The sequence below is a fragment of the Emydura macquarii genome, unplaced genomic scaffold (assembly GCF_026122565.2).
Source record: "Emydura macquarii macquarii isolate MOO-44397 ecotype Brisbane River unplaced genomic scaffold, CSIRO-AGI_Emac_v2 contig_1768, whole genome shotgun sequence".
Classification (NCBI taxonomy): Eukaryota; Metazoa; Chordata; order Testudines; family Chelidae; genus Emydura; species Emydura macquarii.
The window spans coordinates 930,463-1,171,472 of NW_027131905.1; the positions used below are offsets into that span (position 1 = coordinate 930,463).

General features: G+C 41.3%; 2 protein-coding genes across 6 annotated transcripts; one reads left to right on the forward strand and one right to left on the reverse strand.

Annotated features, from left to right (window-relative positions):
• Nucleotides 1–1,415: 1,415 nt before the first annotated feature.
• Nucleotides 1,416–151,509, reverse strand: EVC2 (EvC ciliary complex subunit 2). 4 transcript variants are annotated; one of them, XM_067556406.1, is made up of 22 exons: nt 151,032–151,509; nt 142,646–142,700; nt 132,254–132,411; nt 131,633–131,698; nt 116,946–117,132; nt 113,599–113,708; nt 111,908–111,967; nt 97,538–97,672; nt 91,328–91,479; nt 63,713–64,037; nt 59,991–60,230; nt 58,436–58,611; nt 42,029–42,188; nt 40,434–40,894; nt 33,454–33,658; nt 27,090–27,206; nt 18,325–18,552; nt 15,419–15,630; nt 14,633–14,720; nt 5,554–5,750; nt 3,570–3,671; nt 1,416–3,053 (listed from the first exon to the last, which is right to left on the reverse strand). In XM_067556406.1, exons 1-22 carry the CDS (start codon nt 151,419–151,421, stop codon nt 2,783–2,785), a joined length of 4,095 nt encoding a protein of 1,364 aa, XP_067412507.1. In that variant the 5' UTR covers nt 151,422–151,509; the 3' UTR covers nt 1,416–2,782. The 4 variants fall into 4 exon arrangements, with proteins under 4 accessions (XP_067412507.1, XP_067412508.1, XP_067412506.1 ...); XM_067556407.1 differs by having other exon boundaries at nt 40,434–40,891; nt 132,254–132,414; XM_067556405.1 differs by having other exon boundaries at nt 132,254–132,414.
• A 350-nt stretch (nt 151,510–151,859) lies between these two features.
• On the forward strand, nt 151,860–234,678 carry EVC (EvC ciliary complex subunit 1). 2 transcript variants are annotated; one of them, XM_067556409.1, is made up of 21 exons: nt 151,860–152,077; nt 159,718–159,846; nt 166,159–166,242; nt 166,717–166,949; nt 168,631–168,715; nt 172,620–172,718; nt 176,581–176,718; nt 179,375–179,533; nt 182,258–182,474; nt 185,055–185,203; nt 196,663–196,761; nt 207,038–207,250; nt 218,770–218,879; nt 220,442–220,652; nt 223,526–223,732; nt 224,561–224,705; nt 226,877–226,985; nt 229,278–229,404; nt 229,990–230,083; nt 231,692–231,797; nt 232,846–234,678. In XM_067556409.1, exons 1-21 carry the CDS (start codon nt 151,889–151,891, stop codon nt 232,925–232,927), a joined length of 2,985 nt encoding a protein of 994 aa, XP_067412510.1. In that variant the 5' UTR covers nt 151,860–151,888; the 3' UTR covers nt 232,928–234,678. The 2 variants fall into 2 exon arrangements, with proteins under 2 accessions (XP_067412510.1, XP_067412512.1); XM_067556411.1 differs by having other exon boundaries at nt 226,880–226,985.
• Nucleotides 234,679–241,010: the final 6,332 nt, after the last annotated feature.

Below are 241,010 nucleotides of genomic sequence, written 5' to 3' on the forward strand. Positions count from 1 at the left end.
GACTCACACACACACACACCTGTTTACATACTGTGATAGTCCCATGACTTCACTGGGTCTGCTTACAGTCAAGCATATGCATTCAATGTTTGCAAGACTGAGACTTTAATCTATTGAACATAGATGTTTTGAAATTCAATATTTATACAGTTCTTTGAAAACATAATGCAGTATGGAAGTGTGATTTTTATTATTTCTTCTATGGGATGCCATCACATTCAAGGAGATTACTGTTGTTAAGCTTTTTAGATTTTTGGCCAGGTAAAATGGATGTGCAAAAAATCCTTGCATTATTGGATACACAGATAAGCTCTTACAAATCCAACCTGGTGAGTTTACACACGAGATTCTGAGTCACAAAATCTTTGATTTTGATGTATGTTTTATCCTCATAATTTAACGCTATTAGCCTCCAGTCCAATCAGTGGAATCTCCACTGCAGTGTTCAGTAATAAATGCTTCTGAAACTAATCCTGAATGGTTTTAATGACAAGAATTCATTATAAAGATTTGACAATGTATGGGTTAAAATCTTTTTCTACTTTTGAAAATAATTCTGCTGGGAAGCCATCTCATCCTGGGGCTTTTTAAAAAGTTTTATTCATTTCTGTTATTGCTTTATCAGGTAGGAAAACATACACATTATTGCTACTGGTTAGGTTTAAGGCTACTTTAGGGAGTTTTTAAAAAAATGCTTTGAACATCTCAGAGTATGTGCTAGCCTCAGGAGCATTTAGCTGAAACATTTTCAATACTTTGTTGATGGCTTTGTCCTTTATTAAAAAAGCTATTATCAGAGGGTTTAAGTGATGCAATTTTCTTGTTTTAATCTTTCCAGTAATTAGTTAGGTGACTATCAGTTTTGCTTTTTTCACAGCAGCAGCTTGCATTTAATATGAAGGCAAAGACCAACAATATTGCTCATAATTTCAGTTATATTTATATTCTAGTGGAATAAGTTATTTCTTATTTTATTAGTCTTTATAACTTGGGCTTTCCAGAACTTCCAATTTCACTTTCCATCTTCTGTCCTGGATCGTTGCATTTTTCATGCTGTTTGGCTGTAAATACATCCTGTATAGCTTCTCTGTTCACATAGCCCTTCCAGGCATTCAGATGTTACAATAGGACTTCCCATCTAACTCATTTTCCTGACAGACTGGTAGGAGTAGGAAGAGAATTAACTTCTTCTCTCTTCTCTAGTATTCAGCACTCTCAAAGGTCCCAGTAAATTAAGGTAATTTATAATAGTGCAATGCTTTCAATGATTTAACTTTGTGTAAATCTAAATAAAAGGACAATTTAATTCCAACACCCAACCCGAGCCTCACACAAAACATAATATTACACATTAATCAGTACGTTATACTAAATCCTTTAAATAACTACCTATCATGGTGGTACCGTGTACTTCACTCCATGGAGTCTATTGCCTTTTGGGTGCTACATACAAAAGCAGAACCAAAATCTATCCAGGAAGGACATCAGTTGGACATATCCAAACTCAATAGTTACTTGAGAATGCCTTTTTCTATCATGGTACAACCTTATTCAGTGAGGATAATGATTTTTGCTTGAAGAACAAGCTGAGTAAAGAACTGTTATTCGATTATCAGGATGTAATGCTAATTAATCTACGTTATCAGAAATTGTGTTAATAGCTGAAAAATGTTAATGGGTCTTTACTGTATCATAAAGTCCTTAGATTTATAAAGAGAAGTGACTTTCCCACTTAGGTCTGGAATAAATGCAATTCTGCCATTTTACTATCAATTATAGAAACAAATACAATATTAGTGTTTACTTTCCCAAAGAAAATGGTCATCTTGTTTACATAAAAATATACAGCACTAATATATGAACAGTTTCAGGGTATGTGATCATAATATTGCCAATCATGTAACCCTGGGCTTTCAAAAATCATGGATTATGCTCCAGAAATTATGATTGGCTTAAAAATCATTAGAATTTTAAAATGATAAATTTGGGATTCTTTTTATTTGTCTTCATTGGAAAATGTTATCATTCCCATTTCTGTCCCCCTCTCACCCATTTGTCTATGAGCAAATACAATATTGTTGTTCCACCAGTACAAAGATTGGGCCAGATCCTTCAAACATTTATGCCTGTGCCGAATTTTACTCACATGCATAGTCTCACTGGAGTCATGTTTAAGGAAGCTGGTGAAAAACTGAAGCCAATGGAACTACTCTGGTGAGTAAAGTTAAGCACATGCATGAGTGTTTGGAAGATCTAGTCCATTAGCTGTAATTTTAGGAAGCAGTCTGCAAAAATAAAACCCAATTTATAGTGGTTATGAACACACTATTTATTATCTGTACTTAGTACTGTATCCTGCAATAGTTAATCATGGGTTGATTTCACATAATAAATTACTATGACATATAAACAATAATAAAAATATAGGGTATAGTCAAATCAGTACAAAATTGATAAAATGAATTATATGAGCACTATATCCTGCCCTCAATTATGTAATGTGCATCACAGAGTGACAGAAATTCACCTACTGCTCCTGCATGCACTGATACAATAATTAATAGATATATATCGTGCACTGATGGATGACAAGAGCACAAAATTCAGCTCTATGAATAAAAAATATTTACAATGCAAAAAGCAGACTATTGCAACTTATACAAAAATTGTTTTTTAACAATGAGATAGATTATTTCAATGTACACTGTATCCATTTTTCTGATCCTTATTTGGAAATAATCTTCCTCTTGCTAATTGATGCAGTGAATGGCTTTCTTCCTCATTAGCCCATGTTTGCCAATGCAGCCTTTTTGGAATTTAGAAAGTTCTTTTTCTTTTTTCTTGGAGAACTATGCAAAGCAAGTATGGGATCCCTTTGATCACGGAATAGAAATATCTTCTCCCCTGTGTCTAGTAGCTCAATGGCTTCTGCACTAGCAGTGTTCAATGAATCAGGCTGCCCAGAAGGTTCCACAAGAGGGTGTCTAGACAAATATTCTAGATGAGAAAATGAAGCTCTTTCCATGAATGCAAGCTGCTTCTTCTTTAGTAGGCTATTTAAGAAAAGGAAATTGAATTTAAAAGTGATTTATAAAAATAAAAGACCCAGCACAAAATGGTATGCTTGACTGTATAAGTAAAATCCTGACAAAAAGTATTCATTGTTCTTTGAGAGTCTAACATAAACCATATTTAGAAATTGACATATGCATCATTTCTGCCACTCCAACCCAATTTCCATTGCACTGTATGAAATATAACATCCAATGAGTATGCAGCCTTATAACAAATGTTACATACAAGGAGGAAAGTGAGCAGAACATGTGGATCATCAATATTTCCCTTATAAGGACTAATATTATTGCACCATAAGTGTACATGATGCTTTATGAAACATGAGTGCCATATTCACATGCATTCCAAGAACTAGGACAAGTGGTAGAAGATACATATTTGTGAATATTTTCCTTGAACTCTATAACACTTCTCAAAAACAGGAGGACTCTTGGGAGATATGAGGTACATGGAATTTTATTTCCCCCCATAATAAGTACTACATTTTTCTTTACCTTTCTTTTCTCCTGTTTGAATAATGCATCTTCTCCAAGCCTTTGCTTATCAGATCCTGCCTTACTTTGCTCTCTAATGCTCGCCATGACCCTTGGTGCTTCCTGAGGGAGTAAGGGGGAAAAAACAAAACAAAAGAAAATCCTGAATTTTACATCCCCACCTTCAAACAACAAAACAAAACCACCCAAAACAAACAAACAAAAGCTACCATCACCATGTGGTTTTAGTCACTAAAATGCATGTTAATAATAACTTGAATACAGTCAGCAGGAACATTCAGTTATTCTTGCTATAATTTCCTGCCCAACAATATTTATTACGGAAGAGATCCTGGCTCCAAGCAAGGGAGTGAGGGAGTTTAAGGATCCTCCCTTCATCGTCTGTATGACTTCCACATTCTGGATTGCAACAGCCTTTGTGGATCTGCTATTCCCCTTCTGGAGCAGGTGGACAGGGAGTGGGAGAGCAGGGGCAAGGACTGGGCAAAGCCTTGACTCCATTCTCACAACATAGCAGCCAGCACAACTGAGCCAGTGCAGAGAGGAAAGTAATCTCAGTCAGGAAGGACTGGGGAAAGATTACATTCCCTCCCAGGGAGTAAGGGGAAAAACAGGGACCAAACTGTGCTTCAGGGCTTTGAATTATGAAGTTAGGTGTGTGCACAAGTTCTTGCAAGACTAGAGCCTTGGAATGCAGCTAGTTCTCCAGGAGGTATGGTCAGTTTGCTAGATTTAAAAGAAAAATTAAGATCCCTATATTGCAAAAGGATCTACATAAGAAGGGAGTCCCACTTGCTCAACTAAGACACAAAACTTTACTGCATGGATTTCTTTGAAGAAGGGGGCCTATAATAGAAAAGTTCTGAGCAATTAAGAGTTTGATTATTGAGCATGCTCTGTGCACATTTTAAAGATTTCTGCAACATCTAAGACAGCTCTGCCCACTATTTAGTGTGTTTATACTACCCTCTAGGATCCAGGGAGAACCACATACTTTGTCCTGTCCAACCTGATGAAAGGCTAGACAGGCATGGACCTCTGGTGTTTCTTGTAAGGACTTCAAAGGAGAATTGATTGCTAAAGCTGATTTGGATATGAAGACACTGAAGCCTCATTAACTGCTTGGATCAAAGTGACAATGATCTTATGAGACAGTTGATTACATAAGATTTTTACAGGCCAAAATAGTGGAAATCTAGCTATATTAGTTTCTCTCATGAGATCACTATCATCCTGGACTGAAATCTTGTAAGCAAAGCTGTTCTTTTGAGTTTTCATCTCTGCAACTGAACTGGAAATTTAGCTCCTTCTGATTTTTGATGAAACAGAAAAGACCAGAATTTTTAGGCCATGTCGGAGTCTAAAGGTACACATTCCTAAATATGTTTAAAAGTTCAGATTTAAGGTTCAGTGTTAGTGCATTTTTAGTATTGCAAGTGTAAAACTGCAATTTATTGCTTAGTTTACCTCTTATCTCCTGTTACACATAAGATCACATATATTTAAAATAAATGAAAAACCTTAGAACTAATTTACAGATTTTTTTACTACATATAGCTGCCTACCTTGGTGTGTTACAGTGACAATTTACAACAATTAGAGCCTGCTATACTTAGTATAAATATTACTAATATAAGTGGTGAAAAGAAAAGTGTAATGCAAATTAAAACCAGTGAAATACATCATAAGAAAATGTAGCAAATAAAAAATGGAGGGGGAATATGTAAAAGCAAAGAAAGAATTGTTACATCTATGAATTATACAGATCACATTTTTCCTCTGGTAAAGTCAGATTGCAGTTAAGATATTTAAACTCAAAAAGTTATCTGGTTCAAATGACTTATTTCTCCTCAGAAATAACATTTCTGCAGGAAAATCCATTCATTTGCTTGTACTGCTGCTCCTGTTTGTCCAATGAATATATATTCCCTTGAAGTAATAACCTCAAGTTGGAATTTTCCACTATAAACTGACACACACTTACCTCTTTCTACAGCTGTCAGCTTCCTCCGCGTTGATGTCACTTTCAATAACACTGTCTGAATATTTGTTGCTGATTGAATCCAGAACAGAAAGAAGCTCAGTCTGTGAAGTCGAAGGCAGCAATAAGTTCAGCAGTCTGTGTAACATCCCCACTGGTGCCATTGTCAGTTTGGTTAAATAAGCTGCCAATCGGAGTTCCTGGAGGAATCAATGATGAAAGTTCAGACACATTCAGCATATCAGGAGGGTGTGTCTCACCAGCACAACACCCTCTTATGGCCTTGCAGGTACATTGTTCTCAGTGCCCCCTTGGATTTTTTCAAACAATTACCCAGACCAGGTTAGTTCAATCCCTCTTTGCAGGGTCTGACTTATTCACCATTCTACCATATACCCTTTACAGGGTTGGGTTTATTCTACAGCAGTAACTCACTTGTTTAGCTTCTCCAGGTCATGCCCTCTCTGGGTCCATGTAAAAGTCCTGCTCAGTTTCCTCCACTGTTCAGGAGGCCCAGCCCTCCTCCCAGGGCCAGGTTGTACTTCAGACAATACCCCTGTCCCTCTCCTTAATACAGGAACCTCTTCACTCTCCTTCTTGGAGCTGGAGTTAGACCTCAGGCTAGCAGGAGAATCTTGGGCAGCTGGCCGGTTCGCCCAATCAGTCCTTCTAGCCTCAGACTGGGAGGAGTCAGCAGGCAGCTCTTCCTCTGCTGCTGTCTTCTCCCTGTTAACTCAGGACCCTGCAGGAACCTCTTCACTCCCTGCAGTATCTACAGGCATCTACCCAGATACTGAGGGAGGAGGCAGAATTTATACTGGCCCCTTCTCCTAACTCATTTTTTATTGGCTGGGTGAGAGGGGAGCCTTGACCCACCCTCGCTGCAAAGCTCCTGGGCCTGGGACCTTAAAGCAACAGTAACAGGATACGTTCTCCAAACACTATTAATTTCCAGGTACACTTTCCCTCTAGCTCTACCTCTCTTAAGTCTCTCTCTCTCTCTCTACTGGACCCTTAAAAGCAGGGTGGACTGACCACTAGACACTACTACCTTTAAGGAGACAGACCTTCCCATCCCATAGCACCAAAACAAAAGGAATTATCAGTGACTTTTAACTGAAAACATCATAAAATTTACCACTTTGGAGGAAAAACTGTTCACTGACAGTCGTTTTAATATCAATGGCTTTAGAAACCAGAACTATTATCACTTGCTTCATCACTTCCACCATGGACCAGTGTGTGCATGAAGATCTTTCACTTCATGCTAGACACTGGGACTTCAGAATTATAGCCAGCCTGACTGACTCTTTGCTCTAAGTCATTATGTAGCCCCACAAATGGCTGTGCAATGCCCTATTGTGTGGAAATTACCATGAAATCGTGCTCTAGAGTCCAAGCTTTCATTTTTATAAAATTAAGTCTCTAGCCCTTATTGTTGCAAAGAAAACCTTCAAAATGAGAATGGACTGTACAACTATGCATATTCCTGAATCTGCAGACAGCCTGGAGCAATTGCTGTGAGATAAGTGTGAAGGACTGCCATTCATCACAAAGGGGTTCCTAACTCGAAAGCCTATGATGACGATCTCAATGTTAAGTATTTCACTGCTTATCGTTTCAGCAGAAACATTAAGCTTGTGCGCTTATTCACTGTTTCTGCGTGTAAGGGCAGATGGTGGGACAGGCTGCAAACAAGAGTTGTAAGTTGTTGCCAAGGGCTGCCATAGGAACACAGAATTCAAACCTCCATTCCCCCAAATTTAAAGTCATCTGTGCTCCTGCCCAAAGCAGAAGCAAAATCAAAAAGACTCAGCTGCCTCTTGGATACTGGAAACAAACAAACCCCACTTCCCACTCCTTCCCAGTGCCAAATGCCCTTTGTGTGCCTTGCCCGACTGTCAAAACTCCAGCACCCGCCTGACAATTTCTACAGTGCTCCTGTGTGTTTCAGCACAAAACCTACAGCACATTGAAAACCTGGGGGGAGACAAAAATAACTGAATTTATAGCAAATTAAATGAACATCACAAAGGATGCTGCAGTGGACTCTATGGGAGTAGCTAGAGAGGATGGGGGTAGGGCAATGCCATGTGTTCAGAGAATATCCCCACTGCGTAAATGTAGCTATAACATGCCACATAAACAACAGGGCCCCATTTCTAACAATTCTTAACTGCCATTCCCACTCTCTATCCTATTCAGCCCCTCTATCTGCTCCCAGGAGACAGGTCATAGTTACACTGGGACATCCTCCCATCTGTTATAGCTGTTCTAAACCACCCGCCGCTAGCAGAAGCATTGCTGTGATAATCCCACAGGTCCTCAGAAAGGCAGCGCAACTTCTGCACCGTTTATCAGCCTGTGTGCAGCAGATGCGGAAGATTAGTACCAAGACCAGGTCACATGCACAAGAAACCCCCAGGAACCAGTGAAAATAGAACGGGAAAACAGCCAAAATCAATGTCTTTGTCCAGAGAGAATTAAAAAATGTTACAGTTGCTGTTAGAACTCTCACTCTTCTCTGTAATAGGAATTTTATACAGTGGTATGGAATGAAGAGGTCAGGCAAATCCACAGCCTGACTCTCCTTGGCTACCATGCAAAACCTTCCTTTTTGAGAAAGCCTTTCTATCTTAAAAACGACACTCTCCACATTCACTCCCTGTCTCTCTATTTAAAAATAAACCAAAACAACCCTCAAATCAAAATCAAAGACACAAACAAAATGAAACGAACCAAGAAATCAATGAATCAGACAAAAACGTGGTCCTGCACTAAGCAGAGATTTTACCCTGAAAAGGGAGAAGAGACAACGAATCTGTGAAGTCCACCAGGGACTTCACTAATACTATCAGTTTTACACAGAAGGTGCTCAGATACTATGATGGGGAGCAGTATGAAACTCAGATGCCATGACTGATACCATACTAGATTCCCCTCCATATCACAGTGGGCCTGTAGACCAGAGACTTGTTTAGAAAGGGGCCTGACTGGGGAATCCAGATTCTACCTTCCTGGGTGCCCCACTCTGATGGGGTGATCTCACTGGTGGCTGTGGATTTGCTGACACATGCCGGCCTGCAGCTGTTAGCCACATTAGTGTAGATCTCTGTCCCTGTCACAAGGTGGCTGGCCCTTGTGATTAAGTTAGGTCTAGCTGCTCTGTGCCAGAGCAGGTGCGCCCCGCTGAGCTAATTAAGGGGGCAGGGCTGCTCCTGCACCCAAGAACACTGATTGATTGAGAAAGACTGTGTGAAGTTTAAGGAACCCTGAAGAAGGGGAAAGGAGATGTGGGTGCACTGCGGTGACATCCCAGGCCAAGAAGGGGTGCTTGGGTGGCAGCCATTCTGTTACAGTTCCCTTTGTGTGGGTGGACCACAGAAAAAGGCTTTCTGAGTTTGCTACTGCCTCTGAGCTAATCCACCTGGTCCACAGGCAGTATAGGCTCATGCTGTTAGATGGAGAGGTCCAGAGTTAAATCGCCATAAAAAGCCCAATTGGGGGTCTTTAAACAAGGCTTAAACTCATACACTCATAGACTTTAAGGACAGAAAGGACCATCATGATCATCCAGGGGTTCTCAGACTGGAGGTCGGGACCCCTCCAGAGGTCATGAAGTTATTATGGGTGGGCGGGGGGGGAGGGGTCGCGAGTAGTCAGCCCCCTCACATGCCATGGCTGTGGCTGTCAGCCCCATGCTTGTCTGACAGCCAGAGCCCTTCAGAGCTGGGTGGCTGGAGAGCAGCAGCTGCTGGCTGGGTGCTCTGAAGGCAGCCCCGCCCCCAGCAACAGCACAGAAGTGAGGGTGGCCTTGCATGGGTGGGGTGGGTGGCGTGTCATGGGGGGGGGGCATCACAGCCTGAAATATTTTCAAAGGGGGTCCCAGAAAAAAAATCCCCTCTCTAGTCTGACCTCCTGCACGTCGCAGGCCATACCCACTCACTCCTGCAATAAACCCATATTGGCTGAGTTACTGAAGTCTTCAAATCATGATATAAAGACTTCAAGTTATAGAGAATCCACCATTTACACGAGTTTAAACCTGTAAGTGATCCAGGCCCCATGTTGCAGAGGAAGACTGCTTGGTTGAAAACTGCAATATTTTGAGATAAATTCACTGCAGTTGATAGGACATACTCAATACATCACTCAAAGGCTGTGATAGGCTGCATAAGGTCCTCGACCTTCCAAGATAGGGTGAATTCAATGATATAGGAATACTATATGATAGCTCCATGGGAACTACTGTATCCGGTAACACCTGACATTTCTTGCATCACCAGCATCTTTGTTTGTGTTTCTTGAATTGGCCAAAACAACCAAGAATATATAAACTGTAATTTAAAACAGCAGAACTACTGTAAAGAAATCACACTGATTTGGATTGAGGAACACACACTGAAACAACTAATGCAAAATCAATGAGCTCTGACCATGCTGTGGTTTCACATTTGCTTCATCCTTTCCCCATGAACGTCTGCCTCCATCATCTGTTGTCTCTACAAACAATGACTAGAGAACCTGGGACTACAACTGTGTGCTTACTCAAAACTAACCTCTCTATGGGCATCAAAATATCCTGAACGCAGCATAACTCAAAGAAACCTTTCATTGACCTAAATGGGAAATCGTCCTAATTATGAAGACTGAAGCCAAACCTTGGCAGTCTGTGTTAGGCCCCTGAATCATCGGCCTGTTTTTTCAGACATGTTGAGCACCTGGAGTGCCCATTAACTTCAGTGGGAATTCTGTCCACTTATGGCAGTGCTGCAAATTGGCCCAATGGGCAAAATTCCCTTTAACATTAAGAAGAAAATGTCTGACTCAAAGAGGCAGAGGTAGCAACTCCTATAATTACGGCTGCCTACCACTTGCCATTCTAATCTATCCAATCTATAGTCTATAAATTGGAAATCACAGATTTTATATGGTTTCCAGCACTACTGCTTTGCTTTCTTTCAGAAAAACACAGAGAGATTAGGAACATGCTCCACTGTGTATTTTATTAGTAGACTATTCAGGCTACAAGGCCCATCTTTCTTCTCAGGCATATGGCTGAGGGTTGGAGGGTTTTTACTATTACAGCTGCTGTTGAGTGGGATTTTATTTTATATGTCTATGGCATCTGCAGGGCAGTATCTGCACATTTATTGTGGAAATTGGATCAGGTAAGCATGCCCAAAGCAGAGAACAGCTCCTTTTTATGTTTTATATATAACCCCAATTTTTTTTTTTAATACAGGAAAGGCAGATTTATATTGAATACATGGAAACGAAGTTGTTCAGGGAATCGCATGTACAAAACATAAAGCTCAATCCCCCAAGCATATGCTGCATAGTGTAGCTGATTTTCAAAGATAATAAAGTACTGGAAATGCTGCAAATTCTCTCTGATCTCAAATCTCTCTGTCTTACTAAACTGGTAAATACCCAGGGTCCCTTTGTTCACTTGCTAGTGGGCAAAGTTTGAGGAAACCACAAAAGATACCTTGCTGAACCATGCTTTGAAATTTTCAATTGGAAAAATTCATACTATGTGCTTTCCAAATTGTTTTATAATGCATCTGCCCACTCATTAGAAACCCATCAAAACGCATTACAAGAAGGTGATACCTTCTAGCTGGCTGCACTCTCCATCTATCTTCTGGTGAGGTGAGATTTCTGGGAGAGTATCACAAAGAATATCAGAGAGCTCCAAAACGTCCTATCGTCCTTCTGTGGTGATTAGCATAAAAGAGCCCTCTTCTCTCCCCCGACCCTCTCCATTCAGTCAGAGGATGAGTTACTGCTAAGCTACAGGACACCTGATTCCTGTGGTCACTAGAGTTACGAAATGTCTCTAGCTGCCTTTGGATCTCCTTTTTGGTTCATACAGACCCCAAAAGAAAGACAAAACCTTTCATCTGAAACATGTGGAAAACTCCTTTAAAAACTAATACAAGAAAAAAAGCGCCATTTGGGGAAGAGATTCCCATTGAAACAAATGAGCATCAGCAATGATAGTACTCAGCTATTGTTCTTAGGGGTTTGTCTCTCCACATTTCTCCATGCACTATGTGCATGCACCAGCCTCTGGCTCTTTAAATGCCACAAAATTTAAAGAAAGACACACTATCAGTGATTTAGATGCCTGCAGCCATAGTGGAGATAGTGATTATCTAAATTCTGATTCTTCCAGACAAGAGCAACAGAGGAACAAGATCTCTCAACATCCTAAAGCATTTCCTTTAACAGGGCACATTTCAGGATAAGAACTCTTTTCAGTAGATGAGCTGTGGAATTGAAGAGCAGGCTTGTTATGTGCACCCTCTAACTATGCTTTCCCATGTACGCTCAGTAACATGGCAAGCTAACACCAAGCCTGGGACTTCAGTGCACTATTCATCCTCTGGTTTTAGAGTTCCTGTTCCACAGAAGATGAATGGTTTCATCAGACCACTTAGCTGTTAAATAAGCTACACTGTGGTACATTTGAGGCTCCAAACTATTCTCCTAATTAGTCTAAGTGTTTATTAGTCAATAGTATATTTTAATGTCTTCAAATTCAACCAAGAGAAGCTATTGGGAGTGTTAATAGTGGAACGATGGACCTATTCTGTTTAAAGACTGCACACTGTTCATAATTTGCAGCAACACCAGATGGTGCAAGATTAATATATAATGAGAGCTAGGAAAAAAATTAGCATGAAAAGAGTTAATCAAATGTTGAAGGCACATGACAAATGCTTTAAACCCCAAAGATCAGTGAAGTCTAAATACATTTCAAAAGACTCCATTAGCATTTGCAATTTCTATATATGGTCTGATGGTTTATTTTCTCTTGATGTTGAATAGGGTTTGGCTTTATCTAGCACCTTTCATATTTAGGGTACTGTATCTGAAGCACTGTATGTTTTCACACAAAATCTTTGACACCAGAACCTGTTCTATTAAGAGAGGGAATGTTGAATATGACAAAAGATTTATCTTCTGCAATCTTTAATTATCAAGCAGAATGTCACCAGCGGAAAGGGCCTCAGTTGAACAAACCACCCAAAGGATGCTGCAACTTTCTCTGCCCCTTCAACTGTAGTTTGTTGTTGTTGTCAAAAGAATTTTGTTAAATCTTTTACGGCTCCCTGAATAAATTATTAAAAATAAAGTTGGAAAGTCTCATCAGTATTATGCAAATTATTTAAAAAGCTTATGAGCATGTACAGAATTTACAGTTTTACAAATTTAACACAACTAAAGCTTGAGAGTTACCATCTCATGGATATTTATAATGTTGTGGAAATAATCTATAAGAATGTGCAGCAGAAATTTTTTTTATCATTGGCTGCAAGCTTTTATTCCTATCATTTGCACAAGAAAGTCCCGAGAAAATGTTGTGAGTTCTGTGTGCGGTAAACTGTGGAGATGGAAATACGGTGGAAAGAATTATGGATGAAATAGAATTCAATGATTATTGACTGCCATGTTTGCTTTCCATATGTCAAACTGTCAAAGCCAACATGGTGGGAAGATGGTCTGATAAAATGTTTTTAGAGAAAGTAAAGAAAAAAAAACCAAACACAGCAAAAGGAATGAAAAAGCCTGAATTTAAAACTAATAGGTTGATAATGCTGGTCATGACAACCTTGGCAAAACATTTTCATATGCAGTGAGTACAAATATACAGCAGAATAATGAGCTTTAAACACACAAAGACACACAAAACAACCTAGTCACAAAAACAGACAGGTTATCTGGTATGTCATCATCACCATTAAAATGTTTATCCTTTGCGAAGTAGCCAGCAGTTGATATACTTGTTCTATTAATTCACAGACGAAGGGGAGAATACAATGTGCATCATGATGGTGAATAGGTGACTTAAGTCACAAACAAATATAAGTAAATAAATACAAGCCTGTCTTGGAGGAAAAGTTTGGAAGGGTGATAATATGGCTGAGATTTTATGTATTTGAACGTGGAATATGAAATTTGTTTCTTAACTATTATCTCTTTACAGTCAAAAAGGACATTGCCAATGTCAGGACTCCTAAAAATACATCTATTTTGTTAAACTCCTTACTTGCAGGAGCTCACTGTATTTTTCTTTAAATTGGTTTAAATAATCTGTTGTTTATGTGAAAGATTATGGAGTGAGAGCCCTGGAGGCTATCTTTTCTGTGGATTAAGGATGGCACAAGTAGCAGGAGTGCTAAATTCCATAGCACTGCCCAAATACTACAGCCCTGGTTTGGAGGGAAACCTGTGAGGGAGAGAGAATAGTTTATTTTTCCATGTCATATAAGCTCAGACAACAGGGGTGATGAATAATGTTAGCTGAAGGGATGGTTTTGTGATGTGGCCACTTGTTTATTTATTCTTAAATGATGTGTGTGTGTGTAAACGAGAGAGAGCACGCTGTTTGTTAATGTTCATAATACTGCTGGAGAATATTCACATTAATATATAAATGTATATCAATATTCTCCAGCACCATTAGAAACCTAAACAGCAGCACTGTTCTAACACATGAAAACCAGAAAGTGAAATTGTCTATATACAAGTAACTTACCGGACAATTTTTATTGTCCAAGCTGAGTGAAATGCAAATTGTATACAAATCTCATAAACAATGAAAAGTTCCAGAAGGGTAGCCGTGTTAATCTGTATACAGCAAAAACAACAAGAGTCCTGTAGCACCTTAAAGACTAACATCTGACGAAGTGGGCTGCAGCCACGAAAGCGTATGCCCACAAGAATCTGTTATTCTTTAAGGTGCTGCAGGACTCTCGTTTTATCATAAACCATGGAAAGTATTTACTACTGAGCATAGTGCTTACTACTATGACTTAATGAAATTACTCTTTGTAGTAAGCCAGAAGTAACTGGATCAATGTAACGACAAAGTAGTAATCGCCATGCTTGTTAGTAATTGTTAACAGGACTTGACCCCCCCCCCCCCCAATTTATTTGTTAGGATCATAGATGGGAAAAATATTGTAAATAGAAGCAAATGATGTGACTAGTGTCAACTTTTTGTTAACTTAATTGATTTCCAGATAAAGCAGAAATTAAAAAGTGGGAATTCATGTAATTACATCCTTACCTGGCTATAAAGTGCCAAAAATGTATCCATTTCTATATTCTCCAGAAAATCTTCAAGCACTACATTGTTCCATTGCTCTTCTCTTAAGCTGACAGGAAAGAGGAAATTAGTATTATCTGCAGGTCCCTGTGATTCATATGGATATTTTACTGTGTCATTTTGCAAAACCTCACCCAGTTTTGCTTTGTGACACATTTGGCGAGATGGCATTAAAAAATTAAAAAATACAAACTTTCACATTTTTGTTGCACAGACATCTTTGCGTTAAAACTGGACATTTTCACTAGAACAATTTGTATATCTCAGCAACACTGATCACAGAAAAGTGAATTCAATACGCAACAAAATGGATGGAGGTAGATCTGAAATTCAAGTAGTTTGCATTTTATTGGAAATATTTCCTCAGAGACTATGGCTTTCACAGCACTCCCCACTCTGTCTTCTTGAGCCCGAGTGAACTTGAACCAACCCTTGTCATCTGTTTGATAATGCACAATGTCAGCATTAGCCCACTGGTCTATCCCAGAAAGACTGATTGTAATGAAAGGTGTTGCATTTCAAATACAATTCATAGTCAATGGATTTATTATTGAATGTGCGTACTGCAATAGTGCCCAGAATCCCCCCTCAGAATAGGGTGTTCTTCATGAAGACATAAACCCTTGCCCTGAATATACAGAATGAATGTTTCAAATGTTGGTTCTGTATGGTATGTTACATTCTTTAAATGCAATGACTAAGGTGATATAAAAAAAGGCAGTCATACTTAAGACCAAAAAGCCTTACCTTTGCCTTTGCATATTTACTAATTGCTTACACTTATTCAAAGCCTGACACAGCCGAGCAGACACCTGTCTGTCTGCATTAATTTCCACAACTTCATCTGACAGTCTCAACTCATCTGGAGTCCATCTCTGCCTATTCAGTAGGTGCTGCTGCTGAGCCGTCTCCTTCTGTAACATTTCATATTCCAACTTTCTGTCAAGTTCTTCAATCTCCTAGAAGTTTGAAAATGTATAACGATAAGAACAACTCACAATTCATCTTGGAAGAAAAATTTTCATTTGGAGTCAAGAAAGATATGGTATTGTTGGTTTGCAATATTACTTTTATTCTGGTCTCATCCTTTCCAATCGTTTGCGATCACTGCACTTTCCAATTCCTTGTGATGGCTTCAGTAAACATGACTAGTATGCAATGAGCATCAGAACAATGCCTAAAGATACGAGTAAATCTTTGCTAAAGGGCAATGCTGTATGAAACCTTCCACTGTAGGAGGCTCCTGGAATGTACAATATTCGTATGACTGAGATCGAAATGTGAGACAGCTACCTTCAGACTACATTTGTAAGCAGTGTAAAACTACTGACACACAATGTGAGGAGTTCAGGCAGTCAATTTTTGGTTATCCTGAATCAATAATTAATACCAAATAGGTGTCAACTGGAAAATATTTACTACTACTCAACATAATAAAACTAGTGTAACAAAAGAATATCTCTATAGTCAAACAAGAATCCTTCCTAGAAATTGTTTAGGAGGCTTAGCTTTAGTAGTGACTTTTAAAAAATCTGTGTCTTAACTGGATAATTAATATGACAGACAGGATAGCTGCATGGTTAAGACATCAGACTAGGCCTCATGAGATGGGGTTCAGTTCTTAGTTCTGCCACAGACTTCCTTTCTGACAATGGGCAAGTCACTTAATATCTCTGTACCTTTGTTACCCATCTGTAAAGTAGCGTAGATAAATATTTCCTTTCCCCCACCCTTTGTTGGTCTTCTCTACTTAGACTAAGATCATGAGGTCAAGGAACATCCCTAACTAAGTCTATGTTAAGCACTTAACACAGTGGAGCCCTCAGTACTTCTATATCACAAATAATAATAAATGCAGACTAACTGCTAGTGCTGGAAATAAAAACCATGCTATGTATAGAGAGATTAATGAGATTAATATACAGCTAAACATTAATTTATTCTACTGAATGCTTACATGAATAGAATTAAAAGCTATCGTGACCTGGTGTTAGTGGTTTTTAATTAACAGGTTTCTAAGACTGTCAAAAACACAGCAACGGGCAGGGAAGCTTATTCAGCAGGAGACAGTTTATATAAACCAAGCAAAACAGGTAGCATAAGCACAAATAGTAACAAACAAAAACTTCCCCAAACTAGGTCTCAACCCAGCCCTCACAACCTGGATAAGAAACCCACCCACCCACCCGCCCGCCCGCCTGCCTGCCTGCCTGCCTGCACTCTCTCTCTTCTGTGTCTGCAGCAGCCCTATTTATACCCCTCCTTCTAAACACCTGTGCAAGTAATGGGAAGCTGGAGTTAATCCTTTGTGTACTGGGAACCTGACAGGGTCTCTGCATCCTGTTACACTGTTGTAATTATTGTATTACTTATCTTTTTGCAGTGCCTAGGAGTCCCAGTCAAGGACAAGGACCCCACTGTGCTAGGCGCTGTACAAACACAGAACAAAAAGATGACCCCTACTCCAAAGGGTTTACAACATAAGTATAACACAAGAGACAGAGGGGGACAGAGCAGTGGAGAAGTACAAAGAAACAATGAGGCACCGTTGGTCAGCATGACAGGCAGTGGTCACAGCACAATGACAGATCTAACTGTTGTCAAGCTTTATGTAGGCATCACAGCAAAGCTTTCAAAGCAGGCAGCAAACCAAAATGAAATTATTTTTAATGCTTTATCTGCATTGATCTTATTTCTCTTATCATTATGAATAGTTATTACAGTTATAATACAATGTTTCATTAAACAAACTCAGAGTAGCAAATTTAAATTAACATACTGTCACTTTAAGAAAAGCTCTCCAGACATAACAGTATTCCATTTTAAGTAGGAGTTTGCACAGTAATATCTGTCTAATGATACTCTCTAGCTAAAAGGTTTAACTTTTAAAAACCCATTCTAGTTGTTCTGCTTCAGTGCGCTCCCAATTTCCACTTCAATAGTCACAAATGGGAGACAAACACTTCCCTATGAATATATAGCCTAGAACTAAAAAACCCAATAGGATTCTGAAACTGTCACTTACCAAATCTGTAAAAAATGTGATGAACTGAAGCAAAAGCTTTTTCTGAAGATTTTGTTATTTAAATTGTGTGCACATGCACAACAAAAGAGAGAGAGACTGGATATACTCTGTGTGCATAATAACTCAAGTTTACCACAGGACTGTGCAATTTATCGCCTGTCTCTCACTACCATGAATGTGACAAACTCTACAAGCTGGTCATGAAAATTATTTATCAGTATTTGCTCAAAGCTACTCCTCTGCCCTTTACTGTTTGATCAAGATAATGAAATATTAGTTAGTTACCCATTAAAAATATTACTTCCTCTGATCAAGAGAGGCTGTGATATTAGTTGGGGCCTCTTGGTTCTCCTGCAATACAAATAATATCTTTCTAGCTATAATATTCATATCTTCTGTTTAAACAGTATTGTAACTTTCTATCTATCTGTATTTCTTTCACATAAAGCTTTTAAATAAATGCACATATACATGCACACACCCTGCCACAACTAGATGAAATTACAGAAATAATAGGCCACATTTTCAGCTGGTATAAATCAACATATTTTAACTACAGCCAATGAAGCTACACCAGCTGATAATCTGGCCCAAGAAGAGTTTGCCTTCTCAACACTTTGTTACTCACAGGATTGTGTGCCTCTAAAATCTGGGTACACTCTGATTCTGATAGTAATTTTGATGTACTTAGTTCTTCCAGAAGCAAAGCTTGTACACTTATGATAGCGGTGTAAATCTCCAGTGTTTTGTACTTTTTATCAGTCTTTTGGAACTGTATTGAAGCAATGTACTCTCCAAGTTTATTCTCCTGAGCATGTAACTGATGCTCCTTTTCAAGCAGCAACTCATTATGGACCTGGAAAATAATGAAACAGCAAATGTAGTGCAACAAAAACCTGATAAGCATTGTTAGGGTTTTTTAAAACTACGTAATTGTTTGGCTGCCACACAATTGACATAATATTCAAGGAAATTATCCGGGGGGGAGGAGGGAAGGGAGAGTAGGGAAGAAAGAACAGTCATTGCTGGTACATTAGTCAACACTCAGAAATATTTATTTTATTTAAAAATATTTGTTTTATTTTATTTTATTTAAAACAAAATTCAGATTTCTTATCTATAGTGGTCACATACTTAAGTTGGCCTTAGATAATATTGCCTCAGAATTTCCTGTAAATGCCACAATTCACTACACTTAGCAAAAACACTGCATATTCTGACATATCGTTATATAAGGGAAGTGACAACTTTTAAAGTACACTACTGTAGTTTGCAGGACACTGAAACTTTTACTGTTTCTATTACCGTGTAGGACCGTGAAGTTTAGTCCTCTCTCACTGTTCCCCTGTGCTCTCCCTGTCTTTTTGGCCTATCCATGGTTGTCTCTTGTCTTACATTTCGATTGTAAACTTTCTTGGGCAGGGATTGTGTTTTAGTTTAGCACAACCCTAGCCTCCAAGTGCTACTGCAATACAAATAATAAAAACAACCAGTATCTATTGCAGAATGGGAGAATAATAGAAGACATCTCAAAAACTTTAATATGGTTTGGATGAGCTTACTGCCATCAGTGGTGATGGTACCTGACTGGTAGCCACATCTGGAACCTTGAACTCATTTTTGCTCTTCCTGCATCAGCCTGGGTCTGCCTTTTTGCAGCACCACATCGGATGGGACTGTTCAGTTCCCTGGACTTTGATCCAGTGCTCAGATGGTTACTTCTCTCCTATTTCTGCCTTACTTGAGACTGAAAAATCCCTGATTGTGTTACAGGACAGATAATGGGGAAAAAAGATCCAACGTCTAGTAGATAAAAGAATGTTAAAAGAGGGTTTTTTCATGTAACAATGGATGTGTTCAGAAAATACCCAAGTTTAATAGTAATTATGGGTATTGTGTGTGAGACAGTGATCTTGTGGTTAAAGACAGGACCAGAAATCAGGACATCTGAATTCTAGACCAAGTTCTGCAACACATGACACTATCAGACTAGGTCTGAATAGAGACTGGGAGTGGCTAGCCCAGGACAAAAAATAATGTTCCCTCTTTTGGCATTCACACCTTCTCATCAACTGTTGTAAATGGGCCTCATCCACCCTGATTGAATTAACCTCCTTAACACTTGCCCTCCTCACTGTGATGTAACACACCCATCCTTGCATGCATATTTATATCTACCAAACTGAAGTTTTCACTTCATGCATCTGACGAAGTGGGTTTCTGCCCATGAAAGCTTATGCCCAAATAAATTTGTTAGTCTTTAAGGTGCCACAGGACTCTCGTTGTTTTGCTAAAAACAGATGAACACAGCTACCCCCCTGGAATTCTGCAACACAGTTTCCCTTGATGGTTTTGAGCAATTCATATACATCCAAATTTTCAAAAGTGTCCACTAACTTTTAGTGCCTAGGTTTTCAGGTGCACAACATTTGATATGCAGGGCTTAATTTTCACAGATCCCAAAAGCTTCAATTGAAGTCAGTGGGAGCTGTGACTGCTCAACACCTCCAAAATCAGGCGCTTGGTATCTTAAGTCAGGCAACCAAAAACTGAGGCATTTCAAATTAGCAGACACTTGAATATTTGGGCCTTCATCACTTTGTGCATGTCTGTAAAACAGGAATAATACTTTTCTAATCCAATAAATGTATTAGTATTATCATCATCCAAGGATTTAATAAATACTTTCCTAATACTTTTCCAATGAGTTTATTATTATTATTATCACCACCACCACTCAAGGACTTAATTATTGCTTTTGATGTGCTCTGAGATTCTCAGATGTAAGGCATCATAAAAGTTTGAGGCTATAAGATATTAAAGTTATTACATTTCAAAGGAGTTTTTTTTAAAGTTAGCTAATTAATTCCAAGGTGTTTCAAATCAATATAACTCCTTCCTTCTCCCCAATAAGACATTTTGTTGGATTGTCTCCTTTTGGTGAACTCACCACTCCTATTAATGGTAATGGGAGTTATGTGCTCACAAGTGAAGGAATCTATGGGCCTCATCCTCAACTGATGTAAACTGGCATAGCCTGAAGCCTAGACTGAAGTCAATGGTAACTACAATGATTTACACCAGCAGAGGATCTGGCTGTATATCCTTAGTTTTCTCTGCGCTAGAGAACAGAGACAATGCATGATTATTATCAAATCTCATAACCATAGCACTTTTCTATTTATGCTAATCAGCACTATATGAAACAATATATTAGTCCCATTCATTACCGTTTAAGAATAATTTAGCAGCTGTCACAAGGTTTTGAGAGCCCTAAAATGATCCACAGGTAATGTGATGCACATGAACTTTTCTCTGGCATTATTACTGATAAGACTGCTGTCAAGAGTGGATTGCATATCATTCAAATTTTGTTATCCAATAGATAGAGCTAAATTTAAAATGTGATTTGCAACCAAATCTTATTCAAGAGGGTTCATGTAACATTATCTAAAATTTCCATTGCATTATACGGCATGTCTCTGGACACAAGAGGAAGAAAGCTAACTGCAGAAAATTCTTCTGACCATCACCAACTAAACCTACTACAACTCAAGCAATACAAAGCCCTACTAAAGAGGCAAGGTGCATGCAAAAGGTATATTCCAGGTATTATTAACCTAATTCTGCCTTAACAGACAGAAAATGTACCTTAACCATATTGTTATTCCAATGTAAATCTCTGTTTTAAACATATGAGGAAAAAATCTGGAAAATATTAATTTGTCCCTTCCATTCCCCACAGAACCTGTGGATTCTGCAGTCCTTACTTTTTAGTGGCCCTGAAATGAAAAGACCGCTTAAAGCAGAGGGCTTTCATAATTTCCCAGTACTGTGGAATTTACCAGGGCCCCGGTTCTGATGGTCACATAGGATCACGTATGAACTCTGGCTCTAGATTATCAGGGAAGTTTATTTTGAAATAATCTGATTGGCTGTGATGATACAGTGTTGTCAGCTGTCATGGTTTCATTGTGAATCTTGTGATATTTGATGTTTTTCCTTAAAGACCCATCTCCTGGAATCTTATGCTTACATAGGAATTAAAATAAGAAAATTTCTAATCCTCATGATTGAGGAGAAAAACTTAAATGTACCAAAAAGAATCCAAAATTTATTAGTTTAAAAAATTGCATGATTTTTGGGCCCAATTCATGGTTTTTGGATGTTTTGTACTGTTTTGTCTTTACTTATGCTCTGTATTCAGTCTATCACATTTTTCCATGACAGAAATAAAGCAGAGTTGTTTCATGATAATTTTTTTTCCCAACTGTGAAGTCAGTATTTATTCTATGCCTGTGTTCATTTCAAGAAGATCAGATAGTTTTGCAAAGGGGCAACTGGAGTGTGTCAGATGTTTACAATGGTGCAGAGACAGCTCAGTAAGTGGGGGAAATTGCCCAGCTACACAAATGCTTCCTTCCAACACTGAAACACTTAAAAAGAAAACATAAAACATAACCACAGTAGGTCTCAGTAATGGCAGAGGAGGAAGCATAGGGAAATGACCTTTCGAGATCCCAGATCCTCCTTTTGTGAAGGAGAGTCCAAAATTATGTTAAATGGCCCCACTGTCCACTTAGGGTTCGTCTACACTGCAATAAAATATCCATGACATGGCTGCGACTGGCCCAGGTCAGCTGACTTGGGCTCACTGGCCTATAAAACTGAAGTGTTGGTACTCAGGCTCGGGCCAGAGCCAGGACTCTCAGACCCCACTGGGTGGGAGGGTCTCAGAGCCCGGTCTCCAGACGAAGCATCTACACTGAAAATTTTAGTCACGAAGCCCAAGCCCCACAAGCCCAAGTCCAGCTGACCCAGACTCCAAGACTTGGTGCCACAAGGTTTTTTATTGCAGTGTAGACATAACCTAAGGAATCTGGGAAGAGACATGGGCCTTTCCCCTCTGGAAGCAGATTGGACCAAGACGTTAAGGGAAGTTTTTAGACTTACTTCACACAGGCCTTGACCAGTGAGGATAATACAGTTTACTGAGTCCTATGGGCTAAAGAGGACTGACTTGCCCCTGCAGAGAGCATCTACTAGTGTAGGAGGCCCATCAAGCAGTGCATACTCTCAGCACTTTCCTCCTGGAAGAGCAAGGTTCTGCAGGCTGAGAACAAGGTCTCCTTACACATGGTGCAAGCACTATGTGGGCTTATTTTCTGGTGACCTGTTTGACTGTTTCTGCCACTGTGGAGGAGGGAAATAGCTCAATAGCTGGTCTCATTCATTCAGGGAACAACCCCCCAAATGTTTTACATAAAAAAGGATTGGAGGTGAGGGGACGAGTGAGTGGGAAAATACTGCTCATTGCTGTCCCAAAATTCATCTTGCAAAACGAGGATGGTAAAGAATAAAGCAGGATTGCTGAGCTACTGTTATTTTTGAATAGTCAGTGGTAGAAAATGGGAGTGAAGGTGGAAGGGGCATGGTCAAACGTTGGAGCCCTATGGACAAATCTGAGCTGTCTCTTTTATTTGGAAAACAGCTCAAGTATCTCAGTCTGGGCCCAGACACATCCATTTTTAATTTTTATGTCTCAGTTTGTATAAGGGAGGACTGAAACTTCAGAAAAGTCTGTATATTCTTTGCAGAAAGGTAAGAAACCTGTTAAAATGGAATTGAGACCCTTTGTTCTCTGAGCAATGTTTTCCATTGAAATGCTAATAACTTTACCATTTCTTTCATATCCTCACATTTCAGCAGTTCATGAGCATTCAGAGATGTATACTGCATTCCAGCAGCACTGATAGGAAATCAAATACAGATAAAAACTTCCGCAGAACATCATGCAAATCAGGACTTTGATTTAGATTATACAAGACAGCCAATTCTACCATGAATCAGAATTTTTTTATCACGTCAAAGTGAACTTCCTTTCAAAATTCAGAATGTTATTTCAAGATACTCTTACTTATGAACTAGCTATGTAAAAATGGCCTGGCAGCAGGACTGTGCTTTACTTCAATATTGAGGCAAAGAATTGAATGTGTTCTTAGCATATGTCTACACTACAATCAGAAGTGTGATTCCAGCACACATACACATACCCACGATAGATTTGAGGTAGCTAGCTTAAATCAGAATAGCAGATGAGCCGCGGCAGCATGGGTTAGGTATGCACTTGAGCAGCTAGCCTGTGCTGCCACAGCTTCACGGCTATCCGTACCCATTCTAGCTAGATCAAAACTAGCTCAGGTTAGTTTACATGTGCTGCAGTGAGAGAGTTTAAGGCTAGAAGGGACTACTAGATCATCTAGTCTGACCTCCTATATAGCACAGCCACCAACACCATCTAGCACATGCACATTAACCCAACAACCGAAATGAGACCAAAGTATTACAACTCTCGGGAAACTAGACTATTATGTGCCATAGGCAGAGAATGGGAGAGACTAAGATGCACCAGAGGCCAAGGCCCCTGCAATGGCAGGGAAAGGATTATGTGAGGTCTCAGTTAGGGACAGAGGCACATTGTGCTAAAAGTTGTAAATATTTTGTGTTTGATTTCTGTAAATCCTATAATCTTCTTGCTTATCTGACAAAGTGTGCATTTCAATTTCAAAACAGCACCAGATACATATTGGAACTCTTTTATAATGCTTCTTGCCTAATCTTTTGACTGCCACTTCTTCACGCCATGTACATAGAACAGCTTGAATGCTGAGCTACTAAGACCCAACTAGAGAAGAAAGGACATATTCTGTTTGATTCCAAGCTGGAAAACTATAAAACAGATTTGCAGGCACCTCTCAGAACCAGGCCTCAAAACTCTCCATATCCTCCCAACCCATTACCTCCTATCTATAATCCTTGCTCTCACAGCCATCTTAGAACACTCCTTCTTTAGGCATGACTTTTATTCACAGAGTACAGGAACCTGCTTCAGTACCCAGCAGTTCAGAGCCAACTCTCACACTTAGCATTCAAGTTCTCAGAAAAACTCTGCAGGATAGGAGGAAATGGCAGTAGTCAACAGAAAAGTAGGAACATTTAACGTTGTTCTATTTTTAATCCCTCCTCCGCTTCCCCCTCAAATTTGTCATAAAATGTTGGATGGTGATAGGGAGTGAGAAGAGAAAACCCTTTATACTAAAGAAAAATATATAAAAAAATACTAATGGGAAGGAATTTGAATGAGGACTGATACAATGAATTGCAAAGGAAAAGAACGAGAAATTTTATACTCACAGATAAGGTTTATTGTTACATTTCTAGCGATAATATGTGATCGTTTTCCTTAATAATAATCTACTCTCCTTACTGGGATGAAGTATGTGGCCTTGGTACTAATATGCAGCTCAATTAAAAAGAAGACAGACAAGGACATTACAAAAGAACTCCAGAGTGAGCCTGGTGCTGTATCTAAATTGAAACACACTTTACATCAATTAAATGATAAAAAGGGCTATAGAAGTTACAAAAATCAAGCACATTTACTGCATCGAAATATTAGTGTCACATTAAAGCAGAATTGTCCATGAATAAAACATATTGTATCCAGTATTTCCTATTCCCTGGGGTCCCCTGGTACAGGATATATCGATTGCAGGAAACGTGGTCAAACAAACTCCACTTTATATCTTAAATATATGAAAACTAATCTTGATAAGGCAATCATTTAGCAGATTATTATTTGTATTATTTATTTATCTATGATACTTATATGACCCCCATTACTGTAGCATCTCAGCATCCACCTCACAATGTTTAATGCTTTTATTCTCACAGCACCTCTGTGATGGAAGGAGGTGCGACTACCTTCATTTTACAGATGGGAAACTGAGGCATGCGGAGATTAAATAACTTGCCCACAGTCACACGGGAAATCTATGGCAGAGCAGGGTACTGAAACTGGGTCGCCCACGTCCAAGGCTAACACTCTAACTACAAGACCATTCTTTCCTTCTGCAGGTATTATTATATTTATTGTGGTATTCTACGTTCTCTTAAAGTAGAGGCAGGCTCCTAAATTAATCTGGACTCTACAAAACCAAAGTAAAAGTTGATCCCTGCCCCTCTGGCTTTACAATCTAAAACTCTGAGGCTAGCTTTCAGTGGAGTTGGACAGCTATCAGAGCTTGATCCTACTCCATTATGTCAGTTGGAAAACGCCTATTGAGTTGAATGGACACTGGGCACTAAGGGGGAAATTTTTACCCCACTTCTGGCAGCTCCACTTTGCAAGGTAGTAGCAGCATCATCATCATCTGCGGAAGTAATGCAGTGGGTGTGTACCTTCCATACAGTGTGCAAACCTGCTCCCACAAGGGCTCCTTGTGCGTATGGGCATTGAAGAGAGTGGGACATGGGTGATTCAGAGACAGGTGGAGCTGGGGTTCTGCTACAGTACAGAAACTCTTATCCTCTGCCCGGGGTGAGGTCACAGAAGGTTAGTTTTCCTGGCACAGAGAGAATTACTCCCCTTCATGCACCCAGTCCAGCCCAGCTCTTTAGGCTGTGTTTCAGCAGGAGGATCTGAGTTTTAAAGAGGGAGGATTTTGGTGATCTTTGTAAAATGGCCAACACTCAGTTCCTAGTGGACAGCTCTTCCCATCATCATCACAGGCATCCTTGTTTCAGTAAAGAGAACAAGGATCAAATCAGTCTAGAACCTGAATAATTTTCTCAGCCCTTGAAGTGGTCTTTCTAGAGCAGAGTACTTTGGGCACACTGGAGGGGCTGTGAGGGATTTGTATTGTTATATTTTGCTCTGACACAGATGTACTGGAGGAAGCTGTCTGGATCTTGCAGGTAGCCCCTTGTTAAAATTCTGCTACACTGATGTTATTGCCTTTGTCTGAGTTCACCCTTATGTTGATACTCTTGAATCATTCCTGTTGGAATTGACTTATCTATGCTGTTCCTACTTCCAAGCTGCCCTACAAGCACTGTTACTAAAAGAGGCAAGCAACCTGATGGATTTCCCTGCTCCTCCAGGCTCATCTAGGTAAGTACCTGCACCTCTGGTACACTGGGTTTGTCACAGGCAAAGAAGAGAAATATTTGTAGAAGCTCATTGTTATAATACTGGCAGTTCATCACTGTGTTCTGATGATAAACAGGAGACATCACTTTTCAGACAAGTCAACTTGCCACCTTTCACAGACACAAAATGAACTCTAAAATTTACAACAAAAATCACAAAGAGGTAGTCTATTTTAAATACAACATAATCTTGACAGTCCAGGAGACAAGCACAAAGAGATGAAATATTTTACATACTTAGGCATATCACAGACTCACAGGCCAGAAAAGACCACCATGATCATCTAATCTGAACTCCATGCCGATCTGTCTCGGTCTTGCATGAATTTATAGAAAATTATTGTTATTTTGTAATTGTTGAGCATTAATGTACAGCTCTCTATACAGAACGTTTACATTTACCTTGTTCAAATTTTCATCTGTAATCGGTTCTTCATAGATGCAAATTTTATCCTCCAAAGATTTCTTCAGAACATCTAACTTATTTCTATTCTGGGATCGTTGTTTTTTGATTTTCGGCTGTGGTTGTAAAAAAAGTCGTCATTAAATATTTTTAAAATGTGTATGACATTACTATTTATTGGTATTATTACTATTATTTATAGGTAATTCCCAGTTAATAATACAAATAGCAATCTTGACTTTCATGATAAAATGTTCCCTGGAAATGCATGTTTTAGCTAATATCTTACAGAGGACCCCTTTTCAGTATTTTCAGACTAAGCTACAAAAAGTGCCTAACTTTCTTAAATGCAGGTTTACATACATTCATTCCTTCCACAAAAAGAGAATGCAAAGATGCATTATTGCAATTTTGTCCTGCTAGTGTAGAAGTGACAAATTTGGTTTTACACACACGTTTAGTGAATACTATATGCAATGACAATTAAATTTTCCTCATCCCTTTTCAAAGCTATAAAAAAGAACAAGATATCATACTCACTTAAAAATTAAATTGTTTTCAAGCTGCACTATATGTATCACAAATGAGCCACGATAATATTAAGGTTCACCCTACCATGTAAGCAGATTATCATTGACCTTTGTGTTCTTTACAAGAATATAAACTAAGTGTAATGTACTCCCAGGGTAAAGATAACATCTGTTCAACGATAGGGCTCTGCAAAGTCATTTTCCTTTTGAAATACAGATCATTTTGGGAATCATTAAGGTTTTGAACTAGGCTAATTCCCAATGCAATTATCCTAAGTTAGTTTACACATTAAGAAAAACACAGTCAATCAAATTGGGGTCGGGGAGAGACATATCACCCTTTGTTATAGGGCTATAACCTACAATTCATAGAAGAGACAGGTTTCTTTGTCTGTGGAGAAAGTTAAGGTAAAGAAATAATCTGTAGTTTATAACATTCAAGGCAATGAAATATCCTCTACACAAAAGTTAAACAGACAAATAGAAAATGTGTTACCCAATTACCCGATATATTCCTTGCTGGGTATATCCTTGGGAGAGTCATGATCCTCCTCTTGGAAAGGCAAGTCTGAAAGCAAGCCTGACTCCTTGCAAGTAACTCAATTACCCACTGAAGACCATAGGAGAGAACCCTGGATATTTTCTGTTTTTAAAGGGATTGGAGTGGGCTTGGACTTTTCCCCAAAGAATCTCTGACTCAGCAATAGAGTTAGATTGAATCCCAGATGCTGAACAAGTCCGACTCAGCATTGTGGACATGTCTCCAGAGGAGTTTCAGCTTGGAGATCCCAACACACGTAGAGTTTCAGAGCAAGGATCGAATAGGCTGGGAGCAGACATAGCACATCTCCCATTCTTTGGCTTCACAAAGGACCTCCTCAGAGATGGAGCACCTCTTAGCTTTCTGCTTGCTCCCATTATAGGGGACAGGGCCCTGGAACAATTAGTCTACAAAGGAAATGGAAAGATGGAGGACATATATTTTCTCATTACTGCCTGAAAAGTATCTTTAAATGCTCAGATGCTAATGGTAAGGCAGGAGCACTGAACAACCACAAATCACACTGTAGGAGACAGAGAATCTTGTGCAAGTGGAAGGTACACTGGATCTCTGTGAACAAATTTGAGCTGCATCTAGTATTTCTAGGAAAGAGGTTGTTACGCTCTGATGCACCCCAAAATAACAATCCAAAAACACAAATAAAATGAAGCAAGACATGCAAGTAGGTTGTCAATAAAAACATGTGATAATGAAGAACTGGTTAGGCTAGCAAAAGTCTGAACACAACGCAACAGTCTGAATAACAGATGTGTAGCAGCGGGCCCTGAGTAGCTGTCTACAACCACCATTACGCACACACACAGAGGCCTTGAACAGGAACACTGAATTCAAGGAGCAGGAACCAGGAAACAAAAGAGGAGCAGAAATAGAGAGGAGGAAGCAGGAAGGCAACACACACTAGTCATCACAATTTTCTTCCCTTCTCTCCAGTGGTATGTGACTAGAGGTACCAGGTAATCCCAGGATCATAGGTTATCCCTCTGATTCAGCTCAAGAGGTGGATGCTATTGCTGCGTGCAACTTCCCAACTGGTCATATGGCATCAACATACGCAGAAACAGTGTCCTCTTCCCGATCTGTTCCCCTGTGAGTAGGCAATGTATTTTGCTAGTTAACAACTCCTGTAGCAAATGCACTCACCATGCTCCGTATCCTGTAGCCTGAAGGAAAATGCCACAAGTATTGAAAATGCTTCCAGATCCTCATCTAACATACACTGCTTGTGCAGGTCAGAACGGCTGGATGAGCCCCATGCTCTTGGATGAACATGCCTGTTGAGACACCCATATTTTCTATTCACGTCAGTTAGCTTCAAGGACAGTGAAGGGGTGGGATGAACCTTTTCTGTCAGCATAGACAACTTGGTCCTCAAAGGCCAGCTGAAAAGTTGATAGAAAGGAATTTCTCTAATATTTTCATGAGGTGCACTCCAAATATCACATAAAGCATAACTTAATGCAGTAGGGCAGGGTATATATCTCAACATTCCTTCAGTATGTGAGCTACACAGTTCTTCAGAGTCCCACGTAGTCTCTTCACTATCCCATTTCCTTGGGCAGGGTACACACAAATTTATAATGTAGTGTACCAATACTCATGAGAAAGCCTTCACACTCTTCATACAAAAGGCATCCCATTATCTGAAACAAGACTCTCTGGTAGGCCAAACATAGTGAATAAAATGGTTAGGCAAAAAATTAGCTCCTTTGAGGTGCCTTGTGAAATTATGCATGCAAAGCGGTAACATAGTAAATAGTCTGTAACAACTAGCAATGTGTAACCATGCAGTACAATTAAGGAGTCAATAATACCCACTGCAATTCTCTGCTATGGTCTGTTTACAACTACCCGTTTCAAAGGGGCCACAGGAACAGTAGTTTGATGCATTATGCAGTCTGGGCATGCCCTCACATGACACTCAATGTGCGAAAGCGGCTCTGGCCACCAAGCATAAACTATGCAGAATTTCCTTCATTTTCATAACTCCCAAATGTCCTTAATGAGCCATATCCAGGAGCGCTTGTTGCAATGCTGCTGGAATAGTCACCCAGACTCCTCTGCATAAGATATGTCAAGTAACATGCCTTCACTGTGAGCTCAGAATGAATTTTGTAGAACACAAAGTTATCTTAAGGACTAGGTTAATCCAACCTATTTGTACAGCACATATCACCTTGCACATGTCAGCATCTTAAAGAGTGGCTTTAGTGGTCCATCCTCAGTCAATTGGCACATATTTCAGTAAAAAGCATATTGTATATGCTGCCATTTCTGCATACGAGGGTGCCAACCCAGCAGAATTTCTCAAAAGAACATCAGCAATTAAATTACATCTTCCGTTGATATATACCATATCAACATTATACTGCTACAACGGAATAATCCACCATTGCAGCCTGACACTCAGCGGATCAATGACTTTATGATAGAGTCCCAGAATAGGCAAATGATCAGTTTCTAAGGTGAAATGTCTTCCCGCTAAGTAAACCGTGAAGTGTACTATAGCAAAAACCATCACCAAGAACTGTAGCTTGATCTGAGAATATGTCGCTTATATTGAGGTGAGAGTACAGGATGCAAGTGTACCTGGCTGTCCTTCCTGGAGCAGAACTGCACCCAGCCCCTGAATGCATGCCTTAGTTTGAATCACTACGGGCGTCTATAGATCAGCATAAGCATGGGATTGGCTCAAACAGAAGGCTTGATGCAGGGTTTCAAAAGTTTGCGTTCCTTTTTTAGTCCAAACCAACAGTTCCTGGCCCTTGGTTAAACCCCAAAGCAGCTTGGCAAGAGTACTAAAATGGGGCAGAGCACAGTCATCTACATATTGAGCTAGGCCAAAGAACAAACATAAATCAGTAGTGAAGGAACAACTTGTAGCTGTCCAGACAAAGACTGATAAAAAATACTCTAGAAACTCCACAGCGACCTTCGCAAAACTGAACTTGAGCACAGTCAACTTTATGCCAGCTTGTTGAACTTGGATTAGCATCAGGTCCAGAATAGCATTATGCTCAGGAAGAGTCTTTGCAAAGATGAGAATGTAATCCAAATAGCAACATGTTCACTGGAGATTATCCAGGAGCTGAGATCACTCTCTGTAATACTTCTGAAGCAGAGACTAAGCGAAAGGGGAGCTGTTGATAGCAAATGGTTTTATGAAAAGTCACTAACAGCTGCAAACTTTCTGGTATTTTGCCAATAACTGGATTGGTAGACCAACAAATAGAAAAGCCAGGATCCACTTACCCAACAAGTCACTTCTTTGAAGGTTGGCAGTTGAAACTACTCATGTTTCATATATTTATGAAGTTCCCTAAATTCTGTGCACAAATATTTCAACTCTTTTTGTGTATGATCACTGTTGGTGAGGTCCAATTCTTCCATCTCCCAAATGATACTAGATTCTGCTTGGATCTTCTCCACAAGTGCAAAAGATATGCAATGTGCAGGTGGTGCACACTTCCTTGTTCAAATCAAACTGCAGAGAGGATGCATATCCCGTGGACAGAACACCATCACCACTAAATAGATCATGGTGTCTCTGAATGATACTTTGCATATCTCCTTCTATTTTAGCCAACATAATCACACCTGAGGTTTCCTGTGCAACTTCATGCATAATAACAAGCTGTACGCATAGATCGTAGGACAACAATGGAGCTGTATACACAGCTGTGCCTTTAACAATGTAAAACTTTGCAATCAAGGCTATGTCTTTGTAGAGCACAGAGCATACAGCTTTGCCCACAGTCTGCAAGGCATACAAATCCCAAACTTTTAGAACCACTGTTGTGAGGCAACTGTTCAGACTGTGAAATAACCCAGAGGGGAGAATGTTATCTTCAGCCCCCGTAACTACCATGTACTTTGTAGTGTGCCATTAATTTCCACAATACGGGATACCAGCTCCAGTGTCTTACCATATGAGGAGATCACACTAAAGGAAACATCAGTAAAGGTGGTCTCGTGCAGCTCCACATTCACAGGCCTTCCATCTTTGTGAACCATTGTATTGCAGTGCACTAATTTAAAGTATCCTCCTTTTTCACAAGCCCAGCTGGGCAGGCAGGGAAACTGGCCAAGTAACCCATACTATCACAGCAGAATTAATGAAGAGCTGGCAACTTTTGCTGCTGAGACCATGGTATAGGAGTAGGTAGCACTGTAGGACTCTGCATGATGGAAATAGGAGAAGCAGCTGATGGCTTAAGAGGAGACACAAAGGTAGCAGCAGTTTGAAACACAGAAAGTTATCCCCAAGCCCTCTCAAATGTCTCAATCTTAGCAACCATGGAATCAAAAGTTAGCATTCTTGCATCTTCAGTTAGTAACTGGTCATTCAGATGGTCAATCACTATACCAATCAGAAAAATCTCTCTGGGCATCATCATCATAATATCCCCAAATTCACAGTCCCTGACCCTGCGAATGACATACAAACTCATGTATGCTTTTGTTAGGCTTCTGGAGAGCTTCAAAAAACACTTTCCTCTTTAACAGAACAGAATCGCCACTGTCAAAATACTTGCTGACGTGCTGCACAACTGTGTCAAAGGAGAACTTGGGATCCAGGAGTCCATCATAAATATCAATGTCTTCATGGCCTAACCAGCAAGGGTAACCTGGGAATATCGGAAGTTGTATAATATACATATAGTGCCAAAAATTCTGAATAAAGTATCACCACTCAACAGCCGAAGGATGTGCAGGCAGCATGGGCTGCAGATCAAAAGCACTTGTCATTATGAGACACTCTGATGCAATCCAAAAAACACAAAAAACAACCCCGAGCCAAGATATGCCAGTAGACTGTCAGTCAAAACATGTAATAATCATGAACTGGTAAGGTCAGCAGCAGTCTGAATAAAACATGAAAACAGTCTGAACAGCAGATACGTAGCAGTGGGCCATCAATAGCTACACACCCCCAATGTCAAGCAGTGTGTGCAAATAAACAGGAACATTGAATTCAGGTAGCAGGAACCAGGAAACAAAACAGAACAGGGAACAGGAAGTAGGAAGGCAACACACACATCAGTCATCACAGAGGCACAGTGCTAATTTCACAGTGGGAGAGGCCAGGATCCAGCTTTTACCTACAGTAACTGATAAATATATCAGTCCATACAGTTGAGAACTGATCCTAATTACATTCTGTTTTCCAAATATATGAAAAATGGCATGTGTGGGGAAACCCACCCCTAGAAAAGAGGCAGACAGTGAATGTATACATCTGGGAAATGTAAAAAATTCCCATACTGATCCCACCTGTTTGTCGGATACTGCTAAATTCTGATCCACTTTCAGCAGCTCTGCTTCCCTCCATGCCGAATGATAAACCTGAAGCAAAGCTCTTGCCCGTATCTTGGGCAAAGCCAAGTTATTGTCCATCTGAGAATAGCAGCAATGGAACTCTTGCCTCATTCTAAGTAATTCTTCTTCAGATAATGAAAGGGGTAAACTTAAAAGTTTCCTGTTAAAACAAAAACAAACAAACTTTATTCTGTGGCATATGCAAGTTGGCACAGTGTAAAAAATAAATAAAAAACCAACAACAAAAAACAAAAAGCCCAAAACTATCCTCAGAGATCCTAGGAGCCTGCAAAGTGTGTTCCCCTGGTGGCCAGATCCTTTGGATAGCGTGGTGTCAGGTGGGAATGTGGCCCTTACATTAGAGCTGGTCCCAAAAAAAACGTATTTTGGAAGAAATTAATTTTTATGCATCCTTTTTGCATAAAATTTCAAAATTTTGTCAAAGAAAATCAAAACGAAAAATGTTCAGGGTGTTTTTTTGTGGGCGCACTCTCTCTCTCTCTCTCGTGCTCATTTTTCCCCTGGAGAAAGTGGGGAGAGGGAGAAAGGAAGGGAGATATTGGGAGGAAATTGCAAATAAACCTGAACATGGATGGGGGTGACCTTTTGTTTTAACAAAATTTTAAAATGATACAAAAAATTTCCCATGAAGATTCTAATATAGTTCTAAAAGCCATTTTTCATTGGATAACATTGGTGAAAAATTTTCAACCAGTTCTTCCCTGCATCCTCATTTCCTATTTTGAGGGCTTGCATCCCAGAGTGTACTAGCAAGGGCATGCAGGGACTTTAATAGTGGCTTGCCTCCTACACAGGATGTATAAAGCCCTCCTCACCCTTAAGAGCCCATATAAGGATCAGACATGATGAATCTTTAGTGGGAAGTTCTCATTTTAGATCACTATAGAAAACCAGAGTTTCTTAGATACCCATTTGTAAACATTACAGAGCAGTGTTTAAAATAAATAAATAAATAGAGGGAACACTGGAAATTACTAGAACGCATAGTAACATTTCCAAAATATTGCAGAGGTAAATAATAAATGAGAATGCTAATTATTTATCACGTTTCAATAAAAGGAAAATCAGCCAGCTCTCTGTTGCATAAATATGGATTTCTTACAAAAATGGATAGATTGTGCTCAAGTTTAGTCTATTTACAATCTGTTCTAGAGTTCATCTAATCACTGAATACCAATCTGTGATATATAATATATACTACAAAAGTATGTCATAACACAGTATTCTGTTGACACATTCTCTTTCATGTCTCCCTAAATGTCTACAAATAGAACCATCTCAGAGGCAGGGAGAATTAATTTTTAAAAGAGCAGTGTGTATATATTATATACACACACAGACACACAGAGAGTAAATAAGCAATGCCATTCTGAAACTATATACTATCTTTTTATGTACTTACCGATTTTCCCCTTTTTTAACAAAGCTATTGGGTGGGAATAATAATAACTAATAATACTAATATCTTAGGCTCACATCTAAGGGCTCAGCTATACGGAGTTAGCGCACAGCAAACTGGAATGTAAATCAAAGTGTATTACAGAACTTTGAGTTCATAGTGGCAGAGTCCATACAGCTGGTTAATGCATGGCGGGCTACTGCGCTCTAGCTTTACGCCCCAGCTTCCTGTGCATTAATTCTCAGTATAGACAAGTCCAGAGGATCTCAAAACACTTAACGAAGATGGCTAAATAGTATTGCCCCACATTAATGGGTAGAGTCAGTAAAAAAAACCTAGGTGTCAAAACTCAAAGACCCATCCTTTAGCCACAAGATCCACACTGCTTCCTAGATTAGGAAAAGGGTTAATTAATCCATAAAATGTTCTATCATCCCAATTTTTATCAGATATTGGTATTCTATTCCATTCATTTTGGGACAGGATTTTAACAGCAAATGGCAAAAGAAGTGGAGTTCCCACTGATAACATGAATACAAAATGCACCAGCAACTTTCAGTGGTAGTGCTAATTGTGTAGATTTGGGGAGGAGGCATTTTTCCACTTGTCATAGGCTGCGGAGCTGGGGAGCCATGGCCCAACCATTTATAAGCAATGGTCCCGTACTAAATCACTCCCCCTGCTGCCAAAGTTGTATGAAGCATTACTCCAGATGAATGGTTGTAATGCCATAGATGTGCCCTGGCCACCTCTATGGGCAGACAGAGGGGTGGCTGGGCCAAATTTCAGTGAGTGGCATTATGACCTGGTGCACAGGGTCACAGTGCTACTTCTGGCGGCACCAGCTCATGTACTGTGATAGTCAGAGAGGAGGCAGTTCCCCAGCCAAGGGACACCCTGGGTCCCTGCAGGTGAAGGTTCGGGACTAGTGTGGTCTGGAACAGGGCTCCTGCTAAGGGGGATGACTGCAATTTACCCGTCCCAAGAAATATCTGAATGGTGCCACTGACTTTCAGGCTTGGAAAACAGAAACTTTCCTTCTGGTGACAGAAGGTTAACCCTTACTTGGACAGACTACATGAGATCAAATATTGAGTGTACAGCTTTGATACCAGAGTCCTCCAGTTTACCTCCGATAACTGGTGGACTTGGACATTTTTAACTATTCTCATGGCTGACCATTGTGTTATGAACAGTTCAGTGAGGCACACAGGGACAGATTCTTATCTCAGTAACTCTGGGGATAACTACAATCAACGTCATGGAGTTACTCCAGATTAATACTGCTGTAAATGAGATCAGAATCTGATTCTCCCCAGGAGAACAGAAGGGAATCATCTGAGTCCTCAGACTCCCCACTACTTTTACCCCTTTCATCATTTTACCTTACCAGCAATAGCACATTAGACTGGTTGGGGTATATTAGGTACATCTTCTCTCTGGAGTTAATCAACGTAACTACTTTGAGTCTTGAGTGAGCGAAAAGGGGTTGATTGATAGAAAGCAAACAGACGTGCTCCCCCGTGTGGAAGTAATGTGGACTAACACTGGATCACTCCAAGTGAGGGACTTTTTAGAGGTCTGTGATAAACGCAGACCCTGAAGATAGACATGTTGCTTCACCTCCCCTCCCTTTAGCCCCAACCTCTTTATTTACTTTGTGATGAATCTTGTATTTTGGTATATTTGTTATATATGGAAAAAAATTAAGTATAAATATATATATACACATATACATATAAAGAATTGCAGCAATCAACTTCCCCCTGCCCCAGTAGTCCTAAAAAGGAGGAAATAGCCTATTCATTTAAAGATTGAACAATAAATAAATAAATAACACAAACAGTTTTTAAAAACAGCACACTGATGCACTACCAAAGAATTTCAATTTTAAAATGACAATATATTGTCTCAATTGCTTCAGTTAATCACAGTGCCTACAGGTTGTCCTTATTTCCATAAAATATGCCTATGAGGCTTTTGGAAATTCCTCTTTGAACTGACTGATTGTAGTCAGTCAGTCTTTAAATTAAAATATTTATAGTTACAATATTTTCATCCACATAAGGCACTTAATCTGAAGGCATCATTTCCCCAAGAAGCAGTTTACCATATTCTCACTGCTCCACAATATTGCCTTACATTTAAACATGGAAAGGTAGTACTGCCAGAAAAATCAGTGGATTAGAAACTACAGCATATCACCGTTATGTCAGGCCTATGTTAGGAAAGAATTGTAAAGTGTGAATGTTTTTGGTGATAGCTACTACTTCATAGTATATTGAATGATCAACAAAAATCAAAAGCTATCATTCTAAATAATTCTTTGTAAGAGACTATATGCAACAAATAAGAATAAAATAGTTAAGAACTGGTGTCTGGTGATCAAAATATCAAAATTGACACACTGTCAGAAAGTGTAAATACAGTGAAAAATTTTTAAGAACTTTTGTTGGAATGTTATATAATTTTTGTGTACAAAAATGTTCTGGAAAAGTAAGCTGCTTTTAAGAAACTTTATTTTTGCTGTGTGAGCAAAGATGGTATTTCACACATACAACCGGTGGCATGCCGGACTGGAATACATCATAGAAGTTAGAAATAGAAAAGACCTAGGTCATGTAATCCATGTCACTGCTGGTGCAGGATTGTTTTCTACAGTATATTTAGAAATAATAAGACAGTGTCTGAAAAATACACTGAAATGGTTTATAGAAAATTATTTAGAATTTTGAAAAACCAGAAGTTACTGAAAATGAATGGATTTTCAAAAACAAGTAATAGGCAGACCGCTTCTGTAGATCTTTTTTTCCACAGCGCTATACTATGCAGTAGGCAGATTTACCAGGACAATGTCAGGTCATCATATTTGGCCAGTAGGTCTCATGTGTATCTGATTTTCTTTAGAGAAAAGGAAAATTCTTCCCCACTCACCTGAAGTTGTTTAAATTGACATTCATGTTATATAGTCTATTCTTTTTAATGACTACATGTCCATAAACCAGTAGGTGGATTTACCAGCCAGGGCAGCCCAAATAAAGCCCAACCCTCAAGTTTAGTTCCATGTCTCTTTTCTCGGGACAGGTTTATTAATAAACACAAAATTCAAAAAGACTTAGCAAAAAACACTTGCATAACAGAGACCTCTCTCGCTTTCCCTATCTGGGAAGAGGGAGGACATATCCTTGTTCATTAAATAACCCTTTTCTGGCTATTATGCAGAGGCCCACACTAATGCTTCTCTAGTCCTTGATCTCTCTTGTTTGGTACCCCTGCAGAAAGCCTAACATCACAGGCCCAATACCATCATGTGCCCTGAAACTATCACTTTAAAAAGATATGCACCCCAAGCACCAGGTTCTGACATGAAACATACTTCTGCTGCTAGGAAATATGGTATTAGTAAATATACTGACTAAACAACGGCTCTTCAAAAATGTATCTGAAAAGCAGGAAAATGCTAACGTAAACTATGGTCTTAAGAAATATACAGAAATTGTTTTAAGAAATGAAAGGCCTGAGGTACTAAGTGTTCGTGTGAGATGCTGAGACTCTGAGAAAGGACTGGGAATACTTATTTTCCAATAAATATTTCTGTTTTGTATTTGGGGAAAAAACAGATGATATATAGTCTTATCATATGGTGATATCACTCTTTCCATCCCATTAGAATCTCTGGTGGATGTTAAGCAGAAGCTACTAAAGTTAGACCTTTTTAAATCAGCAGGTCCAGATAAATTACATCCAAGAGTTTTAAAAGAGCCAGGGTAGGAGCTTGCTGGACTGTTAATGTTGATTTTTAATAAGTCTTGGCGCACTGGGGATGTTCCAGGAAACTGGAAGAAAGATAACATTGTGCCAATTTTTAAAAAGGGTAAATGGGATGACGTAGGCCTGTCAAATGGACATGGATATGAAGAAAAAATGCAGTGGCTGTTACGGGACTCAATAAAGAATTACAGGAGAATAATGTAATTAGTGCAAATCAACAGGGGTTCATGAAAAACAGATCCTGTCAAACTAACCTGATATCTTTTTTTAAATGAGATTACAAATTTGGTTGATACAGGTAATAGCGTTGACGTAATATACTTAAATTTCTGCAAGGGGTTTGACTTGTTATTGCACAACTGTATTAAAAAAACCAGAATGATATCAATTTAATATGATGGCAGACATTAAATGGATTACACATTGGTTGACTAATACTCTTAACATATAACTGTAAATGGAGAATTATCATTAAGCACGTGTGTTTCCAGTGGGGTCGCACAAGGATCAGTTCTTGGCCCTACACTATTCCACATTTTTATCTGTGACCTGAAAAAAAACTATAAAATCATCACTGATAAAGTTTGCAGTTGACACAAAAATTAGGGGAGTGGTAAATAATAAAAAGCCCAGGTGACTCAGTCAGATCAATCTGGACCGCTTAGTAAATTGGACATAAGCAAACAATGTGTGTTTCAATATGGCTAAATGTACATGTATACATCTAGGAACAAAGACTGTAGGCCACACTTACAGTATGGAGGACTTTATTCTGGGAAGAAGTGATTCTGAAAAAGATTTGGTGGTCGCGGTGCATAATCAGCTCAACGTGAGCTTCCAGTGTGATGCTGTGGTCAAAAAAGTTCATGTGAACCTGGGATACGTAAACAGGGGAATCTCCAGGAGGAGTATGGAGGTTATTTTACTTCTATATTTGGCACTGGTGTGACCACTGCTGGAATATTGTGTCCAGGTTTGGTGCCCACAATTCCAGAAGGAGATTGATACATTGGAGAGGGTTCAGAGAAGAGCCATGAAGATGATTAAAGGATTAGAAAACATACTTTAGATTGAACTCCTAGAGTCTTTCGCTGTATTTAGTTTAACAAAGAGATCGTGAAGGGGTGATTTGATCAAAGTCTATGAATATCTACCTGGGAAACAAAAATTTAATTATAGGCTCTTCACGATAGTACAGAAAGGTATAACACAATCCAGTGGCTGAAAGTTGAAGCTAGAAAAATTCAGGCTGAAAATAAAGAGTAATTAACCATTGGAACAATTTACCAAGTGTCATGGTGGATTCTCCATCATGACAATTCTTCAATCAAGATTGGATGTTCTTCTAAATGATATGTTCTAGGAATTATTTTGGGGCAAGTTCTATGGCCTGTGTTATACAGGAGGTGAGAGTAGATGATTTTAATGATCACTTCTGGCTGTGGAATCTGTGAATCTCTGAATATTGAGAGTTTTGTAAACAAAGGCATGACATACACTGAATTAAAGCCTAAAAAATTCTAAACCACCATAATAGTTTTAACAAATTTAGCTTCTTAGAATTTTCATTAAAAAACCCCGAACAAACCAAAAGGGCTAATTTTCCACAAATAGTGAGCACTGACAGCACACACTTCAGTAGGAGCGTTGGATACTAAAGCATGTGTGAAATGCATGTTACACTTTTACAGGATTTCTCCTTTCTAGAGGCATAACTAAGAAAAGAGAATGGACATATACTTACATGAACACTAACTGTTCCCAACTCCTTAATTTTTTTTGTTTTGCAATACTGCTTTCCAGCTCTTGGCTCAGTTTTAGCCTGATATTCTGAAGCAATTCTCCAGTGGTCATATTTTTGTCATGTTCTTCTTTTTCAAGCTGTTCAGTCTGAACAGCAATTTCCTTTTTATGCTCCTCCACAATTTGTTGCAGGAACAGCTTCGGCACACTCAGTTTTAACAATTCTTGAGTGATTACTCCATACTGAATGCGTTTAAGTTCATCAATAGCTTTTTCTGTCAAAGTAAATCTAAGCACTTTTAGTTCTTCACTGGCATCATTATCAAGCTTTTCAATAAGTTCTTCAAATTCAACAGCATGATCAGTCAGAAGCTTTTGCCAGTGGCTCAAGTAGTGACTAACCTCTTTAATGGTTTTGAAAGTGTCTCCCATTGACATCTGCTCTTTTCTTTGTTCTTTCTGCTGATTCATTTACCAAAAAAGAAACAAGATAAATAAAAGGAACTTCTTTCTAATTCCAATCCCCAGATACATATTTCACACCAAGGTGAAATTATTTTATAAGAGCTTTTTGTAATACTCAAAAAGATAGTTTCATTGCATAATATCAGCACTGCATTCATATATCCCCAACAGGCCATTATTAATTTGGGTTGAGGTTAGACAGAATGCTAACAACACTTATACAAAAATGCAATTTACAATTTATCTCATGCCCTAACATATTTGCAAATGTCTGAAATGTCAGAAATTTAATGAACTGGTAAAATTCCAACTGCAAACTCTAATCAAAGAAAGAGAGAGGAAAGAAGAGAACAATGTTTTATTGATATTTCATATCTTACACTATGAAATATTTTCACTGTAAAGCTAGTGAAAGCTACCCTTGCGGGGATTAAAAAACATACTGAATGCCACTGAAAGAAGTCCTAGATCTCTCTTCATATGCGCTCTCCTCTTGTTTTAACACAATTTGTCTTTTAAGACCACCAGAAAATTTTGAAATGCATGTCTCAACTAATCCAATGGATTTCTTGCATCTTTTTATTATTTCTTTGTAATTCACATACAGGAGTCTAAATTGGCCAATTATGCATTTTGGTGTAAAATCAATTAACCCAGGTCATGATGAAGGTGGCCATCAGTGAGAAGCCCAGAGAATACAGTAGAAGTGTTGGCCCTCTGTGTAAGTCTCAAGGGATTTTCCCAATAGAGTTTGGAACCTCTGTGGGTTTGGAGGGTCATGCCATCTTCCCCCACTGTGTAGCAGCTAACTTTATCATCATGACCTGATAAGATGTCAAACTCCACAAATGGGAACTTAGCTTTTTTTCCATGCACATCACTTACTTGTAGGTTTTTCCCCATGGTAGGGCATGATCTGGTCTTATGCTATCAGGCTATGAATAACTGCTCAATTAAGACAGTATATTGTGGTAATGCCACTAAAAATTATGAAGACTGATTTTTCTCTACTAACCTAGCATGGATGTTTATTATCTTCATTATCATATAAGAATTCGGCTTTATCTTTCAATTCAATCGGTTATTATTCAGCATACTCCCAGGGTAAATGGTTACACTGTACATAATTACCTTCTGCAACATTTCTCGTCTTCTTTTAGTAATGAGTTTCTGGTGAAGCTTTTGCTTTTCCTGTTTTAAATTATGATCCAACTTCTGTTTAACAAAATGAACTTCTGCCTGAGCTCGGTCTAGAAGTGTTCCCAAATGATTTTCAGACAAATGGCCAGCTCTGTAATAAGAGTGTTTAATACATGTTACCTTGAATGCTTAAGAGTAAAGAGTGTGCACATGTGCGCTTGTATAAAGGCACTTAGTTATTATCTATTTCTGTTGCTGTAATGGTTAAGAGCCTCTAACAAGGATCAGGATCCCACTGTATTGGATGTTATTTAAACAAATAATACAAACATAGTTCATATCTCAGAAAGCTCACAGTGTAGCATATAGATAATAGGCAAGAGGTGAATAAACAAATGGGGGTGTAAAGGGAGAAAGGAGGAAAAAAACAAGGTAACAGTAGAGACACATACATACATAGAGTTAGTGTTGTATAGAAGATGCTCAAAGTAACGTGCAGAAACAAAAAAAAGAGGAAGTGCAGGCTCAGGTGGTTTGGTCATGTAAAGCACAGTTCTGACAACTAGTGGGAAAGAATCCAACAGATCAGGACTGAAGGAGAAATTCAGAGGGGCCAGCCCAAGAAGTAGTTGTGGTATGTCATAAAGAAAAACATGTTAGCATGTGGTGTGATAGAGGATACAGCACTGAACAGAGCATTTTGGAAGCAGAAGACTTTTAGAGTGAACCCCATTTGATGGGATTAATGCAAGGAAGAAGAATATTGTATAGAATATATATATATATTATACATATACACACACTTCATATTTAAGGGAAACTTTTTACATTTTTAGACTAAAATATATAATCTTAAACAAACAAACAAACAATAATTTAATACACACTACAAATGATAGTTAGCCAAACCTATGCAGAGACTTTAACTCACGTTTCTTATACCTTTCAAAATAAATCAAAAGAATTACAGGGATTTTGGATGAATAGAGATATATAACAATTCCACAGACCAAACTTTCCCAGTTTTACACATACAGGACATCTTTTGAATTCAGGCAAAACTTGCAAGATTATGACACTAGTCTAACTCCATTGACCTCCCCAATTCACATGAGTGTATGGGCTAGACACAATAAAGTATAGTCAGATAACTCTCTCTCCCTTCAAACAACTATATTTGCATTCTAAAGATTGCTGCTGTTCTCCTCACTCAAGAGTTCCCAAAATACCTTCAAACAATAGGGCTATAAAGGAGGATCTTAAAATCAACCAGGTTAGGCTTTTGGATTTTTGCAGTTATTACCATGATTCAACAGAAATATTTCTAATACTAAGCACAAAGTATTCCCTAAAAGGAGGTTAACAGGGTCAACATGGAATCTGGGCAGAAAATACTATCCCTAGCACCATGGATTTTTGTTCCAACCCTTCCTCAATTATTCTCCAAGTACCCAATTTTCAGAAGGACTGAGCATTGCTCAGCTCACAGTGCTTTCAATTGGAATTGTGAGCACACAGCCCCTCTGAAAATCATAACCTAATAATATATGGGCAACACATGCCTCTGCTCCAGCACAGTATCCAACATAGTTCAACAGTTGGACGATCTTGTAGTCCTTTATTTAGCTCTTTCTCAGGGAAGGATTGAGACCAATTCCCATTGATTTTATGAATTTACCTAGGATCTGTCCATATAAATTTAGCTGTCCCACATTTGTTCCAAGTTAGACTTTACTTTAAAATCTCAAAGTAACTAAATTAAAGCAAAGTGGAGAATTTATTTATTTAGTTGCGTGTCCTTTCCGTTTTATCCAAAGTGAGCAGAGAGCTCCAATTCAAAGCCAGCACTTGTTTCTCCATCCACTGATCAAGAGGTTACAGTCAATTAAAATGAGCAATATAACATTGTCCCCTGTGTATTAAACTTGCTTTAAATTCTAAAGAGGAGCTCAGTTCAGTTTCCCTCCTTATCACATAGGTTTGTTAATTTTTGCAGAACTCAATTTTTTCAACTTCTATCCATCACCTTTTTAAAAAAAATCTTCTGTGTGGGGAAAAAAGCCCTAAAAGCAATCCCACCAGATGTCAGCATGCTCCACTTGAAGTCAAATAATTTTTTCCTTGCCTGAAACCAATCAATTATAAATTTCAATGACATGGCTAATAGATTCAGCAGCAGCAAGCCTCTCTTCAGCTTTGGGAACTGCAAATTCCATATCTAGACTTCCTTTCTGTGCCACATACAAGATAAAATAAAGTAGTTTAATATGTGGGTGGCGGAATTGGATATGAGGAGAAGCACGTTATGTAAAATAATAATAAATTAAGATATTACTTTTAAATATCTTTAATCTATTTTGTGCGGGGGTAATTACCCAAGAGGCATTGCAGTCCCTTTACAATCTGTACCCAGAGTGGAGTAAGGGGGCTGCAGCAGAGACCAGAATTGGGCCCATGAGATGAATGGTGGAGGGAAAGTGACGTAATATAGCAGCAAAGCAACCAGGGTGGTGATAGACACACACAGGAAATGGGGATGGTGACAGATGTCTCATTAGTTCCATGTTGATTTATTCTGTGGAATCTTTTTAAGTGTAAAAATGTTAAAAGGCACTCAGATTAAATTGTAGATGTCTGTGGTACTACAGGGGCAAGTAAAAAGGAATATGGACTGAGTTTCCAATGACTCAAACAATAAAGACAAGGAGGCGTAGCCATCAGTTTGAGCAGAAGTAGAGTTTCAGTTAAATAACGACAATAATATAATGGTTGTACCTTTGAGAGACAAAAATGAAAGTGTCTTCATGCTAAAGCACAAGACTTCAAGCCAAAACTAAAACAAAGGAGCCAACTAGAATGCTCTGTAGAATTGGCATTTCAGAGGTATGACTGACAATTAAAAAAAAATAGCTAAAGGGCTTCAGTTCAAACTACAGTTAGTCTGATGGGTAGGTGAGGTTGGAGGTATTGTGTGGAGTTGTATTATGTCTGAAGGAGTAAAGGAAACCACAGCTATTTTAGAAAGATCACTCCAGTGTGAACATGACTATGGGATGGAATCTATTTGATTAGAAAGCCCATATGATAGAAACAATGGGTGAAATCTTTGCCCCACTGAAGTCAATGGGAGTTTTGCCAAGGACTTCAATAGGGCCAGTATTTCATCCGATTGCATCAGTATTCTGCACGTTACATAGTCCCATAATGGGAGACTAATGAAATTTAATAAAAAGAATAAACAAAAATTCAGCATATACAATAGTCAAAATGGGGAATTCAGAGCCATAGAGGATAGAATCATAGAAGATTAAGGTTCGAAGGGACCTTAGGAGGTCATCTAGTTCAAACACCTGCTCAAAACAGGACTAACCCCAACTAAATTATCCCAGCCAGGACCTTCTCAAGCTGGACCTTAAAAAGCTCTAAAGACAGAGATTCCACCACATCCCTAGGTAACCCATTCCAGTGCTTCACCACCCTCCAAGTGAAAAAGCTTTTTCCTAATATCCAACCTAGATCTCCTCCACTGCAGCTGAAGACCATTGTTCGTTGTTCCGTCATCTGCCATCACTGAGAACAGCCTAGTTCCATCCTCCTCGGAACCCCCCTTCAGGTAGTTGAAGGCTGCTATCAAATTCTCCCTCACTCTTTTCTTCTGCAGACTAAATAAACCAAGTTCCCTCAGCCTTTCCTCATAAGTCAGGTGCCCCAGTCCCCTAATCATATTTGTTACCCCCGCTGGACTCTTTCCAATTTGCCCACATCTTTTCTGTAATGGGTGGCCCAAAACTGTACACAATACTCCAAATGTGGCCTCACCAATGCCGAGTAGAGGGGAATAATCACTTCCTTCGATCTGCTGACATTGTTCCTACTAATGCAGCCTAATATGCCATAAGCCTTCTGGGTGACAAGGGCACACTGTTGACTCATGCCCAGTTTCTTGTCCACAGTAACCCCCAGGCTGTTTTCTGAAGAACTGCTGTTTAGCCAGTCGATCCCCTTTCTGTAGCAGTGCATGAGATTCTTCTGTTCTAAGTGCAGGACTTTGCACTTGTCCTTGTTGAACCTCATCAGATTCCTTTTGGCCCAATCCTCCAATTTGTCTAGGTCAATCTGTATCCTATCCCTACTCTCCAGGGTATCTTCCACTCCCCCAGCTAAGTGTCATCTGCAAACTTGCTGAGGGTGCAAACCACTCCATCATCCAGATCATTAATGAAGATGTTGAACAAAACTGGCCCAGGTGCACTCCACTTGATACTTGCTGCAACTGGACATTGAGCCATTGATTGCTACCTGTTGAGTCCGATGATCTAGCCAGCTTTCTATTCACCTTATAGTGCATTCATCCAACCCATACTTTAACTCACTGGCAAGAATACCGTGGGAGACCATATCAAAAGCTTTGCTAACGTCAAGGTATACCACGTCCACCATTTTCCCCACATCCACAGAGCTAGTCATCTCATCATAGAAAGCAATCAGTTTGGTCAGGCATGACTTGCTCTTTGTGAATCCACACTGACTGTTCCTGATCACGTTCCTCTCCTCCAAGTGCTTCAAAATGAATTCCTTGAAGACCTGCTCCATGATATTTCTGGGGACCGAGGTGAGGCTGACTGGTCTGTAGTTCCTTGGATCCCCTTTCTTCCCTTTTTTAAAGATAGACACTATGTTTGCCTTTTCCAAACATCTGGAACATCCCCCGATCACTATGAGTTTTCAAAGATAATGGCCAATGGTTCTGCAATCACATCAGACAACTCCCTCAGCTCCCTCGGATGCCTTGTATCTGGCCACATAGACTTGTGCATGTCCAGGAGTATGGAAAGATTTTAAAGAAGAGCTGGATAATGTTATTACAATGCATAACATATGGGGGTAATCAAATTTCATGTTTTTGTAGGTACCATAACCAACATCTGGGGGGTATGAAAATATTACTATCCTCTACCCTAAATACAGTACAGCACACCAATAACTGTTTAGCTGCTTTGTTGGAGGGGAACTGATTCATAGTCTCATTTTTCTCTGTAATGTCAGGTATTGGCCAGTGCTGAAGATAGGATGTTATGCAATGGACTGATCCACAACAGTAAACTTGATGTTTATAAAATACCTAAGTGAGGCCAGAGATTTGCAGAGTAATTTATTTATTTTAATTATACCTTTTACCACTGTAACCATCAGGATTTGGGATTTGATGGTTCTTTATTTTCCAGCTTCTACTATTCTTTTCCTGGATAACTTAACTCAAGAATTGGCTTCTTTCCTTTTCTTTAAAAGGAAAATCCTGTCTTCACCAGAGATATGGCAATCCTGTCCTCTTGGCTGTGGGGAGCCTTGTTCAAAGTATAACATTTCTTTATAAAAGACAGACTCAGATTCTCTTCCGCTTTCGGCATAAGGAAAGGGCGGCAGAGACTATGAGCGGTTTATGGCTATTTCATAGTTCATATCTGCTTCAGCCCAACTCCCTAAGGTGATCAGCTGAGTTTTGGCACAGTGCAGCTGCACTCTCCCTCAGTCCCTAAACCAGTGTTTGGATGGGGGGGAGGAGAGAGTGAAGGGGCATGGTTGGCATAGGAACTGACTGACTCTCTGCCAGCTGAAGGCTCCCTAACCCCTGGCAGAATTCTCGGTAGACTGTTAGGGCCAGACTCCAGCCCCTTTCCGCTGAGTAATGCGAAGAGGGCAGAATGGAGAGAGAATTTGACCCAGAGACATCTGAATATCCACCAGGCATACTATAGTATGGGCAAAATTTTCAAGTTTGTATATACAGAGTTAGAGAGAGACAAGGTGGGTGAGGTAACATGTTTTACTGGACCAATTTCTGATGGTAAAAAAAGAGACACATTCGAAAGTTCTCTCTCTCACCAACAGAAGTTGTTCCAATAAAAGATATTACCTCACTCACTTTGTCTCTCTAATATCTTGGGATCAATATGACTACAACAACATGGCAAATACATAGAGTTAGGGGGCTAAAGCAGCAGCTTGATTTTCAAAAGGAGATGAGTGACTACAACTTGTTCAGAAAAATCAGGCTTCTTATTTAGAGAGTCAAGTTTCAAAATTCTGGCCTCTAGATTTTGTTTGAAATTTTCTCTAGAGTCTGTTTTTACATTGGCTGTTTTTATAACTGAAATCCGCCATTTACTTATTTTGTTAACGTTCTTACATTATCTTCACATGAATCTCGATTGACTTTTTACCAAATATATTTTAAATATTCTATTAAGCTCAGTTTTTAAAAGCCCTTTACAGCATTTGTGTGATGCCTGTTTTATGTTTCCTCTGAATTTGTTTATTCTATCTCATCCATGACTTTTTCCAATTTCTTTTCTATATAGAAAACAATTATGCATCTCAAAATTCTCTTTAATCCCATCCATAAATATATGTTTAAGGTAACTAATCTACTGCATCCTGGTTTTGATAAAGAAACATCTACATTTCTAATTAGAGAACTGGAAGTTGAAGGGTAAGATGAAAAAGCAGGGAAGATTAATGATACAATTTAAAAGGACCAGCATTTTGGTTCAGACTTTTTCCTGCTCCTAACATTTCTTATGCTCAGATCTGTAAATATTCCCCAATTCCCCTTATAATTAAAAATTGAAATTCTGGCCGACCTAACATAGAATTATTCTTCTTCTGGGTTTTGGGTATGATTCTCAGCATTGCCTGCAGCAGAATGACTCTGGAGAATGTTCTGAAATACTACATTGTGTAGTTTTACAGTATCAACATCCAGAGAATGAAAAATAGCATAAAAGTCTTGCCAATCTTCCTCTGAAAGAAACATGCCAAGGGGCTGGGTGGCTGCAGTTATAGGAGGGTCACACAAGATAACAGAGTAATGTTATTTTGTTTTGCAAGTGTCTCTAATTTTGCAAAAATTTAGTTTAAAATTTTACACCACTGAACAAATCTAGGGAATCCTCCTTTCTATTATTACCTGATGAGAGGAAAAGCCATTTGCTGATCTTGTTTGTAGCTCTGGGTGCAAAATTAATTCTAAGAAAAATAAGGTTATTTACCAGTAACTGATGTTCTTCGAGATGTGTTGCTCATATCCATTCCACTATAGATGAGTGCACGCCTCCGTGCACGGTTACCCGGAACTTTTTTCCCCTTAGCAGATCCCGTAGGGCTGGCTCCGGCGCCCCCTGGAGCCTCGCGCACATGATGCGGTATATGAGGCACTGCTGGCCCTACGCCCCCTCAGTCCCCTCTTTCTGCTAACTCTAGCAGCAGGGACGGGGGTGGGTTGTGGAATGGATATGAGCAACACATCTCGAAGAACATCAGTTACTGGTAAGTAACCTTGTTTTCTTCATCGAGTGCTTGCTCATGTTCATTTCACTATAGATGAGTAACAAGCAATACCTTTGGAGATGGGTAGGAGTTACCGGTGAGCTGCTTTCAGCACCACTCTGCCATATCCCGCATCCTCTCTCGCCTGCTGGACGATGGTGTAGTGGGACATGAATGTATGCACCAATGACCAGGTGGCAGCTTTGCAGATGTGTTGCAGGGGCACTCTCTCCAGGAAGGCTGTAGATGAGGCTTGAGCTCTGGTTGAGTGCGCTGTGATGGTTCCCAGAAAGGGCACCTTCGCCTGCTTGTAGCAGAACTTGATGCATGATGTAATCCATGAAGAGATGCGCTGGGTGGAGACAGGTGAGCCGGTCGGCCACTGCGGCGATGAGCTGTGTCGATTTCCGGAACGGCTTTGTACGCTCGATGTAGAAGGCCAGGGCTCATCTCATGTCCAGCGAATGCCATCTCCTCTCCTCTTCCGAACCATGAGGTTGGGAGAAAAATACGGGGAGAAAAATATCTTGGTTACAATAAAATTAGGAAACCACCTTGGGTAGGAAAGCAGATGCGGCCTCAGCTGAACCTTGTCCTTATAGAATACTGTATAAGGGATTTCCAAGGTCAAGGCCCTAATCTCAGAGGCCCTCCTGGCTGAGGTAATGGCCACCAGGAAGGCTACCTTCCATGAAAGGATGAGCAGAGGGCATGAAGCCACGGGTTCGAAGGAGGGCCCTGTGAGTCTCGAGAGGACCAGGTTGAGATCCCAGGGAGGCACCGGGTCACGGACTATGGATAAAGCTTCTCCACCTCCTTGAAGAACCTAACCAACATGGGATGGGAGAACAGTGATCTCCCCTCTAGCGGCTGATAGAAAGCCAAAATGGCCGCCAGGTGAACCTTCAATGAGGCCAGCATCAGACCCTGGAGCTTTAGCTGGAGCAGGTACTCCAGGATCGCCTGCATAGGCGAGAAACTGGGCGGAATACCCCGGGACTCCGCCAAACAGGTAAACTGCCTCCACTTAGCCCAATACATGACCTGTGTGGAAGGTTTCCTGCTGCCGAGCAGGACTTGCTGGACCTACACCAAGCAGGCTCTCTCTCCCTCCATCAGCCACAGAGCCTCCAGGCCATGAGGTGCAGGGAGTCCAGGTCCGGGTGCAAAAGATGACCGTGGTCCTGGGGTAGAAGATCGTGCCGCCTTGGGAGCTCCTGGGGTGGGGTGATTGAAAGGTCCAGCAGCATGCTGAACCAGTGCTGTCTCTGTCAGGCTGGAGCGATGAGTATAACATTTGCCCTGTCCCTCTTTATTTTCAGCAGGACCTTGGGTTCAGCGGAATGTGCAGAAACACATGCATGAGGGCCCCTGACCAGTCCATGAGGAACACTTTGGAAATCGACCCAGTCTCGTGACCCTGGAGTGAGCAGAACCTTGGGCACTTCGTGTTCCAGGCCAACACGAACAGGTCCAGTTGGGGAATGCCCCACTTCTGGCAGATCATAGTCACCACCTCTGGGTGCAACGACCTGTCGTGGCAGGGTAGAAACGACTTGCTGAGGCGATTCGCCTCGTTGATCCTCACTCCCAGGAGGTGAGAGGCAGTCAAATGGAAATCATGCCGCACTGCAAAGTCCCACAGACGGATAGCTTCCTCACAGAGGCCCGAGAAGCGTGCTCCACCCTGCCTGTTTATGTAAAACATGGCTGCGGTGTTGTCTGTCAGCACCTGCGCCACTCTGCCTGTCTGGAATTGGAGGAACACCTTGCACGCTAGATGAATGGCCCTCAGCTCCTTCACGTTGATGTGCAGGAGCCTCTCCTCCCCCGACCAGAGCCTCTCAGTGCCTAGGTTGGTGCTGATGTGGGCTCCCCGTTATACATCCAACGCGTCAGAAATTAGGGTGACCGACGGGACCAGTTCCCTGAACGGAACGCCCTTCATCACTGCCCTGGGAGTCTGCCACCAGTTTAGGAAGGCTAAGTTTAGGGCGGGGGAACTGAGACCACCCAGTCCAATGGGTGTCTGCTCGGCACATATACCGAGGCCAACCATGCCTGAAGCGGTTTGAGCCTCTGGCGAGCTAGTCTCACTATGTACGTGCAGCCTGCCATGTGGCCTAACAGCCGTAGGCAGTGCCTGGCTGTTGTTGTGGGCCATCGGTGCAGCTGGGAGATGATAGAGACCATTGCCTCAAAATGTGGCTGAGGCAGGAAGGCTCTGGCCTGGGAAGCATCCATGATGGCCCCAATGAATTCTATGCGTTGCACTGTGGTTAGTGTGGACTTCTGCTCGTTTATGAGCAGTCCCAGCCTGCTGCATGTGGAGCAAGTGAGGGTCATGCTCTCCTGCACTTGGGACCTGGACCTGCCCCTGATCAGCCAATCGTCTAGGTAAGGAAAAATTTGCACACCCTTTCGTCTCAGGTAGGCAGCCACTACCGCCATGCACTTGGTGAACACCCTTGGAGCCGAAGATAGGTCAAAGGGTAGGGCTGTACTCTGGTAGTGGGAGCCAGCCACCGTGAAATGGAGAAAACGCCTGTGGCTGAGGAGGATGGACACATGAAAGTATGTGTCCTTAAGGTCGAGGGCGGCATACCAGTCTCCTGGATCCAGGGAAGGGATTATGGAGGCTTGGGAGACCATGCAAAACCTGAGTCGTCTGACATATTTGTATAGACAATGCAGGTCTAATATGGGTCTCAGACCCCTCGTCATCTTGGGGATGAGGAAGTACCTCGAATAGAACCCCTGCCTCCTTCTGCCGTGATGGACCATTTCCAGCATTCCTATGTTGAGAAGGGTGTCCACCTCCTGCAAGAGGAGTTGCTCATGAGAGGGGTCCCTGAAGAGGGACATAGGGCAAGGGTTGTTTGGGAGGGGGAGGGGGGAGAGTAGATGTAAACAGTAGGGCATAGCCCCCAGCGGTCCGACGTGATCTTTGCCCATTTGTGATAGAAGGGCCTTAACCTGTTTAGGGCGGATCCAGGAGAGCAGTCGGGGCGCCACCATTGGGCGCACCATCAAAATTGTCTCCTCTGGTTGCCCGAACTTCTGGGGGGCCCCGATGGGGAGCTGAGGATGAGCTGGGGGGCTGATTTCTCCTTCTAAACCCCCTATTCCTATAGGGTTGAAAAGGCCTAGGCGGAGGCCTTGGCTGCTGCTGCGCCTGGGGCTGTGACTGATGCCTGGAAAACTGGGACGTGTACAGGCCCAGGGAGCGAAGCGTGGCCCTGAAGTCCTTCAGACGGTGCAACTTTGCATCTGTTTGGTCACAGAATAGGGCCGACCCTTCAAAGAGGAGGTCCTGAATAGACTGCTGCACCTCCTGGGACAGGCCCGAGGATTGCAGCCACGAGCATCTTCTCATACAGATGGCAGAGGCTATGGCCCTACCCGCTGAGTCAGCAACATCACAGGACGTCTGGAGCGCTGCCCTAGCTACCATGGTTCCTTCCTCCATGATGGTGGTAAAGTCTGCTGCCTGGTCCTGGGGCAGGGCCTCAGCGAACCGCCTGAGGGAGTCCCACAAGATAAAATTATATCTACTCAGGAGGGCCTGATGGTTGGCAATCCTGAACTGCAGTGGAATAAATCTTTCTCCCAAACAAATCCAGCTTTTTGTTGTTTTTGTTCTTGGGAGCGGACCCTGGCTGACCTTGCCTGTCTTGCTGTTTAGCTGCATCTACCACCAGGGTTCCCAGGGCGGGGTAAGTGAACAAATACTCAAACCCTTCGGCCTGGACATAATATTTTTTCTCGGCTACCTTTGATGTAGGGGCAACCAAGGAAGGGGTTTGCACAGGGCCTTTAGTATCTTAAGGACACTTTCGTGGACTGGGAGGGACACTCTCGCTGGGGCAGCCGCCAGCACATTAAAGAGGCTATCTTCGGCCTCTTTTAATTCCTTCACCTTCAGCCCTAAGTTGGAGGCCACCCTCTTGAGCAGCTCCTGGTGCGCCCTGAAATCCTCTAGTGGCACCGAGTGATCCCGGGAGACTGCCTCGTCTGGTGAGGAGGAAGAGGACTGCCGAGGTGCATCCTCCTCAATGCTGGATCCTCCGAAGGTGACCGGGTTCTGCGGCATCTAGGTACATGTGAACTCCTCGGTGCCGGGGATCTGGAACGGGAGCTGTCTGAGCACCGCCTGACAGACCTCGACCAGTGCTGCCTCCTCCCATGCGTTGCCTCCAGTGCCGGGGATCGATGTTGGTACCAGGAGGGAGACTCCACGTCCTGTGTAGGAGCAGGTCAGCTCAGCGCCGCTGACCTGGAGCGACTGCTGGGGAAGTGGCTCTGTTCTACCCTTGGAGACTGTCTGGCGCGAGATCTTCCTCCCCATACTGGGGATCTCCACCGCCATTCAGGGGGACCCAATGCGGATTTCCCCCATGACACCGGCCCCTTCTCTCTCAGTGAGGGGGGGCAGAGGTGGCGCAGGCAAGGCCAACAAGGCTCTTGGTGCCTGAAAAGCCTCCGGTGTCGACAGCATCGGCAGGGGCACTCTCCCACTCCCAAAAGTCGGGGGAAGCTCCCTGACTGGAGATGCAGGTACCAGAGAAGACTCGACGGGCAGGGTCCAGTGCATCTCCATACTCGACCCTGCCCATACCGACGGCGCAGGGGAGTGTCCACGCTCCGCACGCTGCTTCTTCCTCTTCGGTGCCAGCAACGTTGCACAGTGCCGAGTCAAGGCCAGTGCCAATGGTGCACTCTGTACCGAGGTCACGCTCAGTGCCGAGGTGGAGCGGGCCAGCTCGGATGCCAGGTGCAGCGCTGCCTCCATCAATAGGGCTTTCAAATGGATTTCTTGTTCCTTTTGAGTCCTTGGTTTAAAAGCCCTGCAGATCTTACACTTCTCTTTTCTGTGTGCTTCCCCCAAGCACTTAAATCAGCAGTCGTGGGGGTCATTGAGCGGGAAGGCCTTCCTGCAGGAGGCACATGGCTGGAATCCCAGCGACTGGGACATAGCCTGGCCACTCAAAGTCCCTGCAGGGACTTGTCTTATCTCTAACTACTCTTAACAACACTTAACAACTACTTAACTAACTTAGAATAACAAACAAGTCCTAACAAGGGGAATAGTACTTGCTGAGAGCAAGGCTGATTCCAGCAACCATCACAGGCGGAAAGAAGAAACTGAGGGGGCATAGGGCCGGCAGTGCCTCATATACTGCGGCACGTGCGTGGGGCTCCAGGGGGCGCTGGAGACAGCCCTATGGGATCTGCTAAGGGGAAAAAAGTTCCTGGTATCTGTGCACGGAGGCGTGCACACACCTATAGTGGAATGGACATGAACAAGCACTCGAAGAAGAAACTGAATTATGAGATTTCTCTTGAAAGTAGACTGAACCCTGTCCTAATTTGTACATTCTTCCTCAGCCCTCTGAACATTATAGGCAATGAATAGTAAAACATTGTTTTACCCTAGGATTTCCTAACTCATGTTAGTGCTGCACGTTTTTGCGCAAATGAATGTCACTCTGTAATAGCACCAAAAAGCACCAAGACCTTGCTTTTCCAGTACTGAGATTTTTTTCTTGTAACTCTCTTCTTTTTCTTCTACTCATTGATGGTTTTTTATTTTGCAACTCAAATTCAATATCAGTCACTAAACAATGAAGTAGAGCTACTTTTCCAGTTTAATAATCCCGAGTTCTTTCTTCATTTTAGTAATCAGCTCCTATGGATTCATGATTAAATCTGCACAGTGGCCTATTCAACTACAGCTTCTCATTAAGGGCCTTCCCAAAATAATGTCTTCAGAAGAGCCAAAGAAGTTTTCTCACGGAGACCAAAAGCATAATCAGATGTGAAAGTGAGGTGAAATGACGGAAGGCATAGGCTGCAGATGTGGTGTTATCATTATATTATAGAGAAGGTGGTAAGGTTGGTTTTGGCCACGTAGTTGCACATACACTACAGCAGCACCCAAAACATGCACAGTTCAATGCATACAGGAAGACTGTCCCTGATAAACAGAGCCTATAGTCTAATGGTAGACTTGACTCAACAAGTTACAGCTACTGCAATAGATATGTAAATAGAAGAGTAAAGGTTACAAAAATAAGGTAAGTTATTTGGCTCTAAATGAATAGTTATCCAGTCTCTAATGAAGCACTGTTAAGTTTTGCAATAGCTGTGGATGTAGAACATGATTTTTGGTAACTCATATCGGCCTTCCTTTGGGCCTCTAAACGTTCTATTATTTTTACTTTTCAATTGAAGACAATAGCAGGAAAGAAAACAACTTTAATAGTGATATGTCTATATAGTCCTGTTACTGGCTGAGAAGTTTGGACTATATTAACCTATTTTATATTTATTTCTGTAATACATGGCACCCAGATGACTGGCAATTGGCACGAGTATAGATGTCTAAAATATATTAAGAAAGATGTGGGCACAGGATCAACAGAAACGTTAGTAATTTGCTTTCCTGCCCCCTGACATGTTCTACATTCCTGGCATACTCTTCAGTAGTTTTTCCGTATGCCAGCTTGGCAGATGCTGCAGCTCTTTTGGTACTAGTTAGAGTTCTCCCTCATACTGCTCTATATTGTCATGTAATTTTAATTGCTCATTTCACCAGCACCATTCCAATATTTTTATGTCCCCATATTATCGTCAGGGATATTTCTATGGTATCCTCAAATACAATATCTGAATCAGCCCAGAGCCTACATGATCTAAAAGAAATACCCCAAAGAAGTTAATAAATATTTTTCTGCAATTCATTTCTACTTTATCCACATTTATTCTTCAATATTCCCAGCAACATGTGGCCTGTCTGCTAATAAAGATCTATACCAATTACATTATTTATAAACTCGGTCAACTGAGATCATCTTTCCTTTGGAAAACTTTTATATATGCCAATTTGAGACCATATATCCAGCTCCTCATCCTACATGCTAAATTTAGAAGTGAATCAGAGTTGCATTTTTCATCTAGGTCGAGATTTTCAGGGTCCTGTTCAGTAATCCTTATTCATAGGAGTATTCCCATTGACTTAAATGAGCTATTCACGTTGATGAGGATTATCTGAACAAGTAAAGGATGTTTAATCAACCCCAAATTCTTGCTGACTTCAGTGGGAGCCATAAACATCCAGCAGCAAAATCTGGGCATCTGTTATTAATTCTAACTGTACATATTCCCATTGGTCCAGAAAATGGACCAAAACACTTTGTGAGGCAAGTTTTGAGTCCGTTCTTAAGACGCTGCATCAATACAAAACTAAACAATGACTGACTCTATGGGTGTGGGGAAAGCGGTGGACATGATATACCTTGACTTTAGCAAAGCCTTTGATACGGTCTCCAACAGTATTCATATTAGCAAGTTAAAGAAGTATGGGTTGGATGAATGGACTATAAGGTGGATAGAAAGCTGGCTAGATCATCGGACTCAATGGGTAGTGATCAATGGCTCGATGTCTAGTTGGCAGCCGGTAACAAGCAGAGTGCCCCAGGGGTCGGTCCTGAGGCTGGTTTCGGTCAACATCTTAATTAATGATCTAGAGGATGGGGTAGATTGCACCCTCAGCAAGTTTGCAGATGACACTAAGCTGGGGGAGTGGAAGATACACTGGAGAGTAGGGATAGGATATAGAATGACTGAGACGAATTGGAGGATTGGGCCAAAAGGAATCTGATGAGGTTCAACAAGGACATGTACAGAGTTCTGCACTTAGGATGGAAGAATCCCATGAACTGCTACAGACTAGGGACTGACTGGCTAGGCAGCAGTTTGGCAGAAAAGGATATGTGGGTTACAGCAGACAAGAAGCTGGATATGTGTCAACAAAGTTCCCTTATTTCCAAGAAGGCTAATGGCATATTGGGCTGCATTAGTAGGAGCATTGCCAGCAGATCGAGGGAAGTGATTATTCCCCCCTATTCGGCATTGGTGGGGATGCATTTAGAGTACTGTGTCCAGTTTTGGGCCCCTTACTACAGAAAGGATGTGGACATATTGGAAAGAGTGCAGCACAGGGTAACAAAAATGATTAGGAGGCTGGAGCACATGATTTATGAGGAGAGGCTGAGAGAATTAGGCTTGTTTAGCCTGCAGAAGAGAAGAATCAGGGGAGATTTGACAGTAGCCTTTAACTACCTGAAAGGGAGTTTCAGGGAGGATGGAACTAGGCTGTCCTCAATGGTAGTAGATGACAGAAGTCAAGTTGCAGTGAGGGAGATCTAGGTTGGACATAGGAAAACTTTTTTCACAAGGAGGAGGATGAAGCACTGGAATGGGTTGCCTAGGGATGTGGTGGAATCTCCATCCTTAGAGTTTGACAAAGTCCTGGCTGGGATGATTTAGTTGGGGTAGGTCCTGCTTTGAGCAGGGGGTTGGACTAGATGTCCTCCTGAGTTCCCTTCCAACTCTAATCTTCTATGATTCTATGATCCAGTTAAGCAAATCACACAATAAAATCAAAAATAGAAGTCATTCTCTTGGAGATGTATTTGTATGACAGTGAGGTTGAGAGAAAATAAAATAAACAATAATCTTATTTTAAACACATTCACAGCAGCAGATGGTCTAACTCACACACAAGGGTTGGGATTAGAACCCTTGACTGTGGCTCCAAAAGCACATGCTTCTATCACTTGGTTGAAGAATCTCCCTGGCCACTAGTACTAGTAGAAAGTACCTTATTCTCTCAGTGGGACTGCTACTAGAGGGCAACAATAGTCACTCACACACAGTGATCCTGATCCTGTAACATGCAGCACACAAATCAACTGATGTACCCAGTTAGAGCACCACTGAAGTCAATGGGCTCTAAATGATTATGTGGGACAGCAGTCTTCCTGTGTGGTAGGATAAGAGTCAAAGACAGTATATTACACTATGATGCTAAATAACCAATATGGTAGCTATTAAATATTCTATTGAACTTTTTTTAAATAATAAATATTCTCAGTAAACTTTTAAATTCTATTAATTAACCTTTCTTAGGTATACGATAAGCTAAAATACTTTTGAAGAGTACCATATGTCACTGAGACAATGAAGCAGTGGAGACACCAGAAATAGTTAAAACAGAGATATATTTACCTTTCCATCTTGTTAATTAGACTTGCTATCTGGCTTGCTGTTGTATTCAAGAGAGAAGAGGCTTGGGAATCCCATAAATGTATATAATTTATTAGGTGCTCTCTGTAAGCAAATCTTTTACTGAGATGATACTTCTTATTAGCCTGCAAAAAATCCATTAGCTCTTCAATGTCCCCCTATAGGAAAGAATGTGAATGCGTATGTCTAATTAGAAGTTATGTTCATTTTAACTAACACCCGAAAGTGTTATTTAGACCAGCTTTGTGCATTAGAAAAATAAAGTTAAACAGCCTTTACATAAAAAAAACAACAATGAACTTACATACAAGCTAGTAAAAAGTATTTTAAATGAGATGATTGTGTCAAGTTATTACAGCTTCATCAGTCTAACACAGTTTGTTGATCTTTAGCCTGAAAATACCTTTTACTGAGCACAGTTCTTACTACCCAGAGTAGTCCATGGAGGTCAATGAGACCACTCAAAGTCCAAGATACTTGAAGCATGTGCCTAAGTGTAAACATACAAGCAATCCTGTTGACTTTAGCAGAACTACTGATGTGCTTAAATCTAGGCACATGCTTAAGAGAACTGAGGCCAGGGCCGGCGCTAGACAAAATGGCGCCCCGGGTGAGGATAGTCTTTGGTACCCGCCCCATCCATTTCAATGCCTCCCCCCCATACACTTTCACAATTATACAATAAAACAGGCTTCACAATATTGCATCTGGGCTCTCATTTCACTTCACTCCATTCTTCTATCTCACTCACTGACTGGAGATGCCCTGCCCCTCACATGCCTGCGAGGGCATGGCTGACAACATTTGAGGAGGTTCAAGGAAAATGTAATTCTCAGAAAGTCTGTAAAGTTCCATGAGATTCTACAAAGCTCCAGAACATTCTAGAAGATTAGTGAAAAATGGATCCACATATGGAATACCTGAAACATTTTACTTCGAATATTCTATTTCCTTTTGTTTCTAACAACAAAAACAGCATGCCAAGCCTGGTGCCCTGCAAGACCGGCACCCCAGGTGGTTGTGTGGGTCACCTGCCCCTAAATCCAGCCCTGATTGGGACCCAAAGCTTTGCGTTGAGTAGAAAGGGTATGATCTTTCCCTTGAGCAATTTGCACTTTAAGATATAGTGTGAAATTTCCAAAAGTGCCTAAGTGACTTAGGATCCTAAGTCTTAGGGTCTAAGTCACTTAGGCACTTTTGAAAAATTTATCCGTGAGCTTTAAAAATAGATCACAAGTGTTATCCAAATTTATAATGTAAAACCCAGTAGCTGGTATAGACCGCTGAAGTGAACATGCACAACTCCTATCGTTACTGGGGACAGTTATGCATAAGCACGAATACATTTTGTCTAGACGTCTACATTTTCAAAATTATGGTACCGTAGTTTGGAAAATTATCATCATTGTCAATCAGTTATAAAAGCGATAACATAGCAAAGCCCTATGAGTGGAGATATTTATAGAAACATTTCTCAAATATTGCTATGTGAATGTTTTCTGCTGGGAGGTTAACAATGGAATTTTTATATCAATACCTGTATTTTAGAGTAATCTTGCATTAATGTTTTGGCTGCTTCTAACTTCAACTCTCCCTTGAAAATGGCATTTTTTATTTGTGTAAAAAAGACATTATGGAGCTCCGTTCTCTGAGAAATAGCCAGCTGTCTGTAAGCCTTTGAAAAGTACTCCTCCTGTCTCACCAAAAGGAACCTCTTCATGTGGTTTTGCTCAAGTTTATGAATTTTCTCCAGGAGAGCTCTGTATTCTACAGCAGACTGGCAGAGTACAAAAAAAAAAAAAAAGAAGAAAAAATAAAAACAACAGCCAAACCCAAATGATTACTAGTGTTTAACATATTTTAAAAGTACCAATACTACTGATACTAATGATTACAACAAGCTCACATATATTAAAAATGCATACTGTGCCCATTCCTCTTTAAGTGATTTGAAATGAGCAGCTGTTTTGAAATAAAGTAATATTAAAATTGAATCATACTTTCAATATTTAATAGAAAAAGCCAGAGTTATAGATAGATGAACAATTTCATCTTCTAACACGAAGAGTTACACATATTCCACTAATAACCCAGATCACATCTCCAAGGTATAGTGAAGAGTTTTTGGAACTGAAGAAGTACCCTATAAAATTACTTATAAGTCACATAAAATTCAACAGTGACCAAATACATATGAAATGTATCTCTCAGTCTACATTAATTCAGGAATAGTAGTAAAAATGGAACACAGCCATACTAATCTGGCCAGTCAGATGGCACTAAGCATACATTTTAAATACAATATAAATGATACGATATGAAATGAGAAATCTATCAATTCTACTGAAATCTTTTTAATAATAAAGCGGCATATACATTAACGGGCTATGTTTCTACTAATTAATATGAAAGCATTATTTTAGAGTTATAATCATGAAGCTGAACTAAATAGCAATTAGTTTAAAAGCTGCTTTATAATAAATACATCATTGATGTCTAGTAAGAGTGCAGTGTACATAGTCTCATTTCATACAATCAGTCTCCGATTGAATAAAATGTTTGTTTGTTTTTTAAATAAAAAAAGACACATTCATGCCCCACTGTGCAAAGAGTGCTTCCTGTGACATTAAAGGCTACAGTTACACTGGTTACATTGGTGGACTATACATTTCAAACTGTTAGTCTGGCAAGGTTTGTCCTTTACGGTGTTAACTAAACACACACATGTATATTCATCCCATTCTACTGCAGAGACTAAAGTGAATAAAAATTTCCCACAAGAGCTGTTAAAGTAAGACTAAAGTCCCAATACTGCAAAGACTAATTTACATACTTAATTTTACAGACTGCATATAGCTCCATTAACTTCAATAGGTCTTCTTGCAGTGTGTGAAACTAAGCACATGCTTAAATCGTTGAGGGGACTGAAGGCCTTAAACCATAAATGTTGTGCTATACTATTCATCAGCCAGTAGAGGGAGGACAAGTTATCCAGCAAATGTTCTATCTGTCAGTCCATATTCTAATGGCAGGATATCCATCACCACAGTATCAACATAGTACCTGTGTGCCATACAAGATGAAAAAAACCAAACACAAAGCCTACAAAATTGATATCTTTGTTTTCCTCCTAAGTTGGCAAGATATGTGCTTAGGGCTATGTAATGGTTGTTTTTTCTCCTTTTTTAATTACTTGATCAACACTTCTATTCTTCCATAGCTAGAGGAAAATAGCAGCTATAGCATCTAGCTCTCTATCTGTGAAAACTTGGCAAAAAGGTGACTTTTGTTTATATATTTTGATCCTGTGCCACTGAACTCATTAGGAGATTTTCCATTGGCTATTGGCTTCAATGGGAGTAGGACTGAGTTTTTAATATCTGAAGTTGGACCAACAAAAAGATATTACCACACCCACCTTGTCTATCTAATAACCTGAGGCTAACATTGCTATAACGCTGCATATAACTGAATAGGTTGAAACATGCAATTACCTGCTTCAATGAATGACTCAACCTTCAGAACTGCCCAGGTTTCTCCCTTCCCCCCAAAACTGTCATGAAAGTACAAAATAGTTTTGAATATTAAGAGTCTTTGTTTAAACAAGCAAAACCTCACCACCACAACAGTGTAACCCAGAGACGTTGTGAAAATGTATCCCCATTAAAATCAATTATTAAATTTTGGTGGAAAAATTTCATTGTCTGAACTGCACAATCAATAAAAATATGCACCAGATAAGGAAGGAAATGGGGACACTCTCAAAAGGATGTCCTGTAAGACCCACATCTGAGTTCAGTTCAGAAATTACCAGAGATACTCATGCCTCAGCCAAGAATACACATCAAAAATAAAATCGAAGGCCTGCTTCCTCCCGCACCCACAGAGTAATAGGAGAATGGTAAACATTTTAGAATAGGATTTTCATAAGCACTCAGCACAGGCCTCATTCTGCTCCCAAGAGTTAAGCCAAACTGAGTACTTCTGAAAAACTGCACCCTTCGATTTTTAGTCATCATTCTACACCCAGAGACAAACTTACAGCGTGTGAGAACAGAAGAAGGGATGATCACATCCAACTAACCGCAGGTTTCCTACTTTAGCCAAGGTCTATATTGGCACACCAACCTTCTCCCTTCTGTGTCTGGGCTCTCACCCACATCCCCCCACTTTGGATTCCTGCATTTTATTCCCCTGCAATGCCACTTTCCTCCACATTTCATTGGAAGCGTGGAAAGACATGAAATATAGCATCTCTAAAATCAGGAGAGATTCTTTCAGAAATTTCAGTCCACTTCTCTCTGCTTCTATGAGTGCAAACAGCACAGCAGTTGAGGAGGGGAGGAGGCAGGAAGGAGATATATGGGTCAACACAAGAACTGAAGGGTCTGGCTTTGAATTCCCCCTATCTCAAGCCAGGATCTCTTAGTGGCTCTCATCACTTGGGACTTCTAAAACCAAATTGGACAAAACACTAGAAAAAATACAGTAGGGAACAGTGCTGGAAAGGTAGGTGGAGCAGCTTCAACAAAAGGCATAGCCAGCAAATTTTAACTGGGTCCTTCTGCCTGCTAAAGTAAATAGGTTAAAATGACATGCAAACCCTCATAAGAGTCACAGCTCAGATGTTTATTTGTTCTTCTCAAGGAGTTCAACAGGTTCACACAGAGCTGCCTCCTGATACAATACTCCTCCACACAACAGGCTTGCATCAAACCCTTTCTCACCAGCCTCTCCACACTACTACTAACTTTGGTGGGTCATTTTCATCAAAGTAATCGTTTCCTCAAAATCTCAGTGTGATTAATTTCCATAAAAGCCCTAAACAACAAGCACACTTCATTCAAATAAAAAATTATTTTTTTTTGGTAGCATATGCAAGCATTTGATAAAGAATTTAAGATGCTGCAGTGGAAGTTTGCACATCTTTCTCTATAGGAACAGCAGCAATGTTACAATCAATACACAGATATACACGTTCATGCAGGAAGTGTAGCACCAGTGGTAAATAATGGATAGTGTTGGTTATTCCTTCTGAGCCATCTTCTTAATCAAAGTTATGAGGTTTGACAAATATGAAACATTAATTTGGGAGGTTTTTTTTAAGTTAACAGGTGAAATGTACAAAGATTACCGGAAATTCTCACTAGGCAGCTGCAATAGCAAGAAAACAACAGAGTGGCTGCTACATTCCAAAAAAGAAACCACAGAAAAAAACAAAATTTCATACAAAGTGTGATACTTTCAGACCTGATTTACCTTCTCATTCAGTCGCTTGATTAATTCTTCAGCCTCATCGTTTGCAGCTCTCTCTCGTTGGTGCTGAGCCTCCATTTCTTTCCTAGTCTCTAGATTACATTCAGCGGTTAAAGCCACCATCTTCCTTGTATACTCCTCCTGAACTTCATTCTCCATTGCAAAAAACTGCTTTTTGAAAATTGAGCCCATTCTTTTCTCCACATTAGGAGAGAGATTGTGTCTGAAAACCATGTTCTTCATCAACATGGCAATCACCTCTTTGCACATCTGCATTCGATATGCTTCCAGATCAGTATCTGCCCGAGTCAGGTTTGCTACCACCAAGCTGTAAAATACAGGCACAAGTGTTTAGGGCTTCAGATGACACACAATTTCCATCTTAAAAAAAAAAAAAAAAGATAACTAGCACCATTAGATTTTACACACTTAATATTAGCATTCAGAGCAGAGCAAGAAGATTGCACAGTATGTATAATAATAATGATACAAATTTGTCAGAGTGAGTCAATTTCAATTGTGAACCTTTGACTATTTTTAGATTTCCATTAAGGGTTAATAACCCAGAGGAAAACAGAAAGGAAAGAAGGGATATATTTAAAACATTAACATCTCTCTCACTTTAAAAGCAAACAAAAACATCCTACAAATAAATGCTGTGAAAAGAAATACATTCCAAATAGATCAAATATTTTAGTGACTGTAAGTTGCACAGACTTTGTGAAACAGTTCCAAGCTCAACTATCCACACAGGGTAATGCATGTCTTGCCTGAAGTATTTATACTTCTCTGAAAGCACCACAGCAGAAAAAAAGCAGGTGTTTTGATTAGTTGTTGATAAAACAAATTAATATAGCCATTATCTCTTTTCCATGGAAATTAATCTAGTTTCAGGAAAGAGATTAGCAACACAGAGAAAAATAATATTTTCTGCAATAGACAATAAATCTCATGCTACATGTGAAAAGACACTCGTTTGTCACTGGAGTTAATTAATTCGGAAGGACAATTATCTTTTACAGCATATATCTTTGCTAAATTCCCTGGCTCTGCCATTCCTGCAGTAGTTGGAAGTCGATTCAGTATTAGAGAAATGGATTTCTTGCCCTTGCATGCCACTTTGCATGAAAAGATAACACTGTATGCTTTTGCACACAGACTATAAGTCTATTTTAATATACTGTCACTTGTATGTGATTCACAATCTAAATCTTGAACACACATTTGCAGCTTAAATCTAGTTAAGTGTGACTGATATAAAAATTAAGCCAAAATGAAAATAAAACACATTGCACGTAATAGATATCTTTTTCAGTTATGGTAAATTACTGGTTTGATTGGTTCTTCAAGCTAAATCTCTGAGTAAGTTTCAAATGAGACAGCAGAGGCCCTGGAAAGGTTTGCAACATATATACTGTAATAAATGCAGATGATTTATCTAAAAGAAGCCTAAATATGAAATCCTACAAAATGTTCAGCCTTTTCCTCAAGCAATTCTTCATTTTTAAATTAAAGATTTTAGTGCCTGTGAAAAGTAGTTGATCAACAGGACTGGAAAGACAATTCCTCCATGTATCCACTGAACAGGTACAGAATTGGCAGTGGTACAGAAATGCCTTTTACAATCCATACCACCAACTATGTCTCAGCTGAAGAGAAGGGGCTAATTCAAGCTCTATAACATTCAGTCCTTGCTCTCTTTGCAAATACTACCATCTGCTGTACCAACTGTGATGTACACACCTCTTCCCAGGGAATTAGACTGAGCCAATGACCTTATTACACTCATGTATTAAGAGTATTGGAAATGCTTAACTCTCCAAATTTGTTTTCTTAATCTTCATAGGATTGTGCAGAAATAACAGGTTTGCAACACACACACTATTTGTTTGTGTGTGTACGTGAATTCCCCTCGCCACTCCCCCACCTCGAAAAACAACAAAAGTATGTTAAAAGAATATTAAAGTTACAAAATCAAGCACTCAAAAGTTAGGAAATATTGAAATTAAGGTTGCTTGTGTAATAGTATGTGATCATGTAATTAAAGTCCGTACATAATGCATATACATGAGCAGTTGAATTAACTCTCTGCTCTGAATTCTGACACTCAGGGCTACAGCATCTGCTGGCAGCTGAGAGAAGCAATTGTATGAAAAATTCTGCTCCAGCCCCTGCAGCCCCAGGATGAAGCATGATCAGTTGCTCTGTGGGGATGATGCATATACAATCTAGTCAGCACATAACAGCTGGGAGGGAATGAAGCATGTTCAGTGAAGACTAAATCTTCAGAGAATTTAGCTGCCAAACTCTAATAAGTCTTCACTGAGCATTTGCAAACTGAGATTTTTAGAGGTTTATAATTTGGCCAAAATTGGGCACATTTTCACAGGGACAACAAAAAGCACATTCTTGACACAAAGGCAACTTCTCTGCCAAATTTCAAGTCCATGATCCAAAGCATCGGGGCATGTGAGCTTCTCAACAAAATGGCAGAATCCCAGATGGAAAATTTCAGCTCCAAAATAGTTACAACTTGGCAACATTATACAACCCTGTTTTCAGTTGCTTATTATATGATATGTCAAGCAACCTCAGCTATAGGCATCACTATGTAAGCCACCTAAAACATCTTTGATTTCTCTTGAAAATACAGTAGAAAATAGGTAACTCTCACAAAGCATATTTCACACTTCAAAGCTACTGGGCAGATTATCACTATTTAAAGGTCATGCTAACCTGGCCAAGGCTGTGAATGCTACATTAGGTGCTATTGTAGCTTGTAACCTGTGATTAAAAAAAAATCCCCAGCAAGAAAATTAAATTTAAAATATCCATATATTTAACCCATTATTAGTTCTTTATCTGTTCAAAAGAAATGAGCTGGTCACATACACATTTCTTTTGTAGCCATCTCTCATCCTAACTCCATCATCAGAGGGGTACAGTGCAGTCAAGACCAACCCCTTTACTTTGCCCCCACACTCCTGGTAGATTTGTTGGGGTGAATTGGTTGTCATACAAATGTACAGCTGCATGGTTGTAAACTCTCCACATCTCTTACTGCTCTGTCTTGATTTACAGTATTCTGGAGTGCCACAAAACAGGCCCTACACTAACTGGCTTGTGAGATCTCACAAGAATATAGCCAAACGAGGTCTGGCTGCAGGTATATTGTTCTCACAGTAACTTTAACTTGCCTCTTGTGCATTACCACAAGATCTTTCATTGTGTGAATGCTATTAAAGATTCTTTGCAATACATACATGCAAGAGGGTTGAGTTAAGATCACTGTAGGAACTTTATCTTTGAAGTTCACATACTAAATCTCAAAAGTTAACACTGTAGTATTGCCCCTTTGCTAAGCAAATTTTGGGGCCTTACAAGTCAGTTTCCCATTTGAAGCAAAAATAGGTGAGCCAGAGTCAGGGTATTTTCTTAACGTAATTCAAATATGTACAAAATATACACAAGTCATGTTTTCTCCAACAGAAGTGGCCACAAACTACACATTTACAGACATAAGCTAGGCTATATTACAGGTTTATCATGAACAGGCAGCTGGGCCCGTCTCTCTTGGAGTCTCCTGAAATCCCTCATCTTCAACACATGATTCCCTATCCCTCTCTTAACCCCTGGGCTTCCCACCTTGAAACTCCCTTAGTCCAAACCTGCCCACTTAGGACCACATGGCTTCAAAACGTAAGTGTGGGTGTCAACGCTTCTTTTGTGCAACTGCTTTGCAATACAAAGAAACCACAGAAAAGATCAGACTTCCCAGACAATGGGTGCTTTACCCCCTTGATGACTGCCTGTGCAGTGAGTTTCATCTTGAGTGTATACTCTTAACATGCATTATATTTGTATCTTTCTGTATAGCAACAGGAATGTAAGAATTTTCTAGTATATGATTGTAACTAACATCAGTACAAATTGCAACTGAACTAGTAGAAGACAGCAAAAATAAACAATATCATAAACATGCACGGAGAACAAAACCTGTGGATCTACACTTTAACAGTGAATGATATATGCAAGAGAATCAGACATCATTTAGAGAACCCTGAAATGGCCTGATTGCTCACTCTTCAGACACAAATTCACCCATCCACCACTCACCGTTTTCTAGTCCTTCCTACGGACTGATTTAAGTTATACCCATGAAAAGTGAACAAAACCAAATATTATAAAAAGTCCTCTAGGTTTAGGTTGACCAGATTTTTGTAATGATATTCAGGGACATATTTTTAGGAGCAGGGTGGTAGGTAGGGGGTAGTTACTGCTTTTGAGAAAGAAATGTTATGTAAAAACAGATGTTATGAACATATTTTTATACATAGCTATAGCTAACTTAAATACATCATATTTCTCACATTCAATCCGTAAACACAGAAAGAATACTTACCAGTATTATCCTTACGGCTGACAACAGAATGGTAAGTTTGCATTAACTGGAGTATTTCTCTGATGAATGTATTTGCTTGAGAATATTGTTGTTCTTGGTGAGTTCTTCCACAAACTCTAGACAGGACAGTTTAAAGTTCATTTTTACAACGAGAATGGCTTTCACAGTTTGTACATTGAATATCGATTTCTCTGCCATCCACATGTCATTCATCAGCGAGAACACCTCTTTCAACAGTTGCATTGCTGCCTGGCTTCAGCTAGTTTTTTCAGGTTAATGTGAGGTACCTTGGATTCTGTGAAATGTGTCACGACTGTGTTCCACTTGTAAGCAACCAACGTAGCAGATGCACTCCATTCACCTAGTTTCCCTCTTAAAAATTCATTAAGAAAAGTCACTTCACCAAACAGAGCATCTTGATCAATTGTTACATTTGGGCATTTCATCTGATCTCAGACCTTACAGGCACCTTTTTCAAAAGCAGACAATGCAGGTCTTTAAGGTCATCTGTGTGTTTTCCCCATGCGTGTATGTATTTAACTGATGTGTCAAAAAAAGATTGAGAAACATTAAAGTATGATTCATGTGTCAAAAACCCAGTCCGTTCTTGTTCCTTTAGTAGTTTTTTCACTAAAACTGGAACAAAGTCTTCCTCAGACCTTGCAGACAGCTTTATTTCCTGATTGTTCAGGATGTCAGCAGATTCCACTACACAGTGATCTTCCCCTTTCAGCAATTTTATTGTGTCATGGAAAAGTGACAGATTACCTTGAATGAAAGTGAGCCAGAGTTCAGTTGTAGGGTCTTCAAATATCTTCTGAAGAACAACTGGACACTTTTCTTCTGAGAGAAAAAAATGACTTAAGCAGCTCATATAATAGAAGGTAATACTGAGCGCCACCAGACATTGCTGTGCCCCAGGATGTTTTGGTACTCTTGCCCTACAAACTCACAAAAACTCCTCAGTCTTTCAACTCAAACAGTGAAATTGTGAAAATATCCAAAAATCTTGGTAAGTATATATTCAACATCCCCTGGGATTGTATCCAATGCAGTTTAGGCACAGTTGTGAACAATATGAGTGGGACATCTGAGGCCTATCACCTCCCTTTGTAAGGCTGCCCTGACTTTAGTATGCACGTTTTCTCTCCTTTGTCTGCGTAGCCCACCGAAGTTTGTGTTTGTATTATTGGCAGAGAAAGCCACAACCTTATTTTCCAGCAGAACTTTTCTATAACAGCAAGTATCTCTGCTGCAATTAGTTCACCTGTTTCACTTTTTAGTTCAACAAAATCAAGTAGCTTTGTCTCCACGGATGTGATTTCATCATATACCTTGAAGTAATGAACCAAGATAGGCGACAGTTTTACATGTCTGTGGTTAGATGCATCAGCTGAAAATAATACAAATACAACATTGTCCAGATTATATTTCAGTTCATCTGTTGCCCATATTGCGAATACATCTGTGACAACTGCATCACAATTTGTTCTCGCACAACTAAATTTGTGATTGTAGAATTTTCTATTTAAACTCAAGGTACAGTCTATTGATCTTAAATTGTGGTTGTGACAAATGGTGTGACAAGCAAAAATTCCCTCTTCTGTAGCAAGGTCATATTCACTCTGTATTGGCTTAACTTTATGAAAAAATGAAGTTACAGAACTTGAACCAGCACAGGCAGTTAGGATGGATTTGTGTTTACTTATACCTTCGTCGGAAATGGTGAATACGGAATGGCACATTGTACGTAAGACAGAGGTTTATTTTGTAGTTGGTTGCAAGAAAAAAATTCTTTTTGTAGTTGGTCGTTGAAGTAACACTTACATTTCTTGGACAGCGCCATTGCACTTTTGCAATCATCATTGACACCACATGCACAGTCAAATTGACCTTAGCATGTAACAGCCTTGTAGCCATAGTTACAGCAATGTGTAGAGAGAGAGATGAGGTATAATCGAGCAAGCTAATTATATACAGTATTTTATGCCATATTTATAGACCTATGATTTCAGTACAAGTAAAATCTGAAGTGTGGTGCAGAGGTTACATTTTATTATTTGTGTCACATTTATTTATTACAATTTTGCTGCATTTTTAAACCACTATTTGGTGACAAAGCCAATTGGGGACATTTATGGGGACAGGTTATTGCTGGGTTCAGAGTACCTAAATCAGGGACTGTTCCTGGAAATCGGAGACGTCTGGCCAGCCTATCTAAGTTATTCCTTCCCTTGCCTTAACAGGGCATCCTGTCTTCTGCTTTACTGTCTTTAAGACTATAAACTCTTCTGGGCAGGGACTGTTTTTAATTTGAACTAGAATGTCACAGCCCTTCATTCATTGCAAAGGAGAGCAAGATTACTCCCCTCTTCAGCTGAGTAAGGGCTGCTCAGATTGTGATGCCAAATGCAGAAGGGACAGCAGGAGTTGCTTGCCTGATGCTCCCTTTATGAGCAAGTGGGTTGGGAGGAGGCTGAGATGGCAAAGGATAAGAAATGGCCTTCACTTTGCACCTCCCACTCCCACTCCCCAGGCAGAGTAGCCGGTCAGGTACACAGAGGGAGGGGAAAAGAAGTGAGCTGCTCCATAAAATGGAGTGAAGTAATTTCTTTCCCCTTCTCTCGTCTCCCATAAAGGGGGAATCAAGGGATGAACTGTGAGTCACTCCCTTGTCTCCTCCTGGGGTAACATGGCCATACCATACCCTTTGGTAGAAAGATCAATCTAGCCCTTTGTATCTTGTACAGCAGTGTGATAGGCACCTAGACACAAACCCTTAATAAATAATAAGGCAAGTAGTTTCAGGTGAAGTCCCCCAAAAGAGCAATGTTTACAACTGCCTTTGCTTTGAGGTACATATTTATTGAGAGAAAAAGTTCATAACCTGAGAGTCTATGCATCTCTAGAGCTAGGCAGGTGTAATAAAATGCTTTGCACTCTCTGTACTCTTCCTGCTCGTCTTATTCACGTTTAAAAGGTCTCACACCTCTTACTGAGCATATTCACCCAACCAAAAACATGAAAGGTAATGAAATACAATTGGCAGATGGAAATCTATTGATGAAAGAGATCAAAGTTCCAGTTGGACAAAGAGTGCAGTGAAGGTATAAGGACAGCACAGAGAGATAGGTGACAGAATGGGGAAGGAAATAAAAAAAAGTGAAAAGATGTGAAGAAAAGGCTGCTGCAAATATCAAATCTAAAGATTTTTTACCTCACTTGAATAACCACAAGGTTTAAAGTGCTGACAGAGAAGTACTGAGATAGGAGAATCCTAGATGTCAAACATGAAGAGGTGAGAGTGGCTAAACATATGATGTTTTCAATAGCCTTGAGCATCTAATGAAAGACGACTGCAAAGCAACTGGTGTCATGAAAGAACTGAGCACAAAGTGATAAAAAAGGAAATCTCTCATTAACTATTCACATAGCTGTATGGGGAGTGCGAATCAGATCTCTTCACTCAATCTACAGGTAGTAATGGACTTACATTGGCTTTTGGGAGATATAATATTGGAATGAACGAATTTATAGCTGCCAAATGTGATGGCTGTCACTTGGTGTCTGTGCCTTATCATGGAGGGACAGCTTGCGTGCTCTAATGATCCCTAGAGTCTGTGTCGGCAGGGGCTTTTTTGCTCCTGGTAGGTTCAACCATGCTGGTTGGTCTCTGGGGGAGGAGCCAGACAAAAACAGACACTCTGATCCTCTAGGTTGGGGGTTAGGTACAAGGCTAACAACCCTGTCCTGTAAAAAATAAAATGTTATGAAAACAGTGGCAAAAAAATCAACCATTACTGTGTGTGATGGCCTTCAGAAGTCAATGACCCATATGACTGACAGTGGTGAAAGCTGAAAGGAACTCACTGGTATGAAGACTGAAGTGCTCAACACCAAGACAAAAACCAAACTTGGTTTTTGGAACATATGGACAATGTATGAAACAGGGAAGCTAGCTCAGGTCACAGCAGAGATGAGACGCTATAGATTATAAATCCTGGGTGTTAAGTGAGAATAGATGAACAGGATCAGGAAGATTAACAACAGCCTTTGCTGTATTCTGGATGGGATGATGAACAACATGATGAGGGTGTTGCTATTCTTCTGAAGAAGGGAGTGGAGCGGTCCCTGTTTGAGTGGAAGCCAATCAGCAACAGATTTATGAGAGGTAGATTGAAAGGGAAACACAATATCACCACTCTGATTCAGTGCTATGCTCCGACAAATGACAGTGATGAAGAAGCAAAGGACAAATCCTACCTTATACTAAAGGCAGAGTTGGAAAGAGTACCATGCCATTAAGTACTGTCCTGGGAGACCTGAATGCTAAGGTTGATAAAGATACACAAATAATGACAGAGCAATGGGAAGACATGGCTGTGTCACTATGAATGAAAACAGAGAGCGACTTGTTCATCTCTGCAATATGAACAATCTAGTCATCGGTGGAACTCTATGTCAACACCATGAAATTCACAAGCTGACATGGTGTTCTCCAAATGGCAAAGATAAGAATCAGATTGATCATATAATGATTAATAGTAAATGGGGACACTCACTGACCGATGTGAAAGTGAGAAGGGGGGAAGATGTTGGCAGTGACCATCACTTTGTGACAGCCTCCATCAAGCTAAAACTGAGAAGCGTGGGTCCATTGAATAAAAGATACAGAGATGTTTTGACGTTGATAAGCTTAAGTCACCTGAAATACAGATAGTTTTTGTTCTAAAGTTACAGAACAAGGCACTTGCAGATCTTGAAGAGAAGGGGAACCCAGATGAGGAGATCAACAAGAAGTGGGATAAAGTAACAACAATTTATAAACACAGTAGTGAAGCCTGTCTAGGCTATAGGCAGAAGAAAAGACAGGAGTGGATTACAACCAGTGCATGGAACTCTATAGAACTCAGGTGAGCCCTGAAGAAAAAAAGAATTTAGACATAAAATCTCAGAGGCTAAAGGACAAATACCATGAGCAGTGTAGTAAGACAATCAGGAAATTAAACTCCTTGCTAGAGTGGATAAATGACATTATATTGATAATCTGGCAATACAAACAGCAGATGCAGCTGTCTGTGGTGAACAGGAACCATCTACAAAATGATGTGGCTTATTACTGGTAAATGGCAGTCACCAACAAGGGACAAACAAGGCCACATATTCACAACAGAAAAAGAACAAGAAATGCGTTGGATAGAGCATTTCAAAGAATTGCTGAAGAGAGAACCACCTAAAGAGAAAGCAAATATTCAAGAGGCAGAAGAAGATCTTAGTATCAACAAAGATAACCCAACAAAGGAAGAGATCATTCAAGCCATCAAATCTTTAAAAAATGGGAAAGCTCCTGGCAAGGATAACTTGAATGCAGAATTGTTCAAGGTTAATCCTGAGTTAGCAGCATCTGTCCTGGCCCCCCTATTTATATCAATTTGGGGAAAAGATAAAGTGCCAGATAAGTGGACCATTGGGGTTATAGTGAAGATGCCAAAGAAAGGAGCTCTCAGTGATTGTAATAACTGATGTGGTATTACACTTTTGTCTGTGCCAACTAAGGTATTGTGTAAGATCATAGTCTAGCATATATCAGAGGTAGTTGATAGTGTGCTCAGAAAAGAGCAAGCCCATTTTTGGAAAGGGCATGGATGTACTGATTAGATTTTTACTTTACAAAATATAATAGAACAATGCTTAGAATGGCAAAAACAACTCTACATAAATTTCATAGACTTTGAGAAGACTTTTGACAGCATTCACAGGATCAGCCTATGGCATATTCTGTGGGCTTATGGAATCCCTCCTTGTATAATTAACATCATTAAAAGCTTCTATTCCAACTTTACATATAGTGTTGGTCACAGTGAGCTAGTTTTGAAGTCAAAACAGGAGTATGGCAAGGGTGTATTATATCTACAATCCTCTTTAACATTGCCATTGATTGGACAATGCGATGTACAATAGAGGACATGCCAAGAGGCATTAGATGGACACCCTTCCCATCCCTTGAAGACCTGGACTTCACAGATGATCTTGTTGTCTTATCACATATCCATCACCATCTACAAGAGAAAACAACCTCACTCAATATATTCAGCCAGCAAACTGGGCTGAAAATCAACCATAATAAGACAGATATCATGAGTTTTAATATTGTTTCATCATCGTACAGACAGAGGATTATGTTCTCATTAATGTTACATTCACATATCTGGGCAGTACCATCAGCCAGGATTGTGGAACAAGTCAGGACTGTTCCGACAGGTTAATGATCCCCAAGAGTTAATAATGAGTCGGTTAGTAATTAACTGGATTTATTATAAGACAACAGAAATAAAATAGAATTTTAACTATTTATACACATTTAAACAAACAATTAACTACAATACACAAGCTAATACGATGGAATGCTAAACAGACAGTTAACTGCAAGGCACAGACTAATTTTAAAGAGACAACAGACAGTTAACTGTGAGTCACAGACTGATATGAAGGAATGTTACAGTCAGCTAGCTGGAAGACACGGGCTGATAATTAACTCCTTACCACTCAGATGGGAACGGGACACAGCATAATGAACACAAAAACTCGAACTCTGCCGGCTAACAAACGATTCGCGCTCGGGGGGGTACACGGGAGCGGGAGAGTCCGGACCAGGTGATCAGGCTGGTAGTTCGGGAAGGCTCTCAGTGGGGGCTTGGGAAAGACCCCTTTTTATGGGCTAAATGGGACATGAATGGTTAACTGATTGGTCAGAGATGCAGCAAGGGACGTGGCTATGGGCTTCGTGCCAGCACCGGATTGGCTGGGGACACTTGCAATAAGTTTATTTTCCTGGTTGCTGTTAAGTTTCGTTTCCCATGGTCAGTTAAGTTTCATTTCCCATGGTCAGTTTCATTTCCCATATGTGAGGTGGGAGCCGAAGGCACGGCCAATCACATAGGCATACCCTAATAAGGTCAGGTCCTGGGCTGACTGTTAGCACCGAATGGGTGCGGGGGTGGGGGCGAGGGGTGGTCATGGCAGAATTGGTGCAGCAACAAGGACATTCAGAACAGAATCAATAAAGCCAGGAACATCTTTAGGAGCTCAAATACAGTCTGGAAATCAACAAAATATAGCATCAATGCTAAACCCAAGATTTATCAGAGTTGTGTATTTTCAACACTACTTTATAGTGCAGAATGCTCAGGAATGGCAAATGTCCAAGCTGTCTTCATTTGACATACGACATGTCCAAGCTGTCTTCATTTCATACAACCTGCTTCAGAAAAAATCTTCTGTATCTTTTGGCCAAGAACAATCTCAAATCAAGATCTATTCATATGGTTTAGCCAAGAAGATATAAGCACCATCATTACCAGAAGGTGTTGGAAATGGATTGGCCATGTGTTTCGGATGGAAGTTGATTCCATCACCATAATAGCAATAAGATGGACTCATGAAGGCAAGCAAAAATGAGACCACCTGAAAACAACATGGTGAAGAGATGTGGAATGGGCTGAAAAACCTGGGGCACAGCTGGAGAACCATTGAACGACTTGCCAGAAACAGACAGGAATGGAGAAGCATTGTCGCTGCCCTAAACGCCCGAGGTATAATGGGGGACTAACTAAATGTGATGCCTTTAAAAAAAGACAACTGAATTTATCTCCTTGTGACATCCATTTTTAAAATTGTTCTGTGTGAACCCAGAGCTCATGAAGATGAGGAACTATAGTGGCATTGGCTTCAAAAGGCTAGAGGGGAGGCAAACTCTGTAGAAGTTTTTCCCGCACACAACATTTTCTCGTGAAGATGAGACCAACTGTATTTTCAATAGACACTCATGTCTAGTTGTGAAAGGCTAGTGAGTTATCAGTATTTGCATTACAATAGCACCCAATTATGACAGGCATGTACACATTCACATAGCAAGAGACAGTCCCAGCCCTGGACATTTTACAGTCTGAGGACAAGAATGTGACTTGCCTTACTCTCCTCCCAGAAGAGCATAAGGCAGTCCCTGCCCTCAGTCCTTTGCACTGGCAACCTGCATAAATGGAGTGGGGAAAGCAGCCACAGAGGATGCTACTGCCTCTCCCACACAGCTGGGTGCAGAATGGGCAAGCAAGGGTAAGTAACAAGCAGAGCCTTGACTCTGCCCCCTCCCCCGCAAAGTTCCAGCCATTGAAAGGTTGAAGGTATAATCTGCTGAAGGTACAGATTATAGCAAAGCATGGGGAGGAGCGTTTACAGGCTGCCCATTGCTCAGATTGTAAACTGACAAACTAGTACTAGATATACAAGACAGATGAAGTGTGGGGAAAAAGGAAGTACCATTATCTGCATTTCACAGATGGGGAACCAAGACACAGCTCAATTAAAGGACTTCCCCAAGGTCACACAAAAAGACTATGGCTATGTCTACATTGCAATCGCAGGTGTGATTTCAGCTCAGGTAGGCATACCCGCACCAGCTGTAACCTACACAGCATGGCTAAAAATTGCAGTGGAGACACAGCAGCACAGGTTAGGACTATCCTTGTACAGCCACAGCCTCCCTGCCATTTTAGCCACACTACATAGATTATATGCAATTGCAGTTTAGACCACCCTATGGCACAGCCAGCAATTGAACACACCTCTCCTGGTTCCCAGTCTGGTGCCTTCACCACAACCCTATCTTTCCTTTCATTATCCTCCCTAGCATTAAAAAAAAAAAAAAAGTTAAGATAAGAACACTAACTATAAAAGGCAATATATATTTATCAATGTTGACATACTGATTAAAACATGTATGAAAGGCATACTAAAATAGCAATAAAGTCTGTTTGCTAAATCATATACTTGTGATAGGATTAATACCATAAAAGTCTAGAAAGTTGGCTTTTAAAAAAAACAAACAAACCCATAAAGCTTCTGGGCTATACTGAAGATTTTCAGTTCCATAGAATACTGAGTGTATTTTACCACGAAACGTACCAACATTAAAGCCTTATAAAATTGTCCAGCTTTAGGATTAGCTGCAGTTAAAGTAGAGAAAGAAGAGAGAGATCAATAATCTCTCCTGAAAACCTATTTGCACAGTAAAGTCTACAGGAAATTGCTCACTCTTAAGCATTCAGTGGGTACTGCTGTTAATCCTTATATTTCCAGCTATATATAATTGTTCAACTGATGTGGAAACCTGTGCAGTAACACATAATCATGTGATCTTGTTTTACCCTCAACTTCTGTCTGCCTTCCAATTGTTTGTCACACTTGCTTGTTGGGCCTAGTCTGAAATGAGACTGTAAACTCTTTGGTGCAGGGACCATGCCTTCAGATGCATTTGTACAGTATGTAGATCTATGCTGACTCTGGGCATTTGTAGAATACAAATAATTAGTAAGTAGTATAATTAGTAGTAGGCCTGATTACAGGCCGGGTGATTTGAGATGGATATGATTTAGCCATAGTTAAAAGATAAAGTGCCAAATCCTCAGCCCCTATTCCAACTGTTTCATGCTTCTCTGGTAGCTGAAAGCCACTAGAAAGTTGCACTAAAAGAGCAGCTGCGGAGTCCTTTTATCACAGGGGAACCTTCATATGGTGCAAAACCAGTATAAGCTGACTCTATGCCACCTCTCTCCTCCTCAGATGCAGGCCAAAATGCCTGGTTTTCTGCCTCACCTAGAGCAGTGGCTGGCTGTCGCCTGTATAATTTAGAGCACTCTCAGCACTGCTGTAAATTATGCAAGAAGCCATTTCAGCCCCAGGCCAGTCTTGGACGGAGGAGTGAGAAGTGGCTTAGAGCCATCTTCCTCATCCCTTCATTTCCCCAGTGGTGTGAAATGTAAACTCAGCATGGACTAACTCCACATTGAATACAAGACAGTTGTAAAGTTACTAAGAAGCCTTCTATAATTCTCTGAGGCTCTCCAGCCTTAATCTGTCATGTCTGCCACTCCTTATTGCAAAAATATTTCAGTAGAGAATTCACAGACTGAACAAATCTTCCATAAAAATGAAATACTGCAAGGCAGTGAGGAAATTAGAAAGAGAACTCTCATGGTATATGACAAAAAGTAACTTGGACAAGATGCAAACTGAGATAAGAGATTATTAGATAAAACTGATGCTCTTCAGGAAAGAAAAAATGGGAAAGTTACATGACTTACGGCAAAAGTGTCAATAGACTAAACTATGGATGTGCTAACAGGTGTCATTCTAAAAATCCCTAGGGTTTATTGAACAGACAAAAGGTGTTTCAGTTAGTAGGCTTACCTCTTTAAAAACTATTTAAGAAAGATCCTCAATTAAAGGTGAGTTTAGGAACCTTCATATAGATTTCACATGCATGAAGAATTAAGAATTAATGGCTAGCTTCAAGAGTTCAATTTTAGCAATAATACTAGTTATGTGACCACTATGGAAGACTTATAATTCTGAATCATAATATTTCATGGAACAGTTATCATGCTGAAGGGCCGCAAGTTGAGGTCACAATCCTGCTTCCAATGAAGTCAGTGGGAATGTTGCCAGTGATTTTTAAAGATGTAGGATCAGCCCATGATGTTGTTAGCTTAACAAAACCATGTACAGACAAATATTATAGCATTATGCCTGAAGACCTTATCACCTTTTGCAATGATCCACTCTGATTTCACAAGCTAAGTAGGGATACATTGGGTGAATATTTGCATGGGAGACATCTAAGGAACACCTAAGTGCTGTCAGAAGTGATTAGAAGTGGTAATATTCTCCCATACCAGTGCCTAACAAATGCCCACCTTGATATGAAAGGGCACTATTCCTCCAGGGTATCTGCTTTTAGATGAGACGTAAACTGAGCTCCTCACCACTTGCCATCAACAAAGATCCAATGGCATTCTTTGGAAGAATAAGGATATTAATCCTGATAATCTTGGTCAGATGCCACCTGTGATTTCAAATAGTTGTTTTTCACTACTCCTCTATAAGCACTGTGGAGTTTCACTGTAACATATTAAATATCTATCACATTTCATCCTCTGATAGCTGAGTTTCAATGGTGGATGAAATGTGTAGCTTTTCTAGGAACTAAGTTTGTACATTCATTCAGGATACAGAGCTACAAATGCTGTGTGTTTTAATATGCTTATGTACATACACTCCCAGTATACAGTTACTAACATATTAATAATTATTTATATTAGAATAATATCTCGGAGCCCCCATCATGGACTAGGACCCCATTGTGCTAGGCACTGTCCAAACACAGAACAAGACTGTCCCTGTCCCAAAGAGATTACAATCTAATACATTTTTCCAATTCGTTAAATACAGAAGCTTTGGAGTACCTCTGTTTTGGTGTCCAAACTGAAAGCAACTTTCAACTGCTTGTCTTCGATTTCTAATTTGAGGACTTCAAACTCTAGATGTAATGACAATCTGATCTTCTACTCCTACTTTCCATCTGAATTCTCTGATGAAAAGAATTCATTTCCTTAGTGGCAAATTAAATTGAGATATACAGTGAAAAATTTACATTTAGAAGGAAAAATTGAACTTCTAATATAGGAGTAAATTGTTTTTGACTTCCCTGCCAGGGCTCTCAGGAAATAGTTTGATCCTGTCCTCCAATGCATTGCCCTCATTACCGTGTGCCATGAGAGAAAATCAACTGTGGTGCATACATATTAGTTAGTGATTTGCCCAAGATAATTGGCAATGTGTATCATGTATCAGAGATTAGGATCAAGTGCCATATTCAACTAGAGTTTTGTCTACATCGAGAGAAGGCAAAAATGTACAAAATGGGGATAAACAAAGTCAGAGCAAGGGTAACCAGTTGAAAATTCTAAGATACCTTTGAAAAAATGGTTATTTCAGGTATTGTATAAAGATTCTACCTAACAACACGTATCACAATGAGCATGAAATCAGCTCTCCTTTCATTCTGTTTCAGACACAGCAGAGAAGAAATACAACAATTTTGAACACGATTTCCTATTGCATACTATTACAACATACATACCGTTTATTAATCTTTCTTTTGTTAGCATTCATTGCCAATGATCTAGCACTTGGAAATATAAGCAGAAAGGGATCTACTGAGAAGGTAAACAACTATATTACTGGCATATCTTATAATGGGCATCAAGGGTATGACAGATCATAAGGCCAAACTCACAACTAGATAAGTACCTATGAAGTTTCCTGATGAAATATTAAAATTAAGTGTAGTTCTCAAAGCTATTCTCTTGATATTGCAAGATGCCCATATTCCAAAGATGTCCCTGTAAATAAATACTGATCTAGCACTCCTAGTTTATTTACAACATATTCTTATTTGATGCAGTATTTACAAAAGACCAAAAAAACTCTGCCACTTATGAATTCCTGAACCATCTCCTCAGCTCTGTATAAGACTGTGAACAAAACACCAAGTCTATTCCAACTGTATTTAACTTTGTCGTACAAATTAAGAGGAAAACATGCATAATTATGACAGGTGTATATGTGTAGACTGACAGACAGGCGCGCGCACGCACACGCACACACAGAGAGAGCAGATCAGTGAACCAAATCTGAATACAGTGAATGTAGACCATAATTCTGGCAAGTTGAAAATATACTAGCTAATTTCACGCTATCTTCAGCCCACCCAGGAGAAGAAAAATTCCCTATCTGAATAGCCCATCCTTTGGCAGGGAATAATGATAAAGCTAGTCCTAGCTCAGGGAGCCTCAGACCTGCTCCTCAAACCCAAGCTAAGGAGTAGGCCATCTCCTATATCTTATAGCATTAACACATGAATAAAAGTATGCACTTGCTCCTGTATATCCTGCTTTCAATGAAGTGAATAGCAAAACTCCCTCTGATTTCACTTGGATTGGGCCCAAAATGTTTGGAGCTGGGCAACATCTAGTTAAACTGCTCTCTAACTCAGAACTAGCTTATGTCTTCCTCCCTAGGCAGGAGAGGGGCTCTCCAGATGGGGAATAAGATGGGCAAAAAGGTTACATTCATATTCAGGGATGCATGTTTCATCAAAATAGGACTCCTGAATATGAATTTCACCCCAATTCTGAATAGCAGCCTATTTGCCAATTTCTGTTACTCAACTACAGTCTGATTCTCCTCTGCCTTACATCTTGCAAAGTGGTGTAAAACACAGCCCTTGTAATTTGGTAGCATTATGTACCCATTTTGCAGCAACATGACAACACAAGGCATAAGGACTACTAGACACTACAATAATACAAATAATAAATACTGAAAGCAGTGGAGAAACAGGCCCCTAAGTAAATAGCATTTAGTGTGAAGACATTCTTTTTCAGTATAAAGTCAATTAAAATTGTGACAGTACCTGTTCAGTAGCAAAACTCAAATGCGATCTCTTTTTTTATGTTTTAAATCTCTATCCTTGAACTGGACTGCTCAACTTTAATATTCTATCCTTGTAGGAATTTGTGTAGCTGTCCAGACATTTATCATTGTCACAAAAATCCTCAAGAGAATGGTTAAATGATTTCATCATTATCTTCAGAATCAACTAGAGTCTGGATAATGCAAGCAGATTTATAGGACTACGATTAAATCTTTCAAGAATCAGGCTCATGGGTAGATATAAAAATATGCACTGATGGAATAACTGGGAATGGACATAAAAAGACAGCTGCTACATTCATCGGCCCATTCCAAATTTCGCAACATCATCCCTGCTCGTAGGACTGTATTAAAATGCATGTCTTTCAAACAAGTAGACAGACACATACAAAGAGGCTTGCAAATGTTTGATTTTATTTTCCAAGATACGTTGAATAGGAATTTAATGAATCTCCCATCTGCCCACCCATCCCACAAAAAACAAAATTAAAAAACTCCAAAGTGGTTAAAGGATAATATTTTAGAGCCTGAATTTGCATACCTTTTTCTGTCCAAACTCACATTGGCTTCAGTGAAAATTGAGGAAGCGCTCAGCACCTTACACGACCAGCCCTTAATACTGAGATTGATAAGTTTGTGGAGAGGATGGTATGATGAGTTGCCTGCAATGGCATATGGCCAATCTGTGACTGTTATTAGCAAGTATCTCCAATGGCTAAAAATGGGACAGTAGATGGGGAGGGCTTTGAGTTGCTACAGAGAATTCTTTCCCAGGTGTCTGGTTCGTGGGTTTTGTCCACATGCTCAGGGTCTAACTGATCAACGTATCTGGGGTTGGGAAAGAATGGTTACTTGCTTGTAACTGTTGTTCTTCGAGATGTGTTGCTCATGTCCATTCCCAACTTAGGTGTGTGTGCACGCCACATGCACTGGTGCTGGAAAACGTCTTCCCCTAGTGGTACCTGTATGAACCAGCTCCAGCGCCCCCTGCAGCAGTGTGCACATGCGCCCGCATATAGGCGCTGCCAGCTCCCCCTCCCTCTCAATTCCTTCTTGCTGGAACTCCAACTGAGGTGGAAGGAGGGCAGGTGTGGAATAACACATCTCAAGGAACAACAGTTATAGGTAAGTAACTGTTTATTCTTCTTTGAGTGCTTGCTCATGTCCATTCCCAACTTAGGTGACTCACCAGCAGTGTCTCCGGAGGTAGACAGGAGTTCATGGATGTGACCCTTGAAGCACCGCTCTACCGAAGCCAGCGTTGTCTTGAGCTTGCTGCATCAAGGCATAGTGGGATGTAAAGGTATGCACTGACAACCAGGTAGCTGCCCTGCAGATGTCCAATATAGGGACGTGCACCTGGAAGGCTGCAGATGATGACTGTGCTCTGGTTGAGTGGGTTGTCAGGGTCACCGGAGTTGTGACCCCAGCTTGCTAATAGCAGGTCTGGCTACAGGCCATAATCCACTTCGAGAGATGCTGAGAAGAAACCTGTAGACCCTTCATTCAGTCTGCAACTGCCACAAAGAGCTGCGTTGACCAGCGAAAAGGTTTAGTTTTCTGTAGACGTAAAACACTAGGGCTGTTGCACATTGAGAGAATGCAAAAGCCTCTCTTCACTGGAGGTGTAAAGTTTGGGATAAAAGACAGGTAAGAAAATATCTTGGTTAAGGTGGAAGTGAGAGACTACCTTAGGCAAAAAGGCTGGGTGTGGGCGTAATTGAACTACCAACGGCTGGGGCTCTTTGAAGGGCACTCCCGACAGCACTTGGCACAGGTTCGTCCACCAGACCAGGGATGTAAGTATTTCCAGAGGAACCGTATGTATCCTGTCCAGGTGGTGCCTGGCCGGAGAGTACACCAACGCCAACCACATCTGGAGGGATCTGAGGTGCAGTCTGGCATGGGGCACCACATAGGTTCAGACTGCCATGTGGCCCAGGAGGCTCTCTCTGTTGTGAGGGGGTGGGCTGAAATGCGGGTTACGATCTCTCATGTTGCCAGGAACCACTCCCTTGGGAGGAACACTCTGGCTTTCAATAAATCCAGCATCATCCCAATGAATTCTATCCTCCGCACAGGAACGAATGTGGATTTTTGCTTGTTGATTAGGAGATCCAGTGCCTAGCAAACACTTTGGATAGCCATGATGCTGGCCTGAACCTGAGATCTCGACTGCCCCTGATGAGCCAATTGTCCAGGTAAGGGAACACCTGCACTTCTTTTCTGTGTAGGTAAGCTGCCACCACCAACATGCACTTGGTGAAGACCCTTGGCGCAGTTGAGAGGCCAAAGGGGAGCACCGCCAACTGGTAATGGCGATCTCCCACCATAAATCTCAAGTATCTCCTGTGGCCAGGGAAGATAGCAATGTGAAAATAAGCGTCCTTTACATTGAGAGCGGCGTACCAGTTGCCCAGATCCAGAGAGGGAATGATGGTGGCTAGGGAACCCATACGAAACTTTAGCCTTCTCAGGAATTTGTTGAGGTGCTTTAAGTCCAGGATAGGCCTCAGACCTCCCTCAGCTTTCGGAATTAAGAAGTAACAGGAGTAAAAACCTCGACCCTGAAAGTCTCATGGGACCTCTTCCACCGCCGCACACCTGTAGAAGCGCTCGCACCTCCTGTTCGAGGAATTGTTTCTGAGAGGGGTCCCTGAAGAGGGATGGGGAAGGAGGGCAGGAAGGCGGGAATGAGGCAAACTGGAGGGTGTTGAGCACCCATCTGTCTGAAGTTATGGAAGCCGAGGCTGGGAGGAAACAGGCCAAATGAGAGGAAAACAGAAGAGGAGGTGGATCCATAAGTGTAGCTGCTAGGTCACTCTCAGGCCCACCTTCAAAAGACCTGTTTCCTGCCTCGATTATGGCAGGTAGAGCCTGGGCGAGGGCCAGCAGATGATGATTGGCCCTGGCATCTCTTATAGTCTTTATTTTTCTTTTTATAGGAGCCCCTGTGGGAATGGTCCCCAGAATGCTGCTCCTGCTGGGGCCTGAAGCGCCTCCTAAATGAAGAAGGCGTATACAGGCCAAAGGACTTCAAGGTAACCCTTGAGTCTTTCATGCCATGCAGCCTGGAGTCCGTTTGTATGAAGAGGGTTGTGCCGTCGAAAGGGAGGTCCTGGATGGACTGCTGGACCTCTGATGGAAGATTTGAGGATTGGAGCCAGGACGTTCATCTCATTGATATTGCAGAGGCCATCGTTCTGGCCATCGAGTCCACTGCATCTGCATGGGAGGCCGCTTGCAGGGATGCCCGTCCCACCAATCTCCCCTCTTCTAAGACGGCCTCAAACTTAGAGGAAGGGGACAATGCATCTGCAAACTTGTCCAGTGACTGACATATATTGAAATGGTATTTACCCAGCAGTGCTTGCTGGTTCACTACCTGTAGCTGAAGACTGGCTGTGGAATAAATTTTTCAACCAAATAAGTCGAGTCTCTTGGTGTCTTTGTGTTTAGGGGTCGAGCTAACTTTCCCCTTTCTGTCCCTTTCATTGGCAGCTGTGCCGGTGTGGTGTGGGTATAAAGATATTCAAATCCTTTAGCTAGTACATATTTTCTCTCTGCCCTCGTAGAAGTGGGGGGCAGAGAGGCTGGGGTTTGCCACAGGAACTTGGACAGTTTAACAACCCCCTCATGGACTGGGAGGCTCACCCTGCTAGGGGTTGCCAAGGCCAAAATTCCAAAGAGCTCATCGACCAGCTCATCCAGCTCCTCTATTTTGAGACACAAGTTGGAGGTGACCCTTTTCAACAAGTCCTAATGCACCTTGAAGTCATCTATTGGCACCGCAGACAAGGGTTCCGTGACTGTCTTGTCCGGAGATGATGAGGATGAGGCTGGCACCTGCACTGGGGGATGGGCCTCTGCCCCAGGTGTGGTGGTTCCCCCCGGGCTCGAAGTGCATGAGCCATCTCAGTCAGAGTCTGAATCCAGGTGCGGTGCCGAACTCTGGGGAATGGAGGAGTGCGGCACTGATGTTCCTCTCCCGGAACCGTTTTGCGGAATCCCCCCGGGAAAACCCCACCAATAAGGCCACAGACCAGGCCACTGTCCCTGCTGCCATGCTCCTATAGGCGGTACCGTTGGCAGCAGGGCTGGACCCTGTCCGGTATGAACAACTTCCTCACTGTCCAAGGAGAAGTTACTGTCCATTAGCCAGAGTGGTGCTGACTCCAAGGGCTCCTAGGATCTGAGGAATGGAAAACCTGCCTTATGAGAGGAGACTCAAAGAGCTTGGCTTGTTTAGCCTAACCAAAAGAAGGTTCAGGGGAGATACAACTGCTCTCTATAAATACATCAGAGGGATAAATACCAGGGAGGGAGAGGAATTATTTAAGTTCAGTGCCAATGTGGACACAAGAATTAATGGATATAAACTGGCCATCAGGAAGTTTAGACTTGAAATTAGATGCAGGTTTCTAACCATCAGAGGACTCAAGTTCTGGAATAGCCTCCCAAAGGCAACAGTGGGAGCAAAAAACCTACCTGGCATCAAACCTGAGCTTGATAAATTTATGGAGGGGAAGGTATGATGGGATAGTCTAATCTGGCAATTGACTGACTACTAATGGTAGATATGCCAATGGCTGTGAAAGGATGTTAGATGGGGATGGTAGTTATTACAGAGAATTCTTTCTTGGGTATCTGGCTGGTGAGTCTGTCCCACATGCTCAGGGTTTAACTGATTGCCATATTTGGGGTTGGGAAGGAATTTTCCACCACAGCAGATTGGCAAAAGCTCTGGGAGTTTTTCGCTTTCCTCTGTAGCATGGGGCACGGCTCATTTGCTGGTGGATTCTCTGTACCTTAAAGTCTTTAAACCATGATTTGAAAACTTTAATAACTCGGTCAGAGATCTATTACAGGAGTGGGTGAGAGGTGGGGAGAGCCTGAATGATGGGCGTGACGGGACCAGCTCTGATCTTTCGGCTTCCTATAAGGGCTAGGCGAGCGGGTCCCTGGTACCAGAGAAACATCGCAGACCGGGCAACCTTTCAGTGTTCAACCCAGTGCTCGGCCTCTGGAGACCAACGGCAGGAGCCCGGTCCAGTGCTGTCCTGAGTCCAGGGAGCGCCTACGCGCCAGGGAATGGTGTCTCGAAGATGGAGACTGTCGAGCCAATCTGTCCCTTGACACATTACCTGCTGGTGCCAAATCACTGTGCAGCGGCCCGCTGTCCCTCGGCGTCAGCAGTATGGGCAGCGCCAGGAGGTCTTTCATGGCCTGAAAGGCCTCTGGAGTAGACTGCACCACTAAGCGGTGAGGACCTCTACCTCTACCAGGATTTGGAGGAGGACCCGGTGCCAAGGTCGACGTTTGCTCTGGCGAGGGCTCCTTCTGAGCCCTTCTGAGTCCATGGGTGAAAACCTTTGCAGATATTACACTTCTCGCTAACGTGCGCTTCACCCAAACACTTTAAACAACTTTGATGAGGGTCGCTCCGTGGCATAGGCTTTTTACACAAAGCTCAGGGTTTAAATCCTGGGAACGGGGCATGCCCCGACCTTGGGACTCTAACAACTAACTAACTATAACTAACTATAACTAAGTAAACAAACTATGTACACTAGAACAGAGAATAAATCACTAGGTTTAGCGAGAGAACTTGCGAAGGCAAGATATGTTCCAGCACCTTCACCCACGGCAAGAAGGAACTGAGAGAGAGGAGGAGCCGGCGATGCCTATATGCGGGTGCCACTGCAGGGAGCACTAGAGCTGGCTCATACGGACAGCACTAGTGGAAAAAGTTTTCCAGCACTGGTGCATGTGGCGCGCGCACACACCTAAGTTGGGAATGGACATGAGCAAGCACTCGAAGAAGGAATTATCCCCTAGTCAGATTCACAGAGACCTGGGGGATTTTTCACCTTACTCTGCAGTGTATGGCATGGATCATTTGCTGGTTTGAACTAGAGTAAATGGTAGAGTCTCTGTCACTTGAAGTCTTTAAATCAAAACAGAGATAGCAAGCTGACAAGAAATTAGGATGATGGTCTTAAAGTTATGAGGTTAAACAGAGATAGCGAGCTGACAAGAAAAGGATAGCATTGCTTAACTGAAACTCGAACTAAATCATTATAACTTGCCAAAGAACAATTCATCTCCTTGCTCACCCTTTAATTTATTCAGCTAGTTGGTACTTCTCTTTTTCCTCTGAACTCCAAATGAAACACAGGAAGTGGGAGGGAAAATCTAATTCTCTATATCTACTTGGAGCAATTTGTTTCTTTCAAAACATGGATTGCTCTCTTTAATAATACAGGCCACTTCTAAAAATAAACTTATTTAAAACAAAAGATCCTTACTCCAGAATAGATCAATGTGTTAGACACGGAAAGCCTCCTCAAGGTAGCACCTATCAGAAGAAATAACCATAAAATCTGAGTTTGCTTCCTATCTCCAAATGAGATTTTGTTACAGTTTGTTAATTTTTAATCATAGAGAATTCTCTATTTCCTTGACCATTTCCCTATGTTTATGATTCACAGAACAAAAGTATAATATTGGCTCATGAGGTAAGAAGTGCTACTATATGCCCTGGTGGGCATCTTGTTTTAATTAAAGCAATGAAATATGCTACACCTGCCTGCAAATGCACGCAGAACTTGAAGACTATTAAAGAGAAAAAGCAATTAATATAAAATAATGGGAGATGTTACTTTAGTAGCAATTGACAATATAAGAAGTTGTTTCATAATTTCCCTTTACTGAATACAGAGTCTATCCTGCTTTCCTCCCCATTCTTGGGAAATGATGATTAGCTAGCAGAAGTTTTGTTAAAAACAAGCCAATGAAATTCCATACAACTCCTCCCATTTTCCCAAAAAATTCCTTAAACTCCAACAAGAATGTCTGTACTGTCAACTGCACACAAAAAGATTGATTCTATAGGATGATGTGGGACATTGTCAACAGCCATGCTCCTCTACTGTGAGATTATTAGACATAAGGTAAGCAAGCACTGACTGGATCAATACTTGGATGAAAGAGCTCCTGGGAAAAACCATGTTACGAGGTTGGTGATTTATTAATGAGGCACTCTGTCCTCTGAGATGATACTGAACCAGTGCTCCAGCAGGATATTAAAGGAGAATTCTGTTGCCAAAGGGTGCAGTCTTTTCAGACGAGATGTAAGACAGAGAGTTATTAAAAATCCTGTGAACCTTCCCATCCTCAAAAAAGTAATGGAGTTAGCTTGGGTGTCTGGACAAATTCCAAATTAGGTAATGATACTAAAGTTTCCACTGCCATTTCAGTCCAAGAAAGCCTTCTTTACTTATGGTCCTCACGGGTTTTGCTGTGTTGATGTGTGCTCTTAAGCAGATGTTCTATTTCACCTCACAGGGGGCTGCTATACACTTAAGGGGAGCAAGGTGATTCCACTGGAGATTATAAGCAGTCTATATAAATTAGTTAATAGAAGTTTGTGAAGCATGTTAGAATCCTAAGACTCTAAACAGTGAAGTGCCATGAATTCCCCCAAACCATCAAGTGAAGGCTGATCAACAGGGATGTATGGATCCATATGTGCTCCCCAAACAAATACTAAAATTTCTGGTTGGCATCAGGCAGCCAGCTCCCTAAAATGCAGGTTATGTGTGGTGTTTGCAGGCATGGAGTGTGTTTGTGTGGCACGTGGAGCGTACAGGACAGCAGCTAGAGAAGATCAAACCTTTCCACATTAGTTCTTTTAGCTTGCACAGGCCTTTCCCCCCTGTTATTTTAGGCACTACCGCTGAAGCAAATCCTGTTACTTTCTTGTTTGGACCTTCAGAAGGCAGGGCAGTCTTTGCACTTTTGTTTTCAAATGAATTGCCAACTCACCCACCACTTGCAGGGTAATATTTTCAAAAATCACCAACATGACTTAGGAGCCTAAGTTACATTGGGTCCTAGGTCGCTTGGACAATTTACCTGTATAGTCTGCCCTATGACCAACCATCACTCCAAACAACCCGGTCACAATGACTTCTTAGAAGACCTCACCTAGTCCAACGGAGCTTAGCTACATAAAGAGTGTTCTGTAGAATAATGCTACTGTAAAAGGGTTTTCTTAAATAATATGATCTAAAACCCAGTTAAAACAATTATACAGACTCAGACTGTCCCCAGCTGTCAGCCTGTGGAAGAGTGTTGGGCAAAGGGAGAGACAAATGAAGGAATGCAGCTATAAGAACATGAGAAATGGAAGGGAGAATAAGAAAAATAAGTTGGGAGGAAAGAGGTGAAGGGCAAAGACAGACAGACAAAGATTTGTTTAAGCCAATGAAGAATATTAAAATAGCACATTCCTAAGGAAATGTACACAAACTGAGACTTTAATCCACTGCATGGTTCTAATTACATGAACATTCTTATTTAAGAGATTTTCAAGAATATTTATCTTTCTCAGCTACTTTATATCCAAGGAGAAAGACATTAAAGAGTTTTTTTTTTCAAATTAGCCAAATATTTCTCATCTCCAAATGAAATATACTAATCCTAAAATGAGTTACAATGATATTTGATCCTCCTACTCAACAATCAAACAGCATTTTTTTGAAAAAAATAATGTAAGTTACTATATAGCTAGAAAAGACAAGACTGCGGTGCAATTTACTGGGATAAGTATCCACATTAACACTGCATTACACAAGTTAAGGTTTCATTTATTTTGCTTCCTTTTTTAATCTGAAACAAAATATAGGAAAAGGAATGAAGTTGCTCATTAGGATTTTACAACTTTTAGAAAAAGAACAGAAACCACTCCCTACCAAAGTATCAACATTCCAGTGCTTTCCTAAGTTTGCTTTTGTTTTTTTACAGACATTATTTCATTTTTATTTTATATTTGCAGAATATTACCTGCAATTTGACTTTCAGGAAGGTCATCATGAGATCACACAAACAAAATCCACCTTGTTCTCACATCAGACATTTTTCAAGTTCTGCTGGAGAAGAGATGACCTTTAATAGCTGTGTGTCTGTGTCATAAAATCCTGACCTCCCTTTCAACAAAATAAGCAGGATTTCAAGCCTCTGTCTAGTGCCTTTTCTGACTCCACATATACAATATTTTTTTTTTGAAAGCTGCAAATTGTCACTCCTTAGATTCTGATCTAGGTATTTAAAAGAACACTAAGTCCAACAAAAAAATTTTCCCAAGAGATACTACTGCACAAATTACATGAACCAAGAGCAGGCCCTTTTCCTCTGTAGGAACAAGGCCATGTTGTTCTAAAGGCAAAATATGCTCAATTATAATAGAATAGACTCTCTACAACATTTCACTGTACTAATAAAAGTGCCCTTTGGCATGGTGTACATTGTACACCTAAGGGGCTGAGATCAGAGGTAGTGGATCTGTTCTTTTAGCAGTTTAACTAAGAGCTTGCCTACACAGGGAGTTAGAGCACAGTAAACCAAGGTGTGAATCTACCACACACTAGCTCGCCCCTCAATAACTCGTCATGTGGACCCTGCGACAGGCACAGTAAACATTTAATGGGAGTATGTCACAGTGTACTATAGAACCTTCAGTGTGCAGAAGGGTGCATGTAGCCATTTAGTGCACGACAAGCTTGTGTGTGTTGTAGATTCATCACACTCTGGCTTGCAACACACTAACTAGCTATGCAGACAAGCCCTTACAGTGTGTTTGACTTGGAAAACATGTGTCTAGGATCTAGGCTGAGCTGCAAATTTCTATAAGTAATGCAATATCAAATATGCCTGTATTAGTTACCATGGATGCCCATTTATTAAAGGGGTCAACAGCTTCAAGTAGTGCAGACATTTCTGAAGGCAATCTATCAGAGAGAACTAAAGGACAGATATATTCAGTAATGTGTATGAGACATTTTGTTGATATGAAGTATAATGCAATAATAGTGAATTCTTACTCTTCTAAAGCTTGAAGCATGTTTTTGGAGTCTTCAAAGAACAGTATCTCAATGATTTGATCATTCATAATGATATCTTCATTAAAGGGATCTCCTGAATTAAACTGTGAATACTCCAGTTTGTGGTCTAGAGCAGGATCATATCGGATCTCCTAAGTAAACACAAAAAAAGAAACGTTAGACTACAGCAGATCAACACTTAGTCTGGATACAACTCCTATTGTTGTCAGTGGAAAGACTCCCATTTACTTCAATGGGAGTTTGTGTGGATCCTGTTTTGGTATATAACTGAGCAGGAACCTAAATGATGAAAACTGTCAATGTCAATGCTGAGCACTGCAACACCTAAATACCTTTAAAAATCTGGGTCAAAGCCCAATGAAGTCAATAGGAGTCTATCCATTGGCTTCAATAGGTTTTAGACCAGCTTCAGAGTTATTTTCCACTCTAAATCTCTAGGACCATTCTATCATTTGTATTATGGTATATACAGCTTTTTATATACACTACTGGAACAAAATCACACATCATTCTATGTTTGCAGTGTTGTTGTACTCGTGTTGGTCCCAGGACACCAGCTAGGTGAGGTGAAAAAGCTGGTGAGGTAATATCTTTTAATGGACCAACTTCTGTTGGTGGAAGGGACAAGTTTTTGAGCTCGAAAGCTTGTCTCTTCCACCAACAGAAGTTGGCACATAATCCTATGAAAGAGAAAAAGTGATTCAGTTAGTATACAGTACATATTGATTCCCTTGAGATTAAGGATTAATACATTCACCAGACAAGAAAACCATTATAAATCTCTGGTGCTAGGATGAGTCTGTTACTGAAATCAGAAAAGTGTATCAAGCCTTATTCATAAAAGGGACATTGAGGTGAGCTATTTTCACTTACCATGATTATTTCTTCAGACTTAAGAGAAATCCGAAGGTTAATAGAGCCATTTTTCAAACATGATGCACACTGGTACACGTATGGAACTTACATGCAATTCTTATTGTAAATGTAAATAGGACACATGTCCATCCTTCTCTATACCAGTTGTAGGACTCTTCTAGCAGAAACTCATAAGATACAAAAATTTTAAAAAAGACCTCGACAAAAATTGTTTAGAAAAGGTGAACTGCAAAGACAAAACAACAATGCATTGTTCTCTCCCTTCCTTTGCTGCTCCTTTATGATATATTAAGATGGCTTTGCACACTTTTTTTCTTGAAGGTTTACTCTATGATGTGGAAGATTATATTAGAAATATCAAATCATTATCTCCAGTGTAAATTTATGTCTATAGTTGCTTAGTGTAAATGTATGTCTTTAGTTGCAACTGTGCATGTGTTTTGTTGTTCTATATCCCTCCATTGTCCACAGGAACTGCTTGGAAGGAGAGTGGCAGTAGTTGGAGGCTTGGGTGAGGGCCTGCCTAGGTCCAGGAAAGGAAAGGGATCCATTTGTTTGTCCAAGGGAAGTCAGAATGTTCCATTCTTGCTGTGACCACTGCAAATGTTTATTGCTGTTCCCAGTTCCTGATGCGTGGCCTCTCCCTGTACTAAGCCACTCTGCAGAAGCCAAGAGAAGTGGGGATGGGTGAAGCATCGCTGTGATGGTTCCACACGCACACAGCGCCATGGCCCTTAGCCGTGTAGAGGTGACTGGCTTGTAGTGATCATACAAAAGTTCTGGGAAGAAAATTCACTTGTGGTGCTATTCTCTGTTTCTACGTTCCTTTCAGTGGTGTTCACTGGACACAGGAGCCAGACTTTCTGGTGATGAAGTGTGGGTTGGGGGAATGTGTTGACATTTTCTGGGGTTCTTTATACCTCTTCCATGGGAACTCTGTCTCCTAGCTGAGAATACAGTCAATTTCCTCTCGAATTGCCTCCCAGTACTGTAAGCATAATTCAGCAAATTTTCAGTATAGCAGAAATTCAAGCTAGTTCTTCAGGTTTAATGAAAGGACAAATGTGCTTGATCCACCTTCGTAGCTCACCAAACCCCTCCACTCAGCAATATGTGCAGAGTTGACCAGCAGGAACATCTCTGTGGCACTGGTGGCCAGGTGTCCTCCACAGGACTGGAAAGCCACTTTCTTTTTCCATTTCAGTACCTTGAACGTTGCTATGTTCTCCACACAATGGCCAGCCTTTAATGAAGAAATAGGGAACTAGTACAAGTAACCAAACCCCACACCATTCAGCCCCTTGATGCATTGTAAACTATGCAACATTTTAACAACTATAATGCATTTTTAGGCTCAGCACATTCCTGACAGGCTGCAAAAATAGTCTGAAGGAAGAAAGCTGTAACAGTAGTATTTTTGGGATGCTAAAAAGTATGAATATTGTCTCTTTGCTGCCAAAGGCCACAATATGTGAGGGGATTTTTTAGGTTCCTTCAAAGGAGAAATGAGAGAGAATGCTAGCTTTGTGTTTGACCTGCCAGGACAGTCCAATGTCAATAGGGAACTCATTCTGCCAGGAGTGGCACTGCAGAGATAGCAGAGGAAGACTGAGAATGACCCCAGAAGACATGCTCCTTGGCATTGACAGGGGAGTTAGGAGCAGTTTGAATGCCTTAGGGCAAAGGAGGACTGGGTTCTTAGGCAGGAGGAGGCACTCACACACCAGTTCATGGAGCAGTATTATGCCCAGAGAAATGGGACCTTGCACTCATGCAGTCCCTGGTACAACTGGTGGTGGAATATTTTCAGGGCCTGCCATCACACTGGCTGCTGCTCCTCCCTGGGAACAGGCCGTACCTCCTCCTCTTACTTCTCCTCTTTATCCAGCTGCTCCTTTTCAACTTATGAATAAACAGTTTCTTGTAGTATTTATTTTGTGCATTTTAAGACGATGCAATCATCACCTATGAATTACATATACACGCAAAAAAGGATAAGGCAAGGAAAATAATTAATCAAGTTACCTCTCCTGGGGACATAGTGACATTTTTCAAATCTCTGGTCTTGGCTATGGTTTTCTCCACTCTCTTGTTGTCAATCACTATCTGTTATATCCTGTTCCATAACTTCGTGCAGACTCGAGTTAACTCATCTGTGTATCTATCCATTCTATCCCACTCACAAAACATTTTTATGCATAAATCACAATAACAAACAAACTAATACATTTTTGCTTACCCTCCTATTTATCTACTTCTATTTTCTGTTCTCTGTTGTTAATCCCACTTGCTCCATTCAATTGGTTTTATTTTACTGGTCTGGTTTTGTGGACATGGGTTTTTGCTTGTGTGATAGGGGTTCTGAGTCAGGAACTGAGTCAGCATCTTATCACTCAAATCCCACCAATATAGTTTAGTTGGGACCTAAACAGAGGATCAGTTAACAAGCAGAGCCAAAGCTGCAGGGCTACTTAGAGGGGAAAGTAACCCCAGCAGCGAGGAGCAGATAAATTAAGAGGAAGGAAGCCCTGGAAGGGTGTGCAAAGCCTCAAGGAAGGCAGAGCTGGCTGCTGCTAGTACTGTTCCCTTTCCCATATTTGTAAATATCTGAATAGCACTACAGGCAATGGTCTGCTAGAATAGTATAAGAAAGCATGGTAGTGATGAAGGTGGCCTGTCCATAAAGGCGAGAGAGACTCAGAGGACCATCCTATGACATACTTGGGATCTTGTCCTGGGAGCAGTGTCACTCATCTGTGCAGGAAACCAAAGAGGGAACTGGCGCGAGGGTCAGCAGTCCGGGAAATGGAAGAAATCCAGTGGTGGAACAGCAAAAGGATGGCATCAGTCCACGTAACTGCTTCAAGAGTCCCCACAAGAAGAACAGGAGTCCCAAATGGTGTGGCAGGCAGAGCAACAGAAAACTCTCCACGAATTTACCAAGGAAGACACAGCAGGACAGCACCAGATGCTGCAGAACATGGTGAGTCCCACAACTGGGGGGTAGCAACAGAGCCCAGGGAATTGGACTGTGTAAAATGGCTCCAACAGATGACCCTTCCTCCAAACTTTTGAGAGGGTGGATTTAGGTTCTGGTTACAATAAGGGTTTGCAAGTGGCTAAGCAGCCTACATGTTCAAAGTGAAGATCATGCGAGAGACTATGATATAGTCATGGCAGACATCTCAGATAGGCGGGGTCAGTTGTCAGAGAGATGCCAACAGAAATGTAGGGTGGCGAAATGGACAGAAGGAATAGAGGCCAGAGCATTTGCACAGAGGTTGCCGGAGTGGGCTACTCTCTCATTGAGACTGGAGATCCAGGGGCTGGAGGAAGTGAAGGATGCTGTGATCCTAGAATGTTCTCACAAGATCTTCCTGAGGTGCTGAGTATACAGGTATGCCAGCACCAACCCTCAACATTGGATAGCGCAGTGAAGCTCCTCAAATAATTCTTAGAGGCCAACCGACCCAGAAAGACAGTCTGTCCCATGCTGAGACAGGAGACGGGGAAGAAGTCAGATCCCCCAGCAGGAAAAGAGACTGAGAAAAGGTTCTCTGGAAAAAGAGGGTGGTATGTTACTAATGCGTGCTGCCAGGGCACAAAGAAAGACTATCCATATATGGATTGCGAGTTGGCAGAGTTTTGTGGTGGACCGGGAAATCTGGGGGACAAGGCATATATATTCTTACAGTCAGGGTCAGCAGGAAATGGGTGAAGGGGTTAATAGACTCAGCCGCCAGGCATTCATTTGCCCAGTGAGATCTGGTGAACCCCTATTAGATGTTATGAGGGAAGGGAGTAAGGTTGGAATGTATACATGTTCTTACAACAGGATGGCAACTGCCTCTCGCTGGTGCCCTGCCAGCTGACGGTTCTTTTGGTGGGTCTTCAGTGACTCAGCCCTCCAGCCAAGTCACACACATTGTCCCTCCCACCCCCTTCAGGGGTATACAGTCTCTAGTTCTTTCCCATTGTCTTCTTTAACCGCCCAACAGGGACCCATCTTGGTACCCTCAGTTGGTATCCTTTCAGCAGCCCTCCCTGGGCTCAGTCTTCAACCAGATCAGCAGAGCCCATGAAGGTACCCTCGCCTGGTCCGGCTAGGTGCTGGGCTCGGTCCTCCTGCACTGACCTGTCCATGGTCCTGTTGCTTTTCCAGTCAGCCAAGCACCTGGTCTTTGGCAGCCTTCCCTGGGCTCGGTCCTGCCTGCAGTGAGCTGTCCAGAGCCCTGCTGCTCTTTCAGTCAATCAGGCACCCAGTCCCCTTTTTCAAGTTCCAGGCAGCAACTGACTGCTCTGCTGCTTCCTTTTATATGGCCCTTCTGGATCCTGATTGGTCACTCCAGCAGTCCCTCTGATTGGCTGCTCCCTTGAAGCTACTCTACGCTGCCTGGAGGACTTCTCCTCTGCTCTTTTCAGGGGTCCTCTAGTGGGGGGGCTCCAGCAGGGAGCCTCCAGACCTAGTCCACCCCATCACAGGGCTCTTCTGGATTTAAACCCAATCCATACAGAAAGAATAAACAGCTTGCAAGCCAGCCACACACACACACCATGGCAACAATAAAAACCCTACTTTACTTATGCCACAAACCTTTCTAAAAGTTTTCATTCAGCCACTCTCCCTAGAGATTTAGCAAAAACAGGGAGAAAGCTTTAAGTTATAGAAGTCAATAGGTCAGCCAGGAAGAAACAACATGTTAAATCTTCCAGTTTAGGAAATAAGTCATAGTAATTCCTGTGGGTAGTGTGAAGGAGGTATAGATTGGCTTTAATACCACCTCCCTCCTTCCAGGCATACACCTCACATTTGCTTAAACACATACATATTTACATAGCTTTCCATCAAACTGTCAAGTATCTCTCACACCCTTTTGACAGATTACTGTATACCGTAAATTTTGAGTTCCCCCATCAAAATCCACACCGTAGGCAAGGAAACAACAACTATATATCTATTATCAGCATGTCTAGATTAGGAAAAATGGTCAAGTTTTAAAATGTATTAACTAACACGTTTTAATTCATATATTTTTCAACACTACTTAACACCTACTTTAGAGACAGATCAATGCCTTTAAAATTTGATAGATGATTCTGGTCAGTCTTAAGGTTCCCCTCTAAGGCTGACCATGAAATACACAATGGAGCTATGCAGATTTACACCACCTGAGATTCTGACTGAATATCTCAGTTTATCTTTCCACTGCCAAATTTTCAAAATTTCAGGCTAGTCACTGAATTACTTAACACCACTTCAAGATACCATTAATGAGAAGAGGAGAAAGTTGTATTGTAGAAAATATGACTCACCTGTTTTTTATTAAGGAAACTCCATTTTAATCTTCTACTTTGGTAAACAGCAAAAAATGCAACACACGTTAATACAAGAGAAGTAACAAAAGCGATGAAGAATCCTGAAGCATGGGTGCCATGGTTGTATAAAACCTGAAAATGAAAGAATGTAATATGTAAACCACATTTCGTCCCAGAGTTACATGTGCACAAAAATCAGACACAGATTACAGTTGTCAACAATATAGTAAGTTACTTCTAACAATCTTCACAAGAATATGGACTTACTAAGTAGTAAGACATAATTACACTAATTCTATTAAGATTTCCAAAAAATGGTTTATTTTTTCAGAAATTTTCAGGCCAGAATGGACCATTAAGATCACCTAGTCTCACCAACTGCATAACACAAGCTATAGATCCTCTCCTAAGTTAAATATTTGCCAATGCAACTTTTGAGTGGCCAAATACCTATTGCCTGATTTTCAGAGGTTGCTAAGCACTCACAGCTCCAGTCAAAGTTCATGGCAGCTGGGAATGTTCAGCAACTCTGAAAATCAGAGCACCTGAAATCAGAGGCTACTTTTGAAAATTTGCTCCTAAACAAAATAATCAGTGAAGTAAAAAGGCTTTAATCAGCATATGTTTGTGATGGGTCTTTTTTCATAAGGGGCAAAGCTACTCAGTTTGCTCACACACTTATGGTAACTGCATGTGCCAGAGTCAGGAATGTAATCCAGGAGTTAAGAACCACAAGCCAAATTGCCTTTCTTTTCAAATATATCCTTCAGTCGCATCCTCAGGGCTAGGGTTTAATTAACCTCTTTTTAATTCACTTTATGTTTCTATAAAATGGGCACAATGCCTCACATTTGAATGGCAACATACAACTCAAAGTTTGTAAAGCTCTCTGAGATCTTTGGATGAAAGGTGACACATAGCCATTATGATAATGTTTCATTTGTCATGGCTGCAACTTTTAAACAACTCGCATACTATCTGTAAGCATGGTGCATTCTATTTCATAACATGCCATCTGTAGGCATGGTGCTTTCAGCATGAATGCACTTCATGAAGTCAATGGCAAGTGTGTAGCTTGCGTGAAGCATTTATCAAATCTTGCACTTGTTTTCAAATGGATTTATGTCAGTCTAAGAGAGCAGAATTTAGTACCTTATATTCAGTTTTGGGCCAAACCCTGCAAACCTAACTCATCTGAATACACGTTAACTCACAGGATTTGTCCCTATAAACATTTAAAGACATGTTCACATCTGTAAGGCTAAAGAATTGACAAAAACAACACTGCTCTCATGTGAATATCAGAAAATGCACATTTTGGCTCTTTAATATATTTCTGGACTATGGTCCAGTTCACTACAGAAAGACTCAATCCCCAGACCTTAAATAGTCTACCTGAGTTCAGATTTAGTAGCTTCTTTGTATTTATAAAATATTTGAACCATTAATACAGGCCATTAATTTGCCACTTTATGAGATTTAGAAAGTGGGTCCCAAGGCTCAACTAACAATATTGTATTTGAAAAGCTCTTTTCTGACAATTAATCAAATTGACAAAAGAGTGTATTATTTTCAGTCATGCTTGTTCTATAATAATGAAACTTATAGGGCACATGGAGCACTTAAATCAATTAGTACCAAACAAATTAAATGATTATGTGAACACTTTTACCATGTCCTGAATCCGTTTATATGCCCATCAATGCCTGAAACTACTAAATGAAAAAAGAACCAAACACAGTCATTTATCTATTTCACTAATAAATTACTAACATATCTTAGTATCTAGCAGTTTTTTCTCATCTTAAATTTCCTCCCATCTGAATTTCAGTAAATTAGTACCAGTTATGTCCCTTTGTATTATCTTCTACTATTAATAATATCAGGAAAGTACTGATTGACGTTAATACCACTCTGAACCTACTCCAAACCCCACACTAATCTTTCTCTGGGTTTAATTAAAGTTACATATTTTGGCATTGAAGTATCAAACATTCTTCATATGCATGTATAACATTATCGTATAATGGCCAATAACGCCTCTCCCTTTTAACCTTCATAGTGCTGCAGACTTATATATCCCCTCTACTCTACACTCATTTTGAATAGTCACTTATAGATACTTATATATATCCTATATCCTACAGATACTTAAATAAATCTTTTAAAAATATTTCCTCAGAAGTCAGTATCTCTAGCCCCCTAATTACTTTGGTTGCTCTATGACGACACTGATGAAGCCAGGCCACTGCTCATCCTGCGCTCTGCTGCAGTCATGTTCAGCAGAGGTGGGCAAGATGAAGCTCCCTGGCCTTCAAAGAGTGGGAGTTTGCAGTAGAGCATATACCATGAGAAGCCCCGCGTCTATGCCCACCTGCCCCCACACATCCCTTCATCTGAAATAGCCTGAGTTTGTCAATCTTCGGGGCATGCTGGGAAGCTTGCCAATTTACCTAAGCTTTTGGAGGGGCTGTTTTGGGGGGCTGAGTTTTGGTAGGGGACAGGTTTTTGGTCAGGAGTTAGCTAATAAAAATATTTTTAATCAAAATAAAACTAACTTTTGTCAAAGGTATCTAGAGTATTTAATAAGTGGGGGTTTTTTTGTATAAGTGTAATACAAATCTAAATAAAATAATTCTGAAGACAATGGGACCATTCATATGAGAAAGGTGAGCAGGATTTAGCCACTAGCGGGAAGGCCTCAAGTCAGCAAGATACTCGAGCATATGCCTAACTTCAAGGATGTTCGAAATCCAAATGAAGTCAATGAGACCACTCATGTGCTTGAAGTGAGGAATGTGCTTAAGTATCTTGCTGATTCAGAGGTCTAGAACAAGAAACAAATTTCGTGGAGATATTATCAGCTCTGTGTATTAACTAAAGCCCCAAAGTTCTGGTTATAATCATTTAGGAATTGCCCAGGCAACAAGGCTGTTTAGAAAAGATAGGACAGAGGACAGGGAGGGAAAAAAACCACACCCCACACTCCAAATCCAAGATCTAATGGGAAGATTTCTTCAGACTGTCTGAGGAAACTAAGTCTCTGCAGCCTTTCACAAGAATGCACTACTGGTGCTGCTGGGGAGATGTCCCCTCTTTCCCTGTCTGTGAATGAATTAAGAATATATATATAAATTCATATCAAACCTTAAGACATTATATGATGTTGCTATACACAGTAAGTAGTAAAAAACAGGGAACTCAGTGGATTCTCATGATTAAATGAAGTTATAGTCAACTTCCCTTTATACAGATAAAGTGGTGCAGCTTTGAGCAAACTATTGTAAAACTTTAACGACAGGGTCTATGTCATGGGCAATTCTGTTAAGGAAAAAAGGGGGTGCGTTCATATTGATTTCTTTTAGTTTAAGACTAATATTTGCAATCAAGCATGCTTATGCTACCACGTTAGTAAAATACACCGGTGCTGAAAAAAGTACTAAATAAAGAGGACTGAAACCAAATAGTATAGATCTTAGAATGAAATAAATAATCAGAAATGTAACTCTTTTGTCAGTAAGGCACAGACACAGCTCAGCCAAACATACATAAATTAAAACAAGAAGAACAGAAATAGAAGAATTATAGAGCTGTTCCGGTCTGCTGGAGAACATCAGTTCTTGAATTGACTATGTGTTGTATAATGGAATGTTAAAACAGGTGTAGAGACCATCAAAAATATGGATGGACTTTGCAAAAATTATATGAACTTTAAAATGAACATTTCAGCAGCTAACAGAGTGACGATGGAGAAACGATATCTTGAGCATGCATAACTGCAAAGTTGGCAAAGGGATGCACTGCAAAGGGGCACAAGGGAAGCAACTTGGGGAGGTAAGAAGCTGACCACTGCAAACCTGCCTGTGTTCAAGGTATGTCCCAAATTGGTTGTACCAACAGCTATGTCTTACACAAGCTAGGGTAACAAGATGTGTTGCACAGAGAGACTGGACGATTCCAGTCCCAGTTGTAAGAACTCAGAAGGTGATATCTCATTCTCTGATAGGATAGTGAGAGCAGACAACTCATTTTCATTGGATATTTCAACTCCTCAGAAGACGCATGGGTCACCATATAATTGGTTCACACCAGTACCTCCAAGAAGAGGAACAGCGATGGACCACCCAGCAGCAATAAGCTATTTTATCCTATTTCCATCAGCACAATCTGAAAGCCAAAGACATCTGAGAGAGAAGACTGAGGTCCTGGGCTGGCCACATGGAAGTTCTCCTGGTAACATCAAATATCTATCTCAGGTAGGCACCTTTAATTGTCTCTTGCTATTTTCGAAAAAATCAGGTTGCCCTCTAGCACACTGGGAAAAGACTATAGTTGTGTCCATCCTTCATTCAACCTGTGTTTACAGGGTCAGCTCCTGCTGTGAACAATAACTGAGCTGAAAGCTGATTGCTGAGCAAAGACCTAGTGATAAATCACAGAGATTTTCTCTTGGGTGACAACCCAATCAATCCAACTGACCACTTCTTCAAACTGGGTAACTAATCATTAAGAAAGTGTATATGCTTGTGAATGTGCTTTAAAGATTCTCACAGAATTACAGTGTGTCCTTGTTTTATAACATGTTCCAACTGAGATTGCTGTAAAATAGCTCTGAAACTAAACAAGTTAGTGTTGTTGATTGAGATGGTGAAACACTGTACATGTGTCTACCATGGTTAATGGTTTCATACTGACTTTCAATTTCTAGGCGTATACAGACATAAAATGAGAGCAAGTGTGCAAGCTTCTTGAACCACATTCAGTCTATACAGTTTGTCATAATTGTAGGAGTTTGTGTTAGACAGTCAAGAGTGTTAGTGAAATCTTAGGGCTCATATGATTTGTAGACAAGTAGGTTAAAATAGGGTTGACTACTACAGATCCATGGGAAGGAGAACGTGGTGAGCTGACATGTAAGTAAGTGACCAAATTGTTTTGTGATCTAGCTTCGGTTAGTTTTTCCTCTGTTGTGTTAGCAACATGAGAGTTGAAAGCCAATTAGCACAAGTAAGGCCCTACTCTAGAGGCCTCTGAGGCCTGGTCTACACTATAAAGCTAGGTCAACATAAACCACCTTGGATTGATCTAGTTCTGCATGTGTCTACACATAAATTTGAGAGACAAGGTGGGTGAGGTAATACCTTTTATTAGACTAACTTCTGTTGGTGAGCGAGACCACTTGAAAGCGTCTCTCTCTCCAACAGAAGTTGTTCCAATAAAAGATATTATCTCACCCACTTTGTATCTCTAATATCTTGGGACCAACACAGCTGCAACACCGCATACACATAAATTTGTCTCCCATCAGCATAAATGCTGTTACACCAACTTAGTAACACCACTGCCCGGTGTGGTGTTGAGTCATGATTGATGTACTGAGGCATCCTCGGTCAAAGTTCAGCTTCTATTCTGACAACTGTTAGTAGGTCACTGTGTGGCAGGTTGAAACGTCCTAGTAGTGAATAGACCTAAAGACCAGAGTTTGAGACCCATGGCCCCTCATTCTATGCAGTGGCCATGTAGACTAGAAAACCTCCCTCCCGTTTAAAGCCCTGTGAATTTTTAAAATGTCTTTTCCTCATTTCCCAGCTTGGTGAGCACACCTACTAGTTCTCCACTGTTGTGCGCAACTGCCCAGCTGACCATGACAGTGACACGCTCTGGCTTGGAGTAAACTGGAGATATTGAACCTCCTGGGCCTGTAAGGAGAAGCAGTGCAGGCACAGCTCCAAATCAGCTGTAGAAACGTCGACATCTAGAAGCAGATTGCACAGGGGATGCAGGAGAAAGGGTACAACAGGGACCAGCAGCAGTGCTGCATGAAAGTGAAGGAACTTCAACAGGCATGCCAGAAGACGAGGGAGACCAACAGTCAATCTGGTGCTGCACCACTGACCTGCCACTTTTACAAAGAGCTGCATGCCATACTTGGCAAAGAACCCAAGCCACAAGCTCCTGGCCTGAACAGCAAGGACAAGGAGGAGATGAAGGACAACGATGGGGGACATGCGAATGGGGGAAATCTCAGTGATAATTTCGACAGGCACCACTGCAGTACGCAGGCTAGCAGCGTATGGGCCCAGGCAGCTTCGGGATGCCAGCAGCAGCAGCTGTACTTTCTCTGCCTTTGTTAGCCTCAGGAGACAGATATCAGTTAAAATCACCACCACCTGTGGGAAATGGTGCCAGTACCCAGTGTCATTGCCCTAAATTCATAGTTTCATGCAACTGAGCAATTCCCTCCTCATTTCTCTCACTCCTGCTGGGCCATATGCTGGTGCGGTGAGTGGTGCCCTGCACAAGCATGCCGAAGCAGAAGTGTCGATGAGCATGTCTTGTTTTGGCGAGCAAGCGAAGAGAGTTCTGAATCTTCACTTTTGCTTTCTGTTGTGATTATATGGATGATACCTCTGCTATCTGCAGCTGCCCCTGTTGCGGCCTTGAAGGGTTCCCCCTCCACACCTGTGGAATGTCTGAGCCAGATAAGGAGGCAAAACAAGAGGACTCAGGATGAGATGTTCAGTGAGATCTTGTAAGCCAGTGCTGCATCAGACCCTGAACACAGGGCCTGGAGGGTGAACATTGCAGACAGCCAGGAGAAGGAAAGAGTGGAGAGAAGGCCCAGGAGTCCCAGCAGGAAAAGGAGACAGAGATGCACCAGGACATAATGGGTCTTCTCTAGCAGCAAACACAGATCCCACAGACCCTGTGGACCTACATGTTCAACAATCCCAGACTTGTCTCTCTTTGCAATCCTTGGAGATCTCCACTGCAGCACCTCCTTACACACATCACTTGACATTTCACATGATATCATGGGTCACATCTCTATTCCTACCTCTCCATCCTAGGAGACATTAAGGACAATGACAGATTCAGAAACTCTGACTCTGAAAGCCACGGTAGCTGTAGGTGAAAATAAAATGGTCATAAGTGATCTTTTATCTTGAAAAGTTCTGTTCTATTAATTTATTAAGTCTTAAATGTATTTTCTTTTAAATTGCACAGATTTTTCTTTTCCATGATTTTGTTACTGAATAAAATTCTATTATTTGGAACATATTTCATCTTGATTAGTTCACAACATATGGTGCAGGGTGCCTAGCAATTCCGAAAGCACCCACTTACTTGTTACTGTACAGTGTGACATCACTCATAGGATCAGTGACAAACAGTGTTGTAATAATCATAAATATACAGCAAGCACTGCAAAATTAATAGGTGCACTGACAATATTATATTCAGAGATGTGCACCAAGCATCATACAATTCTTAAAAGGCTCCAAAACTGCAGGCCCAGGTAAAGCACTGAACACCACAAAGCGTTAATAAAGCTCACTGCTAAAATGCTTCTTCCACAGCTACCTGAGCCGTATTGCTTTGTGTTGAGTCCTGCATTGAGCTCTTTTAATAGCCCTGGTGTCTCGCTGTTCAAACTCAGCAGACAGCCACTCTACCGCCACCCAGGAAGAAACTTTTTTCCCAATGCTTTTTTCCCATTATGCAGGCCACAGCAGGAAGCCATAATTATTGGGATATTTTTCTCACTGAGATCTAATCTTGTGAGTAAACAATGCCAGCATCCCTTCAATCTACCAATAGCACATTCAACTGTCATTCTACACCTCCTGGGCTGGTAGTTGAGTCTTTCCTTGCTTCTGTCAAGGTGGCCGAAGTACAGCTTCATGAGACAGGGCAGCAAGGGGTAAGCTGCGTCCCCAGACTGACTATTAGCATTTCAACATTACCAATAGCAATACGGAAGTCAGGGGAAAAAGTCCCTGCTTGTAGCTTTCTGAAAAGTCCTATGTTCTTAAAGGTGTGAGTGTCATGCACGTTCCCTGACCAATCCATAAAAAGTAGCCTTTTCTGTTGATGTTCTCTGTGGTTAGGTGGTCTGGTGCCAAAATAGGGATATGTGCACCATCTATTGCTCCACCGCACTTAAGAAACCCCCAGTGCTGCAAATCCGTTAACTACATGCCAAGAAACACAGTCTTGCATAGCAGGAGGCAATAAATGGCCCTGTATGCTTGCATAACAATGGCCCCCACAGTGGATTTTCCAACTCGAAACTGATTTCCCACTGACGGGTAGCAATCCAGTACTGCAAGTTTCCACAGTGCGATCTCCACTTGCTTCTCCACAGTCAGTGCAGCTCTCATTCTGGTGTCTCTGCAATGGAGCACTGGGGCTAGCTCGACACGCAGATCCAGGAAGGTAGCTTTGTGCATCCAAAAGTTCTGCAGCCACTGCTTGTCATTCCAAACCTGCCTTATGATGCAATCCCATTGGTCAACACTCATTTCTCGGGTCCAGAAGCAGTGCTGCACCGTCTGCAGCTGTTCTGTGTATGCCACCAACAACCCAAGATATTGATTACGTGTTATTTTCCATTATGCTTGTCTGATTAAGTTCTGAAAACCTGAAATGTTATGTTGAACAAATTTCTAGGTTGTGTTAGTGAAATAGTAGTTAGTGCTACTTTTGCCTTTTTATCTCATAGAATCATAGAATATTAGAGTTGGAAGGGACCTCAGGAGGTCATCTAGTCCAACCTCCTGCTCAAAGCAGGACTAACCTCAGCTAAATCATCCCAGCCAGGGCTTTGTCAAACCACAGCTTAAAAACCTCTAAGGATGGAGATTCCACCACCTCCATAGGTAACCCATTCCAGTGCTTCACCACCCTCCTAGTGAAAAACTTTTTCCTAATGTCCAACCTAGACCTCCCCCACTACAACTTGAGACTATTTCTCCTTGTTCTGTCATCTACCACCATTGAGAACAGCCTAGCTCCATCCTCCCTGGAACCCCCTTTCAGGTAGTTAAAGGCTGCTGTCAAATCCCCCCTCATTCTTCTCTTCTGCAGACTAAGCAAACCTAGTTCCCTCAATCTCTCCTCATAAGTCTTGTGCTCCAGCCCCCTAATCATTTTTGTTGCCCTCCACTGGACTCTCTCCAACTTGTCCACATCCTTTTTGTAGTGGGGAGCCCAAAACGGGACACAATACTCCAAATGAGGCCTCACCAATGCTGAATAGAGAGGAATAATCACTTCGCTCGATCTGCTGCAATGTTCCTACTAATGCAGCCCAATATGTTATTAGCCTTCTTGGCAACCAGGGCACACTGCTGACTCATATCCAGCTTCTTATCCACTGTAACCGTAACCCCCAGGTCCTTTTCTGCAGAACTGCTGACTAGCTCGTCGGTCCCCAGTCTATAGCTGTGCATGGGATTCTTCCATCCTAAGTGGAGAACTCTGCACTTGTCCTTGTTGAACCTCATCAGATTTCTTTTGGCCCAATCCTCCAGTTTGTCTTGGTCACTCTGTATCCTATCCCTACCTTCCAGGGAATCTACCACTCCCACTAGCTTAGTGTCATCTGCAAACTTGCTGAGGGTGCAATCTACACCAGATCATTAATGAAGATGTTGAACAAAACCAGCCCCTGGGCCACTCCACTTGTGACCAGCTGCCAGCTAGACATGGAGCCATTGATCACTACTCGTTGAGCCCGATGATCTAGCCAGCTCTCTATCCATTTTATGGTCCATTCATCCAAACTATACTTAAACTTGCTGATAAGAATACTGTGGGAGACGGTATCAAAAGCTTTCTTAAAGTCAAGGTATATCACGTCCACCGCTTTCCCCAGATCCACAGACCCAGTCACCTCTTCACAGAAGGCAATCAGGTTGGTCAGGCATGACTTGCCCTTGGTGAATCCATGCTGACTGTTCCTGATCACCTTCCTCTCTTCCAAGTGCCTTAAAATGGATTCCTTGAGGACCTGCTCCATGATTTTTCCTAGGGATTGAGGTCAGGCTGACTGGTCTGTAGTTCCCTGGATCCTCTTTCTTCCATTTCTTGAAGATGGGCACTATATTTGCCCTTTTCCAATCATCAGGGACCTCCCCCAATTGCCATGAGTTTTCAAAGATAATAGCCAATGACTCTGAAATCACATCAGCCAACTCCCTCGCCATCCTCGGATGCATTGCATCTGGCCCCATAGACTTGTGTATATCCAATCTTTCTGAATAGTCCTGAACCTGTTCCTTCAGCACTGAGGGATGTTCACCTCCTCCCCATTCTGTGCCGCCCAGTGCAGTAGTCTGGGAGCTGACCTTGTCTGTGAAGACAGAGGCAAAAAAGGCATTGAGTACCTCTGCTTTCTCCACATCCCCTGTCACTAGGTTGCCTCCCCCATTCTGTAAGGGGCCCACACTTTCCCTAATCTTCCTAATCTCCTATACTACATTAGATGTTATTAAGGCAGCAACTCTAAAATTAAATGTAACTTGAGTCCCTTTCTTTAATTAAGCAATAGAAATTCAAAGAAAGATGGCCTGGGTAATCAGTTAAGCAGTTGCTTAACTTAGGTTAATTATCTATCCTATCTTTCTTACTCCTGACACCGATTCGTGGTGTGAAATTCCAGAAATCACTTAACTGAGGCACAGGGGTATATCAATGGGTGTACCTCTCAAGGGTGTTTAGAAACTTAACTGTTTAAGTCATTGTGATATTGTCAAGTGAAGGGGCATTACTGATCTTTTATTCACAGATGCTGCACTCCCATTGACTTAAATGGAAGCTAGAGGTGCTTACAAGGATGGAAAGTCAGGCCATAAGAGTGCACAGTATTTATTATTATGCACATAACAGGAGAACATTTTGTTTGCACTTTTTTCTTTCTAAACAGCTTCTTACTTAGCATTAAAAACATTCAGTTAGAAACAGAGGCAAGCAGACCCTGATGAGCAGAGCTGAAAGCCATCAGCACTGCCACTCAGATGAACAGCACTCACATTTTTTTTTCTAGGTCACGGAATTCTCTTGTTATAGGCAACCAAGCATTTTACTCCAGTGAAGCAGAAGGGAAAATGCACAGTGTCTGTAAAACTTTAAAGAGTGGCATGTTGGCGCAGTAAGCAATCAGACCTTTTGAGGGTCGACAGCTCTTTAGGACTAACTTAAAAAATGGTACTGTCATAAACACTAAACTAATTTTTTAGCACTCTATGCTAAAGGTCAAATTACTGCCGAGATATATAACACCATTGCCTTCACATGGATTGCATGCACATGGATTTGGGCAGTCTTGCATATAAGAAGCTAGACTGGGAGCATTAGCGACAGCTGTTGCTAAGGCTGAACTACAACCCACCTCTCCTTTTTTCCATTACTCATAATTTTCTCATGCAAATCCAATTTGTTCTGAAATGTTTCATGCCTGGTCTCAGCCCAGAGGGAAATACTGTGTGGAAAACAAAATCCATTCAGCCTTCTTTGAGTTCTGTAGATATATTTTTAAACAACAGAATATATCACATACTTCTCTCCTTAAGTTAGTTGTGCATGTATAACTAAAAAAAAAAAAATGGCTGAACGAGGTTTGTTTAAATATCACCTGTTTTGCAGATCTCAATGAGGTCTTAGAATCAGGCAATAGCTGGAAAAAATTAGTGCAGAAGTTTGAAGCTATAGTAATATACTGCAGGAATTGCAATACTGGATCAGACCAGCTGTTCAGTTAGTCCAGTATCCTATCTCACACTACAGCCAATGCCAGTTGCTTCAGATGAAGTAATAAGCTACCCATAAAGAATGTTTTTCTTAACCCTGTCAGTTAATGAATGACTAACGCCCCTAAGCATGAGAGTTTAGATCCTGAATTTATAAAAGTTCTCTCTAATGTAATTGTGACTATTATTATTATTATCCATTTAAATGTCTAATTTAAAAAAAAAAAAAAATCCTCCTAAGCTCTTATTCAGTGATACTGAATTCCCCAGCTTAATAATGCACTGTGGGAAAAATATTTCACATTTTAAATGTTTTGTCTTTCAATTTAACTGAACATTCCTTGTTCTTGTATTATGAGAAAAGGTGAATAAGAGCTCCTGATTTATTTCCATGACCTGAAGAAGAGGCCTGTGAAGCTTGAAAGCTTGTTTCTTGCACCAACAGAAGTTGGCCCAATAAAAGATATTACCTTACCCACCTTGTTTCTTCCCATATACCAATCATTATTCTGATTACATTTATCACGCCCAATTTAGCTGTCCCATTCTCTTAACTAAAACAGTTCCCAAATGCTCACCTTCTCCATGTACAGAAACTTTTCTGTCTCTAATAATTTTTGTGATCCCTTTTCTGACTCTTTCTATTTCTGTATCAATGAGCATTAGGGTAGGAATAAAATAGATGGGAAAGTGGGAGCAAATGAAGAGCAAAAGGAAACCATCTGATCAACTTATTTTTTCTATAGGTCAAAATACTGATCATCTGGAATTCAGCCAAAATTACATAACATACAAAAATTACATTAAAAGAAAATTTTTTAAGTTGCAAAATCAAGCACTCAAAAGATAGGAAATGCCAGAATTAAAGTTCACTGTGCAACCTTGATTTGGCCCGTTGTCTGTATGCATTATTATACAGTCCTTAATTATATGGTCACATACTATTTTTCCCACAGGACGTCAGCCTCATTCAGTGAGCAGGGTACATGGTGCTCAAATAAAGAGAAGCTATTCAATATTTTGTTTTAAACTCCTTTTTTTCAAGCAATGTTTAGACAAGCCTAATTCTAGAACTTCTGTGTGTTCAAAAGTAACTTAGGCACTTAGGAGCCTAAGGGCTTTTCTACATGGCCCTACAATTTGAACCAATGGGGTGTGATCTGCAGCACACACCAGTATGTGTGCCGTGCCATAACTGCCCTATGTAGACCCTGTGGGAGTAGAGTAAAATGTACCTAGTTCACGTTAGGTCGTCCTGTAAACTTTGAGAATTAAATTAAATCGAGTTAAAGCTACTTTAATTCTGAATAAGAGCACCCACACGGGGATTTAATACAGTTTAACTAATCCATTTTAAATTCACACTTCTAGTTAATTTGTCCTTCCTGAGTGTCTGTGTTGACAAGTCCTTCTGCTCCTCAGTCCCTTTTGAAAATGACACTTAGGTGCTTTTCACTCTGAATGTATAAAAATATTTTATCTGCCCTGAAACTTTTCTTGCCATGTAAGAATATGAAATTAACTACCAGGAGCCAGATCAAAGGTCAACACTTACTGATGGCAGAAGGGAAGCAATTTCAATTTTCAAAATAACCTGGACATATTGTTATTCCTTTGGCTTTGAGAAATCCCAGACAGTGGAGTATTTGCTAGTAATTCTCTTCCCCTCATGTAACAGAAAAGAAAAGATCAGACTTGCACAGTAGCCCTTTAATTCTCACTGTTCTGTTTCCTTGAAGATTCTGTAACTTCACGTTCACAGTGGAATGCCAGTTCCTGTTTACTCAAACACTGCACAAATGCTGCTACTTTCTATGCAGCACACGTCTCCAATATTTCCTCTCCATTTCCATTTGTTCTGAAATTGTCCTGTCAATATGACCTTTAGACTTTAAATGACACAACCATGGCAACATAGCTTTGGGGTGAAATAAACTATTTTCTTGTGCTGAGTGCAAACGATCAGTGTTCCCACCATTCTAGCCACTGCTACTTAATAAAGATTCCCCGCAATGAAACAGCCTGCTTGGGTAACAAAAGGGGGGAGGGAGCAGGGTGACAGAGAATGAAGATGTTACTCTAGCAAGGGAAGCGATAGATGCAGCGAGAAGTTCTCTAATGGAAAAATGAGGGACGAACAGCACTGCTTGTTGAAATTGATGTTATTCTGCAGGCTCATTTGGACCATTAGATGCCACATATTTCACTATTAAAGGCCAGAAATACATATTGGAGGGAGGGAAATTGAACTATTCATTTCCTGCTAAATTTTTACCCATCCAGTTCCCAAGGACGGGTATTTGAATCAGCAATACTCCTCAGAACCACTCCTCAGTAGGTTTAAGACAACTTGCACCCTTCTGGAATGAGCACTGGAAACAAAAAAACACTTCATACTGGATATTCCCAACAGTAAGTTAGCATGCTCATCGCCATTCTCTGGGGTTGGACAGCCTTCCATTTGGAAAACTGGATCTGAATACAGCATAAAGCCACAGAGTTATAAAATGATCAATTCTACATTAAGAATTCTGGTGTTTAAATATAAGCTTCTCTTCTGCCTTTTCTGTTTGGTAATAGAAGGAAAAAGCTCATTTGTAATTCACAGTAATCGGTATTACCCAAACAAACCAAAGGCCAAATTGTGATTGCCTTACTCATACAAGTAGTCCCTTAATTTGAATTCCTGTAACTGACTTCAATGGGAATATTTTCATAAGTAAAGCAGCCACAACTTGGATCCCAGCATGCACTTTTCTTGCTAACCAGAAGAGGTAAGCAGGGGATCCATAGAAGTAACATATATAGTCAGTTATCTATGATTCAGAGATACCTTAGTCTTTTCCTCTCCTGTTATGGTGAATGATGCAGTCAAACTATGCTGTGTTTTGTTCTGGAAAAGATATAGAAAAGAATCACAATATTGTAAAACAAGCATAATCTAAAATCTAATTTATAAAACTGGCATACTGTCCAGTTATTGTACAGAAGCTTCCTTCAGAAAAAATGTTTTTTATTATTATTACTTATAGCTACAAAAGTCTAATAGAAAAAGGCATCATACTTATCTGCTTCTAATAGGCAGGGAAGCAGCTGTTCTGAGGGGCATACTCCCCTCCCAATTGAACAGTGAAGTTGGGGAGGGGAAGGAAGAGGCAGAAGAGGAGAAGCTCTTTCATGACTCACATAAGAGTAAAAATCCCTTTTCACCTCAGCTGGAGGGGGGACTTAAACAAGGGATCTCCCACATTGCAGGTGAGAACCCTAATCACTGGGCTAAATGTTATGAGGGAGGTGCAACTCCCCACCACACCACACACCTCCATCTTCTTGCTAAAAATTCTCCAGGAGAGAATTGCTGGTAGAGACAGGCACCTCCCTGCAGCTGAGACTGAGATGCCTAACTTTCTGAGCGGGATGAGGCTTAGCGCTCACACCTCAGGTCAGCATCTCCCATTACCCAGCTTACATGGCTCCTTGCCTATCATACTGGTGTTTGTGGATTGCTGTCTGAGGCACTTGTGTCTCCCCATTCATTGTATAGGAAGCCTGGACACCTAACTCAGGCTTTGCGAATCAGAGTGATTTTCTGGGTGCTGTGATGTATTGTGTCACAATACCTCACTCCTTTCATGCATCCAGGCCTTAACCATTAGGAAGACACTCACAGACAAATCATCTTCAGATCATAACAAGCTTCACTATCAAATCATTTTAGTGGTCCATCTATTCTCTGACAGTGGCTAGTACCAGACGTTTCAGAGGGAGGTGCAAAAACCACATGAAAGGGAATATTGGAGAAACCTGTTCATCCTAGACCCCATCTATTAGTGATTAAAAAAAAAAAAAGTCAAACTATGGGTGTTCCAATTAGTCATTAAATGTTGAATGAAAAGAGCCATTTAAAGAATTTAATTATAATCCATTCTTCCTAAAATGGTCAGTCAATCTACGTAAAACGGATCTTAATATGAATTTGTTTACACATATACAAAGACACGATAATAGAAGTGGCCATCAAATAAACAAGTACATTAAGAATGCCTACAATTAGGAAAGCAGAGTCACAGGGTAAACCTGAGGCTATATTATAAAGTCAACGGAAATTACATTTCCACTGGCACGTGGCACAACTGCCAACTCCTGGGAAACTACAAGGAGCTCAAGCAAGAACATTCACACGTTTCAAATCTCCAGGTTTCATTATGACATACACATAAAACAAATTAATGAAACTGCTATTTGCTGAATGCACAGATAAAATGGAGATTTATCCCAAATGTAGGGAGAAAATCATAGGCTAACATAAAATAAATAATACAACTCTAAATTCTTTCATTTATTGAACTTGGGAAGCCCAGTGCTGTAAGTCATTCCCATCACAGTCACTCAGAGAATAGTGTCTAAAAGCTCGTATCACTACGTGCTGACCTCATCACATAGGCAGACAAGAGCAGGTCCCCATATTCCCATACCGCTTGTACATAATTTATAAAGGGTAAAATAAAATGGAAAAGGAAATACCATTGATGAACTGTTGAAGGTCAGTTTAGCAGGCAGTGTCAAGACTCTGCCATCCCAGGTTTCTTTTGCATCAAGAAATGCAATGTAATTGATTGAGTAGTATTCTCCAACTGTTAAAAGAGAAAAATCAGTGTGTAAACGAAATGTAGGTGAGGGTATTACGTCTACATGTGTAATATGGCCTCTGAGGAGTCATGTCTTTATTCTCTTTATTAAAACAGTAAATACAAAAAGCTTGAGTAGATCTCAGTAGAGTTCCACATCCTTGGAGTTCTAAATGAAAATAATGGGCTTGATTGTCTGAAGTGCTGACCACCCACTTGAAGTCAACGAGAGCTGCAGGTGCCCAATGCCTCTGAAAATCAGGCTTAGGATAAATAATAGACTGCAATAACTTTTTAGGTTCCACTTGTAGAATCCAAGCTGCAAGTCCCCATCAGCAGAAAGACCTGCTAGAATGTGAATGCAGCGGCACAAGTCGCTTGCAATCCTCACTTCACTAGCAGGATAGGGGCACAGCCACCTGATACAGTGTGCAAAATGAGCAAGGGCAGGCCAGAAGGGGAGAGGAGAAAATTCATTCTCTCCCCAGGCAGCCTGTATTGGTGAGGCTCCAATGGAGATGTGGATGGACCTTGGAGCTTCTTTCCCTAGATGGAATCCCTGGGGAAGGCCATCCACAGTACCACAGCCTCCATTTTCCAATAAGATAGCCCTGTCTTCCCCCACCCCCCACGTTTATCTGTCCCTTCAGTTACAGGGTGTACACATGTACATTTCACCCCTTGCTCTGTACCTACTGTAGCAAATCCGGCCCAGTACGTTTTGTGACATAACTGCAATGAAACCTGTAATAAGTGAGGACTCAAGGCACCAATAAACATTTTCTCAATGGAGATGGTCTTAATAAAAGCGGAGAAGAATGGTAGTCATTATCTGGGGGGGAGATATTTTTGAGATAATCTCTTAAAATGAGAGCTTAATAAGAGTGGTCTCCTGTACAGGCTTCATTGTAGTTGCTCTGGGGTTGATCCTGCTCCCATTTTATACTTTCATGGAGTTTAAAGTCAGAAGATACCATCAAATCATCTAGTCTGGCCTCCTATATAAACATAGGACATTAAATGCCACACAGAGACCCCTATTTTAAGGCCAGTGACTCTAGTTAGACCAAAGCATTTCAGTCCTCAAGAGACAGAACCATTGTGTGCCACAGGCAGAGAAGAAGAAGGACCATGGTGTTACCAATGCCCGAGGCCCCTGCAATGGTAGGCAATTGATTAAGCAAGACATGACTAGTCAGTCCTAACAGGTGATATCCTGCAGCGGAACAAGAACCTCTGCCACCATCAAGAATCTTGCCAATATGACCTGGAGGAAAATTACTTCCCAACTCCAAATCTGGCAATCAGTTTGACCCTGCACATATGGGCAAGACACACCAGAGGGCATCTAAGAAAGAACATTCTCTGTACCACCTCACAGCACTGGTCCACCCTGTCTGGTATCCAGTCTCCAACTGTGACCAATCTCCGATGCTTCAGAGAAAGGTGAACCCCTCCTCATTGAATACATCTGCAGCACACTGAAGCCAAGGAGTTTTTCATTGACTTCACTGAAGCAGAAATGGAATTTTAACTTGGAACATATCGCCAAGAAACGAAATAACAAATAAGATGATAACACATACTATCTGTAGATCCACCTCTAAGTACCAATCTTTGTGCCCCATCCTCAGTGATCAGTTTAGGGCTGAGTTGGAAGCTGGCATACCAATGAATGAGAGTTACAGCTAAATAAACTTTGTTCTTGTTATACCATCCCAGTTTAGATTTCTTCATAATGATGGACACACCTTCCATTGGCATAAAAAGCAAAATTCAATTCCAGCTTTAATGGAAACTGTGACAGATGCGACAATTGTTCTAGCTTTGTTTGCCAATTCAGTAATTTAAGTCAAGTTTCTTTTCTCAGGGGCTAATTCTTTCTAAAGAATCTCTGGGTTGAAAGCCAGTAACTCGTTGCCAACAGTTTCAAAATCCAGCCCCACAATCTGTGCCACCAACAATACCTCCATTATCAGAAATGGGCTCTAGTTATTAACTCCCTATCATGCTAAAGCCCCATGTGGACTAATTTTATTTTCCTATTTGGAAAGTATTCAGTAGTAAAACTAAGCTATCACACCATTGCTTATTTATTTTTAAAAAGTAAGCATAATTTAACAGCTTGTTGTACTACAAGAGTATGCAGGAGCAACATCATGACTCCAAGAAGCAAAGAGTTAATTCTGGCTTCCTTCCTTTCCCCTCTATAATAAAGGGGAAAGGGCTTTAAGAACAACTACCGTGAATCAGAAAGGAGAGATTTCATGCAGGAAGACAGGGCTCCACATCCAGTTTTTAGGTAGAGGGCTGAAACCAAGGCTGGAGAGGGCTTGTATTTTGTTTTCATTTATGGTTATAAAGATTTGCTCTTGTTCAGGGAGATAGGGAGGTGCGGGGAGAGGAGGAGAACCCTATATACATATAAAAAAATCTCCCTTACCTATACTACAAACAATGCTTCAGGTCCCAAATCTATAGTTGGTTCTATGTAGGTGAACCCTGATGCCCAAGCAGACCCAATGGCAGGATCAGAGTTTTAGATTGTTTAAAAAGAGAATTTTTAAATATCTAATTTAACTTTTTACTGGATACGTTGTTTGGTTATCTTCTGCATGATTCTCAGCTTGGATTAAAAAAAAAAAAAAAAAAGAGTCCTCTAGCACTTTAAAGACTAACAAATTTAATTTCTGCAGGCATAAGCTGACGAAGTGAGTTGCAGCCCACAAAAGCTTCTGCCTGCAGAAATTAAATTTGTTAGTCTTTAAAGTGCTACAGGACTCTCGTTGTTTTTGCTGTATACAGACTAACACGGCTACCCCTCTGGAAGTTTTCAGCTTGGATAAAGAAATTAGCCAGATCAGATTTGCTTTGATACTGATCATCCAGTGCATTTTGTTTTAAAAAAAAGTTCCCATTGGGATTAAAGTAATACAGAAACATTCTTTACTTCTTTAGGTTTTGAAGGACCTAAGTGTTACACAACTGAAGGGTCCAATCCTGTATCCATTGACATCAGAGAAATCTCCAAGCTTAGAGGCAAGTTTGGCTTGACTCACCCCTTTGAGTTAAAACAATATTAAAATTGCAGATAGAAAACAATAAAATTGTCTGGAATTTTTAAGATGCATTAACTATTAGAAAGTGCTTTTGTTTTGACCTAAATCACTAGAATAAACAAATATTGTCACAAGAAATTGTCTTCACACATTATAAAAGCAAGATCACAGTATAATTAGTTACCTTGCAGGAATCCTCTCTTATATATCTGGAACCCATCTGTAGTCTTATTACCACTGGTTTCTTGAACATGGAGGCCAGTAATATTGTCCAGTAGAATGAGATCTGTGACATTGGATGCAGACGGTGTGTTGGTATTATTTATCAGAAGTCTTACATATGCAGTTTGGAGATCATCTTGAGTAGCCACCTAAAACCAGAAATACCAATAGTTTTGTTTTGGAGCTAAATGGTTGTATTTAACTGCAAACTACTAGGCCCAATTAGTTTAGAGCATGTGCATGCATGTGTGTTGAAACTTTTTTTGAGAGAGAGCGAGACAGCATTTTGAGTGACCTGCTGACAACATCACACTCCATTTGATTTAAAACTCCCAGGGAGATTTTAATCTCCTATATGTCAAGCTGTTGCTTGGCGACAGTGCAAGAGAAAACCTGTAGCTTGAAATCCAGGATAACAGCTCATGCAGAGAAAGGACTGAGTGAAAACAAGAATCTGAAAATCCCAGAGAGACCTCATACAGGAGAATTGGAATGGAACATTCTAATCAGGTTCTGGAAAATACATAATACTCAGCTTTGGCAACATAAAGAGGGGGCCCTCATGCAAGTCACACTTCCTATCATTTCATTCTCTTGATGCAATTCCATCTCTTATTTAGCATGCTTCTAGGGCACCCTGATCTGCAAAAGTTATACAGCTCCCTATTCCTCCTCAGGAACTTGCTAACCGACCACTGAGTATACACTGAGAAATTTTTCAGCAGAATTTGAGATATTTGCCAATGTGACTGGAGATGCTATTTTAAAATTACAGGCTGAAATTGAGTCGTTGGCACAAATGAGTATTCAAAATAGATTAGCCCTAGACCAATTGTTAGCTCAGCAAGGAGGAGTTTGTGTAATGTTGAATCAAACCTGTTGTTTTTATAAAAATGAATCAGGTCAAATCGAGATGGATGTACACAACATTTGGAATGTCAGCAGATTTTTTCATGAATTCGCTAACCCTCCAATGCCACCGTCTGACATTGATATTTCATGGTCATCCATCTGGAATGCTCTGACTTCTTGGTTACCAGACTTCTTGTGGCTTAAAAAATTGTTTGTAGTTATAATAGTGTTTATTATAATGTTAATGTTTTGTTGTAAGCAATGTTGTTGTTCATTTTTCCAGCAAAAAAGGTTTAAGCCCCCTAAGAAACAGATGGTGCAAAGGTCAATGCGGTATTGGTATATTGGCAAGGAAAATGAATGAATATATCATGATTGTGATTCTAGTAGTAGAACTATTAGAATCAAAGGGGGAACTGTGAAGGGAAAACAAGATGGGGTCTCTGTTTTTGCTGAGAATTGATTTTAGAATTCACTGTAAAAAGCCTGAGATAGAAAATGTTTTGTTAGCAGTTATTTAATCTTAGAATGTTTTGTAGTAATGAAATAGTTAAGAGGTCTAGACACTAGTACAGATGGAATGCAGAGAAAGACCTTGTAACTTAGATAAGGAAAGTTGCAAGTATTCAGTTAGAAAATTCCTAGATAATACTTTTTAGTATGTATGACCATGGAAACCGTGACGTGTAAAACTTGTTTATACCACCCTATAAATACGGTCTGTTTTTTGGAAGCAGGTGTCATTCCTTATATTTGAAGGGATCACCTTCTTTACATAAAGAATAAACTTTGACTTTGCTAAATCTGTTGTTTGGCTGTTTCAGGACTATCCGCTGAGCAAGAGAACTTGTTATAATAAGGACCCCTGAGTTTGGGTTCTTCCACAACCTCCACAAATCCTCTGTTAGGCAACGAGGCTCTCCACTATACAATGCATGAGGAGAGACAGGTGCCTGAGAATGGGATCGACGAAGGTCAGCACACACTAGGTGGGGAGCCACCTATACCAGCCAATGGGAGCACACGTGAGGCGCATAGGCACCTAAGCTAGCCAATGGGAGTTGCACACAAGAGGGGTGTGGACTACAGTCATTCTCACGCTCTCTCTCTGGCCCAATGCAGATTTAATTATTTATACAAAACTTCAAACAGGAGAGAATGAGCCTCACATCAGAATATCCCACAATCCAGTTAAGGCCCTCACTAGAGAGATGAGAAACCCCTGTTCCAGTCTCTTCTCCTCCTCAGGCAGAGAAGGGAACTGATCTGATGTCTCCTAGACTCAGGGTGAGTTCCCTAACGACTAGGCTATAGGTTACAAAAGAGGCTTCCTCCTGCTCCCCCATCATTTTGTGTGGAGGTAAGCGTGCTCAGAGCACACCTACTGCATCAGGCCTCACACACAAGATAGGGGGAACACTTATCTTCCTCTGGTTTGAGGATCCCACTGGGGTTTAGGTGGGAGATAGGCACCCATGCACCTGTCTGAGGCAACAGTGTGCATGCCCAAAGACAGAAACTAGGAAACTTTTACAGTGGAAACGTAGGCACCTACAGAGTTAGGTGCATCGCAGGTTTGGTAGATTGCAATGGCACCTAAATCTGGGATTTAGGTGTCTAAATCTCTTTGTGGATCTGGACCATTACATAAGAACGGTCATAATGAGTCAGACCAATGGTCCATCTAGTCCTTATTCTACATTCCAACAATGGCCAGTATCAGGTGCTTCAGAAGGAATGAACAGAACAGGTAATCATCAAGTGATCCACCCCATCGGCCATGCCCAGCCTCTGTCAAACAAACAGCAATCCCTGCCTAGCCTGACTAATAGGCATTGGTGGACCTATCCTCCATGAATTTATCTAGTTTTTTTTTTAACCCTGTTACAGTCTTGGCCTTCACAACATCCACAACCATTGTCTCTTATAACATTGTCCACTGCCTTACCAGTGATACCAGCCTCAATATCTTATTCATTTATTTCTCACACCAATGTCTTCATGCTTTATTCCATGTGCAGTGAATGTCCTTCCTGAGCGGCAAAGCCACCTCCTCATTCAAGACTCACTTCTGTTGCAAGACCTACACTCCATTAAATAGCAACACACACACATACCCTTCTTATTCCATCAGGCCACGTACTTGCTCTCAGTGAGTAGTTGCATAAGGTTGTTGAAGTTAATCTTCCTCCTGTGGGAATTCTGCACCGCTGCGCAAGCACAGAATTAATAACTTTCCCCACAGAATAATTGATTCCGACCAGGAGGTGACCAGAAGCTGCAATTCCACTTTTCATCCACCAGGGACTGATGTGGTGCCAGAAGAGAGGGCAGCCAAGAGCAGCGAGCTGTGGCGAGGGAAGGGGCAGAGGCTGCTTTCCTCTCAGCACAAGTGAGGAGGCACGGGATATAGGGGGGACCAACAGAGCAGGGCACAAGGGACTGCTGGGGAGGTCACACAGATTAGGGTTCAAAAGGCTAGTGTGGGGGAAACAGACTGGGGGAGGGGGCACAGGAGCTAGTCGGGTGACAACATTGAGCCAGGGGCTGAATGGGAGTGGGGATGCAGGGCCAGATGGGCACCTATGGCTGACTGAATGGAAGAGGCTAGAGGTCAGCCAGGGTCTGCATGGGTGAGGCTCCCCAACTCCCTAACAATCCCTCCATCGCCAAAAAGAAAACTGCTCCATACTTCTCCCACCCACAATCAAGCGTCCTCCAGGTTCACTCCCAGGCTCCTTCCCAGCAATTACTTCCATCTCCCCCAGCTCCTCCATTACCCCCGACTCCTGCAAGTCTTTACATTGCTTCTGCGGGGGGTGGGAAATATGTTTCTGTATTGTAGTTTAAATGAACTGTTACTCAAAGTTCTGTATTAATATGCCTAGTAAGGAATCTATTTGTTAAAAAACATTTCTTGAATCTTTCTTGTTGTCTGTATTTTTAGAGACATACTTGCTGACAGGTTTTTTTTAAACAAATTACCAAAATAATTGAAATAGGTGTGATTTTAATGTGTTATTTTGACAAATAAAATATGCAGTGTGTTAAAGTATTATGTGCAGAATTTTTTATTTTTTGGTGCAGATTTCCCCTAGGAGTATAATCTCAACACCCACCCCTTTTACCCCTTTACTAATACCACTGCCTTTCCTTTTACATCAATCAAAATTGGTCTAAAATGCCACCAAATCAGACTGATAGCATTGTACATCAACTTTGTTCTGCTTTAAATGACTGCATAAGGTACTGACAAATAGTGAATCAGGAACAAAGTCTTCCTTATGTTTTAAGAGATGCTCAACACATATTTGGGAACCAACTGAAATTAACTATAATAATAATATATCTCCATACAATCATTCCTATATGAATTGGCTACATCAATCTTTTCAGAATTTTATACAACCAAAGTTACGTGAAGCAGCAGCAGCATTCAATGTTGGGATTTTATAACACACCATTTAACTATGACTTTCATATTAAATCAGTAATGAAACAAATTAAAGTTTTAGGATACTCTGTGAATCAAGCTGAAATGTATTGAAATTGTTATTGCTCATCTTGGATTTTCATATTAAAGTGACAGCCATTATAGCACATTTGAAGAAATCATGACAAACTCCACTGGTAATACTCCACCAAATTTTACCTATTCATTAATGTTCAACTGCAGTAGATGAATTCTAGAAAAACTACTGCACCTAAATTAAGTCCTGTACATGCAAATATTTGCCAGCAGGACTACTGTTAACTATCATGATTAGTCCCACTAGCAACAGGCCTAATCACAGGTGTAAGTAGAGTACTGCCAACTTCAAGCATTCAAAAATGGTGAGTCAGGACCAAATGTAAAATCTCATGATTTTTAATGCAAAGATAATACATTTTGGTTTCATTCTATTTGCCTCCTGGTTTCTGAGTCTTTAGGGTGTGCTCATTTCACATTTTCAAGCTTTTCTTTGCAACCACAAGTACTAGAAAATTACTCTCTCCCCCCCCACCACCAATGAAAGTGGAGATCCTCACCTAATCATATGCCTCCAGGACATATGCTTTCAAGACAAAACATTAAAGTCACAAGACTCATGATAAAATTATGAGAGTTAGCAACACTAGGTATTAAGCTCAGTAGTAAGTATCTGCAAGATCAGGCTCTTTGCACATAACTATGCACTTTGGACACAGACAGAAGAGGGGGTTGGGGAAAGAAGAGAAAATGTCTTTTCTACCAGCCTACAATACCCCCCTCCTTAATTCCTCCTATACCTGCAAAAAATTCTCCACTATAAAGATGGGACACAGATCTGCTTCCATAGCCACATTTCATGGGTGGCTTCTGTGTATAGACGTGCTGTTTCTTTACATCTGTAGCATGAGGGGGACCGCAGAAAACCCTAGGCAAATGCCTAGAAAGAGAGAGTAGTTTTAAGGATAATCCTATTTTCCATATTCAAAGTTCTTCATTCACTGTTTGGGCCTAGTGACTCCTTACCACTTTCACAACAACAGACCCAGCCTCTTATTACAATTCTCCTCAGTGGGCCAAAGGAATCCAAAGGGTCTTTGGATGCATTTGTACATTTTTGAAGGCTATAATAATAGTCAAATTGAAGTTCTGCCCTCCTGAATGTGAGTAGTTGGGAATAAGAGGAGAGCTTAGATGTATCAGTGACAAGCACTAGACAAGCACAGAGACAAGCACTAGAAAAAATGCTGTAACAGATAACAAAGGGGAGGGAAAACCCTTATACTTCACCACTGACAAGAACTTCCTACAGATGCAGCTATCACAGGGAATAGATGCCCAGAGGCCACAACCTCCTTTAAACTGCTGACCCTCCCATTCACTTGTAGTCTGCAGCTCTTGCTCCTACCTCCCATCATTTGGTGAATAACAGTTTAAAATTATGCCCTTATCCCCTGCACTCCCAATGTACAAATGGAGGACCCAGGCCCATTACACGAGTCATCTTTACACGCTGGTTTCAGTGGCATTACCTACATGAGGAAGGGGCTGCAGAATCTGTTCCTGAATGAGTAAATGTATGTCATTTCCCTGCTGGTTTTGCAAAGGAAACTAACTCCTCAGAACCATTCACGAGCTGGGGGAAGGAAGCAGATCTTACTTTTCCATTTAAATTATTAGAAACTGGCATATGGTCAGCCAATCTGTTAGGAAGAAAAGGTCTGTTTGGATGTATTAGGATTAAAATAAATGGGCAAGGCAAGCAAGTTAAACTAAAATATGAATTTGATCCAAAGGAGGAATACAATTCACATATAATTGCACTGTTGTTATTTTAATTTACAACTGGCAGCATTGGAAGATTACTTCCTGATAAACCTACCATCTGGAGCAGACTAGCTTTGATCTTCTGCAGCAGGACTTTGCAATTTTTAATGAGACTGGCTAGGTTGTGCTATGAATAGCAGAAAGAACCAAACATGCAAGTGTTCCAAAATTCTCTGTCTCTAAGATCTTATTATAATAAAGTGGTAGTGAATCTGCTCTAAAAAGCTCTCTGAAGCAGGAGGTTTTGTCTCACCACTTCATGTAACTGAAATTATCACTATTCAATCTTGTTAATTATGATATATGGCCGTTTTGACAACAACATTACAATTAATTAGGCCCTGCGATGTAATGCATATGTATTCTCCATTTCCTATTTTCCACTCTGTGCAAATGATCTGGTTCAGGTCACCAGGTCAGTATTTTCAAATTAGTTGCTAAATTCCCAATGCTCGTATGCAGGGTCGTTTGAAAGGCTGAATCCAAGCTTGACTTAAAGCAGGACACATTTTATCGTTCTCCATGCAAGGCACAGGCAGGGTGAATTGGCTCTAAATACAAATATTCAAACTTGATCTGACCAATGTAAAAAAGAAAAACCAAATTAGGTGGATCCGTTAATCCACTCCACCTAAACACGTTTAAAAATTTCTTCAAATAAAATGGACTCTTCCTGCCGTACGGACTTGGCATTAGTCAACTAGAGCTACTTTAGGTGGGTAGGTTTTTAGGGTTGTATAAAATACTTGGTCAACTCCACACCAACCAGCCCAGGTTTTAAAAGAGTCTTTTGTTGCTTAATCCTAATAGTGATACAGGAAATCACAGGGGTTGGCAGATAAAAACCAAGAACAGAAACTGAAAGCTATCCTTTCTCCCTTCATACCTAGGCTATGTCTACACTGCTGGCAACATTCGGCGGCAGTCGATGGGAGATACGCAAGCTAGGTAGAGTAGCTTGCGTATCTCCCATCGACTTCCTAACTTCTACTTACCGCAGCATCCCCACTATGCTGAGTCGACGGGAAATGCCCTACCGTTGACACAGCGATACTCTTTTTTGCAGAGGTGGATTAACAGTGTCAACTTCTGGATCGATTGAGTGGGCCTCCACTGCCGCTCAATCGATCCTGCAGAATCAATCCAGTGGCGTCATCAGTGCTGCCGTCAATATAGACATAGGCCTAGTCATCAACTGTTCCCTGGTGCTTCCTGCTTTGCTGGGAGAACTCATTTGGCTTCAATGTGATGCTCTTCTTTCAATCAACATCTACAGGGGAGGGCCCTTATCTTGCTCCTGAAAGGTCTTTATAACTCCCTTGCTACCCAGCATCATGCTTATTATATACTGTTCACTGTGTTATATATCCATATTTATACAGGTTCACGTTATTTGGTCATCATATAAAAAGTATCCCCTTGGGCCCTGAACCAATGCCACTGAAATCAATGGAAAGATTCCAATCAATTTAACAGAGTTTTGAATCAGGTTTTTGCAAATTAGGAAAAGTACTTCTGTTTTGAAAGGACACCATCTTCTTAAAAAATCAAGCATTGGTCTGACTCTGCTCCTATTGACATCAGTACAGTTGGGCCAGAGCTAACTGATTTTGAAAATATTGCCCCAAGCAGCTAAATATATTTTAGTAAATCTACAAATTTTGCAAGTAAAATTGAAAGAAAAAAATTGCTATTTTTTCAGTTTGTTTATTTTGGGCCCGATTTTTAAAGGAGATTTTCAAATCCACCTAAGCAGGTTAGGTGCCTCAAGTCAATGGGAATTAGGCACTTAAGCTGCTGATGCACTTTTGAAAATCCCACTATGGGCCTATCTGCATCTTTAGGCACCTACATATCTTTGAAAATCTGGCCCTTTGTGCATTTGACAGCAGTCTTTGTGTATAGTCACTGTCACCGTCAGTAACCCATTTGTGTGTGTTTTTCAAACAACAGGGGAGAGAAAAAATTTTAAATTTTAAATAGGAAAATGAGACTGTAAAGCCACAACACTGGCAGAGGGATTAAAGGCCAGGTGTAGTAACTGAAATGTATTGATTCATTTAAAAAAAATTATATATTATGTTGAGTTGCTCTTTAACTCTATGTTTACACTAGACTTCTACCTACTATCTGCTGTGGCTAATCACCTTATATAATCATCTAATATATTGCTGTTGTTAATGTATTTACAATTAATGTGTGGTGAATACATTTAAGTTGTAGATAAAGGTATAGCAATAAGTAGGATAGTATTATAGAGGTGTAAGGTTGACAAGCCTTTATGAGCGATGAGTGTATATAAGCAAAGTAGGACTGTAATGAAAAGCTCTGCAGGCTGAGGTCTGTAAGGTTTTAATTTAGACACATTAGGCCTTAGGCCTAAAGAAGGGTTGACATGAGGAGGTAACCCTGTACGAGTGAAGTACCCATCAATTCTGTAAGATGCCCGATTGTAACATCATGGGAAATTCTGCAGTGACTGCAGGTTACCATGAGGACTTGTTCATGTAAATGCTAATGAAAATAAGGGGAACTAAGAGGATAGCCTATGAAAAGCAGAGCACCCCAAATTTTACATGTTGTGGAAGTCCAGATAAGGGGTTGGACCCTCATGCATATGCATAAGGCCTATTGGCATGAGTGTAACACAGAATAAAAGGGATTCCCCAGCATGAATAGGGAGGAAAAATCCATCAGGAAACCCTCTGCAGGTTGAAATATCCACTCATCCTTTATGGTATCCTTGGGGATGCAAGTATGAAAATACTGATGCTAGACATCTCACGGTATTTCTCCATCTTCACTTACGTATCTATAACTATAGCACTGACTATCTGTATAGTAAGGATTTAATAAAGGAAAGACTGATAACTTGTGAATGCTGTTGTGGTCTCTGCTATTGTTCCTCGTGTGCTCCTAGAGTCTCCACAACTAATAATATTTCTAATAGTGGTTCTGACCCTGCTAATTTTGATATTGCAGCTCTTAGGGATTGCGAAACTTTGGCACTGGTTACTATGTTTTAAGATACCGTTGGCAATATCAACCCATTAATAATATAAAGACTATAATGCTCAGTAATGTACTGTACTCTGTACAACATTAATCTTCTTCGTATGGCTGATCAGATGTAGAGCAACAACTATTATTTTACACTCAGATTGTTAAGCCAAATAATTGCTTCTGGAGAAGCAGTGTACTGCTGTGATGCCAGCTTTGTATTTGTGAATCGGACATGGAGCTGTTTTATGTTCCATGGTCTGTTTTGTGTGACCACAGTTGCACACTGGAGAGTCTTTAATTTTCCATTTGTTCAGCAAGTATCAGCATCTGCCACGGTTTGTGCAGATGTGATTTAGGGCTGCCCAGGAGATTTGTGGGAGATCGAAGCCAGGGATCTTCTGTGTCAGGTCTTTAAAGAGGTGTTTATTTATAACTTCTTGTAAACTCCATTTGGCTTTCCAAGCTTCATCAATGTTGAAGTTGCATTATTGATGTTAAATGCATAGGTCCAAAAGGGCTTACACAACTTCAAGCAGTGGTGAGCGATGCTGTTAAGTTCTGGCGGATGGATAGATGTTCGATTTCTATGATCCTCTGGAATTCCTGAAGGACCACAGCATTGCAGCGAATGGATGGGGGAGCAATGTGAGACAGCACCGGCAGCCAAAGTGTTAGGGTTGACTTAAGGGTTTCAGTGATGCACCACATTGCAATGTTCAGCTGGACACCAACAAGTCAAGTATAGCTACTTCTGGTCCACACTGGTGCATGGTACTCAGCTACAGAGTACACAAGGGTAGAGCCCTGCGCGGACACACAAATGTGGATCTGCATCCGTCAGTGTCAGCATGTATCCGACCCACCATCCACAAGTCATTTTTTATGTTTATCCACATCCGCACCACACTCGCCTCGGCAGCAGCTCATCCTCACACAGTGCCTCTGAGGAGGAGCGTTTGTGTGTGTGCATGCCTGTGTACTGCAGTATAAGAAAGCTGTGGCTTAATACATGTGCACACTGTTATTGTTGTTTTTGTTTTAAACATAAACCTTATATAAAAGAGTCATACAGTCCTGGTCTGCGACCTCCATGACTTCTTCTGGGGAAGCTGCCTGTGTCAGCTCCTGGACTGCTAGAGAGCAGCAGCTGCCCCCCTAACAACTGACCCTTGCTGCTTCCTGGATCCCGGAATAGCTGTAGAACCCACACCCGCTGAACAGCTGATGGCAGCCAGCCCCCCTGCTCCTGGATCAGCTGTTGAGTAGCAAGCCCTGGGCCACCCCCGAGCTGTTCAGAGACCAGCTGATCGGTGGCGACAGCAATGGGGACATGGGCGCTGGCCGCCAATAAGATGGCTTTTGAACAGCTCAATCATGGGGGAGACTTGCGGCCTGGCCACTTTGAACGGCTGAACGTTGGTGGCAGGCTATCAGTGATGGGTGGCCAGCCCCTTCCCAGCTTCCATGATCAGTTGTTGGGCAGCAAGCCCCCAGGCCACCCACACATGAGCAGTTCGGAGACCAGCTGATCGGTGGCCGGGGGGAGAGGGCAGGAGAGGTGGGCTGGCCCCCACTGATCAGCTGGCCTCCGAACAGCTCTGGTTCTATGATTCTGTGTGTTGTGAAAGTTGGCTGAATCTTGGCTGGTTAAGAGGGTCTCAGCACCTGACCCAAGACAGTGGGCAAAAGTGGCTTTTTATTACCATCTCTTCATTCCTCTGATCCTGGGAGCAGTCAGGTAATGATTCAAATGAATTCTGTGTGTACTAGCAACTGTGCATGTTACAGCTGGAAGCTTCACTCTAGTGACACATCCGAATCATTACTCTTCATCCATTACCCCCCAGGGAGAGAGGGTAACTTCTCCCCTGCTCAGCTACAGAGATGGGGGAAGAAGATGAGTATCCCCTTTGAAATGCTGCACTTTGTATCTGTCTGGGAATCACTGGATTCCATGGGGATCAGAACTGTAATGTATATAACCACTAACAGTGGAGTAAAACTACTGCTACTGGAGTGAAGCTTCACTATAAAATGCGTGGACGTCCACAGAAAAGCACTGAGACAACTTGCAACTTTTACTTCACTATGACTACATTTGCTATATAAAATGACTTTCATACCACACTACTCGTAGTATTTTGAAAAGCTGCTCCTTGTGTGGCTATGCAGTGCCCAGAGCCAAAGCACTTCCATTTCATCAAGTAAGCAAGCATTCTGTTAATCCACAGCAGCTAAGCTATGAAGGTAAAAAATATGCCTGGATTTCCAAGTTTTGTTGCTGTTTGACTCCATCTATATAAACTGACTTAGCTCCTAATAAATTAATCGCAATGTGCTCACTGGATGCCTAGTCAGTGCTTGTGCCACGACTGAGCCCTGACACCTTTTCAATCACTGCAGGGCTATTACCTGCCCTGAATTGCAGGACATGGTCTTAGATGTCTTCCTTGGGACAGGTGATGGTCTTTGAAATATTACTGTGTAAAAACATTAAATCATCTACAGTTTCTGGTTTCAGTGAAGTACAAGTCTCATTAAATTGTGTGACTAGAGACTGAGAAGGCTCTCTCGGAGGGCGCACTGGATGCAGGAAGGAATGCAAAACCATGCAACTTGACTGAAAAGGGGAAGTTTTGCTTTTGTTGACTCCATCACTCCAGCAGTTGCACATCATCTTTCTTTGTCAGCGTCAGGCTGATATACTTTGACCCTTCATCATCATCACTTCCACAATACCCTTCCAAATCCTGAAACTCTGTATATGATCATTTCGTCTCCTTTGGAGATGGTGATTGTGTCTGTGTATTTGCAGAAATAAGCATAAGATTCATTGCAGGAATATTTTTCTCCCGCAATGAGACAAGTCTCCTGGTCTCTTGATCAACTTCTTGTCTCTCCTTTCAGTGAAAACTTTCATCCCCTTCATTCGTGCGTGCAGGAAAACCGCTACTCTGTGCGTCGGCTTGATTTCAAACTTTTCAATGAGACATTGCAAGGCTTTGGATTTGAGTTGACAAACTATCTACATTAACGGTAGAAGGATAAAGATGCTTTTTCAGCCTTTCGTACCAAATGGGCACCAAGTGGAAAGTGGGCTGTGATGACTGCTCTAGCACATCTGCTGCTTCCTTGAAGGGCTGCAGGAACTCTATTAAAGTGCACAAGGTCTTGTGGTCAATGCTATCAATGAGCTGAGTATCCTCCTTTTCTGTCAAAATTTCATATATTCTGTCCCACTGCTCCTCAATTGTCTTAAACATGAGTAGTTTGCTGTTCCACTATGTTTCTACATCTCCTTTCAGAGCTTTTTGCAGTCTGCTTTGAAGTCCAGACCTTTTGAAGTAACTAACGAGATTTCGGCAGGCCTGGATCAGTTCGGTTACTGCTTCCTCTTTCTGGTTTCCAAGTTTGGAAATACAATATTTATAATGTGTGCTTTATTCGCACATAGGACTCGAGGGCTGCAACCACGTTTCTCCCCAGTCTGTAACCAAAACCATCTGGTTGGTAATGCTGTGTATATCAAGTCTTCTGAGTGCCTGAATAACAGCTGAATGAATGTTCTCTGCTGTTTTTGGGTTCCCGCTGTCAAAATGAGTCACACAGAGTACCCGCTCCACCATTCCGAACTGTTGTGGCTCTATATAATGAACAGTTACTCCCAAATAGGCAACCTTTCTGTAATCGTCTGTCCATAGATCAAGCGTAACCCCTCCACCTACTATACCAAGAATAGTTTTCAGCTCTGTGGAGATTTGTTTTCTTTTTTCTTCTGCCACAAGTGCAGCATGCCGGGCTAATGTTGTGGAATGTGGTATTAGTGCATGTGCATCCATTTCACCATGTTTGGCACCCATGTTGATCAAACACTGAGACTATGCAAGGAATCCCTCACCCCCGAAAGGTCTTATGTCTGTTGCAACAAGCGTCAATAATTTCTGAGTCACAGTTATCTTCATGTCTTGTGTGATAGTGACGCATTTCTTAGTGAATATCTTCAGCAAACTGGATCCCAATTCTCGTGTACATTTATGTTTAAGTAAGTTTGAAGTATCACATTTATGGCTACTAAAAGTTCGGACTTTTTGGCATTTGACACATGCAACATATACAGGCACATATCTCCCTTTTCAGCAATAAGAAATCTGAATGTATTCCAAATGGGTGATTTGCCTTTCTCATTTCCCTTCAAACTGCATTCACCTGCACTTAATTTCTTTTTAAGTTCCTTCTCCAGTGAGCAGTTCATTGGCTTTTTAAATACAGAATGTGGAAACCTTTTTGGTGGCAACTGGCAAGGGAGTGCTGTGGGGGTGACGCAGTGACGATGTCAGTTCACGCTGATGAACTGACAACGCGATAAAAAAAGGGAACTTTCACCCGTATTTATTAGCATCATTGTGTGGGGTGCAGCATGGTACAGTATCCTGATGGCAGTGATTATGATGATTGATGATGGCTCGGGCTGCTCCTGCGGGCTGAATCAACCCAGTCACTGCTGTGTGGGAGTGAGGTGTGGGGACTGGCCACTGTGGCTAAACACACAGCTTTGATGGGCTGGGGCTCATGGAGCCCGGAGAATAGCTGAGAGGGTGGTCAGGACTAGACAGCAGCTCCTGATGCTGTTCAGAGCCCCCGCTGGCCCCGATCCGAGCAGCTGTTACTCCGCCTGGGCTGGGCAGGGAAGCCGGGGCTGCGGATCACTCAGTTGTTCCAGGCAGAGCAGCCCCAGGGCTGCTGTACTGAGTCCAGCAAGCAAGAGTACGTTCATTGCAGCAGCACTCAGCATGCCGGTGTAAATGGGAGCTGAAGACAAACAGAAGAACTCAGGAAACTGCAATCTCAGTCTAACAACGCTGCAGTCTAGAATTTGCAAATGGTGCTCTCCGCATCTACAGCAGCAGCAGCAGCAATCACACCGTGCTGTGGGATTCCGATTGCGGCGCCCTGGGCAGATAAAATTAGTATCCGCATCCGAGCTACAATCTGCAAAAATGGGTCTGCAGATATCTGCGGATCTGAAGCAGATAGCTGCGGATTTGCAGGGTTCTGCACAAGGGCCATTGCTGATGTCTGTAACGCTGATGCTCCCCAGCTTGTGCTTTCCAGCTTCTGGAGTAGGTTGACCCTTGTCTTCGTCTTGGCAGCTACCTTCTTCAGATGGTCATGGAAGGTTAGCGTACGATGCAGCTTAACTCCAAGATAGGTCCGAGTGGGGTCATGTCACACAGTGCTGCCACAGGTTACTTACAGGGTACGTTAGTAAATGCTGTTGACTATTGTTTCAAAGCTCATTCCTTACAGATAATGAAGTATTAGATTACATTTATTGCGTAGCAACTTCTTCTATTTATTATACAGTGTAAACGTATTTGGTTCTGGGTACTTTGGGTCATGTTAGGGCTCCTATTTATGTATTTGGACAAAAAATGTTCACCCAAGATTTGGATCTCAATACTTCCTCAAATAAGCAAAAGCAATATCTTGAAACTTACCACTGCACATTTCTGAAGAGTTATCCCATAGCCAGAAGACATTGAAATTCTTGGCACATCTTCCGGCTGGGGAGAGAAAAACAAAAATCTATGTTGTATATGGATCCATCTCAAAACACAAACTATAACACCAGTTGTGTAATGTAATGAAGAAAGAGAAGAATAAGTTAATCCTATTCACAGCCTTTGTGTTTAAGAGCTCTTCCATCCCATCAATCAATGAATCTTCTTTTATCTGTTTATACAAATTTGTTTAAACTATTTACTCCCACATATAATTATTAGCTTAAGTGACATATGTTCATTATTCGGTGACCAGACTTCCATGACAAAATACACAACGTAAAGGAACAAATTCATCAAATGGTACAGATGCATTTTATTACTGTGAGTGTGTTAGGATTTAAATGGCATATGCCTGACTGTACCTGTCACTCACTATAATTATAAGAAACTCATAGGAGATGTTACTGCTAAAGCTATTGAAGGTGAGCATAATCATATGAGACAGAATTAGAAACTATGTACTAATTAGGTAGCAAATTCCCAGTGATAGATTACTGCTGATTTTCCATCTCTACAATCCTTTCAGATATTAAACATCAATCATCTCTTACTGACCAGCTGTTGGTTAATGGTAGATTCTCGTTTGAACAAAATCTTCTTGGTCCATGACGGGATCAAGTCAAACAGTGAATGGATCCCATGAACATCTGGTGCTGCAGAAGTCAAAAGCAGATCATGGTCCTCACTTGTTCCCTTTACCAGTGGTAATTCTTCTGCTGAAAGGGAAAATAATGCCCTATGTTAGAACTAAAGCATCTGTCTCACAAACTGTAGATCACGTGTGGCAAACACTTGCCACTGTGCATAATAGTAGCAGCATTTGTTATTGTATTACAGCAGCACAAAGGCTCCAACCATTTTAAGAAGAGGCTAGACAAATAACTGTTAGGAATGATCTAGGTTTATTGGTCCTGCCTCAGTATGGGGGTGGAGGGGAAGGGGGTGGACTAGATGACCTCTTGAGGTCCCTTCCAGCCCTATATATCTATGATTCTATGACTGGAGCCCTATTTTGCTAGGCAAACACAGTATGAGGCAGTCCATCTCTGAACGAGCATGACAAGGCAGATACAGAACAAGAAGAAAACTGGCGAACAGAGAGGTGAAACAACTTTCCCAAGATTATGTAGCAGAGACAAGAACAGAACCAGGTTTCCTGATTTCCAGTCCGGTGTTGTAACTACTGGACATTACTCCCACTCACTCCAAAGGAAACAAGTTTAATTAATAGGCACTGTTCTCGGTGGCAAGTGTTTACAAAATTGGAACCAGTGTTACTTTCTGAAATAATTAAACTATGCAATTCATACATAACTCACAGGCAAAATTCTGCCCACCGATATGTGTGCACAACTCTCACTGGGAGTCTAGAGAAAAGGCTTTGTGTGCGTATTTCCAAAAGGAGAATTTTGTCATTCAGATTTAAAGCAAATTATACCTCGATTAACAGGTTTCAGGCATAAACCAACTATTAATAATTTCAACACCCAGTAAGATTTCAAAAAAGCATGACTAATTGAAGAGCTTTATAAACATGAACTACCTAAATATAAAAAAGCCTTATGCTTCAAAGACACAGTCTGCCAAAAAACTATTAAATATTCAGACTGCATTAAAATGTTTCTAATTGGTGCTTCGTTCTCAAATGAGTTTCCGTTAAATTGTAACGCAATCGAATCAAAGGCCCAAATTCAGTAAAATAGTAATGCCAATATTATCTTATCAATATTATCTAATAATTTTGCAGGCAAAAGATTTGCCCATGCTGAATAGCTCTGAAAATATAAACCAAAATAACTTAATAGCATTAATTCCATTCTACACAGGTTCTTATACCACACTGTACTATCTAAGCATCTTCCATATAGGGATAAGATCCAGTATTATTATGAATGGATGCTCATGCTAAAACTTATTTTAATCAAACTGGAGATGATCAATAAATTGGAAAATAATTTAAATTTTCTAAATTGTTTCTGTTTGCAGGGTTTGAAATACACGTCCCATTGTATGTGAAATGTTCTCAATATTTTTTACTGATTTTTTTTTTTTTTATCAAAATCATGTTTGAAATCTTTCATTTAAAGAAGAACCATGTTTACTTACTGAAATCTCACGGTTTTGGTAAAAATTTTGATAATTTTGAAAGTTTCCATATGAATTTAAATTAAAATAGTGTAATAAAAATATTCTGGAAAATGTTGAGAGAAGTGGAAGGCTTTCATAATATCCACAACTTTTTATGAAAAGTTTCATTTTCAAAAACGCTGTTTTTTAAATAAATAAATAAAATAAATGCGTGTAAAAATTTTCTACCAAAGAAATGTGACACAAACAGCATATTTTCTGTCTATTATATAGAATATTTTGCCATTGTGTTTTGTTGGGATTGGTTATGATGAATTACGGCCCAATCCTGTGTAGTATTTACCACTTTTTGTAAGGTGCGGTTTGCACCTCACACTTCTTCCCACCTTTCAGGGATAAGCCCTTAGAAGTCAATATGGTGGCATAAATCAAAGCCTTGGTGAGCAGGATTTTAAAAACAATTATGGTAGCTGTAATAAATGAGATACCAATATAGACTCCATCCCTGAAAATAACAGCACACAGATGGACTTCTATACCCAGGAGGTAACCCGTTGACTTCACAGCCAGAAGTCAAAAGCTTGTTATCAATTGCAAAGGTTGGAACCTTACGGTACTCAGGAACCACTTTATATTGAACTGCAAAATAAAAATATTGGAAAACCAAAATAAAAATAAAGTCATTGCAATAGGTGAAAAGTTGCTCTAAATATTTTGCCATTGAGATTACAATGGGATTCACTATTCCCATATATTCATATTATACCAAATATCATATTACTGAGGTGTCAGATACACAAATCATTAAGAAAAATCTTTGCTGTCCAGTTAGACCATCATCTCTGCTCCCTTTCCTATGGGTTCAGGAGACCCACATGTAAGAAAAGAACCTGTTAGCCATTTGTAGTCTCTTCTATTTAGATAATCTATCTGCGAAGAGGGGATCTTGCATTTGCAATAACCACAATTACTGGTTATCATCAGGGGATGAATTTTGGAACTCCAGTGTTGAGAATCGACTCCTGTAGCTGGCAAGTGTAGTAGAGTTTATCCTCTGAGAACCAGCCATTAGAAGGAGATGAATAATACACATGAAGTAAAGTGGGTCACATTATCTTTTTAAAAAAGAAAGCTGAAATGGGGGCAGCTATTAGCCACAAAAACTTAAACATAGTTATCTGGAATTTAAGAGGCTCTGTCACAGTCTGGCAGCAGTGGGTGCATAACCCAGGAAGTCCACTCATTGATATTCATATACTTCTGCTCCACATCCCAATTCATACAAACCATACTGGCGTTGTCAGTGTCAGCATTACAGTAGATTTTAAGATCCTCAGAGCAGGGGCCGTGTCTTGTGTGTAAAGTACCAACCTCAATGTTGATGCTCAGTTACCAATAGAAAAAGTTGGGCGCTTTTTAAAAATAAATACAATCATTCTAATAGTTAGCCCTTCCCCCAAAGCTGCATCTGTAAAGAATCTGTAAAGAAATTTGGAGTCTGTTTTGCTTTTTCCTAATAAGTCATAACATCAACAAAACTTTCAATTACCTTGTCTTATTTTTGTTTTTCAAAAATGCATTTGTTTACTGTATTTGGCTTCTTCACCTTTGAGTTATTCTCTGTCCTCAAAAGCAGCTAGCATACAAGAACCAATTTAAAGTCCCCTCAATTACACACAACAATGAACAGGCAAAGGTAGTAATTTACTGAAATTCAATTTCCAATGTTGCCATTAGCTTTTCTTGTTTCAAAGTCAAAGAGGCTGTGGGAATAAACTGTAGGGAAGAGATAGGACAAAATAATGCACTATGGTACTACATAAATCCTTGGTAACTAAAATTATAATTATTTATGCACAATATCTTGAGACAGTATACCTATGACATGCTGTTGTGTTGGTACATACACAAAAAGATGCAGTAACAACAATCAGCTTTTAGACCACTTTCCTCATTTAAAGGAGCCCTGGAAAGGTCCTATCACTTTATGAGCCTCACAAACCTTTTTTAGTATTACCCAGGTCACAGAACAGGGTGACGGCAGAGTCAGATCTTAAGAATTTTACATGATCATAAGGTAAAACGAGCTACAGGAGTTTCTGCAAATTAAAAAAATAAGTGCCAAATCTGAACATGTGACTCGCCAGGGAGCATTTTATTGTAGCTACAAACTTTTATAAGGTGACCACAATTTGGATATCTGGACATATTTTACATGGTTTGAAATGGAGTCAATTAACATTTCTCAGAAAACAAATACTTCACACCTCCCCATAGTAGTTTGAGGCTTTTGAGGTTTGCACAATGTATATAGGGATTTCAGCACTCGCAGTTAGCAGCAAGACTAAATGCAGACTGTTTTACAGCACATTCTAACCATGTCCAATTTTGGGCTCAAATAGATTTCCAAATTCTAGATGCAAAGAACCTACTACTAAGAACACTTCTAACTTCCGTGCGCTCAACCTTTCGGATTGTTCTCTTAAGCATAGGACTCTACATATTCCACTAACATAGAATTCCCCCTATAATCCACCCTGCTGATTGCAGAATTATGATCCAGCATCTAAATTACTGTTTGAAAACTATTTATGCTTTTATCCATCATTGTCAAATTTTCAAAATATTAACCAAGTCTAACTAGATGCAGCCCGATATTTTCAAGTCTGTAAACAGACTCATGCACTAACTCACAGTTGTGACCTTTCTCCATTGGGTGTTGCCTCTAAAGCCTAATGATAACATAGAAGGAAAATTTCCAGGCTGCCTAAGGGATTTAGAAGCATAAGTCTCATTGGTTTTCAGTGAAACTTGTGCTTCTAAATCCCTTAATTACTTTTGAAAATCACCACCATAAATGTCATCAACATGAACTATTTCACTGCAGATTATTTTAACAAAAACATACCGCTGACATGCTTATCTGTTCTTATTGAATGAAGTGGTGAATATCGGGACAGTTAGTTATCAAGAGTTTCTGAGATGAGAAGTAAGGAGCTTAAGGCTCTGAACCAGCAAAGAACTAAAGTACAAGCTTAACTTGAAGCAGGTGAGTAGTCCCTGTTACTTCACGGGTGCTACTCATACTTAAAATCAAGTATATGTTTCAGTGCCTTGTTGGACTGGGGCCAACACCTTCTTCAGAAGCTAGAATCACCCCTTCATTTGCTACAAGGTGTTACTGTAGCACCTTGTACAATTTAGCCCAATCTGGTTGAGGTCTTATGATGCTACCACAATATACATGTTAAATAACCTGGAACCATGGGAGGGCTCTTAGCTGCTGACACGTCTGCATTCTCACTGGATGCTTAGGCTAGGTTTCTGAGGGATGACACTGTGAAGCTAGGCACTGCAGGAAGTACCACCCAGCAGGGCCTGAGTGGCTGCCCCCAGCATCCTTCTGATTGGCTTATGCTGGTATATAAACCAGGAAGCCAGCACGGGGCGCCGTCTCAGCAATGATGCAGACCGCCAGCTTGCTTTTGCCCAGATCTTGCCTTGCTGTAGACCCTAGACTCTGGCTTCTGACCCAGGTTTATCCCCAACTCTGCTATTTGCTTGTTGTCTGTAATCTGGTGTCTGACCCTGTTTGACCCCAACCCCACAACTTACTTACTCCTTACTCCATCTCCTTACTGCAACTTGGTAACTGACTAATGCATAAAGGCTGCCCATGGTCTGTCCCTGACAGTTTGCACAGACCACCTCTCCTTCTCCCCGCCCCAATCCAATCCCTCTGCAGATGATGGAAGGGGCGGGCTGCCCTCCTACCAGCAGCTCTCTGAGGGCCTAGGATCTGCAGGACCAAAGTCACCCATCTGTAGGCAGAGAACCTTGCTACAGGTCCAAGAGATGCAGCTTGCTGCCAAAGCATATGCTCTATATGAGCAACTACCATGCTCACAGGGAGAAACAGCTACACCACCACTGAACAGACAACTCACCACCTGCACCAGCTCCCGTGGTGCCACTGCCTGAACAGTTTGACGGGGATAGTCAGAAATTCTGGGGGATCCTGAATCAATGCAGGCTGATCTTCCAGCTCCATTCCTGAACGTATCCCAGAGACCAGACAAAGGTAGGGGGGCTAGTCGTCAACCTACTCTCCAGCAAAGCGCTCGATTGGGCTTCCTCCCCCTCCCCGCCCGATTGGAGCAGAACAGCTCAGTGCTCTCTGACCAGGATGCCTTCTTTCAAGCCTTCAAAGCCATGGAATGACCCAAATTGCATCCATTCCACAGAGGCTTCTCCAGAAACTTCTCTCCAGAAGCTTCACTGGAGCAAAAGCTGGCCAACTCCTATGCTGCTCATTTCTGATGGCTTGCTGCTGATGTCGAATGAAATGAGACGGCCAAACTATAACAGTTCCGGATGGGGTTCAGTGAGGATGTAGAAAATGAGCTAGTCCATGTTAAAGGCCTCTAGAAAAGGCGGGGTTTTCACTGAGCTCGGCCTGTGCATCGACTCTTGACTATGCAAACAGGAGGAGGAAAGAAGGTATGGCTCGATAAGTAAGCTGGAGAAATGTGGGTTCAACGGAACTACCATTAAGTTTTAACCATAACTGGTTAAAAACTGCAAACAAAAAGTAACTATTAATGGAATGATGTTGGATTGGAGGGAAGTCTCAAGTGGGGTTCCACAGAGGTCTCTTCTGGGTCTGATACTATTTAACATTTTTATTAATTACCTAGATATAGGTATAGAGAGACTATTGATCAAGTTTTCAGATGACACAAAGCTAGGGGGGATTGCCATTACTCTGAAGGATAGAGCTAAAGTTCAGAGGGATCTTGATAAATTGGAGAATTGGACTATCCACAACAAAATGAAATTCAACAAAAGATAAATGTAAGGTGCTACACTTAGGGAAGAAAAACCAAATGCACACAAATACAGAATGGTGAAAACTGGCTTAGCAGCAGAACTGCTGAGAAGGATGTGGGAGTTGTGGTGGATCACAACCTCAATATGAGTTAGCAATGCGATGCTGTTGCAGAAACAGCAAATGCATTTTTAGGTTGCATTAACAGAGACATAACATTCAAGTCACAGAGGTGATAGTATCACTCTACACGGTGCTGATTAGGCCTCAGCTAGAGTATTGTGTCCAATTTTGGTCTCCAATGTTTAGAAAGGATGCAGAGAAACTGGAAAGGATCCAGAGCCAAGCAACAATGATCAAAGGGATGGAATGCAAGCCATATAAGCAAAGGCTGAAGGAACTGGATATGTTTAGTTTGGAAAAGAGGAGATTAAGTGGGGATATAATAGTGGTCTTCAGACACTTGAAAGGTTGCCATAAAAAAGAGAGGCAGGACAAGAGGCAGTGGATTCAAACTACAGCATAGCAGATTTAGATTAAATCTCAGGGAAAAACTTCCTAACTGCAACAACAGTAGCACAATGGAAAAGACTTCCTCAGGAGGTTGTGGAAGCTTCTTCACTGGAGGTTTTCAAAAGGAGGCTGGATAGCCACCGCTCTTGGATGGTTTAGACAAAACAAATTCTGTAGCTTGGCAGAGGGTTAGATTAGATGACTCTTGTGGTCCCTTCTAACCCTGTGATTCTATGAACCTGTGTTTACTGTACAGAGCCAGGACAGACCCTTGCCTCCTGTCTAGCTTGAAAGAGCTCAGAAAATGGACCAGCCCAGGCCCAGTATGGGAGGTACATCCTGGGCATCACCAGAGCTCCATGCTCTATAGCCAACCCCTCACCCTCAAGTAGAACTCGATCCAGAACTGTGGGCTCTTCCTGCATTTTCAATGCTACTCCTGTTGCAGGTCATGAAGCAGGCGCAGGGGACTCCCCCCAACTAGTGATAATAGACTCCAGGGCTGCTGCCAGCTTTATAGACGTTAGGGCAGCCCAAACCCTCCAGATCCCTCTCCAGCCAAAACCCACATCGGACCTCACAGAGATGATTGATGGGGTACCCCTATTATCAGGGCTGGTGATCCAAAAGATTGTTCCCTTAGAGGCTGAAATGACAGGGCATCAAGAAATAATGTATTTTGATGTGATCTGCTCTCCATTCTTCCTGATAATTCTTGGCATTCCTTGGTTGGAGCTGCATGACCCATGGATCTCCTGGTGCCAGAGGAACATTAGCTTCTCCTCCAAATATTGCCAGACAACTTGCCTCCAACAAATCAACCAGCTCCAAAGTGGTCACATCCAGGGCCCCAGGATTGGATAAGACCTTAAGAAGTGAGACCCTGGACTGCAAGGGGGAAACCAGAAGAGAACAACCCTTGACCAGAAGCTCGCCCCTCCTCCCCCAATAAGTACTGAGACTACCTGGATGTGTTTGAAAAGAAATATGCAGATTCACACTACTTCCACACAGGGACTACGACTGTCCAATAGACCTATAATCTGGGGTGCTCTACAGATGGATATACACCATGTCTGAACCAGAGCTGGATGTACTATGCGCGTATAGCTAGGAAAATTTCACAAAGAGCTTCATTCAGAGATCCAGTTCTGCAGCAGGGGCACCAGTCCTCTTTGTGCGAAAAAAGGATGGACCATTATGCCTCTGCATAGACTATCATGCATTGACTTAAGTGACTATTCATAACTGGTACCCCCAGTGCCTCACCCTGGAATTGCTGGATTGCCTGAGGACTGCCAGGATCTTCACTAAACTAGATCTTTTGGGGTCAGACAATCTAGCACGCATAAGGCCTGGGGATGAATGGAAGACAGCTTTTTATACCAGATATGGGCACTCTGAATACTTAGCAATGTTTGTTTAACCAATGTTTTACAACACTTCAATATTTCATAAACGATGTTCAGGGATATCCTGGACCAGTACGTGATCATCTACTTGGATGATATATTGGTGTTTCCTAAGAACCCTGAGCAGCACTGCCATGATGTCAGTGTGCCTTGGAGAGACTATGGAAGCTTGGTAGTACTCCAAACACGGGAAGTGCACCTTCCACCAGGCCACCACTACATTTTTAGGTTACGTGGGACATTCAGATGGATCCTCAGAAGGTGGAAGCCCTCCACAACTGGACAGCATCCCATCCCCTCTGAGAACTTCATTGCTTCCCAGGCTTTGCGAATTCTTACTTCTCTGAACAAACAGCTGCCTGACCTGCCTCCTTCATAAAGCCATTCAATTGACTTGGTTGCCTGAAACTGAGTTCACTTTCAACCAGCTCAAGAGTGCCTTCACCAAAGTCCCAATTCTCACACCTCGACCCAACTTACCATTTATAGAGGAAGCAGATGCATCCAACATGGCCCTCAAGGGCTCAGTGACTCGGATCCCAATCAATTCTGCACCCTTTTGCATTCTACTGTAAAAAAAATCATCTCCGCAGAGATGAACTAAGAAATACTGAACAAGGAGCTGCTCACAATCAGAACTGCATTCGAAGAATGGCATCGCTACCTTGAGGGAGCTCAGCATGCAGTGCAGGTTTTACTGACCATCAGAGCCTCGAGTACCTCCACACGGCCTGAGCTTTGAACCAGAAGCAGTTAAAATGGGCCTTGTTCTTCTCTTGATCTGAGTTTACAATTGCCCTACTGCCTGAGAAATTGCAATGGGAAACCCAACACACTATCATGAAAGGGGGACTACTACTGGGAAAATGAGGAACTTACTTCTGAGCCCCCCTCCTCAAGCCTATACATTTTGTCAATGCCACAGTTCAGCAAGATGGGCTCTCCCTTATCTGGGATGCCTCAAAAGAAGACCTGCTCATCCAAGGAACACAGTCTATGCTATTAAAGGCTAAGATGTACCATTCCGAGCAGGATAGGATAACATACTTTGAATGTATAAACGTCCTCCCCCAGGGCGCCCCTGACTGAAGGTGCTATGGCTGTGCCATGACGCTCCACTGGTGGGTCACTCTGGCTGCCTTAGACCTCCCGCATGGTTGCCCATTTTTTCTGGTGGCCCCGCATGCTGGCCACAGTCCAAGCTTACATGGACTGTAAGCTGATTTTATTACAATGGAAACTGTCTGAAGCAAATGAAGCTTTCATTAAAATATTTTTCAGACCCTATATGCCTGGAGGAAATCTGTGAAAATCTGGTTTTGTCTACACTGCAATACAAAACCTGAGGCAGCAAGTCCTTGTGCCCCGGTCAGCTGACTCAGGCTCACGTGGCTCAGGCTGTGGGGCTATTAAATTGCAGTGTCAATGTTTGGGCTCAGACTTCAGCCCAGACTCGGATATTTCCCCTCACAGTGTCTCAGAGCCCAGGCTCTAGCATTGCAATTTTATAGCCCCGAAGCCTACGCCAGCTGGCCAGGGCCAGCTGTGGCCGTGCTGCAGGTCTTTTAGTGTAGTACAGACATATCCTAAGATGGAGCTCTGACTCAGCTTTCAGCCCACGTCCTTACTCTGTCCACACACAAATCAGTCTGATTCAGATCAGCAAGCACTCAGGACTTGGATGTTAGGCCCTGATGGAGGGGTAGGTCAAAGCCCAAGTCCAGCTGTGACTCAGGTCCAAGCTCTGTCAGATTGCAGTGTCAATGCAGCTCAAGTCACAGACCCAAGTCAGGTCAGCCTAGTGCAATGTGGACATGTTTGCACAGTTGAGACACCCAGGTCCAGCAACTGTAAGCCTAGGTTTACAATGCAGTGTGGATGCTCCAGCATGGACTTAGACACATCGAGTCCACATGCCAGGTCCCACAGACTCGGGTTTACCATGAAGTGTAGACATACCGATAGCAACTGAGAAACAGAAGTGCATCATGTTTTATTATATGGCAAGTATTATTACAAAAAAATTTTTAAAGCATCTGGCTCCCACAATAATCCAGCACTTCAAGGCTTAGAACAATTGGAAGGGCAGTTAAAATGAATACATACCTGTCATACCGAAGCAACCTCTCTCTTTTTGAATCCACAGCTTATCTGTAACAGCCTAAAATTAACACAAAAGAAGAGTGACTATAAACCTAGGACCTTATTTACAAAATAAATTTCTAATATTATTTATTCTAAATCTCAAACTGGAGATGTGCTTTACACTACAGCACAAATTCCGATTTCTGTACTCAGAACTCTGAAAATTATGGGAAGTGGCAGGGACTAATGAATAGAGCATTGAATTTGGAGATCTGCGTTCTTACCTCTTGGCCCTACCACTGACTGCTGCACACCTCTAGCAAGTCACTTAACTTCTGTTTCTCCCCTGCCCTTTGTCTAATTTGACTGTGCGCTCTCGGGGGCAAGTGTACTTTCTCTTACTGTGTGTATGTACATGCATAACACAATGGGGACCCAATCTCCGTTAGCATCTCTCGTTGTTACCATTGTCATCACCATAAGACTCCTGAAGAGCAGGATCAATATGGGAGTAGCACTGGGTTTTGTTAAGAAACACTAGTTTGTTCTTATAAAATAACGTGTCTGCCACTTTTCAAGGTCCCGAACTAAGGATTTGAGAAAATCAAATTGCAATGATCAGTGGGAAACTCTCCAGTGTGAGTAAGAGGATCTGAGCTACCAGCTTCTCTAACTGTAACCCACCAGTCAGTTTGTTACATGCCTCCCTCTGCCCAGTCCACAGAGGTTCAGGGTTGCCACAGCTCTTGGTTTGAGATCCCAGCTCTTTAACTCAAGCTGCAGAGACTAAAGTTTTCAGCTCTAAGAATCTGTGGTATGTCAACAAAGACAGTAGCTTCCACATTAGTATAAAAACCTCAAAGATGTGTGTGTTAGAAACCAATTTCGCCGTGCTGGAAACTCTTTTGACAGACTCAAGGCCTGTCTACATTAAGGAAATATGCACCAGTGTAAATAGGCCGATGTTGTTACACTAGTTCAAATCTCTAATGTAGGCATGTGGTGCTGGCACAGGCACAGTTTACTTCAGCATATGTAAATATAAGCCTTGTTTTACACCGATACAGCGTCTACATTACATTGTTTTACCCAGAGTAATGCGAATTTCTTAAAGTGAACAAGTCCTTAGACCATATACCTTAGAAAATGAAAGCAATAGTAAAGTCATCAAATAGTGATCCAAGCATGTTCATGGAGATTGTGCATATAGTGCACATATTATTAACAAGGCCCAAATCCTGCTTCCACTGAAGTCAACACAAATTTAGGCAAGATCTTGCCACCTTACAACATTAAGGACTATGGTGTTTATGTCCACTGCCAAACACAATAAGGTTTTCCCCAGCTTTAGCTGTTGTCGTACCTGAATAATCTCTGCACTGTAATAAAGGTTCTTGGCACTATCACCACAGTACACCATGCTGCCACTCTAGTAGGGCATAATTAAGAGCGCTTCACCAGTCAGGGGCCATGCCAGTAGGTCAGGCCACTGCTGGCATGACACCTTGAAAATAATTAACCACATGCAGCAAAAATGATAAAGCACATCTTCCCAACTTTAAAATATTTATTTTCAGTGGTGAAAGCACAGCATACAATTTTGGACTTTCTGGTGATATTTTTCACTGGTTTTCTTCATTAGGCCTTTTAATCACAGAGTGAGATCTGTGTTTCTAACTGCACCCACTATGTTCTCCATGTAATGAAATAATTTGTACATTGTGGGTGAAAGACAATGGGTTAGGCAGTATATGTCCAGACCTTAGGTTATAAGCGGGACTCCTAAATCTTTCAAAAAATATTAAAGCAAACAAAAAGTACTGTGGTCAAATATAAGATAGATAAGATAAACTACACGGACAGGAAACTGTCTAGTGGTTATAGCATAGCGCTGGAAGTTAGAGATTCTGAATTTTATTCCTCCCTCTGCCACAGACTTCCTGTGTAAAAGTCAAGTCAAGTCACTTAGGCCCAAATTTTCAACACGTTCACTAATTTGGGCAGCCTTAGTTTTTGGGTCCCCTACTTGAGATACCAAGCAGGGGCACTATTTAGGAACGGTGAGGGACACCTGCCCCCCCTTGAGTTTCATACTAGAGGTCTGCTCATGGCACACACCCCAGCCCCAGGTGTAGCTCTTACTTGCAACGCCACGCAGCCAAGTCCCCTCCTCCAGGAGACAGGGTGCTCTTGCTATGGCTCCTACAGTCAGTTTCCTCGGCTGTGCTAGCTCACCCATCCCATTTTCTCATCTGCCTCCACCAATCAGCATCTGAGATTATACGGAGTGACAAATCTTCCTAACCAATAGCAGCATTCTACTGGTCTCTACTGCACCTGCCTGGAGCTCTAGGGGTGTTACCCTACTACAAATTGTTGTTGTTCATCCTTTGGGTTCAAAGATGACCATGACATCACGGTTGGTTTGGTTTCTGTGAACATGTAAGTGGCTGATAGGCCAATTTGAGCTTTGAACTGTCTGTGGCACAGTGAACAAGAGATACCTCTATGATTGCTTGATTAACAGCGGATGTACTGCTGTTGTGAGATTTACACTGCTGGTGCTTCTACTCTGCCTCAGCAATTCTCCTCCGCTTATAGACTGTAGTTCCAATATGGATGAGGCTTTGCCAGGTAGAACAATCACGAGTGAGATCTTCCCAAAACTCTGGGTCAATGTTGAAACACCTCTAGGACAATGAGGGAGTCCTTGAAACATTTCTTCTGGCTTCCCAGAGAGCACTTTCCCTCCTTGAGCTCGCCATAAAAGATCTTCTTTGACAGTCGCTCAGCTGACATTCTGGTGACTTGGCCTGCCTGCCCGCCCACCTCATTTAATCAACAGAGTATGTATGGATGCTTGGAATACCTGCCCGTATGAGAACCTCAGTATCTGGAACCTTGTCTTGCCATCTTATCCTTATCAGTTTCCTCAGACAGCCCATACGAAAGTGATTCAGCATGGTGTCTGTACACCGTCCAGGTTTCAGAGTTGGCAACACAATTGCCAGTTTTGTTAGTTCACTTAATGCCTTTCTTCTCCCACACATTTCCACATAATCTGCCGAAAACCACATTTGCTTTGGCAATTCTGCTGTTGGTTTCGTCATCGATGTGAACTGCACATGACAGTGTACTGCCAAGGCAAGTGAACTTGTCCACTGCCTGAAGGGCTTGGCCATTCACTGTGATAATAGGCTCTATGTATGCCTTTCCTGGTGCAGGCTGCTACAGCACTTCTGTCTTCTTGATATGACTGCGAGACCAAAGTTGTCATAAACTGAAGAGAAATAATCCATACTCCGTTGCATGTCAAACTCAGATTTGGCATTCAGGGAACAGTCCTCAGCAAAGAGAAGATCGAGATCAATCTCTTGCTGTACCTTCATCTTTGCTCATAGGCTCCTCAAATTGAAGAGCTTGCCATCAACCTGGTATCTGATGCTAATCCTGGTGTCCCAATCAGAAAAGGCATCTGTAAGCATGGCAGAGAACATCATACTGAAGAGTGTTGGGGCTAACACACAACCCTGCTTGACTCCACTGGTGACTGGGAATGGTTCAGGTAACTCACCATCGTCCACAACACAAGTGAGCATGCCACCATTTGGAATTGCCAAACCATTGCAACGAATTTCTCTGGGCAATCAAATTTTGTCATGATCTGACAAAGGCCCTCTTGACTGACTGTATCAAATGCTTTTGTCAGGTCAATGAAAGTCACATGCAGGTTGGAGTTTTGTTTCTGGCATTTCTCCTGAAGTTGAGGAGCCCTTCTACAAATAATACTAGACTAGAAACTGACTTTAAACAGGAATGAAACTGACACTTTCAAGTCACTTTCACTCCTCTTTAAGGGCTAGTTACTTTCCAGATGGCTCTTAAACACAACACTTCAGTGACTGAGTTGCAGTTCTCACAGAAGAATATTTAAAACCAAACAAGAAAATGGCACATTTTAGAGTTGAGAAAAAAAATGAGTCTTGTTTATTTAGAGTTTGTATATATGTTTCTTTAAAGTATCATTCTATGTTTGGATGCTGTCCCTCAGTTCACATTGCAGTAAAATGGGAATAATAATACTTGCCTGCTTGCCTGCCATATGGAATTATAAGGATTAGATTGAGATCTGTGGGACAGGAACATTAAAATTTTTAACCTAATGTGACTTGTCACAAGATGTCAGAACATGTTAGTATTAGAGCTGGAAACATATCTCAGCCCTGATCCCCATTCTGCTACGCTACTCTCAAGACTGCACACTCACCTACCTAACGACTTAGATGATGGAGAAGAAGATTGTTCCTTGGCATATCTTGTATGTCCAGCTTGTCAAAAATAAATGTGGGTTTTTCTTTAAAGTCCAGTTGTGGTCAGAAAAGCGACTCTGTAAAAACGTCACCAAAAATCAAAATACATCTACTTTCTCTGTTTCAAGTCAAATCTGTATTTTATGGATGCAAACGTGTTCGTACTCTTAATGGTGCAGGAACCAATATCAGTCAAAGAAAGCAAGTTGTATTCTGTTCGGGCTCATACATCAACACAATTTTTGAATGCATTACTGGTGAAGATGAAAGAAGCAAAAAGAACCCAATTTCGCTTTCAGAGTTAAGCAACAGCAGGAATTTTAAAAATCTTCTTGTTAATTGATCAAATTGAATCTGGAGTCAGAGGATGAGTAATGATTGTAAAATTACAAAGTATTATGTAAAGCTGTAAACATGAGTTAAAGACAGAAACTAAGATGAACTAAAATGAATTAAAAACAAAAGGTTCATTTTTAACCACACAATAACCACTATGCTATTGTTCTGCGGTCTCATTTGAGATTTACAGTAGATACTTATTTCCTTGAAAATATGTCTAAAATAGTGTAAAATGTCTCTCATCTAATGCTAGTTGTCAAATGTTAAAGTAATCTGTGTGGTTACAAATGTAATCCATAATTTTACTGTACAATAAAAAAATATTCACTACAAAAAGGAGCTTATGAAAGTCAATAAACCACACGTCATACTGAAATTAAAATAGAGATCTGAGTTTTAGTGACTCAGAAAATGATTTACTTGTATGTGATTTCCTTATATTATAATCATTGATTTTTTTTCCATTGCAAATGGTTTAGTCAGCGCTTAATGGTTAGATTTGGAGTGGGGGTTAATGTATTGAGGAACTAAATTACAAGAATAATCAAAATAGGAAACATGCAGATGCTTAAATGAAGCTTACTCACATATCTGCATACAGAACAGATCATCAACTCTCAGGACTATTTCCCCCCAACCCCTTAACAAAGAAAATGGAAGAGTATGCACAAATTAAAATCTGACAATCTCACAGAGAATGGATTGAGAGGACACTTGATTTAGGTAATACTAGCCTATTTTCCAGAAGAAGAAACAGACACACAAATACTAAGTCTGACAATGGCCTTGTCTGCACTAGGAAATTCATCCAGTGCTCAAGCTAGCTATGTCCATAGTAAGGAACTGAAGAAGTTCCCCACCAGAGTTATCACAATAGTAGCTAAGAGTCCTGATGTAGACAAGGTGCTAACAGCCTCTTCATCATCAGGTTTAAAGATATGTTTATACAGCAAAAGCTATGCATGGGCTGGTCTGGCCACCCTAACTTGAATCCAGCTAGCACAGGTAACAACAGAAGTGAAGACAGCACAACACAGGCTTCTGAATGGGCTAGCAAGCCAAGCATGCCTCCAAAGTCCATACCAGACTTGCACTACCCATACCGAAGCCTGGCTGTGCTATCTTCACTGCTACTGTTAGCTTGAATTTAGTTAACCCAGGTATCTCAGCTAGGCTAATCCGAGAACAGCTTTTTCTGTGTAGACACACCTGAAGTGACAGTGGTAAAAAAGCCAAGCCAAGCCAAGCCAAGCCAGGTATTTTTCTGTTCTTGTTGATGAAACTAAATATGCATAAAAAAAGAACAGCTCTCCTCTTACGCTACCGTCAAAAAGGAATCATTCAGGAAGAAGGTGTGGATTGCTTCCTTGTGGAAAATGTAAATGCTGAATCTGTTTCAAAAATGAGATTGTTGAAGAATATAATTTAAAGCTTGATATTAATTACTTGGTTGCCCAGTGCTATGATGGAGCTGCTGTGCTGAGTGGGCATTTATCAGGAGTACAAGCTTGAACTCAGGAAAGGATTACACATGCCATTTATTTGCACTGCCATGCTCACAGGCTTAATCTTGTCACTGTAGAAACATGTCCCAGCATCACTCAGCATCAGGAAGTCTTCGCATTTACTCAGGAACTGTACATCTTCTTACGCAGTAGTTACAAGCACCATGAACTGTTTGTTAAGACACAGTAGGGGCTAGGCATATTATGTGAAACTGATTAATTGTGCCGGTATGATTCCCTCAGAAAACTGCATGTAAGATATGGCACTGTAGAGGAAACCCTAGAAGCCATTTCAATTCAGAGAGCTGACGGACCACTAGCTAGCACTACAAAGGGCTTGATGGCCAGGCTAAAGAGCTATTCCTTTTGGTGAGGCTCTTGGTTTTGGAAAGAATAATCAAGATTTTGAATAGTATTTCAGAAGAAATGCAAAATAAAATCCTGAATTTATCAAGTGCCATGGAATTAGTAGCAAGCAATGTTCTTGCTCCTCAAAAAATGAAAGCATCTGAAAGCAAATTGAAGGAGCTATGTGATGAAGTTGAAATCATTGCCAAGGAACATGAAATTGCTATTTCAGGTCAAAAGTCACAACTGCTGAGCAGAGCAATACAAAAACAGCAAGATGACCTAACAAAATATCCTCCAAACTGCTCTTGCTTTTTGTTTCTAGTCAGTCATCTACACATGATGTTCCCAAGAGCACTCAAGTATCTATAAAATCTGATTTCTATTATCCCGTTCTGGACAGAATTTTTGCTGAGCTTGACAGATGATTAACCTCTAACTTCAGTTTGCTTTCTGCACTAACCCAAAAAGTGAAATTTTCTTGATTATGAGAAACTGAAAATAATTGCAGATCACTATGGATCCTCCATTACCTAGGGAGCTGGTATAATCTTCATCCCTAGGGGTTCTTAAGACCCAGCTTGACAGAGCCCTGGCTCAGATGATTTAGTTGGTGTTGGTCCTGCTTTTAGCAGGAGGTTGACTGGATGACCTCCTGAGTTCCCTTCCAATCCTGATCTTCTATGATTCTATGAACAGGCACCAATTTTGGCAATCTGTATGCAGAAGTCAAAGTTGCCAAGAAGCACACTGCACCAAAAAAATTGACTTCAATTTCTGAATTCTGGAATGTTCTCAATTCCTTACTAAAGGGTTACCAGTCTTTGATGTCTACTGATAGATATTGTATTGAGCCTTCCAGTTTCTACAGCATCAAATGAGAGGTACTACTTCTCTGTGCTCAAGAGAGTAAAGGACTACATAAGATCCAAAATGGGAGATGGACACATAAGTGATTTAATAATTTTAACCTGTGAATGTGAAGCTTCAGAACACCTGGATATCAACAAGGCCATTGATAATTTTGCCAAGAGGAGATCATGGCGTTAACCATTGTTTTAACTCATATCTGGAGTGGGTTTTTTTGTTTGTTTTCAATAATTTACTTATCTTTAACACTTTTGGAACAAATTAACTCTCTCATTCTCCTCTTCACAATTTGGAATATAAGACATTTAAAAACAATTGCAGTGATAAGCAGATTTTATTTATTTTTATTTATCTCTGCTAAAGATAATGTACAAAGTATCAAACTTGTATTTCTGATATTTGTGTAAGGCTCCAAAACTGGTATTTCAAGGCTTGGGATTAGGAATCTTGTTTGCTGTATTATCTCCTGATTGTTCTAAATTTATAAATAAATTTAAAATACGGCTTTAATTGGTGTTCATATATATATTTTTCCTTTCTTTCTATAGGAATTAGATACAATGCTCCTGTCAGCTAATTTCTAAATTTTGGAGTTTTGGGGGTATTTTTTGGTAGTTAAGAATTTTCAGGTGCCCACGAAGCACCTGGAATCATGGTTAAAATCTCCCTCCGCCCCCCCAAACACACACACCCCAAAATCCAAAAAGGTGCTCCTGATACCAAGACGGCCTAACTTTTAGAAATGCTGAATGCTCAGTATCTCTGACAATCAGATTTGAAGTATCCTGAAGTTCGGCTCCCAAGATCAGCAGATGCCTTTGAACATCTGGACCGTCCTGTCTGTACAATTCAGGTTCCAAGTCTGATAAAACGGGGCTCTCCCTGCCTCTTCCCAGTTAAGGGTGTGAAGTTCGAATTGCTACGCTGACCTCTGGAAAGGCACAAGGGTATCAGCACTTCGCACCTCCAAAGGGCTCTGCGGGCAGGACCTAAGAAACCCTCAAACGCCTCCGGCCAGCAGCGTTAGCCTCTTACCTGAGCTGATGGCTCGCGGGACCGAACCTTGGCGGCGCAGCAGGGGCTGTGTGAGCTGCACCTTCCGCCGCTCCGCAGGCAGGGACCCCTGCCGCGGGGTGACTCGGGTGGGGAAGGAGGAAACCTCCAGCCAGCGGCCAGGGCCACCGAGACCTTGGGCCCGGCCATAAGACGAGGGAGGTCTCCGAGCAGCGGGCGCCTCGTGGGCAAACGCTGCCTCCCAGCCAAGTCTTTGCAAAGGGGAGGATGCTGCTGCCCGAGGCAAAGGGGGTCTGAGGCCGAGGAGGCCCGGGCCGGGAGCAGCAGCAGCAGCAGCACTCGCACGAAGTGGCCTGCTGTCAGCAGAGTCACCGGCGGGGAGCGGAGCCCCCCTGCAGCCGCGGCTCGCATGAGAACGGCGCAGGGGAAGAAGCCGGCCCTGCGGCTTCCGCAGCGCCCCCGGGGCGGGCGCGGTAACCCCTTCCCCAGTGGAGCGCGGAGAGGCGCGGCGCGGCGCTGCTGCCGCTACCAAGTTAGCGGCCTGCAGAAACTTTCCAGGGGGTCCGTCCGGCTACAGAGCAGGCCGAGCTGCCGAGGAGCCGAGCCACAGATCGGCCGCAATCGACATCTGCTGCCGCGATCGGTCTTCTCCTCCTCCTCCTCCTCCTCCTCGCAGGCCCAGCTCGGGCAGGGGTGGGCGGGTCACTCCCGAGCGGAGATTCCTTCCCTCCAGGACCGGGAACCACGGCCGCAGGGAGCCGGCTGGGAGCCGGGATGCTCTGGGCTTCCAAACGGGGCGCTGTTGCTGAGCTGCTCCGGGAACTAGTTCGGGGTCCCAAGCGGAGTTGGCGGCCTGAGTCCTCCCTGCGGGGCTGCTCATGGCCTCTGCTGCCGGCCGGGCGCTGCCAGGTCTCTGCCGAAGGGAGATCGGGCTGCACTTCTGGGTGGAATCCTTGCAGCTGGTCCCCGGCCTGCTGGCTGCAGCCGTGCTGCTCGGGCTCGCGTTGGGAGTCGGCGCTGCCTTCCTGCTGCGTTTCTATGTGCTCGGGCCTCTGCTGCACAGCAAGGTACGCGTTGCTTTGTGGGATCTTTGCGGTAGAAGGGTTTGTGTGGGGTGTTTTTTGGTTTTATGAGACCTGAGTGGGTTTGGGTAAATACTGGGTCCTTCCTGATCCTGCCAGGTTTTGGCCTCAGCATCCCGAATCGCACAACCTGAAGTAGAAGTCTGGCCACTTTTTCTGTTCTAAAAAAAATAAACCAGTCTCTGCTATGCAACAGCAACCCAGGGCCCTGGGGTGTAGTTGGGGTTGGCTCTGCTTTGAATAGGGGGTTGGACTAGAATCAGAGGTTCTCAAACTGGGGGGTGGCCCCCCCCTTAGGTGGGACCGGAGTGTATTCTGCGGGGGGCATGAGAAGCTTTAGGGGAAAAAAACTTAGTGCACACATTTTACCCACCGCCATGAATAACTAGCCAAGCTGATCCCTCCAGAGAGATCAGGTCCTCAGCTGGCGCTGTGCATTTGGACGGATTTGTGTTAATCTTGCATAGCATTATACAGAATAATTGCCATCTCTGTACTTTAATCCGCTTTGTATGACGCGGTGTGCACATTTAATTGCAAACATCGATCACCAGGGCAGTTTTGCTTTTATTACAATGGATCGTGGGCTCTGTTTCAATCAATGCCTTGCTGCTTTTCATATTTAGCGAGAGTTGCATGTTGGTTTTTCTTTATCGGTATATGTAATTGTGTGGCGAGGGAGGGGCATAAACTACTCCAGACACAAAGAAGGGAGGCGTGATCAAATAAATTTGAGAAGCACTGGATGAGATGGCTTTCCTGAGGACCCTTCCAACCCTAATCTTCTATGATTCTATGGCCCTGGTCTGTCACCTGGCTCAAGCCTGTTTTTGGTCTCTAAGTCTACAAATGTTAATGGCTCCATAGAGAATACATATAAATGCTCCTATTGTATCAATATCTGGCGCATTACACGTTCTGGCACAACAGCGTTGCAAAACCCCAGACCTGACACCTGAAGTCTACTGAATCTAGCTGGCTGCACACAAGAAAATCTGCATCCCACCATAATAATGCGGCAAAATCCCAGGTCTGACACATGGACCCTGCTGGATGCAGCCAGTTTTCAGCCCCCCACTACTCAAATTCCTTTGCTTAAATAGACAACAAATGTGGGTGCTCCTACTGCTCAAAAACACTTTTATAACCAATACATTTTGTAATGCAGCAACATCCCAAAACTTGGTTCCTGCTAGATCCAGCCAGTTGTTGGCACCCATTGCCTAAATTCCACTAGCTGGCCAAACAGGCTTTATATATAGCCTGTTGCACCTTCAAAATCCAGACCCTACATGCCCCAGAGCAACAATGCCACAAAATTTAAATTCAGCATCTGAATCCGTTGGGACCTAGCTGAGTTTTGTCCAGAGACCCAGAAATTACACTGCCAGAATTAAGAGTAAGTGTATTTTTCTACCACATTTTGAACCCTGACACATCCTGGTACAAGAAAGTTGCAAAAGTCTTATTTGGCACCTGTGTCCTGATGGATCTAAGCAATTTTTCACTCCTCAGTTTTACAATCTATATTTAATACATATGCAGCTTCTCCTAGTCCACCACAATAATGCCAGTCCTAACATCTCATGGAGCAACAACACTACAAAAAAACCACACTGAGCAACTGAATTCACCTAGGTCCAGCGGGGTTTTGGCACTGAGGTCCTGAAGTATAACATTACTATGCTGTCAAATTGGAATCTTCACTTACACAAATTCATCTCCTTTGAACAACAGGATATCTTTTGGGCCATCACAAGTGTGTGTCAGTAATGTTACTTATACTTATGAGATAACATAAGTAGCTGGATGAAAAGGAGTGAGCTCAAACTCAGACTGTATAAAATAGAGGTAGGAAGAGGGTGGCAGTTAGAGGAGCTGCAGGTCTGTCTCCATCACCCACTGAAGATTTATTTACTCTTATTTGTTGAGAAGGTGCATGGCCTGGAGTTCCCTTGAGACTTTTTACTTGCTCCTAGATACCAAAAAGCAGCTGTGCCATTTTCCAACTTCAGCTACATTGGAAAATGTGCCTTTTTTTAACTACTACAGACCTACCCATTCTGATCCACATATGCACTATCTTTACACTAGACTACATCAGGATATTCTCTACTGCGTTGTACTCTAGGATGTTCATGTACTACAGAGATGAGGGCTGCATAAGTATCTATGTGTGCGTGGAGAGGGAGCTCAAGGTGAAGGCCATACGAATGTTTCAGATGGTCTGACAGACAGCAACCTGCTTACTAGGATATTTAAATAGACATGAGGTCGCCCCAGTTGTCTACATTTTTTGCTGGCTCCCTATCCAATAGCGGATCTGCCTCAAGAGCCTGTTTCCAGAAGATAAAGCCCTCAATCAACTGGAGCAACTCTGTGTCAAAGATTGCTTCTTTTTCTGTCACTCACCTCAGCTGCTGTGATAAGACTGGCATGACAAGAGTCTCAAGTGAAACTCTTGGTAGCCTAACATTTTCAGCCGCAGACTCTCAACTCTAGAACTCCTCATATATTTGCACTTAAACTGATTTAACCCTTGCTTAAATCAGTTTATCTTCATTTAGTAATTTATTGACACAAACTAAACAGATTTAAGGATTAAACTCATTTAAGAGTGTCTACATTAGGGGGTTTGTATCTGTTTCTGTTATTCTGCAAATGCCATACATGAGAGAGAGACCTGTATAATTAGATTATTTTAAAATCAATTTAGCTAAACTCCTGCAACTTTTCTTTGTACTCCATCTTGTCACCTTTAGGGTGCAATGGAGGATTTGCCTGGTTTGCAGAAGTCTTCCAGAAATAAAGTTGACCACAGAATAGCCAATGTCTTCTCCAGGAAACAAATGAGAACAATCACACTTACAAAGCAGCAAAATGAATGGGTGAATGGAGAGAACTGTCACTTTTAAACCTGGAGACCATGGTGTCATAGTAATAATACATGAGGTAGAAGAATGAGGCATATTATATACATTTTACAGCTTGCTTGGGGTGAAACTGGTATTTAGTGTTTTCCAAAGCACATGCTCTGTTGGATATACATTTGTCTGATTTTTAGACTTCTTTGGGGAAATACTTACATTTTCATTTTCTTTTAAAAACTAACCCTGATTGTTTATAGTTCTTTCTGGCAATGTTTCTTTAGACTTCAGCATTATTTACATTGCACATACCCATAGAATTATTTACAGGTTATTTTTTGGGAACAGAGTAATTGATTTCTCTTGGTTTGTTCCTGCTCTGCATCAGACTTAGACCTATATAATATTGAGTTAATTTAATGCAACAGTGGTTGGCATTGACACAGCTGGAGGATCTAGTGCCATGCAGAGTGTTCTCTCTGCATTCAGTGGGTGGTTTGTTTTTCTTTTGCCACACCTCTTTTTATAACCATAGTTAATCTGCTCCACACATATACACACGTGAAACAGGGCTGATCATAATTAGGCCTGGTGTGAGAGAAGAATACTTTTGTAGTACCATCTGCTTTCAAGTGGAAGATTTGAAACTCTGCTTGAGGCTATGCTTTTGCCTGGTAATGGATGCACTTCAGATACTGACTGGATCAATGCATCCTATGGAGATGGAAGCTTCTCTGATTCAATTGCTTATTTTTCTTTCCCAGATAGATGGTATCTTTATATTGCTGTCACTGTTGGCTCAGTATAGCTAAGGTCAGCAAAAGGATAGGATTTGTATTCACCTGTCTGGTCACTCAGATACTATGGTCATAAGGTGAGTATTTAAAAAGAAGTCACTGGCAGTGATTTCCAGCAGTGTTCTGTTCTTCTGTAATACCCTCCAGTCAGTTTTACCCTGTACCTACAAACTTACTTTTTGAGTTAGAGTTTGTCCAGTCATGAGATTCTGGTAGATTAGCTTGATGAGGTGCTACAGGAATTGTTGTTAGACCGGGGTGGATAAAAATCAATGATTTAAAAAAAAAAAAATTAAAATCAATAAAATACTAAATTTCTCTCTCATTTAAAAAATAACTGTTACAATTAAATCTCATCATAAACACGCTAAACCTACATTTACAGTCTCATAAAAATGAATTAATGGCTCTTGTCTGTCCAGCCTAACTACCAACTCTTGCTTCTTGAAAGTTCTGGGCTTTCAGTTTCTGTTTTAGTTTCTGTTTCTCAGCTGACTAAGGTCACATGTGCAAAGACACAGGCTGGATAGGATTGTTGTTGTTCTGTGCTTATGTTGTGGTGGAACTGGGCCAAGCAAGGCAGAGGAGTTAGTGAAGACACTGTCTTAAAGGCACAGAGAGGATATTTTCATCATTTGGTATCATTCACTCAATGCTGCAAACGTGGCAAAGATGAGAAGATACTTAGAAGAAGAAGAAACGGAAGGGTGCTCCTTAATAACACTGGCTGCAGTGTCCATTTAATGCATCTTTTAGCCAAAGACTTAAGTACATCTTCTCCAAGAATAAAAGAAAATGTTGTTAAAGTCACAAAATACTTTCGTAACAACCATTTTGCTTCAGCTTCACTGAAGAGAGCAGGAGGATCCAAACTAATTCTCCCTCAAGATGCTCTATGGAATTCTGTGGTTGATTGTTTTGAACAATTTATTAAGAACTGGCCTATTCTCATAACTTTGTGAAGAAAACTGTGATAAAATAGATGGAAGTATCTCATCCAAAGTATCTAACATTGGATTAAAGAGGAATGTAGAGGATATGCTCAGTATACTGAAGACTATATCCATAACCATAAACTTCAGAGAAATTGTTTCTGTATTACTGATGCTGTCGAAATTTGGAAGGCACTTCAAGAGACATTGAAGAAAGAAATACCTCCCAGAAAGTTAAACAGCAGGCAATAAAGAAGCAAATGGATCAAGCACTAACTCCACTTCATTTTCTTGCAAACATTCTCGACCCCAGGTATAAAGGTAGATGCCTAACTTCTGAAGAAGATGCTGCTGCCATGCCAAGGGCATCTCAAAATCACTCCTCAGTTATGCCAGTCATAATAAATTTCAGGGCTGGAGCAGCACCATTGAAACAGTACATGTTTACTGATGATGTTTTGAACAGTCACTCCCCTGAATTGGTGGAAATCATTAGCCAGGCCCCTTGAAACAGAGTTCCTTCAGTTGCTAAGCCAACTTTTCACAGCAGTAGCTTCCTCAGCAGGCACAGAGAGAATATTTTCATCGTTTGGTATTATTCACTCAAAGCTAAGAAATCGACTGGGAGTTGAAAAAGCAGGAAAACTCATATTTCTGTTTCAGTCTATGAATAAAAATGACAGTGGGAGTGAGGAAGATGAGAGCTAGTTGTAGAAGTTTTAAGGACACTGTATGTTTAATGTTGTGATGACTTGTCTGTTAGAGTTGATAAAATTTGAAGAAAAAGAAAAAAAAAAAGTTTGACAGCCATCAGCCGGCAACTCAGGAGAGTGCTGCAATTGCAGATGTGAAACATTTATGTAACATTTAAGATTTAGTTTAATAAAATACAAGTGCTATTGTGTGTTTGTGTGTGTGATTTAGTTCTTACCATTCCTAATGTACTGCTGCTGCATCTGCAGCTTGACACAGGTAATGAGTACTATGTACTATTTCCTAAATTAATAAAAATCAAGTTATCTAAAAATTACACAAAATATACCCTCCTAGATGTTGTAAAATGCTGTACTGAGTTGTAAATTTAGTGATCAGATTTGCACCATTGTTTAAGAAATGTGAAGAAGTATCAGTGGGAAACTTGATTTAAATCAGTGATTTTCTTGGTATTCACCCTGTGTTAGACCTTGTTTATTCAGCATCTTTATTAATGATCTATAAGAAGAAGGCACATTCACTACGTTCATAATAAATTGGGAGGACAAAAAGCAGTGGAAAGGAGAGAGCTAAAGGGATTAAAATTGTGGACAGGAAATAGAGACGTTCAACCTGGAAAAAATGCAAGCTAATGCACTTGGGATAAATTATCCAATTTATAGGTGTTCAGTGGGAAATAAATACTTGTAAAATTGTATTGATGAGAAATAGCTATGGCTGAAAGTGGGCAGCAGACTGGATATGAACCTGCAAGAAAATAGGAGACAAGAAATGCAAATGCCACTTTTGGACTACAAATCAAAAGCATTTTGTCACTGTACTAGAAAAATGAACTTTTTTATTTTACTATCTAGCACTGATAAAACTGTACATAGAATATGATATACAGTTCTAGGCACCTCAGTGTTTGAGAGATGATGGGAGAGAAGTCATTGGAAAGAATAAAAATGATTGGGATAAGTAGGGGCTGGAGGGATTGAATGATATGGAAAGGTACTAAAAAAAACAAAACAAAAAACAACTTATTACATTCTGTATTGTGTGACCAGTCAATTACTAGAAGGGAGTTTCAGTTTCTATAACAAAACTGGACTGAGAGGTGGAAAGTGGCCTAGGCAATATCTTTTGAAGAGCTCAACAAACACCTTGCAAAATGCAGATATGAGGCAGGAGATGGAAATTAAGTCAACGAAGGGAAGTTGAAGGGCATTTACATGGGCTGCAGAGCCCCTCATTTTCTTCCCCCCCAAAAAACCTTGAGCCACCATGTTTGCCTAACTATAGTATCACATTCTATTTCTAGTCTATATAGGTTCTCATACCGTGCTCATCTCTGTAGTATCTGAGTGCCTTTCAATAATTCATTACACCATATGTCAAGGGTGGTTTGTTCTCTCATCTTCTCTGCAGGGAGAAAGAGCATGCAATGGAGAGTTTTGGTAGCCGTTTTGTTTAATATACATGTTGCCATGTGATTGTTAGAGAAGGCAGGTCAAAGAAATGCACTTTGCAATTGGAGTGGAAGATGGTTATGGTTCTTAGCGCCTGTGGGAGCTCATGCCATAGTGCCAGACCTGCACAGATGAGATTTATCCTTATTTATAGAAAGAGTCACTGAGGAATCACATGGAACAATGGTCCTCATCCCAGAACTTTAGATGAGCTTTTAGATATCCTAGACCCAGGCCATTGAGTGCCATCAAGAGACAGACCAAGACCTGGAACTTGACTCAATAATCGACGAGAAGCTAGTTTAAAGAGTGGTGAACAGGTTTGATGTGCATGCAGTATCCTGTACTGCTGAGGAGACACACTACAGTGTTCTGTACTGGTTGGAATTTCCTAAGCAGTGAGGGTTTCAAACCGATAGCTTTTCTCACCCCTCCCCTATCTGGTCCATGGTATGTTCTCACTAACTTTTCCTAGTCCATTGCTTAGGTCCAAAACCCTTTATACACCTGTGTAACTTCATCATTGCCACACCTTAATATTGAAATCATTTGATGCTGGAGAGCAGAAAGAAGGTTTGTAGGCACTGAACGTGCCTTTTTCACCTTTCCATGGGCCAAGTATCCCACTCTGGGGGAGAAGCGTAAATCAAATGCAGAAAAACTAAAGATACTAAGGAATGCTTCCTCGATCTATAAGCATATTATTCATTGTCTGAAAACTGAAATAATTAGTCTAAAATAATAATTCGTACCTAACTTTAACAGGCACAAGATATCACTCTAAATAAAACGGGATCATCTAAGATGTCAGATGAATGTAGGTGATGAGAATTCTATTTTATTTTTTCTGCTTTGGGATTTCAGAAAGATGATTCTCAAAGGCTTCTGGAAAGCTCCCACTCTGATGTACACGGACATCTTTCTGAAAACATACCCTCACTGCGAAAGAAGAAAACAGAAATTCAAATGTCAGGAGAGGAAATGGTGGTGGAAGTAAGATTGTATTCCTTTTGTAGATGTCTATTTGGTCTGGTATTCTCGCTTACTTAGCAGCTGATTCAAATGCCCTAGATTTCAGCAGGCTTGGGAGATGTCCCTTCTAGAGAGTTATGATAGTTCTCATACAAATGCTATGATAAAGAGACTGGAAACAGAATGCAATAGATCAGAGACTCTGAACAAAGGAATAAGGGCCCTGATCCTATTATCTGTTGATAAATGGAAATATAATTTCACTTACATTTACCTGGCCCAATTCCAGTGTCTGTCTTCAGGCAAAATTCCAATTCAAATCCATGGGAATTATTTCCCCAAATCCTCATCTCACTCTACCATCATATTATGAATTGAAGGGAATTGAAGTAGCCATTAGTCTCACTTCTCCTTACCTATAACAACCTGGCCATCACCTTGCAAATTTGGATGTTTCTCCTGAAGTATTTTTCATCTGACTTTAAATTATTAGAATTCACAGAGGAGTAGGAGCCTGTAATCTAATTACATGAATGCACAAAACTAGGGAAGTTGACCATAAAAGACTGAAGCCTTGATGCTCTAGTCTGGTGGTTCCCAGACATTTTCCCTGCATGTCCCTTTTTCAGATGTGTTGTTTCCCACTACCCCAGAGAGTTGGAGTTTTAAAATGATGCCCTCTCTGCAGTGTGACCTCACATGCACTGTATGTGCAAGGTCATGCCACAAGAAGGATGCCATTTTGCTTTACAAAAGAGCATCCTCTGGACTGCATAACCTCACACACATACAGTGCGTGCGAGGTCATGCTGCATGGAGGGCACCATTTTGTAGAGCAAAATAGCATCCTCCGTGCAACATGACCTCATGCATATGGTGTAAAATGGCCTCCTCGGCACATTCGGGATTGCCGTGACCCCATCTGCTGATGAAGCGACCGCATTTGGAGTCATGACCCACAGTTTGGGAACTGCTGCTCTAGCCCTTCTTCAGGTAACACTCCCCTTGAACTCACTAGAACTCTCGAGTACTGCAGGACTGGGACAAAATATCCAGTATATGGGTAAAAAGGGATCAGAAAACCACAATGCGAAGGTTCTACTCAAGTTTGTTTAGATACTGGGAGCTGGATTCAATTCTGCTCTACTGGAATCCTATTGTTTCCATCTATCTTAGCTAACCGGTTTCTGTGCATGCAGGTGCAGGTTTACTCATTCCTTTTTGTTAAGTGATGCACTTTGAATATTAAAAGGCAGGTTAACTTTTATCATGCTCCTGAGTGTTTACTTAATAACCTTAATGTTCTTTTAAAAGAAAACTATACTGATACAAGAGTGGTTTCTGGGATACATCCAGTTTAGATTTACATTAAATGGAAGAGTATGATGCCTTATAATTTAACCTGTGAAAAATACAGCTATGGTTTTCTTCTGTTATGTCAAATTTCTGGAAAAAAATGTATCTTCTGGCTTGTGAAATGCACTAAATAGCCTTTGCAGTCTAGTCAAACTTCTGTAATATTTCCGGGCCAAAACCAAACCCTGATGGTCCTTAGGAAAGATCTGCCCGGGTCCTGTGCCTAAGGAGTACTACTCAAGGCTGTGGCAAAGGTTCAGTGATTTTGGAGGCTGTCCCTAGGTGTCTGAGAAATCCCCCCAAAAACATGAATCTCACGTTTTGTGTCGCTTCAGGTGTGACATTTTATGCAAATCGGTTCATTAGCTTTGCATATTTGCAAAATTATTTTTAAGCTGAAGTCAAGGGTCTTATAAGGTCAATATATTCGGTCCCAACCAGAGGTGGGGATAAAACACTGAGCTGAACAAAACTTGGCAGCTGAAGGGTGTCTGAGGAGTATTAGGAGGGTTGGATGCTGAGGCAGCTAAGCTTGTGGGGGTTGTCAGTGAAATATGGAGGTAGTGAAGGCAAACTACACACTTGCTGAGCTTGCCTCATTTTACCCCAACCCACTCAGTAAATTTATCTTGCCATAGCTACCTTCCATCTCCACCCAGACACCCCCCACAAATTTAGCTGCGTCGGCTTCCAGCGACCCTCCACAGAGTGCCATACATAGGCAGCAGAAGAATCTCCAGTCAGATCTAGAGACACAGTGAGGGGTCAAATGAACAACTCTATTGAAACACCAGAGCTGGCAACTGGAACTGGAGGACTATCAGGGAGCAAGGAACACCCTCCAGAGATGGCTGGGAATGGGGAAAGCAGAAATTCAACAACTTTAGTTCAAAAGCGTTGGATTTTTTGCAGACTGAGCCTCCCCTTCCGCTAGGGCCCCATGTGTCCTGTGTCTCCCCTGCTTCCCGACTGCTCTGTAGGGGTTACTGCAGCTCCACGAACATGGGAGATAGAGAGGCCAGGAGTTGCAGCTGACTGATAAATGGGAGAGGAGCTAATTATACATCCCCTTCTGCAGCTCCACAGAACCCAGCTGCAGCTAGCATGCTGATATGACTGTCTTCAGGATTAATCAAACTGGTCTGGAGCGCCCCTGGGGTGGCACAATACTCCCAATACAGTAGTCAGGAGTTGGTCCACTATCGCAAAACCCCCAAAATCTGCAAAGGAATCAATCTCACTTTGATGTTCTCAGTTCACTGCCTTTCATTTCAAACTGAGTTGGCTGCTGTCCACACCGTAAAGGGAGTCAGGAATGCAACTGTTTTAAGCATGTGTAGTTAAACTGTTCTTCTGAGTCTGCCCATAAAAATTTAGTTATGCTCACTGTCGGGTGGGTTAGGTCCCCTCCATACCTTTTGGGGCTCTAATTGCTCAGGGAAAGCAAGGCAGTACGGCCCAATGGCCAGAGTCAGTGAGCAGCCCTTTCAGGTCAGGACAGTGATGGTTGCACATTATGTCTGAGTCACCAGTGTCACATGATTCTGGGGGACAGTGGGGCCTGTTGGCTCGTTGGGGGAGTGAGGTGCCACCTAGGAGCATGTGGTGCCCAGGGTAGGGGGCTCAGGCCCTCCCTGCTCTTCTGATCCCTAGCCCAGGGCCCTAATTATGGCAGGGATACATGCCACCGAGTCAGCAGGGTTCCTCCAGCAATACGCTGACTCTTCCCGCAGGTTGGCGTTATCTCCCTTCCCTGGGCTAATTCCTACCCCATCTCCTCCAATGGTGGTTTGTCAGTTGGTCGGGTTTCCAGATCCTTCAATGTGTCCAACCTTCGGGCAGGCAGTTGCAGGTTCCCAGGCTCCTTCTGGGTCTACCGGCTCTCTAATACTCCCAGTTTCCAGGTGTGCTGGTTCCATGGTGGGAGCCTTCAGCAGAGCTCCTTCCTCCTCAGCGGTCAACCCCAAATAAGCCGGGCTGCTCCCTTTTATACTGAGACTGGAGTTGGAGCATGCCCAGCATGATCTAAGGGGTGGGACGTCCTCTGCCCATAATACAGGATCATCTCCCTTGTCTCTAGTGCGGGATAGGTACACCCCATCATATTCAGCCACAGCGTATCCATCCTATTTAGCTGGCCCAGTCCTTAGCTTGTGAATGGAAATTGTTACAAGCACTTTAAATGTAGCCAGTACTTGTTATAGACACTTTACATGTAGAATCATAGAATCATAGAATATTAGAGTTGGAAGGGACCTCAGGAGGTCATCTAGTCCAACCCCCTGCTCAAAGCAGGACTAACCTCAGCTATATCATCCCAACCAGGGCTTTGTCAAGCCTCAGCTTAAAAACCTCTAAGGATGGAGATTCCACCACCTCCCTAGGTAACCCACTCCAGTGCTTCACCACCCTCCTAGTAAAAAACTTTTTCCTAATGTCCAACCTAGACCTCCCGCCCTGCAACTTGAGACCGTTGCTCCTTGTTCTGTCATCTGCCACCACCGAGAACAGCCTAGTCCCATCCTCCCTGGAACCCCCTTTCAGGTAGTTAAAGGCCGCTGTCAAATCCCCCTCACTCTTCTCTTTTGCAGACTAAACAAGCCCAGTTCCCTCAGCCTCTCCTCATAAGTCCTGTGCTCCAGCCCCTAATCATTTTGGTTGCCCTCCGCTGCACTCTCTCTAAGTTGTCCACATCCTTTTTGTAGTTGGGGGCCCAAAACTGGACACAATATTCTAAATGCGGCCTCACCAATGCCGAATAGAGGGGAATAATCACTTCCCGTGACCTGCTGGCAATGCCCCTCCTAATGCAGCCCAATATGCCATTAGCCTTCTTGACAACCAGGGCACACTGCTGACTCATATCCAGCTTTTTATCCACCGTTACCCCCAGGTCCTTTTCTGCAGAGCTGCTGCCTAGCTCGTCGGTCCCCAGTCTATAGCTGTGCATGGGATTCTTCCTTCCTAAGTGGAGGACTCTGCACTTGTCCTTGTTGAACCTCATTAGATTTCTTTTGGCCCAATCCTCCAGTTTGTTTAGGTCACTCTGTATCCTATCCCTACCCTCCAGGGTATCTACCACTCCCCCCAGCTTAGTGTCGTCCGCAAACTTGCTGAGGGTACAATCTACCCCATCTTCCAGATCATTAATAAAGATGTTGAACAAAATCGGCCCCAGGACCGACCCCTGGGGAACTCCGCTTGTGACCAGTTGCCAGCTAGACATGGAGCCATTGATCGCTACTCGTTGAGCCCTATGCTCTAGCCAGTTCTCTATCCATTTTATAGTCCATTCATCCAACCCATACTTCTTTAACTTGCTGGTAAGAATACTGTGTGAGACAGTATCAAAAGCTTTGCTAAAGTCAAGGTATATCACATCCACCGCCTTCCCTACATCCACAGAGCCAGTCACCTCATCATAGAAAGCTGTACTGTAAAGTCTTGATAGGCAATGAATTCCCATTTCAGACATGTGTCCGAGATAGATGACAAATTTATGGCTGAATGGCCAAGTGTTCTTGGACTAGTAATGAACAGCAAATATTTTATATTCACATCAATGATTAGATCTTCTTTTGGGAGCGAGTCTTGTGCAAACACTTTGGCATGTACATAACTTCCTGCATAGCAGTAGTCCTAGTAAAGGACAGAATCAGGCACTTAACAGTAATTTCCATAGTACACTCGTGCAAATAAGCAAGCACTTCTATAGCATGTTTAGTGTTGTTTGAAGGGCTTTTTCCCACTCTTTGCCAAACTAGTTTAAAAAAAAGCCAATTTGTTCAAATTATTGCTGACATAACGTGTTCAAAGGCTAAGCCACCAATTCATTAAATAGCATAGATGAAAAATGCTCTTGTTTAGGTTAGTACTTATCCATTGCAGTAGTACCCGACACCATGTGTTTATGTCTATAAATCAGTGGGACTACTCAGTGTGAGCAAAGGTATGACTATCTAGCCCTCTGAATCTTTCACTTATTGTTGAAGCAAAAAATAAAGAGTTTGAGAGTGAAACAGACATAATGTGCAACCATCAGTACATGACCCATTTTGATTTTCTCTATTTTCTCATTTCATTGTTTATTTTTGGGCTCCCTTAGTGCCTTGCCACTTCTAACAAAAATCCTTGAACTAGGAACTGCATAAATTACAGCAAACCAGATTTTTCCATAAGTAATGAAAAACATACGTTAAAACCCCTCCTAATACTTTGTTCTAAACAGTTTAAGTTACTGTTTGCAGCCCACATTCCCAATGTACTTTGTGTAACCCAAACACACTGCTGATCACCACACTGAAGCTATGCATGAAGAAGAAATGAACCAAAAAGCATGAACAGGAAGTCTGACTGGCTGTCATTTGTAGCAAACAGTCTTATCAGAATATATTATCTATAAAGAGTCCTTTTGAAAGAACTCTGTGTTTTCTCAGGAGGCTTAGTTAAGTGTTTCCCGGTATTTATATTTTAAGTCATTCTTGAAAAATTACTGCCAGTTTTATTTAATCTATTGTTTCTTTATTTAAATTTACAATCCAAATTCCAGGTCAGATCATGGCAGCCTACCCTTAGGAGCCTCCATTACCAATATATGAAGTAATTTCAAAATCTCATAGGAAAACTGGATCTCTCTTTCACTGTGGAGGGAAAGGGAAGGAAAATGAGCTGATAGACCATAGCGTTAGTCACATCCCTTGCTGGAGTAAAATCCTTTTTGGAAGTGGAGCTGCAGTAATAAACTTTCAGAACAATTAGAAAACCATGGAAGGTTCTCCTCCCTTCTTTGGACTTTATGTTGTGACCTGGACCATGAGAAGATTGTTCATGTCAGAATGTAAGTCCAAAGACAATCTGTGATCAACGAAATTTCCAAGCTATGCAACCAAAAGGCCTGCATGTAACTTCTGCTAAAGATCTATTCAGAGCAGCTGCCCTTATGAAAGCTTACAATACTTTTCCGTTGTTTCCATACAGGCAAATGAGTTGTCTTTGAATAGTGATGTCACAGCATTTGCATTAAAAGCAAAAGTCATCTATCCAATCAATCAAAAATTTAGGGTAAGTGTTTAGACTGTTTATGAAAAGTGATGAAAACAATTCTATGAATGTGTAAATTGTAGAGTGGGAAATACTGGAATAAATTTATTATTAAGCCTCTTACTTTACAGTGGATTTTTGTTTATAGCAAATTGACACGTCTTATCCTACGTGGTGCCAGCTGCCCTCAACTGGCACTGAAATCTTCAGCAGTTCACATAGGCCTGATCCAGTTTCCACTGTAGTTAATTATTTTCCATTGACTTGGGCCCAAGAGACATTCAGCACTGTGCAGAATCTGGCCCTAAGAAGACAATATGTTCATAATTTTGTAGTAGAAAAGCATATTTTCCAGGCAAAAACGTAAGAAACAAATTATGTATAGACATTTTGTTATGTACAGTGTTGCAAAAAATTGTGAGAGTATCCGGTATTCCTGAGCTGCTCATCTTAATATTATTCTGTATTAACCATGTAAATTTTCTTTGTCCCTAGCCCCTGGCAGATGGATCATCCAATCCATCTTTGCATGAGAATCCAAAGCAGGCTGTTCTGCCTAATCAGATAATGGAAAATTCTACTTCAAGCAGCCTTGGATCCCTTAGTCATGGAGACAAGGAGGACTGTAGTTCATCTACAACAATACATTCTGCAACTAGTGATGACAGATTTCAGGATCGAACCTTCCTGAAAGTGACATGCTTCCCTGAAGTTCTGACTTGTGAGAGGTAAAGAAACAACTTAAAGTAAAGATTGGTCATTTGAAAACATGCTTTTTTTTTTTTTTTTTTTACAAAAACTGCTAAAGATCTGGCATGGATGAAAAAATCAGGGTTCTTAAATCCATGTGTTGAAGACATACACTCTGTACATAAAATCTTAATTATAGGAAACTAAACCTTCTTGGAAACCAAGGAAATTGCACACTATTGTTGCAAATTGCTTTACTTATAGAATTCTGGGGAAAGGAGTACAGACAACAATAGCATTGTATAACAGCATTGTCATGAGAAAAATCCCTTTTTACTGTATTGCATTAATACTACAGTATTAGCTTTGAAAGGCTGGTGATCACATAAGATCCAATCCTGCCAGGTGCTGAGCATGCTTTCTACAGGATGCTGAGCCCCTTTCCACTCCCATTAGAATCATTGAGCGCTAAAAGGGTTCAACCCCTCCCTCCCCCCCCCCCGATCAGATCCACAATAGGCAACATTTTCAAAAATCCCTAAAACACTTCTGGCTGAAAATAATTTTGCTTTTATTGCATCTCTCACTTCTAACTGCACTGATGATATAATCATTTTATTGTCTTCATTGATTTCAGTCTTTTAAAATCAGGATGCAAGAGCTTTTCGACCTACTCAGGATCTGTCTCTGGACAGCAATTTTTTTAATATACTAATAACTTAGGGTTTGATTCTGTCATACTTATTCACACTGAGTAGTTCTTTACCTCATCAGCAGTACCACTGACAGACATGAGTAAGGATGTCAGAACTGGGACCTTAATGCTACTAAGCATAATTTAGGGCCAGATTCAACCCTTCCTTACACTGACAGTACCTTACTCTGCAGCACAGTCTAATGACTGAGCTGCATCCTGCAAAGCGTCCAGTAGACTATTCCCAGCCCAGTGGGACAACTCACATACTTAACATTAAGCATGTGCTTAAATGCTTTGCTGAATTGGAGCCAGAGTGCTCAGTACTTTGCAGGATCAAGCCCTATAGCATGGATCTTGGAGGCAGGAACTCCTGGGGGCCTATTTTGCCCATATCAATGGGGGCTACTCATTCTGCATTAGGAAAATAGGTCCTTGCTCAGATACCATGGTGATGGCCATGCTGTAATAACCTGAATAGATTAGGAGTTCTAATTTTCACTCTGCCACTGAGTTGCTTTGTGTCTCTAGGCAATATCAGTGTTTACCTTTCTGTATCTCCAGTTGCAACATAGGGAAAATGAAATATGTCACAGGGTGGGATGTGAATTACTCAATTAATGTCACTGCAGCACAACGGGAGATGGAACACATTAAATATTAAGTTTTATTATTATTGTTTTAAATTACAGCTTCTTTTCTGTATTCTAGCCATCCATCCATATTGTTTAGCCTTGTTGTTTATCTGAAGGTTGCTGTGTCTCTAATGTGTTAAAGCATTCTCTTTATCTTTCACTACATAGCATTTTGAAATACTTTTGTATTAAAAAAATTGCAATATAAAAATAATTGAATTGACTGTCGTTCCAGGGAATTGCTTTTGTGAGAATTCAGCACTTACAAGAAAAAGGAAACTAAAATTACAAGAGTGTTACCATTTTCTATCCGTTCTAGTTTTTTAGTGGCTCTTTGGCCTAGTATAAGTAGACTGCTAGTAATTAATTTTAAACCTCTGCTTTGTTTAGTTTTGATGTTAAGCTGTGCCTGTATAGTCTTCTTTTGAAAGATCTGCTTCTTCTTGATACCGAACTAAGAAAGGAAAAGCAGGTGGTAGGTACAAATTTCTTATTTATGGCCATTTGATCAGAACATTTGAATTAGAGAGGGGAGGTCCTTTAGAAAGCGTAGGGAATAGTCAACATAATTCACTCTGGCTATCAGACTGCATTGAGGAAAGTATTTTTACTGCACTGTATTTTATTTTTCTGTACATCATGAATATATATGGACTCAATACAAGGGTGACTGGGTGAAATTTAATGCCTTGTGTTATACAGGAGACCAGTCTAGATGATCTAATGGTCCCTCCTGGCCTTAAAAAACCCCACAAGTTTATAAATGTTGAGTAAAATGTATTATTCTATAGCATGTAGAAAAATAAACATTTTGTAGATACATTTATGTCCTCAATTGTGTGTGTTAATGTATTGCAGTGTTAAGGATTGTGTATTCTGTATTTAATGTGAAAAGTCAATAACACATTCATTATCACTGTGATGGGCACAATCACCCTGATTCAGGATGGTACAGAAGCCAAAGTACCTCCTAATTCCCATGCATGGGCTAACCACATCACAAGTCACAAGAGGAGAGCAGCCTTCATTGGGTGGAGCGTGAGCAGACAGTGTGGGATGGCGCTTAAATTCTGCCTCACAAGGCATTGGGCAGCACAACTGTGCTGGGGCAAAATGGGAAGTACTCTGGTATTACAGAGGATTATTTAACCCTCTGAGAATCAAAGCTGAGTCTCTGGTCTGCTCCAGATACGCAGCACCCATTTTTCAGAGCAGATTGTAAAGCTACAATGTAGCTCTAAATAAATCAGAGGACTTTCTTGCTACCACAAACAGCAAATATGTTCATGATTTGTAGGACAGAGTCACTATTCTGTTTTTAAAAAATAATATATACAAAAACTCAAAGCTATATTCTTCTCCAATGGAGAGAAAAATGGGACTTGACCCCAATTTAAAAAGTGGATGGGGTGGGAGGAAATAGAAGAGGAAAGAAAAAAAAATAAAAACAGCCTTTAACGAGGGAAGGACAAACAGGGCAAAATGGACTTCTGTCATTAAAATAAAAAAGTAAGGCTTTTTGTTTTGGTTTGGTTTTTTTCCCCTAAAATGAAGACTTGCACAGGGATACAGATATGGTACAGTACAGAATCCTTGTTACTGTTTGGGTGGGGGTAAACTGCCTTCCAACAGGAGTGTGTAACCACTGCCCTTCATTTAAGTTAGTTGTAAGATGCCATTCAGCCAGGTAGCTGAAACAATAGGGGCCTCCAACCAACCACAGGCACATGTCACCGAGGGCAGTAACGGCCAAGAGTCAGAATAGGGGCAAACCTGGGCCTGGGAGTAGCACAGGAGTTCATAGTCAGGTTCAGGCCAGGGTTGACACCAAAGGGGCGAGGCCAAGCCAGGTTTCAGTGTCCAAGTGAGGAGGCAAAGTCCAAATCAAGCCAGGCATTCAAGGGCTTGAACAGTCATGGCAGTTATAGGAGATCCCCACCTGTTGCCTGGACACTTCTTGGAATGCCTCTTGGATTTATATAGGGCAGGGAGCCAATCAAGAGTCATGGGGTTGCTGTCAGTCAAACCTTTGAGGTGGAGCTGTCCACAGTGGGTCATGGGAAGTGGAGCACACAGTGGTTACAACTGCTGCTAAATGGCAGCCTGGCAATGCCAGCTGCCTGGTATCTCTGCGGGCCTGGGTTCTAGATCCAGCCAAAACAAAGGCACATGGAATTTGAAATAGGTGGGCAGAGAGCTTATGTTGGGTATTGCTTGATGGAGGACTCAGGACAAGCACTAGGAATGTGGCTCTGAAGAAAGCTAGGAGAGAGCTTTTGATCTAAGTGGGAAAAGGCCTGAAACTGTGAGAGAGGATGCTATTTCTTGTTGTTTGATTCGTGCAGTGTTCAGGGAAAAGGGGCATTGTCCAGTCTTTGTAAATAAACAAGATTACATCAAACAAACACCTGATTTCGTCAGCAGTTTGTCCTGTTAATTGGAGCAATCCACAAGACCCTGAATTTTTAGCTAACTGCTTAGGTCAAAAGGGAGTAGCATTACAGCTATAGCCTAAGTCAGGTAATCAAAATGCTGGTATACTTTCCCCCTCTAAATCTCCAGATGCACATATGTCAGGAACAAGTAAATCTGATTAATGCAATGAGCATGTTCCAAGAGGCAGCCTTTTCTAGACAGACTTTTAAACACCCTTGGAAAGGGGGGGGGGAACCAGAGTAAGTCTGGGGGGTTGATTTGACCCATTCAAATGTCCTCTCGTGGTGGGCTCCTCCTTATCTTCTTAAAAAGGCATCTGTGGGAGAGACTAAAAGAATTCTGAGATCAGCATCTAAGATGATCTTCAGCTTGTTGGAATTAAAAACAATGAATTTGATCTCAAGATCAATAACCAACTTGTGCACGGGGCTAAAAGTTACAACATCGTGCCATACTATTACAGAAATCTTGAAAGAGCTGATTAGACCATTTGGTTGCTGACTAGAAGCGCCTGTGTTCCACAAAAGGCAGAGAAAAATCTTTGAGTCATAAAACTGCACTCTTGAGTAGTAAGAGTTGGTTTTCATTAGTAGGCTTTTGGTCCAAGGTGCAGTGGATATTTTAGTCTTGAAGGTTCCATTTTTTGCTTTCCTGGTTAATGGTTCTGAGAGTGAAGTCTCAAAGAAGGAAACTTCCATTTTGACTTCATTTTCTTCACAGTTTGCTGTAATTCTGATATTTTTCAACAGCATTTGAAATCTTAGCATTTTTGTCTTCCGGTTTTATTTTGCCTTTGATATCCAGTGTCAGTAGGTGAGGTACAAGAAATCCACTCTTGTATCTTTTTCCAGCCTCCTGAGACTTGTTTTACCAGCGAGTCTACTGATAAGGTTTTCCAAATTCTATTCAGTTGGAATGTTGACTTGGAGAGCCCCTCCTTGCATTATTTTCTGTTAGCAAGGAATACATCCCTGAGGATTTTAATGGCTTCGCCCATTTTGGATCCAGTGTGCTTAGATTTCCCTTTCTTCTTGTCCTTTGAAGCCCCAGTAATGGCAAAGAGTTTGGAATTCAGCCATCCACTGTTAACTTAAAGATTTTACAAAATATATATTGAAAAAGTGGAGGTTTGTATGGCATCTGCTTGGTGTAAATGAGACGGTCAAAAACAGAATCCTATATCCTGCTGTTAAATTGAACACATTCGAACAACTTTATTCATTTACTTTCAATATTAACATTAAAAAAACCACAATAGTCCATTTACTCTCTTTTTTCTCTGGCTTTCAAGGAGATAAGTGGAAGGGATTTGGGTGAACATTCTGTGAAAGGTTCAAAATGTAATTTGTTCTATTTTTGCTTTTGTTGATATTGTGATCAGGGAAGTTGATTAGAGTCTATTTAATTAAAGGTCTGTTTTAAAAAGATCCTCCCAGAGCCTTGGATGGGCATTCATTGATTACAGATGGTATAAACAAATATATTTGAGCAACCTCAGGATGGCAGCTTAAAGGTGAAAGCATTTGTGAGGACACTACAGCTTGGGTGCATATAAAGTTTTAGAAAAGATCCACCCTACATTGAGCATGCCATTGTGTGATAGCTACTCAAAGCGGAGACATGGAGCCTGATGTTTATCAGTCACTTTGGTATCCTCCAATGAAAAGCCCTGTGTATGCTTTAGATATAAAAAACTACCTCAGTCTTTGTAGGAGTGTATGAAGCGTAGGAGATACTGGAAGATAATGTTATCCAAGGCAAATTCAAATTGGGAAAGTTTCAGCTTGACTATTTTAGGTGTAAGTTATCATCATTGCTATTAATACATCTTCACTTACAACTCATCCTCATTAATATATGTAACCAACAATGATTACCATAGTGATCTTATAAGTCTTATCAAACTGATTATGTTTTATATTTATTTCTCTTTTTTTACACAGGTATTTATTCAGGTTCTCAGAACATACCTCACTGATTTTTACCTTAAAAAGAGGATTACTGAAGATGTATACCGGAAGATCATTTTAACGCAAGAAACAGTAAGTGTCTCCATTTTTTTAATGTTTCAGCCAACAGAAAATAAAAATTAATGCAAGCAGTTTGTGAAAGTTTAGCAATGTGCCCCTGCTCTATTGATCTCATTTATATAGAATAATGTCATTTTTAATGTATTTCCAACTTGCCTCTTTTTTGGGGGTGGGAAGAGGGGCAAAAGGAAGTGAAAGAAGTGATTGCTGAACCCCAGTAGTGACTTGTGCATAAAAGCTTGTGGTTGAATCTCTGTCTGTATGAAAAAATAGCAATTACTACAGTACTGTCTCAGGTCTGTTAGGAGAAAAGCCTTTTTCACAGTTTAATCCTGTTTGGAAAATAGTGTTCCAAACCTCAGCCAGCCGCTCAATAGAATGAATGATCTCTAATTGTAAATTCATTATCTGGGCCCACCTATTATTGTCAATAACAACTTAGTAGGGGATGCAGTACCTGAAAGAAATTCCAAGCTGTTATCAAGAAAATGTACCTATTTTTCTCTGTGCAATTGTTCTTCTACCATAAACTTTATCAGACTTCAATTCTGGGACTGAGGCTTTTCAATCTACGCATTTATAGTTAATGTACATTGCTGAAAGCTGCTCTTAGTCACAATTTGGATCACATTATGTTTGTGAGATTAACAGAAGAGAAAACGTGGCACAGCACTAAGGATAAACTGCTAGGAGGTTACCAGCTGTGCCTTACTTTTTAAAAAAAATGAGGTAGTTAGTCTTTGAATTAAAATCTCTTGTGTTACATCAGCACTAGTCAGTAGGGATGAGATTGATCATACAGCCTCACAGTCAATGGATTAACACTGGAGGTCTCTATAATTCTGTCTGACAGAAATCCATTGAGATATAGGCTGTGTTTAGAGCACTTCCCTGCTTTTGATCCTGAAGTTTAATATTAAAGTTAATCATATTTACCAAATGAAAAGAGATTCAAGGAATAAATCCTTGTTTCTGCAGGTGCTGGATAGTGACAAACTTTAGACAGATGAATAGCACAGGGTAGGCAACTTCCATAATATCTCCTCACCTTTAGTTAATGATGTTTGAAAGAACTGGTCCCTTCATTCATCTAACTGAGCAACTGTAAAAAACACATCAAGTCCTAAATATTGCTTTTTATCTGGGGCAGCCAATGCAGGTTGGTAGAGGCTGGGGAGGAAGGGTACTCCAATTGTTTAGGACTCTAGCCTGAAACTTGGAAGAGCAGGGTTCAGTTCCCTGCTCTGTCCCAGACTTCCTGTGTTATGTTGGGCAAGTCACTTAGCTTATGTCTACACAGCAATTAAAACCTGTAGCCAGCCCATCCCAACTGACAGGCTAAGGAATTTAATTGCAGTGTAGACGTTTGGGCTCAGGCTGGAGCCCAGGCTCTAGGACCCTGTGAGATGAGGGGGTTCCAGAGCTCAGGCTGCAGTCTGAGCCTGGACGTCTACACTGCAATTGAATAGCCCCTTAGCCTGAGCCCTGTGAGCCCAAGTCAGCTGGGCCCTCAGGGTATGCCTACACTGAAATGTAAGCACAGGATTAGCAGAACTTGAGTTAGCAGACTCAGGGTTTGTTAACCTAAGACTTTGAGCATCTATCCTACACTAACCCCAGGCTAGGAATTGTTGAACCTTGGGTCCCAACCTAGGGCTCCAGCACCTCAATTGCATTATGCAGGCCCAAAGCCAAACACCCATATCCCAGACCTCTCCGGAAATGTGCCCACTCTAGCCCTTTGCTTGCAGTGCAGTGTGGAACACCTGACTGTCCACCAAACTTGACTGTCCAGAGGACAAAGAAAGTCAGCCCATGGAATTGTGGGATATTTTGGATGGACTCTTAGAGCACAAGTCCAGTGGGGCTGCATGTACACTGCAAAGCATGTCTGACTCAGGCTCAGACTCTCCACCTTCCTGGGGTTCTGGGACCCTGGGTCTGAGTCCAGGGTTAGCCTGATTTCTTTAGAGATGAAAGGGGGTTAGGCTTGAGCCTGAGTTCGAATCCTGGGCTTACATTGCAGTGTTGACATACCCTTATTTTCTCCATGTCTCAGATCCTCAGCTATAAAATGGGAATAATAGTCTCAATGCACACTGAGTGCATGAGGGTGGTAGATGTATGATTATCATTTCCCCACCCACAGATCAGACCGCCACAAAATACTTAGCATTTGTCAAAATGAAAGCCAAGAAGTTTTTCAGTTCTCAGTTACCTAAATAAATAAATAAGCAGTGTTATTCCATAAAATCTGAAATTTATAGACAAAAAAAGGGAAATTTTCATGAGAACTTCCAATTTGCTGAAAAGCAGTTTTCTATTCAAAATGCTTCCAGTGTCTGTCTACTTCGAAGTGGACACTTGCATAGCTCAGAAAACCACAATCACAGCTGGGTCTATTCTTTTCCTCAAGTAATAGACGTGCAGGTTGTAATCTACACTGTTGCTTCTCTCTCTCAACACCTGTTCAACATGGTGCTGAAGGGCTTTGGTGGGAAAGCAGCTAAAGAACTTCAGGCTCTGGGACTATCAACCCAGCACATTTCAGAAGCAGTTGCTCACATGAGGATAGATTTTTTTCAGAAGAGCTCAGCTCCCATTAGTCACCTAAAAAATAGGAACTTTGGAAAATCTGACCCTTATTGTGGCATTAATGACCACAGTTTTTCTAAAGGGATCAGTGTCTAGTATGATGAGCCTCTTTTGGGGAAGAAAAAAAAATCTAGCCACTTATTTTGATGCCTAAATGGGAATTGAGCTCCTGCCAATCTGGCCTATAATATTTTAAAGATGTTATAAACATTGCATTGTGGCATTGCTGAATGGAGAAGGCTGATGCTAAAAGACTGTCTGCATAAAGGGAAAATTACTTTGGCAAGGAGCAATACTGCTAGTATTAGCAGAAATATTACATTTAATATTATATTTAATCCTGCATTGGCAGGACAGTGGACAAGATGCTTTGCTGTAATAACCATTTGTTATCTCCACATTCGCTGATTCTACGTGAAAGCTTAATGGGGTTTTGATAATAGCACATTTTCAAGGGTCACTAAAATGTTCTTTAAAACAAGATATTAATGTAATTCTTTGAGAGACAAAAATCACATGATACAAAAAAGCTTGAAAAAGAAGGCATGTTTGTGAAAACGAAGAAGTATGCATCTCAGTGGCAATGAGGATGAAAGACTGAGTTTGTTTTATTAAATCTGTTGAGAAGACATTATTTCATTGAAAAGTATTTGCTTATAAACATTAAAAGGCAACATTTTCAAGTGGCCTCTAAAAATGCACTTTACAGTTTTGGTAGGTGTAACTGTGTTTATCTGCACATGCTAACCACCTGCAATTGTACACATGGATCAGGTAGTCATACACCTACCACTCCCAGCCACTGCTTGTGCATTTCTAGGGGTCAGTTAAAGATGGGGGGAGCCAAAATTGCAATCTTCTGGAAAATACTTGTGAGTGCACAAATGTGAAGACTTGGATCAATGCTTACTAATATCTAAAGTCAGTATAAATCAACATCGGGCCTGATTCTCAACTCACACTGGTTTAAATTGAGTTAAGTGGAGTTACACCTGTGCAAAATAAGTGTAAATCGGGGCAGACTCATGCCTAATGTTTTCTCTGCAGTACCTAGAAATAAAATGTTTGAACATGTCTGTTGAATTTACTTTCATGAAGAATCATGGGCAAGGCGCAAACTCTCTAATAAATTAGTATTTTTCAAATAGAAGCAGGGTGTATTTTATTATTTTACATGTAATACTTTTGGGGGGAGGGGAGGCGGGGAGTCTGCATTTAATCAAGTCAGAACAAGCTATGTGTAAAACATATTTTTATTTTTTATTTTTTATTTTTCCAGGATTTGGAAGAATTACAGAAACAACTTACCTCCAGATTACTGAGTACTGAGACGTCAGGCGCTCGTAATTCAGAGTATCAGACCTTGGAAGATTTAGAAAGGAAAGAGAGGGAATATTCCGAACATCTAATAGATAATGTACCTATATCATTTTTACTCATTATATTTGTAGATTCACACTGTTCTGTTGGTGAGGAATCAACAGTTTTTTCTTTGTGATCTCTACTCCAGGATCAGTGTTTTAGAAGTCCACTGATCCTGAAAGCACGCGTATATTCGTCTAGCAAAGTGTTTCTAACTCTGGCCAGCAATTAGCATCTTTCTTTTCTGAACACTGGTTCTTGCACAGGACATAGAGATGTCAAATGCTTATTACTTTTTGGACTAGTAAAATATTTCAAGCCCTGGTATAATGTGAGCTGTTGGACCTTATCACATTCTTATTATAATCTTACTTTCTTTCCCCCAACCTTAATCTTGCTACGATTTTAGCACCTGATATATCTCGTGAGACACTCAGAGAATTAGTTATTTATCTTGAAAGATTACTGATACTCTTTTATGTAAAAGATATTTCAGTAAAAGGTGACTTGGAATTTGATATAATAATGTTATAGATTAATGCTTTATATCCCAAGATTTTACATAATCTTTATCTTCAGCATTGATATGAGGTGTTAGCTTTATTTGTTCTCAAGACAAAGGCTGTTAAAACCATGTTGGAACTGAAGTGACATTAGAGTGGGGTAAGCAGGCTGATTGTTGGAATTAAGTTTTCATTCTGAGTGCATTTCCTGTTTTTCAAAAATGCCATTTAAATAAACCATATAGGCACTGACGCTGAGCTCTTTTATACCCATTTGATGTCAGTGGGGTTCTACTTGTGCAATGAAGACAGAATTTGTCCTGTAATATTTTTCCTTACATCTGATGTTCACTTGTGGTGTGTAAAGTATGCGTGATTAATTATACCAACTGAAAAAGTTAGTGTTACTAACACTTCAGTAACTCTTCTGGCTACATTGCTTTGCACAGTGTAATACCTTTAAAGTGCTTTTAAATGCGAAAATATAATTTGACTGTTGACATTTGATCCTCATGAAATGCTAATTTTTCAGTTCAATAGCACTAGTTTGTCAAAACGAATTCCTGAGCCAGGAAACCTAAAGGAGGAAAAACATCCCATTTATCTAATCTGCTGGAAAATAAGAGGAGAATCTCTCAGACATCCCCCTCCCCCTCCATTTAAGTGAATGTAGTGTTCATGAATATGAGAGACCAGTCATACTGGCTGGCTCTCTAAGCTACCACACACTGATATGCCAGTGCACTTCAGTCCTGACTTGATCAGCCCCTCTATCCCAGCTTTGGGCCTCTCTGACAGAGAAAGTAACAGTCATTCTGACGTGTCAGGTAGTTTGTGAAATGTGCCAGTGTGAACTTCTATGATTTTCTTTTTAATCTCCATTCCTTTCACTTAATAACAAATGTACAGCTGATGGTGGTAGAAGCATATGATGTTTCTTATGAGACTGTGAAGGCAATTTTTTTAAAGAACTTATTGTTTAATATTCTACACAGCTAGTCATGTGTGAAACTGATATTATTTGTGTCAGATAGCCTTACTGAGCTCCATGGGGCAGACCATTAGCGGGTGTAAATGGTCATTTAATGGATGTATGATGATTTACATCAGCTGAGGATTTGTTCCCAGTGTAGAGTTATTCATCACCCCACCGTTACTATACTGTGGAAAGATTCTCATTGATTTCAGTCACAGCTGGCTCAGGCCCTTCAAGAGCTCCTCTCTTCCCTCAATGCTATAAGGTTTTTCCTTTCCTCACCCTACACAGCAGAGTGGCACCTCCAAAAACACCTAGAATTTCTGAGTACAATTCTTGGCTGTTTTGGGGGAGATTTAGTAGCACAAGTCGAGTTGAAAATCATCTCCCCCTTAATTATTAATAATACATATTTATGATGATAGCACCTAGAGGCCCCAGTCATGATTGAGGCACCATCGTGTTGCAGCAATATAAAACAATTAGCTGGATAGACACTGCACAGACCCAGGCCCATGTCCTGGAGAGCTTACAGTATAAGGCCGTGATGCTACAGATATATATGTGCTTATCCATGTAAATAGTCCCACTGAAATCAATGGAATAACTCACGTGTTTAGAATTAAACTTGTGCACAGGTATCTACAGGATCAGAGCTTAAAGCTGGTTCTTTATACTTACAATTTCTGGGAAGTTCATATAATGTTTACAACCTGAATAGCTAGAAAAACAACAAGTGAAAAGTTTTTGAGTTTAAAACTAAAATCTTGCTAGACATGCACTCCCATGCTGCAACTTAGTTAATAAAGTAACTTCTTAGAAAGATGACATTTTTATTATCCTTTCTTTTTTGTCCGTTCTCCCCTCCCATTCCCAATTGTACTAATAAACCTGTTTTAGTGTGTTGTGTGTGGGGAATTCTTTTAAATATCAATCTTAAATAAAATTGTATACACAGACCTCCATCAAGAGTCAGAATTAGCCAATAGGTACTATACACTGGTATCTGACATTACTAAGGGTGCATCTCTATGTTTTAAAAGAGGAGATCTCTGTGAAAATTGTTTTGCCAAACGGTGGTTTTTTTAATGGCTTCATCTCTAATTACAATGATTTTCCTCCCATAATAGAGCATCTCTCTGTGTTGTAGGGTAATTAACTTCTCAGGTTTTTAAATATATCTGTTTAAAAAGGGGGGAAATAATTTATGTGGTTTACTTCTTACTCTGCAGATGGAAGCTTTCTGGAAACAGACAGACAAAGCCCAGCAGATTCTCCTGAACCAATCAAATTGCTCAAGTGCCAAAAGAGGAAAGATAATGATGAATCTGACTGAGGGAATGATTTCAGTGGAAGGGTTATTAAGCAAGTCTCAGGATATGCAGGCAATGGTAAAGTACAAGGGAAGGGAAAGCTGAAGGGAGACTCAAACAGTCAATCCTAACTCAGAGCAGTATGAGAATATGTAATGTTTATGTCAGTCCAAATTTACGAATTAGGTAGGCAACTTAACAACTGTGGCTTGTTTGCTTTAAATTGTTATAAGGAGACTAGTTTCTTGGTAGTTTGTAAAAACTCCTGTGAGTGTCCTCTCATCACTTTGATTTTTGTTCTGAAAACATGACTATGCAGTCATGGTGAAACAAAAATGCTCTGCAAGATTTTAATGTGAGCAATGAGCAATCAAGAGCACTACACCTAATGCTGGGGAAGGGAAACATTAACCTGAGCATTAAGACATCTTTTTAAAATGTATTTATTCCTGGATGGCCATACTTCAGGTTAAGAAGGGTTCTGACTGCTCTCGACTTCATTTGGAATTGAAGACCCTCAGCACCTTCTAGTAACCTGGCCTTGAGAGAGGGAGCAATAACATTTACAAGTGTTTTAGTTTTAACACAACAAAAAACACATACTATTATGCATATTTAACATGTCACCAGGCCAGATCCTTCTCAGTTATACAAGATATTAATTTGAAGTAACTCCACTGAAATCATTGGAATTATTTTGGATTTACTGAAGTATAAATGAGATCAGAATCTGGCCCATAATGGCCTTTAGATATATTTCTTCACCCATCAAATATTTAGTGGTTAGTAGCTAATGAGTTATGATCGTGCATTGTAAGAGCCAAGTAAAACAAATGACCAACATTGGCAAATAATCTTTGTAGGTAGTCTGTCTGCACCATGGTCCACTAAGCTTCCATAAATGGATTTTGTTCTGTTGTGCCCAGTTCAGTAAAAAAGTGTTCAGTCTAAATGGATTATTTCTTATGTTGGGATCCAACATTTAACAAGTTTTTCTATCTGAAGTTGCCTTCATGGGCTTTCTAGCTCTTTGGAGAAGGGCCACTTTTTCCTTTTGTTACAGTAGCTACCAAGGGTCACCCTGTCTGGAGTGGTTCATGACCATAAGTGCCTACCTCAAGTCCGACTGTCAAAAACAGGGCAGATGTCCCAAATTGGTGGTATATTCTATAATTAAACTTCACCAACTGTATGACAAATGTGAACTCCTGGATCACTAGAACAGTCTTACTATGGGGTCACAGACAGTCCCCTTAAACTCTCCAGTCTATCTTGCCACCCAGGCAACCTGGACTTACAGATAAATGGCCACTTCCACCAAAAAAAAAAAAATTAAAAAAAAAAAAAAAATCACAAAATAATCAGTTTGCTCCCAGTCCCAAGAGACCAGTCATTTACCCCAGATCAATTTGTATCTTAGATCTTACACCAAAGACAATGCCTGTAGCCAATCCTGTAATAAACCTTTAGATAGTTTATTAACTAGGAAAAAAAAGATTAGTGTTATTTACAGGTTAAAGCAAGCACATTTATACACACAGGAACCATCTATGGTTCCTAAAGATGACAGAGATGTGGTAATCTGTCAATTCAAAATATCCCCAGGGTGGATTAGGGATAACCCTGGGGGATCTCTGCCTTTGTTTAATGTCTCTGGCTCTGTGTGAGTTCAAACGGCAAAGAGATGATAGACTTTCTTGTAACTTTGTTTTATATTTTTCATTTGGCCTTCCTGTCCATGAGATGAACTCCCTTGCACATAGTATTTCAAGATGTAATACGGTAATTCACCAATCCTTTGTATTGTGATGTAACTCAATGGCCCGCTTAATCTTGATAGGCCTCCTTAATGGGGTGGGGGGAAAGAGGAGACACACATGATTCCTGTGCCTGGGTTCAAAAGTTCAGAGCAAACACTTTTAAAGATATAAAGCAAAACTTAGATACTTCCTGATAGCATGGAATATAGCCATTACAAGTTAGATTAATACATGCAGCAATTTTACAAGCACTTCATAGAGAGTCCAAACACTAACTACATTATTTGAAGACTAATACCTATTTTGAACAAAACTAACATACAGGTGAGCTGGTTCCAGCTATGAGTTGTCAGTTCTTAGCCAGAGCTGGCACTTGGTTTACCAGAGTCACACAACCCTCCCCGGCTCAAGCCATTATATAAACACCACTAACCTGAGATGCAAGATTTCTTAGATGGGTTATGGATCTGCGTTTTGCATGCCATGGTGCAATGGAAGTTGTCAGTCTGTGTAATGGCCTTTATTTTTCAATATATTTACTGAGCTACACTGTTTTGTATACCTTCCACAATCTCAATGTATTAGGATTCACTGTATGTAGTCTGATAGCAGCGCTCATTTTTAAATGAAAACAGACCAGTTGGTAGTGTTTCAGGGGAAAAAAAAAATCCTTAGATCTTATCCTTTTGCTCCATCTAGTGAATCGTTTTCTCCTCAGCATCAGGCTATTCTGAACATGGAAATGTGTGATGCTAAGTTATTATTCATGTTGCTTCATTAATTTTAGATTTATTTTCCATTCTTTAATGAGTCAAGAGGCCCTGGATGGAAAATGTAAACCACTTTGTTTAAATCCTTTCCGTGGCACAAGGAGCACACCCAATCAAATGAATGGGTCTTTAGAGGACACAATTTGTCTAGTCTCACTGGTTTGGTCTCGTGCATCTTTCAGTATTGAATGAATTAATGAAGGGCTAAGCATGTTACAGAGATTCAGCACTCTGCCTGCACTTAATTTTTTATATAGCATTTTTGTTTTCAGGACATTCAAGAAAGAATATTTAATTGGGAGCTAATGGTGAAAATGGTTGACTTTTTGAAGACAAAGATACAGGAAGAAAGTAAATGTAGACTCAATGCTGTATCTGGCATATTGGACCAGTTAACTATAAAGAGCAACCTCTCTGTTACGCAGAAGGAGGAGCTTTTAACAGGCTTGCACAAGGCCTTCTGGGAGCAAGTAGCACATTACGATAATGGTGAGTACTTTTTAAACAGACATTCCCAGCTTTTGTCTTTAAAATTCATTGACCTATGAGCTTCATTTTGTTATCGACTTGTCTTACTTTGCCATGAAGAGTAATAGCAGTACATGAATTCTCATTCTTTAGAGAAGCGTACTAATGGATAAACGAGGAATACTGGCCCAGATGCTCAAAGGAATGGAAGTGAGAAGCCTAAATACCTTTGAGGATCTGGACTGCTATGCCTAGGAAGGGTATATGTTCTGGAACAGGAAGTTTTGGAGTAAAGCCATCTAGGCCTTGTTCCTAGCTTTACCATGGACTTGCTGTGTGGTCTGTGTAATCTCTGTGCCTCATTGTGCCCATGTATAGAATGAATAAAAGTCATATTTACCTCACAGGGGTATTGTGAGGGTTTTCTAATTAATTTTCATTAAGGGCTTAGAAATCATTGGATAAAAGATGTTCATAGCCTCAAAGTTTAAGGCAGTGGTGGTTGTACAAGTCCATCTCCTACCAGCAGATGGAACAGGAAGGTTTAAAACAAAAACACAGTTGTGCTATCAACCCTTTATACAAGGCCATTTTGGGCTGATGAATACAATTCAGTTCCTCTCTCTATCCCCCTGTGGTTAAAATGAGTGTTAAAATGAAGCTGGTTTTATATGTAACCTATATTTGAAAGTAAATATTTGCTGTCTTTGTTAAATAATTTTGATTCTAGCATGGTCAGTCTGAGGCAACACCCCTCGTCTGCTAGCAAAGCAAAGCTGTGTAGTTTTTCTTAGGGTAAGTGATGCTTTAACTGCCCTATTGGCATGTTGTACGTGTCAAAGCTCTATGAGCTGAATAGCCTGAATGTAAATAGTCTCCCGGAAGAGTTGCTCACATTCTCAGCCAGGTTTGGACTGTGAGTTTTGCCATATCTAAAGGCCATCAATCCCCATTATGCAGGCTTTGTCCTTTCTAAAAACTTTAGTAGTCATATGAGCCACAGTTTAATTAAAGGGTTTAAATAGATGTGCCTTGTTTGTTCTTTAGGAGGACATATATGCCTATCTCGGGGCTGTTGGGTGTTTCGGAGAGTAAGCCCTTAAATGTTGTTTGAGTTTATTCCTTTTGTCTTTCTCAGTCATATTTACATGGTTGCAAAACAGATGCAGCTGTTAAGACCTTAGTTTTATGCAAAGTAGGTACTTTTGGCCATATGAGTAAAACGTGTACAAAAGGGCATCTTTATTATGCAACCTCTCGTATTAAAAGATTATCTTAAATTTCTTGCATGTAAGCATGGTCTTTGTTAAGCAACGCACTCACAGTATCATTCCTTTGAGCTATTGGTTATTCACTGAATACTACCTTTTAAAAAAACCTAAGACATTTGCACATGCATGTATGGTCATACGTTTCAATGTATGAATTTGATTTTTTACACCATGTGGTTTTATTTTTCTTGTTTCTCCTTCTAAGTACATTCTCTCTCTCTCTTATTTGTTCTACATCTGACTCAAGTACTGCTTGTACACTGTAGGCTTGTCTACACTTATAGCGCTGCAGCAGCAGCTGTGCTGCTGTAGTGTTTAGTGAAGACGCTACCTATGTCAGTGAGAGAGCTTCTTCCATCATCTGCGTAGCTACTCCACCTCCCCGAGAGGAGGTACCTATGTTGATGGGAGGAGCCCAGGGATCTTCCATATCCTGAAGTGATGTAGTTCTGCCAGCATAGGTTTGTAGTGTAGACCAAAGCTGTATTTCAAATTTTTTTTTAAACTTCTAAAGGTCAATGTAGACTCTTTTGGGGGATGTGAAGTGGGGAAAACACTGCACGATCTAGATTTTTATTAAAGACTTTCACTGCATTTACATATGATTTGTCAGAGAATGTATTAGTCAGCAGGCTGATGTTTTATAATAAATTAACTCTGTGCATGAATAATGTTCAGAGTTTATAGAATGCACTGCTTTTTCTGCCCCCAACAAGGGACTTCTCATAGTAAAACACCTTACTATGGTTGCAGAATAGCTGCCACATTATTAATTTTCTGTATTCATCTTTCACTGCGTGTGTGTGTGTGGGAGAGGGGTGGATGGGTTGTGAATTATTGAAGTATATGGGGGGGAGAGGAGTTAGCATGGGAGGTTGGGTGAATACCCAAAGAAAAGACAGGTGAGGATAGTTGGTTGTTTTTTCCACACACGCATTAGGTGCAAATACTGCTCTGGCACATGATCCAAATATCAGATGTCTGGATCTGTAGGGCAAACTCACTGGAACTGTGGAGAATCTGAAAATTAGGCCTCAAATGTTTCAAGCTGGCACCCCAAAAAAAAAATCAGTGGCTACTTGAAAGGTACAAGGTTGTGCAGCAACTCAGAGGCATAACCAGGAATAGAACCCAGCCAGGTGCTCTATTCACTGGACAGTGCTATCGCCACTACAATAGAATATATTTAAAAAATAAAAATAAAACTGCTTGAACACAGGCTTTTTTTAATGTATGCATTTTTAAACCAGAAATGAAAACTCTCACTTATTGCCTCCAAATTGTAGATTTCTTTTCTGTAAAACCTAATCATTCACATTTTATGTTTCAGAATGTGTCCAACAAGGTAAAGACCTAATCATGAAACTCCTGGCATGTCGTGCAAAGAAGATAGAAGAGCTCAAACTAACTCAGAAGGATGAACAAGGGGATCTCCTCAGTAAAGCTCAGAAAATAGGAAATCTTGATGAGTTTCTGAAGGTGACTGTGTAAAGATTTACATTCACTATTTAGTTTAATTTAGGGCCATTGTAATGTTTTATGAGGCTCTCTCAGTCCAACAGAACTGCCATCTTGTGTCCTTTGATGTATCTACAGTAGCCTAGGGAAGAGTTGGTGATGGGTGGGGAGCCTGCCCCAAAATACTAGGTGTGATGTTGGCTTCTAGGGGAGCCATGCTGAGGTAGTTTAAACAGGGCAAACAGCAAAGAATGGGGCAGGCAAGGCCTTAAATACTGGTGGTTTTTCTTCCATAAGATATACAAAGCCAGCAACAAACAGCTTCTGTTCACCTCACTGGTCATTCAGAGGATAAAACACAGTTTCCTTAAAACTATCTAGCCCTTTGAGTAGCACCCAGACAGCCAAGTCAAATATGATGGTAATTACTGAAAATCTTTATCCATCATATGTAAAAAAGGTCTACCAATGCCAAAGGATCGGACACATTGCCAAACAGGTCAATGACTAGTTCATATCTTACCCAAATATATGCTTAAAGCCAATACTTATTAACTAAACTAATATTAAAAAAAGGAAAGAGTGAGGGTTAAAAGCTCAGTATACATACAAAGGTGAAAATAAAGTTCTTAGGTCAGTTTCAAAGTAGAGATGATAACAGAGTTGCAAAGTTCTAAAATTGCGAAGTCTCTGAAATTACACAAAATTATTTTGGGGGTTATCAGTCCTTGTTTAGAGCTTCTTTATTAGCAATCCAGACCAGAGAAGTGAAGACTAAATAGTACAGAGTTTATTCAAATTCTCCCATGAGAATTAGCAGGGTGATTCCAGGCTGGTGCTGGGATCCCAGTCTTGCAATCCAAACTTTCCCTGACAAGCTTGGACAAATTTGAGATAAAGGGATCACGCCTGAAGTTTTCTTTATAGTTGAAGCAAAGTGGGCACTTGCAGGTTACTCCCTCGCATGGGCTTTGATGAAAGCAAGTCAACCATTTGATCTTTACTCAATGGGTCCTTCCTTAGACAATACAGTCAGCAATAGCCATTTAAACTATCAAGACAGTTCACAGATATTTCCTTGAGTGGAGAACCATAATGTATATTGTCCTTTGAAGTAAAATCTTCATTTCTTAGGCACACATAGGTAATTAGCTGCGTTAGCATAGTTAACAGACAGTTTACTTAAATCTCAGAGTAATACAGGCAAATGACCTCGTTACACAAAAGATCCATCAAGATGTTGATATTCCCTTTTGACTTCTTAATCAATAGAACACCAGTAATAGACAGGAAAAGCAGTTTATCTAACAAGATATATGTAAACATCAATCATCATATAACTACCAACAATACACCTGCATATCAAAGTTCTAGTCCACTTGTAAGGAATGAACCTCACTATCATTGTATTTTCCTATAATAGGTTTCTAAAGGTTAGATCTGGGTCATGCAACTTGCAAACTTGGGTTGGCTCTGCTTATTAAAATTTAAATCCTCTCTGAGATTAGGACTTAGTCACCTATTGCTTGCTTGGGCAGTTGCCATGTTCCTAGCTCTGCTATAGACTTCCTGTGTGACCTTGGACACAGTCACTTAATCTCTGTGCCTCAGACCTCCCTCATGTAACATGGGGATAATACTTCCTATGGGTTGTCGTTTTGGATTTTGAGTTCTTCAGGGCAGGGAATCTCTCTTATTTTGGTTATGTACAGTGCCTGGCATGGCAGAGCATGTTTGGGGCCTCTAGGTGCTAATGTAATACAAATAGTAATACAAATAGTAGTGCTGTGATTGCACCCTCCATTGATGTAGCAGCTGCTGCTGCAATGGAAACTCTCATACTGTGTCTCCAACCAAACGTTGTCCATACAAAAGATGCCACATAGTTTCCGCACTGCCAGCAGCACACAAGAGGAAGAGGCAAGGCTAAGCTATTACCATACTGAGTGGAAGACTTGCAGCTTGCTGGTGCTTGCCTGCCCAGCTCCAGCATGGAGAGCTGGCACTTAGGAGAGGGACTGGAGCCTGACTTCCCTCAAGCTTCCCACCACCATACCAATAGGAAAACCCATTCCTCTTCTTGCCCCCCTCAGATCAACTAGGGCAGACCACTACCAGTCTGGGAAGAGCTGCCTGTCTCAAGACTCTATTCCCCAAGTGACCTCCCAGTTCACCACTAGAAAAGACCCAGTCCCTATCAGTCACCCATCCCAATAACCAGTCTGCTACTACCACTGACAGCAGAGGGTGTATGATAGCCTGCCAACCACACCAGTGCTGCTCTGAAAAACAGCTGCCAGGTACGAAGAGATATCCAAAAGAGCCCTTCTTCAGGTGCTGGGGACAGGGAAGTATGGTTGGTCAAGAAGAGAGAGGTAGATGGCTCTGGGGTGTGGTGGATGAAAGGATTGGTGGAATTTGGGAGAGGAAGAGGATGGGATTCAGTCAAGAGTGGATGCCTTTCTGGAAGATATGCTTTAGTCAAACATATGTTATTGGTCTTCGAAGGGTAATTAAGTGAAATTCTATGGTCTGTGTTATATAGGAAATCAGAGTAGATAATCTAATAGTCACTTCTGGTCTTAAAATCTTTGTGGCGTGAGGGAGACCCTGGCACACATTTATCTCGTGTGCGCCAGGCTGCAGCCCCTGTTCCGGCTCCTCCAGAACCTCCTGCTGAAGTTCTGGCAGCACTTCTCCCCACATTTGTTTTTATACGCACACCCCATCCGTGGCCCCACAAAATCGCGGGACCTCCTCGTCAACCTCCTCCTAGCCCTGGCCAAAATGGCCATCTACAAGACCAGGGAGAAGAGGTTGTCTGAGGGGGTGCTCTGCGACTGTGGGGCCTACTTCCGTTCCTCTGTCCACTCACGCATCCAGGCAGAGTTCCTCTGGGCAGCATCCGCTGGCTCCCTTGACACCTTCCAGGAGCAGTGGGCGCTATCCAGGGTACTCTGCTCGGTGTCCCATTCTGGTTCCCTCTGTTTGACCCTGTGACCCCCACGCCCGCTCCTTTTTTCATTCTTTGTCCCATGCAATTGGTTGTGTCCTGGGTCCAGTGACTCCTCCCCCACAGGGGGAGGGACCTTTAGCTTCCTGGCTCACAAATAGTCATACCCTTTTGTAGCCATCTGGCCTGACTTTACCACACAATATAATCTTACAGTAAAACTGGCAAAAGTAACAGTGATATTATCAGAATGATGAAACCCTAAATGCTAAAAAGTGACAACTACTGTAATTGCTGAGAACTGTAGAGACTTACGTTATTTTAAAATTCCTCCTCAACTACCAGGGAAATAAATAATTTACGAGTAGCATGGCTACTTACTAAGATACCTCATCACAATGTTAGATTTTTCCATGAAACTAAGAAACAGTTTAAATGTAAAAATTCAGCTAGATTGTGAGAAAACTTTTTTATATTACAACTAAGTGACAGATTTTGCTGATCTCAATGTTACAACTTCTCATTACAGTCCGAGCTTTGTTATTATATTGTGTAAGTTAGATAATGCAATTACTGTACTTTGACTGCAATGCTTCCTTGATGTAGTTTGCTTAAAGAACACTCTCCATAATGCACAGGAAAAAAAAAAGTGTAGGAGTAGGCTTCCAGCCATTTAAAACAGATGTGTAATCTGTAGTGACATTTTATTTCTCTGTGGCTCTTTGTCTTGAACAAATATAAACAGTTAATTTTATTATGCAATTTCCCATCCACTAGACACTTTGTTTGTTAGTACTCCTATTTAATGGACCTCTTGGTAGACACCCAGAGCACGTTAACTGAAATTAAGAAATTTTGTATCAAGGTTTCTTCTGCAAAGTCAAGACAGTTCAGTTGTGCACAGAAAATGCCTTCATTTTTACATACCGTAGACTTGTAAAGAACTTGAATATCTAACCAGTAAACTTCACAGTGACACTTGCAACTAATGAAACATTTATTGCAGGGTGGGAGAGGATTATAACTGTTTGCCAGTTTTCCCAGAGCTTGTATTCCAGCACAGGATATAAAACTTGGATTTTTAAGGTGTTAAGAAGTTCCTACATGAAATATAACTGAGCCATGAGATGCTCTCACCCTTCTGCCCCCTTAGTGAAATGGGCCCTTGTGAGCAGGTGACTGTCTCCTCTGCTCTAAGATATAGTCCAAATGCTCTATGGAGGAACAAATGAACCCCCTTCCCTGGGTATGACTTTATTAACAACCAAATAATAGATTATTATCATTAATGCTATATAGTAGCTTAGTGGAAATTTTCATGCTTTGGGTTCAAGTGGTTGCTAGTTCAAACCTGTCTAATCTGTCACAGAGGCAGTGAATATTTACTTCTCTGAGTTTATGTCCATACTTCAAAAAGGATGCCGACAAATTGGAAAGGGTTGAGGGAAGAGCCATGAGAATGATTAAAGGATTGGAAAACAAGCCTTATAGTGAGAAACTCATGAAACAATCTGTTTAGTTTATCAAAGAGAAGGTTAAAAGGTGACGATTACAGTCTAGGTACCTACGTGGGGAATGGAAGTTTAAAACAGGGCTCTTCAGTCTAACAGACAAAGATATAACAAGTTCCATTGGCTGGAAGTTGAAGCTAGACAAATTCAGATAAGAAATAAGGTAGACATTTTTTAAAATAAGGGTAGTAACCAGCAGAACAACTCAACAGATATAGTGAATTCTCCATCACTGGAAACTTTTAAATACAGATTGAATGTTCTTCTCAAAGCTATGCTCTAGTTCAACCATAGCTAATGGACTTGAAGCAAGAATCAATTCAGGGAAGTCCTGTGGCCTATGATATGCAGAAAGTCAGACCAATGATCACAGTGGTCCCTTCTGACCTTAATCTATGAAAATAAACATTAAAGTAAAGTCAAGGCTAAACCTTCTCTCTATATAAATCCATGATATGCCCACTTTTTGAATACTGCATGCAGATCTAGTCGCCCCATCTCAAAAAATATACATTAGAATTGGAAAAGGTACAGAGAAGGGCAACAAAAATGATTAGAGGTATGGAACAACTGCCTATCTGAGGAGAGATTAAAAAGTCTGGGCTTTTTCATCTTGGAAAAGAGACTTCTAATGGGGGATATGATAGACGTCTATAAATTCTTGACTGGTGTGGAGGAAGTGAATAAGGAAATGTTATTTACTGTTTCACATAACACAAGAACTAGGGGTCACCCAGTGAAATTAAGAGGCAGTTGGTTAAAAAAAAAGTTGTGAAGGCCAAAATTATAATAGGGTTAAAAAAAACTAGATTAGTTCATGGAGATCAATGGCTATTAGCCAAGATGGTCAAGGATGCAACCTCATGTTCTGTGTGTCCCTTGCCTCTGTTTGCCAGAAGCTGGAAGAGGACAACAGAGAATGGATCACTCAGTGATTTCTTGTTGCATCTGGCTATGGTCATTGTCAGAAGACAGGATACTAGTCTACATGGACATGACCCAGTATGGCCATCTTATGTTATGGTCTCCATGTTTGCCTCCCCCTATGGTTCATAGTTTACAATGGCTTAACACATCCATTCTCCACTCATTCTCCCCACCTCTCCCTCCCCAACCAGGGTCCTCTCTGCTCAGACTCAAACCTCTGCAGGGCATGGCAGTCCAGCTCAGCTCTGAAAATTGATTCCTCCTTTATTCTCTCCAGCTGGAGAGCCTCTTTCCAGGCTGGTGAGTAGTCTGCAGCCCCTGTCTCCAAGACATGCAGAGTATGTCTACACCAGGCACCCATGACTGGCCCATGTCAGCTGACTCAGCTGTCATGGGGCTTGGGCTGCAGGACTTTAAAGCTGCAGTGTAAATGTTTGGGCTCGGGCTGGAGCCTGAGTTCTAGGACCCTGCAAAGGGAGAGGGTCCCAGAGCCTGGTTTCCAACCTGAGCCTAAATATTTTACAGCCCCACAGCCCAAGCCCTGTGAGCCTCAGTGAGTTGACATGGGTGCTTAATTGAAGTGTAGACAGAGACTGCTGGTCCTTGCATTCCTGGTCCAGCATGAGATTCCAGCCACCCTAATCCAGCCCTAAAATCCATAGTCCTTCCCTTCTCCACTTTGAGATAAGAGGGAAGTTTATGTAGCAGGGAGATGCCAGTGCACAGATCAGCAATTTTATTTGTTCCATTGTCACTACTCAAAGAGGCTATAAGTGAAGTTTCAGTAACTTCTTTCAGGTGTGGTTGGCCCTTGTATCTGCCAAGGGTATTTGAACCCTTCTTGTATTTTTGTAACCCAGTTTGTAGGAATGCGCATAAACGAGTAAGCTGTGTTTATATTGCTAGAAGGCTGGGCAATCACCCCTGGATTATTAGCTCTCGTTCAAAGCGGCCACAGTGCTAATGCAGATTAAATGATTTTGGTATTATGCACGGGCTGCTGTTAAATTCTATTTCATATGGTTGGGGTGGGTTGTGTCTCTTCACTAAATCATCTTCTTGCCTTCCAGTTAGATATTAGAACGATGAGATCAACCAATTTCAGAATAGCTCCTGAATTAGTGATATTAGCTTAGTCCTAATGCTTTCCAAGCTAATGCATTCACTCATTAGGAAAACTGATATAGAACATACTATGGGTGATTCTTGGTCCTACTTATGACCTAAAACACAATCAAGTGTCCACAACCATGAGCTATTCAAAATGTGCACGGTTCATCTTTACAATTCTGTACACCCTCTAATTTCCACAGTATGCTTGGTGTAAACTTTAGCTTTTCTGACATCAACTCCCCTGCTTTTGTGACTATCTAACATGCTGATTCAGCCGAATATGCAGTATAGCTAGCTAAATTCAAGGCCAAAAAGTTAAGGGTGCAAATTTTTATCTAATATAAAGTTTCCCACTACGTTGCCTGAAGAAGGAAACAGACCTACTAGTTAATAGTATATGGATATAGTCCATTCTATATGTCTTATAAGGTAAAGAATCATCTAATTTAGAGCCAAATGTTTCCCTTGATGATAGTGTCTAGGCTCCCATTTTAATGGTAATGAGTTTAATGGAAGGTAGGCATACTTATCTAAGGGCAGCATTTATCTAAGGGCATCCATCTACTTCTGCTCCATGTTTGCTGCAAGCAGCCCAGTTCAAACTCCACTATCTTAATGATGCATCTTTTCCTCCATTGTAGACAGTGCACAAAACAACTGTGGTAATACTGAAGTCTAGGACTGTTTCAGTGGTCCCACATGCAAACTGGCTAATCTCTTGCAGTGTCTGAGGACCTGCACAGTATTTGTGGGGGCACAAACTCAGCAAATGAAGCACTATCCCATATGAGCAAATAGTTGATAAGTTGTCCAGGATCCTACTGGAGGCTAAGACCAATAATTAAACCAAGAATTGATTACATACAAGTACAAATGCTGCTGCTTCTCTGCTTCACCCAGTGTTCTGGAATAGGCGTCTGTTAAAGTCCTCAGAACCTTGTCTGGAATCTTAAACCTTCAAGTAAAAACTGTAGTGCATATGCTGCTCTATCTATAGCATGTCTTGAAAACTACCTGGGAGCATCTCAGATTCAAAGTTAATTGGGGTTTGGGCTCTTTGCTACCATCTAGTTTTATATGAATTTTCCTGTACATTCATTTGTCTTCTGTCCTTTGACTGTGATGATACTATGACTAAGTGTGTGAGCAACCATCATCAGCACTGCCTAAGGTTTGTGCTTTTTATATTGAGTAGAGTGATCACAAAAGGTGACAGACTGGAAATCCTAGAAAGTGAAGTTCAGTTCACAGAACAGCTTTGTATACAAGCTGGTAGACTGTAAACATCTCTTCAGTGACCCACCAGTTTTTCCTCAACCAAGTTCTGGAGTGATTATCTCTTTGGAGTGACCATGCTGATTTAACCCTCACCTGGTCTGGGTAGGTTCTGGACTCAGTCCCAGGCTCAATCCCCTGGGCTCAGCTTGCCCTCACTGACCTGTCCATGGTCCTGCTGCTCTTCCAGCCAGCCAGGTACCTAGTCTTTGGCACCCTTCCTTGGGCTCAGTCTTGCCTTCAGTAAGCTCTCCACAGTACTGCTGCTTTTCCAGGCACCTGGTCATGGTCCTAGTCCTTCAAGCTCCAGGCTGCAACTGACTGTGCTGTCTCTGCTGCTTCCTTTTATATGGCTCTTCTGGCTCCTGATTGGTCATTCCAGCAACCGCTCTGATTGGCTGTTCCCTGCAACCACTCTAGGCTGACTGGAAGATTTCTCCACTCCCCATTTCTGGGGCGGGGTGAAGCAGGGCCATGAGACCTCCAGCAGGGGGCCTCTAGACCTAGTCCACCCCATCATAGTGAGGTAATATAACTTTTATTGGACCAACTTCTGCTGGTGAAAGAGACAAGTTTTCAAATTTACTCAGAACATCAAAATTATAAAAGCAATAAAAACCAAGTTCTGCCACGCCTAAATATAATATCTAATGCCTGCAGTGGATGGGCATAATTCATCCCTGCAGTAGGGGTAGAATTTGCTTCTGCTTGCAACAACAGTAAGAAGTTCTAAATCTGACCATGGTACCCCAGCAGGTGGAGTTCAGAAAAGAGATGACCTCTGTCTTGAAAGGCCACCTTCTAGTTTCTAACAAGTCTCACTACTTGTCTTAAGACACATAATGATTACGCTTTTGAAAAGTGCAGAATTGACAGTCCTGGAGACTGAAGCCTTGTTTATCCACAGAACAATACAGGCACTGGCAATTCAAGCTTCCTCAAATAATAATGAATATTCATTTACATAGCATGGTGTGTATGCCTGAACTTTACAAGCATATAGGATGACGTATTCCTTGCCTGTAGTATTTGCCTTCCATTATAGAGCATTTGCCTGTCAACATGTTTCAGCCCTGTCCTGAAGGGAACAATTCTGAGGATGAGTCTGCATGCCCATTAAATCTACAAACACTCTGCCAAGGCTAGCAACAAGGATGCCATCTGTCTATGAGGACCTAGGCAAAGATCAACACCTTGTCCACAAAACAGCCATTGAAAGGCAACTAATTCCAGTCACTACCATTCTGGGCCACCACCAAACTAGAATCACTCTGTATCCCACTACCAGGCCACTGAGCCGAAACTTCTGTTTATGTGAATTTCTTATCCATAGAAATCTAGACGTAGGAACTGGTGTTTGTTTTATTATGAAGAGACAATAAGGACAGGCTTTCATTTGTTCAATAGGCAATGAATTACTTTTTATTATTTCGGTCTGTGCCTGGGAGTAGAGACTCATATCCTGGCTGGGTTTAGTCAGTCCTTGAAAGAGAAATACATTGTATGCAGTTTGCAAGTTTTTCAGTTGAAATATTGTAGAAACGGGTTTTGTCTGCTCTGTGTGGACAGTAAAGTTGCCGTGGCATCTTTAGGGGAGAAAGGGGGTTGGTTGTTTTTTTGGCAAGAATAACTGTTTGCCCTAATATCCTTAGCCCAGTTTTCTCTTTAACCTCACTGTCGTGCTGTGTAGTGTTACCATTTCTATTGTAGTACTGCCTAGGAGCTCTTGTCATGGACCAGGACCCCTGCCCTGGTTGCTGCCTTCCTTGCTCCAAACATGCTTACATAGTTGATGTGATCTCAGAAATCCTTAGAGGCTGGTTGCTCCCAGTTAAGTTAGTAAAGATCTCCCATCATCCTCCCTCTCCCCCCGTCCGGACTGGCCAATAAGCGACAAATGACTGAAATATATGAAAGCTGCCTTGTGTTTTGTTCATGTTCCACCACGATTTGCAGATTATGAAGCATTTTAGGTATAAAACCTAGTCCCTAGTTTTCAGGAGGTTCTTGCTGAGTGAATCAAATAAACCAGCTTTCCTATCTGCAATAGCTTGGGGAGAGGGCAGGAGGAAGAAGGCTATTGTAAATTGCAAAGCTAATTTATTTGATTCACACAGTGAGAACTTCCTTAAAATTAAGTTTATATTACAGCTATTTTAATCTGTCAATTATGGTATGCCATACAGTAAAACCCAGATATTCCTCATCTTGGCCATTTGGGGTCCAGGTGGAGGGAGATGGTTAAGTGTACACTGCTCCAAAATGTAATTATTGCAGCCCACCACACACACCTGCAGTGCTGCCATACACTCACACACAGTTACTGGTGGCTGGGCCCTCCCTACCTTGCTATTGCATGCTCATGGCCTCTGAAGACCCAGGGACTCTTGGCTGCATCTGCTCCAGCTCTGCTCCCCTCCCCCATCTTTTGTCCCCCTCCGCCCCCCCCAGGGAACAGAGAAAGGCCTAGGAGAGAAAGAGGGGATCTATCCAGCAGACAACAGGGAGGGGTAAGGAAGTGGAGCCAGTACCATTTTCGCAAGAGTGACGCAGAGGGAGATCAGAAAGTGCAGCAGCTCATAGCCAGCTCTACTCCCTCATCTGCTCTTGTGAAAATGGTATTGGCCACATTCTCCACTCCCTCCCCATCCTGAGGTATTACAGAGAATTCTTTCTTGGGTGTCTGGTTGGTGAGTTTTGCCCACATGCTCAGAGTTTAAATGATTCCTATATTTGGGGTCAGGAAGGAATTTTTCCCCAGGGCAGATTGGCAAAGGCTCTGGGGGTTTTTCACCTTCCTCTGTAGCATGAGGCACAGCTCACTTGCTCGTGGATTCTCTATACCTTAAAGTTTTTAAACCATGATTTGAGGACTTCAATAACCCAGTCATAGGTTAGAGGTTTATTACAGGAGTGGGTGGGTGAAGTGGCCTGCATTGTGCAGGAGGTCAGACTAGATAATCATATTGGTCCCTTCCGACCTTCGAGTCTACCCCATCTGAAGTCTCCAGTTGGCTTCTGGACAGGTCTCCACTTCTCTGGTCTCTCTATGCTCCTTGGAGGGAAAAGAACTGAAGAAGGAATCAGGACCCCAGAGCTCCTGCAGAGCATTGGCTGTCAATCCAGTGCAGAGGGACAGGGAGAGGGAACCTGCCCCCAAGAGGGATGTACCATATACTGCAATCCAATTAAGAAGTCTGTTTCTCATTAACTTCAGTAGGTTCAGGATTAGGCCATAGCTTGTACAGGACTATGGGATGTGAAGTGCTATATCTGTACACACGCAAACAGTGTAAGATACTAATTATTATTAACCCTTTTCATGCATTATATATATTATTCCATACCAAAACAAAAAAAAAACAAAAACCCACAGTTAAAAGAATAATTGTAAAGCATTTGGCACTTAGGAGATGCCCAAATTAAGATTGCCTGGGCTATCTTAATAATGACCCTTTGTGAGTACACATTATGATAACCAGTATAATTTCAGTCATATCGGTGTCATTGACTTCTCCTACCACTCAGCTAGGACAGTATACTGTTTTTCCCTGCTAGCTTTTACAGTTCTTGAATCCCTGCCAAAAAAGCATCCTTGATTTGTTTATCGGTCAATAGCTTTCATACTGACAATGATTTCAACTATTTAAAAGATATATTTTTGCAATTTTTTCGCCCTCTTTTATTTCTATTAATCTTAGGCCTTCCATGAAATGCTAGAGAAGCAGAGACAGACGCTGCAGGATCTGGAAGAAGAGGATGACTGCCAAAGCACTGAGTCCATTGCAGAGCTCCATAAGGTGATTTGTTGATTTGTGCTAGTTATGCAAAAAGTCTGGAAATCTCCCATCCAGTTACACAGCAGAACCAGACCTCATGAATAGAAACTTCAAAGATTTGTTATTCATTAGATATTCATTCAAGAGGCTAGGTTAGTGCAGTAGTGGGCATGGGATTTAGTCTTTCACCTTGGGAGACATGGATGTCACAAATGAAAATAAATGTGGTCTCCTTCTACTCTGGTAGATGTGGGGTTCCTGGCACTCTAGAGGAAGAACACTCATGACTTAGTCTCTGAGTACAGTTAGCTCCTGGTAAATATAAGGGAGAACTTTCCTTTGTAGACTTGCAGAATTTTCCTTCTCTAAGTGACCACACACCTTTATGTTTCCACTAGAAAATTTTGCCTGCACAATCTCCAAGGGGTAATTTGCACTAGGAAACATTGTTAACTACATACCTACTCTGCCACCTTGCCTTGGTTTGTCTCCAATTTACATAGTCCATCAAATGAGACAACTGCTCATGCCGTAGTGAACCAACTTGCTACAACATCCTGCCACCCTGTAGTGCCTGCTACCCTTGTTTCAGCTTGCAGTATTCAGCTAAGAGCATAGCTAAGTGGTGAACCCATCAGTCAGGGGATCCTGCAGTCATGCCAGCACCCCAAACAGCAAACAATGTTTAAAGCAGGAAGGCAGTGGTGCCAGATGCAAGAAAGAAAGGAAAAATGCATCTCATGTCCTAATATTTTCCCAAACGAGGTGCAAGGTTGACCGCAGTCACAGAGGAAAAGAAAGAGAGACAAGGAAAGTATGTGAGGCTTCTTGATTTACTTCTAGAGCTCTTGGTACTGAGTTAATTTATTGTTCTAGATCAGGGCCGGATACGGCCCACCAACCTTTTTGGTCCATCCGCCAGAGAGTACAACGCCACGAGATGTCGTGGCGTCACGCGCTGCCACAAGATCTGTGTACTCTGGTGGCAGCACGTGGAGCGCTGTGTGCACGAGACCCAGCACTCCAAAAGGCGGGAGAGGAACAGTGTGGTCTTGGGGCATTGAGCAGTACTATAATTCTTAATCATTGATCAATTCTTTTAATCATAACATAGTAGTAGTTGTAGAAGTGAATTTACTGCAGTTTTTATATTGCTCATATCTAGCAAATAAAATATAATACTACATAAAAATGGTTGTGGCTTGTATTTCGATTGATGGTCTGTATGGCCCACTTGAAGTACATTTAATTCAAATCTGGCCCGCCATAGCAAATGGGTTTGACACCCCTGCTCTAGATTATTAACAATGTTGGATCACTGACACTTTTTAACAAGGATTTTAATTTGTAATATTTTGTATTTCTTAGTCTTGCTAATTGGAAGTCATTGCTATTTGTGAAGTTTTCGTGCTTTGTGTTCTTACTACGTGTGTATGTGTGTCTGTGTGTGTGAGTGAGTGAGATGAATGCTATCTAATTGTAGCAGAAACAATGAACTTTGATTGAGCTGAAAGTGTTTAGTTGTAGTCTAACAGGCTCTCTATTGTAATTAACTGTGGCCAGTCTGGCATGTCAGATATCTCTAGTCCATATCCCACCTGCTTGTATGGGCGTCTTAGTAAATGCTAGTTATAGGATTGTGCGTTTGTTCTGCTTTATAGGAGTTTTCATTGCCCTGTGCATTTCTATCAAGTTTTGACAGAGTTTGAAAAGACTGACTGACCTACCTCCAGTACACAGTGCTAGGTCAACAGAAGAATTCTTCTGCCAACCTAGCTACTGCCTCTTGGGGAGGTGAATTAACTATGCCGATGGGAGAACCCCTCCCGTCACTGTAGGGAGTGTCTACAGGGAAGAGCTAGAGCGGCACATCTGTAGTGCTGCAGCTGTACCACTGTAGCATTTCTAGTGTAGATGATAAGACCTCCATCATTTGTATCTGTTTTTTGATAATCAACCTATTCTTGTTTACACTATGTATAAAGTGCTGTGCATTAAGTAAACTTGTGATCCTGAGTTGAATTTTATAAGCTGGTCTGTATTATTCCTTTGGGAATAGTGGATCTAAGTTCTGTGAGAGGGATAGAGGGATAGAGGTTGTGCAGTCCAGAGAGAAGTTTGGATTCAGGGGTTGGTGTGTGCCTATCATTAACCAGGTACAAAGAGAGCGAGGCCTGCAGAGATCTAGAAGGTAGTGTTTGTGTTGCCAGAGCTGCGCCCCCTAAGACTTCCTCACAGCAAGGGCAAGTGATGTACCTTACAACCTTGGCTATCGCAGGAAAGCTTCACAGTAGCGGACTTCAAACAGTGGAGAATAGGTCAATTGGCAGTGCAAGTGGGGAGAAGAAGAGTTACGATCTTCATAGATTATTTGTGAAAAAGTTCATTGACATTTGAGCCATACAGATGTTTTGTGCTCTTTGTACCGGTGTTCATTTACCAAGACTCCAATAATAGAATGGAGGAGCAGAGTAAAAATTAACTGCATTTTTTAGATTAAACAAAAGGTGTCAGAGAAATCTTGATCAGTTAGAGGAACATAATGTATTGCAGTAACAGTGTAACAGGGTTTTATGTAATTTATGAATTTCAGGGGAGGGGGGTTGTGTCATTTTCTGTAATCTGGCAATAAAAGGGGCTCCCAGTTATCTCCTGTCCTGCTCTCTTGTGGACTCTGAGAAAGAAAATGAGGGGCTTTTTTGCAGTTCTGCTTGAATTTTATTGCCTCAGATGTTACCTGCTTTGTAATCCTATCCTCCTACTCTTCCATGTGCTTTACTGTAGAGATATGAGAAGAGACTGGTGGCTAACAATTCATTATGAGGAAAACAGACGTTCATTTGAGGACAACCGAAAAAAAGTAATTTGTAACTCTCAGCTGCTAAGGGACTCATTTTTAAAGTATATTTCATCAAGCTTAGTCTGGAGACGATGGAAGCTCATACTTTTATGTCATCTATAGTTCTCCTGCTAACAGCACTTCAAGAAAATGCTATCCTACTTCTCATTTGATAGGAAGTAAAAATGCACAGGAATGTAGTTTAAAACATTGTAACTAATGGATAATTTTAACAGATGAGGCAATAAACATCTTTTTGAGTGACTAAACAATAATGGGAAGCTAGGGCTAAGTATGAATTTTTTTTTTCAGCTACAAAGAGCAGAATTTTTCTTTGTCAAAAATATTAAATTCAAGATGTAGCATATTGTGATGCTGTTCCAGGTTCTTAGACCCAGGCCTTCAAAGATATTCTAGGCTGAAATCAGTGGAAGTTAGGAGCCTAAAGACCTTTGTGGATCTGAGCTGTAGACCCTTAACTTTTCCTTCATGTTTTCTGTGCAACCCTATTAACTAAAGAATATCAGGAATGCATTTTCTAAACTGGACTGTAATTTTGGGTGCCTGCTGTGAGCTAGATGTTCAAGGTGTTGAGCACCCACAGCTCCCATTTACTTCAGGTGGATCTGCAGGTACTCAGCACCTCTGAAAACCAGACTGGGGAGGTGTCCAGTTGAGTAACCAAACTTTGAAGGACTCGAAATATAAAGGTCAATTAATTCAAAGTCTGGCTTTGTGATTTAACTAGGAGCGGTTGGAAGGCGGTGTGGAATAATAGATTAGGCATGGAAATTAGAGCCCAGATGTCCAGTTTGTATCGAAGCCTGGTTTTGTCACTAATTTGCTGATTAAATTTAAACAGGTAATCTCACTTCAAGACGTGAGTGTGATTGGAGGCTAGTCAGGATGAATCTGCAGCACGGCTAGTTGCCCTGAGTAAGTGCCTAGGGTCTTGGATGGGCACATACTCAGCGTGGTTATCCCATCCGGCAGCTTGCACTACTGCAACTACATTCAGTTTTTAAGTGCACTAGCTTGACAAGAGCTAGTGCAAATGTATCACCTGGAGCTGGCAATCACATACAGACACCCCAGCTCGAAATGTAGACATACAAATAAGTGAGCTGAGCCTCAGGGTAGGATAGAGGTATTGTTGTTTAACCTCCCTCATCAGAGGGTTGAAACTAAACAAAAAGGCTAATTCTGCAGTTCCTTGCACAGTCAATTACTCCCACGTGAGGCATTTCTCTAATGTTGGTCTGAGATATTGCCACAAACCAGTTACTATATCTAGACGCTTCCCCCAATTGCCAGTGCCCAGTTTATATGAACTACACCTCGGTGAAGTTGCAAACCATCTCCAATCTTGACGAGGACCCAGCTCCCTTCACAGGCCTTTCTTTCCCTTGTAGCCAACAACTAGAGTGACTTCTGACTCCACTTGCCTTCTCTCATCCTTCTTCGACCCAAACTTGGATAGGCTTCCAGACCAGATACTTATTTTATCTGGGTAAAATGGGTAAACAGATTAATTTCTTAAACCAACCTGTTTACCTTCTTAAATTTAAGCTTTTTTATCTTTCCCCTTCTTTATACACCAAGGTAGATGCTGTTTCTACTCTTTTGAGAGTCTCTTCTTCCCCAACACGTTTTTACCATAAACATATACCTCAGTTTGTTATATATCACTTATCAGTGGAACAAATAGAGGCATAACTAGAGTCCACTTGTTTTATTATTAAGTGCAACTATGATTAGAAAAATTGTAATATATTTCCTTCTTACCCAGAAGACCTGCTCCCTGTGTGTACTCATATCTGCTTACTTTTAATCATTAAAACACATTTTTTACTATTTTTTTGTTCTGTTAGCAATTCAGAATCTACACTGTTATAGGGGAGTGAGCTGGTTTCTGTTCTGATTTGTGCGTCATCAATAGAATTGTTAATTAAGGCCTTGTCTTTACCAAAATTGTATTGTAAAGTTAAACACATATAGTTATACCCCTATAACCTCCTGTGTGGACACTCCATTTTGGTATGAGAGGGCCTTTTTTTTCTTTGGTTCAGTGTGTGAGGTTAAACCCCCCTCACAAACTAAACTGAAACAAAAAGCCACTCTTACACCAGAATAAGAGAGCCCACATTATAGACAAGTTCCAGTTGCAGGCAAAATGCTGTTCTTGGTTACATTTGTGCCAATCCACTGAGAACAGCAATCCATCTTTCCAGTCCCCTTTTGGCTTAAAGCAACAATACTTAGTATGCATTAGTCAGCACTTGCAATCCAGTTCAATGTTTCTCAAGGGCTTTTTCTCCATTATAATCACATTCTTCACTTCACTTCACCCCAGATCAAAGTTTGTAATGTCTCTCATTGTTTTTTAATGTTGCTCTTTTTTTTTTTTTGCTGTTAGTGAAATTCCATCAGCTATCTATTTCCCTTGTTTTTCCTGTATGATTATATGTCTTCTTTGAAATTCAAATGAATCCAGCATTAATCCAAGACCATTTCACTTCTGCATTTAAATTATTATATTTATTTATGCTTGATGAATTTCTAAGGATGATTTTTGAAAAAACTTGAGATTAGCTGTCATATTACAAACATGTTCATTTAACTCTGCAATCAGCTTCTCTATTAGTGGAATCAATTTGAATAAATTGCATTAAGTAAAAGTTCTGAAAACAAAAAGATGACATTTCAAGAGATATTTGATGTCTATTCTATGAATGTTTCAGTCCAAAAAATAAGAGCTATATTGGAACCAGTAGTTTGTTTCTATTTTATAAGAGAAACTTAAACTTGCAGTGGCCCATTAAATAACAATATGCAAAGCAAATTCTCTGTTTAGAGCCAGATTCCATCATTCTTACTTACATTGAGGATTACCTTACTCTGGAAGTATTTCATTTCAGAACAAGCTTATACTCAGCTTCAGTCAAATTGGCAGAATCTGGCCCCATTAGTATTTCCACATCCAGAAACGTTTTTGCAATATAGATTCTTATATTGCCCTCATCACCATAGTACCTGAGCACCTTCTTATAGTGCACTAAGCAATGTGACTAAGGCTATGTCTACACTGACCACCTTCTCACGTGGTACAGTGCATTGAAGACAGAGCGCAGAACAGAAGCACAGAAGTCGACAGGAGTTACGCATGTTTTTTGCGTAGTTTGCGTAACTCCGGTCAACTGCTGCCAAATCTCTGAGGTAAGTGTAGACAAGCCCTAAGATGTCAGACTCTAAAGTCAGAAGGGACCAATATGATCAGCTAGCCTCACCTCCTGCACAATACAGGCCACAGAACTTCACCCACTCCTGTAATAAACCTCTAACTTATGACTGAGTTATTAATGTCCTCAAATCATGGTTTAAAGACTTTAAGATACAGAGAATCCACCAGCAAGTGAGCCCTGCCCCAGGCTACAGATGAAGGCAAAAAAATCCCAGAGGCTTTGTCAATCTGCCCTGGGGGAAAATTCCTTCCCGACCTCAAATATCAGTTAACCCTGAGCATGTGGTCAAGACTCACCCGCCAGACACCCAAGAAAGAATTCTCTGTAATAACTCAGAACCCACCCATCTAGCATCCCTTCACAGGCCATTGGCATATCTACCACTAGTAGTCAAAGATCAGTCAATTGACAAACTGGGCTGTCCCATCATACCATCCCCTCCATAAACTTATCAAGTTCAGTTTTGAAGTCAGTTAGGTTTTTTGCACTCACTGCTCCCATTGGAAGGTTATTCCAGAACTTCACTCCTCCGATAGTTAGAAACCTGCATCTGATTTCAAGTTTAAACTTCCTGATGGCCAGTTTATATCCACTAGTTCTTGTGTCCACCTTGACCCTGAACTTAAAGAATTCCTCTCCCTCCCTGGTATTTATCCTGCTGATGTATTTATAGAGAGCAGTCTTATCTCCCCTGAGCCTTCTTTTGGTTAGGCTAAACAAGCCAAGCATGTGGTTCATTCTCTCTCACTTCCCATTGCAGGGGGAAAATATGTTTGATTTGATTGTGTTATGGATTGTGTTTTGATTTTTTTTTAATGAACACACTGCTGTGCATGTACGTTAGAGAAAGCAGGTGGAAAAAGTGCACCTTGCACTTGGTGCAGATGAGTTTTGTGATTGTCCTTTGTTCCTGTGGGAGTTCATTCCAGTGTCGGATCAGCCTCTCAAAATGCTCTGTCTCCTGAGCAGAAGAGCCTGTCCCTTATAGTAGGTCTTTTGTGAAGTGGGTGCCATTACAAATTACATATTCACATACTTTCAGCAGGATCCTCAAGGTTTTGCACATACAAATCATCATTTGTCACTTAGATGTCTAAGTTCCTATTTGTGTACCGTATTTATACCCAAAGTTTTGTTCTTGGAAAAGTAAAAAAGGGAGGTCTGGTTGTGGTTGATCTGATGAAAGGTGCTACAGAAGTTCAGAATAGTAGTATTACAGTTACTGGCCAGTTTTTCAGAAGATCTCACAGTGCTTTTGTGACAAAGCGGAGATAGTCTTGGGGTTTTCTCCAAGTGCTGTAGGTGTGCCCCATGTGTTCCCCCATATGTTATCATGGATTTCAGTGATGGGTCCCGGGTGTGTGATCATTGCAGAGGCCACTAGAGGGTGGCCGGGCCTTCCCCAGCCACATGTATGCAGACCTAGACAGGACGCCCTGCCCTTCCTCTACAGGTTGCAGCAGGTGGAGACCAGGAGGGGTGACCACCTTGTCCGGGAAGAGACAAAGGACTGGGGAGGGGCAAGGGAATGGGTGGGTGGCTGGCTGGAAGAGTCCAATCCCCCGTGGGGGGCCAGGGTTGTAGGGCCCAAGAGTATGGGCTCTCCAGTTGGTCGCTGCTGTAACTTCTAATTAAGCTGCTAACGAAGTCTTTCTACGCTGTGATCCTGCTTTACAAAGTACATAAGCCATTTTGAACTAGATAAATACACACACACACACACACACACACACTTCTGACTCAGTCCACGCTGGTAATGACAATATCCATGTGAACCTGCAGGAGATACAGGCAGAATCCAGTTCCCTGAGAAATATTCAGGACATAATTCCTTTGCTCCTTAAGCAGAAAGCCATGAGATCTTCAATGACAGCAAGTGATCAAGGCCTCTGCTTTACATTTCATGCAGGGGATTTCCTCATGAGAAGCAGTGCGGTACTAGTACCATGCTGGGGCAATTCTGTCAGTACTGACCCAGGGTGCCCCTACAGAAAGCCCAGTACCACAAGGCAGTATGCTAATGGTAACTGAAAGTTTCTCATTCACATATTAACCCAGTCTGACCCTGCCTGAGAGCTAACGGAGCTGCAGTAGAAACAGGTGTGCTGCAGATTACTCTAGATACTTTTTAAATCATGTAGTCCATAGAAAAGAAATAAGAATGGTAAGAGGATTGAAAAGCTAGAAAAAACCTGATATTTATTGAGGGAAAAGATGGGTTAGAAGAGATATAATGGATATTGTTGAAATGTTAAAGGGGATTGTGAGATTAGACATGGAATCTTTTTGGGCTGATGCTACATCTCAGGATTTGGAGACCTGAACTTTAGAATAAAGAAACAGCAGCAGAGGAGAGAATTTAAACATGCTATTTTGCATAGAGATTAAGCTAAAACAGGTTCAGAACTAGATGAGTAATTAGGAAGGTGCAAATCCTGCCTCTACCTGCAAAAGCGAGAAGGGAGCTTGTGGAACTGCACAAGTTGGGGGTGGAGAGCCAAGTTTCGGGACAGTGAAGCATGGAGTCCACCTGAATGGAAGATTCTCTGTGCACTGATATACATGGACAGGCCAGAAAATCCACTGCTGTTTGTATCCTCCCTATCTTTGCCCTCAGTCCTGGGCAGGTGGGAGTGTGCAAGGCCTGCAGAGACTACTTCAGCCATTAGGCTGTAAAAGCAGCAGCTGAGCAACTCTGCTTCTGCTCCACAGAATGGGGCGGAGGAATTCTTTCCCCTTCAGGTGTTCCCCAATACCCAGTCTAGTTACTCGGGCTGGGGAAAGGTCTTCCCATATGCTCATCAGAACAAGACCCCTTTGTGTGGTGGAAACCCCTTCCCCAAACTGAGGAGGATAGAGAAGAAACTCCATGTATCTCGTGGAGAGAGCAGATAGCTCTTCCCCCACCCTCATCCCCTCTGTGGGTGTTTTCATGGAAGGAGATGTTCTGGACTAAACATTCTTACGTTCAGTAATATAACACCACCAGTCATTGCATATTTAGACTTATTCATTTGTCCCTGTAGTACCACATTCATTTTAGATCATTTTACCTTTTTAAAATTGTTGTACTGATTGTTAGCAATGGGCCAAAACCAGAAGGGGAGGAAGGAAAATGGTACCAGAAATGTTCTAGTTGATCATTGTATCCGTGACAGCAATTCTGTGTTCCTTACTTTCTGATGCCCAATTTGAGACATCTGGGGCCCAACTTGCTAAAGTGCTGAGCACTCACAATTGAATGAAGTCAATGGGAACTGTGCTCTGAATATATAAAGTGCTATAAAAATGCTAACTATTCTGAAAAACCAGCCCCAAGACGTCTCAAATTGAATGGTTATTGGACACTCTGGCATTGATCTCTATGCCTTTAGTTTCCCATCTATAAAATGCCTTAGTTTCCCACCTTCTCACTGGGTTGTTGTGAAGATAAACTCACTAATGTTTATGAAACATGCAGATGTTGTGATGAGTGCCATAAAAGAGCGCATGAGAAAAATTAATAATTCTGTATTTAGTGTACAATTTGGACAGTATGCAGTAGATAAGGCATGGAGCCACACATATGGTTCAAAAGCAATAAGGGGAATGACTGAATGCTTGGTAATGGAATATGGAGTCTGTTATATCTAGATGTCCAAGTTTAGATCCAGGCTGGTGACCTCTGATGGCTGTTTGGCCAGATTATATAGAATGAACTGGTACGCAGTTCAGTTCATAGAAGTCCACCTCAGAAAAACCTGTATCTGGCACACATCCAGTTTTCTCACTGAGGCCATGGATCAAATGGGTACAGAGAATGAATTCCCCTCTGAGTCATAAGTTAGTTCATTGGGTTGATGCATGTAGCTTGCGTAACTCCGGTCGACTGCCACTGAATTTTACGGTAAGTGTAGAGCAGGCCTAAGACATTGGAGAACAATTCAGGAGGAGGATCTGAGAGTTACTAATAATAAAGGGGAAGTATTTCCTAAAGAGGTCTGAGAGGAGGGAGTGAGATAAGGTTAGTTTTCAAGGAGAGAGAGAGAGGAATGTATGACAACCGGCAGCTTGATGGAAGCAGCAAAATAGAAGTCACAAAACCCAAAATTGGGAATATGAAATGAAGGGCTGTGTAAAGCAGGAGGTTTGGATTGCAAAGAGAGAGCAGGAAAAAGTGGAGGAGGGAATGATGCGTAAGCAATGACATCAATGAATTTGTCTCTCTGTTTGTTAGGAACTGTGTTCTGGAACCTCCCGTGCTTTAGATGAGTTGATTAAAGAGTTATTTCTTCAGACTCTTCCTACCAAGACTGGTCTGCCTTTAAGAGACTGTGAACTTCTGAAAGAAGAATGGCAGGAGAATTTGATCCTTCAGTTAGAGAAATGGGACAGCTATAGACAAAAGCAGTGGAAACTCTTCCAAGAACAACTGCAACAAGAAAAACAGGTATAGGATTCAAAAATTGTGGCAGATATCAACATTCTCAAGCCACAAACCATTTCATACTTACAGTTTATTACAACTAATTTTGCAATGGTCTCAGTTTAACCACCTGTTTTGGCTTTCACTTTGTGCTGTCCTTTTAAAATATATTAATGGTCCTGCTTGATTATATAGTACCTCTTGATATAATTTACATATGCACTAGTCATGCAATACTCCTTTGCAGTGATCTCTTCAGCTGATTAAATATCCAGTGAAATTATTTTCTCAAGTTAGATAAAACTTAAGTAAGGTAATGATTGATTTGCTAATTGCTACCAACTGCCATAACTGCCAGAAACTGTTCTCCCCAATCATTTTTATGGGTTCTTCCATGAAAAGTGATATTTGAAACCATATTAGGCATCCTACTAAAGCTAGTTCTGTGATTTACCATACACTGGTTTTACATTCATATAGAAAACTTACGAATATAAAAAGCTTAAACAAGAAATAATGGAAATTCTTAAGTATGCTTCACCTGCCTTTTCCTTGGTTTTGAGTTTTTCCATGGGCATCTCCTGTGGTGATTTTATCTTTCCTTTCATTGGAGAGTAGAACGTGTAGCTAGCTTGTAATTTCAGCTGTTCTGAAAAATAGTTATTTTAGTCCCTCATTCTGTTTCTGTGTTGCACAAACATTTGGAACACCAAAAAGTTAAAATACACTAAAAAGTTAAGTACATGCTTAAGCATTTGCAGGGCTGGAGCCTAAATTAGCTTTTGAGTGGTGGAAGCTGAAATGCTAGAGGAAGGGTAGTGACTCACGAGAGAACACCTGACTTCAAAACTTTACATCTTTGCCAGTGGCTAAGTCTACTTAACAGGAATCATATGCAATTCCTGTATTTCCCTGCCACTTTTCTGAGTTTACAAAAATGGCTTTACCCCCTGATTATATGTTGGAGAAAGTCTCTTTTTAAAAATACGTATAAAGCCAGTACTGAACTGCACTCCATTTGGCAGAAAGACCTAGTCTTTTGAAGCTTTTGAAAGGGTCATTTCAGCTCTTTGAATAAAAGGTAATCTCGTTCTGGGTGACATGCATATTTGAAGTCAATGAAGCAGCAAAGTAATTTGGGTCTAATCCAAACTCCGGTGAACGCAATGACAGCCTTTCCATTGATTTCAGGAAGTTTTGGATTAGGCCCACAATGAACAGAAAGAGAGGTGAGAGTTTGAACTCAGGGACTGAGATTTCATGAGCCAGATCTCCCTCCAGTTGGATGGATTCCAGCCAAAGGAGGGTTGCGACATAAAAGTGACATCAAACAGCTGTGTGTGGTCAGGGGAAGCAAACGTTTGAAAGTGGTGGCCACAAATGGGAAATCAAGACAAGGTGGCATTTTAGCCAGGAATAAGTGAGAGGGCAGGGAAATCCAGAATTGTAAGTGGGAAAGGAAAGAAGAAAGGAAATTAGAAAATGGAGCAAAGAAGGAAGCAGAGAAGAGCTACAAGGGAAAAGCAAAGAAAGTAGTTGAGAAAGAAATAGTCTCAAATCCTTTCAAAATGATGCCAATTAGGCATCCACAAATGCTAATACCACTGCATTCATTGGCTAGTGAGCTAAGAGGATAGTTCCACTAGCTCATCTTCTAAAAGTCTGAAATTAGCTAGTGACAAAATATATTGAGATCTCAAGCTTGCTCTCCAAACTTCCTGATTTCAAAGTTATTTATATTTATCCTCAGTAACTTAGGAGCCTCCAGCACATCTTCAAAATAACTGAATCTGTGTGGAGCACTGAAGTTTTGCATGATGAAGAGTGCATTACGTATCCTGCTCAGTAGGGTTAATGCAGCTAGATAACAGCTCTTTAGACAGCATTATATAGGACAGAACTCAGCAGCCATTCAGGTCAATCCTGAGCATGTATTCCTAATTTAAATGAGACAGTTGATTAATTTTGTAGTGCATCACAACATTCATAATGGGATGGCTGAATAAAGCAGGGGTTCTCAAACTGGGGGTCATGACCCTCAGGGTCACAAGGTTATTATGGGGGGGCGCGAGCTGTCAGCCCCGTGCATGCCGGTAAGGATAGCATGGCATGGGGGGGAGGGGTCATCACTTTTGTGGGGGGCTAGTCACAGTCTGAAATATTTTCAAAGGGGATCCCAGCAAAAAATGTTTGAGAACCCCCTGAAGTAAAGGATAATGCTTCGCATATTCGTTTTTAAAAAGAATAAAGGGTTTAGCGGACAATTATGTTAATTATCATAGAATGATAAGACAGAAATATCTGTTATAATAGAATTATCACAGCCCTCTCTAAAGCACCATAAATACTGTACACGGCATTTTTCAACGTAACACTTTCTATGCAACAGCTTTCATGAGGGCCTCTTTGAAACCGTGGAACAAATCTCCACAGGAACTAAGGACTTGTCTACATTGGGAAATAGATAGGCAGAAATATGCCAGTCTAATTATACTGTTATAGCTATGCCAGATATCTTTTTTTCAAGATTTAGAGTGTCTTTTTTCTTCGTTTATTTTATTTGTCTTTGGAAGTGGTTTAAAACAAATTTAAAAAAAAGGCACTCTGTATCCCAAAACAGAGCTGCTTCTTCGAGTGATTGCTCATGTCCATTCCACTATAGGTGAGTGCATGCCTCCGTGCACAGTTCTCAGAACTTTTTTCCCCTTAGCAGATCCCGTGGGGCCGGCTCTGGTGCTCCCTGGAGTCCTACGTTAATGCTGCGGTATATGAGGCACTGCCAGCCCTACGCCCCCTCAGTTCCTTCTTTCCGCCCATGATGGTTGCTGGAACTAGCCTTGCTCTCAGCAAGTTCTATTCCCCTTCTTTGAACTGTTTGTTTTTCTAAGTAGTTTAGTTAGTTTTAAGTAGTTGTTAAGTGATTGTTAAGTGTAGTTAGATAAGCAAGTCCCTGCAGGAACTTAGAGTGGCTAGGCTATGCCCCGGTCACCGGGATTCAAGCCGTGTGCCTCCTTCAGGAAGGCCTTCCCACTCAGCGACCCCCACGATCGGTGCCTTAAGTCCTTGGGGGAAGTGCACAGAAAAGATAAGTGCAAGATCTGCAGGGCTTTTAAACCGAGGACTCAGAAGGACCGAGAGATCTGGTTAAAAGCCCTGCTCATGGAAGCAGCGCTCCGCCCGGCGTCTGAGCCGGCCCACTCCACCTCAGCACCAAGTGTGACCTCGGTGCAGAGTGCACCGCCGGCACCAGCCTCGACTTGGCACCGAGTAACATCACCAGTGCCGAAGAGGAAGAAGCAGCACGTGGAGTGCGGATACTCCCCTGCTCCGTTGGTATGGGCAGGGTCGAGTGCAGAGATGCACCGAACCCGACGCATTGAGTCTTCTCCGGTGCCTGCATCTCCGTGCAGGGAGCCTCCCCTGACTCCTGGGAGTGGGAGAGTGCCCCTGCCGTCGACACCGGAAGCTTTTCAGGCGCCAAGAGCCTGGTTGGCCTTGCCTATGCCACCTCTGCCCCCCCTTCCGCCGAGGGAGAAGGGGCCGATGTCCCGGGGCAAACCCGCGTTGGGTCCCCCCAAAGGGCAGTGGAGATCCCCGGTACAGGGAGGAAGATCTCTCACCGGACGGCCACCGGGGGTAGAGCAAGGACGCTCCCCCAGCAGTCGCTCCAGGTCAGCGTCGTCGAGCTGGCCTGCTTCGACTCAGGACGAGGAGTCTCCCTCTTGGCGCCGACGTCAGTCCCTGGCACCGGAGGCAGCACATGCGAAGAGGTGGCACCCGTCGAGGTCTTCCAGGCGGGGCTCGGTCTGGGGCGTGTACAGGCCCAGGGAGCGAAGCATGGTCCTGGTGTCCTTCAGACCGTGCAGCTTTGCATCGGTCTGGTCGGAGAATAGGGTCAACCCATCAAAGGGGAGGTCCTGAATCGATTGCTGTACTTCCTGGGACAGGCCCGAGGACTGCAGCCATGAGCACCTTCTCATGGAAATGGTGGAGGCTATGGCCCTAACCGCTGAGTCAGCAGCATCACTGGACATCTGGAGCGCTGCCCTAGCCACCGTGATTCCTTCGTCCATTATGGTGATAAAGTCTGCAGCCTGGTCCTGGGGCAGGGCCTCAGTGAACCACCTGAGGGAGTCCCACAAGTTAAAATTTTATCTACCCAGGAGGGCCTGATGGTTGGCAATCCTGAACTGCAATGGAATAAATATTTCTCCCAAACAAATCCAGCCTTTTGTTGTCTTTGTTCTTGTTAGTGGAACCTGGCTGACTTTGCCTGTACCACTGGTTGGCCGCATCTACCACCAGGGTTCGCGGGGCCAGGTGAGTGAACAGATACTAGAACCCTTCAGCCGGGACATAATACTTTTTCTCAGCCATCTTTGACATAGGGGTGACTGAGGAAGGGGTTTGCCACAGGGCCTTTACAATTTTAAGGACCCTTTCATGGACTGGTAGGGCCACTCTCACTGGGGCAGCTGCCGCCAACACATTGAAGAGGCTATCATCGGCCTCTTCTAACTCCTTCACCTCCAGCCCCAAGTTAGATGCCACCCTCTTGAGCAGCTCCTGGTGCGCCCTGAAATCTTCCATTAGCACCATGTGGTCCCGGGAGACTGCCTCATCTGGTGAGGAGGAAGAGGACTGCCGAGGCGCGTCCTGTGGGTGCTCCCCCTCCTGATAAAGAGTTGCACCTGTAGAGGGTCCCTTCATGGGGTCCGACTCCTTGTCCATCCTGTCATCAGGGGTGCTTCCTGCTGCCAAGCAGGACTTGTTGGACCTGCGCTGAGCAGGCTCTCTCTCCCTCCGTCAGCCACAGAGCCTCCAGGCCGTGAGGTGCTGGGAGTCCAGGTCCGGGTGCAACAGGCGACCATGGTCCTGGGAGAGAAGGTCGTGCCATCTTGGGAGCTCCAGGGGCGGGGTGATCGAAAGGTCCAGCAGCATGTTGAATCAGTGCTGTCTCGGCCAGGCTGGAGCGATGAGTATAATGTCCACCCTGGCGAGAGAAGACATGGGATTTGGCAGAGCGGTGCTGAGGGCAGCTCACCGGTAACTTCTACCCACCTCTGAGGTATTGCTTGTTAGTCACCTATAGTGGAATAGATATGAGCAATCACTCAAAGAAGAAAACTAGGTTACTTACCAGTAACTGATGTTCTTCGAGATGTGTTGCTCATGTCCATTCCACAACTCACCCCCCATCCCCACTGCCGGAGTTGGCAGAAAGAAGGGACTGAAGAGGCATAGGGCCGGCAGTGCCTTATATACTGCGGCATGTGCGCGGGACTCCAGGGGGCACCAGAGCCGGCCCTACAGGATCTGCTAAGGGGAAAAACATTCCAGGAACTGTGCATGGAGGTGTGGAATGGACATGAGCAACACATCTCGAAGAACATCAGTTACTGGTAAGTAACCTAGTTATCCACACAGGTAGGTGTACAGCATAGTTGTAGCAGTATAATTATATTAGGATAGCTGTGCTGGTAAATTTCCCTAAGGGCCATCAAAGATCTCACCATGTTCCATTCCAAGTGTAAGGTGCACATCTTCAACCTGGCTTCTCTGATATACACACTGCAGTGTGCACATTTAAAAAAAACAGACAAAACCCTACCAAAACAAACATTCCACTGAACACACAGTTCTTCCCTAGGGGTGAAAATGAGAGAATGAACCCCACGAGAAATGTTAGTCATGTCACTTAAAGCCCTGCTGGAAGGTGCTCAACTACTACAGTGCTGAGGACAGTATAGGAACCAATGTACAATAGAATTTACATACATTTTAATTTCCAAGGCATAATTATGTAGGGCACACAGTTTTCATCTGCTTTTTGAAAAATGTATTTAACTAAGAGTAATATGCTCAGCTATTCTACATAATTCTTTAGCCTCTTCATTAGTTCTTCAGTAGTTTTCCCAAGTGAGTTGCCGCTTTCTTACCAAGGTGATTCAAGATGCCTTTGACATTTAGTGGATTGTATTTCTTTTGAGTGTATTTCTCTTTGCACTCAGCGATTTAGAGCACATCTGGGATGGGAGTCCCTTTAGAAAAAGTTCTTTTTATTTCATAGCTTTGTGGGGGGTTTTAAGAGACGTTATGGTAGTTTAATTTTGCCCTGCAAGCCAGAGGGCACAACAGATGCAAATGGGAATAAATAAAGAATGAAAATAAATGCTGAGCAATTTACATTATAGCCCCCTAGCTCACAACTGGGAGGAAATAAAGTTAAGGTCTGTGCACTGGTTATACACAGCAGGATGCTGGGTTTGGTTAACTTTGTTACTTGGCATTCAGTATGCATCACACACACCATCTACAGGCTGGGAGAGCAACATTTCTTCCCTGTGGTATTCCTAAAAGCATAGATGCTAAAAATGTCAGCATGCTCTCTCCTTTTTAAATTCCAGAGTAAAACAAAGATTGGGGGGGAGGAGAGAGAGAGAGAAAACACATAGCTGTGTTCAATTTGCCGTTGTATCTCAGGGTAACTCACAAATTGTATGGTTATGGTTACATAGCAGAGAGCTACTCCACTCTCCGTGGGCTGAGTGCAGTGCCCACTGTTAGCGATCATATAATCGGCCTGTTGCCAAGAAACAAAGCTGCAGCAAAATGCACAGAGACACAGGAGGGCGAAGGGCTTCCGTCAGTTAGCCTTCCAGATCCTTAGTTTGACTCCCACAAAGGTTAGTCAGAGTCTGCTCACACAATCAGTTTTGACATATCATGTGCTTCTTATCTCCGTCTCTGAATGTGAGTCTGGTTGAGGCTCATTATTTCACGGTGATTGGAATGGCTCTTCTTTTCAGGTAGTCTAGCCTGCCTTTTAGTTACATTCCTCTCCAACCTTAATACTCCCACTTCAATTATCATTCCTGTATTGGTAGTGGACTGTAGTGGTTAGAAGGGAATGAGGAATCACAGCTTTAAGTTCCAGTCCAGCTGCTGAATCTTTAACACAGACCAAGTCACCTAACCCTCCCAGTGAACCTCAGTTTACCCATCTATAAGCTGGGCACAATACTAACCTATTGGTGAGATTTTAATAGTATTTAGGGCCATATCGCACCACTTAGACACAGTCATGCACTGAAGGGGAAGTGCTGTAACATGCTGCCTTAGGAGAGTTAAGGGAAGGATTATGTTTCAGGAGCATACAATCCCTCCCCACGCATCCTGGTGCACAGGGGGATGGTACAGGCTGCATGAGCCTTTCTGATAGTCCCGCCTTCTCCTCTCAGTGCTCCCCGCCCCCCCATTTGCAGGCTGGTACGAGGGATACCCAGGGACAATACGCAGGTGGTGGAAATTAGAGATGCCACTGGGCATCTCTAACCTGTGTTGGGGCTCAAGGTCACACAGCTCTACCCTGAGAGTGGGGGAGCTGTAACCAGCTGTAAGTGTGAACACCTTACACAGCTCCATAAGAGCCTGGTGCAGCTGTGGAAGATCAGTGCAGCAGAGAATCCAGTCTTCTCTCTGTGTTTCCCCTTTCAGTTTGCCTGACAAACACTTATCTGACTAGGGCCCAGATTCTCTCGAGTTTGAATCTCGTTGCGCCACATCAGTGGTGCAAAGCAACTCTGCAGCAGGGTATGTAAGGGGAGACCCTCTGTAGGCACAGAGCCAGCAGGTTGGCCAGGAGAAAGGGGACATGGCTAGGGCTCCCTAGTCTCCAGCAAGGCCCAGCTTTTGTCTTGGCCATTGGCATAATTTAAAGAAGCCTTCATGTCGCTCTGGCCTGTGGCCAGAGGCTGGACCAGACCAACGCAGGGGTGATCTAGGATAGGAGTGCAAGAGAGGCATAAAGCTACCTTTGTGCACATGCCCTCTCTCAACAGTGTATTCCTCTCTCATGACCAAGGATCTGGGCTTACGTGACTAGTTCTTTATGCAAGGGTTTATGTCTGCAAAGGTTTTCATTGAGAGGGAACTTTTAGACATAGAAAGAGATTATTCCGTTTATTAATGGTCCTTTTTTTCCAAGGAGTCATGACAGGTACCTTTATCCTTATTTATGCTGAGATCTTGTGCTAGATGTTCTCTCAGAGAAAAGTATGACTCACTCTCATTTTCTCTAAAGGGAAGCTTACTTAGCCTCATACACATTGTTGGTGCTTAACAAATAATAAATAGCAATGAATAGATTTCCCTTCTTTGTGATCAGTTGAGTCACTCGGTTTGTTTACAGCCTGTCTGGAATGGACAAATTTAGCTTTTTGTTTGACAGCAAAAATAATATAGAAAGTCTCTCCTGTATTAATTTAATCCGCAAAATATTAAAGACTAAACTGGCAGACACATAAAAACAACTTCTCTATCAATGGCCAGGTATCCAAAAACCAGTGGCAAGAGAGCAGCCACTGGCTGCCCATCTCTGAAAATCCCCTTCTGAAAATGGAAAGGTCTGCTCGGTTCTTCTCATCTCATGAGAACCACTCACAGAGAGAGAAAGAGAGCACAGTACACAGCAGAGTGCAGGATCTTTAGTAACAAAAGGGTTTTCTAGCAATACGCAGTTAGGTAGGAAACATTTGGTAGCCATATCACAACTAAGGTGCAATCCAGACCAGTAAGGGTTTGTGTCACCCCCGGCTCTAAAAGGCTGGCTGCTTTAACTGTTCTGCTGCTGTGGCTCAGAGCCTGGACATCAGCTGCCAGCAGACAAGTGTGCACCATCCTGAGTGTTTTTTTGTGCTGATTCAATGTGTCGAACCCAGGAGCCTGCCTACAACACAGCAACCCTACTCTGGTTTCCACCAACTTTGGCTACACCTGGCAAGATGACCCCAACAGCCCTAGTCCCGAATTTTCCCCAAACAGTATGGTATGCAATGTCCAGATCTTTTCCTGGACCATTCAGAGGAATAATAAGATTTGTCTGCCCTTTTAAAGAGATAATACCAAGCAGCTTGCCACATTAACTGGAGTTAATTACTTCCATTCAAACACAGCACTGGGTTGATTTAGACTAAAAGTAAACCAAGTTCATTAACAAAAGGACATAGGTTATGTGATGCAAAGTGAAAGAAATAAAGTTAGAGAGAGTTACAAACAACAAAAGTAAAAATATACTTTCTAATAGCTAATATTTAACTCAACAAGCTACAGCCTTGGTTCATGGTAGATTTCTTATCAATCCTTTGTTCCTGGACACTTCATCCCGTTTGGTTTAAGGACCCATCTTTCTCACTTTACAAGAGCTCTGGGCCCTTGTGTCTGTCCAGTGATAGATGCCAGGATGGCTTAGTCTCTTTCCTTAAAACTTCCCAAACTCACTGTTTTATTCCCAGACTCAGGATGACCTCATGCTGTTCTTCCCTTCTCGTGAACTTCCCATCCTTCTGCTAATTCATATGTAAATGGAGCTTCCATTGCTTTTGGAGACAGGTAGATAGCTGCCTTCCCTGCTATCTGGGAGAAAATTGGTTTCTCTCTGCATTTGGGCACAGACTTTATAGTCTAATATAATTAATTATCCGTATTTCCTCATATAGTATCAATACATATATGTCACAATTATATCAATCACCCGTGTGTCATTAGCTTTCAGAAAAGACCTCACTTGATGCACTTTTATAATACAGTCATTTTTTTGAAGTTTATAGACCCCCTCAAAAGGCAGTCCCCCACACTTGCAAGGTGGATGGCTTTGTTTCCATTTTATGTAAATGTGCCTTCATTATCTGTGCCCAAGGACTAGCAAATATACATTTCTTTGTCTAGGGCAGACTGGGCTTACGCACTGCTTGCCAAACATTTCAGGAACATAATTCTAGCACATACTCGTAATTCTTTTTCATACCCTGTATTTACACCATGAAAAAATGTTAATGATCAGGGAGTTGTTAGTTTTTAAGTAAGATACAGGACAACATTTAGCTACAGATTATGGCAACAGTGTGTTACGTGTAGTGAGTATGTCAGTTCTGATTCAAGCTGCCGATAAAGAGTAGTGAAGACAGGTGTGTCTTTGTGTCACAGCCTTGTCCATGAACAGAATAACCCAAAGGGAGATATTGGTACAGTTATTTTATCATTACAGGCATTTAGTTGGCACCTATCTCTGTGATTTCAGAGGGCTTTATAAAGCTTAATTTGACACCTGCAGCTAGCAGCCGTACCAGCCAGCTACAAATCCAGGATTTCCTCATTTTGGATGTCCTGGTCAAATAGGTGCATCTTGCAACCCTTCCTAAAAGTGGCAAGGTGGGCTCAATAATGTCCACAAGGAGTGAACATCAGATAGAAAGACCCAATACCAAGCTTTACCATCAGTACCTGCAAGCGTCTCACCTTGTCCATCTAGTTCTAGGGTTCAATTCTCTGCTGGGGTTAATGGGCTCAGCGCTCTCAATTTAAGTGGTGCTTTGTCCACTTACTCAAGCTGAAAATGTGATCCCTCATATTCTGGATGAGCACAGATCCCAAAAGGGATGGGAGGCAGTTCTTGAGGTAGCCTGAGAGCTATATTTGAAGTTCATTTCAAGTTCTATATATGCCAACTAGTGCTTTGAATTTCACCCCACAGTCATTTGGTTCCAGTGCACCCTAAATATAATGCTTCAGCCTACAGTAACAGAAGAGTTTAGGGCTTAAGTTCCCATATTGTTATGGTTGTTATTGGTTAAATGCAGGCAGTATGCTTAGAACAGCACAAGACAAAGTAAAATCCCTGCCCCAAAATGTTTACAGTCTAAAAGACAGATATAATGAGCAAACAAACTGCACTGAGAGAGTCATGGGAGGAAAGCTGATTTAAATTTTATTTCACAGATGGGTAAATTGAGACACCAGCAGATTAAACTCCTTGTCCAAAGCAGCACAGTGGGTGAGTGGTAAAGTCATAAATTAAATCCATAAATCCAGACCCCACTCTCCTTTTCTAACCACTAGACAACTCTGTCTCCCTTACCTTGTGAACTGTGTGGAATGTGCAGTATTGTTCTAGTCCTGTTGGTCTCAGGATATTAGAAAGACAAGGTAGGTGAAGTAATAAAAGATTATGGTCCAATAAAATATATTACCTCATCCAACTTGTGTCTCTGTATGGAATATGTCATCTGATGCAAGATGATAAAATTTTCACCTTGTTGACAGAAAGTAAAAAAAACACACTGCCCTTCAGAAAGGGTCTTCAGTGTTCCAAAAAAACCTTTGAAGCTCCCAGACATCATTCATTAAAATATTATTGTGCCTGTTTGTTTGGTTACCCTCTGTCAGACAAATGGAGACCACAAAGTCAAATCACTGGGAAGCACATCCCAGCCCTTATCCAAAGCCTACCAAAGTCAGTGCAGAGACTCCCATTGTTTTCAATGAGATCAGGCCCATAAGTATTGAAAAAATATTCCTGAACAGCATTACTTGAAAGCAGGGGCATCTGTAAATACTGCAGAGTGAATTTTGTATTTGAGAGGGAAATTGTTTGTAATTGTTCATAAACATATTACAGAATCATAAACTAATGCATAGTATAGCACCATTTGAAAGTGATTAAAATGAGATCTTAATGTTGTGGGTTTCCCCCCTTCTTCTTTTAGTTATGGACGAAGGAGTATGCTCTGTCTGCTGTGATGCAACAACACTTGTCTGAGAAACATGAGAAGATTATTCAAGGTGTTTTAAGCCGATTAAGTGGCCTCAGTGAGGAGTGAGTATGGTCCTATCACTAAACAATGCTGTAAAACTGCAAGTGTAATGAAAAACTCTTGTATAATCCAGGCTTGGGTGGGGAGTTATGAACAGAGACTCTTCGGTTATCTGTATAGAGAGAGAGAGAGAGCTACCATAAGTTTTATATTGAACGAAAATTAATTGCTCACTAGCTAACACTGCAAGAATCCTACGATGAGGAAAACCCCAACATCCTCACTGTGTCATACTAATGCTTACTGGTGATCATGATGGGTTACACAGTGATGGACCTCTCTTCTTGGTAGGACAGCCTGTGGTTTGTCAAATGGTTTGTTTTCAGAATATTTACTCTTGTTTCTGAATCATCCCTAACTTTGCATTCACAAGTTCGACTGCTATATAGGAACTTGATTTCTCTGTCTCACTTTGTAGCAGGCCAGGATTCTTGCTATATACTGACACTTCCCTTAACCTTCCAGGATGAAGTTCTCAGTCCACTGCTCTTTCCTCTTGACCTTTAATCGTTTCTTCTTTTAATCCAATACAGAACTCTACATATCTGTTGATACCCCTTACTTCTTCCTGCCCACTCTCTCTTCCTGTCTTGATGAAGAAAACTTATGGCTTCATCTCCTCTTCTTTTGGCTAAATGTGTCTACAAGAGATATAGTGCCCTTGGGCAGAAGTAGCCTTCTCAGTAAACACAACTCCACATCTTGTCTTTCTTTTTTCATAAAGACAACAAGTGTCTTCATTGACCATGACTTTGAGATTGTCTGCTACTCTGAAATCTTTCTCCTACAGCATGCATGCAGAGCTGCCTATCATTGCCTCAGCAATGTTGCCACTGTAGACCACTATCTTGACGCCGCCTCCCCATAAATCATCATGTATGCCTTTATTTCCTCTGACTGTTGCGGTTCTTTCCTCTGTGACCTCTCCACACCCTGAGTCTCCCTTGTGTACAGAAAGCTGATGCCACCCTTCTAACACACACAAGCATGCCTGCCTTGCCCCACACCCTCAGATTACTCCATTAGCTCGCCATCCATTTCAGGCTCAAAATTGACCTCTTTATTTCTTAAAATGTACCATAAACTTCCTCTATCTGCTCCCCTCCATTCAACTACTACTGGTCTCCTCTCTGTCCCACCACACAGTACCATAAATGCTGGTTGCAAAAGACTCTGTTCTGCAGCTCCTGAAATTTGGAATAACCTTCCTGTATAACTCAGCTACATGCACTTTCCATCTCATTTCAAATCTCAAATGAAGACATCTTTTACTCCATTATATAGGCTTCTTAATTTCTTTTCCTCCCTCTCATTTTATTTTTTTTTCCTTTTTACTTTGTCACTACAAAATTGGAAAATTGTCACAGTGACACATGCACTGTATAATTCTGTAAAGTATTTTGGGATGCAATTAGTATGACAGACCCTACACAAAACATGCATTGTATTTGGTGTAAATCTTTTATCTATGAGCCATGGCTGTCATTGTTGAATATAAATACACAAAACAACCAAGTAGCTCAGTTGATAAATGGAGATTAAAAACTCATGATCCCTTTCACAGGTCTGCTAAGTACATATTACGGAAACATAGACTCTTGCTGTGTTCAGTTCTCAGAAGGTTAGCTGTCCGAAACGTTGCTATGGCTACTCTGACTCATATGAAAATGTCCCAGAAGAAAAGCTTGCTTCAGGAATTAAGAGAGCAACACACTCTGCAAAAGAGTTCCTCACACTGTCAAGATGAACATCAGTGGCAACTACAGAAAGCAATGGTATTTATCGTTTCCTGACTGTTTTCACCAGTTCTTATCTTGTAGAATGTCTGCCATTGAAAGCAGCCTTGGGAGTCCCAAGAAATTAAATAAAGATGAGAAAAAGAAACACCCTCTATTAAAAAATGTGCCCGTTATAAACATGTAAAGTGCCTTAGCACAAGTATCGTTTCAATAGAAAAATTAGGTTTCCTACAACTTTAGGTGTACAGAGGACATCACTCCTCTAGCTGTAAGGCTACTCTGGCAAGAATAACAAAGATTTTAGTGTTTTTTTATTTTTTGTGAAAGCAACAGTTGAAACGTACAATGCTGGCCTGTAAAGGAAACAAGCCCCATGCAAGAAGGTGAGAGAAATTCCCACCAGAGCTGTTAGTAATTGTGCACTGTAAAAGCCCTTCCTTGTGGTAAAGGGTTTTTATGTCTTGTCACAGGGCCAGAAATGTGTTCCGCAGCGGTCATTCACATCCACATGAGAGGCTGGCCATCTTCTCTTTTTCCTTCCCTAACTCAGCAATGTCTGTTAGTTGACTTGTCTATTTCTTGTATTTCTAGAGTTAATGGGAGTGAATATATTCATTGGCCATTCTTGAGTATCTGCTTCCAGGAAAGGAGGGTAGTTTGTGTCTGCATGACCTGCCTGGAAAGTCAATCTTCAGTTCACTTATTTTCACATGAGATTTCAAATTTCAACACTCAGACACTCATGTTAGTCCCCAACCCAACCAACACTACTGGATAGATAGGGTTGACTTTCCTATGAAACACAATGTAGCTGTATGTCCTATGGAGAGTGACTTCAGAAGCTTAACTCCACCTGTAGCAGATGAGTATCTTTTGTGTATCTCAGCCCCGGACCAGTCTTTCTTCAATTGCCTACCTCTCATTGGACTCTATCCTTCATTTCAGCCCTTAAGTAGAAGTCAGCAACTCTGTCTACAACCAGATCCTAGTATAATTTGGATACCAGTTTCGTATGGATTGATTTGTCCATCAAAATATTTCCTGTTGAATGTAAGAGTCTTGGGATATTATGAATGCTTCAGGTTATTAAAACTGAAAACACAAACACATTTTTACCACATTTCTCCTGTTTTTGCATTTAACCTGCCTCCCACACAGACACTGATCTGAAGCAGAGACTATATTCCCCAGCAAGATTCTGGATAGATCAGCTGACGGGACGCAAGGAGTGTTCTTTTTGCCCCTCCCCTCTTGTACTGATCTATAGAGGCCAGCCACAAACTGGCCCTCTAAAGAAATGCCAAGAATAGTACCATATGATATCCCCTGCCACAGGAGAAAGGGGAAGGAGCTGACTAGCTGAACGGTGGGAGCGGATAATTCACAGATTGTCTAACAGAGAGTCTGTACATTGCTTACTTTTACAATATTTTTTAAAATTAACTTAAATGAGAGCATATACCATTTTAGATATGCTGCTAGACAGCGTAATGGAGGCATTGAATCTTCTAACAGTATAAAAATGTAAATTTCATTCAAGAAAACAGCAAGACAAACCAAAGTTCAACTATGATAAGATGACATCTGTGCCTTGTAAGAAAGAAAAACTAATACATAAAATTCCTGTTGGGCTTAAACAAACAAAAAAAAAAATCAGAAACATCTGCCTGAGTTAAAGATGTGTCAAAAGAACCCAGCTTTAACATGGGCACCATCACCCTGCAGAATACCTGTGGGTAGTTAATAATCTCTTTTAGAGATGGAGAAACTGAGGCACAGAAGTGAAGTGACTTGCCCAAGGTCACTCAGCGATGAATTATGACATGTTGTGTGTTTGCTTTCCATATGTATGCTCACAGGTGAGGAGCACAGAGCATTTGCTTCAGAAATCTTTTCAGTGCTTCCCATTGGATGGGACTTCTTGGGATCCAACAAATCCCTAGTTTGCTTCATGTAAGCAGCACCTGATCAGCTTCTGCCATCACTAATAGGAAGCAATTAAGTAAATAGCATTTATAGCAGACAGTGTCAAGGGACACAGAAATAATTGCAGTGCCTGGAACACATTTTTTTGTAGAAAGTCTTTTTACCTTATTTATTCTCTCTGGCTTTTATTGAATGTATGCTTAAAGTATACCTCATTTCCCCCTTTTCTTTCCCTATACCCTCTGCTAGTGAAAACCAGTGTTTTGCATTACTGTTATCTTCTAAGGCCGTACAATATACTGCCCTCATCAACGTTTTATCCAAGTGCCTGAGTATTGTTCTTACCTAGTGCCTTTCACTACAAAGGATCCCAAAGTAGTTTACCAGCTTACCCTATAAGAATTGCTTCATTCAAACCCAAAATGCAGCTGCCTCTGGGGTGAAACCACATCATCCATTTAACAGTGCCTAGCAAAGCTGAACAACAGTTTAGGACAAAAAGGAAAGAAAAATACCAAACAGTTGAAATTGTGGTGAGCAATTGTAGTTACCCAGTTTGTAATAAAGGCAGGTCATTGAGGTTAACACACTAGCTGTTGAAAACTTAGTTACCAGAAGTGGTCAGGACCTCAATTTCACATCTCATCTGAAAGATGACACCTTTAGCAGCACACTACCCCCTAATAGTACAGGTGATGAACATCCTAAACACCTACCCACTCACCCTTCCCTGGAGGGAGCCAAGAATAGGTACATTTAGATATAATCAAAGACAGCCTTGTTGCAGGGGTGAAGGGAATTTCCTTTAAAAACCACATATACAGTAGGATCATACTCAACTTTGATATCGCTATTAAGATCAATAGACTTATCCCAAGGATGACTTTGTCTCCTAAAGAATCAAGAGTCTAATGCCCACTTATTTGGCCATAAAAGTACGTAGTGGGAAGTTAGTGTTCTAATAGTTTTTGTCTGATTACCAGGAATCTCATATTCTGGAAGAAGAAGAAAAGTTGGAAGAGGAGACTCAACAAACACGTTTGGAATTTCACCAGCAATTAGTCGCAGAAATCCAAGAAGCTCTTCAGCTTGTACAGCAGCACATGGAACAAGTGATTGGACAGGCCTTGCTCCAGCACGCCCGGCAAGAAGCTGCTAACCAAAGTCCCGCAGATGGAGAGGACTTCAAGGTATTTGATCAGTCCCTAACAGCCTTTTTAGGAAATGGGAAATACTTTGTCTGAAAAAATGGAAGGCTGCTATGGTAATTTATAATCCAGTGTAAGGAAGCATCACAAGCAGAAGAACTACAACCTGTTATATGATCTTACAAACCCTGTATAGAGATGCAGAGCTCTTCTGCTGACTTATCCTGGCAACCAGACCAGGCCTTATTAGGCCCAACTCAGGAGTATAAAAGAGTTAAGAGCTCTCTCCGAGAGAGAGAGAATTAGTAGGGTTAGGAGCAGGTTGGGATCACTACCCATTTACAAGGAGTCTAAGGTTAATACATACTATAAATTAACAAACAGAATTATTGCAAAGTCGAGATGAAAATTGGTTGATCCATATTAAAGTATATAGCAAGTTTGACAGAGATAAGAGGAGAAGTGGCTTACTGTACTGTACAATGAAATATGGTAGAGTTCTGTGTGCATTGTAGCTCATTGGCAATCCAGGACAGAATGGGCGATGGAGGCTGAACCCCTCTATCATAGAAGTAGTCCTCTCCATATGACGATTGAAGTGCATTGGTAGGGAAGCTTGCACTGCTATTATTCATGTCGTGCTGTTCTGTGGATAAACAGAGAGCCTTATTTTCCAGAAAATCAATCTGGCACATTTCACAAGCACTAAATTCACTCTCTCTCACTCACTCTCACTCTCACTCTCACACACACACACACACACACAAAAATGAAGTTTTCTGCTTGTCTTCTATTTCACTTCTTAAGCTGACAGAAACATTTTAGTTCTTGCCTTACTATATTAACAACCACTTGCACTGTGTATTGCAGGAGAGATTGATAGAAGCAGCTGTAGAGAGTGTATATGTGACCAGCACTGGTGTCAATAGACTGGTTCAAAACTATTACCAGCAAATAGGAAAAATCATGGACGGGCATGAAGACAGAAAACTTCAACAACTGAAATCTCTTCAGGGTATGAATAATAGCAGCAATTATGTTGTGTTACGGTTTATTTTTGACAAATGCCATTAATTTATGTAGACATCTAAAGAGATCTTTAAAATACAAACACTTGTCTTATGTAACAGTCAGTCACAAAAGAAATCAAATGTGTAGATCTGCATGCACCATCAAAAACAAACCAAAGCTCTACAAGTATAATCATTTCAGGATTTGATTTCCAAAATGTCACCAGTTCACCAAGCTCAGACCTTGGCTGTACCAGTCAATGACCACCACCTCCCATTCAGTTTGCTAGGCTGTACTCTGAAGCATGCAATACAAGGGGTAGGAGCTTCAATGCCTTTTAGAGCCTGCATTGTTGAACTGGAGCCATGCAGCAAAGGATCCCTGCATTTGTCATTCAGGGTCTAGTCCTGAAAAATACTGAGGTCCTCAACTCCTGGTGGCTTTTGGCCCTGATTCGGCAGTGCATCCCTAGTCAGCTTTGAACTTAGAAACCTTCCTAACTCCCATTGTCTTTGATAAGCCTAAGCATCTGGCTACAGCTAAGCTTGTGCCAAAATATTTTGCTCAATAGGAATGGACTTAAGCATATGCCTAAATGCTTTGCTTTAGCAGGGACTTAAATATCACTCACATGACTGAGCAACAAAGTATGGAGTGAGAGCCAGTTTGAAAAGTACCAAGTCTGGCAGTTGCTCATTTAGAACATTTTGTCATCTGCTTGGATATATTAATGGTTCAACGCATCAATATTGCAGAAGTTACAAGCTGTGTGAGAATTAAATTTATAAGCAGCTGCTAAGAGTGCGGTTTTGCTCTTTGATTGAAGATCCGCAGCTAGGGGAAAATACCTTCATTGTGCTACTTGAGTATAAACCTACTGGCATGATAGATCACAACTTTATTTATGTTGGTAATAAAAACAGCTGTGTATAAGACCCTTGAGAATACAGTCTAGATCTGTGTGGCCCAAGACTCACCCAGTGGAGACTCACAGATCAAACAAAAGCAATCATGAATAACTAGAGTGAAAGAATATTGCAGACCTGTGTGCTTTTACTGCTATCCATCTTAGGTTTTTAATAGCAATGAACAACTACTCCTCTTTTGTGATTCTTGTTTATTATGCTACGAGACAGAGTTCTACAGAACTTACACCTGTCTAGTAACTCCTGCCAATGGCCATCAACCATAGCCTATCTGAGAAACCTAGAATTGGTGCATTTTCTTTAGATACTGCTCTTTAACACAATACTCAGGTTAAGCTAATCTGTGAACCTTACATGTTATTTTAGCCTCTTGTAGCCCTGTGACAGCTGCTTCTTGCTCTCCGCCTTTTGCTTTGCTTTTCCTTATTTTATTATCTATCACAGGTCCAGCTGTGCCTGAGGTATTGCTGGAAACAGCTGTCATCTCCACTTTGAAGTCTGCCATACTGTGTTCAGGAGAGGATTGGGCTTGTGCTTGTATCACATCCTCCTCTGTACTTAGAAAAACAAAGACCCTGCCGCAGTGGCTAATTGTGTCCTACAGAAGCACAAGTGGTGCCTGTGATCTTCATTAAAGCATAACACAAATAATAAAACAAACAAGTTTAGCAGCCTGGGACCACATCCATTTCTTGTGCAAATTGCATCGACTTCAGTATAATTATATCCAGAATGGATTAGATCCTTTGGTTTATCAGGGCTTGCTCCTGCCTTCTTCCTCAAGATGAAACGGAAATGGGTACACCTTGAAAAGTTCACAACCGAGTTGTTAGTGTGAAGGACTTGTAGCTAGCAGAAGTCTAGACTGTAACCTGGACTGAGTTCTATGACTTGAGGGAGTCACTTCACTTTCTTGTACATCACTCAGCCTAGTGGGAAAAGTGGATAAAAATAATAATTCTCTGAAAATTATTACCTGCCACTGAGCCTTTCTGGAACAGTGAATTACAAAAAAAATTGGCCAATTTTTCAACTGGTTATAAAACAAATCATAGTAGCATAAGTATACACAGCAGGTGTATGTAAGAAGTACTTTACACACTACAACAGCACTAAGTTTGGAAGGACTGGGATAGTATTGAATTGGGCTGATAATAAATTAATTTACATTTTCCTATCACTACTCAAAGTAAAAACATCACAGGATTTGTTAGTTTGAACAGAAAATTTTACAGAAATGTTATTTTAGCAGAAAGGACTGAAAGTAACAGACTCAGAAAAAAACAAGAGAATGAACAGACAGTGAAAGAAAAAATGAATCAAGGCACCCTGGACATGTCATCTGCAGTCCATCAAAGGTGAGAGCAGGCAGGAATAGTACTTATTCTCGTTACTTAAATCCTGTGAATTGTTTCAGTTCTGTGAACTAAGCTACAGTTAAATAACTTCAAACAACAGACCCCAAAATCTTGTTCTTGACATTTGCTTGTTTTGCCTTTAAAGGAAAAGAAAAGTGTATTCTCAAATGATGTGTATCTGAGCTCCGAGAATTGCTTTGTGACTATTAACAAACATTTTGATGTTCATTCATCACAGTACGTAAAGCAGCACATAAGGCACTTGCTATCAGAAAAGATTTTTAAAAATATTTCAAATCATATGCTAATTTTTAAAAGTACTTTGAAGTAAATATGAGCTGGAGACTTTCAGACACAGCATATTCAGTCTAATGTGGTTAAGACACTGAAAATACAGTTGTTCACTTTGAATAAATTTATACTGTAACTAAGATAAAATTAGGGAATCGTGAATAACCTTATTTAAAATGCAAAGAAGAGTGCAATTAGCAACCTGTGGTTTGAAAGATACTGCATTATATTTAGAGCTAGATCTTCCAAAGGGATCCAGCCCTTAGAGTACTACTGTAGTAAATGGATACTAGTTAATGGATCAGTAATCTGCTACTATGATTTTACACAACTAACGTCCTGATCCCAAAAGCACTTACTAATGGATATATACTATTTACTAGAGTAAAAGGTTTCATTGTGTATGTGTTTGCAAGACTGGGCCATAAGGCATGAAATTTGTGAGATATTTGTTTTTGTGATCATTTCCTGGCTTAGTATGAGGAGCGACGCGTAGATTGTTCCATTTTGTCACAACAGTAAGGATAAGCATTTGTCCAGATACCCTGCTATCTCTAATTCAGAAGAAATCATCATTCAAGTCCCTACTCTTCATCCTCATTTGTAATATTCTCTAGAAAGGAATCCATGTAACTCAGGATTGTAGCAAAGATCTCACTGTTAATCACTCTCCACAATCTTCATCTCTGCTTTTAGAGATGAAACACAATTCACTTCACTTCACAAATTGTAGCTGTTGCTTACTTTTTTTTACTTTCTCCATAATATATTTCATATAAAATAAAATGCAGTTAACCTTAGTACAAGCAGAAGTACATAGTGATGGATAATGTAGTTTTTTGTTAATCCAAAGTAGTTGATTAATTTCTAAGCTATCATCAAGACTTGCTCCGCACTTGTCATTGTGATTTCTTCTACGTCAAATCCTGGCCCTAAGGAAATCAGTGGGGAAACTCCCATTAATACCAATAGAAAGACTTCCATAGTTGGTTTAGGGCCTCAATTCAGTTGTTTCATTCCATGCTCAAAGAGCAATTAGAAAAAGCCAACATTCCATAAGCATTCAGCATTAAAATCGGCCTTGATTAGCTAATGTGATGATATATAGGTAGCATTTGTATGTGGGAATGCTAGAGGACAGTGTTTCTCAACCTTTTTGTGCTGGTGATCGCATTTGGACTTAAAAAAATTCATGACCCTTCCAGGATCATGACTTGAAATTCATGACTTGAAAAGGCAGGGAGCTGAATCTGTCTGAGCCCTGCCCCCCTGAGCCCAAATCCTCCCAGGTTGAGAAACTGCTCTATGAGATCAAAGGCACTCATAGTTCTCAGAAATGTGGTGGGTGACTAGTAGCCCTAATATAATAACTGCAGTTTTAAAGCAGATCTGATTGGAGGAAAGAAGCATTTCAGATACAACAGAGTTACAGAAATTTGAGGTTCTGCTGTTCTAATATTAATCTTTGGCCAACAAAATAAGTCAAGCAGACAATACGTTTGCCAATGCAAACACTGTTTGGCTCCATCTCAGCTAAGCTCTGTAATACCAAGAGTGAAATTCCTGATTCTTCTCTTTTAGCTGAGCTTCCACAAGTAAGTCTTGTTGGCAGATGGACAATACAGGGAAAGACAAAAGAGCTTATTTGAAAATACAATGCAGAATATTATAGTGTTGATGTCAGCCTCTAACCTTAGAACATTATAAAAGAGGGCCTGAATCTTACCAAAAGACTATCCAAAGCAACATATGCTCCTGCAGTTTGGAGGTAGAGCAAACCTACCAAAACAAAAAAACTTTTGTTCCATTTAGTGACTATGGAAGCTGTTAAAATTAACTGCTGCAGCAAAATTAATTGTCCTTTTATGGTTGCACGGGGTGATCTCAGTTGTCATAGTTTCTCATTCTGTAACAAACCTCCTAGTATGCATAAGCACAAAAACAGATCTATTCCTTAGGTTAAACTAAACACTTTTGAACTAGCTTGCTTTCCTTTACCAGGATATTGTTACAACAAAAAAAGTTCTTGGCACAGTTCGACATGCAGCAGCAGGTTCGTCTAGATTCCCTAAAGCAGAAGATATTGGTACTACATCATCTAGAAACACAGCTCGAGAATCAGTTAAAGGTAAATCAAGGTCAAATAATTTGCAGGTATAGTAAGCTGAGTTCCAGCTCCCATTGAACTCAGTGGCAAAATATCTGATGGGCTCCGAGGGTTTTTTCCAAGGCCCATTGAGGTTAGTGGAAAAACACCCCATTGACTTTCATGGACTGTGGCTCATCAGGCTCTGAGCTTGCCAAAGCCTTGTCAAGAACAGATCAACTAATGTGTTAAGTCTGATCCTCCCAAAGGGTATTTCATTAGTACAGAGAAGAAAATTTGGCAGGTGGTTTTTATTTTAATGTGTATTTTTCTCACTTCAAGTTCCCTCTGTGAGCCAGTTGTGAGCATGCCTACCCTGTCATTGCGATAACATTTCTGTCCTTTCTGCAACATTCTCTCTTTGCTGACCAAAAGCAGAGGACATAGACTTCTTATTCCTGCTTCATGCTTTGGTTCACAGATGTGACCCTGGTGACTGCTTTGCTCTTCTAAACCCACATATGCTCTCCTTGAGTAGAATAGGATGGCCTGGAATCAAATTGTTTGACTTTTGTTAACATTCTTCTCTTTTATAGAGTATCATAAAATGTCTTCTTTTGTGTTCAGCAAGCAGAACAGGACTTCCTCACTGACCTAGCTTCGTTAGCCCGAGTTCCACTCACAATGCACAAGCAACCTCTAAATAGAAGTGTACAATCAGGTTAGTATTGGGATACTTATTTGTTGTTTTTTTAACGCTTCAGGCGTGGTAAGGGGTTTTCAAATGATACACACCCCCACTTTTCTTATAACATTGGTTCAGAAACTAGGCAATGTGATTCGCCAATTAAGATTCCAATCCAGGCTGATACAGGACATCAGATTTACAAGCCAGCACTTTTACCCATTTACCCTCCCCAGATCAGTATCCTCAATGGAAAAAAAACAATTGCTCTTGTGGATTCCTGTTTAAATGTGTGTTGAACTAACAGAGAATCCTCCTAAGTTTTTTCAAGCCCAAGACATTAGTTTGCTGGCTATACTCTCTGACCACACTAGAAAGTTTTCAAAGGTACAAATGGCAGTATGGCACACATCTCACCTGCAAGTCAGTGGGAGTTGGGGAACATAAGTGCCATTTGTACCTTTGAAAACCTCCCCCTGAGTGGGAAAGGGTTCCAAGAAAAGTCATCTACCACTCATAGCTGAGAGTTGTGGGCTTTCCTGCCGGATTACATCTGGTAAAAGACAGATGTAGCCACCAAATAAGAAGATTCAGATTTGAACATGCATCTTCAAGGAAAAGAGAGAAACTCACCTAAGTAGAGCCTCTGGCATGAATGTTACTATATCATTTTACACGTTTGTGAAAGTCTTACCAGAGATGTATCCAGCAAGTTAAGGCTTTGGCTAACTTAATTATTCAACCTAGAATTACTTTGACACCTTCAGCATCCTTCTCAGAAACACCTGACCATAATGAGGGACTCCATTCACAGATTAAAATTATTTGCAATCAAACAGGCATCAGAACTGAATCACCCAGATTTCTCTCCTTTGGTGGGGAAGAAGGAATAAGCCTCCTTTATTCCCCACCTGCAGCCTAAAAAAGTAAACTCCTATGAAAAGGTATAATCATGGAAGCTTTGCATACTTACAGGAGTTAACCGTAGCCTTAATGAAGTCACTGTTTCAGCTGACATGGACAAATGTTAAAATCACATCTAGACCCCTCAATTGTGGAGCCAAATCTGCAGGTGCAGTTAATTGAGTGTGTAACCTCCAGTTGAAAATCCCTGACCTAGCTGAATCCTCTAATCAGTTGCTGTAGTGAAATATTTAAGGTGAGGTTTCAAAGCACCTCGAAATTAGGGCCACAAGTTCAGTTGAAAGTCAGTGGCACTAAATACTCCTAATTAACTCACTTTAGACACTTTTGAACCCACCCTATCCCCATGCTATCATTTCCCCCCTCTCCCATCCCAACCCTGCCTGGCCGTATGGGTGAATAACTAGAGATATAGTTGAGACTACAAAAAAGTGTGGGGGAGCTTAACATCAAATAGTTTCTCTACAAGTTTCCTTAAAATTACAAAGCAACTGCCTTTATTCTTCCATATGGTTGTAGCTCACAGCAGTCTCCATTAGTTCACTAACACACTTTTTTCTGCTTAGAAACGATGTGATTGTGCTTTAAGCCATTAGGCCACATTCTAAAACATGCCAGCCTTTGGCAAGTGTGAAAAGAAAGACATGGCCACTGCATGGTAAATCATAATCAAAAGGAGTTACTGGAGTGATTTTAAACCACATTTCCATGCCTTTTCAGGGAAACAACAAAAAGGAAGAACTTCCATTCTTGGGGGAAAAAGGACTTCGATGACTTCAATGAAAAATGATCAGATGTCCCAGGGACAGACTTCTGGATCGTTCAGGTATAACAGGAACTAAAATTAATGCCTACTGAAAAGCATGTTTATAATAACTGATTCAAAATCTGTTTCTCAAGAAAGTATGTTGATCTGGTAGAAAAAATACAGTATCTACGTTCTTTCCTCTTCTAACCAATATTCTTCTTAAAGCGTGAACATACTCGCTCTCCCCCATCACCCTTTATAAAGGCAGAAAGAGCTTCTAAATTTAACTTCCTAGTCCGTTTTTTCTTTTTAAAATTTCATTTTAATTTGAGATAGAAATAAGAAATTGTATGTTTATGTCCACACTTGGTATTTCTAAGGTGTCTTTCACTGTGTTTCTTACACATGGGGATAGATTCACAGCTGGTATAATTCAACATAGGTCTATTTATGTCTGTGGAATTACAATGATTTACAACAGTCACAATTTGGCCTCTAATATATAAACTTTCAGCTACTACCTCTATTTCCTGGACAAAGGCAAGCGCTAGTTGTTGGCTTCTGGAGCAACAGAGCTGACAGTTTTTGCTATCAGCAAAATCACTATGTGAAATATCCCCTATAGTGCTAACTAGACAAGCAGAAAGAGGCTCAAACCTGAAACAAGCCAGCTGATTATTGGGGGACAGATGATTGCTGGGGCTTGATGCATTGAACAGATCCTTCTGACAGGTATTGCAAAGAGTTGCTTCTGAAGAATCATATGGAGCCTTTGGGCAAGAGTATTTATCCCTTTGTGCCGGGATAGCTTTCAGAAGATGGCTCTTGTCCCTGATGGCATCATCACCATGTTTTCTCGTACATTCCTTTCCTAAAGCAAAAAGCAGACAGGTTTGTAGCATGGGCAAAGATCACAGGGTAGATCAGTGCATATTTATTTTTGTTTTGACAGGCTTTTAATAAGTCAGTTGAAGCTAGAAAGTGCAAGCCTAATATTACAATGTAACAAATTCCCTTCTGTTATATAAATAGAATTAGATTTTAAAAATAGAATCAGAGCCATTGAGAATTTTAGTCTAAAATTTTATTTTGTTGGGTTTGATTTTTGTTTTTGTTTTTTTATCAGAAATAAATTGCAGAGTCAGCATGAAACTGAAATTGATCAAGGGAAGACTTCAAAGATGCTGAAGAAAAGGTGCAACGTGTAAAGAAAACAGTCCTCTGAATTATCTGTCAGCCTGAATGTTGAGTCCCAAAGCAATTTTCTGGACAAATGGAACTACTGTAAACATTTACTGAGCAGAATTATTGGGGAACAAATAAGAACCTCATTCAAAATTAAGGAGCCTTATTCCACAATTGTGAAGCAGTATAAACAAAATAATTTTTCCACTGTATGGAAATACAGCATGTAGCCATCTTCCTTCAGAGGATAATGAAACATTCCTACTCGGTTCTGTACAGAAGAACAGGAAACCAGCTCTGTCCACCACAAGAGCTCTGAGAAATGTTTTCTTTTTGTGAAAAGTAGCTGGATTTGCAGGAAGTCCTCAACTTTCAGCAATCAAGAAAAATACATAAATGGAGGGAGAAGAGGGAGAGTGTATTCAGCTACAACACCTGCTCGATAGGGTCTCCAAAAGGACAGCTTATTAGGGCAAGCTGGGCAGGGGCACTGGGGAAATCTTTTGACCCTTTGGCCAGCCAGGATCCAGGAATCCAGATTGGCATAAAAACATTGTCAGCCTTTGCATAGCAATGAGTCATTCTTAGAAATCTGTGCCTTTAGGTTGAATAAATATCTGCATGTGATCTGTTAAATCCTCAAGCAAATTCAAGCCCAACCTGTCAGGAGGTGGTACAAGGGGGGGGTCCTCTTTCTGGAGAGTGGGGATAGGAAATGAAGCCTAGAGAGAACAGAATGTAGATTTGAAAGGTCAGACTACAAAATAAACAAAAATCATCTTAAGTAATGACTGATAATGAGCAGTATTAGTTAACAGCATTAACTAAGACAGCATTAAAAATTAGTAGTAAACACAGCAAGCCCCTCATTGCAAAAGTACTGACCACTGCAGCTCCTATTGAATTCTTCTGAAAAATCCAGCAAACAGTTTCAAAAGAGAATGGCGAGACATGCAGAAGCAGTGCCAGTTCACGACTCCAGCTGAAGTCGGTGGAAGCTGTGTGTACTGAGCCCCTCTGAAAATCAGATGGAGAGAACAGCTGGAAACCTGACGTGTTTGAATCTGAGATGCTAGAAGAAAACTTAAATCCAGTGGAAACCTGTGACAAAGTGATTTGTTCCCATAGAAACTGAAGCAACTGGCAAGTGAAGCACTGTTTCTAAAGACGGCTCTGTTTGACCAATACTAGTACACAGCATTCAAAGCAATAGGTATTTAAGCCCAGCCGTACAGAAATGAGGTGACTGTTCATGAGAGCAGCAGAGAGTGGACACTGATGAAGAATATTTCCTTTTACATTTCCTTCCCCAGTCCTTCCCTCCTTCGTGATTGCTCTCACAGGCCCTCTCCACATAGCTTTCTCAAGTTAGATACTGCTTTCGGAGTCATTAAACAGCAAGAAAAAGAAGGAAGCAACCAGTCCAAACCATCATTAAATGCCTCTCCTCAGCCCTATTAGCTACAGTCCCTGTACAGGCCTCTGGCTTGTCCTGCTGATCTGTCTAGGACCTTTCCTAGCAAAGGCCAGCAGGTTATGCTGTGTAATGGGACAGTTATGGAGGGCCACCTGCCAAGCACTCCTAAATATTTAGCCCCTGCTAGTCCTGGCAACCACCGTGCAGTGTGGCTTTTATTTCCAGGGACCAAATTACGGTGCTTTCACCATGGCTGGTTTCTCCCCCTGAACTCTGAAAGGGCCATCACAATAGCCTTTTTTGAAAGACTAAGCCAGTGTAGAAGTGTTCAGAATAGATTATAACTATAATTACAGTTACAGGGCCAGTGGAGCTGTGCCCCCATCTGAGGCTCTGGCTCACACTGATTAGGTAAATGCAATGGCACACCGTGGAAGTTATTACCGTTAGACAAAGAGTGTTGCCATTAGAGCAGGTGCCATTTCTGTTGCAGGGCACTTGCTATGATCAGTGTAAGGAACCAGTGAGACGCGGTACGCCCGATTTGCAGATCAATAAGGTTTAATGTGCAAGGATTTTTTAGGTAGTTCAATACAAAGCCAAAAATTAACTACGACATATCCATACTCACTAGACCCAAGGAGTTATGTGTTCATTCCAGAGGCTGTGTACAGGAACGGCTGTCTTCAGGAGCCCTGCCAGGTGATCAATCCAGCAGCATCTCCTGTGGAATCAGGAGGTGAGGAAGCGCACTTCCTTGCCTGGGTAGGAGCTTCTGATACCCTTTTTTTACACAACATCCATTCATTCACTTATCTTAGATGACGTTCTCCTCTCCTTCACTTTCTCTCTCCTTCATTGTTAGTAATAACTAATATTCATGTTCTCACCATGATAAATTGGAGCAAAACAACATCTGGCAATGGAAGAGGTGGTGGGAAAGATCTCTCCTTAACATACAATGTATAAATTCTTATCCTTATTCATCTTTATCTATGTGCAGCTGCAAATTAAACTATTTGCTGTGTTGTGCCAAACTCACACTCAGTATTATGTGCTGTGGTGCGCAGAAGCTGTTAGTTTCTGCCAAGTGTAAAAAGCAATCAGGCTACTGAGACTAGGCCTCAAACAGTGGTCAAGCGACTCAGTCAAGCAACTCAGGCCAACCTAGGCCTCCAACAATTTCCACTTAGCATCAGTGTAAGCTCTTATCTTTCATGTTTGGATTTTTATAAGTGATTCTCATACTGTGGGCCAGACAGCGCTGGTAGCATGCAGGCTGCAACCAGGTGGCAGCCAGGTAGGTTGAAGAGAATAAGAATCCATTATAACTATGCTGATTAAAATGACAAGGGCCACACACCAAGGGCTTATGGGGGGTTTGGATTTGGTGTGCTTGTTCTTAACATTGTAGAACAGCTGTTTTAGATTAACAGAATCAAAAGTCTAAAGGATATTTAAATGGACATGGGGTGCCCACTGTAGACACAGTGGATTGGATTTGATCTTTTTTTATTTTTAATCAGTGTTCCTATTTTACATGTTGCTCTTTTTCTACTTGCCCCAAGATTTTGTACAAATGTTATACTTCATGGCTATCTCAGATTTGTAAATTATCATTATGGAGAAGAAGCAAGATGTGTTATCTGTTACATTTTTACATTCTCTTGGCTTTAAATCAGCTCTCGCTTTTCAGCATGCCTTTACATAATAATTCATTATCTTTCTTCCTTTTTTTATTTAGTTCCAAGTAGCTAACTATGGTTGGCTGCATCCAAACGTAGATAATGTATTTAACTATATTTATATCATAGGTGTATTTCATCAATTTTAAAGCTTTCATTAAAAACCACCTTTTTTACCTATTTAAAATAGATTTATATTTTACTAATCACAACAATGTCCATTGTTCTGCATAATAAAGTGTTTATAAAAATAAAATACAGTGTTTGCAGTTATTTTCTGAACATGGACTAACCAGACGGTGCAATTTATTAGTTAAACACAATTGTAAATAAGTTAATCATTTTGTCAATCAAGATCAAAATAATGTACGGTCTGTCCAAATTGTATCTCTTATAGTATTTTGCTCTGCTATTTCAATGGATTGCTGAGCTGCAGTGTTCATATTAACCTACTGGCTGTACATTTTACTCACCTATTTGTCAAATGTTTTAAAATGGATGGAATGTAGTTGCCCATGTCTGAGCAGCGTGGCCCTGCTGCACAGCCTCCACTCCCAGAGCTGTGCAGCTAGCAAAAAAGCAGTTTTTAAAGTTAGAGTGGCACAGACATTTAATATTCTAAGTTATTTACGAAAGACATGGCATCCCATCACAATTAATATGTAGTTTAATCAATAAAACCTACAGTCTCATTATACTTATTGTGACTCATTTCATCCAGACATTACTTTAGAGAGGGTGATGGTGGCATTTTCCTTCAGGAATGTGGAAATGTGCAAAAGATGACCTCAAAATCTAGCCAACAATGCCCCCTGCTGGCAGCAAACATAGTTGTCATTCCTTCTAATGAAAAGTAGAGCCAGACTCTGGTAGGGCCAAAGAGGGCAAATGCAGCTTCTCATCACCTTTCATTCCCTGGATTTTAGGCCTGGCCAGGTACTATGTCATCCCTCTTTCCCACATAAGACAGAGAAGTCTCAGGTTGCTCTAACTTATGCTTGGCTTTCCATAGCCACTCCAGCAGCTGGGGCATAGTGACAGGTCAGCCATCCCCCTGTCTCGTCCCCAGAAATGCCATCTGTGTCTTTGCCACACAAGGGTTCTCGCGCTTCCCTTAGAAAATTATTCCACTCCTACTAGAAAGATTCCAGTCTTAGAAATATTTTCCAACTAATCAACTTAAAATTTCCTGTTCTGTTTCAACTCATTATGCTTAGTTATTTCTCCCGTTTACCATGTTAAACTATTCCCTTTCCCTCATTGAGGGAGACACTCTTCTTGTACCTATAGACTCTAATTCACTAGCCACTATCGCTTCTCGAGTGAGATTCACACCTGTGGGTAGGGTGCTGTATCATTTAAGTCCCACTTCAGTTTTGTTTTGAGGGCATAACTGGCTCATAACCGTTTTTGCTGGCTCAGTGCACAGGAGTGAATGTCACACATCGCATTACAGTTTTCCAATCTCTTTGTCACACTAAGAATCTGGTTCCGGTCTTTTTCCCCAGGCGGGTTAACTCGTGTAATGTAAGCAGAATCTCATTGTGTTACCGTCTGTCCATATGTCCAACCTCTCAGTCTCTTTGCATTACGGCCCTGTTTTCACATCCTAATGACGCGTCATCTACAAATGTCATTAATATAGCATCATTGAAATGTAGAGCTGGAAGGGACCCCTCCCACCCCCCACTGAGGCAGGACTAAACATATGTAGAATGGTGTTTACTCCTTCTCCAGTGTCATCAGCAGTGTTGTTAAACAAGCCACACCTGTGGTCTACTAGAGCAACTCCCCCCCCAACATCATTGCATATCATTAATCTCTGTGCCCATCAGATACCTTTCAGTCCTTGTGACGGTATTCTTTCACTATCCAATTTGGATAATGTTGGGACCATGATTGTAGCAGCTTTCACTCAAAGGCCAGCAAGCCAAGTGGGCAGGCTATGGCTGAACAGTCCTTCTCGCCCATTGATAGTGGGTTCAACGCGGAGACCAGCACGTATAGTTGTCAAGCCGTGGTCCATCATTTCCCAGTGCGCCTGAGTGCTCCCAGCAAGATGGGGTGGGGTGGGGCACAGAAAAGGTAGGTGGCCCCAGTTCCTCCCTCTCCATCAGGTCCCAGCCCAGAGCCAAGGGAGGAGAGGCATGGATTGTTTTCGTTGCCTCTTCCTGGTGCACCTAACCAGTCTCCCCTGGGTCACTGCTTACCGCCCCTCTGTCTCTTCAGTTTCAGCCATGGTCGCAGCCCACTCCCCCTGCCGCCAGCAAGAGTCAGCACTCAGTCAGACTCAGCAGCTCAGTTGGTCAAATAAATATTCTTCAGCTCTCTCTCCCCAATGGTCAATGATTCTCTATCAGTAGGGGGTGGGAACAAGGTCATGCCCCTACCATCTCAGATGGGGGGGTCTTACCCTCAGTCTAGGCCTTTCTTCTGTGGGTTGCTGTCCCCTCAGAAGCTGCATATTGGCTTCCTCCCTTTAGACAGCCTCTCATCATCTGCTTGACATTCAGAGTCTCCTTTTGAGCCGACCCTCCTGTTGAAGCATGCACTGCAGCTGCTTCAGGGTGGGGTCCTCCGGGCCCTGTACTGCTCTTTCACACCCTTTGTGGGGGTTTGTAAACCCCATGATAATGCCATTCTATCAGATGCTTTACTGGCATACACATATTAATATCTGCTGCAGCCTCCTTGGGCTTCTGTAGCGGTTTCCCCATCTCTCCCTCCCCCGCCCCAACCAACCAACCAACCCACCAAATAGATGCAGTGGGAGAGGTGTAGGTTGGATATTAGGAAAAACTTTTTCACTAGGATAATGGTGAAGTACTGGGTTACCTAGGGAGGTGGTGGAATCTCCATCCTTAGAGGTTTTTTTAAGGCCCAGCTTGACAGAGCACTGGCTGGGATGATTTAGTTGGGGCTGATCCTGCTTCCAGCAAAGAGTTGGACTAGATGACCTCCAGAGGTCCCTTCCACCCCTAATCTTCTATGAAGTATTTGTTGTACTCTTAAAAATATTTTTAAGGCCTGGATATAAACACACATACCTTCTTCTTCACAGAAAAATCCCTCTTAAAGGTGCCCAGCAAAGGATTTAATATTGGTGTAGACTATAACACATTAACCTGATATTAGCAGCCTAGGAGTAGCTAAACATGCAATGTGGGACAAATGCACCACTGACTTAAAGGATATACTTCTGTATATTGAATTCATTGGGCACACATTCATGAAGGACAATTCATGTTCTATTTAGCGATTTAGGGCTAGAGATCAAGCAGCGTCATGCACCTGAGAAGGGTGCAAAAAATGGCTTTATATAACCTTTACACATACCCACATTCCTGGCCAAGCACCATTTTAGCCTTTGGAGCAACTTACAGCAACCTCAGAGCTGCTCTAAATTGTGCCCAGCTGCACTAGCCAAAGCTCACTGGAGTACAGTAGCAGTGCAGCCATGCCTTTTCCCCCTACATACATCCCTCCCCTCCCCCCCATACGAGGGGCATGGCATAAAGATGACTATACCGGCTCTATGCTACATGGGAATTCCCTTTATACTAGGGGATGCCCCAGATAGCTGATTTTTGCAGCACTGGAGCAGCTGAGTTTTGCAGCACTGGAGCAGCACAAAGAACCTGGAGCGTGACTCAGAGATCCAATCTCTCACATCGAGACTAGATGCTAGTAGCGATTAAATAGTGCCCCTCTTCTTCACAGACCTGCAAGGCCACATTGCTTTAACCTGCTCTATGAGGAAAACGCTCCTGGGCTTAGAGCTGTTTAAGTCAATGACTGTGGCTTTATAAATTGCTACATATCACTTCATGTGCATCGCACCACACAAGTGTGTCACAGCATAATCAACAGGGAGTGAGACCCCAGCAAGCAAGTAGGACTAACTTCTACTGTCAGAATTGCTCCAAAGACAGCACCTAGCATCTGATATTTAAAGAGGAAATACATTATTTTCACGCATTAGTTAGTTTGCATTTAAGTAAAGACAAGCATATCCCTGAAGGAATGGTCCTGGGCAAAGCACACAAGAACTCTGCTAACAACATGCACAGATCAGTTTGATTAGCAACACCATCATGAGGATTTAAGGTTGGCCAATGCACTGTACACAAAGGATAATGATAAACTTCAATGCCTTGATTTGTGGGGAGTGTGTTTAGTGGGTGACACAGGTTAAGGGCAAGTCTTAATGGCATTATTAACAGCACAACTGTATCTTTGCCACAAGCCCTGAATAAAGGGTATTAACTGCAGACAGGCCCAGGAGCAAACTAGGGACCACGTGGTCTCAAAGAGTCACAATGTTGTCCCTGGTTCCTCTCATGCACTTGATGGCACATTGTAGGGAGAGGAGGAATGGAGCCAGTCCCTCCCTCACACGCACAACAATGGAAGTAGCAGTCATATGGAGGCTGTGTGCCTCTCCTCACGGCTACCTAAGATGTGACAGGCAAGGTGGCTTCCTACTCCCTGGCATGGAAATATAGACAATCTGTACTTTTGTTTATTCAGTGGTGAGGGGAGAGACCACTTACCTCAGCCTGCTCGAAACCCCTCTGAGGACAGCATGACAACACTCAGATGTTTCAATAAAGCAAGAGGCCAGGTGAAAACGCCTGATGACTGATTGGCTGGCAATGATGTAACAAGTTAACGCTGCACAAGGAAGAGAGGTGTTTAATTCACTCTAATGTACTACTGCCAGACAGGGAGGAATAACACAGCTGCAGGACAGAATCCAAGTCCTATACTCCACTTCCTTAAAGAATCAGCATAAATATCATGGAAAAGGTAGCAAGGCTTCTAGGAAGTTATAAATTACATGGACACATTAATCACTCCTCAAACTAGTCAAAGCAGAACTGCGCTGAAATGACGAGTATTGAGGTGTATTAGCTCAGAACCATTGAAGTTTAGAATAAAGGGCTTCAAAGCTGCCTAATGTGTGTTCACGGCCACTTCAGCATGAAAAATATAACTAATAGC

Coding starts and splice junctions, on each gene's coding strand:
- EVC2 (XM_067556405.1), bottom strand. CDS start 151,421: ATGCGAGCCGCGGCTGCAGGGGGGCTCCGCTCCCCGCCGGTGACTCTG. Junction 60,231..63,712: donor TCAAGCGACTGAATGAGAAG/GTAAATCAGGTC, acceptor GTACTCTGCCAG/TCTGCTGTAGAATACAGAGC. Junction 5,751..14,632: donor TTTTGGCACTTTATAGCCAG/GTAAGGATGTAA, acceptor TGATTCCTCCAG/GAACTCCGATTGGCAGCTTA.
- EVC (XM_067556409.1), top strand. CDS start 151,889: ATGGCCTCTGCTGCCGGCCGGGCGCTGCCAGGTCTCTGCCGAAGGGAG. Junction 207,251..218,769: donor AACTGCAACAAGAAAAACAG/GTATAGGATTCA, acceptor TTCTTCTTTTAG/TTATGGACGAAGGAGTATGC. Junction 230,084..231,691: donor AAATAGAAGTGTACAATCAG/GTTAGTATTGGG, acceptor ATGCCTTTTCAG/GGAAACAACAAAAAGGAAGA.